The sequence below is a fragment of the Bufo bufo genome, chromosome 10, assembly GCF_905171765.1.
Source record: "Bufo bufo chromosome 10, aBufBuf1.1, whole genome shotgun sequence".
Lineage (NCBI taxonomy): Eukaryota > Metazoa > Chordata > Amphibia > Anura > Bufonidae > Bufo > Bufo bufo.
In genome coordinates this window covers 43,017,068-43,263,198 of record NC_053398.1, presented here as the reverse complement: position 1 = coordinate 43,263,198, position 246,131 = coordinate 43,017,068, and the positions used below count along the sequence as shown (strand labels likewise).

Sequence of the window (246,131 nt, the reverse complement as noted above, 5' to 3'; positions counted from 1 at the left end):
ATTTTATGCAGGTTCAGTGCACCAGCACAGCATATGTGCATTTCTGACAGTCCAATACAAGTGTTAGATACTGCTGTTACATTCTTGTTTTAAAAAAAACACCCATTTTGGGCAAGATAATACATTTGCGGCCTTTGTTGCAATTGTGACAGTCAAATACAAACTTTAAATAATGCAATAATATTCTGGGTTTAAAAAAACTCAAATTTTTGGCAATACCATACATCTGGGGCCTTTGCTGCATTTGTCACAGTGAAAGCTTGAAATACTGCAATAATATTCTGGGTTTAAAAAAACACCCATTTTTGCCAATACCCTACATCTTGGGCCTTTGCTGCATTTGTCACAGTATAATACAAGCTTGAAAAACTGCAATTATATTCTAGGTTTAAAAAAAACACCCATTTTTGGCAATACCCTACATCTGGGGCCTTAGCTGCATTTGTCACAGTGAAATACAAGCTTGAAATACTGCAATTATATTCTGGTTTTAAAAAAAATCACCCATTTTTTGCAATACCCTACATGTGGGGCCTTTGCTGCATTTGTCACAGTGAAATACAAGCGCTAGATAGTGCTGTAATATTCTGGTATAAAAAATAAAAAAAACATTTTTGGCAAGATAATAAATTTGCGGCCTTTGCTGCATTTGTCACAGTGAAATACAAGCATTAGATACTGCTGTTATATTCTGTTATTTAAAAAACACCCATTTTGAGCAAGTTAATAAATTTGCGGCCTTTGCTGCATTTGTCACAGTGAAATATAAGCGTTAGATAGTGCTGTTATATTCTGTTATTAAAAAAAACACCCATTTTGGGCAATATACTAAATTTGCGGCCTTTGCTGCATTTGTCACAGTGAAATACAAGCTTAAAATACTGCAATTATATTCTGGGTTTAAAGAAACACCCATTTTTGGCAATACCCTACAACTGGGGCCTTTGTTGCATTTGTCACAGTGAAATACAAGTTTGAAATACTGCAATAATATTCTGGGTTTAAAAAACACCCATTTTTGACAATACCCTACATCTGGTGCCTTAGCTGCATTTGTCACAGTGAAATAAAAGCTTGAAATACTGCAATTATATTCTGGTTTTAAAAAAAATCACCCATTTTTTGCAATACCCTACATGTGGGGCCTTTTTTGTCACAGTGAAATACAAGCGCTAGATAGTGCTGTAATATTCTGGTATAAAAAATAAAAAAAACATTTTTGGCAAGATAATAAATTTGCGGCCTTTGCTGCATTTGTCACAGTGAAATACAAGCATTAGATACTGCTGTTATATTCTGTTATTTAAAAAACACCCATTTTGAGCAAGTTAATAAATTTGCGGCCTTTGCTGCATTTGTCACAGTGAAATATAAGCGTTAGATAGTGCTGTTATATTCTGTTATTAAAAAAAACACCCATTTTGGGCAATATACTAAATTTGCGGCCTTTGCTGCATTTGTCACAGTGAAATACAAGCTTAAAATACTGCAATTATATTCTGGGTTTAAAGAAACACCCATTTTTGGCAATACCCTACAACTGGGGCCTTTGTTGCATTTGTCACAGTGAAATACAAGTTTGAAATACTGCAATAATATTCTGGGTTTAAAAAACACCCATTTTTGACAATACCCTACATCTGGTGCCTTAGCTGCATTTGTCACAGTGAAATAAAAGCTTGAAATACTGCAATTATATTCTGGTTTTAAAAAAAATCACCCATTTTTTGCAATACCCTACATGTGGGGCCTTTTTTGTCACAGTGAAATACAAGCGCTAGATAGTGCTGTAATATTCTGGTATAAAAAATAAAAAAAACATTTTTGGCAAGATAATAAATTTGCGGCCTTTGCTGCATTTGTCACAGTGAAATACAAGCATTAGATACTGCTGTTATATTCTGTTATTTAAAAAACACCCATTTTGAGCAAGTTAATAAATTTGCGGCCTTTGCTGCATTTGTCACAGTGAAATATAAGCGTTAGATAGTGCTGTTATATTCTGTTTTTAAAAAAAACACCCATTTTGGGCAATATACTAAATTTGCGGCCTTTGCTGCATTTGTCACAGTGAAATACAAGCTTAAAATACTGCAATTATATTCTGGGTTTAAAGAAACACCCATTTTTGGCAATACCCTACAACTGGGGCCTTTGTTGCATTTGTCACAGTGAAATACAAGTTTGAAATACTGCAATAATATTCTGGGTTTAAAAAACACCCATTTTTGACAATACCCTACATCTGGTGCCTTAGCTGCATTTGTCACAGTGAAATAAAAGCTTGAAATACTGCAATTATATTCTGGTTTTAAAAAAATTCACCCATTTTGGGCAATATACTAAATTTGCCGCCTTTGCTGCATTTGTCACAGAGAAATATAAGCTTGAAATACTGCAATTATATTCTGGGTTTGAAAAAACACAAATTGTTGGCAATACCCTACATCTATGGCCTTTGCTACATTTGTCACAGTATAATACAAGCTTGAAATACTGCAATTATATTCTAGGTTTAAAAAAGCACCCATTTTTGGCAATAACCTACATCTGGGGCCTTTGCTGCATTTGTCACAGTGAAATACAAGCTTGAAATACTGCAATTATATTCTAGGTTTAAAAAAACACCCATTTTTTGCAATACTCTACATCTGGTGCCTTTGCTGCATTTGTCACAGTGGAATAAAAGCTTGAAATACTGCAATAAAATTCTGGGTTTAAAAAAACACAAATTTTTGGCAATACCCTACATATGTGGCCTTTGCTGCATTTGTCACAGTGAAATACAAGCGTTAGATAGTGCTGTTATATTCTGGAATTAAAAAAACACCCATTTAGGGAAAGATAATAAATTTGTGGCCTTTGCTGCATTTCTGACAGTCAAATACAAACTTTAAATACAAGTGTTAGATAGTGCTGTTATATTCTGGTATTAAAAAAACACCCATTTAGGGAAAGATAATAAATTTGCGGCCTTTGCTGCATTTCTGACAGTCCAATACAAGTGTTAGATACTGCTGTTACATTCTTGTTTTAAAAAAACTGCCATTTTGTGAAAAATAATAAATTTGCGGCCTTTGTTGCATTTGTGACAGTCAAAAACAAACTTTAAATACTGCAATTATATTCTGGTTTTAAAAAAACACCAATTATTTGCAAGACCCTACATGTGGGGCCTTTGCTGCATTTGTCACAGTGAAATACAAGCGTTAGATACTGCTGCTATATTCTGTTTTTTAAAAAACACCAATGTACTGCAGTTACATTGGGGCCGTGAAGTAATTGTATAAAATTAGCCTGTCACACTGTTGTGTGACCTCAAGAAATTTTTCATCTTTATGACACCGGCACTGCCTTACTCTCAGTGAACTTAATTGTTGACTAGTGGCGGCTACATTGTCACCTGACAAAAACTATCTGTTAGTTTAGTGGTTGAATGCAAAGAATGAGCAGAGCGTTGAATAAGGGACGTGGCCCCAGTTGTGGTGCTGCTGGTGGAGCTCCTTTTGAAGGGAGAGGATGTGGTCGATCTGTGCCAGCTACATGCACAAGTGAAACACCTTCATCAGGTGAGAGTAGGCGACAGAACCTTCAGCGTTATTTGGTGGGGCCGAATGCGGCTTTACAAATGGTGAGGCCAGAACAAGTATAGGCGATAGTAGATTGGGTGGCTGACAGTGCCTCCAGTTCCTTCACATTATCTCCCACCCAGTCTCCTGCTGAAAGATCAGAGTTGGCACCTGCAACCCATGGCCATCATTCTTTCACCTCACCCCCTTGCAAATCAGCCAAGCAGTCAGTGCCCCAAGTCATGGAGCAGTCTCTTATGTTTTTCAAGGCTCTGCTAGCAGGGTTTCCCAGGGCCATCCCCATAGCCCTGCCCCAGAAGTGGAAGAGATTGAGTGCACCGATGCCAAACCACTTATGTTTCAGGATGAGTACATGGGAAGACCACCGCAGCACATCTCGGATGATGAGGAAACACAGGTGCCAACTGCTGTGGCTTTCTGCAGTGTGCAGACCGACAAGGTGGGCAGGGGTGAAGACTGGGTGGAAGATGATGTGGAGGATGATGAGGTCCTCGACTCCACATGGAATCAAGGTCCTGCGAGTGACCTGTGCAGTTCGGAGGAAGATGCGGTGGTCGCACAGAGCCACCAGCACAGCAGAAGAGGGAGCAGGGTGCAAAAGTGGAGAGGCCATCCCCTAGACAGTACGCCTGCTACTGCCCACCGCAGCAAGGGACCAAGCACACCAAAGCCAGCTCCAAGGAGTTCCCTGGCGTGGCAGTTATTCAGACAATGTGCTGACTACAAGACACGAGTGGTTTGCACGCTGTGCAATCAGAGCCTGAAGCGAGGCATAAACGTTCTCAACCTGAGCACAACCTGCATGACCAGGCATCTAAGTGCAAAGCACGAGCTGCAGTGGAGTAGACACCTCAAAAAATAAGAAAGGTCTCTGGCTGCTCCTGCTTCCTCTTCTACTGCAGTCTCGGCCTCTTCATCCACCTCTGGAGTGACAGTGGCACCTGCCACCCCGCAAACAGAGGATCTGCCAGCAACGCCACCACCTGGGTCACCAAGCATCTCCACAATGTCCCATGGAAGCGTTTAACTCTCTATCTCCCAAACACTGGAGCGAAAGAGGAAGTACTTCCCTACCCACCTGCGATCCCTGGTCCTGAATGCCAGCATTTCAAAATTACTGGCCTTTGAAATGCTGTCATTCCGTCTGGTGGAGACGGAGAGTTATAAAAGCCTTATGGCGGTGGCTATCCCACAGTACATCGTGCCCAGCCACCACTACTTTTCCAGGCGAGCCATACCTTCCCTGCACAACCAAGTGGGGGACAAAATCAGGTGTGCACTGCGCAACGCCATCTGTGGCAAGGTCCACCTAACTACGGATACATGGACCAGTAAGCACTGTCAGGGACATTATATCTCCCTAACAGCACACTGGGTAAATGCATTGGCGGCTGGGCCTGAGGCGGATAGGAGTTTGGCGCATGCCCTTCCACCACCGAGGATTGCAGGGCACTTCTCTATGTCTCCTGTTGCTTCCTCCTCCTACTCCGCTTCCTCATCCTCTACCGCCTCCTCATCCTGTCAGCGTAACACCTTCACCACCAACTTCAGAACAGCCAGGGGTAAATGTGACAGCAGGCAGTTTTAAAACTTATCTGTTTGGGGGACAAACCCCACATCGCGCAGGCACTGTGGACGGGCATGGAACAACAGACCGATGAGTGGTTGGTGCCAGTGAGCCTCAAGGCCTGGTGGTGTGCGATAATGGGCAAAATCTCGTAGAAGCTCTGGGCCTAGCCAGTTTGACGCACATCCCTTGCCTGGCGCATGTGCTGAATTTGGTGGTGCAGAGGTTCCTTAAAAATTAGCCAGATATGTCAGAGCTGCTGCAGAAAGTGCAGGATATCTGTGTGCGCTTTCGGCATTCTCACCCTGCTGCTTCTCGCTTGTCAGTGCTGCAGCGTAACTTCGGCCTTCCCGCTCACCGCCTCATATGTGACGTGCCCACAAGGTGGAACTCCACCTTGCACATGCCGGACAGACTGTGCGAGCAGCAGCAAGCGATAGTAAAGTTTCAGCTGCAGCACGCACGTTTTAGTCGCTCTGCGGAACAGCACCACTTCACGACCAATGACTGGGCCTCCATGCGAGACCTGTGTGCCTTGTTGCGCTGTTTTGAGTACATCACCAACATGGCCAATGCCGATGACGCCGCTCTCTTACTATCCCACTTCTATGCCTCCTTGAAAAAACGATTCAGGCGATGATGGAAGAGGATGTGGCACAGGAGGAGGAGAAGGAGGAGGAAGAGGGATCATTTCATAGGGTTTCAGGCCAGTCATTCACAAGTTGTTCCGAGGGTGGGTTCCTACACCCACAAACACCAGGAGCTCAATTGTCCAGCCATGGCACAGTTCTGGAGGATGATGAGATGGAGGATGAGGAGATGGGGGAGGAGAAACCATATTCACAGCAGGGTTGCACCCAAACCAGCTCATGGCCATCACTGGTGCGTGGCTGGGGGATACAGAGGACACAGATGATACACCTCCCACAAAGGACAGCTTTTCGTTGCCTCTGGACAGCCTGGTACACATGAGCGATTACATGCTGCAGTGTCTCCGCAACGAACGAGTTGCCCACATTCGAACTTGTGCTGATTACTGGGTGGTCACGCTGCTGGATCCCCGTTACAAGGACAACGTCCTTAATACCGTCTCTGGAGCGTGATTGTAAGATGCGCGAGTACATGCACACGCTGGTAGACGCGCTGCTGGTGGCATTCATACCTGACAGCGGGTGCACAGTGGAAGCACAAGGCGAAGGAAGAGGAGGAGGAAGAGGTCACCAACGCAGCTGGCACCTCAGAAGGCAGGGTTAGCATGGCCAAAATGTGGAAAAGCTTTGTCAGCATGCCACAACAACCAGCACCAACAGCTGATATGGAACATCTTAGCAGGAGGCAGCATTTCACCAACATGGTGGAGCAGTATGTGTGCACACGCCTACACGTACTGACTGATGGGTCTGCCCCCTTCAACTTCTTGGTCTCCAAATTAGGCACCTGGCATGAGCTTGCCCTTTACGCCTTTGAGGTGTTGGCCTGCCCTGCAGCCAGTGTATTGTCTGAAAAGTTTGTTTAGCATGGCTGGAGGGGGTTATCACAGGTTATATTTCCCAATGTTTTGGGGTTTACTCTAATAAAAAAAAAAAAAAATTAAAACCAAAAACCAGTGTAGGCTACCTCCTCCTCCTCCTCCACCTACACTGCCACATCCACCGCCTCCTCCTACTCCATATGGACCTCGTCCTCCTAGATCAAGATTATTTTTAATTTTTGCGTATTTTATGTTATTTTAAGTCATATCCCTATCCATATTTGTTGGCAGAGCACTTGCCATGCTCTTAACCACATTTCGATGCTATTTTCAGCCCTCTAGCCCTTTCCATGACTTTTTAGAGCCATTTTAGTGCTCCAAAGTTCGGGTCCCCATTTACTTCAATAGGGTTCGTGTTCGGGGTCAAGTTCGGGTCAAGTTCGAGTCCCGAACTCGAACTTTTTTGTGAAGTTCAGCCGAACCCGAACATCCAGGTGTCCGCTCAACTCTCGTGATACACTGTTGTATTTGACTCTGTTGGGGTGTTATAATATGCCACAATATGGTATTGCTGGCCCTGCCTTCCATCAATGTGGACCTGACAACAAAACAGGGCTACTTTTAGTAGCCTTACCCGGTATGTTTTGTATTGCGGTATGTAATGTTAGGAGGTAATAGGTTAGTGTCACGGATGATATTGCAGATAGCTGGAAGTTATGGACAAACATCCGACTGGCTTGATCCCAAACTAAGGGGCATAAAGGTGACCCCTGGAAAACCCTAAGAGCTCACCCTGACTTCTAAGCTCATACAAAGGTCTCAGAGGTAGACGATAGCATGCCCTCGTACCTAGACTGTGTGACACATGAAAACCCTATAATAGTGAGGGGACACGACCACTGTCTCCCTGCACTTAATACGGAGGGAGTCAGGGTCACCTGGAATCAAGCCAGCAAGTAAACACAATACAAGAAAGGACTTTTTGAACAAGCAGTAACAGAAGTCTCCAGCAGTGATCACTTCAATCCAGGAAGTAGTATAAACCGCAAAGTGAGGCAGTATGGGAGGGAATATAAAGGGAGGCAATTAGTGTGAATAGGTGACAGCTGGGAGAAGGAAAGGAGATAACAAAGTGAAACCAAAACAAAGAACATCATGCAAGAGGTACAGAAGAACGTCTGCCAGACCTTCTCAGAGAGCTGGCGGTGACAGTTAGGTTGTGAATTTGGCATGGGGGTGGAGGGGCCCGGGCACATTCTTTGCACAGGGGCCCTCTGTTGTTTGTCTTCGACCCTGCATGGACTACTATATAGAGACATGCTGTGTAGTTGGTTGGTTGGTTGCTGCCTAAGGCACCATCACCTGTCCTCAGGAAGGTGTGATCGGGTTAACCTTCAGCGCTCATGCTCCACTGCCATGACAGGTGTTTGTGTGTGTGTGGGGGGGGGGGGGGGGGGTGCAGCAACTGGAGTCTCTGATGAACAGTTTTCTTCAGTCACCTTCTGAAGAAACCATTCAGCAGTAGCAGCAGTGTGACGTGCAGCAGAACCTCAACCAGCAGGTGATGGCATACTTGGACTGCGCTCTGTCACTCATGAACCAAGATCTCCTGGACTACTGGGCATGCAAAATTGAAGTGTGGCCGCAATTGGCCGAGTTTGCCATGGGCATGCTTTCCTGGCATCAGGGTGAGTCTAGTGTGGAGGAGGGCATTGTTACCCCTAAGAGAATGTTGAGAGACTAACCTTCGTAAAGATGAATCAGGTGTGGATCACTGGTGCCTGATCCAACAGAATAGATCATTCTGCCACAAATGATCATACTGTAGTGTGCTGGCACACTGGAATATAATGCAAAATGGGCAGTTACTTTTGGCATTCTGATACTGCCAGCTGCCTGCTGCCTCTACTGCTATTACTACAAAGAGGCTTCTTGGCCTACTGACATGTACATGATACATTTTTACAAGGATATGCATGCCACTGGCCCTTGCTATCAAACTGCTGTTGTTGGGTTCTGCTACTACTGTGATCTGCCACCATCTTGTGCTGTATGTCACTGCTGCTGCAGTGTCCTGAAACACACAGCTAGGCACAGTAATTGTGTTTCATGAAAATGTGCTTGTACCTTGTAAATAAGTTCCCACAAAGTTGCATAAGGAGTTGGAGGTTGCAACCGACCTCAGAAGGCTGACTCCACCCTTCTTCTCCAAGCTGACTTGGACACTCTGAGTGATTGGGCATCAACTTGGCAAATGAGGTTCAATGTGGATAAATGTAATAGTAAAGTTGCATTAAACGAGGCACGGAGTCGTGGGACAGGGATGTAATATTACTACTTAAAAAGCTTTGGTGCAGCCTCGTCTGGAATATGCAGTTCAGTTCTGGGCACCAGTCCATAGAAAGGATGCTCTGGAGCTGGATAAAATACAAAGGAGAGTGTCTAAACTGATAAGGGGGCATGGAGGGTCTTAGTTATGAGAAAAGATTTAAATAATTACATTTATTTAGTCTTGGGAAGACACATCTAAGACGGGAGATGATTAACCTATACAAATATATAAATGGCCGTACAAAAAATATGCTGAAAAGCTGTTCCATGTAATATCTAGAGATGGCCTTGTGGTTTGCCCGGCGGTCGTTTTGTGGCAAACTTTGCATGTTCGCGATTTGCATAACATGCGAACATATGGTGATGTCCGCCGGCGCCATATACTTTTGCATTGCGCCGAACTTTGACCCATGACACATCCATCAGGTGGGACAGGACAGCCAATTGAGACGTTTCAGCACATGGACATACCCCCACCCTATAACAGAACCTGATCTGGCAGCCATTTTACATTCTGTGTTTTGCCAGTGTAAGGTATGTCAAAATCAGGCACCCCATAAAAAAATGAACTAATACATATTACATTCCCAGCTTCAGCAATCCAGGAGAATGGCTTTGGTAATAGAAAAGTCTAACTCATGGCATTCCTATTAAATCACCAGTAGATGGAAGCAGAGTGTTTAAAGCCTGAATGACGAGCACAGTTTCATATAACACTGCTAAATGCAGGTGGAACTAAAATACAGACCTTTTGTTCCTGAAGGGACAGAATACGCAGTTGCTCTTCTGCCTACCTGACTAAAGGTCATGCTTGTCATTGCAGGTAAGAGAACACATATTTTGGGCAATAAACAGGGCAAAAGCGATTTAATCCACATCCCTGTAATCAGAAAAGGCTGCTGGTGCTGCTGTGTGAGTAAATAACACAATGCAGAAATGTTAGTGGAGTACACTGATGTGTCACATGGCGCCAGTGTATGGTGAATGTGATTGTTATTAGTGATGAGCGGCAGGGGCAATATATTCAAATTCGTGATATTTCGCAAATATTTGGGTGAATATTCGCCATATATTCGCGAATTCGAGAATTCGTTATCTCCTAAAGTCAAAGATATTGCAGCCATTGGCCCACAAGCTAGAAGCAGGGAGGGATCATGTGTACTGATTTTAAAAAAAATCTCGGGCCTACGCGACCAAAAACAGGTCAGCAAAGACTGTTGCCGATAAGATATTCAGTGACTTTGTCTTGAAGTTTGGATTTCCTAACATGACATGGAAAAAGAATTTAATAACCAGTTATTCTTGGCATTAGGAAAACACTGCCACATTCAGAAGTCCCACACAACTCCATATCATCCAGAAGGTAATGGAAAATGCAAAAGTTTTAATCGTACTCTGTTGTCTTTGCTTCAGACACAAAATACTGATTAAGGGGTTTGATATACCTGCTTCCACCAAATATTTATTTATGCCTGCGATATACCTGCTTCCACAAAATACAAATTAAAGGGTTTGATATACCTGTTTCCAGCAAATATTGATTGAGGGCTGCGATATACCTCCTTCCGCAAAATACTAATTAAGGAGTTTGATATACCCGCTTCCACAAAATATTGATTGAGGCCTGCGAGATACCCGCTTCCACAAAATACTGATTAAGGGGTTTGATATACCTGCTTCAACAAAATACTGATTGAGGGCTGCGATATACCTGCTTCCACAAAATATTGATTAAGGGGTTTAATATACCTGCATCCACCAAATATTGATTGAGGCCTGCGATATACCTGCTTCCACAAAATACTGATTAAGGAGTTTGATATATATATATGTTTCCACCAAATATTGATTGAGACCTGCAATATACCTGCTTCCACAAAATACTGATTAAGGTGATTGATATACCTGCTTCCACAAAATATTGATTGAGGCCTGTGAGATACCTGCTTCCACAAAATTCTGATTAAGGGGTGCGATATACCTGCTTCCACAAAATACTGATTAAGGGGTGCGATATACCTGCTTCCACAAAATACTGATTAAGGGGTTCGATATACCTGTTTCCACCAAATATTGATTGAGGCCTGCGATATTCCTGCTTCCACAAAATACTGATAAAAGGGTTTGACATCCCTGCATCCACCAAATATTGATTGAGGCCTGCGATATACCTGCTTCCACAAAATACTGATTTAAGGGGTTTGATATACCTGCTTCCACAAAATACTGATTTAGGGCTACGATATACCTGCTTCCACAAAATACTGATTAAGGGGATTGATATACCTGCTTCCACCAAATATTGATTGAGGCCTGCGAGATACCAGCATCCACAAAATACTGATTGAGGGCTGCAATATACCTACTTCCACAAAATGCTGATTAAGGGGTTTGATATACCTGTTTCCACCAAATAATGATTGAGGCCTGCGATATACCTGCTTCCTCAAAATAATGATTAAGGGTTTTGATATCACTGTTTCCACCAAATAATGATTGAGGCCTGCGATATACCTGCTTCCACAAAAGACCGATTAAGGGTTCGATATACCTGTTTCCACCAAATATTGATTGAGGCCTGCTATTTACCGCTTCCACAAAATACTGATTAAGGGGATTGATATACCTGCTTCCACAAAATATTAACTGAGGCCTGTGATATACCTGCGTCCACAAAATATTGATTAAGGGGTTTGATATACCTGTTTCCACCAAATATTGCTTGAGGCCTGCGATATACCTACTACCACAAAATACTGATTATGGGGTTTGATATACCTGTTTCCACCAAATATTGATCATAAAAAGTTGATGACGCTGGATAACCCTCTTGCCCAACGGCTGACCACTGTCTTGTCGGAACCGCTAGCCCGCCAACTACTGCCATATAAACTTGTGGACTCGGAGGCCTTTAGAAAATTTGTGGCCATTGGCACACTGCAATGGAAGGTCCCCGGAAGGAAATATTTCTCCCAGAAGAGCATCCCAGAGCTATGTGGCCACGTTCAGTGGCAAGTGAATATATCTCTGGCACACAGTGTCGGTGCCAACATACATCTGACCACAGACACGTGGTCTAGCAAACACGGACAGGGAAGGTACATAACTTTTACTGCCCACTGGGTAAACCCTCTGACGGCCGTCAAGCATGTAACCCATGGCTCCCGTGTGGATTTGGTGTTACCGCCATGGATTGCATGCAGGTCTGCGTCTTCTTCTTCTCCTCCTACTCCATCCTCCGTCTCCTCCTCAGCTGACTTCTCCTTTTCCACTGCTACTGCCTCTTCCGCTGCACCCCCCAAGAGCTGACCATGTAAAAATTTAGGGGTGAGGGTCTGCTGCTGAGCTGACCATCTAAAACATTATAGTTGAGGGCCTGCTGGTGACCCTCTAAAACATTATGGGTGAGGGCCTGCTGCTGAGCTAACCCTCTAAAACATTAGGAGCGAGTGCAGCCTAATAAGCATGCTGATATGATGGAGGAGGAGGAGGACGAGAAAAGGGAGATTGAACCATATACCCTTTTTAGTGGTGGAATGGGTGCATGGGAATACAGTGTATTCAATACACCATAAAAGCCACATTTAAAGTGCCTTTATGTTCAGCCACTTTCCACTGATGGAGTATAGAAGTCAGGGGCAATCCAGGCCTTGTTCATTTTTATAAGAGTCAACTGGTCAGCATTTTCAGTTGACAGGCGGATGCGCTTATCAGTGATTATGACCCCAGCAGCACTAAATACACGTTCTGACAAAACGCTGGGGGCGGAGCAGGCCTGCACCTCCAAGGAGTAGAGCGCCAGTTCGTGCCACGTGTCCAGCTTGGACACCCAATAGTTGTAAGGCACACTGATCACTGAGGATGCCGACACGGTCTGCTAGGTATTCCTTCACCATCTTCCAAAATGTTTCCCTCCTTTCGACACTAGGTCACGCATCAGGTTGAGGGTGCTGGCGGGGTGTCATAAAACTGTCCCAGGCCTTGGAGAGTATTGCCCTGCCTCTGTTAGAACTGCTGTGTGTTGCCCTCATCTCCCCTCCTCCGTTGGCCAAGGAACTACGTACTCTGCAGCCAGCAGTGTCAGCTGGAAATTTTTGGAGCAATTTTTCCACAAGGACCTTCTGGAATTGCACCATTTTGCTCGTCCTCTCCACCACAGGAATGAGAGATGAGAAGTTCTCTTTGTAGGGTGAACAACCAGTAATCGGTGTTGGTGTTGGCCTAAATGCATACGACGCGAGGGTCACGGGAAAGGAAGCCTAACATAATGTCAGCCATGTGTGCCAGAGTCCCAACAGACGAGACTTCGCTGTCCTCATCAGGAAGATGACTCTCAATCTCTTCATCCTCTTCCTCCTCTTCTACCCATCCACGCTGAACAGATGGAATAAAACTTCCTTGGGTACTACTCTCTGTAGAGGAGGCAACCGTATCTTGCTCCTCCTCCTCCTCATCATCCAATTCACGCTGAGAAGATGAACTGAGGGTGGTCTGGCTATCACCCTATGTACTTTCTTCCCCCATTTCCCCATCTTCCATGATTTTTTTGATGACAGCAGTACTTTAAGTGTTCCTGTATGGACAAGCTGTGACCAAAGCACAATATACCATTGCAAATTACATGTAATTTTTTACTTCTGTATTACCATAGTATTGTCATTGAACTGTTGTTTACATTTTCACTGTATTGAAACATTTTGTTACGTGAATTAAACAATGCAGTGAAATTTTGCAGATTATACAAAGTCATTTCCACCTCATGGTGTGCTGCCACAAACCCGTTCCCACATCTGACTTTCAAATCTACACAAATTGATGACTGAAAAGACAATGGTTACATTTCCCTCCTGGTCAGCTGGGAAAATGCTACGGTCCTCTGCTCCTGAACGCACCTATTGTAGATGGTTGCCAAGAATAAATACAGTGACCAACACTGCCAAAATCTACACCTATAAGATGTGGAGGTTACAAGTCACTACAATACTAGAGTTGAGAGCCAGCATGGAAGGAGTGGTGCCTCTTGTGTTGTGGACTGCAAGCTTCATACTCATAGTCAATGCACAACAGAAGCTGATGAGAGGTAAGAAATCTTACTCTAGTTCTAAAGCACTTAATCGTTTGGCCCCATGTTCCCGTTTCCTGATGAAGTTCTGGAAATCAGGAGTGGATCATAAAAGGAGAGAAACTTTTTTTTTTAAATTCACTTCTGGTTTTGGCTTCCAAAGCTTCGTCAAGAAACCTGAGCATGGGTCGTACCGTAAGAGTATAAAACATTGTTTGTTCATATGTTTGTCTGTGTATCTAACTGTATACTACAGACTCAGAGCTATATGATTATCTTCAATGTACTACAAAGATGCAAAGAAACAAAAAAATATAATAAAGAATACGCATAATTCTTGTCAAGGAATCTGTCTAAAAACAAACAAATCCCAGCACTTCCAGAATGAAGAGATTGTGGGGGTCGTTTATGCCAGTCTTTGTTTCCCCCTGCGCTGCCGGAATATTAAACTAATTCATTTATTTACGTGTATGTCGACATATACATTTTTTACAGGACTCTGCAGGATGGAAAAGCATAGTGCACCACGCTTCTGAATTCTTTTTTCCCAACGTATACATTAAAAATAGGGTAAAAGTGTGATTCGAACCTTGCCTAAGTGTCAGAATTTTTTGGGTAATAAAATATCAATTGTATGTTATTAAAACAAATTACTGGTAATATTGGTATTAAACTCTCTCTCTTATTTTATTTTTCTTCTTATAGTGTAACTTTTTAAATTTTTATTATTAGATTAGGGCAGGTGATTATATTACAATATATGTACAAAATAACTATTACAATATACTTTATTAGGCAGTTTGGCTTCCCTTTGTGTTATAAGGGTTCTTTCACTTTTCCATGGACACCATGGAAGCATGCCCTACAGTATTTTTGTCCGTGATTACAGACAATATAGTCTATGGAACCATAATAACTAGTGATGGACGAACATCTGCCGGGACGGTTCGTGAACGCGATTGCGCGAACGCGATCCAATGTTCGCAAACTGCAAGTTCGCGGCGGGTCCCATTCATTTTAATGGCAGGCGAACCTGAAAAACCTTCAGCTCATATTTGCAGCCAAGAAATAATTACTAGAAGTGCACAAATAGTCTGACAACATGGACAGTGACATACCAGATGTATTATTCGAAATTTGCAATCTCCATTCATAATTTTTTTCAATGCGAAATATCGGCAATATAATTTTCGCGTACGCGCATGCGCACACCAGTTATAATTATTTTTTCCAATACCGTTGGTCACTTTGTGTAGCAGAGGGAACGCAGCAAAACCACAAACAAATGCTGCTGTACCCAAATACACTATATAGAAAGTATATTATTGGTATATAACACCCCGCTTCTATCAGTTTTTTTGGGGGGGCGACTGGTATATCACACCAGTTATAATTATTTTTTCTAATTGCGTTTGTCACTCTGTGTAGCCGCAGTATCGCTGCAGAACCGCTCACCACTGCCGCACAATACAAATCCACTATAATATGCTTTCTATGTTAGAAAGTATATTATAGGTGTATTACATCCCTCTGTGTATCACACCTATCGATAGCACACCTATACCAGTCCTTAAAAGGACTTTGTGGCCCTATTGGCTAGCGTTTGGTGTCCCTAACAGCCTGTCCCTGCTCCACACAGCAACCTCTCCCTAAACTGGCAAAAGACTGATTGTAAAATGGAGGCCAGATCGGGTCTATTTATAAGGTAGGGGGTATGTCCATGTGCTGAAACGTCTCAGTTGGCTGTCCTGTACCACCTGATGGATGTGTCATGGATCAAAGTTCTTCACAATGTAAAAGAATATGTCGGGCGCGAATATCGCCATATGTTCGCATATGAGGAATCGTGAACGAGCAAAGTTCGCCGAGAACCTGACCGCCGGGCGAACCGCAAGGCCATCACTAATGAAAACCACACACACAACATGAATGTCATCTGTTTTTGATCTGTGGTTTTCACTAACCATTGGTAGGCGATGTTCTGGAAACTACTTTTCATCTTAGCAGTGTATATGGAATACAGATGACACACACAGAGCAAAAAAAGGACACACAGACCAAACACGGATTCTTTACTGGTGACTACTGACCACTTTGTCACAGATGTCATCATGTACACAGACCTGCCTAAATGGAGTATTCCTGAACTACAGTCCTTGTTCTCGGGGCCCAGCTTAGCCTCAGTCTGCCTGCTTTTGCTCAAAAACTACATGTACTCCCATGATTCACTGCATCAGATATATTCTGTAATCTCCTGTTCCTGTTCTTTGCTGGTGTTTGATTATAACACCTTACACAGATACCTCTGCTCTCCATTTTCTCGACACACACACTGAGGGCGCATTCACATAAACGTGGTTTGGTTCCGCGTCCAAGCCGCATTGACCCATTAACTTCAATCCGTTGTTCTGTTCCGTGGCCCTGCAAAAATGATAGATCATGTCCTATTCTTGGCCGTCTTGCGGACAAGGATAGGCATTTCTATAATGGGCCACCCTTTCCGTTCCGCAAATTGCGGAAGCCACACGGGCGGCATCTGTGTTTTGCGGATCCGCAATTTGCACATTCATGTGCATGAGCCCTAACTAGTGCAGGTGTTATAATCAGGCACAGGCTGCTGATTGATTACCTGTGCCAGAGTATAACAAAACTCACCAACACTTCCACTCTCCCTCTTTCCCGGTCAGTTAGGCTACTTTCAGCCTGTCGGGTCCGTCCTGCCGCTAGTGAACGTGTGCCCCTGGACTACCGCTCCAGCCCTGTTGACTATAATGGGGGCGGAAGGGTTCCGGCAGAGGCACAGCAGCGCACGGCGAGAGGCTGGCGGAATAAAACTACAACATGTCCGACATTTATTCCGGCAGCCTCTCGCCGCGCGCTGCCGTTCCTCCACCGGAACTCCACCCCGTCCCCATTATAGTCAATGGGGCCGGAGCGGTAGTCGGGGGGCACATGTTCGCTAGCGGCAGGACGGATCCGACAGGCTGTTCCGTCAGGTGAACAGCCTGTTGGATCCGTCCTGCCGCTAGTGTGAATGTAGCCTTAGTAACTTAGTATACCATCAAAGAGGATGAGTGGAGGAGTCCGTGATCAGTGCTATAATCAGACATAGGCAAAGGACTGTGCAGTACCCTAAGCAGGGGGTATCTGCAAAAAAGTTTGTTTTTTAATGTCCTGTAATGTATTGTCATACCATGTTATGTATGTGTAATACCCCATACCTGGGGGTATTACCATTGTCTTCTTTAATTGCTATGTTCTTATATGATTTATATGCACAATTCTATGTAATGTTATGTTTGTCACATGTTCTACGTCATTTTATCCATCAGGAGGAGGTATTGGTTTTGGGGTACTGGCTTTGACAGGGTTTAACCACTCTTTTCTACCCCGCCTGGTAGAGTGGGCTTGTCTGACTTCTAGCCAGGAAGAGGAACTCCAGAGGAATCTAGGAAGTCCAGGAATCTATAGTCAGAGTAAGGGCTCATGCACATGGCCATTGACCAGCCGTGCCCGTATTGCAGCCCACAAACAGCCGTTTGTGCACCGCATTAAAGATGCGGAACCATTCAGTTGAATGGGTCCGCAATCCGGAAAGGTGCGGTGTAGAACAAAGGCACCGAATCCGAGGAAGCACTACAGAGTGCTTCCGTGGGGTTTCTGTCTGTGCCTCCACACCACAAAAGAGTAGTGCATACACTACTTTTTTGCGGTGCGGACCATCGATTGCAGATCACGGACCCCATTCAAGTGAGTTGGTCCTGTGTCCACATACGGCGGCCCTACAGTCGGTGTCCATGCATTGCGGACCGCAATTTGCGGTCTGCAGCACGGCCCCAGCTGGCACACGTTCATGTGCATGAGCCCTAAGGCAGAGAAGGGATGTGATAGATCCTGTACAGGTAATGGGGGAGTGAGGAATCAGCTCATAAAGTACCCACTCCTAAGAACCGTATTGTTTCCCTCTTGAGGAAGTGCAGGACCCAAATTCTCTTGCCATAGAGTGAGGAAGCAGTTCATACACCATCAATTTAGAAAGGACTCAAGTGAATCCTTGGGATCCCAGACAGTGAACTGCAACAGCGCCTCTAAAGATATTGCTATGAGGTGAGAAATTATGGCTAAAGACAATCTCATCACCAAACAACCACTAGGCCAGCAACATATAAGTGTAGAATTGTAGCCACCAAATCTGCAATCATACCTCCTCAGCTGGTGCCAGTGAACAATTGCACTAAAGCCTGCTGCTACTGTATGTGTTTTTTTCGAGTTCTATGTTGCACTTAGTAAAAAGGACTCATTCTTCAGTGCCACAACTTTCACTGCAACGGATCCCAGGGAACGATGGCCGGATGTAGGACACTGACACATCTACACTACATCAGGGCCACTGCCTCTCTGATCCTCTACACTGCTATCTTTGGTAGGCCCATTGTCTTCGAATGGAGCAGTAATGTGCATGGTTGTTCACCATTCCTTTCAAACAGGACACACAGAACCCTCCCTCTCTTAATTGGTGGGGGTTTCACCAGTTCAACCCTCACCAATCGGACACATAAAATCATGGGTCTCCAAAATATGGATGCAGTCCATGTGCATCCTGCACTTTTCGCAGTCCTTATTGTAAAAATGCCTGTTCTTGTCTGCAAAACTGTAAACCAATTGCACGGGCAAGGGCTGAAGAACAGCCAGGTATATATAGGAGCAGTTGAAAAGCAATTGGACACAGCCATGCAGCAGCTCACAGAGCAGGAGATTAACCTTAGCAGTGCTGAAGATAGGGGTAAAATGAATACAAGCCATATTTCACACAAAGGAAGCTTGCACCTGTACACAAAGGGCAATATCGGACATGAACTGCCAATGTAACAGTACCCTCTCCTTACTCTGGTTCCGATACTTACATTCTGGACAGCAGTGGAATAAAAATTCTCCAGAAGCTCCCAGGATCTCTCCTTTGGTCCAATGCCATCAGAACTATTAGGAGATACAGTTTGGATCCTGAATATTGGTTGTGAATGACTGGATCAGCAACTTTATTCATACAAGCAAAGACCTGTAGTAGGGAAGACTGAGTCTCACTCCCAAAACATCATAATAACGCTCTTATGGTTTTCTTTGACATGTTCAGACTTGGCTTGCGTCCCAGATACAGATCGAGGGTAGGGGTGGAGTAGTAGCCAAGACCAAGTCAATAGGACAAAAGGCATTTGCAGAAGGCATATCTTGCAAGTGTTGCTGTACAGGTGGATTCTGGACAGGCTGCACAGAAGTCAGGCATCAAGATGACAGTCAGAAAAGAACAAAGAATCAAGCCAAGACATTCCCAGCAGAAATGGACTGGTAGACACAGGCAAAATATACAGAGAAATGTTCTCCTAATGGAGCAGACTCAGTTTAAGCTCCAAATACACAGTGATTAGTATTGAATGAACTTCTGTTTTCAAGTTTGGCGTACAAAGTTAGGGTTCGGGATAGCTAAGCATTCCGTTATGGATTCCGCTACCACGGACCTTGTATGCCGCACTTGAAAAGAGAAATTGGCTCATCCCTAACAGTGATCTCCTGCATGGTTTCAGACAAAGCATATCAACCGATTTGGGTCACTTGCTGCAGTTGCAACAATTTCCAAGTCATGCTGCAATCCCATTAAAATAAATGACTGCACAGCAATATTTGGTGTCAAAGCTAAGTTCAGCTCCAGCCTTAAAGTCCAGGCAGACTTTGTAGAGAGAGACACAAGAAAGAAAGAAAGAGCAGGTCACATAGCAGTAGATTGAAGGCACTGCAGATTTTTGCATGTATTTAGCTAGCAATGGAGGTTAATGGCACTGGCCACTCACCTCAGGGCCTGGATAAGGAAAGTTGCAGATGAGAGCAGAGCACTTGGGGCCTGGAGCTAGGGGTAGCTAGAAGCTGCACATGCCCCACATCCTGTCACGGCGTGCGTGCACTCAGTATAACAGATAACGAACCAACCAGGCTCTGGGCGAGAGACAGGGGAAGGGTCACCTCCTAGCTAATCCCTGACCTCTTTCTCTGCACTGCTCAGCCCACCTACAGACCTTGAAGGTAGATCTGAGATGTCCCCGTGCCTGGGCTGACAAAACCCTGAATTCCCTGAGATGGTGAAGTGGGAAATAGGAGCAGCCTGCTCGCATAGAACCTGGATGGGATAGATGACACAAAACAACCAACTAGAAACAACACTTATCTTCCTGAGCTGGAGCAGACAGCCAACCTTCCTTCCTAGCTTCCAAGATCACAATGATGAGTATAATCCGCTCAGGGCACTGGGCTGATGAGCTATTTAAACTAATGACTCCACCCAGTGCACCTGATGAGGGGCGGATCCAGCACGACTCCAAAACAAACACTAAACTCGTGCTGCAATCCTGGCCGACCTCCGCACATCGTCAGAGTGGGGCATGACACATCCTGAGTCCAGAATAACACCAGGCCTATCATCTTGACCAGCCAGTCTTCCACCTGTGAGCTGTACAGTGTGTTTTGAGGAAGGGCATGCCATGATTGTGTGTGGGACAGTGTAGAGTGTGTGCCATGATTACAAGGATGGAGATACCGCAATCTGGGAGACTGTCCACATTGTACGACAACTGTAGCTTTATTATGGTGCCTATTGCAGTTAGCTATGTTGACAACTGCCATATTGACTAGACTCCAGCTAGAGTATTAAAGGGCATCTGTCGGCAGATTTGTGCCTATGACACTGGCTGACCTGTTATGTGCACTTGGCAGCTGAAGGCATCTGTCATGGTCCCATGTTCATATGTGTCCGCAGTGGGGAGAAAAATGGGTTGACTGTCAACTGACGTGGTGTAATTATACACGGTTACACCTCATGAGTCTGCCGTCACTGATTCACAATGGTTCCTACCCATGTATAGTGATTACAGTTCTGATCTGAAGAATTTTTTGTGTTCTGCTATCTTCCAAAACACATTTATTTTATGTTCAATAAGGAGATTTTTTTGGCAGATTTCAGGAGCGTCTATGGGCGCTAAAGTATAGCCATCTTTAGCTAATATTTTTCTGAGTTATTTTGAAAGTAAATATTTATTTGGTGACACTAAGCCCTTTGCTCAGTGGCTGCTCTGGTATGGTCGCTACATCGACGACCTGCTGTTCATATGGTACGGCGATGTGGTGGCCATACCAGAGTTCATCCATCTCCTGAACAGTAACACCCTCAATCTTAGTTTTACACATTACCATCATCAGGAACATGTTACTTTTTTGGATTTAAATTTACTAAATAGACTGGATGACCCAAAAACCCACAGGAGAAGCACAGCGTGCAACATCATACTGCACGCAGATTCCTGTCACTCATTCAGTACTATTAAGTCACTTCCGATTGGTGAATTTACTGACGCCAAAAGGAGCTGCTCCACTGATGATGGTTTCAAACAGGAGTCTGTTCAAATTAGGAGCAGACTGAGCAACCGCTCAGGTCAAAAAACAGAATGTATTTGTTATATTCCAACAGATCAGTCAGGATGGTAAAACTGCTGAACCAATGCATTTCTTAATACTGTGCTGTGAATTTAAAGCAATCAGCAGTATTGTGAAGAAATATTTACCGGTGCTAAACATTGTTCCTGGCTTCTCAAAAGTCATCGAAGGTGGCGTCCAATGTATTACAAAAAAACAAATCTATAGCACAGATATTGTCCCCCAGTCTGTTTGTGGATAGGGCTAGTTGCTCTGCTCAGCCACCTTGGTATACAGTATAATGGCTTCTTCAAGTGTGGACACACCCGATGCACATACTGTAGTGTGTTCAAAATATCCAAGGATTTTGGGGGTCATTTATCATGCTGAAATACTCGTATATTAGGCATTGCACCGCTATCTGTGACTTAATTTTCAATAAAGAATTCCATTTTTTATCTGGAGGCTGGAATGAACTTTTTTTTTCAGTTTGCATTTGTTGGAGTGCCATGCTTTTCCATGCCCCGGACCTCTGCATTGGAGCTGGCAGTGATTATCTCTTTACTAAGCTTGTGCCCCACATGAAATTAGGAGATCGAGGCCTGGGTCACTATACAGAAGTCTTGTAATCGCACTGTGGCTGTCAATGTTTATGAGGGTTGGGAGGTGGACACTGGCTGTCACTGTTTGTGGGGGCACTTTTTTCATTACCATTACCAGGGTACTGTAGTTGTCAGTGTTTGAGTGGTAATGTGGCTGTTAATGTTCATGAGGGTACTACACAAATTATTTTCATCAGTGATTTACCGTAGATTGTTTCTGTGTGTTGCCAACTTTTATATCAATTGACTAGTATATGCCATATTTTCAGATTATAAGAATTACCAGACCATAGGACGCACCTAGGTTTTAGAGGAGAAAAATAAGAAAAAATAATGTTTTTCATCAGACCTCACAGCAGACGCACTTCAGACCCCCAAGCTCCATCAAACCCCCATCAGACACCCAAGCTCCATCAGTCTTCTGTTTCAGCTGCCATCAGACCCTCATTCCTTCTCAGACCTGAGATCAGACCCCCATTTCTGCTTAGACATCAGATCCTCAAGATCCAACTGATCTCTGTATCAGACCCCTATTAGCCCCCTATTCCTTCTTAGACCTCAGATCAGACCCCCATCAGACCTCTCTAATCATACCCCCATTCCTCCTCAGACCAGACCCCTAAGCTCCATCAGACGAAAAAATTAATAAATTAATTTACTTTACCTTTCCTGCTCCGGACCACGCTGACACTCACCACTCCCTTGTCTTCTTCCGGCTCGCACTGTACTGTAGCCTGATGTCACAGTGTCAGGTCACAGTGTGGGCAAACATACACTAGGTCTTGATACTGTACGCGGTCAGGATATATGCAGTGTGGCACCCAGAAGAAGACCAAGGAACAGTCAGTACAACCAAAGCAGCGCTTCACTCACCACTCCCTGCACCTCTTGCATTCTGAAGACTGCTTCCATATTGGAAGTGGTCATTAGCATTTGCACAATAAGATGCACTGGAAATCCTCTCTCACTTTTGAGGGGGAAAAAGTATACCTTATAGTCTGAAAAATATGGTTTATATATTTATTCCTGGAATGATTACTAGTTATCTGATATAAAAGTGAACAACAAATTTCTATTACTTTGTTGCAAATAGATCTTGCAACATAGTTTTTGTATACTCTCTTATTTGTGCCATTTGTATAGTATAATAAAGGGTTGCCCCACTGTTTAATATTGATGACCTATTCCCTTTTTGTAATGCTTCTACATGCTTCCATGTCAGGTCATACAAGTACATAATATTGTATATCCTCATACCATTGATCCCTTGTGGTTTAAAATAATGTGTGTACAATACTCTGATTGATGCTGTGAACAAGAATTTGGAAATGTGCAAGTGAAAGAGCAAGCATTTTATGAATCATTAATATTATGCAATGCTTATGGCATTTTTAATGTGAGCTTAAATAAAGAAGAATTAACATTTAATAACTGCTGGATTACTATTTTATGTTTTGGATATCTCCCTTTTGTGTCACGCCTTGCCCTGTGAATGTGCGGAGGTCTGTCAGACTAGCTGCACATGTCTGGCTTCTCCAATTGTTTTGGTTTGAGCTGGATCCACCTTCCCTCAGGTGTACTGGGTTTGAGTGTTAGTGAGGCTATTTATCCCTCCTTCCCCCAGTGGCCTGTGCGGGTTATAGTTCCTTCCTGTGAGCTCTGGATGTGTGGTGGATTGTCTGCTCCAGCTCTGCTCATCATAAGTCCTCTCTGTTATTTCCCTTTGTGTCTTTTATCTAGGCCTCTAGGGAGACGCTTGCTTCCTCCGGATTTGAAGAAGCAGGTTGCCTTTTCCCTACAGCTTAGGGTTTGCCCAGGGTGTATAGGTTTAGGCCCGAGGGCATGTGCATATCCACCATTAGGGTATGCACATGGGCACAGCAGTTTAGGGAAAACATTTAGGTATCGCTAGGAGGTGACCCTTTTCTCCCTAGCTTTTGGGCCTAGTCATTTGTTCTGTTTGTTTTCCTGTGTTTGGTTATTTCCCCGCTTACTTACTGTAAAGGGGGAATATTAATCACTAACATTTATGCAAATGTCAATAATTAATATTCATAAATGGGAGGAGCCGTCTATTGATGACTCCGCCCATTTATACCTTTATATAACAATAACACAATACCTTTGCTATACTTTACACTAATCACTATGCTAGCTGCATGCGCCTAACTAACTCACTACCGCTAACAAGTACACGCTACACAAAGGGTACAAATATAACGGTATTTATTACTTACAATACACTACGCATGCAATACACTAACAATACAGCACTAAATATACAATCCTAAACTACACTACACGTTATCAAATTCCACCCATTAACTAACTATACAGTTCACACATACAAGTATATAACAATAACCCACCCGTCTGTCTACTCACTGTCCCTACGGGGTTAACGGTGGCACTGCAAGGGTTTATGCAGGCCACCGACACAAATACAGTATTGCAGGGCTACACAGTATACCCTGCAAATGTAGTTACCAAGGGATCAGGGGTTGACCAGGGGATGCAGGGGAAGGCAGGGGTTAACCAGGGGAATGCAGGGGTTAACCAGGGGATTGGGGTCACTCAGGGGAATCAGGGAGGGTAAAGGGTCCAAGGTAGGGAACCAGGAATCAGGGTTATATGCCTGGCCTGGTAGGGGTTAAGGGGTATGGTAAGGCCTGGCAGGGAAAGGGTTAATCAGGGGAGGTGGTGTGTTGGTGGGATAGGGGTGGTACAGGGATCAGGGGCACAGGCACAGCAGGGGTTACTCAGGGGTACAAGGGTTAAGGCGTTGGTGGGATAGTGGGGGGGGGGTGCTACGGGGGTGATACTTAATGTTTATGCTCGTTGTCCAGGGTGATTCTACGCTCCTCCTGATCGCCAATCGTGCTCTCTCCTCATGGTGGGGTAGGGGCGGCAGGGGTCCGGCTGTCCTGAGCGCAGGATGCGCTCTCAAGGTGGGGGGTCCTGATCCTAACTCTCAGTACAGGGCCTGCCGGACTTATATGTCCGGCCGCCCGCACTGCCGTACCGCCCACACAGCGGCGCGTGAGCGCGCACCACAGTGAAGGACACGTGGGCCGGCGCGGCGAGATGACGTCACCGCGCCTGCCCGCGCGTCCCTGCACGCGCGCCGCAGGGCCGTGTGCACTTGCTGACAGGCGGGAGATCCTTTGATCTCCCGCCTGTAGTTCTCAGCATTCCGGACATCGCAATGGTAATTGCGATGCCAGAATGCACATAATAGAGGGAGCGGAGGTATCTCCTCTCTCTCTATTATGCTTAATTATCTCCAGCAGGGCTGCAGATAATTAGAACAAAAGGATTCAAATTCTATAGAATTTGAATCCTTTGAGTTCACCAGAATGACCGGACCTTGTCCGGTCATCCTGGCGCCTTCACCCAGATTACATCAATGTGAATGCTTGGGGCACATTCACATTGATGCATCTAGGTCCATGTAAGGGGGGATTTATATGATAAGGGGCTTTATATGAATCAGGGGGCATATATCTTTATATAAGGGGGCACAGGCCCCTACATTATAAGGGGGCACAAGCCCCTACATTATAAGGGGGCACAAGCCCCTACATTATAAGGGGGCACGGCTCCCAGGAGGCACATATTTCCCACAGGGGCCACCATGAGCCCCTGGGGATCACCATGGGCAGACGTGCGCAGATGCTGGGCACATCTGCGCACATCGTCCCATGATGCTGTGGTTAATGTATGCACATATATACCATACATGCCCGCACGTGTTTGCAGGCATGCATGGATATATATGCATACGTCTCAACCGTTCCTCAACACTTACCTATCGTGACATTTTGTGGACCAACAGCTCTTCTGTAAACTGGGCAGGATTATTTGCATATTGTGGCGGGGAGCTCTTCATTTTTGTTGTTACTAGTATTGTTGGTACTGTTATTGTAAATGACAATTAGAACTATTCACAGGAGAAGAGTATTAAAACCATCAGTGACTATGCTAAGTCTAATGCTGGTGGTAGTTGTACTGTATAAGCAGCAGTAGTATATGTAATGCTCCTACTACCAAAGTAATTATAATAGTAATATTATTAGTTAACTGTGTAAAGTAATTGACACAGAAGAGGACAGTATACTGCTACAGATGGATCTGGATAGATTGGAGGCTTGGGCAGATAAGTGGCAGATGAGGTTTAACACTGACAAATGTAAGGTTATGCACATGGGAAGGAACAATGCAAGTCACCAATACATACTAAATGGTAAAACACTGGGTAACTCTGACATGGAAAAGGACCTAGGAAACAGCAAACTAAGCAGTAAAAACCAGTGTCAGGCAGCTGCTGCCAAGGCCAATAAGATAATGGGTTGCATCAAAAGGGGCACAGATGACTGTGATGAGTAGTGTTGAGCGCGAATATTCGAATTGCGAATTTTTATCGCGAATATCGCAACTTCGAGAATTCGCGAAGAATAAGAATATTTGCCTCTATATTCGTTAAAACGAAATTTCGTTTCCTTTTAAGCTAAAAAAATAATAGAAATATAATTTATTAGGCCCAATGCATTTAGAACAACTCACATATTATAAATCACACACAAGCTGTAAGCAAAAGCAGCTAACAGTAGTTTGGATGAGCCAGCTGACCATTACACGAACAGAATTTTTTTACGAATTTAATGGTAGCGAATTTTCGCATACAATATAAGAAAGAGTCAAAATTATATGAGTATTGGGAAGAGCCAGCTAACCATTACACGAACAGAATTTTTTTACGAATTTAATGGTAGCGAATTTTCGCATACAATATAAGAAAGAGTCAAAATTATATGAGTATTGGGAAGAGCCAGCTAACCATTACACGAACAGAATTTTTTTTACGAATTTAATGGTAGCGAATTTTCGCATACAATATAAGAAAGAGTCAAGATTATATGAGTAACTGAACGCTTTTTACATGTCAAGTGAATTCTCGGCACTGTTGCTTGTCATGGAACATAACCTAGCCTTTGCCTTTGCGGAAAAAAAACGTCTTTACAACATGCGATCCGCACACAAGCTTTAAGCATTAGCAATAAGCATAGTAATACTATGCTAAATTACAATCTATGTGTATTATACGAAATTTCTTAGTATTGCTCTAACTTCGTCTTTTAGAATATTCGTAATATTGCTCTAACTCCGTCTTTTAGAATATTACGAATATTCTAAAAGACGAAGTTAGAGCAGTATTAAGAAATTTCGTAAAATACACATATTAGCCTAGCCATAGTCATAGGAACGTTGCCTTATACAGGAAAAAAATTTGTACGAAAAATTTATTCGCATATTATTCGCGAAAAATAAAATAATTACGAATATTCGATTTCGACGAAAATAATGCGAATATTCATTTGAATATTCGCGAAATATCGCGAAATCGAATATGGTACCTCCCGCTCATCACTAGTGATGAGAACATAGTCCTAACACTTTACAAATCGCTAGTCAGACCACACATGGAGCACTGTGTACAGTTCTGGTCTCCTGTGAACAAGGCAGACATAGCAGAACTGGAGAGGGTTCAGAGGAGGGCAACTAAAGTAATAACTGGAATGAGGGAACTACAGTACCCTGAAAGATCATCAACATTAGGGTTATTCACTTTTGAAAAAAGATGACTGAGGGGAGATTTAATAACTATGTATAAATATCGCAAATGTGGCAGAAATACACGACCTCAATAGATGTATATAAAATCTTTTTTTATTTTTGATTGGTACAGAGCGACAACGCGTTTCGGAGTGAATATACTCCTTTTTCAAGTCTTTGGGGTCCGAGCTGGTGTAGATAGCGTGGCTGATCACAGAGCTGTGGGATCCGTGCACCACCAGCAGCAGCACGGATCCCAGCACACGGGGAAAGGGGGGGTTGCAAAAGCAAAAATTTAGCTATTGGTCATTTTTTTATGCAATTAGAAATAATATGATGATATATTAAAGTCATAAATATTTTCATTGATACAAAATATGTAGGTTTAAAATATTATGTTTTATTTCTTTTGCACAAGTGTTTCTAATGGAAAGGAAAAATAATTTTTGTGTCACCGCATTCTGAGAGCCATAATTTTCTTGTCTCCTTATGAGGGCTTGTTGTTTGCGGTTGTACCTTGTTTTGGAATCCTTTTAGGGTACATATAATTTACTGATAGTTTTATTTTATTTATTTATTGGAGTGGGGGGATGATAAAAAGCAAGTGTTTTTTCCCATTTATTCTATGTACCTGCTGTGGAAATAATGTTATTGATTTTTATGGTTTACTATTTTTAAACAAGTAATTCAGGACATTCTAATTAAAAAGGTTGTTTTTTTCAGAAGAATTATTTTTGTCAAGGGAAGTTGCAATTGTTTGATCAAATAAACATTGCTTTGGAAAAATGGAATCTCTGGCCTGGAAGCTTTCGTTAAGAACTTGGCTGCCATGTTAAGCTATTGTCACCCAATGATTGGTGCTGTCTGGGGGCAAACCGGGTGATGGAGTTACTTGAGGATTCTGGGTTAAATTGCAGTTGTAGCATTTTTAAATTTATGCTTAATACATTAAATACGCAATTGCAGCAAACTTTAAATTTACACTTTAAACAACAAAAGCCATTAAAAGTCAATATAACATCTGCTGTACCATGTGAAGTTAACCAATGCTTCATCTGAATGTTCCACAAAGATTTCTATCATCAGTTGTGGACCATCAGATGTCAGACTTTCTGCATATTGCTCTAAAACATAGCAATTAGGAGACTATAAACTACCTTATTCAGGATCAATAGTTCTGCTGCATACAATTCAATATATCACAAATAATTTTGGGAAAAAACATATAAATGTATTGTTTTTCCTCTTAACAAGGGGTTAAACATAGCCCAGTTTGAACAATGTAACTGTGTTTGTACATAATTTAATGTGTCTTGGGTCACTGCAACCTAGACGATGGGACACTAAACCTTGGAGAAACATACGTACATTTATTCCATAGAGCACACACAACTGTGTCTACAATGTGCTACCCAATCTTCTGCAATAAGCAGTTTAGGAGAGATCTTGCAGAAGATGAACTTTCTCCTTTCTCGAGTCCTCTCCATCATGTGCATGACCTTGAGGGGCTGGGCATAAGCCTGCATTGAAATGCCTGCACTGCTTAAGAGTCCTTTCTTTGACTCCATATATAATTCAGGAGTCCCTACTCTACTCTCTGGCTGACTCCATGTATGGATATGGCCATAGGACTGGGAATTTAACCACTTAAGGACCACAGGTTTATACCCCCCTAGTGACCAGGCCCTTTTTTCCAAATCGGCACTCCACAACTTTAGCGGTTTATTACTCGGTCATGCAACTTACCACCCAAATGAATTTTACCTCCTTTTCTTCTCACTAATAGAGCTTTCATTTGGTGGAATTTCATTGCTGCTGACATTTTTACTTTTTTTTGTTATTAATCGAAATTTAACGATTTTTTTTGCAAAAAAATGAAATTTTTCACTTTCAGTTGTAAAATTTTGCAAAAAAAACGACATCCATATATAAATTTTTCTCTAAATTTATTGTTCTACATGTCTTTGATAAAAAAAAAATGTTTAGGTAAAAAAAAAATGGTTTGGGTAAAAGTTATAGCGTTTACAAACTATGGTACAAAAATGTGAATTTCCGCTTTTTGAAGCAGCTCTGACTTTCTGAGCACCTGTCATGTTTCCTGAGGTTCTACAATGGCCAGACAGTACAAACACCCCACAAATGACCCCATTTCGGAAAGTAGACACCCTAAGGTATTCGCTGATGGGCATAGTGAGTTCATAGAACTTTTTATTTTTTGTCACAAGTTAGCGGAAAATGATGTTTTTTTTTTTTCTTACAAAGTCTCATATTCCACTAACTTGTGACAAAAAATAAAAACTTCCATGAACTCACTATGCCCATCACGAAATACCTTGGGGTGTCTTCTTTCCAAAATGGGGTCACTTATTGCCGTACACATGTGGTATGCCAGGGCAGTATAACTACCCCACAAGTGACCCCATTTTGGAAAGAAGACACCCCAAGGTATTTCGTGATGGGCATAGTGAGTTCATGGTAGTTTTGATTTTTTGTCACAAATTAGTGGAATATGAGACTTTGTAAGAAAAAAACAAAAAAAAAAAACAACTTATTTTCCGCTAACTTGTGACAAAAAATAAAAAATTCTAGGAACTCGCCATGCCCCTCACAGAATACCTTGGGGTGTCTTCTTTCCAAAATGGGGTCACTTGTGGGGTAGTTATACTGCCCTGGCATTTTAGGGGCCCAAATTGCGTGCGAAGTAGTTTGAAATCAAAATCTGTAAAAAATGGCCGGTGAAATCCGAAAGGTGCTCTTTGGAATATGGGCCCCTTTGCCCACCTAGGCTGCAAAAAAGTGTCACACATGTGGTATTGCCGTACACATGTGGTATGCCAGGGCAGTATAACTACCCCACAAGTGACCCCATTTTGGAAAGAAGACACCCCAAGGTATTTCGTGATGGGCATAGTGAGTTCATGGTAGTTTTGATTTTTTGTCACAAATTAGTGGAATATGAGACTTTGTAAGAAAAAAACAAAAAAAAAAAACAACTTATTTTCCGCTAACTTGTGACAAAAAATAAAAAATTCTAGGAACTCGCCATGCCCCTCACAGAATACCTTGGGGTGTCTTCTTTCCAAAATGGGGTCACTTGTGGGGTAGTTATACTGCCCTGGCATTTTAGGGGCCCAAATTGCATGCGAAGTAGTTTGAAATCAAAATCTGTAAAAAATGGCCGGTGAAATCCGAAAGGTGCTCTTTGGAATATGGGCCCCTTTGCCCACCTAGGCTGCAAAAAAGTGTCACACATGTGGTATTGCCGTACACATGTGGTATGCCAGGGCAGTATAACTACCCCACAAGTGACCCCATTTTGGAAAGAAGACACCCCAAGGTATTTCGTGATGGGCATAGTGAGTTCATGGTAGTTTTGATTTTTTGTCACAAATTAGTGGAATATGAGACTTTGTAAGAAAAAAACAAAAAAAAAAAACAACTTATTTTCCGCTAACTTGTGACAAAAAATAAAAAATTCTAGGAACTCGCCATGCCCCTCACAGAATACCTTGGGGTGTCTTCTTTCCAAAATGGGGTCACTTGTGGGGTAGTTATACTGCCCTGGCATTCTAGGGGCCCTAATGTGTGGTAAGTAGGTAAATGACCTGTGAAATCCTAAAGGTGCTCTTTGGAATGTGGGCCCCTTTGCCCACCTAGGCTGCAAAAAAGTGTCACACATGTGGTATCGCCGTATTCAGGAGAAGTTGGGCAATGTGTTTTGGGGTGTCTTTTTACATATACTCATGCTGGGTGAGAGAAATATCTCGGCAAAAGACAACTTTTCCCATTTTTTATACAAAGTTGGCATTTGACCAAGATATTTATCTCACCCAGCATGGGTATATGTAAAATGACACCCCAAAACACATTGCCCAACTTCTCCTGAGTATGGCAATACCAGAGGTGTGACACTTTTTTGCAGCCTAGATGCGCAAAGGGGCCCACATTCCTTTTATGAGGGCATTTTTTGACATTTGGATCCCAGACTTCTTCTCACGCTTTAGGGCCCCTAAAATGCTAGGGCAGTATAAATACCCCACATGTGACCCCATTTTGGAAAGAAGACACCCCAAGGTATTCAATGAGGGGCATGGCTAGTTCATAGAATTATTATTTTTTTGGCACAAGTTAGCGGAAATTAATTTTTTTTTTCTCACAAAGTCTCCCTTTCCGCTAACTTGGGACAAAAATTTCAATCTTTCATGGACTCAATATGCCCCTCACGGAATACCTTGGGGTGTCTTCTTTCCGAAATGGGGTCACATGTGGGGTATTTATACTGCCCTGGCATTCTAGGGGCCCTAAAGCGTGAGAAGAAGTCTGGAATATAAATGTCTAAAAATTTTTACGCATTTGGATTCCGTGAGGGGTATGGTGAGTTCATGTGAGATTTTATTTTTTGACACAAGTTAGTGGAATATGAGACTTTGTAAGAAAAAAAAAAAAAAATTCCGCTAACTTGGGCCAAAAAAATGTGTGAATGGAGCCTTACAGGGGGGTGATCAATGACAGGGGGGTGATCAGAGAGTCTATATGGGGTGATCACCCCCCTGTCATTGATCACCCCCCTGTCATTGATCACCCCCCTATAAGGCTCCATTCAGATGTCTGTATGTGTTTTGCGGATCCGATCCATGTATCCGTGGATCCGTAAAAAACATACGGACATCTGAATGCAGCCTTACAGGGGGTGATTAATGACAGGGGGGTGATCAATGACAGGGGGGTGATCAGGGAGTCTATATGGGGTGATCACCCCCCTGTCATTGATCACCCCCCTATAAGGCTCCATTCAGATGTCCGTATGTGTTTTGCGGATCCGATCCATGTATCCGTGGATCCGGAAAAAACATACGGACATCTGAATGCAGCCTTACAGGGGGGTGATCAATGACAGGGGGGTGATCAATGACAGGGGGGTGATCAATGACAGGGGGGTGATCAGGGAGTCTATATGGGGTGATCACCCCTCTGTCATTGATCACCCCCCTATAAGGCTCCATTCAGATGTCCGTATGTGTTTTGCGGATCCGATCCATGTATCCGTGGATCTGTAAAAAACATATGGACATCTGAATGCAGCCTTACAGGGGGGTGATCAATGACAGGGGGGTGATCAGGGAGTCTATATGGGGTGATCACCCCCCTGTCATTGATCACCCCCCTATAAGGCTCCATTCAGATGTCCGTATGTGTTTTGCGGATCCGATCCATGTATCCGTGGATCTGTAAAAAACATACGGACATCTGAATGCAGCCTTACAGGGGGGTGATCAATGACAGGGGGGTGATCAATGACAGGGGGGTGATCAGGGAGTATATATGGGGTGATCACGCCCCTGTAAGGCTCCATTCAGACGTCTGTATGTGTTTTGCGGATCCGATCCATGTATCCGTGGATCCGTAAAAAACATACGGACATCTGAATGCAGCCTTACAGGGGAGTGATCAATGACAGGGGGGTGATCAATGACAGGGGGGTGATCAGGGAGTCTATATGGGGTGATCACCCCCGTCATTGATCACCCCCCTGTAAGGCTCCATTCAGACGTCCGTATGTGTTTTGCGGATCCGATCCATGTATCCGTGGATCCGTAAAAATCATACGGACGTCTGAATGGAGCCTTACAAGGGGGTGATCAATGACAGGGGGGTGATCAGGGAGTCTATATGGGGTGATCAGGGGTGATCAGGGGTTAATAAGGGTTAATAAGTGACAGGGGGGGTGTAGTGTAGTGGTGTTTGGTGCTACATATTACTGAGCTTCCTGTGTCCTCTGGTGGTCGATCCAAACAAAAGGGACCACCAGAGGACCAGGTAGCAGATATATTAGACGCTGTTATCAAAACAGCGTCTAATATACCTGTTAGGGGTTAAAAAAATCGCATCTCCAGCCTGCCAGCGAACGATCGCCCCTGGCAGACTGGAGATCCACTCGGTTACCTTCCGATCCTGTGAACGTGCGCGCCTGTGTGCGCGCGTTCACAGGAAATCTCGGCTCACGCGAGATGACGCCAATCGGCGTTAGTGTGACCTGGGAGAGCCGCCGCGATGACGCCTTTCGGCGTTAGCGTGGCGGCAAGTGGTTAAAGTAGCCTTGGAAAAAAAATTAAAAAGTCTCCCCATGTTGTAGACAGGTCTAAAGTGACAGAAGGTAGGGCAACACCAGGGGTGGATAGGCCATAGACCTTACTTGGAAATTTCCCAGTGGGCTAATGCCCAGGGGGCCGCCTGAGGCCTCCTCACGGCTGTCCAGTGGACGTTTTTTAGGGATGTATTTTGTGCTGTTGGTCACAGTATTTTGTGAAGGACTGTGGTATTTGGCTCTGTTTTGGTTGTATAATGTGCCACAATATGGTATTGCTGGCCCTGCCTTCCATCAATTTGGACCCGACTACAAAACGGGACCACTTTTAGTATTTTTACCAGGGCCACTTTAAGTTCCCAGTCCACCCCTGGGCAACACAAATAAGCAGGGACAACACAAGTAGGCAGGTTCAACAGAAGTAGGCAGGGCCTGTAATACTGTATTTTAGCACAAAATACCACCCCAGCAGAACCACATAGCACAATGCAGCACAATATGCTGCCTCAGCAGAAGCAAATATCACAGTGCAGCACAAAATATTGCCGTCTTTACCATAGTATTCAACTGTATTGGCGTCCTGAGGACGGCGATGCAGCTGAGCTCAGGAGGGCTCCTGAGGCTGTTGAAATAAGTACCTGATTTCCCTAGCAGTAATTAATCCCGAGAGCATCAGTGTCACGGTCCCGCCTGTGACAGGGACTAGAAGATCGAGGAGACTGGCTGCACGTGATTGACAGCCTCTTTGGTTTCACATTTCTGTGTTTGTTGTTGCTGGGGAGGACCACACCTCTTGTCTCAGGTGTAGCTTAAGTGGTCATTCCTTCTCCTATATTTAGTCTGGCCTCACCCATCATGCTATGTGGTTGATGGCTCCTTGTTTGTGGAAGTCCTGGTGTTGGTTCTCTCTGAGTTCCTGCATACTTCTGCACGTTAAGTGTATAATCTTTGTTGTTTGTTGTTTTCCCCTACCTTATGGTATTATGCCTGAGCGGGTCTCCTATTCCTTCATCTGGGAAGGAATAGGCCATCCGTGTCCTGACACTATCTGCAGGTCCCTGTTAGGGTGAGATTGGGGTTACAAGAAAGTGGGGTACTGGTGGCTCACCCGGCCAATACAATGTACAGGTGCTCTAGGTTCAGCTGATTCACCCAATCAGAGATAATGATTACATATGGAGTATTAAATATTATGAACGGCACTCTTCACCTGGTCCCAAACTAAGAGCAATGTAGGTGTGAATACAAATCCATGTATTTCCTATAAACATCAACCATAAAACATCAATTTAAAAAGTCATGCATTAAAAATAGGTAAACATTTACTGGATCAGCCCCTCCATTGGGGAAGAGAGCCCCTGTAACTATTCTGCCACGTCAGTGGTAGTGGAGTATAGATTAGAGTAAAAATGCTCATTAATAAAAATAAACCTATGAAATATAAAAAATTTAAAAATTATAAAAGTAAATAAATATGGAACATGCAGAATGGATATTGCAGGATGGATAAACGTTTGACAATTGTCACCACCGTACAGTGCTATTTTCTTTTCACTAGCACTGTAGATGTTAATTGGTGGAGTATCTAGATTATCTCTCCAACAGGCAGGTAAATAGCTTTCTAAATAGGAAATTATATATTAGCTTTAAATGTCCTTATGTTGCCTGCAATATCGCCACTCTGTGGTCACAAAATGTGGTGGACTATTACTGTTAAGATATGGCAACTTCGGATGTAATCTTCATTACAGTTTGTCTGCTTATTTGGAAGTTAGTATATTAGTTAGTATATTGGTACATTCAACATCTACTTGAGACGTTTCTTCACAATGAGTATGTTAGTAGCAGCCAATCCCTTATGGTAATAGCAGGGCTATATAAGTAATTACTAAAATACAGTCCTGATCAAAAGTTTAAGACCACTTGAAAAATGGCAAAAAATCATATTTAGCATGGCTGGATCTTAACAAGGTTCCAAGTAGAGCTTCAACATGCAACAAGAAGAAATGGGAGTGAGCCAAAATATTTTTTGAGCATTCAATTTAATGAAAACAACGAATAAACTGAAACAGGCTGTTTTTCAGCTGATCAAAAGTTTAGGACCACACCTTCAAAAAACACCTAAACCCCCCCAAAACAGAAATCCAACTTCCAAACATGAACTCAGTAATGAGTAGCTCCGCCGTTATTGTTTATCACTTAAAAAATTAGTTTCGGCATGCTTGATGCAAGCGTTTCCATGAGGTGAGTTGGAACATTTCTCCAAGTGGTGAAGACGGCCACACGAAGGCCATCTACTGTCTGGAACGGTTTTCCATTTTTGTAAACTTCCCTTGCCATCCATCCCCAAAGGTTCTCAATTGGATTTACATCAGGGGAACACGCAGGATGGGCCAAAAGAGTGATGTTATTCTCCTGGAAAAAGTCCCTTGTCCTGCGGGCATTGTGTACTGTAGCGTTGTCCTGTTGAAAAACCCAGTCGTTACCACACAGACGAGGGCCCTCAGTCATGAGGAATGCTCTCTGCAGCATCTGGACATAGCCAGCGGCCGTTTGACGCCCCTGCACTTCCTGAAGCTCCATTGTTCCACTAAAGGAAAAAGCACCCCAGACCATTATGGCGCCCCTCCACTGAGAATAAACTTTTCTTCTACCTTTGAATGTCCCATGTTTGGTGATCTCTTGCAAAGTCCAAACGAGCAGTTCTGTGGCGTTCAAGGAGACAAGGTCTTTGAAGACGTTTTTTGTTTTTGAAGCCCTTCAGTCTCAGATGCCGTCTGATGGTTATGGGGCTGCAGTCAGCACCAGTAAGGGCCTTAATTTGGGTCGAGGATCGTCCAGTGTCTTGACGGACAGCCAATTGGATCCTCCGGCTCAGTGCTGATGAAATTTTTTGGGGTCTTCCACTTGACTTTTTTGTTTCATAACCCTCAGGATCATTTAAGAAATTCCAATTGACTGTCTTACTGCATCCCACCTCAGCAGCGATGGCGCGTTGTAAGAGACCCTGCTTATGCAGTTCAACAACCCGACCACGTTCAAAAAGGGAGAGTTTTTTTGCCTTTGCCATCACAACGTGTGACTACCTGACAGAAAATGACAATGAATCCACATCTTTGCACAGATTTGGCCTTTTAAAGGCATGTGGTCCTAAAATTTGGATCAGCTGAAAATCAGCCCGTTTCAGTTTAATCGTTATTTTCAATTAATTGAATGCTCAAAAAATGTTTTGTCTCACTATCATTTCTTCTTGTTGAAGCTCTACTTGGAACCTTGTTAAGATCCAACAATGTAAAATATGATTTTTTGCCATTTTTCAAGTGGTCTTAAACTTTTGATCAGGACTGTATCTATAGCTAAATATGCTTATTGGGCCGGTCACTGTCCCTTTAATATTACCCGAACACCGAACCCGAACTTTTACTGAAATGTTCGGGTGCCGAACAACGTAAAGTTCGGTACGAACCCGAACTTTACAGTTCGGGTTCGCTCAACCCTATCTATGGCCAGTCTGCCCCTAGATATGGCTTAGGAGTCCCTGCTCTGTGGCTGACTCAAAATATGTGCAGCTATCCCAAGAGCGCAGAGGAGAGGATAAGAGTGATAAAACCAAGAATGGTGGTAGTAGTGGTTACTCACTCTGATGCTTCTCTGAATCGTGCAGCGGTAGGATTGGTGCAGCTTTCTTCCCTTTAGGGCACATTGGATACTAGGGTTCTACTGTGTGATGTTTTTTTCGAGGTGCCCTTTGGGCAACAACTACCGCATTTTTCGCCCTATAAGACGCACCTCGGTTTTTGAGGAGGAAAATAAGAAAAAAAAAATTTTGAACCAAAAGGTGTGCTTTTGGTGGGCTTTGAACTAATGGTAGCCTGTGCATGGCACTGTTATGGGGGTCTGTGTCTGACACTGTTATGGGGGCCTGTGGCTGACACTGTTATGGGGGCCTGTGGCTGACACTGTTATGGGGGCCTGTGGCTGACACTGTTATGGGGGCCTGTGGCTGACACTGTTATGGGGGCCTGTGGCTGACACTGTTATGGGGGCCTGTGGCTGACACTGTTATGGGGGCCTGTGGCTGACACTGTTATGGGGGCCTGTGGCTGACACTGTTATCGGGGCCTGTGGCTGACACTGTTATGGGGGCATCTGTGGATGGCATGACACTGCTATGGGAGGGGATCTGTGGATGACAGATAAATAGCATCTTATGCTATTTGACATCTACAGACCCCTCCCCCATAACAGTGTCAGCCACAGCCAATACTGTACAGGAGGTGGGGGCTGGCATCTACACTAGTTTTTAAATGGCAGCAGGGGCCCAGTGCAGTCATTGTATTCCATTGCACCGGGCCCCGCTCACTGTACTAATGCTATCTACTGTAACTGCAGACAGGCAATAGTTAACTATAGATATGTTCGATCCAGCACTGAGCAGCCTGTACTTACGATCATAGCAGGCTGGAGGCTGGAGGCAGGGCGGGCGGACACTGGCAGTGTAACTTCCTATGTCACGTGCCTGCGTCGCCCGCTTCATTCATAAAGTGGGCGGAGCAGGCACGTGACGTAGGAAGTTACGCTGCCAGTGCCCGCCCGCCCTGCCTCCAGCCTGCTATGATCATAAGTACAGACTGCTCAGTGCTGGATCGAACATATCTATAGTTAACCATTGCCTGCTTGCAGTTACAGTAGATAGCATTAGTACAGTGAGCGGGGCCCGGTGCAATAGAATACAGTGACTGCACTGGGCCCCGCTGCCATTACAAAACTAATGGCCGGCCCCCAGCCCCTCCTCCCTCCTCGCTGATACACACACCGGCCGCGCTGTGCAGCTTGCGGTCGGCGGTGTATCAGTGTAAAAATGGCAGCATTCGCCCCATAAGATGCACTGCCATTTTCCTCCCACTTTTGGGGGGGGGGGGAGTGCGTCTTATAGGGCGAAAAATACGGTATACTGTAAATAAAATATATATATATTAACATATACATTTTTTTTTTTTGCAATGGAACCCTATGGTGATGGATGCCACTGTATGACATCTGTCTGAGGCATCTGTTTAATATATATGTCATTTATAAATGTTAGGCTACTTTCACATCTGTGTTTTTGCTGGATACGTCATGGATCAGCAAAAATGCACCCATTAGGATAATACAACCGTCTGCATTCGTTATGAACCCATCCATGTGTATTATCTCTAAAATAGCCAAGACGAATCTGGCATTAAAACCATTGTAAATCAATTGGCGATGGATCTATTTTCTTTTGTGTTTGAGAAAACGGATCCGGCACCAATGACATACATTGTGAGTCATGATGGATTGGTCTTGCTCCGTATCCTAAGACGCACTCAAAAACGCTGCTTGCAGCACGTTTGTGTGCGTCATGGGAACTCAACCAAACAGAACAGAATGCAATCTGGTGCACTCCGTTCAGTTCAGTTTTGTCCCCATTGACAATGAATGGGGATAAAACTGAAGCATTTCCTCCAGTAATGAGATCCTGTGATGGATCTCAATACTGGAAAGGAAAACACAGATGTGAAAGTAGCCTTAAATGTAAGACCAAATGTGATGTGAGCACAGTCTTACAGGCTTCAGTAATAGTGCCAATCACTAGAGAGAAAGATCTGACTGATGGAGAACGTTTCCATCACAACAGACATTTTCTCTCACTGACTGTCAAACTCATGTCTGTTGTATAATCAGTGTTTCTAGATCTTATAACATGCTGATTATACAGAAAAAGATCAGCGGCACTACATTCTCCACTTATCTCTCTAGACATCTCGGCTGCTCTGGCTAATGATGGAAAACTGTACTTGTAATACCGTATCTGCGGGGCATAATTTGGATGAATGTGTATAAAACGTGAATCTGGCAGTGATGACAACAACCATGTGATAGCTTTTTTTTTCTTTCGTACAAGCACCACGTAAATTTATGTATGCACCTATGTCAATTCAATGGATATCTTTTGGCACTCTGTGTAATTAATGGGTAAATAAAATAGGGTTTATACCCCAAAATATATATATGTACATATCTACAGTCAGGTCCATAAATATTGGGACATCGACACAATTCTAAAATTTTTGGCTCTATACTCCACTACAATGGATTTGAAATGAAACAAACAAGATGTGCTTTAACTGCAGACTGTCAGCTTTAATTTGAGGGTATTTACATCCAAATCAGGTGAACGGTGTAGGAATTACAACAGTTTGCATATGTGCCTCCCACTTGTTAATGTAATGGGGCAGAATAATAATCATAAATCAAACTTTCACTTTTTAATACTTGGTTGCAAATCCTTTGCAGTCAATTACAGCCTGAAGTCTGGAACGCATAGATATTTACCAGACGCTGGGTTTCATCCCTGGTGATGCTGTGCCAGGCCTCTACTGCAACTATCTTTGGTTCCTGCTTGTTCTTGGGGCATTTTCCGTTCAGTTTTGTCTTTAGCAAGTGAAATGCATGCTCAATTGGATTCAGGTCAGGTGATTGACTTGGCCGTTGCATAGCATTCCACTTCTTTCCCTTAAAAAAACTCTTTGGTTGCTTTTGCAGTATGCTTTGGGTCATTGTCCACCTGCACTGTGAAGCGCCGTCCAATGAGCTCTGAAGCATTTGGCTGAATATGAGCAGATAATATTGCCCGAAACTCTTCAGAATTCATCTTGCTGTGTTTGTCAGCAGTCACATCATCAATAAATACAAGAGAACCACTTCCATTGGCAGCCATACATGCCCACGCCATGACACTACCACCACCATGCTTCACTGATAAGGTGGTATGCTTAGGATCATGAGCAGTTCCTTTCCTTCTCCATACTCTTCTCTTCCCATCACTCAGGTACAAGTTTATCTTGGTCTTATCTGTCCATAGGATGTTGTTCCAGAACTGTGAAGGCTTTTTTTTAGATGTCGTTTGGCAAACTCTAATCTGGCCTTCCTGTTTTTGAGGCTCATCAATGGTTTACATCTTGTGGTGAACCCTCTGTATTCACTCTGGTGATGTCTTCTCTTGATTGTTGACTTTGACACACATACACCTACCTCCTGGAGAGTGTTCTTGATCTAGCCAACTGTTGTGAAGGGTGTTTTCTTCACCAGGGAAAGAATTCTTTGGTCATCCACCACAGTTGTTTTCCGTGGTCCTCCGGGTCTTTTGGTGTTGCTGAGCTCACCGGTGCGTTCCTTTTTAAGAATGTTCCAAACAGTTGTTTTGGCAACGCCTAATGTTTTTGCCATTTCTCTGATGGGTTTGTTTTGTTTTTTCAGCCTAATGATGGCTTGCTTCACTAATAGTGAACAGCTCTTTGGATCTCATCTTGAGAGTTGACAGCAACAGATTCCAAATGCAAATAGCACACTTGAAATGAACTCTGGACCTTTTATCTGCTCATTGTAAGTAGGATAATGAGGGAATAACACACACCTGGCCATGGGACAGCTGAGAAGACAATTGGCCCATTACTTTTGGTCCCTTAACAAGTGGGAGGCACATATGCAAACTGTTGTAATTCCTACACCGTTCACCTGATTTGGATGTAAATTCCCTCAAATTAAAGCTGACAGTCTGCAGTTAAAGCACATCTTGTTAATTTCATTTCAAATCCATTGTGGTGGTGTATAGAGCCAAAAATGTTAGAATTGTGTTGATTTCCCAATATTTATGGACCTGACTGTATATCTATCTATTAGAGATAAGCGAATCGAATAAATTTGATTCGCCTAGAAGCCGAATTTCCTTGTGCTTCGTGTCAGCGAATCCATTTAACCTGAAATAGTATAAAAAACTAAAAAACTAAAACTTACCTCCTCCATTTGCTCGCGACGGGTCACCAGCCTCCATCTTGCTTGAAGCCAAAGTTCTGTGCGGCGCGAGATTACATCATCAAGCTGTCAACGTGATGATGTCATACGTCACCCCGCCAGCCGGCGTGATGACATAATCTCGTTGTGCCGCACAGGATTTCGGCTGAGGCCATCAAGCAAAATGGCGGCAGCCGGCCTGTCGCGAGAAAATTGAGACAGTATGTTTGATTGAATTTTTTTTGGTTATTGTTAATTTTACACTCAGATGCCGCGATCATGTATGAATGCGACATCTGAGGAGTACAATGACCGGGGCGGCGCTATCGCAGCTCCCTGTCATTGAACCCGCTACTTACAAAAAAATAGTAATTAGGCGGAGAAAGCATTCGATAGGGTAAATTGGCAATACCTAAAACATACTCTGGTGAGGTTTGGCCTTCCTGGTCCCTTTGTATAGGCAACTTTCGCCATGTATGAACAAGCGTCAGCAAGGGTACAAGTCAACGGAAACCTCTCTGTTCCATTCTCGATAAGCAATGGGACTAGACAAGGTTGCCCCCTCTCACCTCTCCTTTTCATTTTAGCACTAGAACCCCTCCTTGCTAACATAAGGCTCGACAGGGAGATTTCGGGTCTATGTTTGGGAGGCAGGGAACAGAAAGTTGCAGCTTTTGCTGACGATGTCCTAATGATGACGACTAACCCTAAAGTCTCCCTTCCACGGATTCAGAGTCACCTTAATAGTTTTAGCCTAGCCTCAGATTTCAAAATCAACGCTGGCAAATCCCTGGTACTATGTATGGGAATATCCCAATCCACAAAGAACCTGCTGATGGTAGACTCACCATTTAATTGGTCCTCAACAACAATTACATACTTGGGAGTTAAGTTGCGCTCTAATATACATGACCTTTTTTCTCTCAACTATATCCCCCTCAGAAAGTCAATTTTTGAGGCCATCGACAATTTGGCACATTCCAACCCAACCCTCTCCTGGTTTGGCCGCAAGAATCTCCTTGCATCCTTAATCCTCCCTCGCCTTACCTACTTACAACAGGTGTTACCTATCCCAGTTCCTAAACAATACTATAACCAAATCACTAAAAAGTTCAGAACATTTATCTGGAACGGTAGGAGAGCGAGACTTTCGCTTTCCCTACTCACCAAGCCTAGAAATGCGGGAGGGATCGGTCTGCCCAACCCTGAAATCTATGGTAGGGCTATCCTTCTGGCCCGAGTGGTCGCCTGGCTGTGCCCTTCCCCGCCTCCCTCTTAGTGGAGATGGAGGTGGATATTTTGAAGAATTCCCCCAGAGCACTGCTCCTAGGCTCTCAAACAGTTTTTCCAGGACAATTCTCTCATTACCCAATAATAAAAGCCACGCTAGAGGCTTGGAAATGGCTTTCTTCCTCACACTGCTCTATACCATATCCTTCCCCTCTTCTGACAGTGAAAGACATAATCGACACAGCCCCCCCCCTTATAAAATCTGCGACCTCTCAAGCACTTAAGTCTTCATCCATATACATTAACACTCTGGTACTTCCTTTGGGTGAATGGTTGGATCCTCAAGCAACAAACACAATCCTAAACCCTCACCCGTGCGATATCTTCACCATTGCATACCTACAGTAAGAGCTTACTTGAAACAACATATTAATATAGGAGACTTATCGCGCCCTGTAGTTTGGTTGGAGTCGATTATCTCTCTTCACCCCACACCTAGGAAATTAATATCATTGATTTATAGTAAGTTGCGCTTACCGCCTATGCTTGCCAAACCATCATTTGTGAGTTGCTGGGAAAAAGACCTTAATATAGTTTTCCCGTTTAATAGCCTACCCGGTCTCTTGAGCTCTCCTCATAGTGCCTCCCGCTGCGTTCGAATCCAGGAAAATAGCTATAAGATTCTTACCAGATGGTATAACACGCCTGACAAAACATCACTATACTCAGAATCTGCTTCGGACGTCTGCTGGAGGCACTGTGGGGAAAAAGGAACTTTCTTTCACATTTGGTGGACCTGCCCCAACATACACAGATGGTGGGTGGAGATTTTTGCCAGCTCAAACAGGATCTGTGGGACCTCTATACCGCCTTCCCCTCTGCTCGCTCTCTTATCCCTCTCCCCTGATGATCAGATGGCGAAACCACCATACGTTTTTTCGCAAATGCTAATGGCTGCCCGCCTTTTGCTTCCCAAGCATTGGCTCCAATCTCAGGCTCCAACCATGGATGATTGGATCCAAAAAATGGACCAAATCCATAGGTTCGAAGAACTCTCTTCTTGGGAAATGAGATCTCACGACATTCCTCAAAAAATGGCTCCCTTGGTCGAATTTCAGAAATCCCCAATAGTGGGACGAACTCCTGGTCTCCTACTCGCTGCCTTCGCACATTTTAATGCTATTGTCTCTTTCATAACATAGCCTTACTTGTCTTTTGGATGTTTTGGATGCTCATAATGTGAATCTTGAATCTTTACTGTATCATTTGCTCAATCGCAAAATATATATTTTTTTTTGTTCTTTGTAAGCAGCTAGGCCTGCGTGCCTATACCTTGGTACCTTGTCACCCCTGTTTGTTTGTTGGAAAAAACAATAAAAATTTAATCTAAAAAAATATAAAAAATAGTAATTAGTCACGAAGCTAATTTTTTTGCGAAATTCGGCAAATCAGCCGAATTGAACTTTTAACAAATTCGCTCATCTCTACTATCTATCTATCTCTCCATCTACTGTACATATAAGTAAATGCAAGCACTCCTGTCAAAGAAAATGCAAATGAGGATTTATTTTCAAGTGGCTACACACGTGGCTATTCTGTAACAAACTGTAACACTCTCTCTCTCTCATATATATATATATATATATATATATATATATATATATAAAGTACAGATCAAAAGTTTGGACACACCTTCTCATTCAAAGAGTTTTCTTTATTTTCATGGCGATTCACACTGAAGGCATCAAAACTATGAATTAACACATGTCAAGAAAATGCCAAGAGTGTGCAAAGCAGTAATCAAAGCAAAAGGTGGCTACTTTGAAGAACCTAGAATATGACATATTTTCAGTTGTTTCACACTTGTTTGTTATGTATATAATTCCACATGTGTTAATTCATAGTTTTGATGCCTTCAGTGTGAATCTACAATTTTCATAGTCATGAAAATAAAGAAAACTCTTTGAATGAGAAGGTGTGTCCAAACTTTTGGTCTGTACTGTATATATATATATATATATATATTAGGGGGATCAGCTCTCTTTCAGGGGTCAGTCTCATAGATATCTTCAGGACACCAAGTTTCAGATCCAAACACGGTGCTTTATTGCGGCACATCCGCATAAACATAAACAATAATACAAAATAATAAACACTCGCTCGTCCAGGCTCTAACTAAACATACTGTAATATTCCTGACTCACCTAAGTCCCTGTTCACACCCTGTGAACACATGCGGCTTTCTCAGCCAATTTCCCACAGCCTCCTGGCTGTACAGAGCACAGTACGCCCACTGTCTCCAGTCCAGTGTCTCTTGGGAAATCGTGGTCTCTCAGCCCTCCTGGCTTGGACCACACTGACAGAGCCTCCAGGCCTCTGTCCACAGGCAACACACTCCCCCCTTGCTGACACCCTGGGAGGTGCTTTGTGCCAGCCTGATTACCTCCAGCTGGTCTCGCCTGTGGTGAAATAGGGGTGTGGACCGAACTATCCACCCCTTCCTTGCCTCTACCCTGCGTGAGACCTGTCACTGCCTCACATTACCCCCCCCCTTTGTTCAAGCCCATGAGGGTGAACACCTGCATAACCACGGGAGGCTGGTGAGAGGGTATCCACCTGGCCTGGACGTGGGGAACAGCCACCCACCCTGCTCTTTGGCTGCTCCCAATAAGAACCAGCCCAGATTGGCTTTACAGCCACACTAAGTAACACAGTGTCAGCGAGCACTAGCTGCTGCAGATAATTACCGGTTCTTATTTCACCGAGGTCAGGAACCTCGGTGACACGTACCTTCCCTTTGTTCTGCCAGACCCATGCCAGCAGAGCTTGGTTTATCACCAAAACTAACATCTTGCCCAGTCTAAACTGCCTAAAGGCCTCATGTGCCCATCTCATGGCCAGGTACTCTTTTTCTACTCTTTTGCAGGTGATAATGATGCGCTCTCGCACTCTTTGAATCTCCCTCTCTTTTGATCCTCTGGCTCCCGCACATGCGCCTCATGTCTTGACACTTTCTCCTTTGCTTTGCAGGTTTCCTTCAGCAGAGCATGCTTGCCCCTGCTCGCTTCTTCTACGCGCATCTGGGTCACTTCTTCCTTCTTTCCAGCCGTAGTTACCCCAGCTACGGTGGCAGTTTCAGAGACCTCTGCTTCTTTAGTGGCTTTTTACAATTCAGCTGCCGCTCCCTTTGTCTTCACTTTGGTCTCTGCAGCACCTGGGGATTTCTCCCGCTCCAACTCATCGGCCTTAGCTTCTTCAGCCTTTGAGTCTCCTTTGGAGTCTTCCTTCACTCTGTTAGCTTTCTCATCCTTCTCAGACACAGAATCATATACTTCCAATCTGAACCCCTCCTCCTCTTTCTCATCACGGTTGGAGGTACTGGGGACACCGGGGTCTTCACTAGACTCGTCGTCTTCTGGTATTTTCTCCATAGGCTCACCCAGGATACTGGTCTCCTTTTGGGGAGGAGTCAGGAGAGACAGCCCATCGTAATAGCCCGGATCGTTCACCTCCTCGTACTTCTTCCCCAGCAGGCTGCTGGCTATTTGGAAGGCCTTGTAGGCTACACTCTACCCGGGTCTGTGGTCTTTGGCATCCACATCAACCCCATCAACTGGTTCAGTAGAAGCATCTTCAATCTTCTCTGCCACAGCCAGCACCGCAGTGCCACCATCTCCAGACCCATTCTTACTAGGCTCTAACTTAGACTTCTCCAACTCATAGACGTTCTTCCCGACGTCATCCTTTGAGCTCACAAGATCATCTATCTCAGCTCTGAGTTGCTTTTTCAGCCTCTCAAATTCAGCATGCTCCTCAAGTGCTTCTTCAAGGGCTCTAGCCAAGGAGAGGGCCTTGGACTCTTTCCCCTGAGCATCAGCTTCCGCTCGGTCACGTTCTTCGGCATACCGAGCTGATATGTATTTCTCTTCAGCCAGAAGCTGGCCAAACTTCTGTTCCTTCTCTATCGTATCTAGGGACCGTGTGGAGAGAGAGAAATCATCTTCCTGATTGCAGCTGTACTGACAGGTCAGGTCATCTACCGCTGTCTGAATATGGGTCTCAGACACTAGGCTGGCGTCTCACCACTCAGGTACAATTATCGTCTGGTTGCTACCCATAACTACGTCAATTTGGCAAGACCTCGACATGGCAGCCTCCCTCTCTAAGTTGCTATCGGCCGCCGCACATGCGTCACTTATATTACTTGTGTCATCATTATCAGTTGACAGGCGAGGAGCAGCAGGGTGAGAACGCCGAAAGCGCGCACTTTATGCAGCAGCAATGACATATCGGGGTAATTTTTAAGGAATCTCTGCACCACCAAATTCAGCACATGCGCCAGGCAAGGGATATGCGTCAAACCGGCTAGTCCCAGAGCTGCTACGAGATTTTGCCTATTATGGCACACCACCAGGCTGGGCTTGAGGGTCACTGGCACAAACCACTTATCGGTCTGTTGTTCAAGGCCCGTCCACAGCTCCTGCGCGGTGTGGGGTTTGTCCCCCAAACAGATATGTTTTAAAAATGCCTACTGTCGTTTGCCCCTGGCTGTGCTGAAGTTGGTGGTGAAGGTATTACGCTGACCGGATGAGGAGCCGGTAGAGGATGAGGAAACTGAGTAGGAGGAGGAAGCAAAAGAAGGCAAACTTAGGCGCCCTGCAATCCTCGGTGGTGGAAGGACTTGCGGCAAACTGCTATCCGCCTCAGGCCCAGCTGCCACTGCATTTACCCAGTGTGCTGTTATGGAGATATAACGTCCCTGACCGTGCTTACTGGTCCACGTATCCATAGTGAGGTGCACCTTGTCACAGATGGCGTTGCGCAGTGCACATATGATTTTGTCCCCCACTTGGTTGTGCAGGAAAGGGATGGCACGCCTGGAAAAGTAGTGGCGGCTGGGCACGACGCACTGTGGGACAGCCACCGTCATAAGTCTTTTAAAACTCTCCGTCTCCACCAGACGGAATGACAGCATTTCAAAGGCCAGTAATTTTAAAAGACTAGCATTCAGGGCCAGTGATCGCGGGTGGGTAGGGGGGAACTTCCTCTTCCGCTCCAGTGTTTGGGAGATGGAGAGCTGAACGCTTCTGTGGGACATTGTAAAGATGCTTGGTGACCCAGATAGTGGTGTTGCTGGCAGATCCTCTGTTTGCGGGGTGGCAGGTGGCACTGTCACTCCAGAGGTGGATGAAGAGGCAGAGACTGCAGCAGAAGAGGAAGCAGGAGGAGCCAGAGACCTTTCTTGGTTTTTGAGGTGTCTACTCCACTGCAGCTCATGCTTTGCACTTAGATGCCTGATCATGCAGGTTGTGCTCAGGTTGAGAACATTTATGCCTCGCTTTCGGCTCTGATTGGACAGCATGCAACCCACTCGTGTCTTGTCGTCAGAACATTGTCTGAAGAACTGCCACGCCAGGCAACTCCTTGGAGCTGGCTTTGGTGTGCTCGGTCCCTTGCTGCTGTGGGCAGTATCAGGCGTACTGTCTAGGGGATGGCCGCTCCGCTTTTGCACCCTGCTCCCTCTTCTGCTGTGCTGGTGGTTCTGTGCGACCACCTCCTTTTCCTTCGAACTATACAGGTCACTCGCATGACCTTGATTCCATGTGGGGTCGAGGACCTCATCGTCCTCCACATTATCTTCCACCCAGTCTTCACGCCTGCCCTCCTTGTCAGTCTGCACACTTTCGAAAGCCCCAGCAGTTGGCACCTCCTGTGTTTCGTCATCGTCCGAAACGTGCTGCGATGGTCCTTCCATGTACTCATCTTGAAAGATAAGTGGTTGGGCATCGGTGCACTCAATCTCTTCCACTTCTGGGGCAGGGCTAGGTGGATGGCCCTGGAAAACCTGCTAACAGAGTCATCAAAAAGCAGAAGAGACTGCTGCATGACTTGTGGCTCAGACTGCTTGGCTGATTTGCAAGGGGGTGAGGTGAAAGACTGATGGACATCGGCTGCAGGTGCCAACTCTGATCTTTCAGCAGGAGACTGGGTGGGAGACAATGTGAAGGAACTGAAGACACTGTCAGCCACCCACCATTCGTAGAGCCGCATTAGGCCCGACCAAATACCGCTGCAGGTTCTGTCGCCTACTCGCACCTGAGGAAGGTATTTCACTTGTGCGTGTAGCTGGTACATATCGACCACGTCCTCTCCCTGCAACAGGAGCTCCACCAGCAGCACCACGACCGGGCCACGTCCCTTATTTGACTCTCTCCTCATATTTCTCAAATTTAGTATCTTGCCCTAAATGGGTGTTTTTTTAATAGCAGAATAGAACAACAGTATCTATAGGGTGTATCTCACACGTACAGATGTAAACTAGGCCGCAATTCAAGATTTTTGCACAAAATGAGTGTTTTTCTAATAGCAGAATAGAACCACAGTATCTAAAGTGTGTATCTCACAATGACATACGCAGACTAGGCCACAATTAAAGATTTTTGCCCAAAATGGGTGTTTTATTAATAGAAGAATAGAACCAGTGGCGTATCGCCAATATAGGCAGACCACGCTGTTGCTAAGGGGCCCGCAGCGCAGGGGGGCCCGCAGCGCAGTGAAGGCCCCGCCCCATCCATTTATTTTAGCCAGGGCTAGTAGTACACTACACACACTGTGGCGCAGGCGCGGCGGGCCCGCGGCACTTGCCTTTGATTTTGATCAGCGCCCCGCCCCCTCCCCCCGCATGTCTTGTATTAACCTACCTAATTGCATGAACTTGATTCTCCCGGCCAGGCTGCGGGCGTGTTCTCTTTTCACACTGGCCAATCAGGACAAGTCAGCAGCACAAAGAGGCAGCTGCTGATTGGCCAGTGTTTGCAGGCAGCAGGAGCGGGCGCCGCTTAAATCCATTCATTCTCTGACCTGAGCGAGTGAAGTAGGCTGCGCACCCTGCACCGAGCCCAGCCCCAGACTGAAGGTCCGCCTGCCCACCCGCCCACCCAACTGCTCCTGACTGGACACGGAGTCCCGGACGGTGGTCACCGTCTATTGATTGCTTAGTGTGCTGTGGTTGGTTTGTTGTTGAGTATGGGAACGGGAAGGGATAGATTAATGCAGCATTGCCTGCCACTGCCAGGCAGCAAGAGAACTCATAGGGAGGGGGGGCTCATAGAGGACAGTCTGTTTTCCTTCTACTCTGTCCTGTATGAGCCTGCACACCCCCCGAGTCCTCTATGAGCCTCCCAACCCCTGATGCCCCCATTTCTCCAAACTGTCCGGGTGGGGGGGAGTAGGAGGAAAGCACACTGTCCTCTATGAGCCTCCACCCCCCCGAGTCCTCTATGAGCCCCCCAACCCCTGATGCCCCCCAAAATGCCCAGGGGGAGAGGAGTAGAAGGAAAGCACACTGTCCTGAGCATTTTGGGGGCATTAAGGGTTTGGAGGGCTCATAGTGGACAGCTGCTCTACTACTCCTTCCCCCCTGGGCATTTTGGGGGGTATTAGGGATTCTTTAATGGGGGTGTGGCATGGGAGGAGCCAGGACAGGAGGTGGGACGGGCCAGGGGTGGGTAGTGGGTTGGGTTAGGGGGCCCAATTCAGATTCTTGCTATGAAGCCCAGTGATTTCTATGTACGCACCTGAACAGAACCACAGTATGTAAAGGGTGCATCTCACACGTACAGATGCAGACGTAAAGATTTTTGCCCGAAATAGGTGTTTCATTAATAGCAGAATAGAACCACAGTATCTAAAGGGTGTATCTCACAATGACATATGCAGCAAAGGCTGCAAAATTAAGTTTTCTGCACAAAATGGGTGTTTATTTAATAGCAGAATAGAACCACAGTATCTAAAGTGTGTATCTCACACGTACAGATGAAGACTAGCCTGCAATTAAAGATTTTTGCCCAAAATAGGTGTTTCATTAATAGCAGAATAGAACCACAGTCTGTAAAGGGTGTATCTCACACGTACAGATGCAGACTAGGCCGCAATTAAAGATTTTTGCCAAAATGAATGTTTTATTAATAGCAGAATGTAAAGGGTGTATCTCACACGTACAGATGCAGACTAGGCCGCAATTAAAGATTTTTGCCCAAATGGGTGTTTTTCTAATAGCATAATAGAACCACAGTATGTAAAGGGTGTATCTCACACGTACAGATGCAGACTAGGCCGCAATTAAAGATTTTTGCCCAAAATGGGTGTTTTATTAATAGCAGAATAGAACCACAGTATGTAAAGGGTGTATCTCACACGTACAGATGCAGACTAGGCCGCAATTAAAGATTTTTGCCCAAAATGGTTGTTTTTATAATAGCAGAATAGAACCACAGTACCTAAAGGGTGTATCTCACAATGACATATGCAGCAAAGGCTGCAAAATTTTGTTTTTTGCCCAAAATGGTTTTTTTTTTTTTTTTTTTTAATAGCAGAATAGAACCACAGTATCTAAAGTGTGTATCTCACATGTACAGATGCAGACTAGGCCGCAATTTAAGATTTTTGCCCAAAATGGGTGTTTTATTAATAGCAGAATAGAACCACAGTATGTAAAGGGTGTATCTCACACGTACAGATGCAGACTAGGCCGCAATTAAAGATTTTTGCCCAAAATGGTTGTTTTATTAATAGCAGAATAGAACCACAGTATGTAAAGGGTGTATCTCACACATAAAGATGCAGACTAGGCCGCAACTAAAGATTTTTGCCCAAAATGGGTGTTTTTCTAACAGCAGAATAGAACCACAGTATGTAAAGGGTGTATCTCACACATACAGATGCAGACTAGGCCGCAAATTTAAGATTTTTGCCCAAAATTGGTGTTTTTCTAATAGCAGAATAGAACCACAGTATGTTAAGGGTGTATCTTACACGTACAGATGCAGACTAGGACGCAATTTAAGATTTTTGCCCAAAATAGGTGTTTCATTAATAGCAGAATAGAACCACAGTATCTAAAGGGTGTATCTCACAAATGACATATGCAGCAAAGGCTGCAAAATTAAGTTTTTTACCCAAAATGGGTGTTTTTTTAATAGCAGAATAGAACAACAGTATGTAAAGGGTGTATCTCACAATGTCAGATGCAGCAAAGGCTGCAATATTAAGTATTTTGCCCAAAAAGGGTGTTTTTTTACTATCAGAATATGACAGCAGTATATAATTATTTTATTTTTTATTTTTTACAACATTCATCTGAAATTTTATAGAGCAGGTTGTTACGGACGCAATGATATCAAATATGTCTACTTTCTTTGTTTATTTGTTTCATTTTTACATAATTAAGCATTTTCCAAAAAAAAAAAGTTTTTGTGTCTCCTTTTTCGAACGCCATTTCTTTTTATTTTTCTTCCGATTATCTTGTGCAGCGGCTTGTTTTTTGCAGGTAGAGTTGAAGATTTTATTGGTACCATTTTTGGGTACATATGATTTTTTGATCATTTATCATTACAATTTATGGGGCAAGTTGACCAAAAAATTTGTAGTTTATGCTCAGTTTTTATTTATTTATTTTTACAGCATTCACCTGAGGGGTTAGGTCATGTGACATTTTTATAGAGCAGATCGTTACGGACATGGCAATACCTAAAATGTATACTTTTTCTTATTTGTTTAAGTTTTACACAATAATAGCATTTTTGAAACCAAAAAAATGATGTTTTAGTGTCTCCATATTCTGAGAGCCATAGATTTCAAAATTTTTTGACTGATTGTCTTAGGTAGAGTCTCATTTGTTGCGGGATGAGGTGACGGTTTGATTTGTACTAATTTGGGGGCATATGCCTTTTTGATCGCTTGGTGTTGCAATTTTTGTGATGTAAGGTGACAAAAAATTGCTTTTTTTGGCACTGTTTTTATTTTATCTTTTTAACGGTGTTAGGTCATGTGATATTTTTATAGAGTTACAGATGCAGCGATACCTAATATGTATACTTTTTTAAAAATTTATTTCACTTTAACACAATAATAGCATTTTTGAAGCAAAAAAAAGATTTTTTAATGTCTCCATGTTCTGAGAGCTACATTTTATTTATTTTTTGCGATTTTCATATGTAGGGGCTAATTTTTTGTGGGATGAGGTGAAGGTTTTATTAGTACCTTTTTGTGGGACCTATGCCTTTTTGATCACTTGGTATTGCACCTTTTGTGATGTAAGGTGACAAAAATGGCTTTTTTTTTTTACAGTTTTTATAAAAAAATTGATGGTGTTTATCAGACTGCTGGATCATGTGATATATTTATAGAGCCGGTCATTACGGATGCGGTGATACCTAATATGTGTGTTTTTCCTTTTTTTGTTCTTTTTTTTATTATAAAATCAGGGGAAAGGGGTCTTTTTATTTTATTTTATTTTAAACGTTATTTTTTTTCATTCAAACACTTTTTATTTCTTTTTTTTTTTTGTCCCACTCTGGGAGGGTCTGATCCCCTCTGTAATGCATTACAATACATCTGTATTGTAATGCATTTGCTGTTAGTGTATTACACTGAGTAATACACTAACAGTTTGCCTAGCAGACCCAGCCTGGGACTGGATCTCCTCGGCCCCCGTAGAAGGCAGGTCCCGATGCTGTGCAAGCATTGGGCAGCCTGTGCAAGGCATAGGGCTGCCTTGTCACCCATTGGGTCCCCGCCACAGCAGATCGGGTATCCGATGGGCTCCCTCACCCGCCACATGCACCTTCTATTCCACGGTCAACGTTGACCGTGGCATAGAATGGGTTAATCCGCCGGCATCAGCTTTTACAGTGATATCGGTGGATACAGCAGGGGCCTGGCTATCAGGGACTGCCAGGCCCTTGCAGTGATCGGGGCGCTCCGGTGCCCGCGCATTACCATGATGTATAAGTACGTTAAAATGCGGCAAGTCACTTGCCGCCATGACGTACTATTATGTCATATATCGGGAAGGGGTTAAATAATAAATCCTGTCATCTACAGGGAGTGCAGAATTATTAGGCAAGTTGTATTTTTGAGGATTAATTTTATTATTGAACAACAACCATGTTCTCAATGAACCCAAAAAACTCATTAATATCAAAGCTGAATATTTTTGGAAGTAGTTTTTAGTTTGTTTTTAGTTTTAGCTATTTTAGGGGGATATCTGTGTGTGCAGGTGACTATTACTGTCCATAATTATTAGGCAACTTAACAAAAAACTAATATATACCCATTTCAATTATTTATTTTTACTAGTGAAACCAATATAACATCTCAACACACACAAATATACATTTCTGACATTCAAAAACAAAACAAAAACAAATCAGTGACCAATATAGCCACCTTTCTTTGCAAGGACACTCAAAAGCCTGCCATCCATGGATTCTGTCAGTGTTTTGATCTGTTCACCATCAACATTGCGTGCAGCAGCAACCACAGCCTCCCAGACACTGTTCAGAGAGGTGTACTGTTTTCCCTCCTTGTAAATCTCACATTTGATGATGGACCACAGGTTCTCAATGGGGTTCAGATCAGGGGAACAAGGAGGCCATGTCATTAGATTTTCTTCTTTTATACCCTTTCTTGCCAGCCACGCTGTGGAGTACTTGGACGCGTGTGATGGAGCATTGTCCTGCATGAAAATCATGTTTTTCTTGAAGGATGCAGACTTCTTCCTGTACCACTGCTTGAAGAAGGTGTCTTCCAGAACCTGGCAGTAGGACTGGGAGTTGAGCTTGACTCCATCCTCAACCCGAAAAGGCCCCACAAGCTCATCTTTGATGATACCAGCCCAAACCAGTACTCCACCTCCACCTTGCTGGCGTCTGAGTCGGACTGGAGCTCTCTGCCCTTTACCAATCCAGCCACGGGCCCATCCATCTGGCCCATCAAGACTCACTCTCATTTCATCAGTCCATAAAACCTTAGAAAAATCAGTCTTGAGATATTTCTTGGCCCAGTCTTGACGTTTCAGCTTGTGTGTTTTGTTCAGTGGTGGTCGTCTTTCAACCTTTCTTACCTTGGCCATGTCTCTGAGTATTGCACACCTTGTGCTTTTTGGCACTCCAGTGATGTTGCAGCTCTGAAATATGGCCAAACTGGTGGCAAGTGGCATCTTGGCAGCTGCACGCTTGACTTTTCTCAGTTCATGGGCAGTTATTTTGCGCCTTGGTTTTTCCACACGCTTCTTGCGACCCTGTTGACTATTTTGAATGAAACGCTTGATTGTTCGATGATCACGCTTCAGAAGCTTTGCAATTTTAAGAGTGCTGCATCCCTCTGCAAGATATCTCACTATTTTTGACTTTTCTGAGCCTGTCAAGTCCTTCTTTTGACCCATTTTGCCAAAGGAAAGGAAGTTGCCTAATAATTATGCACACCTAATATAGGGTGTTGATGTCATTAGACCACACCCCTTCTCATTACAGAGATGCACATCACCTAATATGCTTAATTGGTAGTAGGCTTTCGAGCCTATACAGCTTGGAGTAAGACAACATGCATAAAGAGGATGATGTGGTCAAAATACTCATTTGCCTAATAATTCAGCACGCAGTGTATTTGGACTTTGGGCCTAAATAACAAGGAATTGGCTCAAGATTATCGTAGAGGGCGAGGAGGATATTGATCTAACCCTCCTTGCAGACATGAGTAATTACCTACATCCAGGCCATACATCAAATAGAATACAATAGACGCTCTGCTCTCCCTAAGTGTTTATAAATTTTATTGCTGACCTCTGATCTAAGCAAATCCCCAAAAATATGTTGTTCAAGGATAAAGAATTGACCTGTATCATATTTTAACCTCCTACAAAGTTCTTTTGATATTGTATGTAATAAATAAATGGAATTAAAGAGATTAATTCACTTCTAATTTGTAAGGCTACTTTCACACTAGCGTTTCTATTTTCCGGAATTAAGATCCATCATAGGGTCTCAAATTCAATACCGGAAAAAAATGCTTCAGTTTTGTCCCCATTCATTGTCAATGGGGACAAAACGCAACTGAACAGAACAAAATGCTCCAAAATGCATTCCATTCCGTTCTCATACCGGAGAGCAATCCCGTCCTGGGATGCGGAGCAAGACCCAGAATGCAAGTCAATGGGGACGGATCCATTTTCTCTGACACAATAGAAAACGGATCCGTCCTCCATTGACTTTCTATGGTGTTCATGACAGATCAGTCTTGGGTATGTTAAAGATAATACAACCGGATCCGTTCATAATGGATGCAGACGGTTGTAGGTTGTGTTATCAGTAACGGAAGCGTTTTTGCTGAACCCTGCCGGATCCAGCAAAAACGCAAGTGTGAAAGTAGTCTAAGACAAATAATAGGAGCGGAGTGAGATGTGGTTTAAAATAAGACCACTGCCCTTTCTCTGTAATTTAGTTTTATTTTAGAGAATAGACCTCACTTACCCCTCTTACTAGGCTTTTATGACATACCCCATGGGCATACATACATAGAAGCAGACCATTTAATTACTATGGAGCCTACAATTAGGTGAAGGCATATGGACTGTGAGAAAATTGAAAATAGTCCTAGGGTCATGTTCCAAGTCTGCTCTAAAAGAAAAAGTCATGGGAATGGGAGTTTACTACAGGTGCTGGCCACTTCTGCACTGAGATGATGATGATAAGGTGTTGTGGCATTTTTCAGACCCAGCAAGAAGACCCTATTTTGGTTTTTGCCATGCCTGCTCCATGTACATCTCTTCCACATCCTTTACATATTCCATACATGTATGTCAGGGGAATCTGACCTTTGGTGAACATATTTTATACAATGCAAAACTGATTAAATAGTTAATTCCTTTTCAATAGTGCTCACAGTTAGCTCCATATATTGTCAAGAATGTTATAATTTCAACCTAGATTAAGGCTACTTATCAATGAAAAATACATTTCTGATATTTTTTGCATAACATGCTTTCTTATCTTGTATTGTAATATACACTCACCTAAAGAATTATTAGGAACACCTGTTCTATTTCTCATTAATGCAATTATCTAGTCAGCCAATCACATGGCAGTTGCTTCAATGCATTTAGGGGTGTGGTCCTGGTCAAGACAATCTCCTGAACTCCAAACTGAATGTCAGAATGGGAAAGAAAGGTGATTTAAGCAATTTTGAGCGTGGCATGGTTGTTGGTGCCAGACGGGCCGGTCTGAGTATTTCACAATCTGCTCAGTTACTGGGATTTTCAAGCACAACCATTTCTAGGGTTTACAAAGAATGGTGTGAAAAGGGAAAAACATCCAGTATGCGGCAGTCCTGTGGGCAAAAATGCCTTGTGGATGATAGAGGTCAGAGAACAATGGGCCGACTGATTCAAGCTGATAGAAGAGCAACGTTGACTGAAATAATCACTCGTTACAACCGAGGTATGCAGCAAAGCATTTGTGAAGCCACAACACGCACAACCTTGAGGCGGATGGGCTACAACAGCAGAAGACCCCACCGGGTACCACTCATCTCCACTACAAATTGGAAAAAGAGGCTACAATTTGCACGACCTCACCAAAATTGGACTGTTGAAGACTGGAAAAATGTTGCCTGGTCTGATGAGTCTCGATTTCTGTTGAGACATTCAAATGGTAGAGTCCGAATTTGGCGTAAACAGAATGAGAACATGTAACCATCCTTTGATGGCTACTTCCAGCAGGATAATGCACCATGTCACAAAGCTCGAATCATTTCAAATTGGTTTCTTGAACATGACAATGAGTTCACTGTACTAAAATGGCCCCCACAGTCACCAGATATCAACCCAATAGAGCTTGGGTCCCAGCAGGTATTGGCAATGTATGGCAGGTATTACTATATCTTCTGCTTCTATCATGTGCCTGGAGCTCCCTTGCAGGATTAGTCATCTGCTTATGGCTCTGTAATATGTGGCAGGAATCTGTACCTCCTGCTCTGTCTATCTTCTGCTGTGTATGGGACTGACTAGCTCAGGAGGAATTTGGCTTCTCCTGGTCTCTGGATGTTACTCACAGTTTGCTCACAGGGTAAGGTTCTTCCTGGAGTTCTGGAGGTGGCTACTTGCTTGTCACCAGCTGAGGCTGAAGGCTCAGGCTGGGAATGGTGATCTTTGGTCTCAGCCGAGACAAGATTCTGGTTTGGGATCCCTAGAACTGGGAGCTCCTACCAGCACAGCCTTCCCCTAGCCGGGGTGGCTGGAACACTAACTCTAACTTCCTTCTCTCCCCATGAGGCAGGACATGGGCGAGCCCACTCTGCTCAAAGAGGGGGGAGCTAAACTGGAATAAACTATTTAGAAACACTAAACTGAACAGGTTGTAGCGGGGTAAAAGAGTTTCGTAACATAACTCTGGGATGTTACACTTGCTTGTGGGCCAATGAGAAGGTTGCAATGTCTTTGTCTGAGCTTAGCAACATCCCTAGCAACCAATAGGAAAGCTGCCTACCCCTTACTATATAAGAATCTCCCCTGCAGCCATTTTCTGCTGTTTTTTAAAGTTCTGAGAGAGACAGCAGTGTCATTGCTGTGCTCTGTGCTTTCCACACTACATTAGATACTGTAGATAGTTAGCTTATATATATAATACAGATAGTTAGTGGGAGATAGTCAGTGTAGGTTAGATAGTGATATAGTGTAGCTGTTGCAGTGCAGGGTGTTAGCTTTGTGTGATAGGTTCTGCTGTCCATACATACATGCAGACCTGCTAAAATTTGAAGTTTCACGTATTGCGCCAAAATATTTGCATCATTAGTGCCGATTAGCACAATCGCGAATATATTGGAGCACTCTAACTGTATATAAAGCAATTTTTAATGTTCTGCTGTGCCAACCATTTTCTCCAGTCTCAGGAAACTTCTAGCAGCTTGAAAAATGTAGCAAAAGTGACCCACGCCTGTACTTCATGTGCATTACGCAAATATAACATTGCCGATTTTCTTTGCAATCAAGAAAATAATCTTGAATTTATGAATTCGCAAATATATGACGAATATTCGCCCAAATATTTGTGAAATTCGAATATAGCCCCTGCCACTCATCACTAGCCACAGCCTGCATTGAGGCACGAAGCTAACCTGGGGTTCGGGCCTGCAGGTAAGAAAAGGGGAGCAGTAAACTGCTTGGCGCCGCTGGGACAGAGGCAGGCGCGGAGCAGTGGTGGCCACCAGCCTCTTCTATCACAGGTTTAGTTTATCATGTTTATGATATTTCACATTTTAGTTTAATTACTATAAAAAACATAAATATAACAATACTATCTCTGCATACGTTATTTTTCCTACTCACAGATATGTCCACCCTTACTTTTCTATGAATTTCATTAAGGATTCTTAATTTCTTATTAAACATATTCAATAGGTTATTATGAAATGCAAGCCTCAGCAGTTTACAACAACCACTGGAGGTTATCTTATAGCACAAACAACTCCTGACAAAGTATCTCAAAATCCTGCATTCTTTTGAAAGCTGAGAAGCCTGCCTCTGTATCTTACAGTTATCAGTAGAACACTGAAGACAAAGTATCCTTAGCAATTTTTAGTTAGAGGGGACACTTTATAAGCAGTTTTCTAATAAAAGTTTTCATAATTCCCTAATAATGTATATTACAAAAGCAATCACAATCACAGTCCCTATGCATTAAAAAAGGTGAAATGAAAGTTACACTTTATTCTTTTCTTTTCTTTTATTCTAAAATATTTTATTTCCATAAAATATACATATTTTCAGTATTAAGTATTTCAATATTTTGCTTTTAAAAATATAACATTTAACCTTTTTGTTTTATAGGACATTGTTTCAAACTATGAGCTTCATTGTATCTCTAAGTGCCCTTTAACATGGTTCAGTGATCTGGAATGATTGTTCATGTGAACATTCTTTTTCGCTGAATTATTGCTCCCTGCCATGTGAACATGCTGCCAATCCCTTGAAAATGATCACTGCTCTGTGTAAACCTGCCGCCCATCACCTGACAAATGAGCAAAATGCTTGTTTGTTGGATAATTGCATATTTTATGCAGTCTTAAAAATGTTTGTCGGCAGCACATTTGTCTGTTAACCCCTTAGTGCATAATGCCGTACATGTGCATCATTATGCGTAAGGGCTCATATGGAGCCGGCTTCTGTGCTGAGCCTGCTCCATACATGGTGTATGCCAGCTGTTTAAGATCGGGATCGGCGATGGATATCACATGGACCATAATACTGTAGTTCTCTATTATGGTCTATGGCACAAGCGATCAGAATATTGCAGGTTAGCCCCCTTTTCCCATTTTACATATAAAAATATCTAAAAAATGAAAAAAAAAAATACATTTATTGCTGTGTCGAAAAATGTCTTAACTATTGAAATATTAAAACAATATGTGAATGCTGTAATGGAAAATAGAATTACACAATTCACCATTTTTAATCACCTTGTTCCCCCTAAAAAGAATTGAAGATTGAATAATAGTGATAAAAAAGTTGTCCCTACCCCAAAAATGGTACCAATAAAAACTTCAGTTTGTCATGAAAAAAACCCAGCTCTGTAGACCGAAATATAAAAAAGTTATGTCTGTCAGAAAATAGAGATGCAAAGAATATTTAGATGTTTTTCAAAGCTTTTATTTTATTTTTTTCAATTAATAAAACAAAGACTATACAAATTTGGTATCAACATAATCGTATTGACCTGTAGAATAAGGACACATTGTTATTTTTAGTGCACCCAAAAAACCTTGGTAGAATTGTGCAAAAAGTGGATAACCACTTTAAGGGAAGAAAGAGGGGATATGCTACTGACAAAATACAACTTTATGGGCATGAACGATTGTAGCTGATTAAACTTTGCCTAGTTGAAGTTTAGAGTTTTTGTAGCTCTTCTGCAAAAAAAAAAGGTATGATGCTGCACTAGGGTTAATAAAGTAATGCTATTTATTCGCTATCCAGTGTAATATTTAATTTTGTTCTCTTTTTTTCAAACAGTTCAAAAAACGAAGGATTCCAGAAAATACTGCAGCACGTGGGGAATGTATCACTTTAAGACCTTTGATGACAGAAATTTCAATTTTGAAGGACAATGTGCATATGATTTCTCCATGGACTGCCACTCTGAATTTCCTTTCTTTCACATCATCATACACAGATCTACTGGAGGAGAAGGCAACATAGTATACTTTACAGCAAAAATTGATGATGTCTATGTGGTTGTGAGTCCAGCAGGAATCCTCATAGATGGCAAAGAGTGAGTGACAAAATACTGATTTCATTTTTTAATGTAATGAAAAGTGCTATTGATGTGGTCAATTTTTACTAGCAGCTTAAGGCCTCATTCACACGACCATGCTGTTTTTTGCGGACCGCAAACCGCGGATCCGCAAGAAACGGAAGCCGCCCGTGTGCCTTCCGCAATTTGCGGAACTGAACAGGCGGCCCATTGAAGACATGCCTATTCTTGTCCGCAAAACGGACAAGAATAGGACATGCTATATTTTTTTCGCGGGGCCTCGGAACGGAGAAACGGATGCGGACAGCACACGGAGTGCTGTCCGCATCTTTTGCGACCCCATTGAAGTGAATGGGTCCGCACTCGAGCCGCAAAAACTGCGGCTCGGATGCGGACCCGAAAAACTGTTAATTTGCGCTCTTTCTCTAACCCCACCCCCAATTAAGTGCTGAAGGACAGCAATAGCAAACAATGTTTGACTGTGTTAACAAATAGTATGTTTAAAAACACACTTTACTGTTTGTATGTGTAATGCGTTTTCATATTAATAGGCTTCCAAGAATTGTCCCATATTGGAGGTAGATGGTATTTAAACACAGTGTGTTGTAGGGAAAAAAACTGTAGCCTGTTGACACCAAGCATCCAAAAATTATGGCTCAGGGAACACATCCCTTCCCCTGTTTATACACACATGTTAATGTCAGAAGAAAAAGTGATTTGTTCTGCACAAGCTTCTAAAAATTATGCCTTAATGGGGTAAAATGCCTGCCCATATTTATACACACAAAAGTGTTAGTTGTCAGCTGTGAGAAGAAAAAGTGGCTTGTTATTCACAAGCATCCAAAAATTATACCTTAATGGGGGTAGAATGCCTACCTATATTTATAGTAGGAGAAAATTCTGATCAGGCGCAAAATCACTGGTTCCAATGAGTCTCTGTTGGTGAATCTTCTTTATTTACATAATAAGTAATTATGCATAGAACAACGCGTTTCGGGGCTCAAACTGTCCCCTTCATCAGGTTAGCATATGGTCACAATATCTAGTGGTAGTTATGGGTTTATATAGACAGAAAAAAACGCCAAAAAACGGATTACCTGGGAGCTGCCCACAGCTGGGAGGGGCTAGCCCCAGGTGTACTATCATATATTCCATCAGCATGTCAAAATATCAAGTAAACAGTATATATAACCTTAGCTAGTGCGAATAGCAGATTGGTAAATTGATACTTGTATTATGAGTGTTTTTTTGGGAACTAAATGCATAGATACATAAGATCTGGCCAGCAGACTGGAGTCACATGACCGCTACATTGCGATCATGTGATGTGGGCAGGCCGGCTACTATGTGCGGTGAGCATATACACGTGTTAATTGTCAGAAGAAAGAGTGGCTTATTATGAACAAGCCTGCAAATATTCTCTCTTTTAATTGTAAGCAGAAATGTTACTTTATAGATATTAAATGGGTAGAGGTATAGTGGCATGTGGCTGCAATAATTGTGATAGCATTAACACCACAGCATGAAACAGACTAGACAGTAGATGTTTAGGGGTAGTAGTGACAACTATGTAGCAGCAATAGTAGTGGCAGTATAGGTAAGCAAAGTATCAGTAGCGGATTAGTAGCTGAGGTGGTAGGAGCAGCAGCAGCTACTAATCATGATTGTAGGCAGGCAGACAGCAGTATGATGGGGTGCCATCAGCCAGGGCATACTATTCATTGGCCTCTGCCGAAGTATAGAAATCCTCTCGGATCCATGCCTCATTCATTTTTATAAAAGTAATGTTTTGTACACTGGCTGATGCAACCTCTGCTGCTTGTGGTAGCAGGGACAGCAGGAGCTGGATGACTGCGGGGTTGGAGAGGGGTCCCAGACATGCAGGAGGCAGGCGGATGAAAGCTGCAACAAGTAGCGTAGCATACACAGTGTGTCCTGGTAATAAAGTAATTTGGCCTCCCTTTCAGCAAGAGAAAAACATTCCCTCATTTTACTTTGATAGCGAGGATCAAAAAGCATGGCTATACAGTAATTATCAGACTGCTTCATGTGAATGAAATGCTTGTCTGTACATAAGCAAGCAAGCATACAGCTTGCCATGCTGGCCAGCATGCCCGAGGACCCACTGAGGTGATTGGTCATCATGGTCAGTGTCATCATCATCATCCTTATCCTACTGCTCCACCAGTGGCTACTCTTGCCCAGGACGATCAGCAGTAACACTTCACTTTGCACATATGATAGGAGGGGGAGTGGCAGTGACACTATGCCTTGCTGCTGTTGTGCATGGATGATGTCCATTGAGAAGGAGATAGACGAGGTGGATAAGCACCTGGTGTGGGAATGAGACCAACACAATTGTAGAGGTGTCAATAGGACCTCCACAGAGGGAGAAGGAAGACACTTGTTGTGCCAGCTGTTGGCCACTTCTATTTCCCCATTGGACTGGGTGATGCTGCTGCATGTGCTGCAACAGAGATCTTTAAGAAATTGCACACAGCAATGCTTTTGTCTTCTGGCACTGTGAAGAAAAACTACTATAGGGGTGTGGCCAAGCAGCCGAGTGAGATGGCAGCCTGAATCTGAGCTCCTGCTCCACCGAAGCGTCTCAGACCTGCTAAACCCCACCAATATCCACCAAACTGATATTGATTCATCTCTCTAAGCTCCCTACATGCCTCCATGATGACCAGAGGCAGGAAAAGCTTGAAGCAACAGGGAAAACTGGACTTTTTCTTCGCCCATGAGAAAATCAAAGATGGCGCCGGAGAAAACGGCACACGGAGCACGCCTGGCTCTAGCTCTTCATCATCAGCGGGCCCGCGCTCACCTGCCTACCTCCCGCAGAACAAGTCTCCCTCCAGCACCTCTCTAGCGGAGTCTCCTCCTGCAGCGACTTCACCCAGACCTCAGCAGATGGCAGAGGGGATTCTTCCCGCGTGTCCCGGGAGCGCAGACATACAGGCCTCACCGACAGCTAGTCCGGACAAGCAGAGACCGAGACATCATGGTCCCCGTGACTCCAGTGAGTGCACAGCTTCCCCTACGGGCCAGCCGGGCATGCCCTCCATACATGAAGCGTTACAGGGCCTGCAAACGACAGACCAACCCGCTTCAGGAACCCTGATAAAGGACATGTTGCTGGCGTTTCACCACTTCATAACGGCGCAGATCTCGAGGTCGATCGTACCGATCCAGACCACTGTTAGGGAGCTGGGAGATAAAATGGAACATGTGGAAACTAAAATGGGAGAATTTGCTACCTTCCATAATACGCTCATAGATTCCCTTGAGCTTCTCTCAGAAGAGGTCACCCAGCTCAAAGCAAAAATAGCAGATCTGGAGGACCGTTCCCGCCGGAACAACCTCAAATTGCGGGGGGTCCCAGAAGATGTTACTGCATCTGAGCTGACAGTCTATATTCAGAAGATGATAAAAATGCTTCTACCCAGATGTGCTGATCGTGACCTTATAATTGACAGGGCACACAGAATTGTTAAGCCCAAACACCTACCGGACGACGTCCCAAGAGATGTACTGGCTAGGGTGCATTTTTTCCACATTAAGGAACAAGTCCTCACTGCTGCGAGGAAATTGGAAGTTCTACCTGCCCCATATGCTGAGGTAAAACTTTTTGTGGACCTTTCTGCGGCGACACTGCAACTCCGAAAGTCTCTTGCCCCTATTACAACCGCTTTGAGAGCACACTCCATTGCTTATAGATCGGGATTCCCCGTCAAGCTTTTGATTCACAAGGATGGCTCTTTTGTGGTGATCCGATCAGTCGCTGAAGGCAAAGCGACCCTTGCATCTTGGAACATTACAGTGGAATCCTTACAGGACTCTGATGCTCCTAGACGTCATCACACATCTGGAGAGTGGCAGCTGGTGGAAAATAGGCGAAGGAAGAAAGCGCACCAAGGGGGTTAAATCGGTTATTATCCCTATGGAGCAGTAGCCTCACTATTCTCTATTATGGCATTTGGCAGGACTCTTCCCCCTACTGATGTCGAGGCGCATACATGTGCCTTACTTATATCCCTTTCCCCGTTTTGTCCTACCACTAGGGCAATGTTTGTTGTGACTCCTCAGTCATTGTTCATGCTTTTTATTCTCCAGTTCTGGTTTTCTACATATTTTTGGCAGAGCACTATCTTTAATTGCACTTACATTATGTGTGTGTTCATTGCTGCCGGGACAGCGTCTCCCTCCGCTTCAATACATCTCCTGCGTAATCAGTGGCGTACCACCCATAGAGGCAGACCACGCCATTGCTATGGGGCCCGCGGCACTGGGGGGCCCGGAGCGCAGAGAAGGCCCCGCCCCCATACCATTTGGCCCCGCCCACTCATGACATGCGGCTATGCGGCTGCTTTTCTTCTCAGGCTCAGCCAACTCTTCTTCCGCAATCTCCGCCGCCAGCCAGCCGCCCCCCGCCCGGAGCGCTGAGTAGCGCTCGCTGGCCAATCAGCACAAGGCAACTCTGTTGAGGCAGCTACTGATTGGCCAGTGTGCGGCGTGTGCAAGGGAGGCAGGAGAATCGGTTCGCCAGTGTGCCTGAGGAGCAGAGCTGCAGAGGAGACGAAGTCAGAACTTGAAGCACCCTGTCGGACTGTCCCACTCCCTGGCCTGAACGCAGAGAGCAGACTCAGTCAGCACAGCAGAGACTAGGTATGATGATAATGTCAGACTCAGATACCATTTTACTCAGAAATTGTCAGACACTGACAGCCTGACAGGCCAGGCACAGGCAGCAAGAGAGAGGAGGGGTGGGGAGGGGGACAGCCAGGACAGGGTGGGACATTCAATCCCACTCCAGTGAGCCCTGTTATCCTCTATGAGCCCCAAAATGCCCATGGGGGAGAAGTAGGAAGAAAGCACACTGTCCTGAGAATTTTTTGGGGGCATTAGGGGTTGGGGGGGGGGGCTCATAGAGGACAGTGTGCTTTCCTCCTACAACTACCTACTCCTTCCTAACAACCCCCTTCCCCCCCCCCCCCCGGCATTTTGGAGGGCATTAGGGGTTGGATATTAACCCCTCTAACTTCTTGCTGCTAATGCTGAGTGTGCACATAGCCACCAAATGATATTTCACCAACCAGCCAAACCCCCCCCCCCCCCACACACGCACACACACAAACACATGCGCATATGTGCACACTCAGCATCAGCAGCAAGGAGTTAAAGGGGTTTAAAGAGTTAAGGAGTTTAAAGAGTTAAGTTTTAAGGAGTTAAAGGGGTACAAATACATGTACATTTTATACGTTACTGCAACAAAGTTGGTTAATAATAAAATAAAAATGTTTATCCCTAACAGTTTCAGTAGGTCATGTATAAATTTATTTAATGGGGGTGTGGCATGAGAGGAGCCAGGTCAGGAAGTGGGAGGGGCTATGGTGGGTAGTGGGTGGGGTTAAGGGGCCCAATTCAGATTTTTGCTATGGGGCCCAGTGATTTGTATGTACACCCCTGCCTGCGTTCATAGCAATACAGAATACCTATGGTACTAAAGCTTAGCTCTTTAAACGTTAGGGGGCTTAATAGCCCATACAAGCGCAATATGATGTGGAGGGAGGCTCTCTCTCTACAGTGTGATATTTTTTGTGCTCAGGAGACGCATATAATTGCTGCGGATGCTGATCGCATCAAGCATAGATGTTTCCCAGTTATTCTTCAGGCCCACTGCACCAAAAAGAAACGGGGGGTGTTGCTGGCAATCAGGAATACTGTAGCTTACTCTGCTGTGTCATCCATTGTCGACTCCGGAGGGCGGTAGATTATACATGTTTGCTATTTAAACAACATTCTCTACACCTTAGTGCGTATATATGCACCCAATGCACACTCCCAGCGCTTCCTCCAAAACCTATTCAGTAAATTTCAGTCTGTACAGCAAGGAAGGGTCCTCATATGTGGTGATTTTAATATGGTTCCTGATGCACCCATAGACTCCTCCTCCCCTATGAGACGAAATCCCCACACATTGATGAATCTCCTATCCAAAATGTCCCTATATGACATTTGGCGCTTACATCATGCCATGGAACGGGACTATACGTATTTCTCCCCTTCTCATCTTACATACTCTCGTATAGACCTTGTCTTGGTGGATAGAGATTCCCTCTCAACCATTACAAGCTCTGAAATAGGAATAATTACATGGTCAGACCATGCCCCTGTCACCGCCCCCCCGAATCCAACATGGAGGGTAAATGATTATTTACTTGCAGATTTAGACTGTCAGAAAGAGGTAAAAGATGCTTTGTCTGAATACTTCCTGAACAATGTGAATACAGTAGATAACCCATCTATTGTTTAGGCAGCACATAAGGCTTATATCAGAGGTATTTTTATTAAGATAGGGCATAGGGCCAAAAAGAAGAGAGAACACCTCACTACGTATCTGCTGAACAAAATCAGAGCACTAGAGATTCTGAATAAGACATCTCCCTCTCCTCTTTATTCAGAAGAGCTTCGCTCCCTTAGGGCACAGCTGGGGGAGCACATGCTGCATAAGTATGAACTGTCCTTAAAAAAAGTCAAAGCCATGTATTATTCTCAGGCGAACAAAGCGGGGAAGTTATTGGCAAGTAGAATTAAGTGCAGAACCCAAAATTCCCGTATTGCTTTTCTCTGGGACTCCACTAAAACCCACAAAATTTATGATCCAAAAGCGATTGCTAATAGGTTTATGACCTTCTACTGAAACCTTTATAACCTAGCTGATAATAAGGAGGTGGTTCAGCCTGCTGATTGTGACATTAGCAGTTTTCTTGATTCCCTCTCATTACCTTCCATGTCTGAGGAACACAAAATACGGGTATGCCAGCCCATCACACTTGATAAGATAATGGGTATAATCAAAAAGCTGCCTCACCACAAAAGCCCTGGACCAGATGGTCTGTCTAATTCCTATTATAAATTTTTCTCTGAACTTCTGGGCCCGCATCTCCACTTGTCTTTATCAAGGATCCTGACAGATGGGCACATGCCTAGAGAAATGCTAGATTCAACTATTGTCACCTTGCCAAAGCCGGGCAAAGAACCAACTACCCCCCAAAACTTCCGGCCTATCTCCTTTCTCAACACCAACCTCAAAATATATGCCAAGCTACTGGCAAATAGATTGGCAGCAATCATCCCGACCTTAGTAGCTCCTGACCAAGTGGGATTTGTCCTGGGTAGGCAGATTACAGACAACTCCAGGAGAGTATTTAACTTACTAGACAGAGTCAATAGGCTGAGAATACCCGCGGTGTTCCTTACCCTGGACGCTGAGAAGGCGTTCGACCGGGTGAATTGGTCATTTGCCTTCTCGGTACTCCAAAAAATGGGGTTCCCTGCTGCTCTAATTAGAGCCATAGAAGCATTATACAAGGGCCCGCAGCCCGAGTTTTGGCCAATGGTGTTCTGTTAGACACCTTTAATCTCTCAAACGGTACTAGGCAGGGATGCCCCCTGTCCCCTCTAATATTCATACTGTCCCTAGAATCACTGGCACAGGCTATCAGACAAGCTGAAAACATCTCAGGGATTCGAATCGGTGATAGGCAGCACACTCTTTCCTTATATGCAGACAAAATAATCCTTTCCCTAACCAACCCTGTCCAGTCTCTACAGGAAGTTAGGAAGGTTATTTATGCATATGGCTCTCTATCGTTTTACAAACTCAATGAAGGAAAATCCCAAGCCCTTCCCCTCTTTATCCCCAACCGAATGCTAGAGCATCTAAAAGAGCTTTACCCCTGGGACTGGCAGACCACAGGTGTCCAATACCTAGGTGTTCAACTCACCCCCACTATTCAGAAGCTGTATGATGCACACTTTCCTAGATTTCTCCTGGACCTCCAAAAGGAATTAGGGAACATCGCGAAATTGGAGATATCATGGCTCGGCAGAATGGCAACCTTTCAGCAGCATGTGTTCCCTAAGCTTCTCTATCTGTTCAGAATCCTCCCACTGGAACTGCCTAGTTCCTTCTTTAATGCCGTTAATAAACTGCTTAATGGGTTCATTTGGAACAAGGGACCCCCCCCGCATTGCTAGGTCGGTTATGTCCAGATTCAAAATATTCGGAGGATTAAGTCTTCCAAATATTTATGATTATTACCTAGCCACCAGAGTACATCAACTTAAAGAATGGTGGACCTCTGACAATCCCAAACACTGGGTCCACATCGAGCAGACGCTTGCCCCAACCCACAATCTGAAGGCGATAATGCTGGCTTCCCTCTTTAGGGAGGTACCGTTACATTCCCTGCCGTACCTACTTTCCACTTCTCTGAATATTTGGAAACTGTATCATAGCAGCGGTCATGGCGTAACCGCTTCTATAGGGAAATTCACCCCGATAGAGGCATTACAATACCTTCTTCCTGACCTTTTTCTGGCAGGGTGGAGAGAAGGGGGTGTAGTAACGGTTGCAGATCTACTTTCTCAGGCAGGTTTGAACTCATTTGAAAACTTGCAGAACAGATTTAACATACATAAAAGGGATTTTTATAAATATTTGAGGATCCGTCATTTATTAGCCTCCAACCCTACACTAATAGTAAACTCACACATGGAGCTTCTGAATCAATGGGCTCTGAAACAATCCAAATGGAAAGGAGTCCGCTCACTTTACTCATTTCTAGGCAGCAAAAACTCCTTTGTAAAAACCGCCCCCATTGCATCATGGGAACTGGAATTGGGACGCAGTATCCTCCCAGCACAGTGGTCCACAGCTATAAATTATGCGACCAAGAGGTTGAAATGTGTGTCACATCTTGAATCTTACTCAAAAACATTACTCAGGTGGTACTTCACCCCCCTGAGACTAAGTCGCATTTTCCCTGGCTCGGGGCTGCTGTGCTGGAGGGGATGCGGCGGCAGAGGAACCCTATTACATATACTTTGGGATTGCCCCCTGTTAAAAGAATTGTGGTCTAGCATTTTTCAACTAGTTGAAATGGCAACCGGTCGCAAGCTAAATAGAGATCCAGCCCTGCCCTTGCTATTTATAGATCTTACAGAAGTCCCGTATAACTTCAGGACCATATCTATGCACCTGTTTTTAGCCACGAAACTGGCCATTACTAGGTACTGGAAAAGTTCAGTAATCCCGACGGTACAGGAGATTGTAAGAGATGTGGATACTACTAGAACTTATGAAAAAATGTTAGCACACAAAAATTTCATGATGAGTAGATTTGAAATAGAATGGGCACAATGGACCAACCTATCCCCTAACAGATCGTCTATATACTGTATGTTCTATACCTGTCACACTGATTATGCTCGCTAAAGTAGGTGATACACACTACGATAACTTGATTAATGTAGATCTCTCTGCCTTTTTCTTATGTTCTTGTTATTTTCTATGTTTTCTTATATTTTTTGTCAGCTCTACCTAGATTTATTACTTTACCAGATATTGACACCTCAGGTAACATGATGCTGTGTCTTGATGTTCTATACAATGCACTAGTAGGAGTACACTTTATTGTTCTACTCCTGATAACTCATGCACAGTGTTCTCTGTATATTATTATATCATACTATGTACGGATATTTTTGTACCGATCCTTTGTATGCTATATCTTTGGTTAATCTGGATAAATGAAAAAATCCTCAATAAAGATATATTGAACGATAAAAACTACTATACCACACTCCACACAGAGCTAGTGTCACCCGAGCGTGGCTCAGATCTGGCACGTTTTGAGCCTGCACCCACAGTATCAACGGCATCATCAGTTCCTCAGTTCACTATAATAGAAGAAGATCTGGTCCTGGCAGTTTTTGTTAGGCTCTGGCCATATGTTACTTCTGTTTTTTATTGGTGCTGCCGCTACCACCACCCTCCTACTTTTTTTGTTACCTCCTTATCAGTACCTTGGTCAAGCTACTAGGTGCTGTCCAACACACAATTATTGTGAGAATCCTCACCCTCCCTACGATTTTTATCATAAAGTGTTATGTCATCTTGGGCTCCTTGTCCCCCCTCCTGATTCCCTGCTCTGTATTTGTCCATAGTCCTATTATTGCTACCATTGCCCCTACCGCCACCATTGTGGCTAGAGGTGCTACTACTACCACCATCACCAACACAGCTATGCATGGCATCCCTTGACTCCCCCTGAACCTCATGGCAGTCCTAAGGCTGACTGTTTCCACACAACACATCCACAAGGAGACTCTCTTGATTATCTTCTATAGCATATGGTGGGGTTTTCTTGCCTCTTCTTAGGAAAAAAGAAGGCACTCCACTATGAAGGGGCAGTGAAGACAGAGAGAATGCAACTGAAAGGCTTCTCTGGGATTGTAAGAAGGAGAAGCTGGAAGAATGCTTTGACCCCTGACTCAGAGGCCCAGTTTCAGACTCAGAGGTAACCTCCACACCATCCTGCTGTGACTGAGAGGATGAATGAGCCATTCAGTCCACAATCTCATACTCTTTGTTCTTAGTGCACCACTAGTGTGCAAGCACGAGCACCACTGATGGATTGCAGGGTGGTTGTAACTATTGAAACAAGCAGTATATAATGTGATAGAAAAATTAACCAAAGGAGACAATATAAATAATAACAGTACATTAGTAAGCGCCTTGTATTAACTTTCTCTACATGATGAATGGATGCGGACAGCACACATATAATATTTGTGTGCTGTCCACATTTTTTTGCGGCCCCATAGAAATTAATGGGTCCGCATTTGACCCGTAAAAAATGAAAACTGAAAATACGTTTGTGTGCATGAGGCCTAAGCATGTATACATATGTACATAGCTCTCAGTCACTGATAGTTTACCGCGGGCGGTCATAAAGGGCTGTCTCACTTCAGCAAGTGGCATTTATAATGTAAAAAAAGTTAATACAAAGGACTTACTAATGTATTGTTATTATCCATATTGCTTCCTTTGCTGGCTTGGTTCATTTTTCCATTACATTATACACGGCTGTAATCTAGCAGTGGTGGTCGTGCTTGCACACTATAAGAAAAATTGCCGGGTGGTGGCCGTGGCGTGGGAGCTCATGTAAGTTGGTGCTTTTTACTATAGTGTGCAAGCGCAGCCATGCTACTGGACTGGTGGCCGTAACCACGGAAACATTCTCTGCATAATAAATGCTATTTGCTGAAGTGGCTGGCAAAACCCCTTTAAATAAAAAGTCATGGGTTTGGTAAATACGGTACTAGCAAATTTCCTCTTCTACAAACACACGGCACACTTTGGGAATAATGCAGTGTTGTCGGGGGAAATTTCTTTGAACTATGTGATTTGAATTTAATATCACTGGTTCAGCAATGACATTTTTGTATTATTCATAAAACATATGATGCACTGCAATAATGCATCCACTTACCACCAATATAAAGATGCAGTGTTAGGGGTGAAATTTCTTTGAACTATGCAATAATGCGTCTACCTACCAGTTATATAATGTTAAAGCTTTGGCAGTGAAATTTTGTTGAACTCTGTTTTCAATATCTAGCATAAATATAGCGTTATTGCCATAAATGCTTTTTCTATAATGCAACATGTTTAATAATATGGATGGATATAATGTGCTGAAAAAAATGTGAGATTGCTCTGCGTTTGCAGCAGAATGCTAATGGGGTGCTGTGCTAACAATAAATCAATATAGAAACTTAAGGTTTTGAAAAAAAATTTACTGTCTCTCTGATCATATAAAAAATATGATTTTTTTTTCTTGCAGGTGGTTGGTTTTGTAAGCTATATATGTATAGGTGTACAGTCGCTAGGAAAGCATAAAGAAAGTGCACCATAGGGTAGTATGTTCCAATTAATTATGGCAAATTGATAGAACTAAAAAGTGAAGGCTCTCCTTAAAGAGTTGTGCTATCAATAGGGACAACTCTACGGTAGGTTTAGCACTTTACGTGCAAATTCGCGTGTCCTCTTGTCGGTTTTGTGCTGCCGTAGTATCCAAAAGGTTCCAGAGAGAATGCCCAATTTTCTCCAAAAGGCAAAGTAGTAACGGTATCAGGATACAATCAAGGCACAAAAGACACCGGCCAGGACACTCGTGTGAAGAGAATCTTCTTCTTTATTGAGTTTTTTTCTTTTTTATGTCAAATAAAACAAACAACGCGTTTTGGAGGTACATAAGCCTCCTTCATCAGGTTAAAAATACTCTTTTTTTTAACCTGATTAAGGAGGCTTAAGTACCTCCGAAAGGCGTTGTTTGTTTTATTTGACATAAAAAAGAAAAAATCTCAATAAAGAAGAAGATTCTCTTCACACGAGTGTCCTGGCCGGTGTCTTTTGCGCCTTGATTGCATCCTGAAACCATTACTGGTTTTGTAAGCTAGACTGAATTATAGCAGTAAGCAGCTTTAAAGGCTATATACACCTTTGTGGACTTTTTTTTAGGATTGCATTTTACTCATTTCAGGCTAAAAATATTTTTTTTCAATTGGTCTTTATTAAAAATATTGAGCCATTCTGTCACAAAGGGTTAAATGTTTTTCTAGCTGTGTGCATCCTACTTTTACTTTGGTCATCTATTAACCCTTATTTTTGAATTACCAAGAAGTCATAAACACTTATTAAAACCAAATTCTTATCAGTAAGATAAGGATTGAGCTTTGATGTGTGTTTATAAGGTCAGAGAGCAGAGATAAGGAGCTCTCTGACTGATAGAAAAGAGAGAAAATTCTGATCCCTCAATAGCAACTCATCGCACCAGTTGGGGTTAAATAACTTATTGCCAGCTGAAAGATAATCGCTCATGCAGTAATTATCCAATAGGAGGCTCATAACTATTTGCTTAGTTAAATCCAGGTGGCGACTTTTTTTTTGGACAGGCAGTGTAGTTTACCTATATTGGCCCTAATCACACTACAGTAATTGCTTGTGACTGTGTATACAGCAAAATCTTTTTTTTTTTGCACACACTTCAGACACACTCCATAGTCAGAAGCTGAACACACTATGGCACTTCTGCTAGTTCAGCATAGGCATCTCCCTGCCTACTGCCCCTCTGGCTGATGAGGCTGTTTTTAAGCCTCTGAGCCAAACAGGGCAAGTCTTCCCCCCTTACTTCCAAGCAGTGTCATGTGATCCTCCTTCTTCTTCCTCCCTTATGGTTTGTCTCACCAACAGTAAAATGGCACTGGGCTTCTTACATGATCCACCCAAAACGAATCAAAAAATTTGATTCATTTTGCAGACAAATTTTTGGGATATTCAAAACAAATCTGATTAGTTTACAATTATTTGCTCATCCTTAATTCTAATCTTTTGCATAGAAGACACTTTTGCATCAGTTAAACTCTAGAGTTCCTATATTAATGGGTCTTCCCTTAAATTACATTATATTTTGTTTTATAAATCTCCCTCTTTTTCTTGATGTGCAGTTAAATAACCGCACAGTCAATTTGATTACCAATAAGAAGATTTAATTCTTTACATGACTTATAGAAAACACTTGGAACTTGCTTTTCAGCTTCATCGATTATGAAAAAAAGAATGGAATTGAAGTAAAAGACACTTGTGAAAACCTTGAAATCTTAGGAAATGGTATAAAAGTTATCTGGAACTGGGGGGATAGCCTTAAGGTAAGCAGGCCTTTGTACTATGCTTAAAATTGGTTCTCCCACAGCTCTTGTACCTATACGATCACAATGATGTATAGCAGTCTGTGGGAAATACATATATGCCATATTGTGTCCAGGGGATAAAGTGTACCTATGACAAATAAGAACATTTTCACTAGCTGAAGACTTTAAGGCACACCCATTTATTTTGAAAGTCTCTCCTTGCTTCTGATTCATAGGAGATTGTTATTGTTATCTGTCGTATTACAGTATAGTAGAGCTTCAGCTCGGTCATGGTCACTGTTTCTACTAGCTCACATTACAGTTGTTACCTCCATTACTCACTGGAAAGAGAGATTGTCTGTCTGTTACTAAAGAGCATTAAACAATCATCTTTTTACCCAGATTACTGAATATAAACTATTAGGTGTATACCCTAGCAGGGTTTCTGGTATAACACAGAAGGCATGCTTTAAATGGTCACTAACTTTTCAAACAACTTATTCTCAATGGTCACTTTAGTTGAACCTGAACAAAAATGTGCAAATTTCACCACAAAAACCTTTTTGGAATCCCTGCCCTTAGAGGTATTTATCTAGCTATTTGGCAGTCCACTCATTGTTATTAAGAGAATCCTGTCCCTAGCAGCAAGGAGCGCTAGACAGACTGAAGGACGTGGGGTGGGGGTAGTCCTTCTACACAGGCAGCTCCTGAGCTCAGTGAGAGTCTACTTATGTGTAGAGGCCCTTCTCCTATCCAAAACTTAGTGCCGGAAAGCTGCCATCTCAGACTGCTGATTTATGTGCATGGACTGTCACGTCTGCCCTCTGCTACTCAATGCAAGTTGACTTCTTATCCCTGTGATAATGGAATTCTTCATAACCAGCTTGTGTGCCTGTTAATACAGTGCTTTTAGTTTCTTTATTAGTCATCATTCCTTTTAATCATCATTCTCTCTGTAAGTTTTGTCATGGACATTTTCCATGTCTGTTTAGTCATCCCAATATGTGTCCTGTCTCTTTACTCTGGCTGTGCTGTAATCCCCATGTGGACACATCCATCAGCTCAAAAAATGCTGCTGTACAACAGTGGAGCAATGAGAAGCCAAAAACATAGCACCTGGACAATCGGAGAGGCTTGAATATAATCTAAACCATCTTCCCAGCCAGAACTCCAATTTTTTGGAGGTATTGCAGAAAAATACGTTACTCTTTAAAGGTTTATTCCCATCTCGGACATTTATGACATATCCACAGGATACGCCATAAATGCTTGATTTCTGCAGGTATCTCTTTTGGGAACCACACCTATGTCAGAGTGGTGGTCCACTGGACCTAGTCTTGATGTTTCTTCAAACTGAGAGGTGGCCACATATGTGTGACTCTCTCTAATCACTTTTATGGGAATTGCTAAAACATTTACAGTTGTTCATTGAAAGTCCTCTTTATAGAATGACATTGTTTGTCAGCAGAGCTTCCCCTTTTTACATAGGTGATGAGCTGGCGACAAAATTTCTATGTCGACATAAAAGATGTTGCAGTGATCACGACAACAACTGAGCACATTCTGAAAACCCATCATCACTCTCCAAATGGTGGAATTTGACCGAAAGCTCAGTGTAGTTTTAGGCAAAAATACACATCAGCAAAACAATTTCAATGCAGGTCATAAATTTCACCTGCATTGTCTCCACTGACAGTCTTATTAGAATGGCTTGCTGCTGGTTTGTCCTACTTTAAATAGAAACATATTCTTTATAAACCTAAAATATTCCTACCATTGCATTCTACTGATCGGTCTAAATATGTAGATATAATTTTTTTCAAGGTGGAATTAGAAGAACAGTACATGAAGAAGGTCTGTGGATTGTGTGGCGATTATGATAACAATGGAATGAATGATATCCAGTGGAGAGGTTGGTAAAGAATTAATTGTTTACTAATAGGTACTGTACATACCGAAAACTGGTAAAGAAATGTAAAATATTGTTTACTCAAAAGATTTCTCCAGTCTGATTGATTGTGGCTCATGATGCAGGTGTCTCCACTGTCCTTTCGGTCTTCATTGTACCCTAATTTCACCAAGATATCCATTGCTTTTAGTTTACATGCCATACAGGTGGTCATAAGACATGCCCTGAAGTCTTATTCTTCCAGGCTACTTATGATTCTGCAACAGCAATATCTGCACCAACATCCACATCCTTTGTCGTATATATATGTTTTATGAAATGTTCTTGTGGATATTTCCAGAACATTCCATAGCAAAAACACTGGGGCAGATTTATCAGTGTTTGGATTGAACAATGTATTAATGAAGCTCCTATGGCACTTTACAAAATCATTGTCTGGGCTTTAGTATTACATTTAATAAAAATAAAATTCTGATCCTTTTTTTTTAAACAAAAAAAGCATCAAAAAGGTCTAACCACCATACAATATTATATTACCAGCATAATGTTACTGAATATAAACACCATACAAAGATAAATAATACCATACAGTGATAATATAGTGGTGGCTATAATGTTACACAGGCACTGTTCAGGCGGGTATATAAGTGAATGCAATACAATAAAATCCAATGACTTACAGCTAACACATGTAGAGTCGTTCACATTTCCTGTTTTTTCCATCTGGCCTAGACCATGATGACTACTTTCAGCCATTACTTGTGTCCGCAGAGTTTGAAACAAAGAAATTTTTGGCCTCTCACTTTTCTAGCATCCTCCCTACCTTTTTCAGTCTATACAAAGTCCCCATCCTCCTGATACTATCTATATATACTCCCTAGAAAGTAACAGTAATTTATTGCCAATGGCATCCATTGGGGTCAGTGACACTGGTGCAGGGTGCCGAGGGGTCAGGCAAAATTGTAGTCTGGGACAGTCCAGGGTCAGGGCAGGCAGAATACATGTCTATTGGTAAATGGTCCAAGGTTAGGGTGGGCAGCGGAGGGATCCAATACAAAAGTCAGGCAGCAGATAGTCCAGTAAACAGGCTGAGGTTGGTATACAGGCAGACAATCAGAAACAACACACCTTCGCTTTGGAACCTATTACTCAGGCTCTCTCCCACAGGGGGAAAGTGCCTTAAGTACCCCAGGGTTGCCAGCCATTGGCTGTTGGGGTGTGCATGCTGGCCATTAAGATCTGGAAGGAGTGCACATGAGCCCTACGGGCAGAGGAGGAGAGGCCTTACCTGTAAGCAAGCTTCAGTCTGCAAGGAGGGACAGAGCAGATGGGCAGCCTGACCCACCAGGAAGAAGGCAGCAGTAGGCAGATTCAGGCCACTGAGTGAGGTACGTAATTAGGGAAGTGGCAGCTTGTAGCCGCAACTGTAAAACATTTCTACCAGGATCTTAAGCCTATGTACAGTATTTATACCCTCCTTCAAGAAATGTCTGAACTTGACAAACAAACCATTTGTAGCTTTTTGTATACAAACTTTGTCAGATTTTAAGAAAATACTACACCTATACATGCTAGGCTCAATACCACAATGTGGTGTCGTATATATGCCACAAAAAAAACTAGAATAGCTACACCACACAATATATTCAAATGATCAAAAAGACCAACAATTTAGACCGTTGCCGCTTGATGGTCCTAAGTTATGTAGAGGCACTGGCTTCTACATAACTTAGGTGCTTTACCGGAGGCCGTGCAACTTGCATAAATATATGCCAACTTTCTTTCTGGCGTAGATTTAAGCAGTTTTCTATGCCAAAAACAGACGTAGAAAAGGATGAATCAGAAGGGCCATACAATGTCACAGTAATCTGTCACATGGCCTAGGCGCCGAGCTTCAAAACCAACTACAGCCACTATACATTGTACGGCACTGGGCTTGGTAAGCTATGAGGAGACCACAGGGTTCATGTGAGCTCTGCAGACTCCTCTAATAGCTCATTGGTGATGGTGGTGCAGGGGTTTAGAGGATAGGTCATCAATATGTAAATCCGGGGCAACAACTTTAACAAAAGAGTTGTGATGAGCGGCAGGGGTCATATTCGAATTCGCAATATTTCGCAAATATTTTGTAGAATATTCGTCGAATATTCAAGAATTCAAATATTCGTTATATTCTAAAGATTTTTTACTCGAAAAATCGGCAAGGTAATGAATGCGTAATATGCAAATATTACGCGATCAATACAGGCGTGGGTCAAAAACGAATATGCAGCACTATAGAATATAGTGCTATATATTAGTATTTTAGAATATTCATAATTTTTTTCCATCTGAAGTCATGATTCCTCCCTGCTTAAAGAGGACCTTTCACCGATTATTACACTATGAACTAACTATACAGACATGTAGAGCGGCGCCCGAGGATCTCACTGCACTTACTATTATCCCTGGGCGCCGCTCCGTTCTCCTGCTATGCCCTCCGGTATCTCCGTTCCCTAAGTTATGGTAGGCGGAGTCTTCCCTTGTTCTTCTGTAGTGCTGGCCAATCGCATTGCAGAGCTCACAGCCTGGGAGAAAATAACCTCCCAGGCTGTGAGCTCTGCGCTGCGATTGGCCAGCGCTAGAGCAGAACAAGGGCAGACTCCGCCTACCATATCTTAGTGACTGGAATCTCCGCCTACTATAACTTAGTGAGCGGAGATACCGGAGGGCATAGCAGGAGAACGGAGCGGCGCCCAGGGATAATAGTAAGTGCAGTGAGATCCCAGGGCGCCGCTCTACATGTCTGTATAGTTAGTTCATAGTGTAATAATTGGTGAAAGATCCTCTTTAAGTACCGTATTTTCCAGCGTATAAGACGACTTTCTAATACTAGAAATTATTTTCAAAAGTCGGGGGTCGTCTTATACGCCGGGTATATTCAGATCTGATGGTATATTCTAACCCCCAGGCGTTCCCATGGTGATGCCCTTGCCTGGGGGTTAGAATATACAGGGCCCCGCCGCTCACAGGAGTACATTTATAAACTGTTATATAACTTTAATCAGCGCTCATCTCTTTACTAGGGTACCTTACTCTCAGCTCCAGTAACAGGCAGTGCGGGAGGCGCTCACTCACTGACGTCACGTGCCTGCTCCTTCCACTAGGCGGCGCAGACGCCTGACGTCAGTGAGTGAGTGCCGCCCGCACTGCCTGTTACCGGAGCTGAGAGTAAGGTACCCTAGTAAAGAGATGAGCGCTTATTAAAGTTAAAGTTACGGATTACAGTTTATAAATGTACTCCTGTGAGCGTCAGGGAGGGGGATCTGTGGATGGCACTGTTTAGGGGGGGGATTTGTGGATGGCACTGTTTAGGGGAGGATCTGTGGATGGCACTTTTATGGGGACGGGAATCTGTGGATGGCACTGTTTAGGGGGGATCTGTGGATGGCACTGTTATGGGAGGGGGATTTGTGGATGGCACTGTTTAGGGGGGATCTGTGGATGGCACTGTTTAGGGGGATCTGTGGATGGCACTGTTATGGGGAGGGGGATCTGTGGATGGAACTATTTATTGGGATCTGTGGATGGCACTGTTTAGGGGGGGGATCTGTGGATGGCACTGTTTAGGGGAGGATCTGTGGATGGCACTTTTATGGGGAGGGGGATCTGTGGATGGCACTGTTTAGGGGGGATCTGTGGATGGCACTGTTATGGGGAGGGGGATCTGTGGATGGCGCTGTTTAGGGGGGATCTGTGGATGGCACTGTTTGGGGAGGGATCTGTGGATGGCACTGTTTAGGGGGGATCTGTGGATGGCACTGTTATGGGAAGGGGGATCTGTGGATGGCACTGTTTAGGGGGATCTGTGGATGGCACTGTTATGGGAAGGGGGATCTGTGGATCGCACTGTTTAGGGGGATCTGTGGATGGCACTGTTATGGGGAGGGGGATCTGTGGATGGCACTGTTTAGGGGGATCTGTGGATGGCACTGTTTGGGGAGGGATCTGTGGATGGCACTGTTTAGGGGGGATCTGTGGATGGCACTGTTATGGGAGGGGGATCTGTGGATGGCACTGTCATGGGGGATCTGTGGATGGCACTGTTATGGGGAGGGGGATCTGTGGATGGCACTGTTATGGGGAGGGGGATCTGTGGATGGAACTGTTTAGGGGGATCTGTGGATGGCACTGTTTAGGGGGATCTGTGGATGGCACTGTTATGAGGAGGGGGATTTGTGGATGGCACTGTTTAGGGGGATCTGTGGATGGCACTGTTATAGGAAGGGGGATCTGTGGATGGCACTGTTTAGGGGGGATCTGTGGATGGCACTGTTATGGGGGGATCTGTGGATGGCACTGTTTAGGGGGGATCTGTGGATGGCACTGTTATGGGGAGGGGGATCTGTGGATGGCACTGTTTAGGGGGGATCTGTGGATGGCACTGTGTAGGGGGATCTGTGGATGGCACTGTTATGGGGAGGGGGATCTGTGGATGGCACTGTTTAGGGGGGATCTGTGGATGGCACTGTTTAGGGGGGATCTGTGGATGGCACTGTTATGGGAGGGGGATCTGTGGATGGCACTGTCATGGGGGGATCTGTGGATGGCACTGTTATGGGGAGGGGGATCTGTGGATGGCACTGTTATGGGGAGGGGGATCTGTGGATGGAACTGTTTAGGGGGATCTGTGGATGGCACTGTTTAGGGGGATCTGTGGATGGCACTGTTATGAGGAGGGGGATTTGTGGATGGCACTGTTTAGGGGGATCTGTGGATGGCACTGTTATAGGAAGGGGGATCTGTGGATGGCACTGTTATGGGGGGATCTGTGGATGGCACTGTTTAGGGGGGATCTGTGGATGGCACTGTTTAGGGGGGATCTGTGGATGGCACTGTTATGGGGAGGGGGATCTGTGGATGGCACTGTTTAGGGGGGATCTGTGGATGGCACTGTGTAGGGGGATCTGTGGATGGCACTGTTTAGGGGGGATCTGTGGATGGTACTGTTTAGGGGGGATCTGTGGATGGCACTGTTTATGGGGGATCTGTGGATGGCACTGTTATGGGGAGGGGGATCTGTGGATGGCACTGTCATGAGGGATCTGTGGATGGCACTGTTATGGGGAGGGGGATCTGTGGGTGGCACTGTTATGGGAGGGGGATCTGTGGCTGGCACTGTTTAGGGGGGATCTGTGGATGGCACTGTTTTGGGGAGGGGGATCTGTGGATGGAACTGTTTAGGGGTGATCTGTGGATGGCACTGTTATGGGGGGATCTGTGGATGGCACTGTTAAGGGGGATCTGTGGATGGCATTGTTATGGGGAGGGTGATCTGTGGATGACACTGTTATAGGGAGGGGGATCTGTGGATGACACTGTCATGGGGTGGATCTGTGGATGACACATATAGCATAAGATGCTATATACTGTAGTGTCATCCATAGATCCCTCATAGCAGTGTCATCCACTGATCCCCCTCCCCATAGCAGTGTCATCCACTGATCCCCCTCGCCATAACAATGCCATCCACAGATCCCCATCCCCATAACAGTGCCATTCACAGATCCCCCTCCTCATAACAGTGCCATCCACAGATTCCAGTCAGTTCCCTGGACTGGAGAAGATCGTCTTGAAGACAGGGAGGGCTGGGCATTCAGGGGTAGTCTTATATGGCGTGTATAGCCCAAACCCTATATTTTGAATGGAAAATTTGGGGGTCGTCTTATACGCCCAGTCGTCTTATACGCCAGAAAATATGGTAATTTAAGCAGGGAGGAATCATGACTTAAGATGGAAAAAAATGACGAATATTCTAAAAAACAAATATATAGAGCAATATAGCTAATATAGTGCTTTATTCATTTTCAGAATATTCGTAATATTCTAAAACAAGAATATATAGCAATATAGCAAATATTTGGAAAAAAACAGAATATAGAGCAATTTAGCTAATATAGTGCTATAATTTTTTTTTTTAATAGTCGTAATTTTTTTCCAATCTGAACTTAAGATGAGATCGTTAAAACTAAGATACGATGGTATATTCTAACCCCCAGGTGTTCCCATGGTGACGGGGACACTTGTCGGGGAGGAGTATGCCGAAGTGAAACAACTGTACAGATTGAAAAAAAAAAGACGAATATTCTAAAAAACGAATATATTCGATATACGTAGTGCTATACATTCGTTTTTTAGAATATTCGTCATTTTTCCCATCTAAAGTCATGATTCCTCAATTCTGCTTAACCTCCCTGGCGATATTCCCGAGCGTGACTCAGGGTTAATTTTCGCTGCCAGGAGCGGTAACCCTGAGTCACACTCGAGGTAACATTGCAGAGCTGTCAGCAGAGTCCCCTTACCTTCTCCTGGCGATCCAGCGATGTCCTCCGCTGTGATCGCCGGCGAGAGCGCCAGCCGGCATTTGACTCCCTGGTTCCGTTCCCTGCGAGCAGCAGCAGCGCATGGGAGCGGAACTGGGTGGGAAATTCAAAAGTGTAAACAAAAAAGTGACACACTCACATAAAAAAGGTTATACATTATAATCTGAGAGGATTACACTGTATCACCTCAGATCTGACACTTGATCACTGTACAGTGCCCCTTGCCTGCCATTTTACTGTCATTTGTGCCCATAAAATATAGAGATGTCCCAAATAGTTCGCCGGCGAATAGTTCCCGGCGAACATAGCTTGTTTGCGTTCGCCGCAGCGGACGAACATATGCGATGTTCAGTCCGCCCCCTATACATCATCATTGAGTAAACTTTGACCCTGTACCTCACAGTCAGCAGACATATTTCAGCCAATCAGCAGCATACCCTCCCACTCAGACCCTCCCACCTCCTGGACAGCATCCATTTTAGATTCATTCGGAAGCTGCATTCTCAGTGAGAGGAGGGACAGTGCTGCTGGTGATTCAATAAGGAAAGCGTTAGCTAGGGCAGTGTTCTGTGTCCACAGACTCATCTGCTGTAAGGACAGCGTCCTGACAGCACCCCAAAAAGCCCTTTTCAGGGCTGGTACATCAGTCTGCTTTTTTTTATTTTTTATATTTATATATATTGCAGTTGCCTGCCCGTGTTGTGTGAGAGGCTGCAGGCTCAGTCACAGACAGTACTGTGTGCACACCATTCATACAGGGTGTGACAGAAAATACTTTGCAGATAAAAAAAATTCAATTTATTATTTCTCTGTGATATAATAGCAGTTGCAAGCCAGTGAGTGACTGTCTGGCCTACAGACAGTACTGTGTGCACACCATTCATACAGGGTGTCACTCACACATACCTTTTAGATAAAAAAAATTCAATTTAATATTTTTCTGTGATATAATCCCAGTTGCAAGCCAGAGTGTGTCTGGCCCACAGACTGTACTGTGGCCACTGGCTAGCCCACCACTCATTCCGTTACAGGGTGTCACTCACTCACGAATACCTTTTAGATAAAAAAAATTCAATTTAATATTTTTCTGTGATATAATCCCAGTTGCAAGCCAGTGTGTGTCTGGCCCATAGACTGTACTTTGGCCACTGGCTAGCCCACCACTCATACCGTTACAGGGTGTCACTCACTCACAAATACCTTTTAGATTAAAAAAAAAATAATAATATTTTTCTGTGATATAATCCCAGTTGCAAGCCAGTGTGTGTCTGGCCCACAGACTGTACTGTGGCCACTGGCTAGCCCACCACTTATACCGTTACAGGGTGTCACTCACTCACAAATACCTTGCAGATAAAAAAAATTAAATTTAATAAATGGACCACAGATTGGGGACGTAACAGGGATTAAACTGATGAGAAGAGAGAACTACAGAAAATACCACTCATATCGGGTGTGAGGGGTAAATTGCAAGGCGCAGACGCAGTGACCGTGGCATGGATTCAAACAAAGGGGAGGGAGCCAGCGTTTTTTTAACCATCTCCCCATTCGAAAAATCAATTTAATAAATGGACCCCAGATTGGGGACGTAACAGGGATTAAACTGATGAGAAGAGAGAACTACAGAAAATACCGCTCATATCGGGTGTGAGAGTAAATTGCACGGCGCAGACGCAGTGACGTGGCGTGGATTCAAACAAAGGGGAGGGAGCCAGCGTTTTTTTAACCATCTCCCCATTCGAAAAATCAATTTAATAAATGGACCCCAGATTGGGGACGTAACAGGGATTAAACTGATGAGAAGAGAGAACTACAGAAAATACCGCTCATATCGGGTGTGAGAGTAAATTGCACGGCGCAGACGCAGTGACGTGGCGTGGATTCAAACAAAGGGGAGGGAGCCAGCGTTTTTTTAACCATCTCCCCGTTTGAAAAATCAATTTAATAAATGTACCCCAGATTGGGGACGTAACAGGGATTAAACTGATGAGAAGAGAGAACTACAGAAAATACCGCTCATATCACACTGACACTGACACTGATGTGGCAATTGACAATGGCAATGATCCTGCACCTGACCTCAGCGATGTGTGCACTTGGGGCCCTATTGACTGCGATATGGACCAGGTAGCGCCCCCAAGATTCCAGTTCACTGGATCACCTGAGATGAAGGTAGATGTTGAGCGTGACAACCCTCTGGCATACCTGCAATTATTCCTCACTGAGGAGGTAATTGACAAAATTGTCACGGAGACAAATCGCTACCAAGTGCAGCAATCCACTACGCTGCATGCCACGTTTTCAGGAAGCAGAAAGTGGGAACCAGTGACCAAAGAGGACATCTGGCAGTTTCTGGGGCTCATCATTCTTCAGGGGGTGATGGAAAGAAAGTTTGAAAAGAAAAAAGGTTCCATTGTCCTGATTGTGACATCGGACTTTATGCAGTCCCATGTTTCAAAATTTATCACACTCAGGATGTTTATTGAATCTTCTTTGACAAATTTAATTATTTTTTATTACATTATTTAATAAAATTATATTATTTATTAGATTATAATTCATGATTTTGTGTTTCAAACTATCACATCTGGGATGTCTACTAGAGTCTTGTTTGGTCAGGTTTAAGTAAGTAATTACTAAGAACTGCAGGTCTACAATACATAACACCAAATTTCCATGCAAAAAATTGTACTACATTTGGTACAAAATTCCTGACATAATTATACCGCAAGGGAGGTTAAGTTGCTTGTTGGCCAATGACTCATTGGCCCGCAAGCAAGAAGCAGGGAGGAATAATGTGTTCAGATGGGAAAAAATGACAAATATTCGCTATAACGAATATATAGCACTATATTCAAAATATTCACGAATTCTTGAAGTTGCGATATTCGAGATAAAAATTCAATTTTTCGATTATTCGCGTTCAACACTACAAAAGAGAATTCCACCAATTAGGATTTGCCAACATTTTTTCTAATATGTATAAAAAGGTTCAATTCAGCAGTTGAAGGCAAAGGGATAATGTGAGATAATCAACCATAACTAGGGATGAGCGAACCCGAACTGTATAGTTCGGGTTCGTACCGAATTTTGGGGTGTCCGTGACACGGACCCGAACCCGAACATTTTCGTAAAAGTCCGTGTTCGGTGTTCGGCGCTTTCTTGGTACTTTTTGAAAGGCTGCAAAGCAGCCAATCAACAAGCGTCATACTACTTGCCCCAAGAGGCCATCACAGCCTTGCCTACTATTGGCATGGCTGTGATTGGCCAGTGCAGCATGTGACCCAGCCTCTATATAAGCTTGGGTCACGTTGCGCTGCACGTCACTCTGCTGATTGAAGCATAGGGAGAGGTTGCAGCTGCGACGTTAGGGCGAGATTAGGCAGTGATTAACTCCTCCAAAAGACTTCATTCTGTGATCGATCTGCAGCTGTGGATCATTGAAGTGCTAGTATTGACTTTTTTGAGGCTGCCCAGAGCGTTTTTAGATCACTTTTTTTCTGGGGTGATCGGCGGCCATTTTGTGACTTGTGGTGCGCCAGCACAAGCTATCACCAAGTGTATTTAACCATCAATAGTGTGGTTATTTTGTGCTATATCCTACATCAGCTGCAGGCTGAGCCTGTGTCACCGAAGTGCATTTAACCATCAACAGTCTGATTATTTTTTGGCCATATACTACATCTGGTGCAGGCTGAGCCTGTGTCACCCAAGTGCATTTAACCATCAACAGTGTGGTTATTTTTTGGCCATATACTACATCAGGGGCAAGTTGAGCCTGTCACCCAGCGCCTAAAAAATAGACCTGACATTTCTATTCAACCAAATCTGTACTGTTTTAGCTGGTCAAGTTATTTGTAGTGACCGTAAAAGCACAGTTTTTGTTCTGGGTTGAAAAACTATTCCCAAATTTGCCATTCTCAAAATAACTAGTTTCTGGTATATGAGGCCTACTTGAAATCTATCCCAAAAAGGATATCTTACATTGAAGGTACTGATAGTGTCATTCAGAAAAACCTAAGACACACGCTACCGTGCAGATAGATGTCTGATTCTGAGATTAAACCTTAACCTGTCACACAGTGCAAAAAAAAAAACAGGTCTCACATTTCTATTCAAGCAAATCTGTACTGTTTTAGCTGGTCAAGTTATTTGTAGTGACCGTAAAAGCACATTTTTTTTTCTGGGTTGAAAAACTATTCCCAAATTTGCCATTCTCAAAATAACTAGTTTCTGGTATTTGAGGCCTACTTGAAATCTATCCCAAAAAGGATATCTTACATTGAAGGTACTGATAGTGTCATTCAGAAAAACCTAAGACACACGCTACCGTGCAGATAGAAGTCTGATTCTGTGATTAAACCTTAACCTGTCACACAGTGCAAAAAAAAAAACAGGTCTCACATTTCTATTCAAGCAAATCTGTACTGTTTTAGCTGGTCAAGTTATTTGTAGTGACCGTAAAAGCACTTTTTTTTTTCTGGGTTGAAAAACTATTCCCAAATTTGCCATTCTCAAAATTGTGGTGAACGGGAACAATGAGGAAAACATCTAATAAGGGACGCGGACGTGGACATGGTCGTGGTGGTGTTAGTGGACCCTCTGGTGCTGGGAGAGGTTGTGGCCGTTCTGCCACAGCCACACGTCCTAGTGTACCAACTACCTCAGGTCCCAGTAGCCGCCAGAATTTACAGGGATATTTGGTGGGGCCCAATGCCGTTCTAAGGATGGTAAGGCCTGAGCAGGTACAGGCATTAGTCAATTGGGTGGCCGACAGTGCATCCAGCACGTTCACATTATCTCCCACCCAGTCTTCTGCAGAAAGCGCACAGATGGCGCATAAAAACCAAGCCCATCAGTCTGTTACATCACCCCCATGCATATCAGGGAAACTGTCTGAGCCTCAAGTTATGCAGCAGTCTCTTATGCTGTTTGAAGACTCTGCTGCCAGGGTTTCCCAAGGGCATCCACCTAGCTCTTCACCAGGGGTGGAAGAGATAGAATGCACTAACGCACAACCACTTATGTTTCCTGATGATGAGGACATGGGAATACCACCTCAGCACGTCTCTGATGACGAAACACAGGTGCCAACTGCTGCGTCTTTCTGCAGTGTGCAGACTGAACAGGAGGTCAGGGATCAAGACTGGGTGGAAGACGATGCAGGGGACGATGAGGTCCTAGACCCCACATGGAATGAAGGTCGTGCCACTGACTTTCAGAGTTCGGAGGAAGAGGCAGTGGTGAGACCGAGCCAACAGCGTAGCAAAAGAGGGAGCAGTGGGCAAAATCAGAACACCCGCAGCCAAGAGACTCCGCCTGCTAATGACCGCCGCCATCTGGGACCGAGCACCCCAAAGGCAGCTTCAAGGAGTTCCCTGGCATGGCACTTCTTCAAACAATGTGCTGACGACAAGACCCGAGTGGTTTGCACGCTGTGCCATCAGAGCCTGAAGCGAGGCATTAACGTTCTGAACCTTAGCACAACCTGCATGACCAGGCACCTGCATGCAAAGCATGAAATGCAGTGGAGTAAACACCTTAAAAACAAGGAAGTCACTCGGGCTCCCCCTGCTGCCTCTTCTGCTGCTGCCGCCTCGACCTCTTCTGCTGCTGCTGCCGCCGCCTCAGCCTCTTCCTCTGCCTCTGGAGGAACGTTGGCACCTGCCGCCCAGCAAACATGGGATGTACCACCAACACCACCACCTGCGTCACCAAGCATCTCAACCATGTCACACGGCAGCGTTCAGCTCTCCATCTAACAAACATTTGAGAGAAAGCATAAATTCCCACCTAGCCACCCTCGATCCCTGGCCCTGAATGCCAGCATTTCTAAACTACTGGCCTATGAAATGCTGTCATTTAGGCTGGTGGACACACACAGCTTCAAACAGCTCATGTCACTTGCTGTCCCACAGTATGTTGTTCCCAGCCGCCACTACTTCTCCAAGAGAGCCGTGCCTTCCCTGCACAAACAAGTGTCCGATAAAATCAAGTGTGCACTGCGCAACGCCATCTGTGGCAAGGTCCACCTAACCACAGATACGTGGACCAGTAAGCACAGCCAGGGATGCTATATCTCCCTAACTGCACACTGGGTAAATGTAGTGGCGGCTGGGCCCCAGGCGGAGAGCTGTTTGGCGCACGTCCTTCCGCCGCCAAGGATCGCAGGGCAACATTCTTTGCCTCCTGTCTCCTCCTACTCAGCTTCCTCCTCCTCTTCTTCCACCTGCTCATCCAGTCAGCCACACACCTTCACCACCAACTTCAGCACAGCACGGGGTAAACGTTAGCAGGCCATACTGAAACTCATATGTTTGGGGGACAGGCCCCACACCGCACAGGAGTTGTGGCGGGGTATAGAACAACAGACCGACGAGTGGTTGCTGCCGGTGAGCCTCAAGCCCGGCCTGGTGGTGTGCGATAATGGGCGAAATCTCGTTGCAGCTCTGGGACTAGCCGGTTTGACGCACATCCCTTGCCTGGCGCATGTGCTGAATTTGGTGGTGCAGAAGTTCATTCGCAACTACCCCGACATGTCAGAGCTGCTGCATAAAGTGCGGGCCGTCTGTTCGCGCTTCTGGCGTTCACACCCTGCCGCTGCTCGCCTGTCTGCGCTACAGCATAACTTCGGCCTTCCCGCTTACCGCCTCATATGCGACGTACCCACCAGGTGGAACTCCACCTTGCATATGCTGGACAGACTGTGCGAGCAGCAGCAGGCCATAGTGGAGTTTTAGCTGCAGCACGCACGGGTCAGTCGCACTGTGGATCAGACACACTTCACCACCAATGACTGGGCCTCCATGCGAGACCTGTGTGCCCTGTTGCGCTGTTTCGAGTACTCCACCAACATGGCCAGTGGCGATGACGCCGTTATCAGCGTTACAATACCACTTCTATGTCTCCTTCAGAAAACACTTAGGGCGATGATGGAAGAGGAGGTGGCCCAGGAGGAAGAGGAGGAAGAGGGGTCATTTTTAGCACTTTCAGGCCAGTCTCTTCGAAGTGACTCAGAGGGAGGTTTTTTGCAACACCAGAGGCCAGGTACAAATGTGGCCAGACAGGGCCCACTACTGGAGGACGAGGAGGACGAGGATGAGGAGGAGGTGGAGGAGGATGAGGATGAAGCATGTTCACAGCGGGGTGGCACCCAAAGCAGCTCGGGCCCATCACTGGTGCGTGGCTGGGGGGAAACACAGGACGATGACGATACGCCTCCCACAGAGGACAGCTTGTCCTTACCTCTGGGCAGCTTGGCACACATGAGCGACTATCTGCTGCAGTGCCTGCGCAACGACAGCAGAGTTGCCCACATTTTAACGTGTGCGGACTACTGGGTTGCCACCCTGCTGGATCCCCGGTACAAAGACAATGTGCCCACCTTACTTTCTACACTGGAGCGTGATAGGAAGATGCGCGAGTACAAGCGCACGTTGGTAGACGCGCTACTGAGAGCATTCCCAAATGTCACAGGGGAACCAGTGGAAGCCCAAGGCGAAGGCAGAGGAGGAGCAAGAGGTCGCCAACGCAGCTGTGTCACGCCCAGCTCCTCTGAGGGCAGGGTTAGCATGGCAGAGATGTGGAAAAGTTTTGTCAACACGCCACAGCTAAGTGCACCACCACCTGATACGGAACGTGTTAGCAGGAGGCAACATTTCACTAACATGGTGGAACAGTACCTGTGCACACCCCTCCACGTACTGACTGATGGTTCGGCCCCATTCAACTTCTGGGTCTCCAAATTGTCCACGTGGCCAGAGCTAGCCTTTTATGCCTTGGAGGTGCTGGCCTGCCCGGCGGCCAGCGTTTTGTCTGAACGTGTATTCAGCACGGCAGGGGGAGTCATTACAGACAAACGCAGCCGCCTGTCTACAGCCAATGTGGACAAGCTGACTTTTTATAAAAATGAACCAGGCATGGATCCCACAGGACCTGTCCATCCATTGTGCAGATTAGATATTAACTACCGCCCCTTAACAATACACTGCGTGCAGAATTATTAGGCAAATGAGTATTTTGACCACATCATCCTCTTTATGCATGTTGTCTTACTCCAAGCTGTATAGGCTCGAAAGCCTACTACCAATTAAACATATTAGGTGATGTGCATCTCTGTAATGAGAAGGGGTGTGGTCTAATGACATCAACACCCTATATTAGGTGTGCATAATTATTAGGCAACTTCCTTTCCTTTGGCAAAATGGGTCAAAAGAAGGACTTGACAGGCTCAGAAAAGTCAAAAATAGTGAGATATCTTGCAGAGGGATGCAGCACTCTTAAAATTGCAAAGCTTCTGAAGCGTGATCATCGAACAATCAAGCGTTTCATTCAAAATAGTCAACAGGGACGCAAGAAGCGTGTGGAAAAACCAAGGCGCAAAATAACTGCCCATGAACTGAGAAAAGTCAAGTGTGCAGCTGCCAAGATGCCACTTGCCACCAGTTTGGCCATATTTCAGAGCTGCAACATCACTGGAGTGCCCAAAAGCACAAGGTGTGCAATACTCAGAGACATGGCCAAGGTAAGAAAGGCTGAAAGACGACCACCACTGAACAAGACACACAAGCTGAAATGTCAAGACTGGGCCAAGAAATATCTCAAGACTGATTTTTCTAAGGTTTTATGGACTGATAAAATGAGAGTGAGTCTTGATGGGCCAGATGGATGGGCCCGTGGCTGGATTGGTAAAGGGCAGAGAGCTCCAGTCCGACTCAGACGCCAGCAAGGTGGAGGTGGAGTACTGGTTTGGGCTGGTATCATCAAAGATGAGCTTGTGGGGCCTTTTCGGGTTGAGGATGGAGTCAAGCTCAACTCCCAGTCCTACTGCCAGTTTCTGGAAGACACCTTCTTCAAGCAATGGTACAGGAAGAAGTCTGCATCCTTCAATAAAAACATGATTTTCATGCAGGACAATGCTCCATCACACGCGTCCAAGTACTCCACAGCGTGGCTGGCAAGAAAGGGTATAAAAGAAGAAAATCTAATGACATGGCCTCCTTGTTCACCTGATCTGAACCCCATTGAGAACCTGTGGTCCATCATCAAATGTGAGATTTACAAGGAGGGAAAACAGTACACCTCTCTGAACAGTGTCTGGGAGGCTGTGGTTGCTGCTGCACGCAATGTTGATGGTGAACAGATCAAAACACTGACAGAATCCATGGATGGCAGGCTTTTGAGTGTCCTTGCAAAGAAAGGTGGCTATATTGGTCACTGATTTGTTTTTGTTTTGTTTTTGAATGTCAGAAATGTATATTTGTGAATGTTGAGATGTTATATTGGTTTCACTGGTAAAAATAAATAATTGAAATGGGTATATATTTGTTTTTTGTTAAGTTGCCTAATAATTATGCACAGTAATAGTCACCTGCACACACAGATATCCCCCTAAAATAGCTAAAACTAAAAACAAACTAAAAACTACTTCCAAAAATATTCAGCTTTGATATTAATGAGTTTTTTGGGTTCATTGAGAACATGGTTGTTGTTCAATAATAAAATTAATCCTCAAAAATACAACTTGCCTAATAATTCTGCACTCCCTGTATATTATTCTACTCCAGGGCACTTTCTCATTCAATACTATTTTTAATTTCATTTTACCATTATATTGCGGGGCAACCCAAAGTTGAATGAACCTCTCCTCTGTCTGGGTGCCGGGGCCTAAATGTGTGACAGTGGCCTGTTCTAGTGGTGGGTGACGTGAAGCCTGATTCTCTGCTATGACATGAAGACTTATTCTGTGCTGACATGAAGACAGATTCTCTGTTACGCGACCTCTCTCCTCTGCCTGGGCCTAAATGTGTGACAGTGGCCTGTTCCAGTGGTGGGTGACGTGAAGCCTGATTCTCTGCTATGACATGAAGACTGATTCTGCGCTGACATAAGGCCAGATTCTCTGTTACGGGACCTCTCTCCTCTGCCTGGGTGCCTGGGCCTAAATGTGTGACAGTGGCCTGTTCCAGTGGTGGGTGACGTGATGCCTGATTCTCTGCTATGACATGAAGACAGATTCTGTGCTGACATAAGGCCAGATTCTCTGTTACAGGACCTCTCTCCTCTGTCTGGGTGCCGGGGCCTAAATGTGTGACAGTGGCCTGTTCCAGTGGTGGGTGACGTGATGCCTGATTCTCTGCTATGACATGAAGACAGATTCTGTGCTGACATAAGGCCAGATTCTCTGTTACGGGACCCCTCTCCTCTGTCTGGGCCTAAATGTGTGACAGTGGCCTGTTCCAGTGGTGGGTGACGTGATGCCTGATTCTCTGCTATGACATGAAGACAGATTCTGTGCTGACATAAGGCCAGATTCTCTGTTACAGGACCTCTCTCCTCTGTCTGGGTGCCTGGGCCTAAATGTGTGACAGTGGCCTGTTCCAGTGGTGGGTGACGTGAAGCCTGATTCTCTGCTATGACATGAAGACTGATTCTGCGCTGACATAAGGCCAGATTCTCTGTTACGGGACCTCTCTCCTCTGCCTGGGTGCCTGGGCCTAAATGTGTGACAGTGGCCTGTTCCAGTGGTGGGTGACGTGAAGCCTGATTCTCTGCTATGACATGAAGACTGATTCTGCGCTGACATAAGGCCAGATTCTCTGTTACGGGACCTCTCTCCTCTGTCTGGGTGCCTGGGCCTAAATGTGTGACAGTGGCCTGTTCCAGTGGTGGGTGACTTGAAGCCTGATTCTCTGCTATGACATGAAGACTGATTCTGCGCTGACATAAGGCCAGATTCTCTGTTACGGGACCTCTCTCCTCTGCCTGGGTGCCTGGGCCTAAATGTGTGACAGTGGCCTGTTCCAGTGGTGGGTGACGTGAAGCCTGATTCTCTGCTATGACATGAAGACTGATTCTGCGCTGACATAAGGCCAGATTCTCTGTTACGGGACCTCTCTCCTCTGCCTTGGTGCCTGGGCCTAAATGTGTGACAGTGGCCTGTTCCAGTGGTGGGTGACGTGATGCCTGATTCTCTGCTATGACATGAAGACAGATTCTGTGCTGACATAAGGCCAGATTCTCTGTTACAGGACCTCTCTCCTCTGTCTGGGTGCCGGGGCCTAAATGTGTGACAGTGGCCTGTTCCAGTGGTGGGTGACGTGAAGCCTGATTCTCTGCTATGACATGAAGACAGATTCTGCGCTGACATGAGGCCAGATTCTCTGTTACGGGACTACTCTCCTCTGTCTGGGTGCCGGGGCCTAAATGTGTGACAGTGGCCTGTTCCAGTGGTGGGTGACGTGAAGCCTGATTCTCTGCTATGACATGAAGACTGATTCTGTGCTGACATGAAGCCAGATTCTCTGCTATGGCATGAAGAGACTGATTCTGTGCTGACATGAAGCCAGATTCTTTGCTTTGGCATGAAGAGACTGATTCTCTGCTGACGTGAAGCCAGATTCTCTGCTATGGGACCTCTGTCTAATTGATATTGGGTCATTTTTATTTTTTTAATCTTTATTTTAATTCATTTCCCTGTCCACATTTGTTTGCAGGGGATTTACCTACATGTTGCTGCCTTTTGCAGCCCTCTAGCTCTTTCCTGGGCTGTTTTACAGCCTTTTTAGTGCCCAAAAGTTCGGGTCCCCATTGACTTCAATGGGGATCGGGTTCAGGGCGAAGTTCGGGTCGGGTTCGGATCCCGAACCCGAACATTTCCGTGAAGTTCGGCCGAACTTCTCGAACCCGAACATCCAGGTGTTTTCTCAACGCTAACCATAACACTTCAGAATATCAACAGATTTTTTGCTTAGTTATACTTGTTACTTTAATGTGTATTACTAATGTTACTGTGCCTAGAATAGGCTTGCTTTAGAGATAAGTGCAGGGACCCACAAATATCGGACACATGGCATGTGTGGTAGATATGCCATAAATGTTTGTGATGGGATTACCGCTTGAAATCTCGCCTGCATTTTTTTTATCTTTATCTTTAGGTCTCAATGTTTCTGATGTGCTTTTTGGCAATCTTCACAAGGCAAGTGATCCTACAGAAGACTGTCCAGATGTTGTTGATAACACTCAAGAACAAGGCTCTCATCAGCTTGATGATGAATGTAAGAATAAGGTAAGTGACACATGTATAATAGTAGTAATATTAGGCTATGTTCACACTTGCGGCAGTGTGATCCGACAAGCAGTTCCGTCGTCGGAACTGCCTGCCGGATCCGCCTATCTGGATGTGACTGAAGGCATTTGTGAGACGCATCCGGATGCGGATCCGTCTCACAAATGCATTGCAAGAACGGATCCGTCTCTCTGCTTGTCATGCGGACAGATGGATCCGTCTTTCCAGTATTTTCCAGTATTTTGAATGCCGGATCCAGCACTAATACATTCCTATGGGGAAAAATGGCATTCAGGCAAGTCTTCAGTTTTTTTCGCCGGAGATAAAACTGTAGCATGCTACGGTTTTATCTTTTGTCTGATCAGTCAAAACTCTCCATTCAGAATGCATGGGAATATGCCTGATCAGTTCTTTTCCGGTATTGAGCCCCTGTGACGGAACTCTATGCCGGAAAAGAAAAACGCTAGTGTGAAAGTACCCTTATTCAGCATTTTGAACACTATCCATAATAAAACTAAATTACATTATTCCATGGTTCATAAGTTTGTGAAGTCTTTCTCAGCCAGTTATTCCTTCAGACTTGTCAATGTCTGTGCATTTCAAAATAGATGGGGTAATTTATCAAACTGGTGTAAAGTAGAACTGGTTTAGTTGCCCATAGCAACCAATCAGAATCCACCTTTGATTTTTGACAGCGAGTTTAAGAAAATGAAAGATGGAATCTCATTGGTTGCTGTGGGCATCTAAACCAGTTCTACTTTACACCAGTTTGATAAATTACCTCAAGAATGTGTATGAGTGACTTGGGCTGTAGTCTGGTCCCCCAGGCCAGTAGATTAACAGCTTACATGCATGTACAATATGTCAGGGTCTTGTTATTCTCCTCCATTCTCTCATCCTGTCCCTAACAGTCATTGGAAGTGCTATCCCTTTATCTTCCTGTTGGGTGCAACGACAGATGTGCAGAGGGGGAAGGCCAGGTAGAGAAGTCACACCAACAAAATGTGATTCTATGTTGATCTCATTGAGGAGGAAGGCCCTGGTAGGACTGTACCTGGATGTCTTCTATTAGAATTTCTGCAGAAATCATTAGAAGGAACCGGTGTAGAGGATGCGAGTGATAGTGGCCCTGATGCAGTGTTGTGTCATGGTGTACTCCCTCAGGTTATTGCTCCCTAGGGATCAGTGCAATGGAAATGTAGTATTGAAGAATGAGGCCAAAAGTCTTTTTTTACTAAGTGCAATGTAGAACGTTAAATACATTCAGTAGCAGCTTATTAAGAGCAATCTTCTATGGTACCATTAAGAATTATAGAGGCAGATTGGATAGCTTCAATTTGGCATACTTAGGTTATACTGGCCTAACAGTAGTCTGGTGATGGGTGTCTTGGCTGTAATCACTCACCTTGCAACAGTGTCTTTAATGCTGGATGTGGCAGTTCATTCTGCTATCTAGCATCTCAAGATTTTACTTAGGGAAGGTTTGAGCAGTTTTCTATGGAGAATCTATAACAGGAGCAGGAGCTCCCGGCTGTGCTTCCTCTCCCCTCTGTCTCTGGACAGGAACTCTCCCTCCTGGCAGGAAGCAGGTCAAGCCTACTCCGAATGCCCTGTTCCTTGACAAGTTCCCAACCTTTTGCCAACAATTCCTTACTGGTAGATATGCCCAGAATCATACAATAAAATATATAACATTAGAATACAAAAGGTCTGGGGTACTACATACACTGACGAGCAAAAGGGTAACAATGTTTTGAACTTTTGATTTTCAGGCTCCATATCTCACCATCCACTACAGCTTCCAATGTGAGACTATCATCATTTTATAGACAATCATCTTGGCTATCTCATACATAAATTGGACTTGCAACTATTTAGCATATGATTAGTTATGCAGATTCTTGTCATGTAACTGCATTGTTACTGTTTTGTTCCTGGTGGTGGAACAATCTTTTCTTCTTGTATACTACAAATTACAACCTGGTAACAACCAGAGGCTATGCAAAGTTGAAAGGGAAGGTCTGGAAATTGTCCAGCAAAACAGTCCGCGAAGAGGACCACTCGACTGGCATGGAAGGATATAATAGGCCTCATTAATTTCTTACACTGCTGAGATAAAATGAAAGCTGAGCTCTGATTAGTTGCTATGGGCTACAAAGAGAGTTTTAATGGAAGCAAGTTTTGATGAATGAAGCCTAATAAGCAACATAACCTACAAGGCACACAAAGGAAACAGGGGACAGGGGTCTGGTTTTCTTGGCCCACCCTAAATATACAGTTGCAAAAAAAAGTATGTGAACCCTTTGAAATTATATGGATTTCTGGACAAATTTGTCATAAAATGTGATCTGATCTTCATCTAAGTCATAACAATAGACAATCACAGTCTGCTTAAACTAATAACACACAAATAATTAAATGTTACCATGTTTTTATTGAACACACCATGTAAACATTCACAATGAAGGTGGAAAAAGTATGTGAACCCTTGGATTTAATAACTGGTTGAACCTCCTTTGGCAGCAATAACTTCAACCAAACGTTTCCTGTAGTTGCAGATCAGACATGCACAATGGTCAGGAGTAATTCTTGACCATTCCTCTTTACAGAACTGTTTCAGTTCAGCAATATTCTTGGGATGTATGGTGTGAATCGCTTTCTTGAGGTCATGCCACAGCATCTCAATTGGGTTGAGGTCAGGACTCTGACTGGGCAACTCCAGAAGGCATATTTTCTTCTGTTTAAGCCATTCTGTTGTTGATTTACTTCTATGCTTTGGGTCGTTGTCCTGTTGCAACACCCATCTTCTGTTGAGCTTCAGCTGGTGGACAGATGGCTTTAAGTTCTCCTGCAAAATGTCTTGATAAACTTGGGAATTCATTTTTCCTTTGATGATAGCAATCTGTTTATGCCCTGACGCAGCAAAGCAGCCCCAAACCATGATGCCCCCACCACCATACTTCACTGTTGGGATGAGGTTTTGATGTTGGTGTGCTGTGCCTCTTTTTCTCCACACATAGTGTTGTGTGTTTCTTCCAAACAACTCAAATTTGGTTTCATCCGTCCACAGAATATTTTGCCAGTACTGCTGTGGAACATCCAGGTGCTCTTGTGCAAACTGTAAACGTGCAGCAATGTTTTTTTTTTGGACAGCAGTGGCTTCCTCTTTGGTATCCTCCCATGCAATCCATTCTTGTTTAGTGTTTTACATATCGGTAGATTCGCTAACAGGGATGTTAGCATATGCCAGAGACTTTGGTAGTCTTTAGCTGACACTCTAGGATTCTTCTTCACCTCATTGAGCAGTCTGCACTGTGCTCTTGCAGTCATCTTTACAGGACAGCCACTCCTAGGGAGAGTAGCAGCAGTGCTGAGCTTTCTCCATTTATAGACAATTTGTCTTACCGTGGACTGATGAACAGCAAGGCTTTTGGAGAAACTTTTATAACCCTTTCCAGCTTTATGCTAGTCAACAATACTTAATTTCGAGGTCTTCTGAGAGCTCTTTTGTGCGAGGCATCATTCACATCAGGCAATACTTCTTGTGAAAAGCAAACCCAGAACTGGTGTGTGTTTTTTATAGGGCAGGGCAGCTGTAACCAACACCTCCAATCTCATCTCATTGATTGGACTCCAGTTGGCTGACACCTCACTCCAATTAGCTCATGGAGATGTCATTAGTCTAGGGGTTCACATACTTTTTCCACCTGCACTGTGAATGTTTACATGGTGTGTTCAATAAAAACATGGTAACATTTAATTCTTCGTGTGTTATTAGTTTAAGCAGACTGTGATTGTCTATTGTTGTGACTTAGATGAAGATCAGATAACATTTTATGACCAATTTGTGCAGAAATCCATATCATTCCAAAGGGTTCAAATACTTTCTCTTGCAACTGTATCTCCAGTGGCACAATTGTGTTAGCACACACATGTAGCCACCTTTATTGTAACACTCTTCTCATGTTAAATAAATGTTGCAGCACATCACACAATGCTCCTTCAAGGGCTATTTTTTTTTTTATTAATGAGCTAAGTGTCAAGTTAGAAATGGCTACATACTGTATATACATATGTACACTGCACATTGGAAGAGAGATGGCTCATTGTTTAACCCTTTCAGCCCCGCCAGCGTGAAGATCTGTTTTTTTTTTTTGTGGGAAGTTGTACTTTCTAATGGCACCATTTAATATCGCATACGATGTAGTGGGAATCTGGAAAAAAATTCCAAATGGGGTGGAACTGGGGAAAAAAGTGCAATAGAATGCCACAGTTTTAAGTTTTTTATGGCCTTCCCTATGTGCTAAAACTGACCTATTCCCTTCATGCTGCCAAGTAGTATGACTACAGGTAGTGTTGAGTGAAGCAAAGCATCTGAAGTGGAATTCGGTCCGAAGTTTAGGAAAACTTTGATTCAAAACGAATTCGAGTTTTCTTGTGCTCCGTTGTAACAAATCAGTTTTCCTAAAATGGCGACTGCACGTGTTAGAAAGTGAAAGTAAGTGTAGAGGAGACAAGCCCGGGAACTCTACTTCCTGGTCCTTCTCTGCATGCAGGAACTGACTGCTCAATTACTGGCTGAGGAGAGCTATCCTTGTGGACAGTGATTGGCTGAATGGTCATTTTCTGCATATCAAGAGTAGTATTGATCACGAATATTCGAATTGCGAATTTTTATTGCGAATATCGTCACTTCGAGAATTTGCGAAAATGTAGTATATAGTGATATTTACGTAATTCGATTTTTTTTAAAAATCAGTACGCATGATCCCTTCCTGCTTCTAGCTTGTGGACCAATGAGATGCTGAAATATCTTTGACTTTAGGAGTAGTGTTGATTGCGAATTTTCATAATGCGAATTTTCGTAATGCAAATTTTAATCGCAAATTTTTCAATTGCCGATTTCCGCAATCAAGAAAATAATGACTGGAGATAACGAATTTGCAAATATATGGCGAATATTCGCCCAAATATTCACGGAATATCACAAATTCGAATATTGCCCCTGCCGCTCATCACTAATCAAGAGGGACTTGGAAGTAGAGACTAACAGGGAACAGTGAAGCATTGGACCCGAACTGTGGGAAATCAGTGAGATAAGTTAGACTTTTATAATTTAATACTTTGCAGAGTCATGTCTAGGTTTTCAGATTCAACCAAGGCAACAACATGGGATGACTTTGACTTTTTTATGTATCTGATTGGTGGGGACCTAATCACTGGGTTTCACACCGATGACAAAAACAGGACTCCTGAGTTCCCCAAATGAATGGAGTGGTGTTTGAGGCTGTGCACTGCACTATGGAACTGTCAAGCAATGAACTGAAAGTGACTATCTTTGACATTTCCATAGAGAATACATTAAGAAGCAGAGTGCATACTTAAACACTGTTCCATTCATTCAGGAAACTTGGGACCACATTTTCTGTGATCATGGAGATCCTGGTGTTTGGACCCTAACTGGTTGGATGGTTTTCCCTAATATTTCTGGACAACAAATTTTTGTTTAATATTGTCATTGACTTTCCTGTAGAGCATGGTAAGGAGTGTAGATGCATAACTAATAATTAGTAATATCCACATGTTCACGTTTTTGAAGCAGTCTTGAAAGGTGGAGTTGAGGAGACGTAATCTCTGTCATCAATACTTTCTTTAGTTTTATGATCCATGATTTTGGCTTCAAAAACTGCATCAGAAACACCTACCATCTTTAGTAAATGAAACATTGATGAAAAAACTGACAAAAAATCTGTTTCTGATGTAGAGAGATCAATGTGAGACCATCATGTCACAAATGGGAGACTGCAAGTATAAAATGCACAGTTACAAAATCTATAGGGATACTTGCACAGAGGACTTGTGTAAATGCGATGAGAAAAACCAAACCATATGTCTGTGCAGTAACCTGAACCAGTTTTCCAAAGCATGTCTGGAGGCAAAAGGACACCCTGGAATGTGGAGACGTCCAGATTTCTGCTGTAAGTATTTTATTGTTTACCTGCTGAGCACTACAGAAAATACAATAGTTAGAACCTATATAACACTGTGCAAATGCAAGTTACATGCTGTAGTTACACAGCTGAAAAAGATGTCATTCAAATTCAACTTTCATCATAAACCTTTTATGATCTGTCTATCAAATTCAACTTTTCAATAGTGAAAGACAAAACATAATACCCAATAATTTACTTTCCTGGGTCCTAAAATAAGCATCTTGTTGCTAACCGTCACGTGTGTCGACATGGCGTCACCGATGCAGCACATTAAACAAAGACTGGCATGGGGCTCTGGAGCATCCATGCTGGATTGTTTTACACTGTTTCCCCCACTCGGCCCATATTTTTCTGAACCTGAACAACCAATTTTGTTATCAGCTTTGGGCTGGTATACCTCAGCTTTGTCTCAAAGGATTGTCCCAACAGTTAAGGCTTCCTGCCAAGCTTTCATAACCAGTAAGTGGGCAGTTTAAACCCAGGGTACTGCTCCATTTAGCCAGGCAATAGACAATAAGGATCTGTATAAAATCAATATTAATGTACAGCTTCCTAATATTTAGCTATAAATCAGCCAGATATACAGGGCTACATAACATTCAGGTAACTAGTGTTAAACAGCACCCAGGTCTAGCACACTGAAAGTTCTTTACCTACATATTTGGTGGTCTAGTGCAGTAAAAGGGAATTGATGGCTGTCTCACTGGTGGTTAGGGGCTGTAAGTGGGTTAATCTCAGTTTGCCTGGATGACAAAGGTAGCTAGAGTGTTAGTCTCTTTTCCCCCGGTGATCTAGATAGTCTATAGCAGTAAAATAATTAATGTCAGTGGTGGTGTAGGACAGTCAGGGGTTTAACACCTATGGTGGACAGTGAAGATGTTAACATCCCTGGTGGTATAGGTCAGTGAAGGGGCTAATGTCAGTATATCTGGTGTTCTAAGACTGGGGGGGGGGGGGGTTGACCCCTGTTGGTCTAGGGTACTGAAGGGACAACGCAGTCTATTGATTAAACTTCACATTCTGGGTAGAAGGCAGTGGAAGGGTTAATATTACATACTTGGGGTTCAGCTAATCACTACTTCAGGTTTTAGCGTTGTACCTTCTGTAACAGGATGCTACACAATGATGGTTGAGCTTCCTGTTTTCTCCATGCACTGATCATCTAGATAAGTGCACAAAAGAGATAGGGAGGACCAGGAAGCAGTGACTGGCTGCACAGTTCTCTCTATGGGCAGGTGGAGTAATTCAGGAGTGGAGTTCATCTCACAAGTACCACATTGTCTTCCTGTAGAGGCAACTATCTGGGAAATATGTAGACAGCTTTGACTTTCACAGCTGTAACACTTAATCAAGCTGGCCTTCAGAAGTCTCACCTGCAGGGTCAACTGGATGCAACAGTCTCTTTCTTTTAAATAGAGGCTATTATTGAGACACCTTTTAGTCTTGATGCTAAAATTGCCATTCCTCCATATGCAACTTGGAGTAAAAGATTGCTGCAGTTACCACTTTTGAATTTGCACGCAGAACCCTTTAGAATTCTTAGATACAATATTTAGAATATTTGAAACATGTGTACATGCACTTTTGCTAATCATTTTATAACAATGATTAAAACTAGAGTTTTTAATTTTTTATTAGATGTGCAGGAATCTTTAAAAAAAAAAGTTGAAAAAGTGCATCTCAAGCAGTTTATCTGATTTCCAACCATTTAATGGTGTCACCTGTACCTATTAGGACATATTTAGAGGATATCCCATTTGGGATCCCTTCTATATTTTGGAACTGAATGCTGTACATTAATGTATTACATGGTCGGACATTTGTGTGAATGGCTGGTATGTAATGTTAAATTCCACATGCAATGACCACAACTTGCCTGGAAAAAGCAGCCAGGAATAAGAAGTGCCAGGAATGGGAACATTTTTAAAGGTTCAGTTTTCATAAAGTTAACCCTTTACATAGACTTTTTATTAATAGAACATAAAGCTGCAACTATGCAACTAAATAATGTATGTATCAATTTGCCATTTTTTTACCTAGATATAAGCTGCCCCAACACCATGGCATTCTTTGAATGTACTTCACCTTGTCTTAATACTTGTTCCAACCCTACGGCTAGTAAACTGTGTACTGAGCTGTGCAAAGAGGGATGTTCTTGTCCACCAGGTAAACTACACCTGTAATTTATAATATGTAAATATGTTATAACAAAGTTGTGTAATGAGTGTAGAGCTACAGCTAGATTTAAAGGGAATGTGTCACCAAGAAACAAACTGTTCAACCAAATAGAATGCCTTGTAGGGCTAGTTCAGCAGAATGTAGTTATACCTTTTACTTAGCAATCCTTTCCTTCATTCTAGAGAAAAAAATTACTTTTAATCATATACAAATGAGCAATTTATTGCACCAAGGGTGTGCCAGCCAGGCCACTCTGTCCACCCTTGCTCCTCCTGTTTCCTCTGTCATCTTTCTCCTTCTTGATTGACATGGCCAATTGTCTGTATAGTCATCTCGCCTGGCCCTTTCAATCAAGAAGAAGAGAGATGGCAGAGGAAACAGGAGGAGCATGAGTGTGTTACAGATGACTACTGCGCACGTGCCAATGATGTCATCCTTCGCCTAGAAGAGGAGATGCTCAGATTTGCTCTGGTGGAAGATGATGTAATCAGTGCATGCGCAGTAGTCATCGGCACTGCTGGAGAAACAGAAGCAAATTGTAACAGCATCCTCTGTGTGACGCTGTCCCCCTGCTTACCGCTGCGGTTCAGGGCATCGTGCTCACCTGTGATCGTGGTCTGTGCTTCCCTGTGCTTTGGGTTCTCCCTGTGTGGTTAGTATTCTGCTCCACAACTTCCATTCAACCTGAACACTGCTTGAACTCTGCTTCGGTTGTGGCAGTACGCATCACTCCCTGGGCGGTGCTGAGTTGTGTCAGGTCAGGTGATTTCGTTAACCTATCCTGGCTCTCTTGCAGGTACTTTAGTAGCTAATCCCTCTAGCCAGACGCCTCAATGTCAAGGTCCTAATCTTGTGCTAAAGACCTTGCTTACCACTCGTGTTCCTGACTTCGTGCTTCGTTCCTTGACTTTGTTTATCTCCTATCCCAGCCTGCTGGCATCGCCTCTCCTGTTGCCGACCCGGATTGTCTGACCTTGCTCCTGTGCCGCATGCCTTGACCATTTGCTCATCCTTACTACGTCTCTGCATCATCCTCTGGTTCCTGTCTTGTTCCTCCTGGTCACGACCCTGCCTGGTTTACTTCATTTGTACTGAGTAGCCCCTGGCAACTACCGACGGTCAAGCCTATCCTCACCATCTGAGGCTCTAGTGAAATCCGGGGAGTTGCTTAGTTATGCCCCTCTGGAGTATTGCTAGTCAGTGGCACAGTGGGTTCACATCTGCTGTTCCGTGATACAAATCTACCGCGCATAAACCGATAGTATAGTCTAAGGTGCAGGTATGCGATTACAGGACGCACCACTACCACAACCGCGCTGTATTAAATTACCCTAATTACACATCAGATAATCATGATGAACACAGTTTTTCAGTGACCGAATGTAACAAAAGACTAACAGGGTTCATATAAAGTGTAGTGTCTGGTGAACACATTTACGTATTGATGATTTATTTGCTCAGTTACAGTTGTTTTACCTCTATATTGGACCACTGGCTACATAACAGAAGTTTCCTATCTACCATTATCTTGCAGGAACTGTTCTGGATGATGTGACTAACAATAAGAAATGTGTGAAACTAAATCAATGCCCTTGTGCCCATAATGGTAAAATATACAAGCCTGGAGAATCGTACTCAGCTGCCTGTCAGAAATGGTATTGCTTTTTTTATGTTTATATATATTTTCTTTTTTTTTCTTTCTTTTTTTAGTTCGCTGTCATACTGTATTTTCCTCTTTGGAAATTTTATCATCCTTCATTCATAACAAACCATAAAGACTAGAAAAAGGTATATTTGAGGAAACTGTTAACAATCTTGATAATGCGTCTTTACTATAATAATATTATCCAGTTGGCTGTTTGTCTCATGCTGTAAAGACAAACATATCGTTTCTCCCATCTGCAATGTTTAGCAGGTGGAACTGCATTTTATTGTCCTCTATTATCTTTTATTGATACTAAACCAATAAAAACTATTGAAACAGAAATGGTATAAACTTATCTCTTAGAGTCTGACTTCATTTTGTTTAAAATAATAAATGACATTAATTATATATTGGTCACATATAGAGTGCCTTGAAAAATTATTAATTCCCCTTGAACATTTCCACTTTTTTTCATGTTACACCCAAAAACTTAAATATATTTTGTTGGGATTTTATGTGAAAGACCAACACAAAGTAGGAAGTACGTATGTGTGAAGTGAAAAAAAAAATGATACATGGTTTTCAACATTTTTAATAAATACAAATCTGAAAAGTGTAGCATGCATTTGTATTCAGCCCCCCCCCCGTACTCTGATACCCCCTAAATAAAATCCATTGTGACCAATTGCCTTCAGAAGTCAACAAATTTGTAAATAGAGTCCACCTGTGTGTAACTTATTCTCAGTACAACTACTGTACAGTGTAACAGTGGCTGCTGTGCGCTGCTGTGCGCTGCTGTTTCCCTGCGCCGCGGTCCCGGGCACTGTGTTCAGCGGTGATCTGCTGCTTCCCCATTCACCACTGCAGTTCTTGGCTCTGCCCTTTTAGGTACTGTTTGTTCTGGTATCCGCTCCACATTTTCCTTTCAGCCCTGGCCACAGCATGCTTGCTGCTTGTTCCCTGCAGCACTTCCTTAACCTCTTAAGGACACTGGGCATACAGGTACGCCCTGATGTCCTCGTACTTAAGGACACAGGGCGTACCTGTACGCCCTGTGTAGTTCTGATCACCGCTGCACGGCAGCCGGTGATCGGAACTGGTTGCCTGCTGAAATCAATCAGCAGGCACCCTGGGTCAATGCCGAGGGTGGTCCTGTGACCCCCTTCCCCCGAATCGGCGATCGCTACAAACCACAGGTCAATTCAGACCAGCGGTTTGCTGCGGTTTGCGGTGCTTTCGGAAGTTTCTGATCCCCGCGGTCAGTGACCGCGGGGATCAGAAACTTCAAAATGCTTTTTTTTATGTTGGGCGGTGCGTGCAGTGCGGATGGCAGTGCGAGTGGTGCAGGGGGGGCTGGCAGACACGCGATCATCCACCCGCCTTCTCTCTCAGGATGGCCGAGCGGTTTTTGCAGAGTGTCAGCACATTGCTGACACTCTGCTTGAAACGGCTGACATCTGTGCTGGCACAGATGTCAGCCGTTTAACCCCTTCCATGCCGCAGAACGTAGGGATTGCTGTATGGAAGAGGTTAACAGGGAGGGAGCTTCCTCCCTCTCCCATCGGGGGCTGCTGTGCCTTTTTAGCCCCAGATTTTTGACAGGATCACAGAGGGAGGGGGCCCCCCTCCCTCCCCATCACCCGCTGCTCTGTTCCGGCTGTCCATGGTGCTGATCAGACTTCTGCTAAAGGCAGAAGTCTGATGAGACTTTGTAAAGTGAAAATACAGTACAGTACACTATATAGTGTACTGTACTGTATAATACACACATCAGACCAACTGGATCTTCAAGAACCAAGTGGGTCTGGGTCAAAAAAAGTCGGAAAAAAAAGTCGAAAAAAAGTAAAAATAAAAAAACACATCTATCACTGATTAAAAATTAAGAAAATAAAATTATTAGACATATTAGGTATCTTCGCGTCCGTAAGAACATGCTCTATAAAAATACCACATTACCTAAACCCTGAGGTGAACACCTTAAAAAATAAAAAAAATAAAAACTGTGTCAAAAAAGCCATTTTTTGTAACCTTACATCACAAAAAGTGTAATAGCAAGCTGTCACGGCCTTTGTTTTGCGCTGTGACACTGTTGCCACACTTGCGGTTGCCCACGGCAACGTGTTGCTGTGAGAGCATGCGGTGGCAGTGTCTTGGCCTTCTGGGTGATTGTCGTGACATGGTTGCCACGCATGCTGTTGCTGGTGGTAACATGTGGTTTAGTATGCTTGTGTGTGCACTTCCCCTTTAAGTTGTAGCCTTCCCTTGTCTGGTGTTGGAAGGGTTAACTCCCTTCCTAGTGTTTTGTGAATACTGGGTTTATGTGTGTGTGGGTGTGGCTGCTTGGGCTATTTAGTCTCTGCTGGATGCTTGAAGCCCAGTGTTCCTCCAGCCTTGGTGTATGCTGGTGGTTCTCTGTTCCATCTGTCCAGTGAGGGCCACCCGTGTGGTCATCAATGTTATCACGGTGTCTCCTTCCCTTCCTGTCCCTTTGTGTATGGAGTGGGTTTTGAACAGGGTGTTGGTATGTCTATTTTTGGTGTTACATGTCTGGTAGTGTTAGGTGTCCAGCATGTTGTTAAAGGGAACCTGTCACCAGGATTTTGGGTATAAAGCTGAGGACATGGGTTGCTAGATGGCCGCTGGCACATCCGCATAACCCAGTCCCCATAGCTCTGTGTGCTTTTATTGTGTAAAAAACCCGATTTGATACATATGCAAATTAACATAAAAGAGTCATATCTTACTTGTGTGACCATAGAAGAGTCATATTTTCAAGCTCTGACTCTTCTCAGGTTAATTTGCATAGGTATCAAATCGGTTTTTATACACAATAAAAGCACACAGAGCTATGGGGACTGGGTATTGCGGATGTGCTAGCGGTCCCCATAGCAGTTTACAACCACATATGGGGAATTTCTGTAAACTACAGAATCAGGGCACTAAATATAGAGTTTTGTTTGGCTGTTAACCCTTGCTTTGTTACTGGAAAAAATGTATTAAAATGGAAAATCTGCCCAAAAATTTTAATTCTGAAATTTCATCTCCATTTGCCAATAACTCTTGTGGAACACCTAAAGGGTTAACAAAGTTTGTAAAATCCGTTTAGTGTAGTTTCTTAGATGGGGTCACTTTTATGGAGTTTCTACTCTTGGGGTGCATCAGGGGGGCTTCAAATGGGACATGGTGTAAATAAACGAGTAAAGCAAAATCTGCCTTCCAAAAACCACACGGCGCTCCTTTCCCTCTAGGCCCTACCTACAGTAGTTTACGACCACATAAGGGGTGTTTCTACAAACTACAGAATCAGCGTAATAAATATTGAGTTTTGTTTGGCTGCTAACTCTTCCTTTGTTACTGAAAAAATGGATTAAAATGGAAAATTTGCCAAAAAATCATTTGCCATTAATTCTTGTGGAACACCTAAAGGGTTAACGATGTTTGTAAAATCAGTTTTGAATACCTTGAGGGGTGTACTTAAAAAGAGGGTTTTTGAAAATTTCAGAGAAATTTCAAGATTTGCTTCTAAACTTTTAAGCCTTGTAACGTCCCCAAAAAATAAAATGTCATTCCCAAAATGATCTAAACATGAAGTAGGCATATGGGGAATGTAAAGTAATAACTATTTTTGTAGGTATTACTATGTATTATAGAAGTAGAGAAATTGAAACTTGGAAATTTGCAAATTTTTAAAAAAATTTGGTAAATTTGGTATTTTTTTTATAAATAAAAATGAATTTTTTTTACTCCATTTTACCAGTGTCATGAAGTACAATATGTGACGAAAAAACTGTGTCAGAATGGCTTGGAAAAGTCAAAGCGTTTTAAAGTTATCACCACATAAAGTGACACTGGTCAGATTTGCAAAAAATGGCCTGGTCCTTAAGGTGAAAATGAGCCCGGTCCTTAAGGGGTTAAGGGCCGGCATGCGTCACTTCCTGTGCTTTATGGGTTAGATCATATGACATCACTGACCAATCCTAGACCTCCTGCTCATATATAAGTGGCTCAGCCCCCTTCCCAGATGCCTGAGCATCAAGGTCCTTGCATCCATCAAAGGTTGCTGATATCTCTGCATGTGTTCCTATTTACCTGACCCATGCTTGTGTTCCGAGACCCTGCTACCTGCTTGATCCCTGCCTGCTTGCCTTAACTCTCCTGTTGCCAATCCGGATTACCTGACCTGTACCTGTGCTGCCTGCCCTGACCTATTGCTTGTTTGACTTAGCCTCTGCCTCATCCTTCCGTCCTGCACTGTTGCTCCTGGTTACGACTTGTATGACTACGTCTGTACCTCTGGTACCTTGCTCTGGTACCTCCTGGTCCATCTGGACCAGCTGCCTCATGTGCCAATCCTCCTCAAGAGGTAACAACCTGCTTTTCCCCTTGGGAAAGTCTATCCCCACCATCAGGAGTACTGTGAAGAACGAGGGGTTCACTTAGACAATGCTCTTAGAGGAGGTAGGACACGTGGCACAGAGGGTTCACACCTGATGGTTCGTGACATACAGTTGTTCTATGAAGTTTGTTAGTGAACATTAGTGATCAAACAGCATTATGAAAACCAAGGAATACACCAGACAGGTCAGGGATAAAGTTGTGGAGAAATGCAAAGCAGGCTTAGTTTATAACAAAATATCCCAAGCTCTGAACATCTTACAGAGCACTGTTTAATCCATTATCTGAAAATGGAAGGAGTATGCTACAACTGTAAACCTACCAAGACATGGCCGTCCACCTAAACTGAGAGCCCAGGCAAGGTGTTCACTAATTAGAGAAGTAGCCAAGAGGCTATTAGTCACTCTGGAGGAGCTGCAGAGATCCACAGCACAGGTGGGAATGTTGTCCACAGGACAACTAATAGTTGTGTACTCTACAAATCTAGCCTTTATGAAAGAGTGAAACATAGAAACATAGAAACATAGAATGTGTCGGCAGATAAGAACCATTTGGCCCATCTAGTCTGCCCAATATACTGAATACTATGGATAGCCCCCGGCCCTATCTTATATGAAGGATGGCCTTATGCCTATCCCATGCATGCTTAAACCCCTTCACTGTATTTGCAGCTACCACTTCTGCAGGAAGGCTATTCCATGCATCCACTACTCTCTCAGTAAAGTTATACTTCCTGATATTACTTTTAAACCTTTGCCCCTCTAATTTAAAACTGTGTCCTCTTGTGGTAGTTTTTCTTCTTTTAAATATGCTCTCTTCCTTTACCGTGCCAAAAAGAAAGTCATTTTTGAAGGCAAGACATAAGAAGTCCCATTTGCAGTTTTCCATAAGCCATGTAGGGGACACAGCAAACATGTGGAAGAAGGTGCTCTAGTCAGATGAGACCAAGGTTGAACTTTTTTGCTTAAATGCAAAATGCTATGTATGGTGGAAAACTAACACTGCACATCACCCTAAAAAACATTATCTCCACCGTAAAACATTGTGGGGATGCTTTTCTTTAGCAGGGACAGGGAGGTTCGTCAGAGGTAATGGGAAAATGGATGGAGCTAGATACAAGGCAATCCTGGAGGAAAACCTGTTAGAGGCTGCAAAAGACTTGAGACTGGGGCAGAGGTTCACCTTTCAGCAGGACAACAACCCTAAACATCTAGCCAGAGCTACAATGGATTGGTTTAGATAAAAGCATATTCATGTGTTAGAATGGTCCAGTCACAGTCCAGATCTAAATCTCATTGATAATCTGTGACAAGACTTGGAAATTTCTGTTCACAGACAGTCTCCATCCAATCTGGCTGAGCTTGAGCTATTTTACAGAGAAGAATGGGCAAAAACTTCAGCCTCTAGATGTGCAAAGCTGGTAGAGACATACCCCAAAAGACTTGCAGCTGAAATTGCAGCGAAAGGTGGTCCTACAAAGATTCAGGGGGCTGAATACAAATGCACACCACACTTTCCAGATTTTTCAAAAAAAAATTGAGAACCATATATCATTTTCTTTTCACTTCACACATACTTGTCACTTTGTGTTGGTCTATCACATAAAATCCCATTAAAATACATTTAAGGCCTCTTTTACACGACCGTATGGCTTTTTCTGTGTTTTGTGGTCTGTTTTTCACGGATCCATTGTTTCGTTTTTTGTTTCCGTTGTGTTTTTATTTCTGTTCCGTTTTTCCGTATGGCATATACAGTATACAGTAATTACATAGAAAAAATTGGTCTGGGCATAACATTTTCAATAGATGGTTCCGCAAAAATGGAACGGATTTGCGGGCAATAATAGGACAAGTTCTATCTTTCAACGGAACGGGAAAACGGAAATACGGAAACAGAATGCATATGGGGTACATTTGAGTAACCTATGATGCTGTGTACTCCCGTCCGCACGATGTATGCAGCTCCGGGACATATGGCCCACTCATGGACAGTATGTCTCGGAGGGCATACGGTCGTGTGTTTGAGCCTTTTGTTAGTGGCTGTTTATGGTATTTCAGCTTCGTGCCTTCACTCAGTTGGAGTGAACTGCAATACCAGGGGCATCCACTACCAATAGTATGAAAAGTACTGCGCTGTGTCGGGTAAACCATGACCTGGTGCCTTAAATCAGATGATCAATACCGTTGCTAAAGGCGGATCCCACTGATCTGATATTAATGGCCTACAGTTGCAAGAAAAAAGTATGTGAACCCTTTGGAATGATATGGATTTCTGCACAAATTGGTCATAAAATGTGATCTGGTCTTCATCTAAGTCACAAAAATAGACAATCACAGTCTGCTTAAACTAATAACACACAAAGAATAAAATGTTACCATGTTTTTATTGAACACACCATGTAAACATTCACAGTGCTAGTGGAAAAAGTATGTGAACCCTTGGATTTAATAACTGGTTGAACCTCCTTTGGCAGCAATAACTTCAACCAAACGTTTCCTGTAGTTGCAGATCAGACGTGCACAACGGTCAGGAGTAATTCTTGACCATTCCTCTTTACAGAACTGTTTCAGTTCAGCAATATTCCTGGGATGTCTGGTGTGAATCACTTTCTTGAGGTCATGCCACAGCATCTCAATCGGGTTGAGGTCAGGACTCTGACTGGGCCACTCCAGAAGGCGCATTTTCTTCTGTTTAAGCCATTCTGTTCTTGATTTACTTCTATGCTTTGGGTTGTTGTCCTGTTGCAACACCCATCTTCTGTTGAGCTTCAGCTGGTGGACAGATGGCCTTAAGTTCTCCTGCAAAATGTCTTGATAAACTTGGGAATTAATTTTTCCTTCGATGATAGCAATCTGTCCAGGCCCTGACGCAGCAAAGCAGCCCCAAACCATGATGCCCCCACCACTATACTTCACAGTTGGGATGAGGTTTTGATGTTGGTCTGCTGTGCCTCTTTTTCTCCACACATAGTGTTGTGTGTTTCTTCCAAACAACTCAACTTTGGTTTCATCTATCCACAGAATATTTTGCCAGTACTGCTGTGGAACATCCAGGTGCTCTTGTGCAAACTGTAAACGTGCAGCAATGTTTTTTTTGGAGAGCAGTGGCTTCCTCTGTGGTATCCTCCCATGAAATCCATTCTTGTTTAGTGTTTTACGTATCATAGATTCGCTAACGGGGATGTTAGCATATGCCAGAGACTTTTGTAAGTCTTTAGCTGACACTCTAGGATTCTTCTTCTCCTCATTGAGCAGTCTATGCTGTGCTCTTGCAGTCATCTTTACAGGATGGCCACTCCTAGGGAGAGTAGCAGCAGTGCTGAACTTTTTCCATTTATAGACAATTTGTCTTACCTTGGACTGATGAAGAGCAAGGCTTTTGGAGATACTTTTATAACCCTTTCCAGCTTTATGCAAGTCAACAATTCTTAATCGTAGGTCTTCTGAGAGATCTTTTGTGCAAGGCATCATTCACATCAGGCAATGCTTCTTGTGAAAAGCAAACCCAGAACTGGTGTGTGTTTTTTATAGGGCAGGGCAGCTGTAACCAACACCTCCAATCTCATCTCATTGATTGGACTCCAGTTGGCTGTCACCTCACTCCAATTAGCTCATGGAGATGTCATTAGTCTAGGGGTTCACATACTTTTTCCACCTGCACTGTGAATGTTTACATGGTGTGTTCAATAAAAACATGGTAACATTTAATTATTTGTGTGTTATTAGTTTAAGCAGACTGTGATTGTCTATTGTTGTGACTTAGATGAAGATCAGATCACATTGTATGACCAATTTGTGCAGAAATCCATATCATTCCAAAGGGTTCACATACTTTTTCTTGCAACTGTATATTAAGGATAGGCCATCAATTTTGTAGTCCGTGAAAACCCTTTTGAAACAGATGTATCCACCTTTCCTGCAAATTTTGTTATGATACATTACAAATTCAATATAAAATCGTAACATACTAGCAAAATCTTCCACTAACTGCAACTCACATCATAATCACTGGGTGGCCACATACGCACATAGAGGGCGCAGGCCTCTCCATAACTTCACTGCATCCAGCGCCAGTATAAATGTATGCCAGCTTTTTAGCTGTCTCAAAGTTTTTCTCCGACTAAAACAGGTGTAGAAAATTATAACAGATGGACCTGCTAGCCCGCCCCCTTCCCCGCCCACGCCACAGCCATTTTTTTAGACCTGGCGTGATCGAGGAAAAGTTGCAGATTGCGTCGCAAATGACCTTTGCGTCGCAATCTGAGCCATAAATACGCCTAATATAGGCATATTTCTGGTTAGTAAATGACCGCCATACAGTATATAGCGTAGACATTTCCCGAAAAGAGTATGATGACATTTTGCCTGACCTGATGAGAGAAAGGAAACATTTGTATTATTCAAATACTTATCTATTTTTTGTGGTTGCACTAAATATACTTTATATTTTCTGGTCTATTATTGTTTTTGTTTTTTTTACCATGCTTCTTGGTTTCTTCATATTGTATTGCAGCACTTGTATTTTGGGTCAGTGGACATGCAGTCAAGTTTCCTGTTCTGGAAACTGCACTCTAAAAGGAGGATCACACATACAGACATTTGACGAAAAGGAATATAATTTCCATGGCAATTGCCAGTACTTGATGTCCAAGGTATGACCTGTTGTGGTGAGCTCCTGAACTTTACATTATTCCTCCTGTGTTATATGGCACTGGTGAATAACGTCTACACAGATGGGGTCGTTTATCAAACTGGTGTGAAGTAGAACTGGCTTAGTTGCCCACAGCAACCAATCAGATTCCACCTTTCATTTTCCAAAGGAGCAGTTAAAAATTAAAGGTGGAATCTGATTGGTTGCTATGGGCAACTAAGCCAGTTCTACTTCACACCAGTTTGATAAATGACCCCAAGAGTTTTTATATGTTAAGAAAAGTTTATATTAACAGTGCAGTGGGGGTAGGCAAATCTTAAGAAGATAAATGCAAAGTATATGCAAATTACATGCAAGAAGAGATTAAAATTATGTAGCAAATACTTGATATATGATTAGGGTTGAGCGAATTGAAGTGGACTTTGATCTGAATTTCATGGAAAACTTGATTCGCCGTGAAGCTGAATTTCCTCGTACTGCGTGAAAAAAAAAAAAAAAACAACATACTTATCTCATAAATTTCAGCATAAAGAGGCTGCTGCGGCCGTCTTGATTGAAGATCTCCTGCAAAATCTTGTGTGTGGTGACATATGACGTCACTATGACGGCAAGCATCACAGCCCTCTCGCAGCTCACCAAGCACAGCGCCATACATTGTATAGTGGCTGTTCTTGGTATCGCAGCTCAGCCCCATTCACTTCAATGAGGCTGAGCTGCGTCTAGCTCATGTGACTGATGTACGTAGGCTAAACTGAAACAAAGCTGTGGTGCTACTGCGAGCGCCAGTGCCTTCTCAAACAGCTGATCGGAGAGGGTCTTGGACCCACACCAATCAGATAAAGATGACCTATACAAAGGATAGATAATCAGTATTAAAATCTTGGAAAATTCTTTTAATACAAGGAACTTACTAATGTATTGTTATTGTCCATATTGTCTCCTTTGCTGGCTGGATTTATTTTTCCATGACATCATACACTGCTCGTTTCCAGGGATTACAACCACCCTACAATCCAGCAGCGGGAGATTTTTTAAAACTGGCTTAGTTGCCCATATCATAGTTTAAAAACCACCTTAAGAATATGATCTCCGTCCTATTGTAAAATGTATGGCCTCCACGGAGGTCTTTCCGAATTTTCAGCAAATATCGCGAGACTCACTTCGTCTCGTCTCTATCACGTGTCACTTTGCTTATTTGCATAAATTACTGTATCAAAAAAGCTGAACTTGGCTTTGTTAATGAGACATGAAGCCGAGTTCAGTTTAGCATTTTGATACAGTAATTGATGGGACTAAACGAAGTGACACGTGACAGAAGCGAGACTAAATAAGTCTCTCTATATTTGCTGAAAATCCGAAAAAGACCTCTGTGGAGGCCATACATTTTACAGTAGGACGGAGCCCATATTCTTAATGCAGTTTTCAAATGAATCGGGTTTGGAAAGAGCTATCCGAACCTGATTTGCTCAACCCTAATAACAACCAATCAGATTCCACCTTTCATTTATCAAAGGAGCTCTGAAAAATGAAAGGAGGCATCTGATTGGTTGCCAGGGGCAACTAAGCCAATTTTCCTTTACACCAGTTTTGATGAATCCCTCCCCCCATAGTTTCAACTAGATGAAAAAAATACAATATGACAAATCACGTTAATTGAATGTTTTTTTGTTTTTTTTTAACACGTACTTTACATTGCCTTCTTCAGGATGCAGATAACAAATTTGCTATAATAGCTAAAATTATACAGTGTGGAATGACCGAGACCGTGACGTGCCTCAATACTATTTACATCAATTTAGAACGCATGGTAAGTGCTCCTCTGATATATGGATTTAACATAATCCGGGACTAAGATAATATTTAATAAATTAGAATAGGAAAAATAGCAATGATAGGTTTGTGATTTATGGTATGTATATGGGCCACAAGTACCTCATCAAATATAGGGACAACGATATTTGGTTACAAAGGATAGATTCCCCATGTTTAGGCTGCTCTTTTTAGTATAAATCCCCGATTAGTTCATATTTGGGACAAATAATGGGGCAACTACTACCATTTTAAGTATGTCTTCATGATGCTTAGATTAAAAACATGTCTTCTGTGGAAAATTCTACTCAGCTGTTTCTTAGGTAACATAAGAGCTCTCCTAATTTTGCATCCAATGATCAGGAAGGGCTTCTAATTGTTGGCACCTCAATGAAAGCACTCTGGCCGCTCTACTCAATGAATGAAAGCTGTCTTACCTGCATCCAGCAGCCAGGCTGCTTCATTTTAAAGAATCTGTCAGCAGTTTTGACCCTGCAAAACTGCTGACTGCTCAAGGTAAGGGCTGTGGAGAGCAGTGTAAATGTACCTTTGATGCACAGATGCGGAAGCCCTTCCATGTGCTTCTGTATCTGTGCAACCGCGCGAGATAGGACATGTTCTATAATACTTCGCTGCAACATGTGGACCACAGACCCGATGATGTCAATGGGTTCCCACCATTGAAAAAGGCTCAGGCTTGATCCAAAACTAACTGAGGATGCTATTATGCCTTGAATAAACATCTCTTTATATCGTCAAGAAAGTGAGTGCCGGTCCTTCTTTGCTATACAGTATACTAGTGGGACGCCTTCCCTGGATGCATGCACCACGTGCAAACCGCAGTGCCGACCTATCTTCTTCAATACTCATCTGGGTTCCCACCAATACGCAGCATGCACATGGCCGGTATCTTCAGTTTGCTGCCCGCAAAACACTTGTGATCCTACGCACAAGGCTTTAAATGTAACTAGCTCTGCAAAATTCAGTTTGATTGACTGCATCCATTAGGCCCATCAGATTATTCAGACAGAACTGGATATTCCACAAAAAAACTTTTAAGGAATCTTCTTGTGGTCATGGAGTCCATCCCAATGAGAATGGAAAGTCCTGGACCACCATTGTTTATCTAAAAACTACAGTATTATGTATTTTTATGAGAATCTGTCAGATGATTTATCCCAACCAAATGGCTCCTAGACTTGGTAACGGGTAACAACAAGCGTAGAGATACCTTTGTGGACATTCAAATCATCTTTATTGCCATGGATGGCTAGTTTCTGAGATATGCAAGGTATCACATTTTATTTCACTAGCATTTACTTTTTTATTGTTTTATTCACAGAAAATAAAAATCTGTTATTGTGGAAATGTATATATCAACAATTTTTTGGTTGCCTTGCCAAAAATCACCGGTAGGTATTTTTCCTGTACAATATACAGGAATAAAATATATTTCATTTGGATGTGAAACGTATTATCAAAAATGTTTCTCTTTTCAGATAAAATAGCTATCTATAAACGCTCAGCTTTCTACGTTTATATTGTGACGTCATTTGGTCTTAGTGTGAAAGTCCAGGTGAAGCCGGTCTTTCAACTTTTCATCTCACTGAATTCTACATTTCAGAACAGAACCCTGGGTAACGTCAGTCTCTAAGAATTTTTATTACAACTTTATACCGAAGCTTGTGTTAAAAGTACTTGTCTGCTCACGTTAAAAGCAGTAAAACATGCAGCAGTAATAGAGAGGATCCGCCTTCTTTATAAGATACAGTCAAGGTTAGGAGTGGTAGTTGTGGCTCTGAGGTTGGTGGTAGTACTCGCAGATCACGGTGGCAATCTGCACTCTTGCACTCCCTAGTGCCATGCAGTGACTGGAGGGTGCACCCTTTCTTCTCTTGGGGCACAACCTGGTATTGGGGCTCCTGCCTGGTGTTGATTAGGGTTGTGGTTTGATGTTTTGCTGGGTGTAAGACAGGACTGGCTGACGTCAGAGACAATGATAAGGCCTGTTGTTAGGCCTTATCATTAAAGTCTCTCTTTAAGCCTCATTCACACGTCAGTGTTTTGGTCAGTGGTTTCCATCAGAGATTGTGAGCCAAAACCAGGATTGGAGCCTACACAGAGATAAGGTATAAGGGAAAGATCTGCACCAGCTCTGTGTATAGAGACGCACATGGTTTTGGCTCAAAATCACGGATGAAAATCACTGACCAAAACATAAACGTGTGAATGAGGCATAAGGGGTGCAGAAACTTTAGATATGGATGGCCAGTCCATCTCAAAGGTGGGAAATAATTTTGCAAATGTTCCCTTCCACAGCAGCAAAGTCTTTCTGCCATAAACAAGCACAATACCTTCTCAAATGTCTGGTCCCTTTAACTTTCCGGAGTAATTCTGTAGTGGGGCTGGTTTCTGGGCAGTTGAAGGCTCAGAGATGAAGGTTCTCTTTACGTGGGCGTAATTGTGCACGAGGCTGAACAGATGTGTATTCCCTTCAGGCTGCTTCAGACTAGACTCTCTGCAGCTGAAGACTGAATAACTAGGGGGTGGATCAGGTCCATCTCCTGGCAACCTAACACAACTTGCCAAGTTGTTAACTGTTAGGTTGTCCATACAGTGCTATTAAGTGTATGTGCAGTACGCAGCCCTGCAGGGTGAGTGAATGTGAGGTCACGGTTAATAGGCAGAAACGAGGGTTGCTCTTGGTACTCACAGTTTATAGAAGACCCTGGGCAAGCGTACAGCAGTGATGGAGAGGTTGGCACATGGATCCTCTGGGGCACTCTCTGTGTATAGGGACCAGGCCAGGTGGTAGGTGAGGTGCCCTAGGTGTTGTAGGTTTAGTGTGCCTGTGGCAAGATCCCTTAACGTTCGTGACGCCAGTGCCGGTAACGGTGGCACACAGATTGCTTGCAGTAATAAGTGAGTAACACACGTTGCAGTGAACCAAAACTTCTTTTTACTGAAACTGTTTAACTATTTACAGTCTTGGTCAGTTCCATATGCAAAAAGGTGGTGACATGCAGGCTTTACATCAAACGGCAGGCACAATGTTCTTGCAAGATACTCAGAGGGTTAAAACACTTACAGATCAGGCTGCACTTCTCCTCAGATCCTGTCTGTCTTTATCCCAAGGCCCGTATGCCCTATTGCTGGCTTTATCCTTGGTTAGGGAAAACTTCCTCTCGTATATGACTCCTTGCTTTAAATATCCTTCTGCCCTTCAGCTCTCTGTTTGGCTGGAACAAGCTTAGCTTTGCACTATACTTTTGTAGGAACTGGGTTTCTCAGGAGGCAGACTCTTCTCCTGGTGGCAAGCTAGAAGCCTGGGCTATCTAGCTGCATGTCAGAAGCTGCTCCTCAGCTACTCTCTGGCTAAGGTGACTCTTGGCTTCTGAACACTCACTTTCTGACTCTTTCCTGTCTGGGCCTAACTATTTATACTAGGGGGTTCCCTAGCTCCCTCTGCTGTCTAGGAGGAGAACCTACACCCCTACAGGCCTGGTACACAGGAGATAAACATGAATAACATGACAATATACATTAAAATGCAATATAAAATACAAGGACTATGTTCCACAGGAGGTGGAGAACAACGTGACCCAATTGACCCTTGTGTAGTGCCCACTCTTACGTAGTGGGACACTACATATGCATATACATAACACATTGTAACACTTAACTCCAGAAGCATTGCAGTAACTCTAATAATTAAACCTTTTTTGTAGTCCTTCTGGGATACTACACCTACCCCCAGAGGAAATATTTCTGAGGGCCCACCATTCTAGTAATAAGTGATAGGCTGCAAATTGAGCTATAAAACATTCATGCTGTTGCTTTTTTTCCAGGTCTTTGTGGTAACTTTAATGGAATTGAAGGAGATGACCTAACGACCATTAGTGGGGTGGTAGAGGATGCAGTGTCAGATTTTGGCAATTCCTATAAAATTCAAGCCAGCTGCAGTGATGTGCCTGACTATTTTGAAAATCCATGCTCCAAGAACATCAATAAAGGTAATATATAGTTACTAGAGATGAGCGAATTTCTCAAAAATTCAATTCGGCCAGTTCGCCGAATTTTAAGAAAAAATTCGGTTCTATCCGAATTTATTCATAGCGAATCACGTAAAAAAAAAATACTATTTCCTGGCTGCAGAGAGCCTTTATAGTGGTGTAGAACACTGTGCCTTGCAGTAACACGCATAGGGAATCTGCTGTGGTAGTGAAACAATACTGTGAGTCAGTATGACATGTAGATGACAGGCGTAGCTCTTAGAATCACTGCACACTTCACTTATTTGGGCAGTTAGGGAACCAAAACTGACCAAATAACTCAAGTGTGAACTCAGTCTTACAGGTCAATGTTAGCACCAGGTATATAGAACCGTGCAGAAACCCAAGATCCTACTATAGCGATTCCACATAGATTTCTACAGAACCTGTTCAATTAAACACTTATACAAGTAGAGGCCCCCCCATCCCGACAGAGTGGAGAGGGTGTCAGCAGTAAGTTTGTGTTGACGTCACTGATTATTTTGCCCTTCCTGTGATCTGTCAGAACAATAACCCCAAAAAAACGGATCCTGTCTGTGGAGAAACCGCCTTCACTCGATCAGCATTTGGTCAGTAATCCATCAGTATAGCTATACAGAATATTTGCATGTCTTCTGTGTTTTGTACCCAATCCTGATTTTGGCTACCAAAACATTAACCAATTCTGATGCAAAGTAGGGACCATGTCATGCAGGCCTTCCAGCTGTTACATAGACAGGATTCGCTGTGCGTTTAATTTTCCCTTCCTTCTGACAGATCAGAATAAGGGTCAAATAAATGATGATGTCAGCCAGGCCGAAAGGCAAAATAGTGGCCCAGTCATGAAGTGGGAAGGGTGGGAACAGCATGAGAAGTCCACAGAGTGGCCCTTTGACATAGTGGTGAGGTGGGAGCAGCATGAGGAGACCACAGAGTGGCCCAATGACAGTGTGGAGGTGGCAGCAGCATCAGGAAGCCACAGAGTGGCACAATTGATAGAGTGTGGAGGTGGCAGCAGCAGCATCAGGGGGAGGCCACAGGGTGGCACAATGACAGTGTGGAGGTGGCAGCAGCAGCATCAGGAGGAGGCCACAGAGTGGAACAATGACAGAGTGTGGAGGTGGAGGCAGCAGCAGCTTCAGGAGGAGGCCACAGGGTGGCACAATGACAGTGTGGAGGTGGCAGCAGCATCAGGAAGAGGCCACAGAGTAGCACAATGACAGCGTGGAGGTGGCAGCAGCATCAGGAGGAGGCCACAGAGTGGCACAATGACAGTGTGGAGGTGGCAGCAGCATCAGGAAGCCACAGAGTGGCACAATTGATAGAGTGTGGAGGTGGCAGCAGCAGCATCAGGGGGAGGCCACAGGGTGGCACAATGACAGTGTGGAGGTAGCAGCAGCAGCATCAGGAGGAGGCCACAGAGTGGAACAATGACAGAGTGTGGAGGCAGCAGCAGCTTCAGGAGGAGGCCACAGGGTGGCACAATGACAGTGTGGAGGTGGCAGCAGCAGCATCAGGAGACCTGAGTGGTGAGGTGGCAGCAGCATCAGGAGACCACAGAGTGACCCGTTGACAGAGTGGGGAGGTGGGTGGCAATACCAGTACCAGCTGAAGATGGTGGGTAAAAGAAAGAGCACTTGGCATCAGATGTGTGGCAGCATCAGAATAGTAGCTGAGGCAGGTAGCCAGAAGAAACCGGTTTATTTTGTCAAATTGTTGGTGTGGCACCATGGATGATCTAGTCTGATGCATCAGGCATTGGTGGGTGGAAATCCTGGCTGATCCATGCCTGATTCATCTTCACAAAGGTCAGTCTCTCCACATTTTGGGTGGACAGGCGAGTTTTTATTGGAGTTACTATGGCCCCCGCCGCACTAAATACCTGCTCTGATGCCACACTACTGGCCGGGCAGGACAGCTTTTCCAGGGCAAACTCTACCCGTAGCAGCCACAAATCCAGGTTGGCTGCCCAGTAGTCCAGCAGATCTTCAATGTGGGGTGGCAGGGTGCTGTCCAAGTATGCCACCACATGCTGATTCAGGTCCTGCTCCAGGTCTAGCTGCTGCTCTGTGAGTAGTTTCTTCACTAGACGGGTGAAGAAGGCTGCCCATCAACAATTCTACACTCAAGTTGTTGTTGATGGAGCTGGAACTGCTCCTACCACCCCACCCTGCCACAGCAGCCATGGCAGAGGAACGTGAGCACAGAGGGCCCTCCCCGGTAAGACCTGCGAGAGGATGGACGATGGCGCAGATAGGCAGCGGCCAACTGACTACATAGGATGTCTCTATAGTAGTTGAGTTTGCCCTCCCTCTCAGCGGGTGTAAAAAAGGCCCCCATTTTGGACCGGTAGCGAGGGTCCAACATGGTGGAGAGCCAGAAGTCATACCTCTGCCGAATATTGACAATTTGGCTGTCACTACGCAAGCAAGTGAGCATGCATCGGGCCATTTGTGCAAGTGACTCGGAGGGACTCCCTGCCTCCATCTCCACTGCATACTGCCACGGTGTGTCTGGGTCATATGCCTCGTCTTCCTCATTGCCCTGTAGCTCCTCTGCTGCTCCTGCTCCTCCTCTCCTGTCACCTGTGTAGAAAAACCACCCATTTCGTTACACATTGCTTGTGCTCTAATGTCCTCCTCCTCCTCCTCCAGTTCAGCCCCAACAGGGCTCATGTGGCCGTGAGATATAGGCGCCACGTCTCCAGTCCCCTGACCATCCAGATTTACCAGCATCTGTTCCAGGACATGAAGCAGTGGAATGACGTTGTTTATCCCGTAGTCCTGGCGACTGACAAATAACGTGACCTCCTCAAAGGTCCTGAGCAAATGGCAGGTGTCACGCATGAGCTGCCACTGGCTGACATCGAAGTTGCACAGGGGAGTACTCCTGTCCACTTGGATCATCAAGAAATCGTTTATGGCCTTTCTCTGTTCGTATAGTCAGTCCAACATATAGAGGGTGGAATTCCAACGGGTGGAAACGTCGCATATCAGCCGATGTTGGGGGATGCCGTTCTGCCGATGCAGCTCAAGATGGGTGCAGGGTTGGTACTGACTTTTTGGCAAAGAAATGACAGCTTGGGACTCTCCACCTTGGCTTGGCACAAGCTATCAGTTCTCTGAAAGGTGCAGAGTCCATCACTTGGAAAGGAAGGGACTGCAGCACCAGCAACTTGGTCATGAGCACACTCAGCGTCTGCGCCGTTGGATGAGTACACGCATACTGTTATCTCTTGGCAATCGCTTCGGGGATCAATTGCTGATGGAATGACTGACGAGAAGTAGGAGGAGGAGCAGGAGCATCAGGACCAGCAGATGATGGGAAGGACAGACAGCTCCCTTCGGCTGAGGTGGTGGAGCCTTGACTGCCTGAAATCGGATGAGTGCCACTGGGTGATGCAGCAGTTGCTGTGGCAGGATGAACCACCACATCGGAGCCACGGTTCTCCCAGGCCACTCTATGGTGATGCTGCATATGTTGACGCAGGTCCGTGGTGCCAACATTGACACCCTGGCCACGTTTCACCATTTGCCCACAGATTCTATAAATGGCCATGTTCACCTCCTCCCGCGGTTTGACAAAAAACTGCCAAACCGCAGAGTAGGTGATTTAACTCCCAGCACTCCGCACTGACTGACTGCTACCGCCGCTGCTTCCGTGAACCCCTGCAAAACTACTTTCCAGGCAGGTAGGCTCCTGCAAAGTAGGTGGTCTACCCTGGGCACGTTTGGCTCACAACCTCCAACTGCTGCCACCCTGCTGACTCCCGGCCACGCTAGCGACTTGCTGGCTCCGCCGCTGCCTCACGGGCAAGCTGCCGTCCTCTTTTCCCGATGATGATGAATACCCTAATTCACCCGGCTCCCAAGTGCGATCAGCTACATCATCATCATCGAGTACTGCCTGCACGTCACTGATGTCCTCCTCAACGGTCTCAGGGTCAGGAGCCTGACCGCTCACAACACCAGATCCCACGCCACTCTCCTCATCACTACTTGCCCGCCTACCAGAGGAAGTGGAAGATGTCTCCTCCACATCTTAGCTGGCCAGTAGCTGCTGACTGTCCTCTAGTAGCTCGTCCTCACTGTATAGTGGAGCTGTTCCCACAGCATATAATACTTCTCTGGCTGAGGGAACAGAAAAGGACAGAGGCAGGTTGAGGACAGGTGAGGGCACAGGGCCTGCTTCCGGGCCATGCCAACTAAGGGTTGTGTCTGATGAACCTACCGACTGTTTGCTGGGGGTGTCTGATGTCACTTGGGACGAAGTGGATGACCGAGTCAACTATTCAAGAACCGCTGGGTTGCTGGTCAAGACACGACCGCTAGATGACACTGGGAGCTAAGGCCTCTCACTGCGACTCCTGCTGCCACACCCCCTTACTCTGCTGTGACCTGTGACTGAGCCAGAAACATTTAGGCCTCTGCCACTCCCCTGTGCAGGACCTGGCACTTCTCTGTCTCACATAATGATAGATCAAATAAATAAAAAGGAAATTAAAACACCCCCAAAAAGTCTGTAATTTTCTCACTTCACCACAAAACGGCTAAAAAGCACTTTTTCCCCCACTAATACATGCCAAAAAGGGCTTTAGACCATATAACTTCACCGCTGAACGGCAAATAGGCCCTTACTTTTTTCCACTTATACACGCCACAAAAGTCTTTAGAACATATAACTGCACCACTGAAAGGCAAATAATATATATTTTTTGCCACTACTACATGCCAAAAAGGGCTTTAGAACATATAACTTCACTGCTCAACGGCAAATAATATATTTTTTTTTTGCCACTTATACACGCCAAAAAGGGCTTTAGAACATATAACTTCACCGCTGAACGACAAATAGGCCCTTACTTTTTTCCACTTATACACACCACAAAAGGCTTTAGAACATATTACTGCACTGCTGAACGGAAAATATTTTTTTTTGCCTCTAATACACGCCAAAAATGCTTTAGAACATATAACTGCACTGCGCAAGGGCAAATAAGACTTAGAAATATTCCTTGTAATAAACCCTGTTAATGGCTGTATCAAGCAGCACTTGCACCCCGATAACAAAAACGGTTTGCTGGAATTACAGAGCTATATAATGGCAATTTGGATCCCCAGTCAGTGCAGCAAGGTGTAATAGGATTGTTCGTATTACCCAGGCTGTAAACTCCCCTACTGAACCCTGTTCTGCTCCAATACTGTGGAATGATCCCTCCCTATCCTTTCCCTGAACTTCTATACAGCAAAATAAAAGTTTTAAAGTCTTTTCTATCACTGTCCCTAGCGCCTGCTGACGTCTCTCCCTGCACTAAGTACACTGAAAAATGCCTGAATCCAAGATGGCTGAGGCTATTTATAGGGCTGTGACATCACAGGGCTGGCTGGCTGCTGATTGGCTGCATGCATGGCATTGTGGGTGATCCATCGTTCCCAGAGTTCCTTGCTCCAAGTCCTAACACGTGCAGCAGCCATTTTAGCAAATAATGCGATTCGTTACCACGAAGTGTGAGGAAATTCGGATTCAGTGCAAATTTATTTTTTCCTGAAATTCGGATCAAATTCCACTTCGTCAACTTCGATTAGCTCATCTCTAGTATTTACATTAAAATTATAGCTTAGACTCTTTTCACATTGTGTCTTGAGTGTCTGTTAACTGTATATATCAGGAAAGCTCCTGGTGCATCTATTAAATGGACCCATAGGCCTCCATTACACTGACACACTCCAAAACAGTGCATCAGTGTAATGCTCCATTCTGAAGCATCCAAAGGTGATTTCCATTTTTCAGCTTCATAGAATAGAGACTGTGCAGACGTGACAGGAAAAAACAGATATCACGCTGTATACATTTCTTTTTAAGATGGGCGCCTGTGGGGAAAAAAATGCCAGTATGGATGATGCAAACCTCTGTTGGTTGTGCTAACACTAGACACAAATGTAGTGTGGGCGCTGGATATAGATTCCAGGCTCTTGAGAATTAAGAATCCAATAAAACATAGAGAGAGGTAAGGAAGAATTATTGGATATGTTTTATGGCTTTCCCAGTGCATACAGTCAATGGAAACTCAAGACAAAATGTGTTATAAATGTGTTGTAAACCGAATGTTGCCTAAGAGACTAGACTTAGAGCTTCCTTTTTTCTCATATAAAGTAGAGGTGTATACAGTACACAAAGTGGTGTATTTTAGACCTGTGAAAATACAGGTGGTGAAACTCGAAAAATTTGAATATCGTGCAAAAGTCCATTTATTTCAGTAATGCAAATTAAAAGGAATTGCATTAATGCAGCTTAAAATTTGAATTTTGTGAAAATGATCAAAATTCTCGGCTCAAAGTGTCACACTCTACTCAGCTAATTAATCCATACCCCCTGAGCAAAGGGTAGCTCAAAATTGAGACTTTAGGGCTTCGTAAGCTGTAAGCCATAATCATCCAAATTATAACAAATAAAGGCTTGAAATATCTCGCTTTGCCTGTAATGAGTCTATCTCATGTGTTAATTTCACCTTTTAAGTTGCATTACTGAAATAAATGTACTTTGCACGATATTCAAATTTTTCGAGTTTTACCTGTACTCTACTGAACAGTGGAACTTTATCTTTATACTTTAATCTTTGTAATTTTTTGTTCCTTTGCTTTTTTTATGTATTTTTGTTATACCCTGTGGTCCTTGAACCTATCTTTTTATGATGAAGTAGGCAATAAAGTGATTTATCAGCTTTTGAAAATTTGCAATAATGGTAATGGTAATCTCTCTATTCAGATCCTCTAGTACTTTCACTCAGGCAAGTCCCTGGTTCCCCTGCTGGTCCTTGTTTACAGTGCTGGAGTGATATTTAGAGATGAGCGAATCAGTTCTAGATGACGCACTCATCTCAAATAGCCCAATAATTCCGATTCCAAACAAATCAGAATATTTTGTGATTCGATTTGAATAAAGCTCTCAAAATAGTTGCCACCAATTTTTAGGTCAGTAGAGAGAAAAGGGAGCCATTTTTTCATAAACTCCTTTATCAAGTCTCATTTAAGTTATATTTCATAATAGCAAAAAAAAAAAATGTTGCTTAACATATAGTTTTTTTCTCTTTCTTAGAGGAATATGCAAAACACTGGTGCTCTCATCTGGTGCTCTCACCCATCTTTGCTCCTTGCCATGAAGAACTGGATCCCAAACCATACCAGAAAGTAAGAAACCTTGATATGGTTATTGTGGGAATTTGCTCTGTAGTGGTAGATAAAATGGGATAAAATGCAGTCAGAGACAATGACACAGAAGTCCATCTCAAACAGAGCTTTGTATGTTCTCTAAGAAATGTATAGCCATTACATTCAGGCTCAAACCCCAACCACTGCTCAGGCTGAGCTCTAACTACACTTATAAGTTTCCCTCATTATACAAGTGACTTACTACCAACCACTCAAACAAAATTACATGAATATGTGTTACTGTACCTCAAACCAGGAATAAATGTCGACTTTGAGGCTGGCAGCCTCAGTAGCAGTCTCCCCAGATAGGTCTCCTCAGATAGCTATCACTCTCTATTGAACACATTGCACATTGACAGCCCTTATAATGACCAGGAATGGAATGATAGACCCCATACCAACCTGCCCATCATTCCATAAAAAAACAGGCCCAAAAACAGTACTTACCAAACTACTCTTTCCTAGGGATACCCATCTTTCCTGGGTTCCTTATATCTCATTTAGTTTTTCCCAGAAGAGATATATACTTCCTGGATCCTAGTACATTTCTGAGAGGAATCTTGAGAAATATAACAATCCCCTATCACTTTTTCTGGCACTATCACATCATGTCAAAGGCAAGAAACAATCATGAATGTATTAGGAAGAAGGTCTATTAAAGCAAAAATGCAGAAAAACGCAGCATGATGGAAAGTGTCAGTGTCCCACATCTCTACTGTATAAACCCTTAACCCATTAGTGACTGCCAATATGCCTTTTTACAGTGGTTACACACAGGCCTTAACGGATTTCCTGTGCAGCAGAGTGTGAGGGCTCGGCTTTCACATGAGAGCTGGGACACTTCTCTAACAGCCTAGATCAACAGAAGCGCCATTCCGGGCCATTTAACCCCTTAGATGCCATGGTGAATAGCGACCATGACATCAAAGTGGTATAAAGGGAGGGGGCTCCCTCTCTCTTCCATTGGTACCCCAGGAATGAGATACATGGTGCTGACATCTTCGCAAGGCAACCTGGGGCTTAATGACCTGTCTGCAGTTTATCAGGCTGCACCTCTCTGACACACCCTGATGGTGCCTGTCAGTATAGCACTAACAGTATAATACACTGTACTGCTTAAGCAGTACAGTTATTTATAGAAGTGATTAAAAGATCACATATACAGTAAGTAAGTGGTTAGAAAAGTTACATTTCATTTTTTTTTTTAATCAAAATCCACAACACCTCATATGTGAGACTTCTCAACCCTATGTATTTCATTTGAATTGTATCATTTTTATATTATTTCAGCATGCTTATTGGTGTTATTTGTAGTTTTTCTAAAGAGACGCTTTATCATTTTTCTAGCTATTTGTTGTTGCATTAGACATATTTTTTGATCTGAACACGCACATTGCACTTTAGGCACTGGGCACCTTGACTTTGCAGTATTATTTTCATAGTGTCTTGGGAATTAAATTTTTCATTACCAGGGGCTAGTGTTTGGGTATGGAATTTGTTGCATCATACACACTCTCAATATAAAAATGAAATTTGTCGTTACTGAAATTCCCCTTTAAGTATGTTCCTACATTTAATTAGTCAGCTCTTTCCATGTTCCTGTCTCTTTTAGCACTGTATATATGATGCATGTAACTCAGAGCACAGTGAGGAAGCTGTGTGCACCTGGCTTGGAGACTATGCAGATGAATGTAGAAGCCAAAATGTGTTGCTAAAAGACTGGAGATGGAGATATAATATTTGTGGTAAGGATGTTTCCAAATCTAAACCTAAATCTAATTTCCTAAAAGATACTAACATCCGTCACAATTCAAATGCAACCCATATTTGCAGCAAAAAACCTACTACTCGTATAGGTACTCCTATTAAAGGTTTTTTGTAAAAATGGGATGAATTTTTCAACCTCAGGTCAGTATTATGTTGCATTAATACCAATATATCTAGGCCTAAGGTTCTACTGAACCAAGCTTACATCACCATTATTGTTGAGCGAATCGATGTTCACAAAGTGGTCTTCGATCCAAATTTCAGGGCAAATTCCATTCACCGCAAAGCCGAATTTCCTTGTGTTTCGTGGTAATCTATTTTCTCTAAAATCAACCATTTGTGCGTGAAGAGTTCGCCACATCCATCTGGATTGAAGATCCCGTGCAAAATCTTGTGATGTATGACATCACCAGGCCGGCCAGCATGATGACATCATCACACACTGCGCGAGATTTCACGATGGACTTCAATCAAGATGGACGTGGTGGACTTTTCACGATCAAATGGATAAGGGGAGTATTTGTTTATTTTTTTCTAACGGATTAACCCCTGACAGGCCTCAATGGTCATCTCTGATGCCGCCATCAGTAATGAACGTGGCATCTGAGGGGTTTAATGACGGTGGGCGTCACAAAGCTAATTTCTTTGTGAAAGCAGCTGAATCGAATTTTTGAGAACTTCGCTCATTTCTAATCACTACAGAACCCAACAGATCTGCTCAGCAGAAGTGCAATAGTTCAGGTCTTGCTGTTCGGTCACATTATAGTCATGTGAAAACAGCTTTCTGTAGAGAAGGGCATGCCCTATCTGCTAGGTAGAACACATTGGGGGATACTTATCAAAATGGTGTAAAGAAAAAATGGCCTAAGTGGCCAAAGTAACCAATCAGATTCGAACTTTCATTTTCCAAAGGAGCTCTGAAAAATGAAAAGTGGACTTTATTTGCTATAGGCAACTAAGCCAGTTTTTCTTTACACCAATTTTGACAAAGTTCCCCAAGGTGCCAGTCCAGTTTTGAGTGGAGCAACTGAGTTAGTTATTGTGGATACTGCAGCTTTTTACTGTCTTGGGGTTGTCATGCAGCATTTCCCTCTGTTATGCCATTGATACCACCGCAGCATGATCACGGGGTGCTGATAGGTTGTCGTGAAATAAACAAGACATGTACCATACCTATTTGGTCTAAGGCAGGAACTTATATGTTGCCCGTCAGTAAAACTCTGAAAAGCAATAATATACTGCAATACAGGAGTATTTCATTGTTTTATATCAGCAATCAAATGATTTTGTGATCAAGTCAAATAAAAATATGATAAAAAAATATATAAAAAGCACCTATAAATGTACTTCACTTACCTGCTCTTATTGCCTCATGGTGCTTATTGCTCATTGTAGCTTACTCCAGACCAACTGGATGGAAAAACAATAGCTTTCATAAATGCTTTTATGAAAAAATGTTTATATTGTGCAAAAGTAAAAAGAATGACATAAAGACTAACCGATCTCTTGAAATGCAGATCCTAGAAAATCCATTTAATAGGATTCCCTTTTTTCAGAACCCTCATCAAATTAGCCAGAAAGAGTTCCTCTTGCTCTGGAGGATTGGCACATCCATATATTATATAAAAAGGCCACCATTGTTATTAATGCAAATTATGCAATGCAATGGGGGGGGTTTCTGAACACTTCATGCTGGATATCCCAACATGAAACAAAAAAACCTAAAATATAACTTATAATATAATAATATTATATATTATTATATGTATTATATATATTATAACATATAATATATTTTTGTGGTTTTTTGTTTCATGTGAGTTAATTTTCTATAACTCCGCTATTAACGTTTCTGTGAGCCTCTTTTGGATAACCCAACAGATTAAAAATGATAACTGTCAGGATACACTCTCATAACATTGTCGAAACCGCCTAACAAAAAGTATTGTAGAATGTGTTGCTGCTCCTCTAAGCATGTTGTCATGGATTATAGTGCTATCATAAAAATAATTATAATAAACAATAATACTAACAACAAAGATGATTAATTGTAACAAACTAAAGGAAAATCTTATACTTGCAAGGTTTGTGATAAATACATTAGAAACATATATATTTTCTAATTAATTTCCTTTCTTTTTCCAATAGATCCTGGCTGTCCCGAAACCATGGTGTTCATGTCTAACCCAAGACAATGCAATTTTACCTGCAACTCTTTAGCAGAACCAGACATTCTCTGTCATTTCATGGCTGATCCAAGAGAAGGCTGCAGCTGTCCAGAAGGGACTTACCAGACTCAAAATGAAAAGTGTGTGCCCCCCGAGGATTGTCCTTGCAACTACAAAGGGCGAACTGTTCCAGCTCGTCAAACATTTAAAATAGACGAGATCCTGTGGTAAGGCTCTGGAAGAACATGAATCGTTCTTATACACTCTTCATTTAACTGGAAGCCCCTTTAACACGGCCATAATAAGTGTACATTTTAGTGCTTTGTGTATTTTATATAGCGACATACAGATTTTTCATGAGCCTAAAGAATGTTAATTAGCCCAATGAGAGGATAGGAAAATGAATTTGCTTGTATTTAAATTTGAATGTACAGTACAGACCAAAAGTTTGGACACACCTTCTCATTCAAAGAGTTTTCTTTATTTTCATGACTATGAAAATTGTAGATTCACACTGAAGGCATCAAAAACTATGAATTAACACATGTGGAATTATATACATAACAAACAAGTGTGAAACAACTGAAAATGTGTCATATTATAGGTTCTTCAAAGTAGCCATCTTTTGCTTTGATTACTGCTTTGCACACTCTTGGCATTCTCTTGATGAGCTTCAAGAGGTAGTCCCCTGAAATGGTTTTCACTTCATAGGTGTGCCCTGTCAGGTTTAATAAGTGGGATTTCTTGCCTTATAAATGGGGTTGGGACCATCAGTGGCGTTGAGGAGAAGTCAGGTGGATACACAGCTGATAGTCCTACTGAATAGACTGTTAGAATTTGTATTATGGCAAGAAAAAAGCAGCTAAGTAAAGAAAAACTAGTGGCCATCATTACTTTAAGAAATGAAGGTAAGTCAGTCAGCCGAAAAATTGGGAAAACTTTGAAAGTAAGGGCTATTTGACCATGAAGGAGAGTGATGGGGTGCTGCGCCAGATGACCTGGCTTCCACAGTCACCGGACCTGAACCCAATCGAGATGGTTTGGGGTGAGCTGGACCGCAGAGTGAAGGAAAAAGGACCAACAAGTGCTAAGCATCTCTGGGAACTCCTTCAAGACTGTTGGAAGACCATTTCAGGTGACTACCTCTTGAAGCTCATCAAGAGAATGCCAAGAGTGTGCAAAGCAGTAATCAAAGCAAAAGGTGGCTACTTTGAAGAACCTAGAATATGACATATTTTCAGTTGTTTCACACTTGTTTGTTACGTATATAATTCCACATGTGTTAATTCATAGTTTTGATGCCTTCATAGTCATGAAAATAAAGAAAACTCTTTGAATGAGAAGGTGTGTCCAAACTTTTGGTCTGTACTGTACATAATTAGCTATGTCCACAAAAAGTGTTGTGATCAGAGAGCATCACTTAATTCCACAGTCGAGTCACATTATTATGACCACCACCTCCTTTTGATGTCGGCAGCGTTAGCTCATGAAGGAAGTCACGTCTGGTCAGCTGGCTTGGTTGCAAAAATGGCCTCTGCAGATTGGTAGAGGGTTGCGTTCTCTGGTGAGTCTCGTTTTCTGCTTCATAGAACAGATGGACATTGACGTGTCAGGTGAGAAACATCAGAGAACAAACACATGGAACCATTGATGGAATACAAGCTGGTGGTGGCAGTGTTATGTCTGGGGAATGTTTTTGTGGCATTCTCTGGACCCACTCATCCATGTGGAAGGCAATATCAACTTATTTGGGAACGAAGCCATCCTTGCAGATCACATACACCGATACATGGTGATTGTCTTCCCTGGGGTGGATGGGATCTTTCAACAAGGTAATGCAACATGTCACATGGCTAGAAATGTCTGACATTGGTTGGAAGAGCATGACCAAGACTTCCAAGTACTACCCTGGCCCCCTACTTTCCAAGACTTGAACCTACTTGAGCATTGATTGTCATGCTTGCTTTATGGATCTTTACCCACACACCCTCCAGCAGCTGTGGGATACACTGCAGTTAGCATGACTCCAGATACCTGTGACAACCTACCTGAACCTTTTGGAGTCTCTCCCAGCCCATCTAGCTGCTGTCCGGATAGCTGCTCTCGATATTAGTTGATCGTCATAATAATGTGACTTGACTGTGTGTGTGGATGAATCATCAGGGAGACAGCATGTAGTGACTATACTTCACTTATTTGCAGCATTTTATTAATTGTTTTGCAGTAAATGTATACGTGGAATTTTGGAATGTCCAATAGCAGATGAGGAGATCAAAGGTGTGTATTAGGTGAACATTGTCCACTGAAATAATCTCTTATGAGATAATTGTGCTGTAAGTACTGCAACTGTTACTGTAGCTGGATGGGTTAACAAGCAACATATTTGGCTTTCATAAATGGGCCAGTATTCTTTTGCTCAAAATACCTTAAAAAACATTTAAAAAGCAATACTCACATTCTGATTAGTGATGCGCGGCAGGGGTCATATTCGAATTTGCTATATTTTGAGAATATTTCGTAGAATATTCGCAAATTCGAATATTCGTTAGGAGTAGTGTTGGTTGCGAATTTTCGTAATACGAATTTTCGTAATGAGAATTTTCGTGAAGAGAATTTTTGTAATGAGAATCAATGAGATCGTGAAAACTCAGATCCGATGGCATATTCTAACCCCCAGGCGTTCCCATGGTGACGGGGACACTTGTCGGGGAGGAGTATGCCAAAGTGGAACAACTGTACAGATAAAAAAAAAAGACGAATATTCTAGAAAACGAATATAAGGGCTATAATCTTTTTTTTTTTAATAGTTGTAATTTTTTTCCAATCTGAACTTCAGATGAGAAAGAAATTGCAACTATTAGACAAAGAAGATTATAGCACTATATTAGGTAATTTGCTCTATATTCGTTTTTTTTTGAATATTCGCTATATTGCTATATATTCTTGTTTTTGAATATTACGAATATTCTAAAAAACAAATATATTTGTTTTTTATAATATTCGTCTTTTTAAAAAAAAATCTGTGAAGTTGTTCCACTTTGGCATACTCCTCCCCGACAAGAGTCCCCATCACCATGGGAATGCCTGGGGGTTAGAATATACCATAGGATCTGAGTTTTCACGATCTCATTGATTCTCATTACGGAAATTCTCATTACAAAAATTTGCATTACGAAAATTCGCAATCAACACTACACCTAAAGTCAAAGATATCGCAGGTTTCTCATTGGCCCACAAGCTAGAAGCAGGGAGGGATCATGTGTATTGATTAAACATCTAAAAGCGTTCGTTATGTATGTCATGTATCAAAATACATTTATGTGGTTAGCTTGTAAGCCCAATGTGGCAGCGAATATCTGTATGTGCCCCAATTATTCAGTTTGAACATTTGTTTTTATGACCCCAGTCTAGGGAGGTTTTGGGGTAATGCCCACCTCCCCTCTGACCTTACTTGCATGTGACCATTTGTGTATGTATATATATCCAGCATGTTTGTCCATTTGTTATGCAATATTTTTCACCTGATGAAGGGGATTCTATCCCCAAAACGCGTAGTGTGGTTGCAATAAATATTTCTGAAGATTCATCATCCGCATCTGGTTGGTTCCTTGCGCCGAGGGATGCTCCTTTCTTCCACTTTATACAAATAATTTGTGTGGGCCTTGGCACGCTCATCTGAGGACACCTGCATCCGTGGCTGCATACATACTTTTAAAATTGGGGATTGAATATATCTCTGACACGTCTTCATTAGCGTTGTGCCTATATTTGCACAACCCTATAAGGTGAGCCTCCAAAATTGGAGTTATTTCAAATTCCCAAACGTTTTTACCCTATGGTGCGCCCTGTTTTTCTGTTTCTACAGAAACGTCATCACTTAGTAAATGACCCCCTAAGTTCTTCTATACTTTTGATTCCTTTCATAACACAACCTGTCTAGCTAAAATAAATAAACTGTATCAAAAACTGCATGTGTGAATCCAGCCTTTTTGTGAAAAATGTACTGTGTGATGTGATGAAGCAAAAATGTCTTAATGGGGCATGGGACCTTACTGTACCTTCATATGCCTCTTCTTTAATAAGTAGATACAGGAAATCTTTAATATTCTGGCAGATTCCGTATGAAACATTTGTGGCACGCTCCATCCTGGGCCATATTAGATAACTGTTCTCCCCTTGGAAGAACAGCTATATAGTGCAGAGCCACAGGGGACTCCATGTGCTGCCATACAGCCCCCTGCATCAGGTCTTAAAGGGAGTCTGTCACCAAGAATTTCCTGGTGACAGACTTTTTTCAGAAGATGACTGTGCACAGAGTGGCAATCAACCCGTTCAATTCCTCTGGATTGCAGTCATTCGGAAAAGTTGTGGTATAATTTTTATCTAGTTTCTAATCCCAATGTTTGACATTATGAACAAATGGAGAATATGCAGACATGTAATCTCCCTATGGCATTGTATATGGCACTCTGTGTGCCGGAAATGGTGTCTCTATATAACGTCATTTTACACAAATGTACTCCCATGTAATAGCTGTATTCAGAGCAAGTTTTTATAATGCTAAAAGCATAAACATGCACTTTCATTCAAAGGAAAAGGACTTGATTCTAAGACAGAAGGGTCATTTATAGATATTTTTCATGTATATAACACAATTGTCTTTTTACTTTTATTCCTAAGTTTGATCATATGCTTTATTACTTTTAGCCTGCAAACCACCTATGTATTATTATGACTGCAGTTCTCCTAATCCGGATACAGTGGGCTCACAGTGTCAGAAAAGCTGCAAAACCCAAGACATGGAATGCGTAAGAAAAAACTCAATACCATTAAAAGGGTCTTCCTATCATAGAAAAATATTTCTTGTTAAAAGGATAGTGCAGGATAAGTGCCTGATCAGTGGGGAGTCCAACTGCTAAAACCCCCACTGATCACAGGAGTAAGAGTTCCGTGTCCTTGCATGAATGGAGTTGCAGTCAAGCATGGATGCTGCCACTCCATTTACTCTTTATAGAACTGCCGAGTACAGGATGTGGTTATTTCCAGCAATTCCATAGAGAGTGAATGGAGCCTCCACTAAATTAATACAGGACGATGGGTCTCTCATTTTTATGAACAGTGGGGGATCCCATTGTCAGACCCCCACCAATTCCTTTAAGTAAGATGGGAAAACAAATATGCAAGTGGGGCAGTGGGGCAGTTAAGGACTTGGTGCTGTTCCCTCTAAACTCTGTGATCCAAAATAATATTGCTGTATAGCACAAAATAATTTGATATAATTAGCTAGAGTAGTTAAGGGGTAAATATTTGCAACCCTGGTGATCTAGGGCAGTAAAGGGATCAATGTTTATATCTCTGGTGGTCTACAGCAGAGAAAGTGTTACTTTCAGGATCCCATGTTTTCGAAAAAAATAAAAAAAATAAAAGTTTATGAAACCATTCCTGGTTGTCTAGGGTAGTGAAGGGCATAAATACCAGTATCTTTGATGGTCTGGCACCAAAAAAAGTGACTGTAAAAATATCTGGTGGTCTAGGGTAGAGAAGGGGTTATTGCCACTTTTCCTCATGGTCTAGGGCACAAAAGGGGTTCATTTTAAAATCTATTGGGATAGAGATAGGGAAGATAAAATTATATCTTTAAAAAATCCCTAGTGATCTAGAGCAATGTAGGGGTTAACCCTCTCATACCATACCTGGGGTCTAGTAGATTACTCACACCTCTATCATTTTCTTAGCTGTACTAGGAGGCTTGTTAAGCTTCTATCTCTTTCAACACACTGATCAAAGAGCTCAGAGGAAGGAAGAGATAGGGAGAACTGTGCAGCTGGAATTGAACAGCCACATATTTCTCTCTATGAACAGGACGGGTGTTTTATAAATGCTCTGCCTGATCTTTAAGCATAGACAGGAAACAGACTTTGCCAGAGTCCCCAGGGGGAGTTTTCAACCAACTCTACTATATCTCAAAACCATAACTTTCATTTTCAAAGTATGGGATAATTTTTTGTATTTTTACTTGCACAATTCTGGAGTATAAGCAATGTTAATTTGTTGTAACGTTATCATTTTTTATACACCAACAGAGCTTTATGAGGTTGATATGAGTTGTGGTTTTCATTGCTACCTTTTTGGGATGCTTACGATTTTTATTTCATTTTTTGGGATGGGAAATGAACAACAAAAAACAGTTACCTGTATCCTCGCATAGTTCTTATTTTTTTCACAGAATCATAGTGAGGGATGAATAAGTGACTATATCCTAAATTAACAATTTCAGTTTGGATGCACTCCTTTGAGCTGAATACAAGAATGCATTACAAGGGAGAGGAGACGTTTTCCTTTGGGTCCATTCACACGACCATTGGATGTTGCAAATTGCGGATCTGCAAAACATGGATACTGACCATGTACATTCCGCATTTTGCGCAACAGAATGGTTGGCCCCTAATAGAACAGTCCTGTCTTTGTAATGTGGACGGACAATAATAGTTCTATTTTTTTGAGGAACGGCCATGTGGACATACAGACACGGAATGCACACAGAGTCATTTCCATTTTTGCAGCCCCATTGAAGTGAATGGTTCTGCATATGGGCTGCGAAAAAGTGGAACCTGCACAGGAAAAAAATAAGTTTATGTGTATGAGTCCTTACTTTGGAACCATCCAGTTTTTTAAAGGGATTCTGTCACCTCCCCTAACCCAAAATCGGATTTTAAAGCAGTCATGCAGCACGGCTTACCTTGAATCGGCTGTGCTCTTCTATCTTGTAATCCGTCCAGTAGTTTATGAGAAAAACGACTTTTATGATTATGTAAATTACCCCTGAAGGTGCCCAGTAACGCCCCTCTTACAGTTCCCAAAACGCCTTCCTACCGACTGCCTAATCGCCCACAGCCTCTCATCCCTCTCCTCCCCCTCCCTCACGGCCGAACGAACTCTCGCGCAGGCGCAGTACCCACTGAGGGCTGCGCCAGTGCGATCTGCAGGAGACTGAGGGCAGGAGCTTCATCCTCGTCACTGGGCATGCGCTGAGTCCAGTGACGTCCGAGCGAGCATCAAGGTAAGCTGTGCTGCATGACTGCTTTAAAATCCGATTTTGGGTTAGGGGAGGTGATAGAATCCCTTTAATACGGACATTAGTGTTAAGAGAAGCATCCAAAGTGGAATTCGCTCCTAGTTTTAGGAAAAATTTGATTCTAAACAAAGATAAATTTCCTCTCACCTAGAGTACAGAAAAAAAAGAAAATCACTCACCTCCTCCACTTGCTCGCGCAGAGGCAGTCCGCACCTCTCTTAATTGAAAAAGACCTGCCAAAGGACCAGCGGTGAGCGTGATGATGTCACCGGGCACCCCCAGCATGATCACGTGGTGAGAATGACCAAGAGAGGAGCGGACTGCCCAAGTGGATGAAGTGAGTGATTTAAAAAAAAAAAAAAGGCCATTTTGCACTAGCGTATTACTGTTTTTAACGGCCATTAGATGGGTCCACTTCTGTCTAAGCAGCCATTAAAAATGGTCCCATTGATTGATAGGCTGAATGGGGTTTTTACATAGCAATTTGTGACAAATTAATTCGGAACAAATCAAATTTCTTGCCAAACTTCGGCTAAGCATCCGAATCAAATGTTTCAAAACTTCGCTCAAATCGAAAGGACATGTATGCTGGTTGAGATATTGAACGCTGACTATCTATGTGTAGTGCAGTCAGTCAACTGTGCCATGTGTCACTTGTGTAGGGGGTGGGGGACTAGGGGCCCACCTTACACTGGGCCCCACCAGGGGATTCACCTGTTCCTCTGTGGGCCAGTCAGAGGCGGCTTGCATTGTACTTTGCTATGAATATTGTGCAGAATCTGTATCACAAATCCATAACTTGAGAATATTTCCTTACCATACAGAGGCTATATTGTAGTTTACAACAATCACCGCAAAATTTCAGTTGATTACTACAGTATATTGTTTTATTCAACATTGTACATCCTGACTTAGCATGCTAGACATAAATTAAAAATGCAAAAATAAAAACTACCTTAACACCACTGATATTTGCTATTTTTTGTTTTATTATGTTTTATAATGTCCTTTTGCAGTACAGCAACGAATGTGTGATAGGATGTGTCTGCCCTAAAGGTCTAGTATCTGATGACAATGGTGGCTGCATCCCCCCAAGCGAGTGTCCATGTGTATATAGAGGGAAGTTTCATGACACGGGATCGACAATAAACATATCCTGCAATACATGGTAGTACATATCTTACTTTATAGTGTTTTATGTCTAGAAAATTACCTGTGCAGTCACTGCACACCCTTAAAAAATGTATTAAAGGGGTTATCCCATAGACATACAGCAGCGAGCAAGAAGAGAGATGGCACGTGCGCACTGCGTGTGCCGTCTCCTCAAACAGGTGATCGGCGGGGGGGTGCCGGATGTCGGAACCCCGCCGATCTGATATTGATGATGACCTATCCTGAGGATAGATCATCAATATTAAAAGCCCGGACAACCTCTTTAACCACTAATTGGATGACCTGATAGTTTACATGTTTGTAAGAAGTCTTTTTATCTAACATTATGGTTCTTTTTCTAGTATTTCTTTTACAGTATTATGTAAACTTTTAATACTTTTCTAATTCTTCTTCAATCTTTTTTTCTGTTAGCCACAAAAGCTATTGTTTTGCCTCTAATGACTGTTTTTGCTGTTTCCCAATACAATAAGCGTTGTATTACACTGGTTGAGGGTGGGCCAAATGATCATGAGAAATGCTGGTTAGCGATAAGATGCTGGTGTAAAGGTGCCGCTGATTACCCGATGAGCCATCAAACGCTCGTTCATCGAGAAATAGCATCTTTTTATGCAGGCACAAAAATCATTATTTACCGGCAGAAGATCCTGTCATCTAAGCACGCTCTGCTGCATGGAATGGCATTTGTGATCACTCCTCCCCATACTGGGGAGGAGATTGCTGCATTTAATTGCAGCATATCCTTCACTGACGAGCAGGCGATTGTCAGGCAGGAATACTTTCTTCCCAACAATCGGAAGCCTCATCTTCCAGTGTAATACAGCCCTAAGGAGTTGTCCTTATGAACGGGGCTGTATTTACACCATGTATCACCAAGTCTGAATACTCCCTATCAGGGCCAGAATGGGGGGAGTGGTAGATGGAGTAGCGACTGTCTGGTGAGGACACAGGGGCTGATTGGGTATTTGAAGAGAACTCATGTTGTAGGCGGCCCAAATTGACAGACGGTGGGGCCAACACAAGTAGGTTATGTCAACAAGAATAAATGGAAAATAGAGATAAAATTTCAAAACTTCACTTTTTTGGCAGATTTTCCATTCGAATCAATTTTTCCCAGTTATAAAGCAAGGCTTAACAGTCAAACAAAACTCAATATTTATGGCCCTGATTCTGTAGTTTACAGAAACACCCCATATGTGGTCGTTAACTGCTGTACGGGCACACGGCAGGGCACAGAAGGAAAGGAACGCCATACGTTTTTTGGAAGGCAGATTTTGCTGGACTGGTTTTTTGACACCATGTCCCATTTGAAGCCTCCCTGATGCACCCCTAGAGTAGAAACTCCAAAAAAGTGACCCCATTTTGGAAACTACGGGATAAGGAAGCAGTTTTGTTGGTACTATTTTAGGGTAAATATGATTTTTGGTTGCTCTATATTACACTTTTTGTGAGCCAAGATAACAAGAAATAGCTGTTTTGGCATCGTTTTTATTTTTTGTTATTTACAACATTCATCTGACAGGTTAGATTATGTGGTATGTTTATAGAGCAGGTTGTCACGGACGCGACAATACCAAATACGATTACTTTTTTTGGTGGTTTGCTTCAGTTTTACATAACAAAGCATTTTTGAAAAAAAATTAAATTTTTAGTGTCTCCACATTCTGAAAGCCATAGTTTTATTTATTTTTTTGGGCGACTGTCTTGTGAAGGGACTCATTTTTTTGGGATGAGATGATGGTTTGATTGGTACTATTTTGTGGTGCGTATGACTTTTTGATCGCTTGCTATTACACTTTTTGTGATGTAAGGTGACAAAAAATGGCTTTTTTTAACACCGTTTTTATTTTATTGTTTTTACAGTGTTCACCTGAGGGGTTAGGTCATGTGATATTTTTATATACTGTAGCAGGTTCTACCGGATGCGGCAATACCTAATATGTCAACTTTTTTTATTTATGTAAGTTATGCAAATTTACACAATGATTTCATTTTTTAAACAAAAAAAATCATGTTTTAGTGTCTCCATAGTCTGAGAGCCATAGTTTTTTCAGTTTTTGGGTGATTATCTTAGGTAGGGTATGATTTTTGTGGGATGAGATGATGGACGGTTTGATTGGCACTATTTTGGGGTGCGTATAACTTTTTGATCGCTTGCTATCACACGGACGCGGCAATACCTAATATGTCAACTTTTTTTTAATTTACTTAAGTTCTACACAATACCAGCATTTTTTAAACAAAATTTTTTTTAGTGTCTCCATATTCTGAGCCTCTTACATCATCCAGTGTACTGGCCGATATCCCGCCCGGGCATGCGCACTGCATGAAATGATGCTGCTGCCCACAATGGTCATCACAGTGCGCATGCGCCGGCGGGATATCGGCCAGTACACTGGATGATGTAAGAGGCTTACAGGGCGGGCCAAGCAATAGGCTGGGGAGGGGTTATGTGTAAAGAAGGCAGAGCGGCCTGGGCACTTACAGTCCGAACGCCGCCCCTGGGCACTTGCGAGCCCTCATTTACATATGAATAAAACTCAGTTTTTGCCCCTGGTGAACATCCAAACAAAAAGACAAAGGTACCATTGTTTACTATAGTTATGCTATAGTGCTATGTAAGTGGTCTATAAGGGAAAATTGTGGTGACAGACTCCCTTTAAACACATTAAAGCTTGTGCACTATTAGATTTTATCTGGAGAGGATGAGCACACAGGATGTCTCTAAAGAGACTACAAGTCCATAAACAGAAAGGTTGCATCTCCTTCCCAAACCTCAAGAAATACAACTGAGCATTCTTAATGAGGTATAGTGTCAAGTTGATAAGGGGGAGGGGGTAAATATATATATTTTTTTATTAAGGGTGCAGAGAAAAAGTTTTTTTTTATCCATTTTTATTGAAAAGTGTTATTTTTGGCAGATCTGTAGATCTTCCCTTAGAACTCAGAAATACAATGCTTTGACAAAATACTTTAAAAGTCTGAAGAGGAGTAAGATCTCTGTTCAAACTTTCCCCTTATCTATCAAGACAGTAGGAGAACATCAAGCTTTGTCTGGCTTAATCCCAATCAGAATATTAGAATGATGGCAGAGCCAGGGTTTGCAGTATATACATGATGCAATGGACAAAAGTACTGAATGCCCTCATATTACACTTCTCTGAATCAGACATGCAAGTCAGTTCTCCTTCCAAAAGGATAGGAAAACTGAGTATCTTAAGAGAAAATTGCCATTGTTAGGTGATTGGTCTTTGGTGGGATCTTGGGAGTACTCTTTCTCATTAGGGAGACCACCTCGTATGCATGAGAAGCATTGTAGGCTAGCAAATGCTGATCTGTATTTCTGGGAACAATATATGCAAATAAGCATATATTATTTCTGCAGTCATCAAATAGACTTAGTGTTTTTATTTATTTTTGCAAGAAAAGCTAATTTGAATATCTTTTCCAGAAACCCAAAGGTATGCAAATTATCTTTCCTTTAGAAAAAAAAAAAGTACTGATTGAACAGTTCAAGGGTACTATCATAAGAAAAATTTCTCTCTCTTTCTGCTCGAAATGACTAGGATTCTGAATAGGTACAATTGTTTTGGTCATCTCAAAAGGACTTCTTACACCATCTTCAATGGAAGAGTATAGTGTGTCGGTTCTATGTCAGGGATATCCAAGCCTGTGGATGCCTTTGGATTTCTATGAGATTTTTTCCAAACAAAGGAGAAAACTCACCATTTTGCATGATGCTAAAATAGACTCGAGGAGTTTAAACAGGGTATGTTTTAGTAAATGGGAAAAATAATACTATGAATAACAGTGCTACTCTCAACTCAGTTTTTGCATCCACATTCAAGTGCTAACTGTGTGACAATACCTGACATGATTTGGAACAGTCTAAGATGTAGCTTTTTCCACAGGAAAACCAGTGGCTCTCCAACTTACATTTTAATAACTGTTAATATGGTCTCTTTCATTGACAGCACTTGTAAGAACAGGACATGGGATTGCACAATGGAGCATTGCTCCAAGACCTGCACATTATATGGAAATGGACATCTCATCACCTTTGATCAGGCCCGGATTGATATCAGTGGTGGTTGTGACTACATCTTATCTCAGGTAAAATGGAATAAGTCACCAGTTTTTTGCAGCCCTATGATCAGAATGAACTAGATCCCCTTGGCAAAACTGCTGGTCACTCTCTGTAAATGACCCAGCTGTTTTGCTCAAATCTTATATTGAACATCACCAGCATGAGCCAATAAGACGTGATATTCATGAGGATCTGACTCTCCTGGCTGCCTTTTCCTATGGCAATCAGCGGCAGGGGGCTGAGAGAGCCGGAAACTCATGAATATCAAGATTAATAAATTTTTACTATATATAAGACACCCTCAACCCTGGAGTGTTCAATATAAGATGGCTGGGTCAATTAGAGAAAGTGACATAGCATTTTGCTTTGTTAAAAAAACTAGTGAGAGATTCACTTTGAGAAAATATGGACACACTTTAAGAATAAAGGGGTATAATATAGGGTAAGTATGTCTAGTACAAACGAAAATGTACGAATCTCCAAATGGAGGCTCACCTTTTAGAGTTGTGTTAATATAGACAAAATTCTATTGTAAGCTTTTATGGGTAATGATTAGTGTTGAGCGAACAGTTCGAGCATAGTTCGGGTCCGTACCGAATTTTGGGGTGTTCGTGACACGGACCCGAACCCGAACTTTTTCGTAAAAGTTCGGGTTCGGGTTCGTCGTTCGGCATGTATTTTGGCGCATTTTGAAAGGCTGCAAAGCAGCCAATCAACATGCATCATACTACTTGCCCTAAGATGCCATCGCAGCCATGCCTACTATTGGCAAGGCTGTGATTGGCCAAGTGCAGCATGTGACTCAGCCTCTTATAAGCTTGTGCGCACGTCGGGACGTGCTCACTCCCGATGTGAATAGAACAGGGTTAGACGCAGCTGATGCTAGGGCGAGAATAGGCAGGGATAATTGAATAACTGGAAGCAAATTTCTCTCCTCCACCTGTGATTCATCTGAACAACTGCAGCTGAGCTGCTTTTTTGATAGGGATTGGCTATTTTTAGAGTGGCCAGAGTGATTTTTCCATCCACATGTACCTGGGCTGACCGCCGGCCGCCATTTTGCGACTTGTAGTGCTGCAGCAGAAGCTGCCACAGTGTGCATTCCAAAGCTCCAAACAAGTCAGACATCTACACCTGGGATTCAGACCAATTGCGATTTAGCAGCACAGTCCAAGGCTATTTTTTTTAAAGGTTGTGCAGACCATTTTGTGGCACATGTTACTGGGCTGATAGGCGGCGGCCATCTTGGGACTAGTGCTGCAGCACAATCTCTCCCAACGTCCATTAATCACTTGTAATAGTGGTCTGTGCCATAGAAATCCTACATCAGGGACTTGGGTGTGCTTGTGTCACCCCTACTAATACCAGTCCACCTGTAATCCATACAGTGAAAAGCCATAAAGTATTCCAGTGAGGGAATTTTTTTTTTATTTAAAAAAGGCCAAGTTAGTTTATCTGGCGTTCAATATACTAGATACAGTTAGGCCTGCGTTTCATACATCTGGAATTAGCAAACTAATGTGCTGGGGTTGGGAAAACATATATGTACCCATACTAGAATCTGTCAAAGAAAGCGGTACTCACATATAACAGTCATTCCATCTGTAATCCATACAGTCAAAAGACTGAAAGTATTCCAGTGAGGGAATTTTTTTTATTTAAAAAAGGCCAAGTTAGTTTATCTGGCGTTCAATATACTAGATACAGTTAGGCCTGCGTTTCATACATCTGGAATTAGCAAACTAATGTGCTGGGGTTGGGAAAACATATATGTACACATACTAGAATCTGTCAAAGAAAGCGGTACTCACATATAACAGTCATTCCATCTGTAATCCATACAGTCAAAAGACTGAAAGTATTCCAGTGAGGGAATTTTTTTTATTTAAAAAAGGCCAAGTTAGTTTATCTGGCGTTCAATATACTAGATACAGTTAGGCCTGCGTTTCATACATCTGGAATTAGCAAACTAATTTGCTGGGGTTGGGAAAACATATATGTACCCATACTAGAATCTGTCAAAGAAAGCGGTACTCACATATAACAGTCATTCCATCTGTAATCCATACAGTCAAAAGACTGAAAGTATTCCAGTGAGGGAATTTTTTTTATTTAAAAAAGGCCAAGTTAGTTTATCTGGCGTTCAATATACTAGATACAGTTAGGCCTGCGTTTCATACATCTGGAATTAGCAAACTAATGTGCTGGGGTTGGGAAAACATATATGTACACATACTAGAATCTGTCAAAGAAAGCGGTACTCACATATAACAGTCATTCCATCTGTAATCCATACAGTCAAAAGACTGAAAGTATTCCAGTGAGGGAATTTTTTTTATTTAAAAAAGGCCAAGTTAGTTTATCTGGCGTTCAATATACTAGATACAGTTAGGCCTGCGTTTCATACATCTGGAATTAGCAAACTAATGTGCTGGGGTTGGGAAAACATATATGTACCCATACTAGAATCTGTCAAAGAAAGCGGTACTCACATATAACAGTCATTCCATCTGTAATCCATACAGTCAAAAGACTGAAAGTATTCCAGTGAGGGAATTTTTTTTATTTAAAAAAGGCCAAGTTAGTTTATCTGGCGTTCAATATACTAGATACAGTTAGGCCTGCGTTTCATACATCTGGAATTAGCAAACTAATGTGCTGGGGTTGGGAAAACATATATGTACCCATACTAGAATCTGTCAAAGAAAGCTGTACTCACATATAACAGTCATTCCATCTGTAATCCATACAGTCAAAAGACTGAAAGTATTCCAGTGAGGGAATTTTTTTTATTTAAAAAAGGCCAAGTTAGTTTATCTGGCGTTCAATATACTAGATACAGTTAGGCCTGCGTTTCATACATCTGGAATTAGCAAACTAATTTGCTGGGGTTGGGAAAACATATATGTACCCATACTAGAATCTGTCAAAGAAAGCGGTACTCACATATAACAGTCATTCCATCTGTAATCCATACAGTCAAAAGACTGAAAGTATTCCAGTGAGGGAATTTTTTTTATTTAAAAAAGGCCAAGTTAGTTTATCTGGCGTTCAATATACTAGATACAGTTAGGCCTGCGTTTCATACATCTGGAATTAGCAAACTAATTTGCTGGGGTTGGGAAAACATATATGTACCCATACTAGAATCTGTCAAAGAAAGCGGTACTCACATATAACAGTCATTCCATCTGTAATCCATACAGTCAAAAGACTGAAAGTATTCCAGTGAGGGAATTTTTTTTTTATTTAAAAAAGGCCAAGTTAGTTTATCTGGCGTTCAATATACTAGATACAGTTAGGCCTGCGTTTCATACATCTGGAATTAGCAAACTAATGTGCTGGGGTTGGGAAAACATATATGTACCCATACTAGAATCTGTCAAAGAAAGCGGTACTCACATATAACAGTCATTCCATCTGTAATCCATACAGTCAAAAGACTGAAAGTATTCCAGTGAGGGAATTTTTTTTATTTAAAAAAGGCCAAGTTAGTTTATCTGGCGTTCAATATACTAGATACAGTTAGGCCTGCGTTTCATACATCTGGAATTAGCAAACTAATGTGCTGGGGTTGGGAAAACATATATGTACACATACTAGAATCTGTCAAAGAAAGCGGTACTCACATATAACAGTCATTCCATCTGTAATCCATACAGTCAAAAGACTGAAAGTATTCCAGTGAGGGAATTTTTTTTATTTAAAAAAGGCCAAGTTAGTTTATCTGGCGTTCAATATACTAGATACAGTTAGGCCTGCGTTTCATACATCTGGAATTAGCAAACTAATGTGCTGGGGTTGGGAAAACATATATGTACCCATACTAGAATCTGTCAAAGAAAGCGGTACTCACATATAACAGTCATTCCATCTGTAATCCATACAGTCAAAAGACTGAAAGTATTCCAGTGAGGGAATTTTTTTTATTTAAAAAAGGCCAAGTTAGTTTATCTGGCGTTCAATATACTAGATACAGTTAGGCCTGCGTTTCATACATCTGGAATTAGCAAACTAATTTGCTGGGGTTGGGAAAACATATATGTACCCATACTAGAATCTGTCAAAGAAAGCGGTACTCACATATAACAGTCATTCCATCTGTAATCCATACAGTCAAAAGACTGAAAGTATTCCAGTGAGGGAATTTTTTTTATTTAAAAAAGGCCAAGTTAGTTTATCTGGCGTTCAATATACTAGATACAGTTAGGCCTGCGTTTCATACATCTGGAATTAGCAAACTAATTTGCTGGGGTTGGGAAAACATATATGTACCCATACTAGAATCTGTCAAAGAAAGCGGTACTCACATATAACAGTCATTCCATCTGTAATCCATACAGTCAAAAGACTGAAAGTATTCCAGTGAGGGAATTTTTTTTTTATTTAAAAAAGGCCAAGTTAGTTTATCTGGCGTTCAATATACTAGATACAGTTAGGCCTGCGTTTCATACATCTGGAATTAGCAAACTAATGTGCTGGGGTTGGGAAAACATATATGTACCCATACTAGAATCTGTCAAAGAAAGCGGTACTCACATATAACAGTCATTCCATCTGTAATCCATACAGTCAAAAGACTGAAAGTATTCCAGTGAGGGAATTTTTTTTATTTAAAAAAGGCCAAGTTAGTTTATCTGGCGTTCAATATACTAGATACAGTTAGGCCTGCGTTTCATACATCTGGAATTAGCAAACTAATGTGCTGGGGTTGGGAAAACATATATGTACCCATACTAGAATCTGTCAAAGAAAGCGGTACTCACATATAACAGTCATTCCATCTGTAATCCATACAGTCAAAAGACTGAAAGTATTCCAGTGAGGGAATTTTTTTTTTATTTAAAAAAGGCCAAGTTAGTTTATCTGGCGTTCAATATACTAGATACAGTTAGGCCTGCGTTTCATACATCTGGAATTAGCAAACTAATGTGCTGGGGTTGGGAAAACATATATGTACCCATACTAGAATCTGTCAAAGAAAGCGGTACTCACATATAACAGTCATTCCATCTGTAATCCATACAGTCAAAAGACTGAAAGTATTCCAGTGAGGGAATTTTTTTTATTTAAAAAAGGCCAAGTTAGTTTATCTGGCGTTCAATATACTAGATACAGTTAGGCCTGCGTTTCATACATCTGGAATTAGCAAACTAATTTGCTGGGGTTGGGAAAACATATATGTACCCATACTAGAATCTGTCAAAGAAAGCGGTACTCACATATAACAGTCATTCCATCTGTAATCCATACAGTCAAAAGACTGAAAGTATTCCAGTGAGGGAATTTTTTTTATTTAAAAAAGGCCAAGTTAGTTTATCTGGCGTTCAATATACTAGATACAGTTAGGCCTGCGTTTCATACATCTGGAATTAGCAAACTAATGTGCTGGGGTTGGGAAAACATATATGTACCCATACTAGAATCTGTCAAAGAAAGCGGTACTCACATATAACAGTCATTCCATCTGTAATCCATACAGTCAAAAGACTGAAAGTATTCCAGTGAGGGAATTTTTTTTATTTAAAAAAGGCCAAGTTAGTTTATCTGGCGTTCAATATACTAGATACAGTTAGGCCTGCGTTTCATACATCTGGAATTAGCAAACTAATTTGCTGGGGTTGGGAAAACATATATGTACCCATACTAGAATCTGTCAAAGAAAGCGGTACTCACATATAACAGTCATTCCATCTGTAATCCATACAGTCAAAAGACTGAAAGTATTCCAGTGAGGGGATTTTGCTTATAAAAAATAATATATTTCATTGTGGTGCGAGTTGAATCGCAACAATGAAGAAAAATACTATTAAGGGACGAGGACGCGGTCGTGGTGGTGTCCGTGGAGCCTCTGTTGCTGGTAGAGGACGTGGCCGTTCGGCCCCAGGCGCACACAGTAGGGAACGAACTCCCTCAACTAGCCGGCAGAATGTACCGCAATATCTCGTGGGGCACAATGCCGCTCTTAGGATGGTAAGGCCTGAGCAGGTACAGGCATTAATCGATTGGGTGGCCGACAGTGCTTCCAGCACGTTCACCACATGGTCTTCCACCCAGTCTTCTGCGGAAAGCGCACAGGTGGCACCTGAAAACCAAGCCCATCAGTCTGTCACATCACCCCCAAGCATATCAGGGAAACGGTCTGAGCCACAAGTTATGCAGCAGTCTCTTCTTCTGTTTGAAGACTCTGCTTCCAGGGTTTCCCAGGGGCGTCCACCTAGCCCTTCCCCAGTGGAGGAAGGCATACCATGCACTGACGCACAACCACTTATGTCTCCAGATGAAGAGGACATGGGAATACCACCACAGCAGAGTCACCGACTCTCTGATGATGACGAAACACAGGTGCCCACTGCCGCGTCTTTTTGCAGTGTGCAGACTGAACAGGAGGAGGTCAGGGAGGGAGACTGGGTGGAAGACGATGCAGAGGACGATGAGGTCTTAGACCCCACATGGACTGAAGGTCGTGGCGATGACTTTCACAGTTCAGAGGAAGAGGTAGTGGTGAGACCGAGACAACAGCGAAGCCAAAGAGGGAGCAGGGGGCCAAAGCAGACGAGCCGCCGCCCCCAGAGTTCGCCTGCTACTGGACATCGCCAACAGGGACCCAGCCCCACAAAGGCAGCTTCAAAGAGTTCCCTGGCATGGCACTTCTTTAAACAATGTCCTACCGACAAGACCCGAGTGACTTGCACGCTCTGCCATCAGAGCCTGAGGCGAGGCATTAACGTTCTGAACCTCAGCACAACCTGCATGACCAGGCATCTACATGCAAAGCATGAACTGCAGTGGGGTACACACCTTAAAAACCAGGCACTCGCTGAGGCTCCCCCTGCTCCCTCTACCGCTGCTGCCTCGGCTTCCGCCTCGAGAGGAATGTTGCCACCTGCCGAGCAGCAAACAGAGGATGTGCCACCGACACCACCACCACCGCCACCGTCAACTAGCGTCTCCACTATATCACACAGCAGCGTTCAGCTCTCAATATCTCAAACCTTAGAGAGGAAGCGCAAATTTCCCCCGAGTCACCCTCGAGCCCTTGGCCTGAACGCCAGCATTTCTAAACTGCTGGCCTTTGAAATGCTGTCATTCCGGCTGGTGGACACAGACAGCTTCAAAAAGCTGATGGCCATGGCTGTCCCGCAGTATGTGGTTCCCAGCCGCCACTACTTCTCCAAGACAGCCGTGCCTTCCCTGCACATGCAAGTGTCCGATAAAATCAAGTGTGCACTGCGCAACGCCATTTGTGGCAAGGTCCACCTAACCACAGATACGTGGACCAGTAAGCACGGCCAGGGACGCTATATCTCACTAACTGCACACTGGATGAATGTAGTGGCGGCTGGGCCCCCGGCGGACAGTTCCTTGGCGCACGTCCTTCCGCCCCCTAGGATCGCAGGGCATCATTCTCTGCCTCCTGTAGCCTCCTCCTCCTACTCGGCTTCCTCCTCCACTGCTTCCACCAGCTCATCCGGTCAGCCACACACCTTCACCACCAACTTCAGCACAGCCCGGGGTAAACGTCAGCAGGCCATTCTGAAACTCATATGTTTGGGGGACAGGCCCCACACCGCACAGGAGTTGTGGCGGGGTATTGAACAACAGACCGACGAGTGGTTTCTGCCGGTGGGCCTCAAGCCAGGCCTGGTGGTATGCGATAATGGGCGAAATCTCGTGGCAGCTCTGGGACTAGCCGGTTTGACGCACATCCCTTGCCTGGCGCATGTGCTGAACTTGGTGGTGCAGAGGTTCATTCACCACTACCCCAACATGTCAGAGCTGCTGCATAAAGTGCGGGCCGTCTGTGCGCGCTTCCGCCGTTCACATCCTGCCGCTGCTCGCCTGTCTGCGCTACAGCGGAACTTCGGCCTTCCCGCTCACCGCCTCATATGCGACGTGCCCACCCGGTGGAACTCCACCTTGCACATGCTGGAGAGACTGTGCGAGCAGCAGCAGGCCATAGTGGAGTTTCAGCTGCAGCACTCTCGCGTCAGTCGTACTGCCGAACAGCACCACTTCACCACCAATGATTGGGCCTCCATGCGAGACCTGTGTGCCCTGCTGCGCTGTTTCGAGTACTCCACCAACATGGCCAGTGGCGATGACACTGTTATCAGCGTTACAATACCACTTCTATGTCTCCTTGAGAAAACACTTAGGGCAATGATGTTAGAGGAGGTGGCCCAGGTGGAGGAGGATGAGGGCTCGTTTCTAACACTTTCGGGCCAGTCTGTTCGAAGTGGCTCAGAGGGAGGTTTGTTTAAGCAGCAGAGGACAGGTTCACAAGTCGCCAGCCAAGGCACTCTACTGGAGGACGAGGAGGATGAGGAGGAGGAGGTGGAGGGGGACGAGGATGACGCAAGTTCACAGCGGGGTGGCAGCCCAGGCCCATCACTGGTGCGTGGCTGGGGGGATACGGTGGACGATGACGATACGCCTCCCACAGAGGACAGCTTGTCCTTACCCATGGGTAGCCTGGCCCACATGAGCGAATATATGCTCCAATGCCTGCGCAACGACAGCAGAGTTGCCCACGTTTTAACGTGTGCAGACTACTGGGTGGCCACCCTGCTGGATCCCCGGTATAAAGACAATGTGCCCACTTTAATTCCTGAACTGGAGCGCGACCGTAAGATGCGCGAGTACAAGCGCACGCTGATAGAGGCGCTCTTGAGAGCATTCCCACATGTCACAGGGGAACAGGTGGAAGGTGAAGGCAGAGGAGTGGCAAGAGGTCGCCAACGCAGCTGTGTCACGGCCAGCTCATCTGAGGGCAGGGTTAGCATGGCAGAAATGTGGAAAAGTTTTGTCTCCACGCCACAGCTATCTGCACCGACACCTGATACGGAACGTGTTAGCAGGAGGCAGCATTTCACTAACATGGTTGAACAGTATGTCTGCACACCCCTCCACATCCTGACGGATGGTTCGGCCCCATTCAACTACTGGGTTTCGAAATTGTCCACGTGGCCAGAGTTAGCATGTTATGCCTTGGAGGTGCTTTCCTGCCCGGCGGCCAGCGTTTTATCTGAACGCGTATTCAGCACGGCAGGGGGCGTCATTACTGACAAGCGCAGCCGCCTGTCCACAGCCAACGTGGACAAGCTGACCTTCATAAAGATGAACCAGGCATGGATCCCACAGGACCTGTCCCTCCCTTGTGCAGAGTAGTCCTTATTAACTGCCTAAAACATGTCTTGTTGTGCTACGGGCCACTTCTTTATTTGATACAAATTTTATGAAACCCACAGTTGAATGAAACTCTTCTCTGTCTGGGCGCCGGGGCCTAACCAGATGAAAGTGGCCGGTTAAACTAACGGGTGACATGAAGCCATAACCTCTGCCATGCTACCTCTGTCTTCTGTCTGGGTGCTGAGGCCTAAGTCAAATAAAGCGGTCTTCTGCTGTGCTGGGGGATATGAAGCTAATCTCTGACCTCTCTCCTCTGTCTGGGTCCAAAGGCCTAAATCACTGAAAGAGGCCTTCTCCTGTGGTGTGTGATATGATGCCAGAATATGTGCTGTGGGGCCTCTCTCCTCTTCCTGGGTGCAGGGGTCAAATAAACTAAATTGTGGCCTACTCCTGTGGTGGCTGATATGATGCCAGAATATGTGCTGTGGTGCCTCTCTCCTCTTCCTGGGTGCAGGGGTCAAAGTAACTAAATGGTGGCTTCTCCTGTGGTGGCTGATATGATGCCAGAATATGTGCTGTGGGGCCTCTCTCCTCTTCCTGGGTGCAGGGGTCAAAGTAACTCAATGGTGGCTTCTCCTGTGGTGGCTGATATGATGCCAGAATATGTGCTGTGGTGCCTCTCTCCTCTGTCTGGGTCCAAAGGCCTAAATCACTGAAAGAGGCCTTCTCCTGTGGTGTGTGATATGATGCCTGAATATGTGCTGTGGTGCCTCTCTCCTCTTCCTGGGTGCGGGGGTCAAAGTAACTCAATGGTGGCTTCTCCTGTGGTGGCTGATATGATGCCAGAATATGTGCTGTGGGGCCTCTCTCCTCTTCCTGGGTGCAGGGGTCAAATAAACTAAATTGTGGCCTACTCCTGTGGTGGCTGATATGATGCCAGAATATGTGCTGTGGTGCCTCTCTCCTCTTCCTGGGTGCAGGGGTCAAAGTAACTCAATCGTGGCTTCTCCTGTGGTGGCTGATATGATGCCAGAATATGTGCTGTGGTGCCTCTCTCCTCTTCCTGGGTGCGGGGGTCAAAGTAACTCAATGGTGGCTTCTCCTGTGGTGGCTGATATGATGCCAGAATATGTGCTGTGGTGCCTCTCTCCTCTTCCTGGGTGCGGGGGTCAAAGTAACTCAATGGTGGCTTCTCCTGTGGTGGCTGATATGATGCCAGAATATGTGCTGTGGTGCCTCTCTCCTCTTCCTGGGTGCAGGGGTCAAAGTAACTAAATGGTGGCTTCTCCTGTGGTGGTTGATATGATGCCTGATTCTCTGCTGTGAAACCTCTCTCCTCCATCTGGGTGTAGGGGTCAAAGTCTTTCAAAGTCGCCTTCTCCTGTGCTGATTGATATAAAGCTGATGGTTGTGCCATCTGACATGGTTGCCAGGGTCTGATTCAATGGCGGCCTACTCCTGTGGTGGGTGATCTAAATGCCTGATTCTCTGCTGTGAAACCTCTCTCCTCCGTCTGGGTGTAGGGGTCAAAGTCTTTCAAAGTCGCCTTCTCCTGTGCTGATTGATATGAAGCTGATGGTTGTGCCATCTGACATGGTTGCCGGGGTCCCATTAAATTGTGGCCTACTCCTGTGGTGGTTGATATGATGCCTGATTCTCTGATGTGGAACCTCTCTCCTCTGTTTGGGTGAAGGGGTCAAAGTAACTAAATGGTGGCTTCTCCTGTGGTGGCTGATATGATGCCAGAATATGTGCTGTGGGGCCTCTCTCCTCTTCCTGGGTGCCGGGGTCAAAGTAACTCAATGGTGGCTTCTCCTGTGGTGGCTGATATGATGCCAGAATATGTGCTGTGGTGCCTCTCTCCTCTTCCTGGGTGCGGGGGTCAAAGTAACTCAATGGTGGCTTCTCCTGTGGTGGCTGATATGATGCCAGAATATGTGCTGTGGTGCCTCTCTCCTCTTCCTGGGTGCGGGGGTCAAAGTAACTCAATGGTGGCTTCTCCTGTGGTGGCTGATATGATGCCAGAATATGTGCTGTGGTGCCTCTCTCCTCTTCCTGGGTGCAGGGGTCAAAGTAACTAAATGGTGGCTTCTCCTGTGGTGGTTGATATGATGCCTGATTCTCTGCTGTGAAACCTCTCTCCTCCATCTGGGTGTAGGGGTCAAAGTCTTTCAAAGTCGCCTTCTCCTGTGCTGATTGATATAAAGCTGATGGTTGTGCCATCTGACATGGTTGCCAGGGTCTGATTCAATGGGGGCCTACTCCTATGGTGGGTGATCTAAATGCCTGATTCTCTGCTGTGAAACCTGTCTCCTCCGTCTGGGTGTAGGGGTCAAAGTCTTTCAAAGTCGCCTTCTCCTGTGCTGATTGATATGAAGCTGATGGTTGTGCCATCTGACATGGTTGCCGGGGTCCCATTAAATTGGGGCCTACTCCTGTGGTGGGTGATCTAAATGCCTGATTCTCTGCTTTGAAACCTCTCTCCTCCGTCCGGGTGTAGGGGTCAAAGTCTGTCAAAGTCGCCTTCTCCTGTGCTGATTGATATAAAGCTTATGCTTGTGCCATCTGACATGGTTGCCGGGGTCTGATTCAATGGTGGCCTACTCCTGTGGTGGGTGATCTAAATGCCTGATTCTCTGCTGTGTAACCTCTCTCCTCCGTCTGGGTGTAGGGGTCAAAGTAACTAAATGGTGGCCTACTCCTGTGGTGGGTGATATGATGCCTGGTTCTCTGCTGTGGGACCTCTCTCCTTTGTCTGGGTGCTGTGGTCAAAATAATAGTAAGTGACCTTCTCCATTGGTGGGTGACTTGAAGCCTGATTCTGTGCTATGGGACCTCACTCCAATTAATATTGTTTAATTTTTATTTATTTTATGTTAACTCATCATTTCCCTATCTACATTTGTTTGCAGGGGATTTAACTACATTTTGCTGCCTTTTGCAGCCCTCTAGCCCTTTCCGGGTGTGTTTTACAGCCTTTTTAGTGCCCAAAAGTTCGGGTCCCCATTGACTTCTATGGGGTTCGGGTTCGGGATGAAGTTCGGGTCGAGTTCGGATCCCGAACCCGAACATTTTTCGAAAGTTCGGCCGAACTCGTCGAACCCGAACATCCAGGTGTTCGCTCAACTCTAGTAATGATCCCCAAAGGTGTCTGGTATGCAGCCGTAGAGGTTAGAAATTCTTGAGAGGAGATACTGGTGCTCCAAAGCAAGATGGTAGAGGACTTCTCGGAGCAAGGAACCAGAAGAGGGCACGAAAATTAAGTGGATCTTCATTTTTATCTCAGCAATGTTTAACAATGCATTTCCGAGGACAAAAACCCTGCAATTGATAACCTGATGAAGGGGGTTTTGTCCTTCGAAACACGCTGTTAAACATTGCTTAAATAAAAAAGAAGATCCACTTTATTTTCTAGCCCTCTTCTGGTTCCTTGCACCGAGAGGTCCTCTACTACTGCATTTAAGAAAATGTGGACATTCTTATTTTCTGCCATTATTCATTGATAGCATATTCCTAGATCATACAGTAGAAGGCGCGCCAACAAAGCAATAATATAGAAATGAATGACATCTATTGTCTTTCTGCCACATGGCTTACTATTGTCCCGTTGGATGTCTGAATCTTAATCTATGACTTCCTTTTGCATCCATTCCATGCATCAGAAAATTCCAACTCTGTTTTTCCTCACTATCATAATATATTAGTAGATAGGATATTTTCCCATTTTCCAAGCACTGTCCAATTCCTGTCTTTCAGTAATCTAAAAATCCAGAAAATTTTGTAATCTGGCACTTTTTAACCAGGACAGAATTTAACGATACTGTAAAAAAAAAAGTCACTAGAGAAGCAGGCAGAAGACTTTTAGGGAGAATCAATTAGGAAAGGAGTTTGCCTGGATACTACCCTGATTTGTGAACGTGGGGATCCCACATTCAGGACAGCCACCAATCAGCAGAACATAGAGAGAGCATGCTTGCTGGAGTACTAGGCACACTGAAGTCCATACACATGTATTTGTGTCAAGTACTGCAGCACAGCCAATTTGTTTTGCTGACTTGTGTAGTTCCTGGAGATGGGACACCTGTAAGGGATCAGACCTTAGAGAACAGATCCTTTTGGCTCTGAGGCAAAATTTACTTTTCTCGTGTGGGACAAGAAGCTCAATTCTTACGACAGTCTTTTGACAGGCAACAGGCTTAGGCTACTTTCACACTACCCTTTTTATCTTTCCGTTTGTGAGATCTATAATGGGCTCTCACAAGCGGTCCAAAACTGATCAGTTTTGCCCTAATGCATTCTGAATGGAAAAGAATCCGCTCAGAATGCATCAGTCTTCATTTCGCTCTGGAGGTGGACACCAAAGTGCTGCCTGCAGCATTTTGCTGTCCGCCCGCCGAAACTGAGCCAAATGGATCCTTCCTGGCACACAATGTAAGTCAATGGGGACGGATCTGTTTTCTCGGACACAATCTGGCACAATAGAAAATTGATCCGTCTCCCACTCCTGCGAGTGTTAAAGTAGCCTAAGTGATTACAGTCACTCATTGAGGGTCCAGTATTAGTCAGAGGCAACAGGTTAAATAGATACACTGTCTCTTTAGGTTACAACAAACAGATATAACACTGTCCCTCTAAGAGGCAGCAACTCACTCTCCCACAGGGTTGCATTGTGCCCAATTTACTGGGAGATGATATTCTGGCTCTGGTCTCCTGAGAGTGGAGGCAATGAAGATGGATGCATGTGCTGCTATCACTATGGCTGTCTCTCCACACAGTGTTGCACTGCACAATCAGTACAGGTACAGGAGCTCCCAGATTGTTGTATCTCCATCGTTACAACCACTGTGCACACTCTCCTCAGTTGCAGTATGCCCTTCTTTGTAACGTACAGTATTAAAAATAGTCTTTAAACGGATTCTCCATGAATTACTAAAATAAAATTGCTGAAAATACTTGAATATTACTTTATTATAAATGTATTGTGAAATACATTTCATTAGTTATATTGGCTTGATTTGTGTAGGGAACAATCATCAAGGAAAATAAAATGGCCGCCGTCCTATTAGTACACACAAAACCTGTCCTAATCACACAGGGCAAATAGTGTCCAATAGGATAGAGAAAGGCGCTCATAGGGTAAGTATGTTCAGCAAATCAAATTTCTACTAAAAGAAATGGTTTGCTCACCTATTGCGGTTGCATCAAGTGGGCGCAACCGCAATGAAGGCCAAGTAAAGAAAAACAACGGTTGGTGCAGCCTAGATTCGTCCGATCGCCTTGGACAGGGGCCACCCTGCCACTCGGGTAACGGTAGGAAGGAAGAGACGCTGAACTTTACGTCGAGCGTATGGACCATAGAGGGCGCACTAACACAACCGGTCGTAGGCAATATTTCAGTTTCAGCAATTTTCAGTTTATTCGAAAGACAACGCGTTTCGGGGTACTAGAGACCCCTTTATCAAGTCTGAGCCGGATTAGCAGAGCGGGTGCCGCAGCTGGTTCTTGGTTGGACGTGGAGAACGCTGACCTAATCACACAGGAGGGCAAGTTACTTCACAACACTGAACTAAAGAGCTGCCTCATCCTCATCTCTGCTCTACTTGTAAGGGATTATGATCCTGAATACAGCGGATAAGATCTTCAGCTGAATCTCTATAGGAATGGAGTGCGGACAGTAGGTCATGTTCTATAATTTACAGAACGGACATATGGATGTGGATAGCACATGGATGACACCTGTGTGCTGTCGGTTTTTAATTTTCTTTCATGAACCCATAAAAATGAATAGGTCCGTGTGCAATCTGCAAAAAATGCGGACCGGACATGAATGCAGAATATGCAGAACACAGTCGTATGTATGAGCCGTAAAACGTACAAAATGCCTACTAGGCCCTGCCTTTGGCATATGTACTTGCCAGGCCTGGGGGCCATTGTTTGACCCCTGACTGCCATCATGACAACCTCTTGCCACCTTTCATTTTTTTTGCAGCCCTCTGCCTCTCTGTAACCACTTAGATGCTGTTAACTTCAATCCTTACATTAAAAGCGGGATGTGTAATACAGCTAACACTCACCGGCGAAAGCGTGGACACAGCTCCAGAGCCATTACTGCACTGTAGGGGCGTAGCTATAGGGGAAGCAGCTGTTTGGGGCGCATACTCAGAAGGGGCCCACCCAGGATGAGGACTAAAAGATTTTATTGTCAGGACCCCCTCAACAGTATTTTAAAATGACTTTATATACATCGACACTGTAATGGATGGAGCGGCTGCCTGGCCTGGTCTAAGAGAGCGATCTTGATTAGATGCAGGATCGCGGGATGCACAGGAGGATGGGGTTGGGAAGAAGTCTCTTAGGGGGGGAGGGGGCAGTCAATTCTAGTTACGCTACTGCTGCTCTGTAATAGCACAATACAATAGACCCACAGTCAGACAGGAACTCACTTCACCGTAAATTACTAGAATGCAGTGAGTTCGGGTGAAAGGAGCCAAAATCAGTCTGGGAGATGCGGCCGACACAACAGTCATGTGGATGAGCCCTAATAGCTCAATGCTGGTCTGCAGGCAGTTGATAGTGTCGTTTTATCATTAGCCAAGAATTATAAACGTCTGTATATATATGGGATACAAGTTATAAGAGGTCATGGGAAACCTGTAACCCTGAAATGAGCATATTAGCACTTAACATTATTTTTTTTTATTATTTCTTATAAGGATTTCTGCCCAAACAATAATCATGATGGATCCTTTCAAATCTTCATAAAGCACATTCTCTGTGGACACACCAACACCATATGTTCTCTCCAAATCCGAATTATCTTGCTGGTGAGAGCTACTTACATTCTATGTATTACGTTGGAATATGATACATAAGGGGAGATTTATCAAACTGGTGTAAAGTAGAACTGGCTTAGTCGCCCATAGCAACCAATCAGATTCCACCTTTCATTTTCCAAAGGAGCTGTGAAAAATGAAAGGTACAGTCTGATTGGTTGCTATGGGAAACGAAGCCAGTTCTACTTTACACTAGTTTGATAAATGACCGCCATAGTGTTTATAACAAAGGAATCAAAGATAAAATAATGATTTGTTAATTGAGACTTTTTCTTAAAATGCAAATTAGGCATTTGGTGCAACGAGGATGTCACCATGTCTCCTGTTGCACCCAAGCTCCACTCATTTCTGTGACCAGCCCTTCCTTGGCTGCTTTGATTGACAGGACCAGGCAGTGGTAAAGCAGCTAAGAACGGGCTGGCCACAGAAAGGAGTAAAGCTTGGGTGCAACAAGAGCAATGGTGACATCCTCATTGCACCAAAGGCCTAATTTGCATATTAAGGGAAAGAATCATAACTTGGGAACGGAGCCTCAGATCAACAAAAGAAAGACAGCGTATTAATCAGGTGAACCACACCTATGTGTCTTGGCAAACAGTAAGATAGGGAGGTCACTGGTGACAGATTCCTTTTAAGGCTCCTTTCACACTGGCGTTTTGGTTTCCGTTTGTGAGATCCGTTCAGGGATCTCACAAGCGGTCCAAAACGGATCAGTTTTGCCCTTAATGCATTCTGAATGCATAAGGATCCGCTCAGAATGCATCAGTTTGGCTCAGTTCCTCCTCCATTCCTCTTTGGAGGCGGACACGAAAACGGATCCGTCCTGATACACAATGTAAGTCAATGGGGACAGATCCATTTTCACTGACACAATCTGGCACAATAGAAAACGGATCCGCCCCCCATTGACTTTCAATGGTGTTCAAGATGGATCTGTTTTGGCTATGTTAAGGATAATACAAACAGATCCATTCTGAACGGATGCATGCGGTTGTATTACCTGAACGGATCCGTCTGTGCAGATCCATGACGGATCCGCACCAAACGCGAGTGTGAAAGTAGCCTAACCTTGGTACAATAGTAAAGGTGCTGTGCCAGCATGACACATTAGGTGCAGCATTTATGTCTGGGTACAGATGTTTCCTTCCATACCTATGCTCTTAGCTCAACTAATCCTGAGATATATGGCACAAGATGGCCCCCAGTCACATTCAAATGGGAAAAACTAAAAAAAAAAGTTACTTTCTTATTGTAGACTTTGAATATATTTCAAATAAATATAGTTGGTGCACAACTCATGTGCCTTAGGCCTCATGCACATGACCGTGCTGTTTTTTGCGGTCCGCAAACAGCGGATACGCAAATAAACGGAAGCCGCCGTGTTGTCTTCCGCAATTTGCGGAACGGAATGGGCGCCGGCAATATAAATGCCTATTCTTGTCCGCAAACCGCGGACAAGAATAGGACATGTTATATTTTTTTTAGCGGGGCCGCGGAACTGAGCCACGGATGCGGACAGCACACGGCGGCTCGGATGCGGACCCAAACAACGGTCGTGTGCATGAGGCCTAAAGGGGTTGTTCGGGTTCAACCTCTTCTTCACTCATTTAGCATGTCTGAATGGAGCATCGGATCATTTCTTGCTCCAATGCTCCCCCTTGCCCTGCATAATGCAGGGGAAGGTCTGGTTTCTTTACTGCCGGTGACGTACTGGGCTTCACATGAATATGCTAGGTGGAGACTTCGGCCTAGCAGTGATCCCGGTGACATCACTGGCACAAATGGGTAGTCTCCAGTGTTGCCCTATGCTGTTTTAAATCATAGGGCAGTGCAATAGACTGCCCATTTGTGCCTGTGACGTAATTGGGAACACTGCTAGGCGGAAGCCTCCACCTAGACTAGTGAGGATCTAATCAAAACCGACCTTGCCCTGTAACATGCAGCGCAGGGCAAGGGGGGGCAATGGTGCAAGAAACTACACCCACTTTAACACCAGTTTTTCTAAATTGGAGTTGCAGATGTTTTGCACACACGACCCAAAAACCTGCAAATCCCCTAATTTGCGAATTTTTATAAATCCCCCCCCCTTCCCGGTTACTTTTTTTTAGCATTAAATAACATGCAAATGCAATTCATTCTCTGTCTAACAGCATCCGAATGCACATCTAATCTTTTTGTTACAGAACATAACTATAGACATATATGAAGGACGAGTAGAGGAAATAACAAAACATAATAACGGACCTAAAGATAATTCTTACAGTATTACGTTAATGGGGCAACACATTGTCTTTGTAACAGAGTACCTAACTCTGATGTATGATCAGAAGATGACCGCTACTGTCCTACTGTCAAACACAACTGAGGTATGAAGTTCTCTTTATTTCTACGGTTACAAATGGACACATGACACGACTAGGACAGTATGTCTAGTATACATGGTAGGGTATGTATATAATGCTATGTACGGTATGGTGTCTGCTATGTATATGAGTGTATATAAAGTGTTTGTGTGTAACTCTGTATCTATCTGTACCGTATACACAGTGGGGTGCTTTTATTAAGACCAGCGTTTTAGATGCCAATCTTAATAAAGGCCCGTAGCTGTCAGTGGATGCGCCAAAGTTTCGAAGAGGCGCCAGCCTCTACATAACGTTGGAGCATCCAGAGCCAGTCTAAATGTAAGACAGTTACCTAGCTCTCTTACATGTAGACCTTTTTCTATGCCTAAGCCAGACATAGAAAATGATGAATGAGACTGGCCTGAGAGCCCTAACCTGCCCATGAGCAGGAAAAAGTCACCATCTGCACCTAATTTAGACGTATTATGGATTAATAAATGACCCCAAGTGTATATGAAAGTAGACATGATATATGTGCGTGCGCTATGTACAGTATATAATTGTACATGATGTTGGCATTTGTAGTGGAGATGGTTAATCAAACCTGGCCAAGGAAAAGCCGAGGGGTTTTTCGCAGCAACCAGATTTTAGCTTTTATTTTTAAAGAAGCACTCTGGGATTTTTTTTATTTTTAATTTTCCTGTAAAGTGCAAGATAGGCCATTATTAATGAATAAGATAGAGGCTCTTGTGTATGAATTTTGTATACCTGTTTTATTTGATGTGTAATTTGTGGGTTGTCTGCCATCTTGATTCTTTCTCCTCTCAGATATGGTTTTCCTAATGAAACCTACATTTCCTATCTTACATGGTTTTGCAGAGACAGAGGGGTAGAATCTCCCCACGCCACACTGCCCCATGTCCCCTGAGGGCAGCCCTGACAGATTAATGATACAGCTTCTGCCCCCTCACACTACAGGGTCTTCATGTTCTCCTTTGTGATGCAGCTTGGCCAGTCTGTCCTCTCTCCTGTCATCTCTCTCTCTCTTCCCGTTAGCTCTTAGAAGGAGGCACTGTAACAAACTACACTGATAGAATACTGGTGGTAAAGTAGGAAATATCTTATAATTTGCTTTATTCATACATATAGATAGGGTTGCCTGAAGACTGATGCTATTGTTTCATTTGCACCAGCAATAAGAATTGCTGTCAATTTTTATAAAAAATGTATGCACATGCACACTAATGAAATTGTGCTTGTAGGGAGAAATCTAGGTGGTTACATCAGAAGTTCTATTTTATTTTCCTATTATGGCTGCGGATCCCTGTGGACCAGAGGGATATATAATAAGTTGTATACAATCTTTGGTCTGCAGCTGTCACTCAATAGTTAAAATCAGTCAGTACTGCTACAAAAAAATCACAGTGTAGTAAGGGCAGTGTACTACAGATACTGGTTATACCTCTATAACCAAACTGGCACAAAAATATCCAAAGGAGAATACAGGGGTATCTGCGCCGCTGCAGGGATGAAGGACATGTTTCGAGGTTGAACCAACCTCTTTGTCAGGTAAGTTACAATAATGGTGTACAGGCAACATATTTTGGGTTTTAACCAAAACCGTCGTCAGGTAAGTTACACCAAAGTGGCCTCTTTAAAGAGCTGATTGGCGGGAGAGCCGGCAGTATTAAGTTACTAGGGTCCATTTTGCCATAGTGGCTAGTGATGAGCGAACCGAGCTTCGGATTCTAGATCCGAAGTCGATTCATTAAAAACTTTGTTTTAACGCTGTCTTCGTACAACATTAAAATGTGTGCGCTCCGACACGGCAAAATGGGTTATTCCCGGAGTCTCGTGAGACTTCGGTGAATAACTTTGGGCATCAATTTTTAAACTTGAAAACCATTTTAAAACACGGATCCAAAGCCGACTTCAGATCCATGTTTTAAAATGGTTTTCAAGTTTAAAAATCGATGCCCAAAGTTATTCACCGAAGTCTCGCAAGCGCATACATTTTAATGCTTTGCCGAGACTTGTCTCCGTACAGCATTAAAACAAAGTTTTTAACAAATCGACTTTGGATCTAGGATCGCTCATCACTAATAGTGCCATTTAGTGGCAATTATTAAGTCCAACTTTGTGTTGTTTTTAGGCTACATCAGATATAAATACATTTCCCCAGATTTTTTGTTCCACTTCATATAAGAAGAATGTGTATATATAATGCATAGATTGTACACTAACTTGATTTCTCTGCTTTATCAGGGGACAGTCTGTGGACTATGTGGAGATAATGATGGACGAGAAGTGAATGACCTCACATCTCCCTGGTCACAAGGATGTATTCAGGAAAGATCAAGATCTGAGTCTCCATGTGACACCAATCCTGAAAAGCTTGCCTGGGCCCAAAAGCACTGCAACCTCATCAACAGTGAAGTTTTTGCTTCCTGCAACACACTGGTACTCTTCAAAGCCATTATCTGTAATCATTTGAGAGATTAATGTTGATTGTACCTCTATCCTCAGTACATGCAGGTAAATGTTACGATATATTTAACCCCTTAAGGACCCAGGACGTACCGGTACGCCCTATTTCCCGAGTCCTTAAGGACCCAGGACGTACCGGTACGTCCTGACTTAAAATCTGTATTCCGGCGCCCCAGGGGTTAATCGGAACGGGATTTCGGCTGAAATCATTCTGCTCAGGCATCCTGCTGTCCATGGTGCTGAACAGATCTGTGCTAAAAGCATAGATCTGTTCAGTGTAAGTAAAATACAGTACAGAACAATAAATATTGTACTGTACTGTATTATACAGACATCAGACCCACTGGATCTTCAAGAACCAAGTGGGTCTGGGTCACAAAAAAGTAAAAAAAAGTGAAAAAAGTTAAGATAAAAAAAAAAAACATTTATCACTGAATAAAAATTAAAAAAATAAAATACACTACACATATTTGGTATCGCCGCGTCCGTAACGACCTGATCTATAAAACGATCATGTTACTTTCCCCGCACGGTGAACGCCATAAAAATAAAAAAATAAAAACTATAAGAAAATTGAAATTTTGCCCACCTTACTTCCCAAAAAAGGTAATAAAAGTGATCAAAAAAGTTGCATGTACGCCAAAATAGTACCAATCAAACCGTCATCTCATCCCGCAAAAAATGATACCCTACTCAAGATAATCGCCCAAAAACTGAAAAAACTATGGCTCTTAGACTATGGAAACACTAAAACATGATTTTTTTTGTTTCAAAAATGAAATCATTGTGTAAAACATACATAAATAAAAATAAAGTATACATATTAGGTATCGCCGCGTCCGTATCAACCGGCTCTATAAAAATATCACATGACCTAACCCCTCAGGTGACCACCGTAAAAAAATAAAAACAAAAACGGTGTAAAAAAAGCCATTTTTTGCCATCTTACGTCACAAAAAGTGTAATAGCGAGCGATCAAAAAGTCATATGCACCTCAAAATAGTGCCAATCAAACCGTCATCTCATCCCGCAAAAAATCAGACCCTACTCAAGATAATCGCCCAAAAACTGAAAAAATTATGGCTCTTAGACTATGGAGACACTAAAACATTTTTTTGGTTTTAAAAATGAAGTTATTGTATAAAACTTACATAAATAAAAAAAATAGTATACATATTAGGTATCGCCGCGTCCGTGACAACCTGCTCTATAAAATTACCACATGATAAAACCTGTCAGATGAATGTTGTAAATAACAAAAATAAAAACGTGCCAAAAAAGCTATTTCTTGTTACCTTGCTGCACAAAAAGTGTAATATAGAGCAACCAAAAATCATATGTACCCTAAACTAGTACCAACAAAACTGCCACCCTATCCCGTAGTTTCTAAAATGGGGTCACTTTTTTGGAGTTTCTAATCTGCCGTGTGCCCGGACAGCGGTTTACGACCACATATGGGGTGTTTCTGTAAACTACAGAATAAGGGCCATAAATAATGAGTTTTGTTTGGCTGTTAACCCTTGCTTTGTAACTGGAAAAAAAATATTAAAGTGGAAAATCTGCCAAAAATGTGAAATTTTGAAATTGTGTCTCTATTTTCCATTAAATCTTGTGCAATACCTAAAGGGTTAACAAAGTTTGTAAAATCAGTTTTGAATAGCTTGAGGGGTGTAGTTTCTTAGATGGGGTCACTTTTATGGAATTTCTAATCTAGGGGTGCACATGGTGTCAAAAAACCAGTCCAGCAAAACCTGCCTTCCAAAAACCAAACCGCGCACCTTTCACTCTACGCCCTACTGTGTGGTCGTACAGTAGTTTACGGCCACATATGGGGTGTTTCTGTAAACAGCAGAGTCAGGGCAATAAAGATACAGTCTTGTTTGGCTGTTAACCCTTGCTTTGTTAGTGGAAAAAATGGGTTAAAATTGAAAATTAGGCAAAAAAATGAAATTCTCAAATTTCATCCCCATTTGCCAATAACTCTTGTGCAACACCTAAAGAGTTAACGACGTATGTAAAATCAGTTTTGAATACCTTGAGGGGTGTAGTTTCTTAGATGGGGTCACTTTTAGGGAGTTTCTCCTCTAGGGGTGCATCAGGGGGCTTCAAATGGGACATGGTGTCAAAAAACCAGTCCATAAAAATCAGCCTTCCAAAAACCATTTGGCTCACCTTTCACTCTACGCCCCGCTGTGTGGCCGTACAGTAGTTTACAGGCACATATTGGGTGTTTCTGTAAACAGCAGAGTCAGGGCAATAAAGATACAATCTTGTTTGACTGTTAACCCTTGCTTTGTTAGTGGAAAAAATGGGTTAAAATGAAAAATTTGACAAAAAAATGAAATTCTCAAATTTCCTCCCCATTTGCCAATAACTCTTGTGCAACACCTAAAGGGTTAACAATGTATGCAAAATCAGTTTTGAATACCTTGAGGGGTGTAGTTTCTTAGATGGGGTCATTTTGGGTGGTTTCTATTATGTAAGCCTCGCAAAGTGACTTCAGACCTGAACTGGTCCCTAAAAATTGAGTTTTTGTAAAATTCTGAAAAATTTCAAGATTTGCTTCTAAACTTCTAAGCCTTGTAACATCCCCAAAAAATAAAATATCATTCCCAAAACAATTCAAACATGAAGTAGACATATGGAGAATGTAAAGTCATCACAATTTTTTGGGGTATTACTATGTATTACAGAAGTAGAGAAACTGAAACTTTGAAATTTGCAAATTTTTCAAAATTTTTGGTAAATTAGGTATTTTTTTGTGCAAAAAAAATAATTTTTTGGACTTCATTTTACCAGTGTCATGAAGTACAATATGTGACGAAAAAACAATCTCAGAACGGCCTAGATAAGTCAAAGCGTTTTAAAGTTATGAGCACTTAAAGTGACACTGGTCAGATTTGCAAAAAATGGCCTGGTCCTTAAGGTGAAAATGAGCCCGGTCCTTAAGGGGTTAAAATGTATGTGGCAAGGTGAAAATCAAGCTCCAGGCAAGCAAGCCAGGTATAAAGCTTTTATTCCGGAGAAAAGAAAAATTCTGCCAAGAATTGATGATAATACCCACCTTACCCGCCCGACTTGTCATTCCAATTCTTGTATTATCTAATGTACCATCCTATTAGGGCATATAGGCATCATAGAGGTGAATCCCCTGCTTAAGAGGAAGAGTGATTCTCCCTCTGGTGGACCCAACACATCCATGTTTTCCATCGACAGCATAGACAGATAGCTTTAGTTCACCTGATTAAAACACTGTTTTTGTTCGGTATGCAAATTAGAGGTTTGGTGCAGGAAGGGCATCACCATTGCACTCATTGCACCAAAGACCGGTGTTCCGTTAGATTTCCCTACCTCGTGAGATTTCCCTACCCTCGTCACTTCCGGCCGCACCGGACATGACGTGAGGAGGTGTGCCGCGCCGCACAGGCGCACAACGACGGGGTAGGGAAATTTCACAGCAGAGTTAGCTGGACACCGGCCGACACTGCGCATGCGCCGGGAACCTCACCAGCGTTTAGGGTATGGAAAAATTACCGGCCAGTGCGCAGGCGCGGTGATCGGATGTTCTCAGCTGGACACCGTCCGACACTGCGCATGGGAAAAAGCACTGGCCCATAATTTTTCTCTTCCCTAACTGCTGGTGAGGCTCCCAGCGCATGCGCAGTGTCGGCCGCTGTCCAGCTGATAACATCCATCCGATTACCGCGCCTGCGCACTGGCCTGTAATTTTTCCTTATCCTAACCTCTGGTGAGGCTCCCGGCGCATGTGCAGTGTCGGCCGGTGTCCAGCTAACTGCTGTGAAATTTCCCTACCCCATCGTTGTGCGCCTGCATGGCGCGGCACACCTCCTTACATCATGTCTGGTGCGGCCACGTCACAGCAGGAAGTGACGAGGGTATGGAAATCTCACGGTAGGGAAATCTAACGGAACACTGGCTCCTTTCTGTAGCCAGACCCTCCCTAGCTGATTTGATTGACAGGGCCAGGCATAATATTGTCTGGACCTGTGTTTCTGCACATATGCCATTTGTTCTCATATCGATGCATGCACAGTACAGCCCTGATTCTCATCAGGGCCAAAAACAAGAGTACTGTCTATCCACCAATGACGTTTCTCCAGATTTAAGTCACTTATAGATGGGAGAAAAAGCATTAGAGTCTTCTGACAAGTCAGCTAGATTTATTTCAAGGTATGTGGTGACAGGTTCCCTTTAATAAAAGTAAAACATAAATGTAAACATAAGCTAATCAGAAGTCTGGAGATTTTCGCTTTGCATTGCCTGGGGGTGACTGACGCAAGTATATTAAGTACAGTAAATGTGTGGGGCATAGGGGCTCCATAACAAGTTTTGCTATAGGGCCCTGGAGATCTGTGCATGCCCCTGCACCCTAGCATGTAAAAAATCTAAATACTGTACGGCAGATTATTTTCCTTTTACACAGCTCAATATGGGCCATATAGACAGTATAAAAAGTCAATCCGTGCTTGTTTAAAAGGTCACTGAGCCATTATGGGAAACCACAGTTTCCCATAATAGCGCTGAGATCATCACTGATCGCTAGAACAAAGAGAGAGCTCACAATTGAGATGGGTCCATAGACTTTCTAGTAAGTCTGTCTCCTGCTTCCTCTCTGGCAGTGAGGAGAGAGCACGCAATATGCAAGCTCTTTCCTCTCATCTTGGACCCCCACCAATCAAAAGTTTCGATATGTCTCTATGACATAACCAAAGTTTGCTAAAAACTCAGTGACTTTTTAAAAAGCCTTCTACATGGGCCGATGCACACATTGCTGATGTTTATGTTAGGAAACCCAGAGGTTGGTGAGGATTTAGACGAGAGTCTGTAAGAAAGCAAGAAGATTGAAGATATAGACTAATGCACAGAGCCAATAAATACCATGATTAAGGAGAAGTCATACTATGCCCAAAATGCGTAGGCCTATTTTATAATCGTTCTACAAGATGTTTTTTTTAAGTATTTACAGAGTGCTGGAGATTTTTCATTTTGAATTTGCCTGGATGTATTTCTGAGGGGCCTGGATGTATTTCTGGAGTGTAATAATATTACAGGCTATAGCTACTAGAGAGGGGTCGTTGATCCAGGGAGTTATTCTGATTGCCTGATTGGAGTCGGGAAGGAATTTTTTATTCCCCTAAAGTGAGGAAAATTGGCTTCTACCTCACAGGGTTTTTTTTTTCCTTCCTCTGGATCACTTTGCAGGATAACAGGCCGAACTGGATGGACCGATGTCTTTTTTCGGCTTTATGTACTATGTTACTATGTTACTATAAAACACTGCCTGCTTTGTGCCCCCATAAGAGTATCAGCCACAGTTTCCCATAATAGTATCTGCCTATAGACCCCCATAACGGTGGAATCCGGATGCCTTTCGGACAGTGCCAGCGACAAAGCTACTATAACTCGGCCTGCCACACAGCCTAAATAGAAGTACAGTTAGAACGCCAACATAATTGTGTAAAACACAAGGCCCACAAAACAATGTCAACCAGAGCCACTATTCCACTGCTAATCACAGTGAGCACATGACAGTTTGAGATGCACAGTACCAAATACCTTTCAAGGAACATTGCCCTTTTATATAAGTGCCTGCGATATCGCCCTCCATGTCGCCGCCAGCCACATTGCCCTACATATGATTGCCAGACCCATTGGCGGCGGGTTGAGCCGACAATACAGTAATGTGCTGGGTCCACCATAATTAGAGCTGCTCGTTCTCAGTGACTGTCCTTTCCGGCTTATAAAGATTTCAAGCATGGAACCACCTCCTCTATTAGTCCATACGGACATGGGACGTCTTCATCAGACAAACCCTTTAAGCTACCAGTTTTTTTTTTATATATATAATATTAGCACACAGGAATGACTTCTATTTTCCATACAACACTTGATGCCCTCCTTTTCTCTAATATCTAATTGTTCCTCACAGGTGGACCCCATTCCATTCTATGAGACATGCGTTGAAGATACCTGTACTTGTAGCAATGATATAGGGGACTGTGAATGTCTATGCACCTCCATAGCTGCGTATTCTGCGGAATGTAGAAGACATGACATCTGTATAAAATGGAGAACTCCAAGCATCTGCCGTAAGTTTAACCCATTTCCCTTACTTCCTTATACACCTCCACCTCGCCAAAGCCTCAGTTACACCACGGGTACTTCTTCTTGCCAACAGTTTCCATAGCATCACTCCTGGCATGACTCATTACAAATGTGATTATCCATGAATGATCAGCAGATTAATATTTTAATATTATCTAGTTCTTATTTTTCTTAGCTGTGTTCTGTGACTACTACAACATGGATGGACATTGTGTCTGGCACTATGACCCTTGTGGCACTCCCTGCCTAAAGACTTGTCTGAATCCCGATGATTGCCAAAAGATGGAGAAGCTTGAAGGTGAGTAGATTATGGATATTATGCTAAAGAAAATAGATTATATTGTACAGTCAATATATTTTTTAAATGAAGTGTGAAAAGTAGCTTTGAGTTGCATGAAAAGGCTGATGGAGCTAGAAATCAATCTCTACACGCATGCCCTACTCTATTATCGCTATGAACAGGAATCTCTAGAAAAAGGAACATTGTTTTTATAATTTCAATTGATTAATAGGATTAATATTCATGGGGCAATCCCTTTAGTATGTATAAGCTTTTCCAACTATTGATATGCTACTGTTTCATAAATGGCATCACAGGCATGCACAACAATAATAATAAATGCATAAAAATCTCCTTGGGGCATTAAAAATATTTTGGGGGACATTTATTACCAGATATACCCACAACAGTGGTGTATTCAAGTCGCAGATTGTGTCGTACACCATTTTGTGACAAAATCTGCAACTTTTCACCACTTACGCCACTTTTACAAAGTGGCGCGAAAAGGGGGCGTGGCATGGTTGACGAAGGGGGCCAGACGGCAGACCTGGCTCATTTATCATTTTTTGGAATAGAAAATGGTTTAAATCTACTCCAGCAAGGGAGCTGGTATAGATTTAAGTCTGTCACATGGCCTGCTGGAGGAAGCGTCAAAGTTATGTAGAGGCCTGTGCCTCCAGCAGCACAGAGGGATGTAAAAGACCAGCGTGGACTGACATTTATTTTTATACCAAAACATTATTCCTAATGTTGCTGCATGTTCATAAACGGTTTAAAGGAATTTTCTGGGTGTTTAATATTGATGACCTTATCCTCAGAATGCTTGACAAAGGCTGAGAACAGCCGAAACGTTGCATTGTCTGTTTGCACATATGCTTTGAAATACCATAATAAAGGAGATCGTTGGAGATGCTGCTGCAACACCTTTTTTCTTCTATCCTCAGAATAGGTCATCCATATGTGATAAGTGGTAGTCTAACTTCTGGTACCCACTACGATCAGTTGTTTGAAGAGGCTGTGAGTGGTGCAGTCTCTTCTTAGGCCTGGGATGTCACATTCATCAGTTACATGGTGCTGCTCAGTACCAATTAAAAAGAATAGGACTGAGCTGCAATACCAAGCACAGCCACTATACAGTGTTCAACACTGTGCTTGGTAAGCTGCGAGGCCTCCTCACTTACTGTACTGCTGTGGCCTCTTCCAACAGATGATCGGCAGGGATGTCTTGTCTCACATCCCGCCGATCTGATGTCGATGACTTATCCTGAGGATAGGAATAAAACAAGATTATGACCAGCATCTTCCTTGTGCAAGTTTTTTATTCCCGATCAACACAGCAAACAGGCAACCTTTCGGTTAACACAAGCCTTTCTCAAGCCATAATAAACATTACACAGTGTGAACTTATATACCTCCTCCACAAGGGGTTGTACCAATTATCACCAATAAAATACTTGTGTATAGATTACAACAAACTAAAACCAATCATCTGTGTCTATATAAATGAATATTTTATCCTCCCCATACATAGAGCCCTCCTTAAATCTACTCCCAGGCGTCATCCATATACATGTGAGTTGCAGCATGGCCGCCGCCGCCACCGCCACATGTCTCCTCAACGTGATCAGCAATCCACTGCGCATGTCCTTGTCCTATGTTTCGTACGTTTTATTCACCGGACTGCGCATGTCAGGTCGCGTCTCTCTTCACGCAACTTTATTGACAAGGACAACAGGATAGATTAACCTCCATATACACTCTTCTCTTTATAGGTGTCAAATACCGACACCCTACGATACACCACAGCACCATTAAATCCTGTCCATAACATGGCTCCCAATTTGTGTGCTTTTTCCATATAAAGAATGGGGAGATGGTAGACAACCACTATTGTCTTCATTATATCATGTCTCCATCCCACTATTCTTCGCTATGGAGACATGCGCCAGTCCTCAACTCACTGTAATAAAAAAACAAAAGAGAGGATAAAATAAACAATTAGTGAATATTCCCATAATATCACCTACAGTGCTTAAAATCCTTCTATTACTCAATGTAGAGAAATATAGAAAAAAAAACATAAAACTAAATATACTAAGGACAGGAGCACATAGGGTCCTAAAGGTGACTTACATTAAAGTGGATTTTTCATCTGGCAAAAAATTGTGAACTAAGTGTCATGATCTGTACAGCAGCGCCCAGGGATCTCACTGCACTTACTATTATCCCAGGGCGCCGCTCCGTTCTCCCGCTATGTCCTCCAGTATGTTCGGTCACTGGGTTATAGTAGGCGGAGACTTAGGGGACTTAGTTATAGTAGGAGGAGACTGCTCTTGGTCTCCTGGGTGTCTCCTTCCCCCAGGCTGTAGCGCTGGCCAATCGCAGCGCAAAGCTCACAGCCTGGGAGTTTTTTTCTCCCCTGCTGTGAGCTCTGCGCTGCAATTGGCCAGCGCTACAGCCTAGGAGAAGGAAACGCCCAGGAGAACAAGGGCAGTCTCCTCCTACCATAACCAAGTGACCAAACATACCGGGGGACATAGCGGGAGAATGGAGTGGCGCCCAGGGATAATAGTAAGTGCAGTGAGATCCCTGGGCGCCGCTGTGTATATCATGATACTTAGTTCACAATTTTTCGCCAGATGAAAGATCCCCTTTAAACTCTATATTCAGTGAAGAATAGTAAGATGGAGACATGATATAATGGAGACAATAGTGGTTGTCTACGATCTCCCTCTTCTTTATATGGAAAAAGCACACAAATTGGGAGCCATGTTATGGACGGGATTTAGTGGTGCTGTGGTGTATAAAGAGAAGAGTGTATATGGTGGTGGAGAATAAGAACGGAGGTTAATGTATCCTGTTGTCCCTATCAATAAAGTTGCGTGAAGAGAGACCTGACGTGACATGCGCAGTCCTGTGAATAAAACGTACAACACATAAGACAAGGTCATGTGCAGTGGATTGTTGTGTGTGGCGGTGGCCATGTGTAGCACCTCAGAGTTGTGTTACTACAATCCTCTACCCCGCTACTATCTCCCAAGAGCCTTTATACTGTCATCTGATGTGGTCTTGCTTATGTCCTCCACAAATGTGCATACAAAACCATGTTAACTGCAATTGTTCATGTAATTTGCCTGCTTACCAGTAGGTGGCAGCAACTCATTGGCAAGTACAGCTTAGTGTTTAATGAATCTAGGCTGGAATGGATTATTCCAGCTTAGCTCCCCCTTTGTGAGAGAAGTGGGCAGTTCCCACATCCTGCAGCATGGGTGGAGACGGAAGTTAGAGTCAGTGTAGCCCACCCCCTGCTAGAGGTAGGGTGTGTGTGAGGAGTTCCCCTGCATAGGGAAGACAGCAAGGGCCTAGTCTCGGCTGAGACTTGGCCATATTCCCAGTCTGAGCACCTTCAGCTCTGCTGGATGATGGAAAGCAGAAAGTACAGACAACCTCCAGAGTTCCAGGAAGAAAGCCTCCCCTCAGAATCCATCTGTGAGATAAGTCCAGTGCCTAGGAGAAGCCAATTCCTCCTCAGCTAGTCTGTCCCCACATAGCAGAAGTTACCAGGTAAGTGCAGAAGCTAACTCTGCCATAGTTACATAGCTAACAAGCAGACGTTTTATCCTGCAAGCTCCACATTTAAAGCAGAAGCATTCATTCCTGCCAATGATTGCCAAGTCCTGCTGGGACCAAGAGAACAAAGCTGTATACCGCTTGGATGAAAGTTATTTCAAGTAAAGAAACATTTGAACATCATCTAAAGGTCTGAACATAATTTCTTCTGCAAAATTCCTCTATTACGCCTACTATCACTACACTCAAATGTATTGCAAGTGAGCCAGGAGCCAGGAGTCCGGCCGTACCCAGGTAGGAGACACCGTGACACAATTATCGCTATCCTACAGAGACATTATAGGCCATTACACCACTCTGGCATTCCTAATCTGGGACGTGCATCATAACACCTTGGAAGGGCCCTGGGATAATACCCTGTGCACGCTGCAATTGGCGTCACGACAATTACAGAATATTATCCACCCGTATCCTGGTCATTGCACATGCTGCAACTCACATGTATATGGATGACGCCTGGGAGTAGATGTAAGAAGGGGCTCTATGTATGGGGAGGATAACATATTCATTTATATAGACACAGATGATTGGTTTTAGTTTGTTGTAATCTATAGTGTTGAGCACAAATATTCAAAAAGCAAATTTTTATCGCGAATATTGACACTTTGAGAAGATGCGAATCTTTAGAATATAGTGCTATATATTCGTTATATCGAATATTCGTAGTTTTTTCCATCTGAGTCATTGGCCCACAAGCAACTTAAGCAGGGAGGAAACATGACATCAGATGGAAAAAAATGATGAATATTTTAACGAATATATAGCACTACGGTATATTGAATATAGTGCTATACGGTATATTCGTTTTTTAGAATATTCGTAATTTTTTTCCATCTGAAGTCATGATTCCTCCCTGCTTAAGTTGTTTGTGGGCCAATGACTCATTGGCCCACAAGCAAGAAGCAGGGTGGAATCATGTGTTCAGATGGAATAAATGACGAATATTGTAAAAACGAATATATAGCACTATATTCTATAGTGCTATATATTTGTTTTTGACCCACACCTGTATTGAGCGCGCAATATTCGCATATTCCGCACTCATTACCTTGCCGATTTTTGCGTAAAAAAATATGCGATTATACGAATTTGCGAATATATGACAAATATTCTACAAAATATTCACGAAATATCAGGAATTCGAATATGACCCCTGCCTCTCGCAATTAGTAATTTATATACAAGTATTTTATTGGTGATCATTGGTACAACCCTTTGTTAAGGAGGTATATAAGTTCACACTCTGTGATGTTTATTATGGCTTGAGAAAGGCTTGTGTTAAGCTGAAAAGTTGCCTGTTTGCTGTGTTGATCGGGAATAAAAAACTTGCACAAGGAAGATGCTGGTCATAATCTTGTTTTATTCCTATTACTTTCAGCGGGAAGGAGTCTAACCGCTGGTGACTTTGACGCTTCCGGAAGGTGGGACGTTGGTGCTGTCCTTGATACAAAACTTTCCTGCTATAATCCTGAGGATAGGTCATCAATATTAAACACTCGGAAAACCCCTTTAAAGAAAAAAGTCTGCATTGCAGGTTTTTTTAATAAATAATTTTGCATTCTCTGTTTCCCAGGCTGTTACCCAAAGTGCAGTAATGAGCGACCCTACTTTGATACGGAGAACCAAATTTGTGTCGATAAACTGAACTGTTCAGTTTGGTATGTAACTTTCCTTCACTGATGTAGACTCTAACTCTCCTTTGTATCTCCATGCAGGATGATACATTGCATTTTTTCTGCTGCTGAATTGATAGTGGAAAACCTACAGTGTTTAACTCTTTAAGGACATAGTTGGTTTCGGCATTTATGGCTCAGGCGATTTTTGTGTTTTTTTCTATTTTTTTCAAAAGACTTAAAGGCTATGTACACCTTTGGGGGCATATTTTTATTATTGTATTCTACTCATTCTGAGCAACAATATTTTGGTCGTTATTAAAAAATGTTGAGCCCTTTTCTCTGTACAGCCTTGAGATTCTCTACTAGCAGTCGGTTTTCGACATGTTCCATCAGGCAGCTCAGCTGACAGCTCCTTATCTCTGACCTTCTAAACACTTATTAAAGCTTATCTTATCTGACTGATAAGAATGTGGCTTAAATAAGTGTTTCTAACCTTTTAGTATTTTATAGATAAGGGATATTAGATGACAGGCACAAAGTGAAAGTGAAAGTAGGATTCACACAGCTAGACAAACAGCTAACCCTTTGTGACAGAGTGGCTGAAAAGACCAACTAAAAAAATTATTTTTAGACCAAAATGAGTAAAATGCAATCATAAAAAAATAACCCCCAAAGAGGGCTATTCGACAAAGCCGAAAGAGGGCTTGCTTCATAGGGGACAATATATAACTTACATAGAGAAATGCCAGACCGCTGGTACTAATTAATTCTTTATTACAAAATCACATTATAATTTAACAACATACATGATTAAAAGAATCAGTGCAGGAGATAAAAACGCAACATCGCTGGAGGAGACATAGAGTGGACGGAGTCCCTATCCTTAAACATGATTAATCAAAAAATATATTTTTACATGCATGAAATCATACATTGTAGGAACCAGGACAATTACCCATACAGAGTCTCCTTCAGGATGGCGCCAACCCCAACACGCGTTTCGGCGTACCTTCGTCTGGTACGACGAAGGTACGCCGAAACGCGCGTTGGGGTTGGCGCCATCCTGGAGGAGACTCTGTATGGGTAATTGTCCTGGTTCCTACAATGTATGATTTCATGCATGTAAAAATATATTTTTTGATCAATCATGTTTAAGGATAGGGACTCCGTCCACTCTATGTCTCCTCCAGCGATGTTGCGTTTTTATCTCCTGCACTGATTCTTTTAATCATGTATGTTGTTAAATTATAATGTGATTTTGTAATAAAGAATTAATTAGTACCAGCGGTCTGGCATTTCTCTATGTAGGTTATATATATGTATTTTACTGCCAAAGGCTAGGGCATTACTTGAATGAGGATTCATTCTATGGTTGAGGTATATATTTCGGTTGGGGTTCATAGGGGACAAGTTGTATATTTTAAATGAAACTAACAGACTGAGACAATATTAATACTTACGGGCCAAATGCACAGATCTGCTGAGCTAACCTATTCCATATTAATGGAAAATTCATGACATATTCTATATGACAGATTTGTATAATATTATTTGATTAACATGCAAGTAATTGTTTTGTTTTTATGTTTTTTACTTGTTTATGTATGGCTGTGTTCTAAAAGTACGGACAAACTTTGTGATGAACATACAGGAGGTAATGCCATTCTGATTACTGTTTTTGTTCAATAAATGATACTTAACTAACTAGATTTATTGACTAAGCAAAAATGTAGACTTTTCATAGACAAGTCAAGATTTATTGTCCCCTTTAGGGAATGTGTCAGGTGTCACTGTGCAGTTCACTGGGACAGTTGTGACCGTGTAGGCTGGCTGCATGCTCTCTTGCGTACTGGCTGCAGGCTGACTCCTGTGTATGCTGGTTGCTTGGGGCTGCATGATGGCTGTGGTATCTTGTGTGAACTGCTGCCTGTGAATGTGTGTACTCCCCTTGTCTGCTTCTCTGTGCAGTTCCCATCACTGTTGCCGTGTAGGCTGGCTGCAGGCTCCCTTGCGTACTGGCTGCAGGCCGTCACCTGTGTATGCTGGTTGCTTGGGACTGCATGCTGGCTGCGGTGTGTAGTGTGTGAACTGTGGCCTGTGTTTGTGGATTTCCATGTCTGCATATCTGTGGTTCATCTCTCTGGTGCCATGCAGGCTGGCTGAATGCACTTGGCGTATTGGCTGTGGTGGACTCCGTGTATGCTGGTTACCAGGGGCAATGTCCAGTACTGCAGCCTGTGTGTTCACTTCCCTGTTCATGCAGGCTTCCCTCCCTGTTTGGTTCTGGTGGGGTTAACTTCCCCCGGTCAGTTCCTGGGTGTGGCTTATCAGGTGCCTTCCTTATGTAGCTATATCTATCTGTGAGCTGTGGGGCTTGTGGTCAGTCTGTCCTGTTCCTTGCTAGGTGTAGCCCCTTGCTGCTGACCCAGGGGGTTTTACCATGTGCCCTTATTTTGGTGTTGCCTTGTAAAGCATACTGTCGCATTCCAGGGGCCAAAAGCAGACCCCCGGGATGTCTTGCAAACAGGATACAAGCAGATAACAGACCATGGACTAACAGAGTACTTTTATTACACATGTAATAAAGGAACATGACAGTACAGCAGGATAAGCAATAGTGGTAGCACTACCACAGAACCGCCAGCAGACCAGAGGCTAAACGCAGAGGGTGGAGAGCCAGTGAGCTCCCTTCTTCACAGAGCCCCTGGAATGTGGGTAATGTGATGCTATGTCCTTGTCTGATCTTCTGTACCTGTCCTGTATGATGTTGTTGTTATCCTTGTACATGCCTTGCCTGTTCTTCTGTACCTGTTCTCTGTCTGGATCCACTCTGCTCCATGTGTAGCCTAGCAGTGCTCTAACTTCGTCTGATAGCCTGGCAGTGCTTAACTGCTTCCGATCCTGCCTGTTCCGTGTCCAGCCTGGCAGTGGTTACTGCTTCAGATCTAGTCTGTTCCTTGTCTGTCCTTCAGTGTCTTACTGCTTCTGTTCCTGTGTGTGTCTGGCCTTCATGAGAGGGTCCCTGGGTTATTCGGAGGGAAGATCTGGACCGCCATGCTTCCATTCTGCATTGGGTCCAGGCATCTGCTTCTGTGCTGGTTCCCGTTTGTCTTGTAGTCTGTTCCATGTCCTGTGTTTGCTTGGATTTCAGTTCTGTTGTGTGTTCTGCTGGTGCTTGCACCAGCGTGGTTCTTTGCAGGTTGCGGCCAAGTGTACCGGGACCTTCCTGGAGGTGCGACCAGTGAGCCCTCGGGCCAGTTCATCCCCACCTCCAGGGGCTCTGTGAAGAACGGGGCTCACTGGCTCTCCACCTTCTGGGTTTTGCCTCTGGTCTGCCGGTGCACTTGGTTCTTTGGTAGTGCTACCACTATTGCTTATCCTGCTGTACTGTCATGTTCCCTTATTACATGTGTAATACAATACTCTGTTGGTCCCTGATCTTTATTATCTGCTTGTATCCTGTTTGCAAGACATCCCGGATGTCTGCCTTGGGCTCCCGCCACGCTATAGTAGGTCAGCTCTAAATAATAGCCTAAAGGATCTATGCATGTTACAGAGACACTGTATTTGTGTTGAGGAATTAAAGAGGCATGGGATTAACTAATAATAGATCTCAGATCACTAATATTGAGTACGCACATCTGATATTACCTGTCAGAACTAAAGCACGCTAAAACACTTTTATTGAAAGATTGTTATTAGAGATGAGTGAATCGAAGTTGACGATGTGGAATTCGATCCGAATTTCCGAAAAAATTTGATTTGCACCGAATCCAAATTACCTGACTCTTCGTGGAAACGAATCACATTTTTTTGTAAAATGACTAATGCACATCTGGGAACGAGGGATCACCCTCAATGCCATGTATGCAGGAAATCAGCAGCCAGCCAGCCCTGTGATTTCACAGCCCTATAAATAGCCTCAGCCATCTTGGATTCAGCTATTTTCCAGTTTACTTAGTGCAGGGAGAGACGTTAGCAGGCGATAGGGAAAGTGCTAGGAAAGACTTGAAAACTTTTATTTTGTTGAATACAGATTAAGGGAAAGATCATTAGAAGTGTAGGCAAAGGATAGGGAGGAATTATTCCACAGTATTGAAGCAGAACAGGGTTCAGTAGGGGAGTGTACAGCCTGGGTAATAGTAGCAATCCTATAACACCTTGCCGCACTGACTGTGGATCCAAATTGCCATTATACAGCTCTGTAATTCCAGCAAACCATTCTTGTTATTGGGGTGCAAGTGCTGTTTGATACAGCCATTAACAGGGTTTATTACAAGGAAATATTTATACGTTTATTAGCCCTTGTGCGGTGCAGTTATATGTTCTAAAGCCTATTTTGGCGTGTATTAGTGGAAAAAAGGGGCTTATTTGTGTGGTGAAGTGAGAAAATTACAGCCTTTTTTGTGGTGTATTAGTGGAAAAAAACGAAGGGCTTATTTGTCGTTCAGCGGTACAACTATATGTTCTAAAGCCTTTTTTGGTGTGTATAAGTGGAAAAAAATAAGAGCTTATTTGCCGTTCAGTGGTGCAGTTACATGTTCTAAAGCCTTTTTTGGCGTGTATTATTGGAAAACAAAAAGTATTATTTGCTGTTCAACTATGCAGTTATATGTTCTAAAGCCTTTTTGGGGGTGTATTAGTGGAACAAAATAAGGGCTTATTTGCTATTCATCGGTGCAGTTATATGTTCTAAAGCCTTTTTTGGCGTGTATTATTGGAAAACAAAAAGTATTATTTGCTGTTCAACTATGCAGTTATATGTTCTAAAGCCTTTTTTGGGGTGTATTAGTGGAAAAAAATAAGGGCTTATTCGCCGTTCAGCGGTGCAGTTATATGTTCTAAAGCCTTTTTTTGGGATGTATTAGTGTGAAAAAGGGTCTTATTAGGCGTTGTTTGGTGAAGTGAGGAAATTACAGCCTTTTTTGACGTGTATTAGTGGAAAACTAAAAATATTATTTTGAATAAAGCAAGGTAGGGAGCGGCACCACTGCACCAGCTGGGCGCACATGGAGTGCAGCGCTGGCGTGGCTGAGAGAGGACACACACGTACGGAGGTGCTCAGCTGGACAAAGCAGATAAGGTAGGATGCGTAGTCAATATAGAAGTGAAGACAAATAGCGGCACTCACCCGTGTGTAGTAAACAGCTTTATTTTTCAAAACTCACATGAGGCAGGGGGCGGACAGATCCAGAGCACGCATTGAACAGCGGCTGTAGCGCGAAACGTCCGCCGCTGTTCAATGCGTGCTCTGGATCTGTCCGCCCCCTGCCTCATGTGAGTTTTGAAAAATAAAGCTGTTTACTACACACGGGTGAGTGCCGCTATTTGTCTTCACTTCTATATTGACTAAAAATATTATTTGCCGTTCAGGGGTGCAGTTAAATGTTCTAAAGCCTTTTTTGGCGTGTATAAGTGGAAAACAAAAATTATTATTTATCGTTCAGCGGTGCAGTTATATGTTCCAAAGCCTTTTTGGGGTGTATTAGTGGAAAACAATTAGGGCTTATTTGCTGTTCATTGGTGCAGTTATATGTTCTAAAGCCTTTTTTGGCGTGTATTAGTGGAAAAAAAGGGCTTATTAGCTGTTGTGTGGTGAAGTGAGAAAATGATAGCCTTTTTTGGGATGTATTAGTGGAAAAAATAAGGGCTTATTTGCCGTTTACTTTCTTAAGCCATTGGTCCTGCGACAATGTCCGTCTCTGCCTCCTCATCCTCCACTGTGTCCTCAGCCATCACTGCAGGGACAATTCACAGTGCCCTTCCAGCATACCACATGTGCAGGTCACGGCAGTGTCACGCTGTACTACACATCGTTTACCTGGGCGAACAGAGCCACAAAGGGGAGGAACTGCTCCGTGTCCTTCATCAAGAAATCGAATCCTGGCTTTATCCGCGACACTCAAAATCGGAACTAATGGGAAGAACATCGTGTCGGCGCTGTGTCAAGGAGGGCTGAGCCATGCACCCTGCATGGCACACGTGTTAAATCTGGTTGTCAAGCGGTTCCTGAATTCTTCCACCCATCTGCAAAACATGCTAAAAATGGGCAGGAAACTTTGCACGCACTTCAGCCACTCGTACACCGCAAAGCACACCCTCACGTTTTGCACCTCATTTCATCCGCTATTGACCACACTATTGACCTCTGATGAAATTTGTGGGGACCAGCTATAATTCCTGGTTAATAATAATGGGAATCCAACAGCTAATATAGTGGTCTCAGCACAATCAAGTAGCATACTTTGGCAAAGGAGGCTGCTGGATGCAGTATATTGTGCCTGGCGTGCATGCTGTACCTGCGCTCCCTGGACTTTGTGTGGCTATCATGGCCCAAAAACAGGTAGGAACTAGTGTTAGGGACCACTCATAGAGGCGACCTTGACGTGGTGAGTGGCTTATTACGCTTTGGCCAAAATGTACACCGGTGCCTCATTCAACATCCAGCGTAGAGGCAGGGCAGAGTGCTGGTTGCAGAGTGCTATTACATTTGTGTTTTTGCGTTTGTATGTGTATTTCGCCATAGCGATGTGCACCTGCATACAGGGTTGTGCTGACTGAATCCCCCACATTTTTTCTTGGATGCAGTATATATTTGTTCATCTGCATTCCACTCCCCCATTGTCAGCCTGATTCTCGACTATGGTGGAAAGCCATCTTTTAATAATAATCTTTCAATAATAGAGTTTTTAGCGTGCTTCAGTTCAGGCAGTTAATCTCAGCTTTAAAGAGGCATACTAAATCCCTACAGCTCAGTTAAATTTAATCAGGTCCAAATAAATGTAACCTGGCTCAAAAAGTCTCTCTGTCTATATCGATTCCCCAAATCAAATCACACAAAATTCTGGTTTGTTAGAATCAGAACTTGTTGGAAAATTCGGATCTGATTTTCTCATCTCTATGAGAGTGCCATTGTATGTTGCTGTCAAATATCATCATATTCCATGAATATCTCTTTCAGCCTGGAACATGATTGCATGAAAGGAAAAAAAAATCTTGCCTAGAAACCCAGAAAGGCATTGCCTGGCCACCAATATTCAGCATATTAGGCACTCTCTGTAATGAGAAAGAGAACCCCCAGACAATGCATATATATTGCCCAAAAACCCAGAGTGGCATCCTAGTCTCTCTCTTATCCCATCAGCAGCGTGTGTCAGCTGTACCATACAATTGACTCCCTGCTGCAACGACTGAGATTAATGCTAGCACCGATACTGGCCGTTTAACCCCTTGCTGCTGTCAGTAGCCAGCGTGGCACCCTCTCTTCCCCGTCAGGGTGCCGAGCGTCGCAATGTGACACATGTCAGATTTGCAAATTAGGCTAGGTCACAAAGGTGAAAAATGGCTTGGTCCTGAAGAGGTTTAGGCATTATGCAGAATTTGAGGATGCATGTAAACATTGCCTCTTTTCTCTATCATGTGGCAGAATGCTTGTGTTGCTATCTTGGAAAGACTTACCGTAATGGAGAACCAATCACTGAAATGATTGATGGACAGCTATGTATCACTGGATACTGCATAGAGGGACTTCTTAAAGACATTGACATGGCTTGTGGATATTTCACATCCCAAACTACAGGTACTGTAATAGGTGAAGAAAGAGAACTTTTATCATTCATGTGTTACATTATATTTGTCATATTTTTTAGACTATAAGATGCAACAAACATATGAACCTAGGATTTGGAGGAGGAAAATAAGAAAAAAACATTTTTCATCAGACTCCAAAGCAGACCACCAATCCTCATCAGACCCCCAAATCAGACCCCATTCTTCATCAGACCTCAGATCAGACCCCGGAACTCCAACAGACCTCAGATCAGACTTTCAGACCCCCAAGTTCCATCAGCCTCAGATCAGAAGCACCCAGCATTCATCAACCTCAGATCAGTCCTCTATCATCCTCAGATCAGGCCCCCATCATACTCAGATAAGACCCCCATAAACCTCAAATCAAACCCCACCAGCCTCAGATCAGACGTTAAAAAATAATACATGAACCTGCCTTGCTTCCTCCAGATGGGTATGTCACTCACTCAATCCTCAATGGTCTTCTGGCCCGAGCTGCACTGTGAACTGACGTCACACAGCTTCACTTTCGGGTCTGGAGTGAAAGCTAAAACCTGTTTAACCGACTGGAAGCATTATCTGCTTCCAACCGACCACCTGGTCGCACTGGTGTGACTTCGAGAGTGGTGTCCTGCGCCGCCCTGCAAACTGGGACATAAAGCTAGGTATCGTGGATGAATGTGTTTCTTGTACTCTGGCAGCAGGCACAGTTTCACCGTGCTCAGGGCCACGGCCTTTGCGTGCACCATCAGCAGTACAGCCACTTCTTCATCCCTTACTGCTCGACTTGAGCATATTAAATGGTATGTATGCTTGCAAGTATGTCACACATACAGTAGCGCAGGTTTTGTAAGTGTATGTGTAAATTAATTAAACTGAATGTCACAGATATTTAGGATGCTCAAACGTTATTACAGGAGATGTAGCGCAGGTAATGTCGCTGTCGGCAGCGGCGAAAAAATGACACTGAATGTCACTGATATTTAGGATGTGCAAACGTTATACAGGAGATGTAGCGCAGGTAATGTCACTGTCAGCAGCGGTAAAACAATTGCGCTGAATGTCACAGATATTTAGGATGCGCAAACACAACAGATGTAGCAGAGGTCATGTCACTGTCAGCAGTGGAGAAACAATTGCACGGAATTTAGCGCAGGTTGCGCTAATAATATATATTGCAGCCAGATAAAACAATAGTCCTTAAAAGGACTTTTGGGTCTCTAACACCTTTCAACAAAAACCCTGCCTAAAAAAATAAACCAATTCCTGTCCCTACACTATCTGTCCCTTCTACTGCAGCTCTCCCTGACTAAGACTGAGCCGAACCACATGTCATCTGTTGTTATATAGCACCTGATGACGTGTTCCGGCCAGCCTATCACTGTGATGCCAGTAACCAACATGGCTACGGCATTACAGTGAGTGCCAGTACCTCCTTGCATGTTTATTGGCTGCGTAGCAGCCAACAAACATGAGGGGAGGAGACTCTAGCATCGCGCTCGAGCACACGCGGTGTTCGGCCGCGTCAAAATAGTGTTTGGACGAGGATGATCGCCCCTTCATAGGTTCTGTTGTGGTTGGATCTCATTGTTGTGTAACATCTTTGAGCCAAGCCCCAGCTTTCAGTAGTTCTGTGTAGCCGTCCTACAAGAAATGTATGAATCTGTGTAAGATAATATCACTGGTAGAGAGTGTAATACATTGCAACAACTACTGAGATTATGAAGATCATAATATGGGTAAATTTACACATGGCAGACTGTTGCAGAGATTTTTGCAACTGAAAAATTAACTCCATGCATCTGAATAGGTTTATTGCTGCAAAATGTTCATGGAATTTTACTGTCACCTGTACTGTTACAGTCATTTCTGCAACAAATATGGATGCATTATTGTGCTGGCTGCTGTACTACACCTTCACAGCAAGCAACCAGCAAAACAAAAGCACCATCCTATTTTGTAACTAATGTAGTATAAAGTCATACTCATCGCTCTATCGTCATTCAAAGTGAGTGAAATATTATGTTATCAAGAAATCCAAGTCATCAAAAATTTTGTTCTTTTAGATATAATCTGTAATTTTGAACCTTCATCAATTTCCAGAACAGGATAATTTCATAGAAAAGCACAACTCGTAGATTTCTATTAACGAAAATGTAACAAAATGTTTTTCACAAAATCCTATAAATGTGAATGTCAATTTGATCAGATCAATGAACTGAGATCTGTGACTTCACCAATGTGGTCTCCACTTATGTATCTATGACATATAGATGTGCTTAAAATTTGTTTGGGATAATTTCCCTAGACAAAGATTCAAACTTTAAAAGACTTTCTAAACTTGATTCACTGTAAAGTATACTCCTGAGAAACTGAAATATTATTACTAGAAATATAAATGTAGAGCCTTCAAGCCACTCTTGATCACACTTTCTTTTTTTAAGTATCTAAATAGGCTCAAATTTCTGTGGTGATTTATTTCTTAATATATTATTATAGAGGATAGAGCTAGAAAACAATCAATACACTGAGCAAAAATATAAACGCAACACTTTCGGTTTTGCTCCCATTTTGCATGAGCTGAACTCAAAGATCTGAAACATTTTCTACATACACAAAAGACCCATTACTCTCAAATATTGTTCACAAATCTGTCTAAATCTGTGTTAGTGAGCACTTCTCCTTTGCCGAGATAATCCATCCCACCTCACAGGTGTGGCATATCAGGGTGCTGATTAGACAGCATGAATATTGCACAGGTGTGCCTATTAATATAAAGATAACTTCAGTACAATTATGGTTTATCATTTTTATTTTGTTCACAATTTTGCAGTGTTCTGAATTTTAACATTTACCAGTTTGGCTTTTCTTTATTTCATAGCTTTGACTGTTACACCAGAAGCTTTTACACAGACTCTTCCAAAGAAAACTGCTACATTAATTTCTGAAATTACAAAAACAGATCTGTCCAAATATACACATAGTGCCTTGCCTTATACTAATGCCTCAACAACAACACCAAAAATATATTCCTCAACAAAAATAGTTACCGTCAGTGTTTTAAGTCAAAGTCAGCCAGTTACCGGAAGAGACAGTAGCTTTCTATCAGGAAAAGTAACTGAATCAACATCTACTACTCTAATATCCTCACCATACGTTTATGCACCTACAACTCTCCCATCAAGTGCCACCAAGCTAAGTACATCTATTTCTACAAAAGAAGCTACTCAATCTCCAATACCAACCTCCCTCCCTAAAACAACTCATACAACACCAGTTAAATCAACTTATCCAGCACTCGTATCAAACACTACAACCATATCTTTACCATATCTAAAGGGGAGCACAACTTTAAAAACTAAAATGACAGTGATTGGTACCATTCCCCTTATAACATCAAAGACAACTAAATTACATACTTCTACTCAGTCCACAATAAAAACAGTCCTCTCTAAAACAACACCTTACACAACCACTTTTCAACGTGTCACTTCCAAATATACAGTCTCGCCACCGTTTTCTATAGCGCTTACAATTTTCAAAACTAAAGTGACTAGTACCACTCCAACATCAAGTACAGCCAAGCTTAGTACTTCTATTTCTACAAAAGAATCTACTCAGTCCACAAAACAAATATTCCTCCCTAAAACAACTCACACAACACCGGTTAAATCAACTTATCCAGCATTTACATCAAAGACTCCAACTATATCTTCACCATATCTAAAGGGAAGCACATCTTTGAAAACTAAAATGACAGTGACTGGTACCACTCCTCTCACAACATCAGAAACAACCATGTTACGTACTTCTACTCAGTCTACAATACAAACAGTCCTTTCAAAAACAACACCTCAAACAACCACTTTTCGACGTGTCACTTCCAAGTCCACAATCTTGCCACCATATTCTAAAGCACCCACAACTGTCAAAACTAAAGTAACTAGTACCACTCCAAAAAAATCAAGTACAGCCAAGCAAAGTACTTCCATTTCTACAAAAGAAACAACTTTATTCAGAAAACAAATATCCGTCCCTAAAACAACTCACACAACACTGGTTAAATCAACTTATCCAGCATTCACATCAAAGACTACAATTATATCTTCACCATATCCAAAGGTAAGCAGATCTTTGAAAACTAAAATGAGAGTAACTGGTACCACTCCCCTCAAAACTTCAGAAACAACTAAGTTACGTACTTCTACTGAGTCCACAATAAAAACAGTCCTTTCTAAAACAACACCTCATGCAACCACTTTTGAACATGTCTCCTCCAAATCAACAGTGTTGCCACCATATTCTAAAATGCACAAAACTTTAAAAACTAAAGGGACTAGTGTTACTCCAACATCATCAAGTACAGCCAGGCTAAGTACTTACATTTCTACAAAAGCAACTACTCCTTTCACAGAACAAATGTCCCTCCCTAAAACAACTCGCACAACACCAGTTAAATCAACTTATCCAGCACTCATGTCCACAATAAAAACAGTCCACTCTAAAACAACACCTTATAGAACCACTTTTCAACATGTCACTTTGAAATCTACAGTCTCACCACCATTTTCAAAAGCTCACACAACTTTAAAAACCAAAGTGACTAGTACCACTTCTCTATCAAGTGCAAGCAATTTAAGTACTTCCATTTCTACAAAAGAAACTACTCAATTAACAAAACAAATATCCCTTCCTAGGACAACTCATACAACACCAGTTGAATCCACTTATCCAGCACTTGTATTAAACACTACAACTATATCTTCACGCTATACAAAGAGGAGCACAACTTTGAAAACTAAAATGACAGTGACTGGTACCACTCCCCTTATAACTTCAAAGACAACCAAGTTAAGTACTTCTACTGAGTCCACAATAAAATCAGTCCTTTCTAAAACAACACCTCATGCAACCACTTTTGAACATGCCTCCTCTAAATCAACAGTGTTGCCACCCTATTCTAAAATGCACAAAACATTAAAAACTAAAGTGACTAGTGTTACTCCAACATCATCAAGTACAGCCAGGCTAAGCACTTACATTTCTACAAAAGCAACTACTCCTTTCACAGAACAAATGTCCCTCCCTAAAACAACTCGCACAACACCAGTTAAATCAACTTATCCAGCACTCATGTCAAAGACTACACCTATATCTTCATCATATCCAAAGGGAATCACAACTTTGAAAACTAAAACGACAATGACTGGTACAGTTCCCCTGATAACATCAAAAACAACTAAGTTACATACTTCTACTCAGTCCACAATACAAGCAGTCCTTTCTAAAACAACACCTCACACAACCACTTTGCAGCATGTCACTTCCAAATCAACAATATTGCCACCATATTCTAAAGCACCCACAACTTCCAAAACTAAAGCAACTAGTGCCACTCTAACATCATCAAGTACAGCCAAGCTAAGTACTTCCATTTCTACAAAAGCAACTACTCCTTTCACAGAACAAATGTCCCTCCCTAAAACAACTCGCACAACACCAGTTAAATCAACTTATCCAGCACTCATGTCCACAATAAAAACAGTCCACTCTAAAACAACTCCTTATAGAACCACTTTTCAACATGTCACTTTGAAATCTACAGTCTCACCACCATTTTCAAAAGCTCACACAACTTTAAAAACCAAAGTGACTAGTACCACTTCTCTATCAAGTGCAAGCAATTTAAGTACTTCCATTTCTACAAAAGAAACTACTCCATTAACAAAACAAATATCCCTCCCTAAGACAACTCATACAACACCAGTTGAATCCACTTATCCAGCACTTGTATCAAACACTACAACTATATCTTCACGCTATACAAAGAGGAGCACAACTTTGAAAACTAAAATGACAGTGACTGGTACCACTCCCCTTATAACTTCAAAGACAACCAAGTTACGTACTTCTACTGAGTCCACAATAAAATCAGTCCTTTCTAAAACAACACCTCATGCAACCACTTTTGAACATGCCTCCTCCAAATCAACAGTGTTGCCACCATATTCTAAAATGCACAAAACTATAAAAACTAAAGTGACTAGTGTTACTCCAACATCATCAAGTACAGCCAGGCTAAGCACTTACATTTCTACAAAAGCAACCACTCCTTTCACAGAACAAATGTCCCTCCCTAAAACAACTCACACAACACCAGTTAAATCAACTTATCCAGCATTCATGTCAAAGACTACACCTATATCTTCATCATATCCAAAGGGAATCACAACTTTGAAAACTAAAACGACAATGACTGGTACAGTTCCCCTGATAACATCAAAAACAACCAAGTTACATACTTCTACTCAGTCCACAATAAAAGCAGTCCTTTCTAAAACAACACCTCACACAACCACTTTGCAGCATGTCACTTCCAAATCAACAATATTGCCACCATATTCTAAAGCACCCACAACTTCCAAAACTAAAGCAACTAGTACCACTCTAACATCATCAAGTACAGCCAAGCTAAGTACTTCCATTTCTACAAAAGAAACTACTCCATTCACAGAACAAATATCCCTCCCTAAAACAACTCACACAACACCAGTTCAATCAACTTATACAGCACTCATATCCAACACTTCAATTATATATTCACCATATTCCAAAGCATCCACAATTTTGAAAACTAAAATGAAAGTGACTGGTACCATTCCCCTTACATCAAAGACAACCAAAGTATTTACTTCTACTCAGTCCACAATAAAAACAGTCCTCTCTAAAACAACACCTTACACAACCACTTTCCAACAAGTCACTTCAAAATCTACTGTCTCACCAACATTTTCAAAAGCTCCCACAACTTTCAAAACTAAAGTGACTAGTACCACTCCAAGTACAGACACGCTAACTACTTCAATTTCTACAAAAGAAACTACTCAATCCACAAAACACATGTCTCTTCCTAAAACAACCCACACAACACCAGTTAAATCAACGTATCCAGCACTCATATCAAACACTACAACTATATCTTCACCATATCCAAAGGGGAGCACAACTTTAAAAACTAAAAGTACAGTGACTGGTACCATTCCCCTTATAACATCAAAAACAAGCGAGTTACGTCCTTCTATTCAGTCCACAATACAAACAGTCCTTTCTAAAACAACACCTCACACAATCACTTTTAAACATGCCACTTTTAAATCAACAGTGTTGCCACTATATTCTAAAGCACCCACAACTTTCAAAACTAAACTAGCTAGTACCACTCCAACAACATCAAGTACAGCCAAGCTAAGTACTTCCATTTCTACAAAAGAAAGTACTCCACTCACAAAACAAATATCCTTCCCTAAAACAACTCACACAACACCAGTTAAATCAACTTATCCAGCAGTGATATCAAAGACAAAAACTATATATTCACCATATTCCAAACTATCCACAAGTTTGAAAGCTAAAATGACAATGACTGGTACAACTCCCCTCCCAACATCAGAGACAACCAAGTTACATACTTCTACTCAGTCCACAATAAAAACTGTTGTTTCTAAATCACCTCACACAACCACTTTTCAACGTGAAACTTCCAAATCTACAATCTTACCACCATATTCTAAAACACCCACAACTGTCAAAACTAAAATGACTAGTGTTAGTGCATGGATATTTAATGATATATTTGCAAACACGTTAGCTACATTTTCAACATCAAAGACAGCCAAGTTACATACATCTACTCAGTCCACAATAAAAGAATTCCCCTATAAATCAACACCTCTCACAACCACTTTTCCTTATATCACTTCCAAACATACAACAACCAAATATCCAACAATTTCTGAGAAAACATCTGCCATGTCTGGGAAGACAACAAAAATAGCAACTACTGGAAAAAAATCTACTCGGAGAGAAAAAGAAGAAACATATTTCAGAACTTTAAGTGAGTAATTGTCAAACCTTTATTTGTATAACATAAAAAAGAGTTGTCTCAAGACAACCCCCTTTGAATATGCACTATTCGGGCAAATGGGTGACAGATAGTTAGTCTCCTGCTCCTACCTTTGCTCCATTAGCCAGAGCAGACACCTGCAAACAGAGGATAGCTCTCATTCTGGGGTGCCCGGCACATGTAATTCATGGGTGATAATCATGAAAACATACACTACTCACAAAAAGTTAGGGATATTTCACTTGTGGGTGAAATTTCAGGATGAACCTAAACTGCACTCTAACCTTTACAGGTGAACTTAATGTGGCCTTCTCTAAACTTTTGAATGCACATGTCCAACTGTTCAATGTTTCAGTACTTTTTGCACAACTTGCTGTTCTGTAACAAGAAGCTTAACAGCAAAATTCACAACAGGTGTTTGATCCATGAATTGCCCAATAAATTTCCTGGTTCAATTACAATTGGTATTTAAACAGTCCTCCTCATCATGCTGTTCACATTTTGACATCAAGAGACCAAGACGACACCTAACAATTGATCAACAGTCCCTAGCACATTGCGAGGCTTCAAGCAGGAAGTTCTCAAACAGGAGTGGCCACTGAGCTTAGAGTGTCACAGAGTGTCATCAGCACGTTGCAACAGAGATACAGAGAGACTGGAAGAGTCACAGAAAGGCATAGAAGTGGACGTCCTTTGGCCACATCCCACACTGATGACCGCTTCATTGTGAACAATGGCCTGCAGAACAGGATAATGAATGCCACACAACTCCAGGCACATCTAAGGGAGGTGAGAGGCACCCAAGTGTCTTGTCAGACCATTCAAAACAGTTTACATCAGTGTGGTCTGCGTGCTAGACGACCTGCAAAGGCACCTGACCACAGGCGTCATCGTCTTGCATGGGCCAGGACGATGGTGGTGTTACAGTGTGAGCAGGTGTGTCTAGCCAATACAGAACTTTGTGAATGGTACAGTGACAAGCCCATACTACTTGAATAACATCACAAATCCAGTGTGCCTCTGCATGAACAACACAGGCCTAATTTCCTCTTCATGGATGACAATGCGCCAGCTCATTGAGGTTGAATCATTAGGGAACAGCTGCTGGAGACTGGGGTACCTCAAATGGTACCTCAAGTGTCCTGCACTTTCTCCAGACCAGAATCCCTTTGAAAACCTATGGGATCAGCTGAGTCACCATGTAGAGGCTCGTAACTCTGTAGCCCAGAACTTCAATGACCTGAGGGCCCCCCTTCAAGAACAGTGGGATGCCATGCCTCAGCAGACAATAATTCAACTTGCGAACAGCATGAGACATCTTTGTCAAGCTGTAATTGATGTTTAAGGCCACATGAAAAGTTATTGAGACATTGACATTATACCCACCACTGTTGTTGGCTTTTGTTTCAATAAATTGTTCGAGATGAGGAAATCACCAATGCAGGCTTCTACTCAAATGCCCTACTTTCATGATATAATATCACTGTAGCGTGAACTTTTTACCTTTGACATGAATTTCACCCTAAAGCCAAATATCCCTAACTTTTTGTGAGTAGTGTATGTAATACCAAGATGAAAGATAACCATATCACTGTATTCATGGAGCATTAAAGCAAAACCTTTATTCTAAAAATAGAATAAATAAAAGACTGTAAATCTAAAAAATGAAATATGGGCCCACAATATGACAAATATAACTATAGAAATAATTAAAAAAAACACACAGAACTTAACAATGCAAAAGGTAGATGGGTGGTGTCCCAATGAAAGGACCATATGAGGCCCAGAGAGCCATGCCCTAGTAAAGCCTAACTACAGGGAACCACCCTAATTATGGATGGACTCTGCATCAGAACCTACCCCTTGTAAATGCTAGTTAACCCTGGGCTAGCCTGGCATGTTCCCCCCACCAGGGTTCTTCAGGGAACAAATAATTGATTAGGGGGTCAATATCACATACTCTGTCCTTTAACTAAATATATACAACAGGAATCAATGTCCAAACAGTTACCACAAGGCAAAAACAATATCTAATCAAGGTAACAAAAAGATGCCTAGATATCAGTTAATACTAGGGTTACTGTATATAAAGTGCTAAACATAACTCATGATGGAGCCACTCACTGTGTCCAGGGCTAGGATTCAGAGCGACTCCCTAATCATTTATTTGTTCCCTGAATAACTCTGGTTGGGGAAATGCATTAAGATGGCTTAGAGTTAATTAGGATGCATTAGGGGCAGGTTACAGTGCAGGGTCCATCCACCATCAGGGTGGTTTCCTGTAGTTAGGGGTAAAAATAGTTTACTAAAGTAAGATTCCCTGGTCCCTATTTGACCCTTTTCGCTGGGAAAATCTGCCCTGTGTTTTGTTTCTGTGTTTTGTCCTTATTCATTTATATAGTCATATTTGTTTAATTGTGGACTCAATTTTTAAATTAACAGTTCTTTATTGTCCAATTTTAATCAGCTTTATTAAAGGTTGTGTTTTAATTCTCCATGAATACAGTGATAAAATTAATGGGTGACCATTAAAGTTGGCAAACATTTTTTTTTTTAGCAAGCTTCTACATAACCTAATATTTCTGAACTGTGTTTGAAATCTGTAAACCATATTTGATATCCAAACCTCCAATCTTAAGTTGAATGTCTAGGTTAACAATAGCAGGTTTAACTTGAAAGCAGATTTGTCATCCTAGGCCAGGGGTGGCAATTCTTTTTGTGCGTGTGGTTAAATTTGTTATTTTTCAGGGAAAAAGGTATGCAAATTAGCTTTTAGCAAGCTCTGCCTCTAATGGTGCCAGATGTAAGGTAGCTATCCTATAATAAGTCAATGTTCAACCTTTTAAAACAGTCTTTGAGACATGACTTGGGTAATAATTAAACCAGCATCCCATCTGCAAACAGTTGTTTCGGGTGAAGGTCAAACAATGACTCATAGGCTAACTACTAGTGATAAGCGGGAGGTGCCATATTCGATTTTGACAAAATTCGCAAATATTTGCTTGAATATTCGTCTCATATTCGTTGAAATCGAATATTCGTCATTATTCTAGTTATCGCGATTAATATGCGATTTTAAATAATCGCGTATTGCGATTTTAACTTAAGGTAAGTTTCCTATTGGTTTGATATCTAGAATTAGCGAAGATGACGAATATGACGAATGTATTCGTCATATTGATCAAAACGAAGATAACGAAGTATTCTCCATCTTCGTTTTAGCTCCATATTCGTCAACTTTGCTAATTTTAGCAATCAAATAGGAAAGTTGACTAGAGACAGCTGAGTTTTTAATTCGCTATACGATAATATTACTTTGCTTTTTTTAAAATAAATAAAATAATTATAATACTTGATAATTATTATAATTATTCTATTTATTAAAAAAAAGCTAAGTAATATAATCGCATAGCAAATTAAACACAGCTGTCTCTATAGTCAACCTTCCTATTTGATATCTAGAATTAGCGAAGTTGACGAATATGGAGCTAAAACGAAGATGGAGAATACTTCGTTATCTTTGTTTTGAGCAATATGACGAATACATTCGTCATATTCGTCATCTTTGCTAATTCTACCAAGCCAGCCATAGTAAACCAGGTCTAAGTTGAAATTGCAATGCGATTACTTCAAGTTATAATAATCGAATTGCGATTTCAACTTAGAGCTGTGTTTCTAATGGGTCTGCTTGCTAGAATTAAAGTTGAAATCGCAATTCGATTAATTCAAGTTATAATAATCGAATTGCGATTTCAACTTAATTCTCACATCCGACAGTACATTCTAGTATGGAGGCGTTCCCATGGTGATGGGGACACTCCATGAGCACGGAAGTCGGCAGAAGCGGCAACGGGCACTGACTGGAGCAGCCAGGAAGCCAGAAATCCTCAGGACAGGTAAGAACTACTTTTGGGAAGTGGGAAAGAAAAAAATATAACAATAAAAAAAAATAAAAAGAAAACGAATATTCGAAATAGCGATTTTATAGTGTAAATTCAAAATATTCGCAAATTAGCGAAGTGCCGATATTCGCTAAAAAAATTCGATATTCGAATATTCGAGCTCAACACTACTAACTACCTTACATCTGGTGGCATTAGACACAGAGCTTGCTAAGAGCTTATTTTCATACACTCTTCCCAGAATTCAAGAGGAGTGTTGCCTAGCCTGTAAGACTCCTTACACCATTTAGGTGTTCTCCATAAGGAGATATTGTGTTCCCTGAATCCTGACCTAGGCCTCTCACCCAATTAAGCCAGTGCTCTCTGCTCTACACTGATGAGAGGCAATCACCCCAAAACAGCTATCTGCAGATGAGATGCTGGCTTTTTTATTATCCAAGTCAAAGCCTGTTTTAAAAGGTCCAATATTGACTTATAGGATAGCTACCTTACATCTGGTGGCATTAGAGTCATAGCTTTCTAAGAGCTAATTTACAGAATTCAAGAGAAACATTGTTTGGTCTATAAGACTCCTCACGCTGTCTAGGTGCGCTCCATAAAGAGATATTGCATTCCCCAAATCACCCAGAATCCAGACCTTTTTTAAACTGTTATTAGAAATAGTTTTAATTTATTTCGATGTTTGGATTGTAATCAATATGAATTGTGTTTTATGACTTATATTATATTATATTTATTTATTACTTATATTATTTACTTATATTACTTATATTTTTTTAGTATGATGCTATTGACAATTACAAGAAAAAAGCTGAAAGATATGCACAGTTTTTTTTTTATATCATTGTATACATTTGTTGAACTTGTTACCTGTCCTTTAATAATATTAAAACATTCAGTTTGATATTTTGTAATTTTTTTCCAGGTGTGCCGACGACAGTAGGTGGTGAGTTTTATCTATTTATTTTTATTAAAAATGTCTGTTTTAGTGAATAAATGTATTCTACATTCAATGACTATACTATAGCATATTATCTTCTAAACCTAAGGTGTGCCTTTCCTCTATTAATGCTATTTGGGTGTTATTACGTAGTGTTTTTTTCCTGAACGGTCTGGAGTCCCATGTGTTTGGGCACACACCCACCTATCAACACCCAGTTTGCAATTCATTCACAAGTGTCTAGTAACAATAATAGAGGAATGGCATTACCTATAGTTATGTCAAAAGTTACTTCTGAATTATTTCATTTTCACTCATGAATACCCCTTGTGCTCTTAAATGTAATAGGGAATATTTATCAGTAGTGTCATAACGTGTAATTTTATCAAATAAATGCTGCATTCTTTTTGACAACAAATAAAATAGAATCTGCAACAGAGACTTCAAATACAGCCTCCAATGCAGAGTTGAACAGAGTCTATACTGTCACGTGGTGAAAAACAGATTATACAAATGAAGCTTAAAGGGGTTGTCTGGGTTCAGAGATGAACCTGGACATACCCACAATTTCATCCAGGCAGCCCCCTGTCATTGGAGTTTTTTTATGTTACGATGCTCTCCTTTGCATTTTATGGAGATCCGGTGACGTACCAGGCTCTCCATAAGGACTGCTAGGCGGATGCTTCCACCCAGCTGTGAGCCCGATGACATCACCGGCTCTGATGAGCGGGCTTTAGCGCTGCCCTAGCCTGTAAAACGGCAATGGCAGCACTAAAGCCCACCCATTAGAGCCAGAGATGTCACTGGGAACACTGCTGGGTGGAAGCCTCCGCCCAGCAGTGTGCTGTTATAAATCAAAAAAGCCCTTGCCATGTGCGATTCAGTGCAGGGCAAGGGAGCGCATCGGAGCATGAAATGCATGAGATGCTCATAACAGGGGGCTGCCTGGTTGAAATTCTGGGTATCCCCTTTAATCACAAATGAACAGTCATGGAAGTTTCTGTAGTCGTGCACCTGCCAAATGGACCTGATATTTCCATTCAGTAATAGCAAGCAAAGAAATTAAAGAAGTTTAAATGTTAAGAATATCGGAAAACTGTAGAACTTATTACAAACTGAATATGGTTAATTTACATAAAACCCTCTTTGCTAACCTATAAACATGTACTTTGAATAGTTTACTTAATATTCTGTTCATACTCTTTCAGATCAATGCCTCTTGATCTCAGAGCCTATCAATATAACAAAAGGCGAATGCAGTACACTGCAGGCTGTGCCTATGAATTATTGTGCTGGCCAATGTTCTACATCTTCAATGTGAGTCCCCGGCCCTCTTCTCATTACTTTATTCTAAATATGTTTTAATGCTGAAAGTTAAAGGGGTGTTCTGATGGTAACAAGTTATCCCCTATCAACATGATAGGAGATAAGCATTATATTGGTGGTGGTCCGACTGTTGAGCCCTATACTGATCGCAAGAATGTGGACCCCGTACCCCACAGGGCCCCCTAAAATTAATAGATTGCCACGGCGAGCATGAGCACTGCGACTCCATTCATTGACAGGGGACTGTCGGAAATAGCTGAACGCTTGTACTTGGCTATTACTGGCAGTCCCATAGTAATGAATAGAGCAGCAGTGCGTATCTTCAAGAATTATTAGTCTTTCCTTTATACTTTTAGGATCCACTTCTGACTTTGGATTATAGATGAGCAAAACGTTTGAGATTCTGTTCAATTAGGGCTTTTTCATAATAATATATTCCCCTGGTTGTAGCCTCAAACTGTTCAATTAATTTCATAATAAGATTTTTTATCTATTGGTGTGCTTGCATCTCCACATATCGCTTCTCTGCAAAAGAGAAGCTAGTCTCCTTTTCAAAAGGAAAGGAAACTTTCTCATACCAGGAACCCAGCTCTGTCTGGGTAGATACCCTTTAACAGAGCTGAGCTGGCTACCTAAAAGGCCTTGGTTGGGGTACTATTTATTCTTATGGCGGATGCCAAGTATGCATGAGAACTATCGTAAGCCAGACAACATTCCCCTGGGTTTCTGGGAAAAATATATGAAAATTAGCACATGTTACATCTGCTGGCATCAGATAGGCTTAGGTAAGCTAATTATAATATCTTTCCCAGAAACCCAGAGGGGCTTTGCATGGCCTACAATGCTTTACACATGTACTATGCATACTAGAAAGAGTACCCTACTAGACAACGCATATATACTGTCTCTCTCTCCCTCTCTATCTCCCCTTCTCCAAAAACATTTGGAACAAATAGTAGAATCAATTTGCTCATCCCTACTTTGGATCAAAACTATCCCCCCAAAAAATAAAAAATTGCATGTTTAATTCCAGTCTTAAGCTTTTTCCTTTTTTTTCTTGCAAAACAAAATAATTTCAAGAGTTTTTTTTATTGCTTTTTACAAGCTTTTTTAATGGCATTTTCCCATTCATGTGCTTGAAAAAATACCATACTGCATGCTGCTCTTTAAAAAAATGCCACTATCCTAAAAAGTGCAAATATTCCCAGACCACCAAATATCACAAAAAGTATTCATATTTCCCTGTACAATTTAATAAAAAATCTGGCCAGTAAAAAGGCAACACACTCTAGATAGAGCATTTTTTTCAGGCATTTTTCAATAAAAAATCTTTATGGAAGATGAAAATCTCTGGAAAAAAAATGCCTGTTCTAAGTATACAGTTGGAAATAATAAAAAAAGGACAAAAAGCCTCAAAGGAAGGTAAAAACACAAGGTAATAATTATGTATGAAGGAGCTTTAGGCATGTTTTTATGACTATGAGGGTGCATTCACATGACCACAGGCGGTCCATGCTCGTATTGCAGCCTGCAAACCATTCACTTACAAAATACGGAGCGGAGGCACAGAGCAGAAGTCCACGAAAGCACAATAGAGCACTTCAGTGGGATTTCGGTCCATGCTTCCGCACCGCAAAAATATAGAACGTGTTCTAGTTTTTTTGCGGTGGGAACAGAATATTGTGAATCGCGGACCCATTCAAGTGAATGGGTCCACATCCACCAACAGCGGTTACATGTCCGGTGCCCGTTCATGTGCATGAGACTTTAGAAGCATTATTTTCCAAAAAACTGCGTTAATGGCATTTTTTCAGGTGAATTTTCCCCTATAGATGAGACAGTAAAAAGCCTAAAAAAAACATAGTTTTATAAAGACAAAAAAAAAAACATTGCTAATAAATTAAATACATTTGCAATAGCAAAAAAAGAACGCTTGTGTGTTCTGCATTTTCAATTTTTCATAGCTTTTGAGCTTACATCTAAAGCTAGCAAAAATGTACCAAAAATCACAGGTAATGCACATAAAAATCTCCAAGGGGCTGAAAGATATGTGTTGGATTCACAATGTTTTTGGGAAAATGCTGCAGTTTCATGAAAGTTTTTCTCAGGCAGTTTTTTTTTATTTGATATCCCTAAGTCAGAAGTGGATTAAAAAAAGAATGGGAAATATAAAGGAAGGACTTAAATTTCTCCTTTTGCTGGATTGACTTGAGTTTTAGCTAAGAAAACTGCATAAAAAATGCTGTCTGTGACACTAACCTTAAAGCGGTTGTGCAGCCAGAATAGGTAATCATCATTTGACTGGTGGGGCTTCGACTCCTGGCACACTCACCGTTCAGCTGTTTAAAGGGGATGGTTTCTCTCCAATATTATACTGAACGTCGTCTCGCTTGCAGCGGCGGCACAGTGTAATTACAAATGCTGATCCCATTCAAGTAAATGCACTGCTGAGATACGACGCACAGCTCAGCTAAGTGTGGACCCCTACCGATCAGATATTGATGACCTGTCCTGAGGATAGGTCATCAATATGTATTGGCTGCATAACCCCTGTAGTCTTCTTGAAGAGCTGTATGCCTATATCATTTATTGCTTTATGAGCTGTTTGAGTCAATGGTTGACCTAGTGTACAGGGTGGGCCGTTTATATGGATACACCTTAATAAAATGGGAATGGTTGGTGATATTAACTTCCTGTTTGTGGAACATTAGTATATGTGAGGGGGGAAACTTTTCAAGATGGGTGGTGACCATGGCGGCCATTTTGAAGTCGGCCATTTTAAATCCAACTTTTGTTTTTTCAATAGGAAGAGGGTCATTTGACACATCAAACTTATTGGGAATTTCACAAGAAAAACAATGGTGTGCTTGGTTTTAACGTAACTTTATTCTTTCATGAGTTATTTACAAGTTTATGACCACTTATAAAATGTGTTCAATGTGCTGCCCATTGTGTTGGATTGTCAATGCAACCCTCTTCTCCCACTCTTCACACACTGATAGCAACACCGCAGGAGAAATGCTAGCACAGGCTTCCAGTATCCGTAGTTTTAGGTGCTGCACATCTCGTATCTTTACAGCATAGACGATTGCCTTCAGATGATACGAGATGTGCAGCACCTGAAACTACGGATACTGGAAGCCTGTGCTAGCATTTCTCCTGCGGTGTTGCTATCAGTGTGTGAAGAGTGGGAGAAAAGGGTTGCATTGACAATCCAACACAATGGGCAGCACATTGAACACATTTTGTAAGTGGTCAGAAACTTGTAAATAACTCATGAAAGAATAAAGTTACGTTAAAACCAAGCACACCATTGTTTTTCTTGTGAAATTCCCAATAAGTTTGATGTGTCAAATGACCCTCTTCCTATTGAAAAAACAAAAGTTGGATTCAAAATGGCCGACTTCAAAATGGCCGCCATGGTCACCACCCATCTTGAAAAGTTTCCCCCCTCACATATACTAATGAGCCACAAACAGGAAGTTAATATCACCAACTATTCCCATTTTATTAAGGTGTATCCATATAAATGGCCCACCCTGTACTTTTAGAGTGTTACACACAGCATAAAATTTAATACATAGTTAATATTACTAATGATAGCATTTTTGAGTAATGTTATAATATATGTAAAATCCTAACTTATACATACCATCATTCCAGGTATTCCCATGATCGTGAGAGTATGATGAGAAGCTGTTTTTGTTGTTTGGATATGGAGGGAAGCTCCAGAACAGTTCAGCTCACCTGCCTTGATGGAAGCACAATACCTTACACTTATTATCTTATAAAATCATGTTCATGTGTGGCCATGACCTGTGGAAAACCTGAAGACACCACATTGAGACCAGTTACTTGACCACGTCATTGAGGATCAGATAGCATTCTCATGCAATTGTTGCTGCATTACATGCATCCTACAATCTCGCTGGAATATAGTTAAGAGAAACATATGATTTAGCTAATATATGTAATTACCCTATTAAACCTGGCAGATGGACAGAGGTAGTGATTATTTCTGTTTTCTTCAAAAATGACGTGCACATACCAAAAATTCAAGATGACTGTTAAAAAAAGCATTTATGACATATTCACAAAAGAATGGGGGCCCATTTGCAGATGCGACCAGCCATCACTTGTTGCTTCTGCTTAAAGGGAGAGGTGGCTGTCCTTGCTCACGGCTTCTTTCCTCTTCAAGGCTGTGGAAGCTAAGCCTCATTCAGGCTGCCTCCAGGTCTGATGACCCAAACTAACACTCCAAACTGACAGCCATTGGACTCACAGTTAGGGCTCATGCACAAGAAAGTATTTTTGTGGCCATCCAACAAAAAACACAGATCGGATGCAGACGCATTCACTTCAATGGGGCAGCAAAAGATGAGGACGGCACACTGTGTTCTGTCTGCATCCTTAAGTCCGTTCCCTGGCATCCACATCCTGCAAAATGTGGAATACACATGGCCAGTGTTTTGCGGTTCTGCAATTTGTGGACCGCAAAACAGCTACGGTTGTGTGCATGATCCCTTAGACCTCATGCACACGACAGTATTTTTTCACGGTCCGCAAAACGGGGTTCCGTTGTTCCGTGATCCGTTTCCGTTTTTGTTCCTTGATTTTTAGAGGATCACCAGACAAGAAAAGTGAAAAAATGATAGGAAAAAAACGGATCACGGACGCGGATGACAATCTTGTGTGCCTCTGTGTTTTTTCACTGACCCATTCACTTGAATGGGTCCGTGAACCGTTGTCCGTGAAAAAAATAGGACAGGTCATATATTATTTTTTTAATTTATTTTTTTATATTTTTATTTAATCCAATAAAGTACAAAAGGAGCAGTAGTAATACATTTAACAATTACATAATAAAAACATCAGGCATCAGCCAAGAGGAAGTAAGAGTGCTTAATACAATTGCACCGATAGAAGTAGTAGGATATTCGTTCCCCTGCCACTAAAACACCCCCTACATGGAGATACTTGACCTATCCAGTACATTACAGTAAATAGCACATTACTTATATTACCTTTAAACCTATATTCCTTATTTCCCCCCTCCCCCCATCCCACCCTTCCCAAACCCCTATCCCCCCACCCTATATCCACCAGAAGGGGGTGGAGGGGGAGGACAAAAAACAAATAGATAGATAAATAAATAAATACAAATATAAGTATATCTATATCTATTTATTTATATATTTTAGCCACTGAGCCCAAATTTTCTCATGTCTATAATCTATGTTACACTTTAATGTATCCTACTCTTTCTATTATACAATTGGAGTTCATCAAATTTTCCCATTCTTTTATTGTTGGTAACTCAGGGCGCATCCATCTTCTTGCTATCAATAAACGAGCTATAAAACATGATTTATATAACATAATTTCATTCTCCTTTGATAGCTCATGGGAAGTTTCACCCAAAATACATACAGAAGCCGTCCATTGGATTTTAAAACTAAAAATATCCCCGATTAATTCAATCAGACTGCACGAGAATGGTTGAATCTTTGGGCACCTCCACCACATATGGATAATGTCCGCTTTATCATTCATACATCTAGGACATAGTCCGGGCATTTTAGCTGAAACTTTCTTGAGCCATTTTGGTGTTATATATAAACGGTGTAATATAATAAACTGAGTTACCCTATGAGAGGGGTTCCTCAGATATGGTTTAAAACACCAAAATTTTCCCCACTGATCGTCTGTTATTATCCCTATATCATTCCCCCATTTTGATTTACTATTACAAATAAATCCCTCGCTTCTAGTTTCTCGTATCTTTTTATACAAGCTTGACACCAATTTGTGCTTACCTTTCCAGCCTAATATATAATTAATCACCTCATGTGGTTTTGTCACTATATCTTCCTTTTTTTATAACAGTTTTGACAATATCCACCAACTGAATATATCTAAAATAACTTTGTCTATCTTCCCTTACATTCATTAATAATGTGTCCCTATCCTTCAGTGTTTCATTTTGAAAATATTGTGAAATATGCCATAAACCCTTATCAGTCCAATATTTGGCCTCTTTCAAAAAGGTAGCATTACCTAACCTCCTATTATACCATAATGGTGTGACTTTAATCTGCCCCTCTAAATTCTGTGACTTTTTGACTTTACTCCATACCCTCACCAATGATTTCACCAATGGTATTTTATATAGGTGCGTACTTTCCAGTTGTCCTGATTCGAGTAATGTGAATATATCTGGTAAGCCACCCTCACTCTTATATACCAAATGGCTCAGAGGGTCCACCTGTGTCCAATTCATCATTGTTGCAATATTAGCTACCATATAGTACAATCTGATATCTGGGACCTCTAGTCCTCCTTGTCCGTAAGATCTTGTAAGCCAATATATCTTTTTCCTTACCCTTTTGTTTGACCAAATTAATACATTGAATAATCTCTCTATGTCATGAAAAACGGAGTCCCCCAAGTAAATGGGACTGTTTCTAATGACGTAGAGCAACTGAGGTAGCAGTATCATTTTAATTAGTCCAATTCAGGTCATATTTTTTTGACGGACTGGAAACACGGATCACGGACGCGGATGACAAACGGTGCATTTTCCGAGTTTTCAACGGACCCATTGAAAGTCAATGGGTCCGCAGAAAATCACGGAAAACTGAACAACGGACACGAAACCCAACAACGGTCGTGTGCATGAGGCCTTAGGCAGAGGTTGTGGCTGTAATACAGAAGCTAAAATGTGTTTAAAAAACATTACAGCAGTCAGATTAAGGCCTTATGAAAAGGGATAAGCACACTCTTTCTGTAACTCCCAAGGAGAGAGCCAGAAAGCATGGCCACCTCTCCATAATAGTGAAAGCACCATCTGATGGTCACATTGAATCAGCAAATGGAGGTCACAAACCCCTCATTCTTCCAAAAGGTGATAAAAAATTAAGATAGAAATATAAGTACATACCATTAAAGGGGTTGTCCAGGCTTTTTCTATTGATGACCTATCCTCAGGATAGGTCATCAATATCAGATGGGCGGGGGTCCGCTGCTGTCCCATAGACATACAGCGGAGAGCAGAAAGAGAAAAGGGATACAGCACGTGCGCACTGCACTCGCCATCTCCTCATACAGCTGATTGGTGCGGGTGCCGGGTGTCGGACCCCCGCTGATCTGATATTTATGACCTATCCCGAGGATAGTTTATCAATAGTAAAAGCCCAGACAACCTTTTTAAGTATTCACCTTACCATAAAGAGGTTGGTGTATATTGTTCTCAGATGTGGGTTCAAACATTTTCTTAAATTACACAAAATAGTGAATTCTGTGGTAATACACTTAAAGGGGTTGGCCCATCTTAGACATTGATGGCCTATCACTAGGGTATGCCATCAGTGTCAGATAGGTGCTCGACTGCAGGTCCCACCACTGGGACCTGCTCCTATCTTCAGAACTGCGGCCCCAAAGTGAAGGAGAGCACATTGCATTAGTGCATGTTGTCTTTAGAAGTCCCATAAGTGCAACCACCACTCCATTCACCAATATAAGACTGCTCCCATAGCAGTGAAGAAAGGGTCGCCACATATGAGTGGCTGTTGTCTTTTCACTTTGGGGGACCGATTCTGGAGATAACAGCGGGTCAAAGAGGTGGGACCCGCACCTATCTGACATTGATGGTATATCCTAGCCATATGCCATCAATGTCTGAGATGGGCCAACCCCTTTAAAGCTTTTTAGTTGTGGTGTTAATTATATTCTTTTCTATGAACATTTGTAACAGCAGGGGGTAACTTTAGAGGGTGGAGAGTTATCATGTATGCAGTATCAAGCTGTATAATGGCAGATAGTGGTGGGGTCCTGTGCAAGCTTTGCATTGGGTGTTGGAGCATCAAGTTACACCTCGACAACAATTTAGCTGCACTTTCCTTTTGGATCCTGTGCCTCCTTCCGGCAGCTCTGCTTGTTCAGATTGGCTACTGTGTAAGAATTCAAGCTCACCAATGGGAAATAGACTTCCAATCCATACCAGTCAAAGACCTTATGCACACGACCATATCCATATCCACAAAATATGAATACTGTCTGTGTGCAATCTACATTTTTTGTACTGTGTCTGCATCTGTAAGGTCGTTCTGCAAATTATACAACATATCCTATTCTGGTCCACAAAATATGGACCACTGACCCATTAAAATCAAAGGGTCCTCAAAAAAAAAAAAGGATATGGCACAAGGATGGTATCCATATTTTGTGGATCACAAAATGGATATCATCATATGCATGAGGCCTAATGAGCCACATTAGAAAAAGACATGACATGAGAAACCTACTTTGTTCATTACATGTCTTTCAACTTTTGTCCTTCCCATGTACTGATTTGCAAACCTAACTGTAGGGACACAATATGCTATATGCTCACCAGAATCAGTTGATTTGTGTCACTTATGGTTTCTGAAATGTGACTGAGATACAGTACATGTATTGCAAATTTAGGACAAGATCACCCTTTAGACAGATTTATTTTGACCAATCCCATGTTATTTGAAATGTTTTTTTGACGGAATGACTCTTGGTAATCCATTCTATGTGACCAGTGAAGCACACAATAGTTTGATATACTGGACACTGAAGTGTCTCTAAAAGACCACTTCTTTGAGAAGGCCATTACAATTCTTTGTTGATATCTCTTGTGTAGATTAGCCCTATTATTTCAGAGGACTGACCTTATAGAAGGCCATACTTCACTACAGTTGTAGATAGTCGTTTCATAGAGCTTTCACTATACTGTACCATGGTAGATCACACAGATAGTGCTGGCTTACCAGGCGGAATAACTACAAAAGTTATCTTCTAATCTTTGATCGATCATTGTTTTTACTCCACAAATTTCATAATGCCGAAAGATGTTGTTTTCTTAATGTTTGCTGTTCTCTCACTACATGCGTTATATGTATATACTTAATATAACACATCCTTATACACTAACATCAAATTATATTAAAGTTCAGTTTGAAGTAAAGAGTCCTCAGTTTGGTTTTTGAACTGTCTGTCTATTGATCCTATTGCAGTGGAAAGCACCACTTGGATTAAATAAACCTAGAGGGTTGGTGAACATGATCGACCTTGATTATAGGTCCAGGCAAGTTAATTTTTCACACATATAATAGAGCATCATACTATAGAACCTTAATATCTGGGCAAGAACAGGAAAATACCCTCTCAGTGAGGGCAACATAAAGGGGGTGACAAGTTCCCTTTCACATTCTAATGACAGGTCTGCCTTCAGGAGGTTATCAATCATAGACATCATTTTCTAAACAGTGGTAATTCAAATGCTAAGACTCCAGTTCTTCCATAAACAAGAAGTTCTCAGCTATTTCCCTGTCTTTGATTCACTAACATGGAGAATCACTAAGCATGCAAGCCTGCTTCGCTGCCAGGAACTATCAACAAAACTGCCTCCATCTTCAAGATGGTGTTCTCAGCAGTTACATACCCAACTGATTAAACATTTACAGCCCATCTATTGTTATAAATAGAGGAAAGTCCCTTAGTTCTCCACTGTTTGTTAAATTAAAAACATATATTTGTACCATGTTAGCCAGTAAATAGAAGATGAGATAAAAAGTTAGATTCTCAGAGGTGGATACTAGTGATGATCGAGCACCAAAGTATTCGGGTGTTTGGCCTGAACACGTTGCTATATTTGTGTGCTCGGCCAAGCACCCGAGTATAATGGAAGTGAATCGGAGACAACCAGGCACCCCCTACTCTGAAGAGAAGAGGGTGTCTGGTTCATAAAAAAGGTTAGAAATTGATGGAAACCCCATCAAAATGGGAAATAGCATTAAGAAGATAGCTAGATGTGTCTTAGACTCCTATTATTTACAACATACAATAGACAACCACACAAATATATATGCCAAAAGCCAGGTATGTACAAGCCATCTATCTATCTATCTATCTATCTATCTATCTATCTATGAGACAGATAACAGCCAGCATACCTTACAATGGCAGCCTTGTGCACTATGAGATATTCCAATCCAGCTCTCATCTGACTGAGAACCAGTAAACCTCAAAGTTATTTTGCATCTGTTGGATGGCTTGGGTGGACCTGCACACATAGATCAATATCATTAGGGTGACAAAAAGTTTTCTTATTATCCTAACATAATATTCAATAACCTTTCTATACAGTTTTGTCATGTAAAAACTCATTTGCATAAACATGGGCATATGGGAAAGACATGCAAATGAGCATAATCTGCCTTGTTTTTCAGCTGTCATAAGACTATGAAAACAAATAGATGGCGCTATTGAGTTATGAACAGTGCCCTCTATTGGTTTTAAAGTCTTATGACAAGACTAATTTTTGGTAAATTTAGATTTTTTTAAATAAAAATACGTGACAAGAAAACAGTCTCAGAATGGCCTGGATATTAAAAGCATTTTAAAGTTATCACCACATAAAGTGACACATGTCAGATTTGCAAAAAATTGCCTGGTCCTTAAGGTGAAAATTAGCCCGGTCCTCATGGGGTTAAAAGAGATCTATGGAAGAGGCCTAAGTAGCCTTGAAAGCTTGCAATTGTGTCATCATCTTTTCAGTTAGCCATTAATCAGTAAAATAGAAATAACTCTTTACCAGAAACCAACTGTCTGGACAGCATGCCTCAGAAGGGACAGTTTTCACCCAAACACAAAAAAAACTCCATCTCCAGTCAAGCTTTCAGATATAACTGGATACTGTATATTCATATTATACAGACAGTGACAGTGATGAACATCTTGGAAACCTCAAAAAGAGGTTTTTGAGTTATCAATACGATTTAATTATAGTGGAAAACTGTAAAGGGGGAATATTAATCACCAATATTTATGCAAATATCAATAATTAATATTCATAAATAGGAGGAGCCAACTATTGATGACTCCGCCCATTTATACCTTTATATACTAATAATAACACAATACTTTTGCTATGCTTTACACTAATCACTACACTAGCTGCATGCGCCTTACTCACTACCGCTAACAAGTACACGCTACACAAAGGGTACAAATATAACGGTATTTATTACAACCTAATACACTAAGCACGCAATACACTAACAATACACAGCACTACAAATATACAATCCTAACCTACACTACACGTTCCCAATTCCACCCATCAACTAACTATACAGTTCACACATACAAGTATATTAACAACCCACCCGCCTGACTACTCACTGTCCCTACGGGGTACGACGAGGGTTAACGGTGGCACTGTAGGGGTGTATGCAGGCCACCGACACAAATACAGCTACACAGTAATGCAAGGGTTACACAGTATACCCTGCAAATGTAGTTACCAGGGGAAGGCAGAGGTTAACCAGGGGAATGCAGGGGTTAACCAAGGCAGGGAACCAGGGTAACCACCAGGGGTTAATCAGGGTTAACCAGGGGTGTTTAGGGTTCCAGGGGTCAGTAGGGGGGTATAGGGTTCCAGGGGTATATCAGTAGGGGATCAGGGGATATATAGGGTTCCAGAGGTAACCAGGGGTGTATAGGGTTCCAGGGGTAACCAAGGGAGAGATATCAGTAGGGGATCAGGGGATATATAGGGTTCCAGGGGTAACCAGGGGTGTATAGGGTTCCAGGGGTAACCAGGGGAGAGATATCAGTAGGGGATCAGGGGATATAATAAGGGGCGTTGGTGGGATAGGAGTTTGGGAAGGGTTAATCAGGAATGGAGCGTTGGTGGGATAGTGGGGAGGGATACTCAGCCGTTCAGGGGTTCCAGTTCGTTGCCCAAGGGATGCTCGTCGTCATGGGGTTGATTCTCCAGGGAGGGCGGCCGACTCTCCTCCGGAGGAGGGGGAGGCCGCGATGTCCTGAGCGCCGATTGCCCTATCAAGGTGGGGGCCCCAAACCTGGGGGCGGCCCGCACTCCCGCGCGCCCATCCGAGCCACGAAGGTGCTCACATCGGGGACGCGCTTCTGGCAGACAGGCGGGAGAAGCCTTTGATCTCCCGCCTGCTGCACCTAGCATTCCGGACAGTGCGATAGTAATCGCACTGTCGGAATGCACATAATAGAAGGAGGAGAGGTTTCTCCCCTTCTTCTATCATGCGTAATTATCTCCAGCGGCGCTGGGGATAATTACAACAAAGGGCTCAGATTCTGTTGAATCGGAGCTCTTTGTATCCATCAGGATGACCGGACCCTTGTCCGGTCATTCTGATGCAATTAGCCAGATTGCATCGGTGTGAATGCTTGGGGCACATTCACACCGATGCACCTGGTTTCAGTTGTAGGAGGAAGGTGGGGGATATATATAATATACATGCGTATGGATGCTTGGGGCACATCCATACACATGTATACATTAATATTAGGGACAGACATATCTAGAGGGGGCACATTATTATATGAGGGGGCACAAGCCCCTACATCACAAGCCCCTACATTATAAGGGGGCACAAGCCCCTACGTTATAAGGGGGCACAAGCCCCTACATTATAAGGGGGCCCGGCTCCCAGGGGGCACATATTTCCCACAGGGGCCACCATGAGCCCCTGGGGATCACCATGGGCAGACGTGCGCAGATGCTGGGCACATCTGCGCACATCGTCCCATGATGCTGTGGTTAATGTATGCACATATATACCATACATGCCCGCACGTGTTTGCAGGCATGCATGGATATATGCATACGTCTCAACCGTTCCTCAACAAAAATCAAATTGCCAGAGCCACCAGATTATCAAGATGTGAGCACTTACAATACTAAGCAAAACAAGAAAACCATCAGGTACTTCTCATAATCACCTACAACCCCAGGGGCGTGTCTGTCCTCCTAACCTGCCAGAGAATGGCCCGGGCGTGCCGCGGCCTGCAATAGCGGCGCGGGCAGTGCGGCACACAGAGAGGTGATGGAGGCTGCAGGGCGGGCAGCATAGGCGTGCGCACAGGGTGTGCCGGGTGTGCCTGGGCACACCCTAATCACACCCCTGTGCTCCGCCTCCTGCACTGTCGCCTGCCAGCCTCGCACTAGTGTCCGACCGGCGACCGCACAGATGGTAACTATGACACAAAGACACATACTGTAGACAGTGTATTCAGACCACCCCCACTGCTCCTGTGCTCCGCCTCCATGACTCTGTCTCCCGGCGGCTGGCCACGTAACGTCACTCACTCCGACGTCACGCGCCTGCTCCGCCTTCATTAATAAAGTGGCAGGAGCATGCACCTGCGGCGTGACGTAGTGAGTGACGTCACGTTACGCTCCCGCCGGCAGCCTAGTTTTAGTGTTTGAAGAGCGGGAGCCAGCCTGGAGCCTATCTGGAGTCCTGACAGTCCCAGTCCTAGTAAGTTAGTGATAGATTATTAGATAGTAGTAGTACATATACTTTGCACAAGTAGCTCACTTAGTCACTTACATAAGGAACGGCGGGTCCGTCTTACAATAGGGACACTGTCACGGACACTGTTATGGGGGGGGATGTGGATGATGACTTATAATTTGAGAAAGCTGAACCCCCCCCAGGGAAAAAAATTCTTTATGGCCCTGTACAACCCAAATCTGAAAATTATAAGGAGGGTTCCTTGGGGACTAGATCCAATAGTACAAAAGATAGCCATTTAAATTCCATATTTCCATACCCCCACTCCTGTGCTATTGACATCAAAAACATAATTGTCAGAAGCTCACTGTCCTTACCAATAACAAGAAGAACATTTCCCTGAACACAAACCATATGCAAGACCTGTCCATACATCTGCAGTGGACAGGTACGGGTGGATAATATTCTGTATTTGTCGTGACGCCAATTGCAGTGTGCGCAGGGTACTATCCGGGCCCTTCCAAGGTGTTATAACGCACGTCCCAGACTAGGAATGCCAGAGTGGTGTAATGGCCTTTATTGTCTCTGTAGTGTTGTGGTAGTTGTGTCACGGTGTCTCCTACCTGGGTACGGCGGACTCCTGGCAATAAATTTGATTGTAGTGATAGTAGGAGTAATAGAGGAACTTTGCAGAATAAATTATGTCAGTTCAAACGTTGCTTTACTTGAAATAACTTGCATCCAAACAGTATACAGCTTTGGTCTTTTGGTCCCAGCAGGTTTTGGCAATGATTGGCAGGAATGAGTACTTCTGCTTTAAATGTGGAGCTTGCAGGATAAACGTCTGCTTGGTAGCTCTGTAACTGTGGCAGGATTAGCTTTTGCACTTATCTGTAACTTCTGCTGTGTGGGGACAGACTAGCTGAGGAGGAACAGTCTTCTCCTAGGCACTGGACTTATCTCACAGATGGATTCTCAGGGGATGCTTTCTTCCTGGAACTCTGGAGTTTGACTGTAGTTTCTGCTCTCTTCATCCAGCAGAGCTGAAGGTGATCAGACTGGGTATATGGCTATGTCTCTTGCGGAGACGTGCCCCTACTTTCTTCCCTAAGGAGGGAGTATTACTCAAAACCCTCCTTTCCCTAACAGGGGGTAAACTATCACTGGCTCTAACTGTTTTTTTCCCTCCCTTGCTGCAGGAAGAAGGACTCGCCCACCTCTCTCCAGAACGGGGGCAGAATAGAACAGGAATGTTCCACTCTGAAGTGCCTTAAAGAGGACCTTTCACCCAAAAACTTGCATGGAAACAGTAACATTACCTAACAGTGTGGCCCCCAGTCATGTAATTCCGATTATTAACCCCTTAAGGACGCAGGGCGTACCGGTACGCCCTATTTCCCGAGTCCTTAAGGACCAAGGGCGTACAGGTACGTCCTGACTTAAATTCGGAATTCCGGCGCCGCAGGGGTTAATCGGAACGGGACGCCGGCTGAAATCATTCAGCCGGCATCCCGTAACAACGCAGGGGGGGGTCATTTGACCCCCCCGTATCGGCGATCGCAGCAAACCGCAGGTCAATTCAGACCTGCGGTTTGCTGCGCTTTTTGCAGTTTCTGATGCCCGCGGTCCCTGACCGCGGGGATCAGAAACTTTAGAGTGGCTAAAATCATTATTTTTCACCCCCCCCTGCACCCCTGCACGATTTTATGCCGGAGGGTGGTGCGGGGGGGGTGTCGCAGGCGGTGGGGGCGTTGCGGGAGGCGGGCGGTGCGGCAGGCGGGATCGCGATCCCCCGCCCGCCTCCCCATGAACGATCGTTGGCTTCTAGTGGTTATACCAGGGTGCCAGCACATTGCTGGCACCCTGGTATAAACGGCTGACATCTGTGAAGATGTCAGCCGTTTAACCCTTTCCATACCGCGGTCCGTACGGACCGCTGTATGGAAAAAGTTAACTGTCATTGGTCAGGGAGCTCCCTCCCTCTCCATCGGGGGGCTGCTGTGGCTTTGCAGCCCCCCGATGGAGAGGGAGAGAGCCCCCAGAGAGCCCCCCTCAGCCCCGTCCTTACCCTTCCCCGTCTGCGCAGTTCTGAGCAGACGGGGAAGGTTCCCATGGCAACAGGACGCCTGCTCAGGCGTCCTGCTGTCCATGGTGCTGAACAGATCTATGCTGAAAGCACAGATCTGTTCAGTGTAAGTAAAATACAGTACAGAACAATATATATTGTTCTGTACTGTATTATACAGACACCAGACCCACTGGATCTTCAAGAACCAAGTGGGTCTGGGTCACAAAAATGTAAAAAAAAGTGAAAAAAGTTAAGATAAAAAAAAAAAACATTTATCACTGAATAAAAATTAAAAAAATAAAATAAACTACACATATTAGGTATCGCCGCGTCCGTAACGACCTGATCTATAAAATGGTCATGTTACTTTCCCCGCACGGTGAACGCCATAAAAATAAAAAAATAAAAACTATGAGAAAATTGAAATTTTGCCCACCTTACTTCCCAAAAAAGGTAATAAAAGTGATCAAAAAAGTCGCATGTACGCCAAAATAGTACCAATCAAACCGTCATCTCATCCCGCAAAAAATGAGACCCTACTCAAGATAATCGCCCAAAATCTGAAAAAACTATGGCTCTTAGACTATGGAGACACTAAAACATGATTTTTTTTTTTTCAAAAATGAACTCATTCTGTAAAACTTACATAAATAAAAAAAAAGTATACATATTAGGTATCGCCGCGTCCGTATCGACCGGCTCTATAAAAATATCACATGACCTAACCCCTCAGATGACCACCGTAAAAAAATAAAAATAAAAACAGTGTAAAAAAAGCCATTTTTTGCCATCTTATGTCACAAAAAGTGTAATAGCAAGCGATCAAAAAATCATATGCACCCCAAAATAGTGCCAATCAAACCGTCATCTCATCCCGCAAAAAATGAGACCCTACTCAAGATAATCGCCCAAAAACTGAAAAAACTATGGCTCTTAGAATATGGAGACACTAAAACATTTTTTTGGTTTTAAAAATGAAGTTATTGTATAAAACTTACATAAATAAAAAAAAATGTATACATATTAGGTATCGCCGCGTCCGCGACAACCTGCTCTATAAAATGACCACATGATCTAACCTGTCAGATGAATGTTGTAAATAACAAAAAAAAAAAACGTGCCAAAAAAGCTATTTCTTGTTACCTTGCTGCACAAAAAGTGTAATATAGAGCAACCAAAAATCATATGTACCCTAAACTAGTACCAACAAAACTGCCACCCTATCCCGTAGTTTCTAAAATGGGGTCACTTTTTTGGAGTTTCTACTCTAGGGGTGCATCAGGGGGGCTTCAAATGGGACATGGTGTCAAAAAAAACAGTCCAGCAAAACCTGCCTTCCAAAAACCGTATGGAATTCCTTTCCTTCTGCGCCCTGCCGTGTGCCCGTACAGCAGTTTACGACCACATATGGGGTGTTTCTGTAAACTACAGAATTAGGGCCATAAATAATGAGTTTTGTTTGGCTGTTAACCCTTGCTTTGTAACTGGAAAAAAAATATTAAAATGGAAAATCTGCCAAAAATGTGAAATTTTGAAATTGTGTCTCTATTTTCCATTAAATCTTGTGCAACACCTAAAGGGTTAACAAAGTTTGTAAAATCAGTATTGAATAGCTTGAGGGGTGTAGTTTCTTAGATGGGGTCACTTTTATGGAGTTTCTACTCTAGGGGTGCATCAGGGGGGCTTCAAATGGGACATGGTGTCAAAAAACCAGTCCAGCAAAATCTGGCTTCCAAAAACCAAACCGCGCACCTTTCACTCTACGCCCTACTGTGTGCCCGTACAGTAGTTTACGGCCACATATGGGGTGCTTCTGTAAACGGCAGAGTCAGGGCAATAAAGATACAATCTTGTTTGGCTGTTAACCCTTGCTTTGTTAGTGGAAAAAATGGGTTAAAATTGAAAATTAGGCAAAAAAATGAAATTCTCAAATTTCATCCCCATTTGCCAATAACTCTTGTGCAACACCTAAAGGGTTAACGACGTATGTAAAATCAGTTTTGAATACCTTGAGGGGTGTAGTTTCTTAGATGGGGTCACTTTTAGGGAGTTTCTCCTCTTGGGGTGCATCAGGGGGCTTCAAATGGGACATGGTGTCAAAAAACCAGTCCATAAAAATCAGCCTTCCAAAAACCATATGGTGCACCTTTCACTCTACGCCCCGCTGTGTGGCCGTACAGTAGTTTACGGACACATATTGGGTGTTTCTGTAAACGGCAGAGTCAGGGCAATAAAGATACAATCTTGTTTGGCTGTTAACCCTTGCTTTGTTAGTGGAAAAAATGGGTTAAAATGAAAAATTTGACAAAAATATGAAATTCTCAAATTTCCTCCCCATTTGCCAATAACTCTTGTGCAACACCTAAAGGGTTAACAATGTATGCAAAATCAGTTTTGAATACCTTGAGGGGTGTAGTTTCTTAGATGGGGTCATTTTTGGGTGGTTTCTATTATGTAAGCCTCGCAAAGTGACTTCAGACCTGAACTGGTCGCTAAAAATTGAGTTTTTGTAAATTTCTGAAAAATTTCAAGATTTGCTTCTAAACTTCTAAGCCTTATAACATCCCCAAAAAATAAAATATCATTCCCAAAACAATTCAAACATGAAGTAGACATATGGGGAATGTAAAGTCATCACAATTTTTTGGGGTATTACTATGTATTACAGAAGTAGAGAAACTGAAACTTTGAAATTTGCTAATTTTTTTCAAATTTTTGGTAAATTAGGTATTTTTTTGTGCAAAAAAAATAATTTTTTTGACTTCATTTTACCAGTGTCATGAAGTACAATATGTGACGAAAAAACAATCTCAGAATGGCCTGGATAAGTCAAAGCGTTTTAAAGTTATCAGCACTTAAAGTGACACTGGTCAGATTTGCAAAAAATGGCCTGGTCCTTAAGGTGAAAATGAGCCCGGTCCTTAAGGGGTTAATTTTTCAGAGGACCCCCTCTTTCATCCGCTGTGGTCTCCGGTAATTCTGGCGCCTCATATGCTGATATGGTTCGAGAAGGCGTTGACAAAGAATTGTACAGGGCGCGGTTTTCTTCTCCCTGGCTAAGAGCGCATCCAATCAGAGCGCCGCGCTCTTAGCCAGGGAGAAGGAGCTCAAGTTCTCGCGAGATTCGCGAGAACTTGAGCTTTTACACATCCAGAGGCATGCACCATCTTGGAGTCCCCAGCGGAGCGGATCGCAGCGGCGGCATAGGCGGCAGCAGCAGCATCCTGTCAGTAAGTATGAAAACTGCCACCCGCTGGTAACCAGGATAATTACATGAACCATTACATTTAACATAGTTTTCTATGCACATTTCTGGAGGACATAAGCAAAATCAGACCTGAAGACAGTATAAAGGCTCTTAGAAGATAGTAGCGGGGTAGAGGCGTGTAGTAACACAAATCTGGGGTGTTACACATCAGGGATCAGCAACCTTCGGCACTCCAGCTGTTGGAAAACTACAATTCCCAGCATGCTACATTAATTTCTATGTGAGTTCTTAGAAGAGCAGAGCCAGTATGCATGCTGGGAGTTGTAGTTTACCAACAGCTGGAGTGTCGGAGGTTGCCTTCCCCAGCCATACATGATGACCACTGACAAGGCACAGGTCCCCAATATATGTCAGGACTACAAGATCACAGGTACTTCACCTGTACCATGCCAAATGTAGTCCATTTGATTGTATACACCAAATGTCCTACTGGGAAGGGGGGGGTCTCTTTGGCGGTGAAACTGGTCAAAAACTTAGAACAAAAATGAACTCTTATTTCCACACAATAAAAGAAGAAAGGAAAGATTTGTACTGAAACACTTTTGTAGCAAGTAGTATGTAGAAAGTATTCTTATTAAAAAGGAATTTCAAATCTCAGAAAGACAGGAGAATCTGGGAATGCAAGCTTTGACACAATCAGATCAGAAATGAATGTGTCTCATAGATTTACACTATAGGGTTCATTTATCAATCTGAAATATGCCTAAATTTGGCGTATTTCAGGCGCAGATTGCAACACAACAGTTAGTTGCGCTGCAATCTGCGACTTTTCCCCGATCACGTCAGGTCTAAAATTGTGGGCATGGCATGGGTGTGGAAGGGGACGGGCCGACAGGCCCATCTCATTTACCATTTTCTATGCCTCTTTTAGAATGGGGGGAGGATCCGCCGAAGTTATGAAGAGGCCGGTGCCACACAACTGTTTGATTACTCCTCCACTCATATTGATCTGCTTTACATCACTTGTCTCATCTGCCTCATTATTCCTGTGTACTTTGGTGTATAAGTATGTGAATCTTCAGATGCTTTCTTAAAAGATGCCTGAAGAATAGGCCTAAGTAGCCTCAAAAGCTTGCAATTGTGTCATCTTGTCAGCCATTAAAAGGTATCACCCACTGAGGATTCCAATTTCTTTCCAATGTTTGTTAGGCAGCGATGAGTAATTTCACTACTGCATGAGGTGATTACTTTAGAACTTGAACATTAGATGGCATCAAAATACAGCTTTTCAGCAAAAGAGTAAAAACTGATTGCAGATTTATCATGTTAGACTTGTTCAATAAAGTCTTGATTTATTTTGTGTAATTTTGCATTGACTGCCTCATTTATGGGAGTTTATTGTGATTAGCATGTTATTAATCGTTGGGTTTATTATATGCTCACTGGATCAATTCACAGCCTAGGCTTTGTAAGATTCAGGTGCACATCCTAAAATTGCACCATTACAATAAGATCTGGAGAATTTGGAGGCCAAATCAACACATTAAACTATTTGTCATGTTCCTCAGACCATTCCTGGGCAGTTTTTGCAGTGTGGCGGGGTGCATTGTCCTGCTACAAGGGGCCACTGGAATTAGAGGATAATGATGTACAATGTTAGTTAGGTGGTACGTGTCAGTAATAGAGATGAGAAAATCGAAGCAGACGAAGTGGAAATTGTTCCGAATGCGAATTTCCTCACGCTTCGTGGTAGCGAATCACATTTTTTCCTAAAATGGCTGCTGCACGTGTGAGGACATGGAGAAAGGAACTCTGGGAAGGCGGGAACACCCATAATGACATGCATGCAGCCAATCAGCAGCCAGCCCTGTGATGTCACAGCCCTATAAATAGCGTCAGCCATCTTAGACTCTGCCATTTGCCAGTGTACTAAGTGCAGGGAGAGACGTCTGCAGGCGCTAGGGACAGTGCTAGGAAAGACTTGATTGTGGTGAAAAAACTATTTATAAGTGCAGGGAAAGGACAGGGAGGAATCATTCCACAGCATTTATGTAGAACAGGGTTCAGTAGGGGAGGTTAGTGACTGGGTAATAGGAACAATCCTATTACACCTTGCTGCACTGACTGGGGATCCAAATTGCCATTATACAGCTCTGTCATTCCAGCAAACCGCTCTTGTTATTGGGGTGCAAGTGCTGTTTGATACAGCCATTAACAGGGTTTATTACAAGGAAATATTTCTATAGTATGTCTTATTTTCCCTTGTGAGGTGGCGTTATATGTTAAGCCCTTTTTGCAATGTATTAGTGGCGAAATAAAAATATATTCGCTGTCCGTCGTTGCACTTATCTGTTGAAAACCCTGTTGTGTTGTGTAAAAGTAGAAAAAAAATTAGGGCCTAATTGCCATTCAGCGGTGCAGTGATATCTTCTACAGCCTTGTTTGCTGTGTATTAGTGGCAAAATAAAAATATATTCGCCATCCAGCGTTGCAGTTATGTATTGAAAAGCCTGTTGTGTTGTGTAAAAGTAGAAAAAATTAGGGCCTAATTGCCGTTCAGCCGTGCAGTGATATATTCTACAGCCCTGTTTGCCGTGTATTAGTGGCAAAATAAAAATATATTCACCATCCAGCATTGCACTTATCTGTTGAAAAGCCTTTTGTGTTGTGTAAAAGTTGAAAATAATTAGGGCCTAATTGCCGTTCAGCGCTGCATTGATATACTCTAAAGCCATGTTTGACGTGTATTAGTGGCAAAATCGAAAATATTTGATCTAACATTTGATTATTTGATCTAACAGTATGTCAGACAGAGAAGTGCCACTCTGTGGTCTCCTCATGCTGCTTCTACCTCACCACTATGTCATGAGGCCACTCTGTGGACTTCTCATTTGTTCCCACCCTCCCAACTTCATGACTGGGCCACTATTTTGCCTTTCGGCCTGGCTGACATCATCATTTATTTGACCCTTCTTCTGATCTGTCAGAAGGAAGGAAAAATGACACGCACAACGGATCCTGTCTGTGTAGCAGCTGTAAGACCTGTATGGTCCCATCAGACTTGGCTAATGATTTGGTAGCCAAAAGCAGGAATATTCCATTCAAGTGTCATCTCTGTTTTGGATCCACTCCTGTTTTGTTTGGCATTAGCAATACTGATTGATTACTGACCAAATGCTGACCGAGTGAAGGCGGATGCTCCACAGACAGGATCCGTTTTTAAGGGTTATTGTTCTGATGGATCAGAGGAAGGGCAAAATAATCAGTGAAGTCAACACAAGTCAACACAAACTTACTGCTGGCACCCTCTCCACTTTGTCGTAGGCTCTACTTGTATAAGCGTTTAATAGAACAGGTTCTGTAGACATCTACAGTTGCAAGAAAAAGTATGTGAACCCTTTGGAATGATATGGACTTCTGCACAAATTGGTCATAAAATGTGATCTGAGGGGGCGTGGCCGGAAGTCGATATGAGCGGACGCATGTAGTGAAGCTCCGGACCCGATTCCCCTAACTTCTATATTATCCTGACAATTTATATCCGCAAACATTACCACCAGAACCGGTAGGAGGTCGGGAAAAGCCCGCAACTCAAATATGGCCCGAAATAGAGCACAGTCTGCTGCAGACCGGCTCTGAGAGTTTGCCCGCGTGGAAGACCAAGATGGCGCAGGCTCCCGATCATCATCAGTGGAGAGGGCGAAAGAATATCCTGTGTCAGGAGGAGCGGAACAATCAGATGCCGAACCATCTCTTAAGCAAGTGACTGAACAGTTGCTGCAAGCAATATCTACCTGTCGCACGTCCATGATGGGTAAACTGGAGGAGGTAAAGGTGGATATAGGCCTACTCCATCATGACATGCAGGCTATCCGAGACCGCGTTAAAGAGACGGAAAATAGAATCTCTGACGTGGAAGACCGCCTGCAACCACTTCCCGAAAAGATACAGGAATTGGAGCAAAAAGTCAATTTTTGGCAACAGAAATGTGATGATTACGAGAACCGCACGCGACGCAATAACTTGCGAATAATTGGCATGCCTGAAAAAGCTGACGGCAATAACCCGTGCACGTTTGTCACTACCTGGCTCCGAGATTCCTTTCCAGATGCGACATTCTCGGCGGCATTCATTATCGAGCGAGCGCATCGTGTTCCCGCCAAACCCCTTCCACCGGGGGCTCCTCCGAGGCCCTTACTTGCCAGGCTACTGAACTCTATGGACAGAGATCATGTTTTACAGAAGGCGCGTACCAAGCAAGAGCTAAAATTTTAAAATAATACCATTATGATTTTTCCGGATTTTTCATCTGAGCTGCAGAAACGCAGGGCCACGTTTAGTGTGGTGAAACGGAGGCTACGCGAAAAGAATCTGCCTTATTCCATGGTATATCCAGCTCGTCTGAGAGTAGTATATGGTGATGTGAGCCAGTTCTTCAATAATCCTGAGGAAGCCACCAACTGGCTAGACGGAAGGGGGAGAAACGCAAGAGCCCCAAGATAAAAATGTGAACACTCCCTTATTTCCTTTTTTGCTAAAGTAAGAGGGACCCCGGGACTGGACATTAAAGTTGGTGATAACGTCTGGACTGACTAAGTAAATATTCTCCTGGACACTCAGGAATTGTTCAATGCCTATCTCCTTGATCCTTTGACATACTTGACCATACCTATTCATAGAAAGCCATGAGTGTTCCACTGTGATAGGAAGATAGTAATAAGAGTTGGGATGTTATCATGTATGCTAAGGGAGGTATTGAGTATCGCAAATGCTGTTCAGTTCACTAGAGGGTTCCCTGGTCAGTCCAGATGTTCATGTTCTGTCCCGGGCTCCCTCTAGAGGTTGGGGATTGGGTCCTCGATTATGTTAAAAAACACTTCTATACAAGTTGTAAGATTTGTGGTGCTACTGGTTAATTGCCACAAGCACACCCCGTTTCTTCGAAGTGCCACCTACAAGACGAGGTATACTATGTTTTATGCGACAAGAGTGATGCGAATGGTTCAAGGTTACACCATGCAGGCAGTCATAGCATATGTCAGGGTGCGCCTGACGATTCATATGTTATTTGTTCTGTGCTATATCAGTCATAATGCAAAGTGGTGGGAGGGTCGAGAGGTAACTGAGGTCCTTTATATTAGAACAACATGTCGGATATACGTATAATGTCATGGAATGTTAGGGGATTGGGTGCTGCTAGAAAGCGAGCCATGGTGTTTTCTGCAGTCAGGAGATTCAACCCACATATCCTCTGCCTGCAGGAAACCCACTTGACAGCAGATAGTACGAGGCGCATACAGAAGCCTTGGGCTCAATGGGCTCAACATTCATGCTTTACGAACCTGTCTAGGAGCGTGTCTCTCATGGTGCACAAATCTCTCAGGTGGGAACTGGAAACATGCCAGATAGATACAGCGGGAAAATATAAACTGTATATTGTACGTTATTATTGGTATATACATCCCCCCGCCCTTTTCCTTGCAAGTAATGCAGCAAGCAGTTAGCTTTGCAGCCTCGTATCCGTCAGCCCGTGTAATCAGCATGGGGGACTTTAATATGACTTTAGACAGGGACATGGATAGGCACCAACAGGGGGAGGCCGGTGACAGCCGATCTAATAATAAGACGCCCCTAGCTGAATTAGCAGAAGAGGTGGGGTGGAAGGATCTATGGCGGCTAAAGTACCCTGATGTCAGACAATACTCATGTCACTCCGCCAGTTATAATGCGTTGTCGCGAAAGGATTATGTCTTGGGCAATTCATCTATGTACTCTTTGACGTATGATATAGAATATGGACCGAGGGGTATATCTGACCATGCCCCATTGCAATTAACATTGAGGCAAGGCGGGGATATGATCAGACGCTTGAATCGGATTAATCCCTTTTGGTTGACCCTGTTTTGACCGTCTGATCGTGTCCCTGATCAATTAAAGGTGTTCATGGAAGGACATGAGGAGGAATCGAATAATACACTATTGTGGGAGACTATGAAGGCATATCTTAGAGGCTGCCTCAGGTCTTCTATATCATATATTAAAAAGTCAGCAGCTAGGCAGGAGGAAAGCCTGGCGGCAGATTGCTCTAGACTGGAAGCGGTATATGTGTCTGATCCCAATGATTTAAATAAGGAGGCATGGCTGTCTAAGGGGACACAATACCTGACTCTGCTTAAGGAAAAAGCCCAAAGGAAACTGTTTTTCTCCAAACAATCGTACTTTGAACTGGGCAATCAGTCCAGTAAACTGCTAGCTCACATCGTTAGGCAGAGCCAGGCATCCCCCGCTATACTACGCATTAAAGCTTTAGATGGACGGATACTCTCTGATCCAGAGGCTATAGCGGGTAGGTTTCAAGAATATTATAGAGACCTTTATGAGACCAGGGTGAATTATGAAATGGATGAGGTCGTGCAATACTTTGGGGATCTAGATTTCACTACTCTGTCACATGAGGCAGCGGACAGCCTAGAAACCCCCATAACTGTTTTGGAAATACAGGAGGCTATTTCGCAACTAGCTAGGGGTAAGGCCTCTGGTCCCGATGGACTGCCTTTAGAAGTATATGTTAAGTACTCTACCCACATTATCCCACTTCTGTTAAAAATGTATAATGAGGCGTTCCGAAAGTGATACTTCCCGCCATCAATGTATGACGCAACTATAGTCGTGTTATTAAAACCTGGCAAGGAATCAGATGAGTGCGGGTCATATCGTCCGATATCCTTATTAAACATAGACTATAAGATTATAGCAAAGATATTGGACGTGCGTCTCGGTAAAGTAGCTACAACTTTAGTACATCCAGATCAATCTGGATTTATTCCTGGCAGGTCCACTTCTGATAATATTAGAAGGGTACAGGTGGTGACCCAGATTGGTCTTCAGAAACAGGAGAAATGGGCTCTGGCGTCATTAGACACAGCAAAGGCATTTGATTCGGTTGAATGGCCATATTTGTTTCAGGTCCTTAGGAAGTTTGGTTTTGGACCTAAATTCAGACGTTGGGTTGAATTACTGTACAAAAGCCCCAAAGCAGGAGTTCTGGTGAATGGGTTACTGTCAGACAGCTTTTGCCTGGGAAGAGGAACCAGACAGGGTTGCCCCCTATCACCTCTGCTGTTTGCCTTAGCCATAGAGCCATTGGCCATGCGTATTAGGGCGGACCCGCAATATTATGGCACCCAAATAGGAGAACAGGAAGATACGGTCGGATTGTATGCCGATGATATGGTGCTCTTTATGTCACAAACAGAATCTACACTCCCTAGGGCAATCGATACAATTGAACTATTTAGCCGGTTCTCGGGATTGCGGATAAACTGGTCCAAAACGACTTTATGCCCTCTATATCAACTAGAGGACACGTTCAACTCAGGAGAACTGCCTATTGTGCATACTGTAGCAAAAGAAGGCAGCACTCCAGTTTGCAGTAAAAAAGTGGACGGTTTATTCACTCATCAGCAACGTTTCAGCTCTCACATTGGAGCCTTTTTCCAGCTGGAAAAAGGCTCCAATGTGAGAGCTGAAACGTTGCTGATGAGTGAATAAACCGTCCACTTTTTTACTGCAAACTGGAGTGCTGCCTTCTTTTGCTACAGTATCTACATTTGGGATCTTGGTCGCAGGTCTCCTGGGAGGATTTTTTTGCACCCGTTCATTTTTTGTGTGCTGCTTTCTTTCTTTTTCTTTTGCCTATTGTGCATAGCTATAAATACTTAGGTGTTCATATCACCAAAAATGTCACGTCCTTTCATACACTGAATATCCAGCCACTCCTAATATATTGTAAGGAGAAATTCAGGGTATGGCAGAACCTGCCTTTGTCTGTGTCAGGGAGGATCAATCTGGTAAAATTGATTATCCTACCGAAGTGTTTATATATTCTACAGCATGCACCATATGCAGTTCCGAAAAAGTTCTTTCAGAACCTTAACTCGCTGTTGTCGCCCTTCATTTGGGGAGCAAATAGACCCAAGCTTTCAATAACTAATCTATCCCGTTTTAAGAAGGAAGGGTGTATGTCCTTGCCCGATGTACACCTATATTACTTAGCTGGACAGCTGAGAAATATCAGATCTTGGGTGACACCGGGAGGCATTCTATACAGGCAAGAGAAGCAATTAGCTGATTACTTGGGTATTGCTAATTTATGGTCTGTGTTAGAACAGCCTTGTTTATTCCCACGGAAGCTGTTACCAATTCATAGGGTGGCTGTTCAGGTGTGGACAGCTAGCAAGAGAATATACAATGTAGGGTCGAATCTGTTGGAAACTCCTATTTGGGATAACCCCATGTTCCCTGATCTACTGACGATGCGAGAAGGGATGTTCTGGAAGGAACACGGGGTTATCACATTGGGCAATCTATATAGCAATAATGTATTCAACGATTATGAGTCCATGAGTCGTAGGCATGAGCTCCCTAGACAGGCATTCTATAGATTCCTGCAATTGAGACACGCCCTGCAAACTCACTATAGGGATACCCCAATCTTACTATCCACCTTTCCAATGATTGGAGTTATCCGTTCTCAAGGACCACGTGGTTTTATATCAGTGTTATATACTAAGCTGAAAGGTGTCCCAATTCAAGCATTAGATAGATGGAAAGCTAAAATTCCAGACTTAACTAATGAAGATGTGGAAGATGTTTTAGAATCCCCCACTCTAGTATCACCTGCCATAAACAATAAGTTTATCCAAGTTTGCATATTACATCAGAGTTACCTGACTCCGCTAAGGCTAAATAGGATGGGTAGACTTACTCACTCGGAGTGTCACAGGTGTGCGTCAGTGGATGCTGACTTTTGGCATCTTATTTGGGCATGCCCATATATACATACATTCTGGGAGGAAATAACCAAGTTGCTCACCGATCTCTTAGGTTGTGCAGTACCTTTACACCCGAAGATTTGTCTCTTCGTAATATTAGATGAGACTGTTTACTCACATTATGTAAGGATATTCCTGAGGGAAGTACTGTTTCTGGCATGGAAGGCGATAGCCATGAGGTGGATGGGCGATAGATCACCCACCCTAGCGCAGTGGAAACTACTGGTTAATTCAATAATACCATATGAGAACATCGTTTTTAAAAATAGGGGCTGCATGACTAAATTTCAGAAGGTATAGGGGATATGTTGCGCATCTCCAAGGACTACTTACTCATCCCACAGACTGACTGAGGCATTAAGAACAGAACAAGCTGAACAGCGGTAAATCTGAAATGTGGGGGAATAGAGAATAAAAAATAGTGAATTGGATCAGCTAGGACTGGTATATGATATCTGTAAAGTCTAATTTATGTTTAAGTGAACCTTTTTGCTTGAGGTAACGACACAAATAAGCAGATACAGCACAGGTGTTTATTGTTTTATTTGCGTTGTAATGCACATGTCATATATACTTTTTAAAGATGTCACTGATGTATAATCAGCATTGGATTATGTACTGAGACTGTCATTATTATTTGCTTTGTGTGTTCAATAAAGCGAATAAAAAAAAAATGTGATCTGATCTTCATCTAAGTCACAACAATAGACAATCACAGTCTGCTTAAACTAATAACACACAAAGAATTAAATGTTACCATGTTTTTATTGAACACACCATGTAAACATTCACAGTGCAGGTGGAATAAGTATGTGAACCCCTAGACTAATGACATCTCCAAGAGCTAATTGGAGAGAGGTGTCAGCCAACTGGAGTCCAATCAATAAGATGAGATTGGAGGTGTTTGTTACAGCTGCCCTATAAAAAACACACACCAGTTCTGGGTTTGCTTTTCGCAAGAATCATTGCCTGATGTGAATGACGCCTCGCACAAAAGAGCTCTCAGAAGACCTATGATTAAGAATTGTTGACTTGCATAAAGCTGTAAAGGGTTATAAAAGTATCTCCAAAAACCTTGCTGTTCATCAGTCCACGGTAAGACAAATTGTTTATAAATGGAGAAAGTTCAGCACTGCTGCTACTCTCCCTAGGAGTGGCCATCCTATAAAGATGACTGCAAGAGCACAGCGCAGACTGCTCAAAGAGGTGAAGAAGAATCCTAGAGTGTCAGCTAAAGACTTACAAAAGTCTCTGGAAGATGCTAACTGGATGTTCCTCAGCAGTACTGGCAAAATATTCTGTGGACAGATAAAACCAAAGTTGAGTTGTTTGGAAGAAACACACAACACTATGTGTGGAGAAAAAGAGGCACAGCACACCAACATCAAAACCTCATCCCAACTGTGAAGTATGGTGGTGGGGGCATCAAGGTTTGGGGCTGCTTTGCTGCGTCAGGGCCTGGACAGATTGCTATCATCGAAGGAAAAATGAATTCCCAAGTTTATCAGGACATATTGCAGGAGAACTGAGGGCCATCTGTCCACCAGCTGAAGCTCAACAGAAGATGGGTGTTGCAACAGGACAACGACACAAAGCATAGAAGTAAATCAACAACAGAATGGCTTAAACAGAAGAAAATACGCCTTCTGGAGTGGCCCAGTCAGAGTCCTGACCTCAACCCGATTGAGATGCTGTGGCATGACCTCAAGAAAGCGATTCACACCAGACATCCCAAGAAAATTGCTGAACTGAAACAGTTCTGTAAAGAGGAATGGTCAAGAATTACTCCTGACCGTTGTGCACATCTGATCTGCAACTACAGGAAACGTTTGGTTGAAGTTATTGCTGCCAAAGGAGGTTCAACCAGTTATTAAATCCAAGGGTTCACATACTTTTTCCACCTGCACTGTGAATGTTTACATGGTGTGTTCAATAAAAACATGGTAACATTTAATTCTTTGTGTGTTATTAGTTTAAGCAGACTGTGATTGTCTATTGTTGTGACTTAGATGAAGATCAGATCACATTTTATGACCAATTTGTGCAGAAATCCATATCATTTCAAAGGGTTCACATACTTTTTCTTGCAACTGTATGTGAAATCAGCTGAGGACGGTGTAAAAGGAGTGCGCTTCTTCTTGGTGCTAACATCGACCTGTAAGGCTGAGTTCATACATGAGTTATTTGTTCAGTTTTGGTCCCGTGACTGCCCAAATAAGTGAAGTGTGCAGTGATTCTAAGAGCGACGCCTATCATCTGCATGTCATACGGACAGTATTATTTCACTACCAAAGCAGACTCCCTATGCATGTTACTGCAAGGCACAGTGTTCTACACCTCTATAAAGACTCTGTGCAGCCAGGAAATAGCTCTTTTTGACGTAAATTTCCTAAAAAATTTGGCGAACCGGCGAATAGAATTTTTGAAAAATTCGCTCATCTCTAGTCAGTAACATCCACATGAATGTCTTTCCAAAGTACATCCTGGGGCCATATTTTCAACTGGTATGTGCTACACACTCATCTGGGCATCCACATGATGTAAAAGAAAATGTGCTTTATAAAACCAGGTCACCTTCTCCATTGTTCCATGTGCCAGTTTTGAAGCTTATTTGCCAATTGTAGGCACTTTTATTGGTGGACAGGAGTAAGCATTGGAGCTCTGACCGGCCTGTGACTATACAGCCTCGTATGCAGGAAGCTGTGATGCCCTGTCATAGCCAGCAGTAATTTTATCAGAAATTTGAGCTACATTAGCTCTTTGTGGGATCAGACCAGGTGGATAATCCATCACTTCCCACATGCATCAATAAACCTTAGGCACCCAAGACCTTGTCACCAGTTCACTAGTTGTTCATTTTTTTTCACCACTTTTGGTAGTTATTAACCACTGCATATTGACTATTGGGCCCTTGTCAAAGTTGATCAGATCATTACACACGCAATTTCTGTTTCCAACTTCAGGAACTGTCTGTTCATTTGCTGTCTAATTTATCCCACATATTGCCAGGTGCCAATGTCATAGGATAATCAATGATATTCACTTTATCTGTTATAGATAGCCATACAGTATATACTTCATATATGAGCTATAGAAGCACACAACTCTTGAACTTCTCACAACCTCCTCATCCATCACTTCTATCATTATCTACCCATTGCAATTGTTGCCTTTGCTTATGCTCTACATATTGTATATACAGTATGGGGTCAGGATGGCACCCAGCCTTAGGGTATCAGCAGCACAACATGATTCCAACATCCATGGGTATTAAAGACTTCTCCTGCAGGTGCACACTGCGCCGGATCCTGACTCTTGGATCCCACCAAATGTAGTATAGATAAGCCACAGTCGAAGGAAGGCACACACATACAGTGGCATGCAAAAGTTTGGCACCCCTGGGCAAAATTACTGTTACTGAGAACAGTTAAGCAAGTTGAAAATGAAATGATCTCCAAAAGGCATAACGTTAAAGATGACATACTCCCTTTGTATTTTAAGCAAAAACATTTTTTTCATTTTCACCTTTTACATTTTTTTAAATAACAAAAATACTAAACTTTGGACACTCTGCATGGTTAGTACCGAGTAGCACTCCCTTTGGCAAGTATCACAGCTTGTAAATGCTTTTTGTAGCCAGCCAAGAATTTTTCAATTCTTTTTTGGGGCTTTTCATCCATTCTATCTTGCAAAAGTCTTCTAGTTCTGTGAGATTTCTGGGCATTCTTGCGTGCATGTAATTTTGACCAGGGATGCCCAAACTTTTGCATGCCACTGTATATGAACCATAGGTGAACACATGTCGGTGAACTCATCATTTAGATGACCGCCCACTAGTGAATATGTATCCAAACCTACATGGTTATAGGTTTTAGGAAGGGTTATACTGTAGGTTCATACAGAATCATATGATTATGTGTTATGTATATAAGAAATAATGTATTTGGTATTTGGTTGCTTGAGAAAGACTGCTATGAGTGGAAATGTCGCTATACCGGGTATGGTTCAATAAATCGCTTAATTGTTAGAAGAAGGAGTTACACATACTTACCACACACCAACGCTTAGGTTGGTAAAAATAGAGACATTAAAAACCGCACCCCTGGGAATACCAAACACTGTCCAGAAATGCCCATTCATGGATGGGGTTATCACGAGCACCCTCCCCCCTTTCCTATCGATCTTTTTCCCTCCCTCTTTTGTCTCTCCCTTTCATGTCTTCCATATGGTGCTTACCCTGTTCATGGTTGGCTACCAGCGCAATCACATAAGTGGTGGTTAATTTCTCATCTCTGGGACGATTCGGTTATTATTTTACAGTATTGGCTTTAAGAAGATGGGCCTTTAGTGTTCTTCCTGGTCAAGCTGCTGAAGAAGGAAGATTTGAAGAAGAAGGCTTATCTGCGCCTGCTCTCCCTCCCTTCATTTGAGTGCTCTAATTGTTGTGGTGTTTATTACTGGGTTTTTGCTCTGGGTTTAATTTTTTAAAGGGCATCTGTCAGCAGATTTGTACCTGTGAAAGTGGCTGATCTGTTGCATGTGTGCTTGGCAGCCAAAGACATCTGTGCTGGTCCCATGTTTACAATGGCTGAGAAAAATGATGTTTACATACAGTTGCAAGAAAAAGTATGTGAACCCTTTGGAATGATATGGATTCAGCACAAATTGGTAATAAAATGTGATCTGATCTTCATCTAAGTCACAACAATAGACAATCACAGTCTGCTTAAACTAATAACACACAAAGAATTAAATGTTGCCATGTTTTTATTGAACACACCATGTAAACATTCACAGTGCAGGGTTCGGGTTCGGTGTTCGGCACTTTCTTGCCGCTTTTTGAAAGGCTGCAAAGCAGCCAATCAACAAGCGTCATACTACTTGCACCAAGAGGCCATCACAGCCATGCCTACTATTGGCATGGCTGTGATTGGCCAGTGCAGCATGTGACCCAGCCTCTATATAAGCTTGGGTCACGTAGCACTGCACGTCACTCTGCTGATACAAGTGTAGGGAGAGGTTGCAGCTGCAACGTTAGGGCGAGATTAGGCAGTGATTAACTCCTCCAAAAGACTTAAGATAGTGATCGATCTACAGCTGTGGATCATTGAACTGCTGCTATTCAATTGCTCACTGTTTTTAGGCTGCCCAGAGCGTTTTTCAGTCACTTTTTTCTGGGGTGATCGGCGGCCATTTTGTGGCTTGTGGTGCGCCAGCACAAGCTGCCACCAAGTCCATTTAACCATCAATAGTGTGGTTATTTTTTGCTATATCCTACATCAGGGGCAAGCTGCCACCAAGTCCATTTAACCATCAATAGTGTGGTTATTTAAATCTATCCATAAAAGGGTATATTAGATTCAAGGTGCTGATAGGGTCATTCTCAATAACTTCACACACACGCTACTGTGCATATCCAAGTCTAATTCTGTCCGTTAACGTATACCTGTCACCCAGCGCCTAAATAATAGGCCTCAAATTTATATTCAGCTAAATCTGTGGCTATTGCTGTAGCTGGTCAAGTTATATTGTGTCCGTCAAAGCACAGTTTTTGTTCTGGGTTGAAATACAATTCCCAACCTAGCAATTTCCTAAATGAGTGGTTTCTGCTGTATCAGGCCTACTTTAAATCTATCCATAAAAGGGTATATTAGATTCAAGGTGCTGATAGGGTCATTCTCAATAACTTCACACACACGCTACTGTGCATATCCAAGTCTAATTCTGTCCGTAAACGTATACCTGTCACCCAGCGCCTAAATAATAGGCCTCAAATTTATATTCAGCTAAATCTGTGGTTATTGCTGTAGCTGGTCAAGTTATATTGTGTCCGTCAAAGCACAGTTTTTGTTCTGGGTTGAAATACAATTCCCAACCTAGCAATTTCCTAAATGAGTGGTTTCTGCTGTATCAGGCCTACTTTAAATCTATCCCTAAAAGGGTATATTAGATTCAAGGTGCTGATAGGGTCATTCTCAATAACTTCACACACACGCTACTGTGCATATCCAAGTCAAATTCTGTCCGTAAACCTATACCTGTCACCCAGCGCCTAAATAATAGGCCTAAAATTTATATTCAGCTAAATCTGTGGCTATTGCTGTAGCTGGTCAAGTTATTTTGTGTCCGTAAAAGCACAGTTTTTGTTCTGGGTTGAAATACAATTCCCAACCTAGCAATTTCCTAAATGAGTGGTTTCTGCTGTATCAGGCCTACTTTAAATCTATCCCTAAAAGGGTATATTAGATTCAAGGTGCTGATAGGGTCATTCTCAATAACTTCACACACACGCTACTGTGCATATCCAAGTCTAATTCTGTCCGTAAACGTATACCTGTCACCCAGCGCCTAAATAATAGGCCTCAAATTTATATTCAGCTAAATCTGTGGTTATTGCTGTAGCTGGTCAAGTTATATTGTGTCCGTCAAAGCACAGTTTTTGTTCTGGGTTGAAATACAATTCCCAACCTAGCAATTTCCTAAATTAGTGGTTTCTGCTGTATCAGGCCTACTTTAAATCTATCCCTAAAAGGGTATATTAGATTCAAGGTGCTGATAGGGTCATTCTCAATAACTTCACACACACGCTACTGTGCATATCCAAGTCAAATTCTGTCCCTAAACCTATACCTGTCACCCAGCGCCTAAATAATAGGTCTACAATTTATATTCAGCTAAATCTGTGGCTATTGCTGTAGCTGGTCAAGTTATTTTGTGTCCGTAAAAGCACAGTTTTTGTTCTGGGTTGAAATACAATTCCCAACCTAGCAATTTCCTAAATGAGTGGTTTCTGCTGTATCAGGCCTACTTTAAATCTATCCCTAAAAGGGTATATTAGATTCAAGGTGCTGATAGGGTCATTCTCAATAACTTCACACACACGCTACTGTGCATATCCAAGTCTAATTCTGTCCGTAAACGTATACCTGTCACCCAGCACCTAAATAATAGGCCTCAAATTTATATTCAGCTAAATCTGTGGTTATTGCTGTAGCTGGTCAAGTTATATTGTGTCCGTCAAAGCACAGTTTTTGTTCTGGGTTGAAATACAATTCCCAACCTAGCAATTTCCTAAATGAGTGGTTTCTGCTGTATCAGGCCTACTTTAAATCTATCCCTAAAAGGGTATATTAGATTCAAGGTGCTGATAGGGTCATTCTCAATAACTTCACACACACGCTACTGTGCATATCCAAGTCTAATTCTGTCCGTAAACGTATACCTGTCACCTAGCGCCTAAATAATAGGCCTCAAATTTATATTCAGCTAAATCTGTGGTTATTGCTGTAGCTGGTCAAGTTATATTGTGTCCGTCAAAGCACAGTTTTTGTTCTGGGTTGAAATACAATTCCCAACCTAGCAATTTCCTAAATTAGTGGTTTCTGCTGTATCAGGCCTACTTTAAATCTATCCCTAAAAGGGTATATTAGATTCAAGGTGCTGATAGGGTCATTCTCAATAACTTCACACACACGCTACTGTGCATATCCAAGTCAAATTCTGTCCGTAAACCTATACCTGTCACCCAGCGCCTAAATAATAGGTCTACAATTTATATTCAGCTAAATCTGTGGCTATTGCTGTAGCTGGTCAAGTTATTTTGTGTCCGTAAAAGCACAGTTTTTGTTCTGGGTTGAAATACAATTCCCAACCTAGCAATTTCCTAAATGAGTGGTTTCTGCTGTATCAGGCCTACTTTAAATCTATCCCTAAAAGGGTATATTAGATTCAAGGTGCTGATAGGGTCATTCTCAATAACTTCACACACACGCTACTGTGCATATCCAAGTCTAATTCTGTCCGTAAACGTATACCTGTCACCCAGCGCCTAAATAATAGGCCTCAAATTTATATTCAGCTAAATCTGTGGTTATTGCTGTAGCTGGTCAAGTTATATTGTGTCCGTCAAAGCACAGTTGTTGTTCTGGGTTGAAATACAATTCCCAACCTAGCAATTTCCTAAATTAGTGGTTTCTGCTGTATCAGGCCTACTTTAAATCTATCCATAAAAGGGTATATTAGATTCAAGGTGCTGATAGGGTCATTCTCAATAACTTCACACGCTACCGTGCATTTCTAAGTCTAATTCTGTCCGTAAACGTATACTTGTCACCCAGCTCCTAAATAATAGGCCTCAAATTTATATTCAGCTCAATCTGTGTTTATTGCTGAGGCTGGTCAATTTATTTAGTGTCCGCCAAAGCACAGTTTTTGTTCTGGGTTGAATACAATTCCCAACTTAGCAATCCCCTAAATATATTTTTTCTGCTGTAGGGCCAAGTTTAAATTGATCCATAAAAGGGTATATTAGATTGAAGGTGCGGATAGTGTCATCCTCAATAACTTCACACGCTACCGTGCATTTCCAAGTTTAAATAATTCTGTCCGTAAACGTATACCTGTCACACAGCGCCTAAATACTAGGCCTACAATTTATATTCAGCTAAATCTGTCGTTACTGTTGTGCCTGTATTAGTGTAATACGGTACCTAAATAGATAGCCAGATAGTGTTAGGTGCCTGTAAAAAAAGGCCTGAATTTGAATTCAATACATTGGGCCAAATAATTTTTTTCTTATTGTGGTGAACGGTAACAATGAGGAAAACATCTAGTAAGGGACGCGGTGGTGTTGGTGGACCCTCTGGTGCTGGGAGAGGACGTGGCCGTTCTGCCACAGCCACACGTCCTAGTGAACCAACTACCTCAGGTCCCAGTAGCCAGCAGAATTGACAGCAATATTTCGTGGGGCCCAATGCCGTTCTAAGGATGGTAAGGCCTGAGCAGGTACAGGCATTAGTCAATTGGGTGGCCGACAGTGGATCCAGCACGTTCACATTATCTCCCACCCAGACTTCTGCAGAAAGCGCACAGATGGCGCATGAAAACCATGCCCATCAGTCTGTCACATCGCCCCCATGCATATCAGGGAAACTGTCTGAGCCTCAAGTTATGCAGCAGTCTTTTATGCTGTTTGAAGACTCTGCTGGCAGGGTTTCCCAAGGGCATCCACCTAGACCTTCCCAAGGGGTGGAAGAGATAGAATGCACTAACGCACAACCACTTATGTTTCCTAATGATGAGGACATGGGAATACCACCTCAGCACGTCTCTGATGATGATGAAACACAGGTGCCAACTGCTGCGTCTTTCTGCAGTGTGCAGACTGAACAGGAGGTCAGGGAGGAAGACTGGGTGGAAGATGATGCAGGGGACGATGAGGTCCTAGACCCCACATGGAATGAAGGTCGTGCCACTGACTTTCAGAATTCGGAGGAAGAGGCAGTGATGAGACCAAGCCAACAGCATAGCAAAAGAGGGAGCAGTGGGCAAAAGCAGAACACCCGCCGCCAAGAGAGTCCGTCTGCAACTGGCCACCGCCATCTGGGACCGAGCACCCCAAAGACAGCTTCAAGGAGTTCACTGGCGTGGCAGTTCTTCAAACAATGTGCTGACGACAAGACCCGAGTGGTTTGCACGCTGTGCCATCAGAGCCTGAAGCGAGGCATTAACGTTCTGAACCTTAGCACAACCTGCATGACCAAGCACATGCATGCAAAGCATGAACTGCAGTGGAGTAAACTCCTTAAAAACAAGGAACTCACTCAGGCTCCCCCTGCTACCTCTTCTGCTGCTGCCGCTCGGCCTCTTCTGCTGCTGCCGCCTCGGCCTCTTCCTCCGCCTCTGGAGGAACGTTGGCATCTGCTGCCCAGCAAACAGAGGATGTACCACCAACACCACCACCACCTCCGTCACCAAGCATCTCAACCATGTCACACGGCAGCGTTCAGCTCTCCATCTCACAAACATTTGAGAGAAAGCGTAAATTCCCACCTAGCCACCCTCGATCCCTGGCCCTGAATGCCAGCATTTCTAAACTACTGGTCTATGAAATGCTGTCATTCAGGCTGGTGGACACAGACAGCTTCAAACAGCTCATGTCGCTTGCTGTCCCACAGTATGTTGTTCCCAGCCGGCACTACTTCTCCAAGAGAGCCGTGCCTTCCCTGCACAACCAAGTATCCGATAAAATCAAGTGTGCACTGCGCAACGCCATCTGTGGCAAGGTCCCCCTAACCACAGATACGTGGACCAGTAAGCACGGACAGGAACGCTATATCTCCCTAACTGCACACTGGGTAAATGTAGTGGCGGCTGGGCCCCAGGCGAAGAGCTGTTTGGCGCATGTCCTTCCGCCGCCAAGGATCGCAGGGCAACATTCTTTGCCTCCTGTCGCCTCCTCCTCCTACTCGGCTTCCTCCTCCTCTTCTTCCACCTGCTCATCCAGTCAGCCACACACCTTCACCACCAACTTCAGCACAGCCCGGGGTAAACGTCAGCAGGCCATTCTGAAACTCATATGTTTGGGAGACAGGCCCCACACTGCACAGGAGTTGTGGCAGGGTATAGAACAACAGACCGATGAGTGGTTGCTGCCGGTGAGCCTCAAGCCCGGCCTGGTGGTGTGCGATAATGGGCGAAATCTCGTTGCAGCTCTGGGACTAGCCGGTTTGACGCACATCCCTTGCCTGGCGCATGTGCTGAATTTGGTGGTGCAGAAGTTCATTCGCAACTACCCCGACATGTCAGAGCTGCTGCATAAAGTGCGGGCCGTCTGTTCGCGCTTCCGGCGTTCACATCCTGCCGCTGCTCGCCTGTCTGCTCCAGGGGACTTCCTCATTCAATCCTATTTTTATTTTCATTTTACCATTATATTGCGGGGCAACCCAAAGTTGAATGAACCTCTCCTCTGTCTGGGTGCCGGGGCCTAAAAATATCTGACAGTGGCCTGTTCCAGTGGTGGGTGACATTAAGCCTGATTCTCTGCTATGACATGAAGACTGATTCTCTGCTGAGTCGCTGACATGAAGCCTGAATCTCTGTTATGGGACCTCTCTCCTCTGTCTGGGTGCCGGGGCCTAAATTATATGACAATGGACTGTTCCAATGTTGGGTGACGTGAAGCATGAATCTCTGCTATGACATGAAGGCTGATTCTCTGCTGACATGAAGCCTGAATCTCTGTTATGGGACCTCTCTCCTCTGCCTGGGTTCCGGGGCCTAAATATCTGACAATGGACTGTTCCAGTGTTGGGTGACGTGAAGCCTGATTCTCTGCTATCACATGAAGACTGATTCTCTGCTGACATGAAGCCAGATTCTCTGCTATGGGACCTCTCTCCAATTGATATTGGTTAATTTTTATTTATTTTATTTTTATTTTAATTCATTTCCCTATCCACATTTGTTTGCAGGGGATTTAACTACATTTTGCTGCCTTTTGCAGCCCTCTAGCCCTTTCCTGGGCTGTTTTACAGCCTTTTTAGTGCCGAAAAGTTCGGGTCCCCATTGACTTCAATGGGGTTCGGAACGAAGTTCGGGTCGGGTTCGGATCCCGAACCCGAACATTTCCGGGAAGTTCGGCCGAACTTCTCGAACCCGAACATCCAGGTGTTCGCTCAACTCTAGCCACAAGGAAAAAGAAAAGTTGACATGACAGTTGGTGAAATGAGCCATACATGAGGAAGTAATATAAATGTGAGAACTAGAATCAGAATGAACTGCAGCAATTCATTTTCCACAGGTTGCTTATCAGTTGTTAGTTCTTAGCAAGTCCTTTCATTTACCCTCTCTGTGTAAATTAAATGTTTGTTTTAACTTTGCGTTTCTGAACATTTGCGACATAGGAGCCACATTTTGTAGAATTAAGCTCTACACAGCTTGTGTAAACTCACATTTACATTCCATTACTCAATAACTGTCAATGTGTTCCCCATGAAAAACTACAGTATATTCACTATTACCATGCAAGTATAATAGGACATCAACCAGTGGACCAACCTGTGTGGCTAATGTCCCTGTCCTGAAGCTGAAATTCCAAACAAGACAGCTCACGACCTTTTCAATGTCTGCACGGGAAAGGAGCAATACCCATAAGATGCATAAGAAATAATCCCAGCAGACGTACTTGCTCTTCAGAATGTGCTTTATTAACGGTTCACAGCAGGTACTGCTGTGAACCGTTAATAAAGCACATTCTGAAGAGAAAGTACGTCTGCTAGGATTATTTCTTATGCTTCTCCTGAAGCTGACGTCTCTGTCATCTGACCACACATCCGACTTGTGTTCTGCCTATGACTGAATACCTCTCATTACATAAAGGAGTTGTACAGAAGTAGAAAAACATGGCTGCTTTCTTATAAAAATATTACTACATGCAACTCTTCAGAGACCTGATCATGACCTAAAGGGTGAAAACATGTATGGCTCCACCATCTGTTGTCGTGCTGGCCACTGTATCAGATATGATATAAGCCTGTGTTTCCATAGGGTAGCCACTAACCCATCCATGGGAGCCAGGGGCCACATAAATTTGAGTTCTGCAGATGGGTATGGTTGCGACTGCTCGATCATAGCTGTGGAAACTCAGCCAAATACTCCTACTGATACTGGTGCGTGGCTTATTGAATGTTTCAGAGCTCTTTACAGAAGCCATGCACTGGAATACGGTGTGAAAGATAAGGTTTCAGATTATGAATTGTCATTCACTGTTTCCACTCACTGATTTAATCAGAGAGCTCGGAAAATGTGAAGAAATTGCAACACCAACAAAGTGATATACCCATTGAGTAGACAAAAAATACCCTATTTACATACAACTGAAGAAATTCTATAAACCTTTAATGGGGGAAAAATTCTTACCCCACACAATTCTGTCATGGCTTTTAGGGTTTTGGTTTTATGTAGTTCTCTTTTCTCTAAAAATGAGACATTGACCTTATTCTGCAGGTCAGTACGATTACGATGGTACCAAATTTATGTCTTTTTTTTAATGTATTAATACTCAAAAAAATCCCCTTAGGAGACTTGTACATGTACTTGTCCCATAGACTGCAATAGATTACTTGTAACGGGTAGCAGAAGTGAGGACGGGGCCTGTGTCCTCGTCTCCATGGGGACCAGGGGGCGGGGAGGACCTGGCCGTGCACGCCTCCTCAGCATGGCCGGAATCCTCCTAGCTGAAAGAGGTACTGAGTGCCATCAATTTATCGGCGCTCAGATGGTTTGGGCTGGACTTGGGTCACATGACGCTGGCCACGTCATGTGACCCACTTTTTCTGCTATTTAAACAGGCAGCCTGCTGGCAACAGGTTGCCTGTGAATGGTCTTGCTACCCTCACCAGCATTTTTGTATTGTGCCTTCTGTGTGTTTTGGACCTCGACTCTGTTTTTGACCTCGACCTTGTGACCTCCCTGGAATTGACGTGACCTCTTGGCTTTAGACTCCGGATTGTGTTTTGACTTTGTTATCGGATTGCTCCCTGTGTACCTGCGTGACCTCCTGGCTTTGACTTTGGCTTGTCTGACTCTGTTACAGTACTTCTGTTATCTTCTTAGGCCCCTGCACATATCTAAGTGAGAGACTGCCGCCAAGTTGTACGCCGTCAGTTAGGATGGGCCGTGCAAGTAGGCAGGGACAGAGGTGGGGTGGAGTTTAGGGCTGCACTTATCTCTACCCTCTGTCATGACAATAATATTGTGGTCTATGTCAGGTCATGCCTCGGGAATGGTTTTTCAAGCAGCTCACTATGACAGACCTGGGATCCTTCACAACACCCCAGTCTGTAATAGCAACCGATTGGAGAACAACAATTTGTCAGTGGAGGTTCTGATTGGGGAGCAGAGGTAGCCCCCTCTCTCTATCAACTGCGGCATATGAGGGGTTAAATGACAGAGGTCAATGTTATCGCTGATTCTGGTATTATATAAATTATACAGCAGGCACCCGTGACGTGCAAAGCGGGACCTCGTAAGCCCGCTCCATACATGTCCCATCAAGTGCAGGCCGGAATCAGGGCTGCAAGGCTGGATGGAGGCCTGGCATGACTGGGGCTTGGAGGGAGAGGATTCAGGGTTTCGAAGGGTTAAGGAGGAAGGATAGTGACGGAAGGGATGGAGGTGTGGCTAAGGGCATAAAAGGGATAGCAAGGGTGGGAAAAGGGATGGAGGCCTGGCATGACTGGGGCTTGGAGGGAGAGGATTCAGGGTTTCGAAGGGTTAAGGAGGAAGGATAGTGACGGAAGGGATGGAGGTGTGGCTAAGGGCATAAAAGGGATAGCAAGGGTGGGAAAAGGGGCCATTTTGTGAGGATAGCAGTGTGGCAGCAGCCCGTGTCTGAGCTGCTGCAGTACCTCTTTTGGTGGTTCCTGTCCCACGATGTCCGAGGTGGAAGCGCTCCTGGCACAGCTCCGTGCGGCAGTGAAGAGCAGGGGATCTGGATGGCTGCAGGCTACCGTTCAAGGTCTGCTCCCGGGGTCTGGGGAGGCTGCTGCTTCAGCTCTCCCCTCCAGCCGGCCGCGGAGGACAAGGCCTCCGGCGCGCCTAAGTCCAGAAATGACCCCGAGGGTCCGGCACCCGTTAAGGAGCCCCTCTGTGGACCCTCCAGCACGCGCTGCGTTGAGTACCAGGGCTTCCAGGCAGTCGCATGCTGGGAGGAATCCTGTGGTATGGCGGGAACCTAGGAGGGGGGTGCAGGACCCCCCCTCCTCTGTTGCAGGCAGCGTGGGATCCGGATCTGGAGCTGGTTCGGCAGGGGGATATGGCCCCGGTCTCCCTGCCCGGCGTGGGAAAGGAGGGCAGACTGCATATGCTGGTTGGCGGGGTCCTGTGTGTGGCCCTGTGCTGGTTTTCTTACCGGAGCAGCGCAGCGCTGGCTTCAGGTCGGCTCTCGATGGTGAAGGAAGGGCGACATCAGGTGGCAGAGCTGCTGAACTGCAGGCTCTTGGAGCTCCAAGCGAGACGAGGGCGACATCTGGTGGCGAGGCTGAGATACTGCAGGCCTTGGGATCTACAAGTGCTGTAAGGGAGACATCTAGTGGCGCAGCTGCAGGGTCTGCAGATTCCAGAGGAGACGTTACGGAACAGCTTTGGACGTCTGGATGGGAGTACGTCGCCAGTCAAGTTTCGGTGCCTCACGTTCCGGCTGGTGGAGTCACAGCATCTGCGCAGCCAGGTGAGATTAGCGGGGATTCCTCTTTAGTGGTTGCTAATAGTGGGGGAGCCTCGGGGGTTGTGCGAGTCTCCGGGGTGTCCGTTGCCGGTGGGTTGGGTGAGTTGTTGTTGTGGTTGCGTGATTTGGTGACGGGGTTGGTAGGTATGGGGATGGTGGCGGGGTCCCCGTTTGACGGCATGGGGTGTGCAACGTCTGGGTTTGCTGGGTACGAGTGCGGCTGGGGGTCTTGGTGGGGCGGGCGCTGGGGAGGTCAGTTCCGGAGCTGGAGGTGTGGTTGGAGCGGCGCATCAGGGAGTAGCGGATAAGGACGGTGAAAAAGGAAGGGACGGGGCAAAGGAGAAGGATAGTGAGGAGCCGCGTTTAGATGACGCAGCGAAATGGGAGGTTTATGTGTGCCTTGAGGGGCCGCTTGGGGCGCACTTGAAGCACGAGGTTAGGGAAAAAATTTGGAAAGGGGAGTACGTGGATATATTTCCGCTGCTTCCCCTGGAGCGATTTAATTTGGACCGGGATAGGCGGGATCATAGGAAAAAGGAGGAGGAGGATAAGCGGCGTTCTCGTTTGATTCCGCTGACCTTTTCAAACTGGTTACAGGCTTTTGTGATCTTGGCCAGTGTTATCGGGGAGAAAGCGCCGGACAATAGGCGAGGTGTACCGAGTGTATGGGGGTTTGGGGTGGTTGAGGTACGATGAGCAGTTCAGGTAGCGGAAGGCGGTCCGGCCTAGTATGCGCTGGGACCATAAAGACATTGGCCTGTGGATGCGGGTTATGACACCGGCCAGGGCTGGGCAGCCCTTTCCGGGGGGCGCCGTGGGTTCGAAGCAATCGGAGCGCTAGGCGGCCTCAGTTAAGGGACTCTGTTTTTTGTTCAATGAGGGGGGATGCAAGTACGGGGACAAGTGCAAGTTCAAGCACGAGTGTTCCTTTTGCGGGGGAAACCACGGACCGCAGCAGTGCTTCAGGGGGCGCAGGGGTAAGAGTGGGGGTGATGCAGCTGGAAAAGGGGCAGATGCCAACACGGGTAACAGAGATGGAGCGTTTTCTAAATGAATACCCTGATGTGGAGGCGGCAGAATTTTTGCTTGCTGGTTTTTGGGAGGGTTTTCGGATACCGTATGTTGAGGGGGTTGGTGGGTCGGGGGGAAAAAATGTACGTTCTGCAGCGGAACTTCCTGGAGTGGTGACCGAAAAACTGCGGAAAGAGGTGGAGTTAGGTCGCATGGCAGGGCCCTTTCGGGACTTGCCGATGCAGGATTTGCGGGTGTCTCCGTTGGAGGTCGTATCTAAGAGGGAGCCGAATAAATTTCGCCATTATACATCACCTGTCTTTCCCAAAAGGGAACTCGGTTAATGATGCGATTGCGCCGGAATTGTGTTCGGTTGTATATACGTCGTTTGATGAGGCGGTTCGTTGGGTCAGGTTGTATGGTCAGGGGGCGCTGTTGGCCAAGGTTGACATTGAGGCGGCGTTTCGTCTTTTGCCGGTACACCCGGAATGTCAGCACTTGTTGGGGTGTTTTTGGGATGGGGGTATTTTGTTGACCAGTGTTTGCCGATGGGTTGTTCGGTTTCGTGCGCTTATTTTGAGAAGTTAAGTACTTTTCTGGAGTGGGTTGTACGCGAGCGGTCAGGTTGGGGTTCTATCATTCATTATTTGGATGAGTTTTTGTTTATCGGGCCGCCATGTTCTAATGGCTGCTCAGTGATGTTGCATTCTTTTGAAGCCATGTCTCGCCTTTTCGGTGTTCCTTTGGCGTCTGGAAAGACAGAGGGCCCGACAACGCGGGATAGTCATTGACACGGTGGCTATGGAATGCAGGTTGCCTGAGGATAAACTTGTGGATTTGCGGCGGGAGGTGTCTCTGGCTTGCGGCAAACGCAAAATGCGGCTCCGCGAGTTGTAGCCACTATTGGGCAAGCTCAACTTTGCGTGTCGCATAATGCCCATGGGGCGGAATTTTTGTAGAAAATTGGCTAGGGCGACGGCGGGAGTGCGGTCTCCCCACCATTTTGTTCGGGTTACCCGTGAGTTGCAGGACGACTTGATGGTGTGGGCGTCTTTTTTGGAGACGTATAACGGGCGGTCCTTGTGGATGGCGGACGGACTGTCGGCAGCGGATTTAGACTTGTTTACGGATGCGGCTGGGGGCCGGGGTTTTGGGGCGTATCTGGGGGGCCATTGGTGTGTGGGGGAATGGCCGGAAGTATGGAAGGAGGAGGGCTTGTTGACAAACTTGGTGTTACTGGAACTTTTCCCCATTGTAGTGACGGTGTCCATTTGGGGTGGAATCTTTCGGGACCGGAAGGTATGTTTTTATTGCGATAATATGGGGGTGGTTGAGGCCATTAATCGCAATTCCACTTCGTCGCCACCGGTTGTGCGGTTGCTTCAGTATTTAACGTTGGGTTGCCTATCCTTGAACGCGTGGGTGGTGGCGTCTCATGTACCGGGGGTTAGTAACTCAATTGCGGATGCTTTGTCTCGTTTCCAGTGGGATCGTTTTTGTGCATTGGCCCCGGAGGCGGAGACGGAGGGGACCAGCTTTCCACCGGAACTGTGGAATCTGCCATTCGGTCGGTTGAGGATCTGGTGAGGGGTTCTTTGGCAGCGGGGACCTGGGCGGCGTATGAACGGGCGTGGGCCCTGTGGGAGGCCTGAAGGCGGCGTTTGCAGGGTTGTGGGTTGGAGGATAGCGCGTTGATGTTGCTTTGGGTGGGGCACTGTAGGGAGGAGGGGTGGTCGTATTCCAGGTTGACTAAGTTTATGGCGGGTGTGGCTTTTGGTTGTGGGGGATGTGAAGAAGTCTTTTTGGGTTGCGCAAGCTTTACGGGGTTGGAGGAGGCGTGCATCCGAGGTGGATAGTCGCCGTCCGATTTCTTTTACTTTGTTGGTGGATCTGTTGGGTCAGTTGGAGGTGGTTTGTATTTCGGAGGGGGAGGTTAGGCTGTTTAAGCTGGCTTTTTCGCTCGCCTTTTTTGGGGCCTTGAGGATCGGGGAGTTGGTTAGTCCGAGTAAGGGGCGGGCTGGGGGCCTTTGTGGGCAGGATGTGGAATTATTTGATGACCGATTGGAATTCTACATTAGACAGTCAAAAACGGACCAGCTGGGTCGGGGTTGACGGGTGGTGTTGTTCCAAGTAGAGGGATCGGTGCGTGCCCGGTTCGATGCCTCAGGGAGTTTTGGGGACAGGGTTGGACAGGGAGAGCGGGCCCTTTATTAGTTCATGGAGACGGGTCTTATCTTTCTCGTTTCCAGTTTATAGCGTGCCTGCGATCATGCTTGTTGGGCTTGGATAAGGATCCATCTTTGTATGGGGGACATTCTTTTCGGATCGGGACAGCCACGGAGGCTGCCAGGATGGGGTTGGTTGATGATGTTATTCGGCGCATTGGCCGTTGGGAGTCTATTCGATTTCGGTCATATGTGAGGCCCGCATGGGTATAAGGAACTGCATTGGTTGGATAGGCCTCCTGGTGTTTTGGTGTTACATGTAGGGGGGAATGATTTGGGGGCGCTCCCCTTCACGGAGTTAGCGAGGGACATTAAGTTTGACTTGCTACGATTGTGGGCGCAATATCCGCGACTGGTGACGGTTTGGTCGGATATGGTGCCGCGCCAGCATTGGAAGGAGGCGAGGTCTGTGGAGCGGCCGAATAAGGCGCGAATTAAGGTGAACAGGGCAGTTGGTAGGTTTGTGGCACGTAACGGTGGCATTGTTGTTTGGCATAGGGAGCTGGAGTTCGGTGAGGGGGCATTTTGGAGGAGCGATGGGGTGCACTTGAACGGGGTGGGGATTGATCTCTGGTGTTCTGGTTTGCAGGACGGCATTGAATTAGCGCTGCGGGTGTTGCGGGACACAAGTAGGTGAGGTGTTCACCTTCTTGAGTCGTGGTCGGTGGTGGGTCCTTGGAGTTGGTAGTTATGGTGGCTCTGGTGTGGTGGGGAGGGAGCCAAAGGAGGCTCTGGACTCCCCAGGTACTGGTTTAAGGTGTGATATGGCGGGTAGCGACCCAAGTTGGTTGCCCTTAGTTACTGGTTCCTGCCTCTGAGCTGGCGTTTATCGGCTAGAGGTAATTTAACTGAGGGCGAGGCCAGTTATCCGTCATTTATGGGGCTCCAAGGACCCTCCCCTTGTTGGCATTCATGGGTTCTTGGTAAGGTTTTAGGGCAGGGCCTTCAGGTGGGAAGGCCAATGGTTAAGTTATGTATTTATGATATTTATTTGTATTTATGTTATTAATAAAAGGCTGCTGTGGCCATATAATCCACTTGCTGAGTCTGTCATTATTGGGTGGGGGGAGTGGAGTTTAAAAGGTAAGCGACTCAACAATACGCCGGTCAAGTGCAGGCCGGAATCTGGGCTGCAAGGCTGGATGGAGGCCTGGCATGACTGGGGCTTGGAGGGAGAGGATTCGGGGTTACGAAGGGTTAAGGAGGAAGGATAGTGACGGAAGGGATGGAGGTGTGGCTAAGGGCATAAAAGGGATAGCAAGGGTGGGAAAAGGGGCCATTTTGTGACGACATCAGTGTGGCAGCAGCCTCCGCCCACCCACCCCTTTGTTTTTATTTTGGCTGCTGTTTGCCTGGGTTAGGTGGGGGTCCTCGAGTGTTTCTTAGTGTTGGTGTTAGGCCGGGGGGTTGCGAGTGGATTACGGGTGGTTCGGCAGTGATTGGAGGGTGAGCTTTGTCATAGCGGCCTGGGGCGGTGGTGGGTCCTTGGAGTTGGTGGTTATGGTGGCTCAGGCATGGTGGGGAGGGAGCCAAAGGAGGCTCTGGACTCCCCAGGTACTGGTTTAAGGTGTGATATGGCGGGTAGCGGCCCAAGTTGGTTGCCCTTGGTTACCGTTCCTGCCTCTGAGCTGGCGTTTATCGGCTAGAGGTAATTTAACTGAGGACGAGGCCAGTTATCCGTCATTTATGGGGCTCCAAGGACCCTCCCCGTGTTGGCATTGATGGGTTCTTGGTAAGGTTTTAGGGCGGGGCCTTCAGGTGGGAAGGCCAAGGGTTAAGTTATGTATTTATGATATTTATTTGTATTTATGTTATTAATAAAAGGCTGCTGTGGCAATATAATCCACTTGCTGAGTCTGTCATTATTGAGTGGGGGGAGTGGAGTTTAAGACAATATGCCGGTCATGGATATATAAACATCATGGGTCATTAAGGGATTAAACACATAGTAGATCGGAAATTATCCCTCTTCCATTTAGAAGAGGCATGACCGGCTATTAACATGTTTAAAAAGTACAGTTTATTTTTCTGGAGCTATTTCTAAAGGCACCAAATGGCACCTTTATGGTATGCTAATTAGTGTTGAGCGAGCATGCTTGGCCGAACTGCTGTTCGGCTCGAGCATCGCTATGCTTGACACATGGCGGTACTCCGCCGAGTACCGCGTGTGCTCAAGCGCCATGCTCGATTCTCATACCCACGCATTTAGCGGCTGCTGTGCAGCCAATAAACGTGCAGGTAAGTACTGCCCTCACTATAATGCTAGTAGCCATGTTGGCTACTGGCATTACAGTGATTGGCTGGCCGGAACACTTCATCGGGTGCTATTTAGCACCCGATGACGCATGTTCGGCTCATTTGTAGTCAGGGAGAGCTGCGCTTCGGAAGGGACAGAGAGTGTAGGGAGTGTGATCGCAATCTATTTAGTAGAAAAAAGTTTTAAAGACGCAAAAGTCCTTTTAAGGACTATTGTGTGTGGTGGAAGGCTGCCAGTATTTTATAGCTACAGTACCAATTTTTTTTTTTCCAGCATTTTCAATACTCTTTCAATAGAGGGTGTCTGCAGTGACTTGTGACATCTGTCCAATACCTTCTGTGTGTCAGGGCCAGAGATTGGAGAAATATAAGTGAAAATTACTATATTTTTTTTCTTCATTTTCAATACTTTTTATATAGAGGGTGTCTGCAGTGACTTGTGACATCTGTCCAATACCTTCTGTGTGCCAGGGCCAGAGATTGGAGAAATATAAGTGAAAATTACTATATTTTTTCCATCATTTTCAATACTTTTTCTATAGAACGTGTCTGCAGTGACTTGTGACATCTGTCCAATACCTTCTGTGTGTCAGGGCCAGAGATTGGAGAAATATAAGTGAAAATTACTATATTTTTTTTCTTCATTTTCAATACTTTTTATATAGAGGGTGTCTGCAGTGACTTGTGACATCTGTCCAATACCTTCTGTGTGCCAGGGCCAGAGATTGGAGAAATATAAGTGAAAATTACTATATTTTTTCCTTCATTTTGAATACTTTTTCTATAGAGGGTGCAGTGACTTGTGACTAGTGTTGAGCGCGAATATTCGAATAGCGAATATTAATCGTGAATATCGCAACTTCGTAAATTCCAGAATATTACGAATATAATGCTATTTATTCGCTATATCGAATATTCTGAATTTTTTAACATCTGAAAACATGATTCCTCCCTGCTTCTTTCTTGTGGGTCAATGAGTCATTGGCCCACAAGCAACTTAAGTAGGAAGGAATCATGTTTTCATATAGAAAATAAAATGACGAATATTCTAAAAAACGAATATATATCAATATAGGGAATATATTCGTTATTTAGAATATACATCTTTTTTTTTCCAATCTGTACAGTTGTTTGCATACTCCTCCCCAACAAGCGTCCCCGTC

At 43.2% G+C, this 246,131-nt stretch overlaps 2 protein-coding genes and 1 long non-coding RNA gene across 3 annotated transcripts; all 3 read left to right on the top strand.

Moving 5' to 3' along the window:
- The first annotated feature begins 13,915 nt into the window (after positions 1–13,915).
- On the top strand, positions 13,916–189,807 carry LOC120980023 (mucin-5B-like). Its single transcript, XM_040408888.1, has 30 exons — positions 13,916–14,039; positions 60,667–60,925; positions 74,359–74,470; positions 76,277–76,364; positions 94,660–94,790; positions 100,555–100,768; positions 102,824–102,949; positions 104,496–104,616; positions 113,514–113,652; positions 115,357–115,458; positions 116,803–116,872; positions 116,960–117,097; positions 119,309–119,473; positions 126,587–126,678; positions 128,312–128,444; positions 130,615–130,861; positions 132,859–132,911; positions 135,342–135,442; positions 138,726–138,877; positions 142,854–142,992; positions 158,812–158,922; positions 161,115–161,297; positions 163,539–163,733; positions 169,711–169,870; positions 170,062–170,184; positions 175,370–175,454; positions 177,035–177,066; positions 182,839–182,991; positions 185,863–189,665; positions 189,781–189,807. Exons 1-30 carry the CDS (start codon positions 13,916–13,918, stop codon positions 189,805–189,807), a joined length of 7,578 nt encoding a protein of 2,525 aa, XP_040264822.1.
- On the top strand, positions 189,640–201,057 carry LOC120980546 (mucin-5AC-like). Its single transcript, XM_040409711.1, has 4 exons — positions 189,640–190,875; positions 195,712–195,732; positions 196,935–197,043; positions 200,716–201,057. The coding sequence occupies exons 1-4, from the start codon at positions 189,882–189,884 to the stop codon at positions 200,909–200,911; spliced, it is 1,320 nt and encodes a 439-aa protein (XP_040265645.1). The 5' UTR covers positions 189,640–189,881; the 3' UTR covers positions 200,912–201,057.
- Positions 201,058–215,682: 14,625 nt separating this feature from the next.
- Positions 215,683–230,500, top strand: LOC120980548. Its single transcript, XR_005774543.1, has 3 exons — positions 215,683–215,811; positions 225,370–225,375; positions 230,483–230,500. It is a non-coding gene; the product is annotated as an uncharacterized LOC120980548 (long non-coding RNA).
- The last annotated feature ends 15,631 nt before the right edge of the window (positions 230,501–246,131 follow it).

Coding starts and splice junctions, on each gene's coding strand:
- LOC120980546 (XM_040409711.1), top strand. CDS start 189,882: ATGTCTCTTCCTAAAACAACCCACACAACACCAGTTAAATCAACGTAT. Junction 195,733..196,934: donor TGTGCCGACGACAGTAGGTG/GTGAGTTTTATC, acceptor ATACTCTTTCAG/ATCAATGCCTCTTGATCTCA. Junction 197,044..200,715: donor CAATGTTCTACATCTTCAAT/GTGAGTCCCCGG, acceptor CCATCATTCCAG/GTATTCCCATGATCGTGAGA.
- LOC120980023 (XM_040408888.1), top strand. CDS start 13,916: ATGTGGAGGTTACAAGTCACTACAATACTAGAGTTGAGAGCCAGCATG. Junction 117,098..119,308: donor ATTTCAGAACAGAACCCTGG/GTAACGTCAGTC, acceptor CTTTTTTTCCAG/GTCTTTGTGGTAACTTTAAT. Junction 175,455..177,034: donor AAACTGAACTGTTCAGTTTG/GTATGTAACTTT, acceptor GTGTTCTAAAAG/TACGGACAAACTTTGTGATG.